Source organism: Muntiacus reevesi, chromosome 9 (genome assembly GCF_963930625.1).
Source record: "Muntiacus reevesi chromosome 9, mMunRee1.1, whole genome shotgun sequence".
NCBI lineage: Eukaryota > Metazoa > Chordata > Mammalia > Artiodactyla > Cervidae > Muntiacus > Muntiacus reevesi.
In genome coordinates this window covers 17,959,741-18,247,169 of record NC_089257.1, presented here as the reverse complement: position 1 = coordinate 18,247,169, position 287,429 = coordinate 17,959,741, and the positions used below count along the sequence as shown (strand labels likewise).

The 287,429-nt window shown below is 46.3% G+C and overlaps 3 protein-coding genes across 5 annotated transcripts; all 3 read left to right on the top strand.

The window, feature by feature from the left end:
- The first annotated feature begins 87,362 nt into the window (after positions 1–87,362).
- LOC136175735 (probable inactive 1-aminocyclopropane-1-carboxylate synthase-like protein 2) lies at positions 87,363–104,076 on the top strand. The gene is made up of 16 exons (XM_065945973.1): positions 87,363–87,381; positions 89,531–90,054; positions 91,427–91,486; positions 91,934–92,004; positions 92,380–92,449; positions 92,675–92,741; positions 94,182–94,279; positions 94,531–94,608; positions 94,949–95,049; positions 96,221–96,310; positions 97,073–97,118; positions 97,218–97,359; positions 99,294–99,436; positions 99,523–99,676; positions 100,659–100,772; positions 103,436–104,076. The coding sequence occupies exons 1-16, from the start codon at positions 87,363–87,365 to the stop codon at positions 104,074–104,076; spliced, it is 2,418 nt and encodes an 805-aa protein (XP_065802045.1).
- On the top strand, positions 103,507–123,649 carry LOC136174633 (1-aminocyclopropane-1-carboxylate synthase-like protein 1). Of its 3 annotated transcripts, none has more exons than XM_065944806.1 (16): positions 103,507–103,622; positions 105,316–105,606; positions 109,088–109,147; positions 112,010–112,080; positions 113,265–113,334; positions 114,017–114,083; positions 116,038–116,135; positions 116,664–116,741; positions 117,525–117,625; positions 118,468–118,557; positions 120,261–120,306; positions 120,420–120,561; positions 122,256–122,398; positions 122,483–122,636; positions 122,780–122,873; positions 123,072–123,649. In XM_065944806.1, exons 2-16 carry the CDS (start codon positions 105,316–105,318, stop codon positions 123,163–123,165), a joined length of 1,599 nt encoding a protein of 532 aa, XP_065800878.1. In that variant the 5' UTR covers positions 103,507–103,622; the 3' UTR covers positions 123,166–123,649. The 3 variants fall into 3 exon arrangements, with proteins under 3 accessions (XP_065800878.1, XP_065800880.1, XP_065800879.1); XM_065944807.1 differs by lacking the exon at positions 103,507–103,622 and adding an exon at positions 103,630–103,834; XM_065944808.1 differs by lacking the exon at positions 123,072–123,649 and having other exon boundaries at positions 122,780–123,063.
- An 8,955-nt stretch (positions 123,650–132,604) lies between these two features.
- On the top strand, positions 132,605–269,508 carry EXT2 (exostosin glycosyltransferase 2). The gene is made up of 14 exons (XM_065944452.1): positions 132,605–132,786; positions 143,562–144,127; positions 145,329–145,418; positions 151,186–151,302; positions 156,242–156,437; positions 158,598–158,737; positions 159,529–159,622; positions 193,317–193,448; positions 218,196–218,385; positions 228,443–228,609; positions 258,651–258,794; positions 260,637–260,765; positions 262,594–262,676; positions 268,812–269,508. The coding sequence occupies exons 2-14, from the start codon at positions 143,592–143,594 to the stop codon at positions 268,948–268,950; spliced, it is 2,157 nt and encodes a 718-aa protein (XP_065800524.1). The 5' UTR covers positions 132,605–132,786; positions 143,562–143,591; the 3' UTR covers positions 268,951–269,508.
- The last annotated feature ends 17,921 nt before the right edge of the window (positions 269,509–287,429 follow it).

Sequence of the window (287,429 nt, the reverse complement as noted above, 5' to 3'; positions counted from 1 at the left end):
CTTTACCGATAGGTTTAATGGCATTTCCCACCCTTTTGTGAAGGGTCTTTGTGTTGTTCCTGTGCTCACTCCATTAAAAAAAAGTCATCCCTTGGAATGACTTGGAGTCTCAGGCCCCTAGCTACTGGTAGAAGGTTCTTTCTGGCAGGGTGATTCGGCTCGCTCTTGCTAAGAGCTGCCGTCGCTGGGCTATTGTGCTGTTTTCTCGGGGCGTTGGTTGCCTCCCTCCGTCTCCCACTGGACCACAGTGAGCCCTCGCGCTCTCTGCTCTGTGCGTCTCACGTCTGTATGCAGCTTGTGTTGGATACAAGGGATCTAGGTTTATTCCAGGCCAGTGGCTCTCAACCAGAGGTGGTTTTCCCCCTCAGGGGATATTTAGCAATGTCTGGAAGCATTTCGGGTTGCCACAATTTGGCGTGGGCCTTGATGCTCTGTCATCTAGTGAGTAGAACCCAGGGATGCTGCTGAACATCTTACAAAATATCAGCCCGTACAACAAAGAACTGTGTATCCCAAATGTCAGTAGTGCTGAGAGTGAGAAACTCTTCTTTATTTATTTTTTTATTTTATTTTTATTATTTTTTTATCTTTTTTTTCATTTATTTTTATTAGTCAGAGGCTAATTACTTTACAATATTGTAGTGGGTTTTGCCATACATTGACATGAATCAGCCATGGATTTACATGTGTTCCCCATCCCGATCCCCCCTCCCACCTTCCTCTCCACCCGATTCCTCTGGGTCTTCCCAGTGCACCAGGCCCAGGCCCTTGTCTCATGCATCCAGCCTGGGCTGGTGATCTGGAGAAACTCTTCTTCAAAATGAGCACTCATCTAAAAGTAAAGTATTTTTGCTGGAGTTTTTGGAAATTGGCCACACCTGGGCTGGCTTGCTATTCTGCTCTCTCCCAGCCCCCACCTAGCAATTTCTGCTGTACTTTATCTTCGCAACTTCTGTGTGAAATCTTTGCATTTGCTAGTCTACATTTTTGAGTGCTTGGTTAATAACCTAGAGTCCACATTACTTTTTTCTGTTTACCTTTTCACTTTTGAATACCCAGGAAAAGAAGAGAAAATTTGCTTCTTCCTGCTTCTCCATTCATTCCAAAAATCTCTGGGTGGATACTTTAAAACGTCAGCTTGAGATATTTCAGTTTCACCAGGGAATGTGAATCCAAGCTTCCAAACCACCTACCGTCCATTTGGGCTTATATTATCTCCTGGAAAATGCTTTTTCCCCTCCACTCAGCACTAAGATTTCTTTCTAGGCTTTAGTGGGGATGGTGCGTGGTAAGTTCTGCCTTTAGTTTCTCCCTGACCTGGTGGAGCTGCCACTGGAGCTAAGCTTTGTGTGAGGCTGGGGTCTTCTAGCCGTGCCCCATCTTGAGTGGGCTCTGGGCATTCACTCTTTCGTTTCTCATCTCCATCAGTCCATGAGAACCAAAGCTAGCCTTCGTATGACATGAAAAATGAAAGCTCTCAAGGAGAAAGGCGGCCTCCTGCCCTGCCCACCACTCTGGATTCCTGATTTCACTTAATTTTTTGGCTTCTGAGTGTCCCATACTTTCTTGTGAGATCATTGATTAATTTTAAAAAATTATTATTTTGGCCAGCTTTTAAAATTGCTTTCAGCATAAAAGTCAGTTAGCAGACCTAGTCCCCAGACGGCCCCAAACAGAATCTCTCTCCTTATGTTTCTAAACCTCTGTTTCCTCATCTCCATGGGATGAGGGATTATAGCAGAGGTTATCTCAACACTTTCTATGAGCATTAGCGAGGTAGCATAGGTTAAACCACCCAGAACCAGGCTTGGCAGAGAGGAGGTACCTCTCTGTGTTAGTTCTCCCCCTCCCCTTCTTCCCGGTCCTTTCCAGTCCCTCCTTCCCCTCTCCCTACGGTGGGGGAGCCTTGGGCAGTGAAGCTCCCGTCCCCAGCAAGCCCTGCTGGTCCACAGATGCCGCCAGGACCCCACCTCCTGCCCACGCCTGGTTTCCCGGCGCCAGTCCTCAGGGACTAGCTCCTCAGCCTCACAGAGCTTTCACTGTTTCCTCTTGTTGTTTCCACCCGCGCTGGAAAAGGGCCAGAAATAATGTTTCTCGCTGTCAGCACCCTTCCCTGCCAGCCGGAAACGACTCTGTCTGCATGGAGGCACGGCCCCTGGGTCGGTGTGCCAGTTCTAAGATCTGGCCTCAGATCTCTCTCCTTCCCCTCCCCTCTGAGCACCCTCTACCCCAAAACAGGCATGGGGGAAGCATTAAGTTTTTCTTGAGTTTTTGGAAAGCTTTTAATTTTTAAATAATTTCAGATTTGGGGGGAGGAGAAAGTTGCAAAAATAGTACAAAGAACTTCTGTACATCCTTAACCCTGATTCCCCAAATGTTCATGTTTTACATCCTTTGCTTTATCATGTTATTCATTGATTTATCTATCCATATATATACACACACATACATCAGTATGCTTATTATTTTCTGGACCATCTGAGACATGGTGGCAAATATAGCAGCTCCATGTCATATTCCTCATCAGTGCTCCTTGACAGCTCCCTGCCCGAGGGTCCATGACTTTGACCACTTGTCAAATGTCTACTTGTTGACATCGATCACTGTTTGTTTATTTGACTAGTTAGTTCACGTCTGTCTACCCTGGTAGACTCTGAGACTCATGAAAACAGACATCATGCCTGGTTTTGTTACGGTGGTGTCTCCTGGGCCATCCTGACACATGGCAGGCACTCAATAAGTCCTCGGGGTGTGTATGAGTGGCTGCAGCCCTTTGCTTTCTTATTCATGCTTTCATTGACTTTTCCCCAGAGTTTTGCAGTAGAGCGTCCTCAGCTATGAAGAGTGAGGGTATGCTTGATTGTTCAGAGGAGAAACGGGCCTATTTCCAAAATCCCACAAGCTCATTCTACCTTTATGACTCGGGTTCCCCACTGCCCTTCACCTCAGTGTTCATATTCCCAGCCACATGGAAATAGCTCGAGACTTCTGGAAACCTGCACAGAAGGACTCTGGGTAGTAAGTCGTTGTCAGAAAAATGAAGTTATTTACATTCTTAATACTTGGTTTTGAAATTTATATGGTTGGAGAAGGAAAAGGCAACCCACTCCAGCATTCCTGCCCGGAGACTCCCATGCACAGAGGAGCCTGGCAGGCTACAGTACATAGCGTCTCAGAGTCGGACACGACTGATGCCACTTAGCCCGGGGTGTTTCTGGTGATTTATGCCAATGCCAGGAGTGACCTTAGAACCCATCTCTAACTGACAGCTGTGCTTGGCTTGCAGTCCTGCAGGTGACCAGAGAGAGCTTTCTGGGGAGACAGTCTCGGGCCTCCCAGGAGGTCTGGACTCTCCTGGTAACAGTAGGTGTTAGGGCTAAACTCCGCAGACTAGGAGTGTACCCTGGGGTATAGGAGAGCTGCTGTCACTGACCGGCGCCGAGTAAAGAGCTTCTGTACTAGGTTAACCAGAAAGGCCAGGTACAGACCAGATGTAAATTAAAAGCAAAAGGTGACATGTGACCCAAGCCACAAGCCAGGACTAAGGAGAACACCCAGGAGCAGGGTTTCTTTGCATCAGAATCACTTTGAGAGCTGGTTAAATGCAGAACCTCAATTATACTAAATCACAACCTCTAAGGAGAACTTGTATCTTTTAAAGCACCCGCCTAAGCTGATCTAGATGACACTGGACTTTGAGATCCAACAGCTTAGAGAAAAGACTACAGTGTGACCTGGAATGAGACACAGCCAGTGCCAAATAAATACACGGGTGTGGACACAGATTCTGCAAGATAATCCGACACTATTTATCCCGGGCACTAAGTAATTGCTATACATGTTCTATGCACAAAATGATTCTGAGTGGTAGGTTTAATGTGTGAGTGTTCCATTTATGGATTCCATATGCATACATCATGGAGGTTTTTAAAAATAAATGTAGATGCCTTGTTATTTCGTTGGTTTTGATATATATGCTGGAAAAGAAACCTTGGCATATGCAATAATAGTTTGCAAAGCAATAATGCTTAATCCAATACCATCTCCATATTATTAATAGTCTAAAATATTACTTTGGTCTGCCTTCAATCCCTGCAGTGGACTGGAGTAGAGCAGTTTGATTGCAGTTGATATAAAAGGGAGCTCCCAGATCAGGAAAGAAAAGAGAAACATCTAATGAAGGGGGAAAGGTGGAGGAGCTTAAAGTGGTTTCAGTGAGTGTTGAGGCAGCTGTCCTTAAATTCTCGTTTAAAGAATGAGGTACTAAGGATAATTCACTCCCCTTGTTTCCTCTGGAACTAGCTGTGTCACAGCATTCAGTATTTCTTCATTTATTAAATGATCACCCCAGATCTCTCTTAGTCTTCCTCCAGGGAGTGTCTAGGGTCATTATAACAGGGGGGGATTTGAAGGAGCCAAAGTACCAAGATACTGAAGTGAAATTCACTAGAATGAAAGCTTCAGAAAGGCAGAGATTTTTGTCTTCATTATTCACGGTGGTGTGTCCCCGGCAGGTGTTCACTACGAATTTGTGCAATGGCCATTATGAGGTTCCAAAAGGCAAAAAGAGGACGAGGTATCACTCCAGATGCACACCTCTAGAGCGAGGATCACGCGGATGGCCGACTTCCTGCAGCAGCGGGTGTGGTGGGGTCCCCCGGCTACTGGATTAATGTGTGGACAGGCTTGGTTCTTTCTGAAGGCTCTGAAGGAAGAGTCCATTCCATGCCTCTCTCCTGGTTTCTGGTGACTTTCTGAAATCCCTGGAGTTCCTTGGCTTGTAGACACCTATTTCTAAAGTTTATGCGAATACAGATAAACTTCCATTGTTGTTAATGGCAAGCTAAATAATTTGGATACGCCCTCCTACTGGTGACAACTTAAAAAAAGCTGAGTGAAATTTAAATTCATTTTGTTAAAAGTATTAAAAAGTTGACAAGGATGAAGTATTGAGCCAAAATCTAGAAGGTGAAAACTCAAAGAATTATTATCAACTCAGCACTCAAAATTATCTTCACAATGAGGTCATTTGTTATTCTAGCAGAATCAGTTACAAAACTGGTAACTCTTTTCTTGCAAGTTGGAACCTCAAATATCTACAGCGTCAGGATAAGGGTAAGCAAGAAAGAAACTAGTCTGAGCAGCCTTGCAACTCAGATTTACTTTAGCAGGTGGCGCAGGGAAATCGCCACCCTTGAATTCAATTAGGGTGATGTCAGATTCGGAGAAGGCAATGGCACCCCACTCCAGTGTTCTTGCCTGGAGAATCCCAGGGCCGGCGGAGCCTGGTGGGCTGCCGTCTATGGGGTCGCACAGAATCGGACACGACTGAAGCGACTTCGCAGCAGCAGCAGCTGCAATTTCAGATTATCTGTACCTCCAGGTGCTCTGTAGAAGTAAGCGAAAATATTTTCTGGAAAAAATTCTCTTATGAAGACGAGCACTGTCCTATTATTCTCCAGTTATTTCTATAACTAATTTTTCTAATACACAAGATAACCAAATGCATAAGGAAATGTGAAATGATGAGTGAAAACAAATAGAAACAGATTTTCCCGAAGAGATGTTGATATCATTAGACTCAGAGAATAAATACTGATGCTTGCTGTGCTTAAAGAAATGAAATGTTGGCTTGAAAATATCTGTGAAAAATGAAAAAAACTACGTATGTCCTCAGTCATGCCTGACTCTTTGTGACTCCATGGACTGTAGCCCACCAGGCTCCTCTGTCCTTGGAATTTTCCAGGCAATAATACTGGAGTGTGTTGCCACTTCCAACTCCAGGTAAAAACTCTAAAACTATTATATAATATTTGGAAAAGAACCAAATAGAATTTTAGGGGGGAAAAAAAACACAGTAACTAAAATTGAATAACTTAATAAGTGGTTTAATTGTAGATTAACCACATCGGAATTAATCCACATCAGAATTTGTGAACTCAAAACAAGTCATAAAAAAATATGAAAACTTTAGCAAGGAAAAATGAAAACTATAGAAGTAATGATAAGAAATATTAAAGGATGCAGCTTGAAGATTCAACCTGTATTTCATCAGAGATAAAATATAAGAAAAAGAGAGAGAGTAAGAGGCAATATTAGAAGAGACCATGACTGAGGATTTTTCAGAATTGAAGGAAGATACCCATCTACAGATCTCAAGAGTCAAAATAATCTCAAGCAAGATAAATGTAAAGAAATCTCTACTCAGATATATTATAGTAAAGCTGCAGAAAACCACTGAAAAAGAGAAACGTTTATTAAAAGCTGCCAAAGGCAAAAAGGATTACCTTCAAAGGAGCCATTTAGACTGAGTGTTGGCTTGTTAGCAGTAATTGTACCAGAAGATATTTTAGTTACTTCTTCACTGTGATGAAGGAAATTAAATGTCAAGCTACAATTATACCCTCAGTGAAAACATCCCTCGAGAATATTGAAGAATATTCTTCAAGCAAAGTTAAAAATACAGAAAGACAAAAGCACTAGATTATTGCAATACTGTATGTATTAGCAAGGACTGGAAATAACCCAAATTCATCCATTGGAAACTGGTTGAATAAATCATGACACATTCACAAATGAAGCCTGAGCAACTGTAAGAAGGAATGAAGATTATCTCTACATGCTACTCTGGAACGGTTCCTAAGTGTGTTAGGTACAAAAAGTATGTATGGCATGCTACCTCTTATCTGAAATTGTGAGAAACACACATATGTGCATGTGTGTGTTTATATTACAAAAAAGGGAAGACCATGTATTTTTTTAAAAAAGATTACATGTGGGCAGGAGGAACAGAGATGTGGATGGAAGTTAGACATCTTCAAACAATTTTATCTTGTAAATTTGACTTATCTTGTAAATCTCTTATATAATTATAGAACAGAAAGAAATTCTTTTTTAGAAAGAAATTTAAGAACTAATCCTTCCAATTAGAAGTAAAATAAAACAGATGAGCCCAACTGTGTGTCAAAGTGGACCAATGGTACAGAAAGGAATTATTCTAAGCATTTTAAGCGTAGTAATTTCCTACACATCCTGAATAGAATACAGCCAAGGAATAAAAAACTGCCGGAACAACAGCACCTTAGACTGTTTCTACTAGTCATATTGTTGGTGCTAATACTGGTATCGTTACTCTGAGACTGCTGTGTGTATAGAATGGAATCAGGCCCAGAACCATGGGTGAGGTTAGTGAGACCCTTAGGGCTGACAATAGAAGGAGGCACCCATCACCTACACAATCCTGAGAGTGAGGCCGCCCTTAAATTTTACACCATCTGTGTCTCACCCGCATCACCCTTGTCCTGGCCACTTGTAGGATAAAGCAAGTGAATAAATATGCTGATGTCATGGAGGACCATGATCTTTGATGAGAGAATATGCTTGATGAGATTAAATGAAAACCTGTACTCCCAAATTTGAATTGGAAATATGAACATCAACTCATAGTATTTTTCTTCTTGTGATATTTTTTAATCTCAAAAATAAGAGCAGATTTCCTAATTCTGTCCACAGAAAAGTCCAGAAACAATGACTAGCCCAGTTGTAAGCAGCGCCCCTGCTGCCCAGATTGTGGTCTTTAAATACCACTGGCCGCTGAAAGCTACCATGGGACTTCTGAAAAATGTAGGGCTTCCGGGCGGGAATATCTTTTCTCCCCAGAGAGCAAAAAAGCTGTTAAGGACTACTAGGGTAACTCCCTGGTAGCTCAGAGGGCAAAGAGTCTGCCTACAATTCGGGAGACCTGGGTTCGATCTCTGGGTCGGGGAGATCCCCTGGAGAAGGAAATGGCCACCCACTCCAGTATTCTTGTCTGGAAAATCCCATGGACGGAGGAGGAGCCTGGTGGGCTACAATCCATGGGTTTGCAAAGAGTGGGATACGACTGAGGGAAGAAGGAGGAGATGGGGGATGGGAGGGGGGAAGACGGGGAGAAGGAGAAGGAGAAAAAGAAGAAGAACTCAAAAGGACCCTGATGGCCATTTATTTAAGCTCATACTGACCATAGATGGAACAATTGGTGCATCACTATGTATTATAACTGCAGTGGCTTGAAGCACATCAAATGTGTTTAATTGCATAAATCTATGTGAGTGAGTGAAAGTTGCTCAGTCATGTTTGACTGTTTGCGAACCCATGGACTCTTTGCGACCCCATGGGCTATACATAAATCTATAATGATATAAAAAAATCTCATGAATCACCTTTGGGAGATAGTAAGGGACTAACTTATTTTGGAAACGCTAAATAAAGGGGGAAAATCAATTATTTTGCCTTCAGGATGAACAAATGATTGATGTGAAAGTGAAAGTCGCTCAGTCTGTCCGACTCTTTGCGACCCTGTGGACACAGTCTGTGGATGTCTCCAGGCCAGAATACTGGAGTGGGTAGCCTTTCCCTTCTCCAGGGGATCTTCCCAACCCAGGGATTGAACCCAGGTTTCTCGCATTGCAGGTGGATTCTTTACCAGCTGAGCCATCAGGGAAGCCCAGGAATACTGGAGTGGGTAGCCTTTCCCTTCTCCAGGGGATCTTCCCAACCCTGGAATTGAACTGGGGTCTCCTGCATTGCAGGCGGATTCTTTACCAACTGAACTATCAGGGAAGCCCAGTGATTGATGAGGAAATGTTTTTCTTCACAGAAGTATTCCAGCTAATTAGTGAAGTAGGACTAGCATTAGAATGTCACCATTCTTCAACCTCTAATAAATTCGTAGATGTAGGCAGTGACCCTCAATCCCTAGTTACGTGTCCAAGAGAAACCACGGACATTATGTGCTTCCTGACGGAAGAACACAAGCTCACCTGTGAAGCAGTCTTGCCAAATAATTGAACCTGAGTTTGACTTAGTCTCCAGATCCAGTGACAGGAAATACAGAAAATAGAGAAATGTGTTAAATGACAGAATAGAGGTGCAATTAGCAAAATCCAGACTCTTTCTTCAATAACAACAGCCACAAAATGCAAGAAAGAGAAAGATGGAGGAGGAAATATATAGAAGACCCTGAGGTGACAAATTGGCCAATAATAATACGGAGAACTTGTTTACTCACAAGTTCAAACAGATAAACTGTAAAAACAAAAACGAATAGGACAGCTGGGGACATGTGAACACTGACAAGATACATGATGATGTAAGGAATTTTTACTGATATTTTCCCCTGTTTTCTTTTTCTGGTTTTGTTGAGATCGAATTGACATGTAGCCTTGTATTAGTTTAAGGTGTAGAACACAGTGATTTGATATGTGTGTATACTGCAAAATGACTACCACAAGTTTAGTCGATATCCATCAGTGACATTTTGGGAGTAGATAAGATGATTGTGTTTAAAAAGAGAGTCCTGGGGACTTCCCTGTTGGTTCGTGGTTAAGACTCCATCTGCGCTTCCAATCCAAGGGGTGCAGGTTCTATCTCTGATCTGGGAACTAAGATCCCACGTGCTGCATGATGTGGCCAATAAATAAATAAATACTAATTAAAAAAAATAGAAAGTCTCCTTCTGGTAAGATATATGTATAACGCGGCTTCCCTCATGGTCCAGTGGGTAAGACTCTGCACTTCCATTGCAGGGGGCCTGGGTTTGATCCCTGGTCAGGCTTCCCTGGTGGCTCAGATGATAAAAGTGTCTGCTTACAATGCAGGAGACCCGGGTTTGATCCCTGGTCAGGGAACTAGATCCCGCGTGCTACAACTAAGACCAAGAATAACCAGATAAATAAATAAATATTTAAAAAGATAAACATGTAAAATATTTACAGGCGAAATAGTGTGATGTCTGGTGTTTGCCTCTAAGTAATTTAAGAGGACATGGCAGGGGATGGAGACGAAGAAAATAGAATTTTTTCTTGAGTTGGTAATTAATGAAACTTGTGATGGGTAGAGATGTTCATTATTCTAGTTTCTTTTCTATTGCCTATGCCTAAATTTTTCTTAATAAAATGTTCAAAAAGAATAAAGCCAAAATAAAGGTTGTTCAGACAAAACCCTCTGCCATCAAGGAAATCCGAAAGGAATTTCAGGCCAAAGAAAGATGATTATGACTGGAAGGTTAGAGATACAAGAAGGAATGAAAAAGAAAATAGTAAAGAACAGATAAATCAACATGAACAGTGATTATGTATAAAGAGAATATAACAATGCCTAATGTACTCTTAAAATTTCATTTTATTGTAATAAAATGAATCAAATAAAAAGAATAAAAAACATACCACAAAAATAGCATGCAATTGAAACGTTGAATAAATTGAGTTAAAAAGGTCTAAGCTTCTTTCTGGTCTAGAAAGAGGATCTGATATGAAGTTACATTGGGTCCTGGCAAGTTTTGGACGCATGTAACAATTTCTAGGATAACAACTCAGAGAGTCTGAGGGGTGCATAAGGAATGCCTGATACTGATTGTGGAGAAGGGAAATGGAACCAAAAAGCTGTTCAAAACATCCAGGGGGAAAAAAGAAGAAAAATTAAAAAGAAGCATAACAAGTAGTCTAAATAAAAAGAACAAAAAAAGGATGGTAGACTTAAACCTCAAATATATTAGTCAATGCTTTAAAATTAATAGGCCAATCGGGTGGAGAGGGAGGTGGGAGGGGGGATCGGGATGGGGAATACATGTAACTCCATGGCTGATTCATGTCAATGTATGACAAAACCCACTTCAATATTGTAAAGTAATTAGCCTCCAACAAATAAAAATAAATGAAAAAAAATTTAATAGGCCAATTACTTTAAAAAATAAAGATTTCAGATTAGATTTAAAAAATTAAGATATGGGCTGCTTACAAGAGATGTCTAAAATGTAAAGTCATACTAAAAAACAAGAATGAAAGACTTGTCCTATGTAAATATTAAACCCTAAAAGGTAATGAGTGGACAAGACCATATTATAGATATTAAAGTTTGCTAAGAGACTAGTGAAAGTGAAAGTCGCTTAGTCGTGTCCGACTCTTCGTGACCCCATGAACTATTCAGTCTGTGCAGTTCTCCAGGCCAGAATACTGGCGTGGGTAGCCTTTCCCTTCTGCAGGGGATCTTTCCAACCCAGTGATCGAACCCAGGTCTCTCACATTGCAGGCGGATTCTTTACCAGCTGAGCCACAAGGGAAGCAAGAGACTAGATCTTAATTGTTCCAAACACAAAGAAAAATGATAATTATGTGTCATGCTAGATGTATTAGCTACCATGGCAATCATATTGCAACATGCATGTATCAAAGCAATATGTGTTACACCTTAAACTTACACAACATGTCAAATATAATCTCAATAAAAACAGTAGTAGTGTGGTTGCATGTATAGTAGACAAAGTAGGTTTTAATGCAAAAAGATGGATAGGGATAAGAGGGTAAGTAGAGTGACTGGCATTTTGATTATGCTGAGAGTCTTCAGGGTACTCACCTGGGTGGTGGTGAGCAGGGTGATTAGGGAACAGGTGGGGCTTCTGCTGTTGACAATGGTCAGTCTCTTTGCTGGATGGTGATTATATGGGTGTTTGCTTTGTAATTGTGCGCTCAGGTGCTCAGTCGTGTCCAGCTCTTTGCAGCCCCATGGACTGCAGTCCACCAGGCTCCTCTGTCCATGGGGTTCCCCAGGCAAGAATACAGGAGTGGGTTGCCGTTGCCTTCTCCAGGGGATCTTTCCGACCCAGGGATCGAACTGTGTCTCTTGTGTCTCCTGCGTTGGCAGGCAGATTCTTTACCACTGCGCCACCTGGGAAGACCTTTATAATTCTTGGATAGAGGATATATTGTACCTTAACTTCATAGCCTCTTCTGTGACATACTTCACAAAAGAATTTGCTTGGTTTTTTTTTTTGTTGTTGTTTTAATAAATGAATGATGAGGGCTGTTCTATTCCAGGCAGGCTGACATCAGAGCATAAGCCCTTAGTCACACTGATTCTGTTTACAAATTACCTAATAGTAGGTAAAAAGTTCTGTGTACATGTGAACTAGTTTAACCCTTATAATGGCTCTGTGAGGTGGAGTCTATTTTTCATCCCCATTTTAAGATATGGAAATAGGGGCATACACACGTTAAGTTCAAGGTCAGAGAACTAGAAAGGAACAGAGCCAGGAACTGAAATCTGTAACCTGGTTTCAAAGCCTCTGTGCCTAACAGCTCTGTTGCGAGACCACTTTTTGGCACTCTGATACAAAATAAAAGGGCTTTTGTTGGTATGGGCTGATAATATTTTTTCCTCTAGAAATAAATCTCTGCTGTCACATTGGAGAAATTTTTCATACTGAAGAACATTTAGCCTAGAAGAGCAGACAGTTGGGGAGAAAAGTGGAGTGATTTTATTTAATAAATCAATAATAGTTAAGCAGTGTGTTTTGGAGGGACAGAGGTTGACACATCAGTAGGACTGAAAACCTAGGAATAGATCTAAGTAAGTATGGAAATATAGAAAAACCAGAGAAGCCCTACAAATCAGTGAGGAAAAGATGGACAATTTAATATACTCTTTAGGGGAAGATGGCTATCTGTATGGAAAAATGTGAAAGTTGCTGCCTCACACCACATATAGTTATAAATTCCAGACAGATTTAAGACTCTTTTAAAAGAAGATAACATAGTAGAAATGCCTTCACGTCTGTATGACTACACTGAAATTATATTTATATAAAAAACCCAACCCTTTATGTGACCAAAGACATAATATATCCAGTAAAAGATGTGCCACAGATGGGGACAAAATATTTAGAACTCATAAAACTGACCACTTGGGTCCAGAATATATGAACTCCACCCCCAGTGAATTTTCTAAAAAGTCAACAGAAAAATAAGCAAAATATTTGAGTTGGCAGTTCACAGAATTAACAGATAAAAATGTTAAATTTTTATTTATATAAATAAAATATAAAGACATATAAAACACAAGTTTTGGGTATAAGTTTGTCCTTTGTTTCCTATACTCCCTGTATATCCACGTCCTGGGCTTCCTATGGTTTATTTGGCAACTTTGTAGAAAAAATGCCCAACCTTACTAGAAATGAAAGTATGCAAATTGCAACAATAAAAACTCACATCCATCAATTTAGCGAAAATGATGTTAAAAAAATTTAGCAAAAAAAGTGAATAATATTTGCTGGTGGGTATGTAAGAAGGGTACAGCCTCCTTAGAGAAGATTTTGCAATACCTGCTAAAGTAAAAAGATGTTCATTAAAATGTGACCTACCAATTCTACTTCGAGGTGTCCATCAAGACACTTTCTCTTCGGCGCATAAAGAAACTTGTACAAGGATATTGTTTGCTTACTATGGAAGCAACAAAATAAAACAAACAAAACAAGATGAAGACAATCCCATTGTTCCTCAAGGGATCAAACGTTTGTTTGATTATATAATTATCTCATAATCATTTAACAAAAGCCAAGTTCCCTGCACTATATAGTAGACCCTTGTTGTTTATCTATTTTGTATTTCGTATCTGTTAATACCAAACTGCTTGTTTGTCCCCCGCCCAGTTTCCCCTTTGATAACCATAAAGTTTTTCTTCTATGTCTGTAAGTCTATTCCTGTTGTGTCAACAAGTTCATTTGTATAAATATCATATTCTAGATTCCACATATAAATGGTATCACGTGATGTTTGTCTTTCTACCTGACTTACTTAGTATGATAATCTCTGGGCCCATGTTACTGCAAATGGCATCATTTCATTCTTTTTTATGGTAAAATATACATAGCATAAAAATTACCATTTTTACCTGCTAAGTGTACTGTTCACTGGCATTGAGTACATTCACAGTGTGCATCCATCACTATCAACTATTTCCAGAATTTTTTCATTTTCCCAAACTGAAACCGTACCTATTAAACATTGACTTCCCATTCTTCCTTCACCCCCAGGTCCACTGGCAACCACTATTCCACTATTGTGTATCTATAAATTTGACTGCCCTGGGAACCTGTATCGGGGGAATCACACAGTATTTATCCTTTTGTGACTGACCTGTTTTGCTCAGCATAATATCTTCAAGGTTTTACCATGTTGTATGAGGTGTCAAAATTCCCTCCTTTTTTTTTTTTTAAAGGCTGAATGATGTCCCTTTCTATGTATACACCACACTTTGTTTATCTTTCAGTGGACACTTGGGTTCCTTCTATTGGTCTTTGGTGTCTGGAGGACCAGGGTTGGGTCTCCTGGCAGAGCCTGGCGCACAGAAGATAATGTTCGACTTTCAGAGTTTTTGAGTTTTTTTCCTGGAACTTGAGCACAGGAAGTGAAAGAGGCCACCGCCACCCTGAGGAGGAAGCCAGGGAAATTCAAGGCAAAAAGTGCATAGAGTAGCTTTCCACCGGTCCCACTGCCTCTGCTCCTCGCCCTCCAGGCTCTCCTTCCCACGCCAGCCAATCCAAAGACCATTTCAATCCATTTTCAGACCTTCGGTGGCTCGCTGATATCCTCAGGATGCAGTTCAAGATTTTGATGATGGTCCACAAAACCCTGCCTGCCAGCCCCATCCTGTCTCCATCCTCATCTCTCAGCACTCCTCACACCAACTGAATTCAGCGTCTTCTCAGTCATAAAGCGTATCACATGTGGGTACGTGCAACTCTGGCTGCCTGGAACACTCCTGTTGGGGCTAACTCCTCTTTATCCTCAGAGTCTGTGTCTGTCGTGTGAACCCTTGCCTCGCTGGTTGAGGGTTCAGTGATAAAAAGCATATTTTCAGTTGCAAGTAATGGGAGCCTTGATATACCATGGTTAATCAGGAAGGGAATTGTTTTTGTTGTCATCACAACAAACAGAAGAAGTCTAGTGTGGGTTAATCCAGTGGCTCAGAAAGAAGATCCAGGGTCCAGAGAGCCCCCATCTCTCCTCTCTCCCAGCCTCTGGTGATCAGCTCGTCCTCTGGGCCTGGCTGACCTCCTGGTGCCGAGATGCTGGCAGCGGCTCCTGACGGCAAGGGTCCAGACTTGTGTCCCTCTTTAGACACAAAGAAAACGTTCTCCGCAGCCCCCTGTCAGGGATCCCTGAACACCTCGTTGGCCAGAATGATGTCACATGCCCTTACCCCAGCTGGTCACGTGGCCCGGGGAGTGAGATCAGGTTGAGTATTCAGGCAGTCAGGGACCTGCGCCCTGCGTGGCATGGGGAAGGATCCAACACAGTGCTGTCTGAAGCTTGAACAAGATCACTGTCTTTTAGCAAGGATGGAGTGCAGAAGTGGCCTTGTCTTAGTCTCTTTCTCCTCTGTATCCCCAGTACCTAACCAGTGCTTGGTACACAGTAGGCATTTAATAATTATTTGTTAAAAGAAGTCACAAGCCCAAAGGGAGGATGTGACCATCCTGGACCCTGCTCCAAGCAGCATGAACACGTGGCCCCCAGACGCAGGCTCTGTGTTAGGTGAGACACAGTCCTTTGAGTGTTTTTGTCACACGGATGTCCCTCAGGATCACCCATTCCCTAAATAGTTGTTCTACACTCACCAAAATACTTCATCATGAAAGCAGAAATACAAACCACCATTATACCTCACTAATACTCATGAGGGGCATGAAGGCATGCCAAAAGAAACGGGCTACCATTTCTTACCTAACATGTTGGCAGAAATGAAACACCTGGATGGCACCTAGTACTCGCGAGGGTTTGGGAAAACAGGCGCTTGCATTCACTATTCATTAGAATTGATGTTGGTACAGCCTTAGGGGAAAGCGGTTTGATGCTAGTCCTTCAAAATGGGTGTATGAGCGAGGTTGGCCCCAGCAGTTTCTCCAGCTAGGAACACAACCTTTAGAAATCTACACGAGGCTGTGCAAAGATAGATTTGCAGGAACATCCGTGGCGAGTGTCATTCATAATATCAAAAGACTGGAATCATTTGAAATATCTAGGGCTTCCCTGATGGCTCAAATCATAAAGAATCTGCCTGCAGTGCAGGATGCCTGGGTTCGATCCCTGGGTTGGGAAGATCCCCTGGAATAGGAAATGGCAACCCACTCCAGTATTCTTGCCTGGGAAATCCCATGGACAGTTACCTTGACAGTTCCATGAGGCTCAAGGCCCAATATCTGTGTGGGTACTGGCCAGGGAAATACAGGACAACTTTACACCAAGAAATTCAATGCCATTAAAAAAACAAAGTAGATACCACACTTAATCTTAGCCCAAAGTCTGAGAAACAGTAGTGTCTGTAGTTAACAATATGGTGTTGCAGACTTCAAAGTTTGTTAAGAAGGTAGCTGTCACGTCAAGTATACACACACACACACATCCAGGAAACTGTGAAGAGCTGGATATGTCCTTTTTTAAAACGTTTTAGAAAACGTATCTATTTGAGGATTTCCCTGGTGGTCCAGTGATTAAGAATCTGCCTGAATATGTAGGAGACATGGGTTCTATTCCTGGTCCAGGAAGATTCCACGTGCTTCTGGGCAGCTACGCTCATGAGCCCCAGAACCCATGCTCAGCCATAAGCGAAGTCACCGCCATGAGAAACCTGTACCCCAAAACTAGAGAGTAGCCCCCGCTTGCCAAAGCTAGAGAAAGCTCAGTCACAGCAATGCAGACCCGGTGCAGGCAGAAATAAATAAATAAAATTAAAAAAAATTCATTTGTATTTATTTATTAGTTTGGCTGTACCCGATCTTAGCTGCTGCACATGCGGGCTCTTTAGTTGTGGCATATGCACCCTTAGTTTCAGATCGTGGGATCTAGTTCCCCGACCAGGGGTCCAACACAGGCCCCTTTCCTTGGGAGTGCAGAGCCTTAACCACTGAACCACCAAGGAAGTCCCTGGATATGTTTATTATCTTGAGAGTTTGCATATGTCCAAACTCATCAAATTGTACACATTAAATATGTGCATTTATTTGCAAATCAATTTTACCTCAATAAATAATTTTTTTTTTTTAAAAAAGAAAAACCAGCTAAGTAGATCTGCATGTACTGAAAGATGCCTTTGGCTGACTGCTAAGTGAGAAAAACAAGTTGCAATTTCTATATTTGTCTTATAAGTATATGCTTTATATTTACTTGGTAGAAATAATTCTGAAAAATTTAACGAAACTGAACTGTCTCAGTATTTGTTAAGGTGATGATAGCTGATGCAACTAAGTGCCAAAGCTGCCTGGCACGCAGAGTAGAACTTTATTTCTAGCTCATCACGTCAAATACAAGCCCCAACCCATGCACCTCTCTCTCCCAAGCAGCGATCCATTTGCATCCCGAGCCTGCCCTTCTCCGCACTTGGCGTCCCAGGCGGATGGCTAAGGAGGATTCCTGGGGCCAGGCCTGGAGGTGGTGCGCTTCACTTCTGCTCATTGCCATTGGCCACAACCTGCCATGTGGCAACACCAGGATACAGGGGAGGCCAGCTGTGCGCCCAGGGAGAGCCGGAGACAGGCTCTGATGAACACGTTAGGGGGCCCCGCAGTCACCCACTTCTCTGATGCTTGGACATTTTCTGTGAGCAGATCTTCCTTTGATAACAGTAAACGTAAGTAAGGATGGGTGAAGAGTCTCAGCTGGGTCTTTCTGACCCCATCAGGACCAGGACAGGGGCCCTTCCCACTGTGATAAACCCCTGATGCTCCTGGCCTGGGAATCAGTATCTTGTCTCTTTTGGTCAGGGTGAGTCAGATTTTTCAAACTCCACGAGGAGGTGAGAATGACCCTCTGGGTTTAGTGACTCCAAGCAGTCACAGTGCCTCTGAGCGTGGTGGCAGCAGAGTGTCCTCCCCGCCTACCAGCATACATATTTGGGGTGTCCACATCCTAATCTCCAGAACCTGCGAATAATGTGTTACCTTACATAGCAACGGGGAATGCAGGTTGCAGATGGAATGAAGGTTGCTATTCAGCAGACTTCAAGGAGATTACTCTGGCTTACCTAGGTGTGCCCTGGGTATTCACCAGGGTCCTGGCATCAGAAGAGGGGGGGCAGAAGAATGAGAGACAGAGAGATGGCATTTGGAGAAACAAAGAGTGAGAATGGCTGGATCGGTCATTGCTGGCTTCAAAGGAGGTGGAAGGCGCCAGGAGCCAAAGAGTGTGGGCACCTCTAGAAGCTGCAGAGGACAAAGAAATGGATTCTCCCCGGAGTCTCCAGAAGGAAATGCAGTTCTGCCAACACCTTGACTTTGGCCGAGTGGGATCTCGTTCAGACTTCTGAACTCTAATATATTTCTGTGTTAAGCCCCTGAATTTGTGGAGACTTGCTATAGCAGGAAATGAGTAAACTGAGCATCCTGCCTAAAGAACCCACCAGGATTGTTTGGTGACATCTCCCCCTGAATCTAACCATCGTCTCTGGTGGTGAAGTCAGATGACCTGGATTGGAGTCTTGGTCTCACCATGGGATCAAGTCACTCATTCCTCTGGGCCTCATTTCCCTCATCTGTAAGGTGGGGATGGCAGTGCTTGTAGGGTTGTTGTGGGTAACACAGGACATCATTTTTGTATAACATGTAGAATACGCTCCCTAAATAATGAGCAGTAGCAATGGACACAGATTTCCCTGGTGGCTCAGCAGTAGAGAACTCGCCTGTCAATGCAGGAGACAACGGTTTGATCCCTGGGTCAGGAAGATCCTCTGGAGAAGGAAACGGCAGCCCACTCCAGTATTCTTGCCTGGAGAGTCCCATGGACAGTGGAGCCTGGTGGGCTACAGTCCACAGGATGATCTACATATTGATATAAAGTGATCATTTTTCAGAATGTCCTCACTTACCCCTAATGTTAGTTGAGATTACTCCAACTTGATGGCATCTCTTTGTAAATCCATATGCTTTGGGAGGCACTGAATCTCCCATCACCCCATCTTTCTGAAGTGGGGAGACTTTGTTTATCTCTTCCTGCTTGAGACAATGGTCCTCAGGGTGACCGAAACACTTCATCTACTTAATGCTCAATAACCCACATGAAACGGATGAAACTTCCTGGTGGAGAAGATGGGGTTCTAGCCATCAAAGGAGGCTGCCCTTTTCCAGGCTTGGGGCCCCTCCCATGCTTCAGTACCAGCTGGTCAGTAAGGAGTGCAAATTCCTTTTATTTCCAGGCACAGCTCAGCCCTGAGTGGGAGAGGCTGGGATTTGGGGTTTCGCTGGGAAAGCCCAGTACCATTTTGGTACTAATGATTGTTGTTATTGATCACTTCTGGGTAAGGAATGTTTATGATTATTGTCCCTTAAATCTGGGTAAAGTGCCGGGGGTAGCCCTCATGAGCGGTTTACATCTGGCTGGAGTAAAGTCACCCACCATTTCTATTTCATTGAAACCTAATCCAGACTGAAGTTTGATGAGACACAGACCTTTTCATGAAGGTCTCATGAAGCCGGAGGATGAAGCCTTGTTGTTTACGGCCGTTTTGTCCTTTTTATTACTAGGAAAAAAGCTGCAGGCACTCAGCGAGGCTTTACATCTATCTAACGAGTCCTCCGTTTGATCTACATACTGACATAAAGTGATCATTTCTTTAGAATATCCTCACTTACCCCCTAATGTTGGTTGAGATCACTCCAACTTGATGGCATCTCTTTTCAAATCCATATGCTTTGTTTCTAGTCCATGGGGTCACAGAAGGTCGACACGACTGAGCAACTGAACTGATCTTCTCATTGTAGAAAATATGACAAATATAAAAATACAAAGCAAGTAGAAAGAAAAACAAAAATCACCAGTGTGCCACTTCTGTTAATATTTGCTCTTTTCTTCCTCCAGTGTATTTCTTGATATTGATAGTAGCCTTATTCAGTATTGTTAATTAATGGGTAAAGTTAATTAACTAATAATATATAAAATATAAATTAATATTAATTTTATGGTGCATGTACTATTTTATGAGCTTATTTCACTTGAAATGATCCGTTTTAAGGCACCTCCTTAGTGTTCAGATTACCTGTGGTCTCAGAAGGTGGGTGGGGATGCCTGCATGGTGTCCTGCTAGCTCGAGAGAATAGAGAGAACGGATTGACCTGAGTTTTTCTGATCACATGCTTGTTTCAAAATTTTTAAACATAATAGAGATGTGCGTGCATGTGTGCTAGGTTACTTCAGTCACGTCCAGCTTCTAGGGGCCCGATGGACTACCGTAGCCCTCCAGGCTCCTCTGTCCATGGGGACTCTCCAGGCAAGAATACTGGAGTGAGTTGCCATTTCCTCCTCCAGGGGATCTTCCCGACCCAGGGATCGAACCGCAGTTTCTTATGTCTCCTGCACTGGCGGGAGAGTTCTTTATCACTAGTGCCACCTGGGAAGCCCCTGATAGAAATGTATATCTTGGATATACAAAATCTTTGTAACCCTGAACCTCAGAAATAATCACCACTGCTTGGTATGTTATCTTCAGATTTATCTATCCAACTACAAAAATTTACAAGGATGTATTAAAGTATTACTTAATGAAAAGTGTGGTCTTGCTGTCTATAGAATTGTGTGACTTCTACCTCATAATAAATGTCATTTCGACAGCACATGTGAATCTCCTTTTTAAAAACAAAACAAAGCAATTTATTTATTTGGCTGCACAAGGTCTTAGTTGGAGCATGTAGGTTTTTTTTTTTTTTTTCTAGTTGTGGCTTGCAACATCTTCCCTTATGGCTCAGATGGTAAAGAATCTGCCTGAAATTCAGGAGACCTGGGTTTGATCCCTGGGAAGATCCCCTGGAGAAGGGAATGGCAACCCATTCCAGTATTCTTGCCTGTAGAATTCCATGGACAGAGGGGCCTGGTGGGCTACAAACTGTGGGGTGGCAAAGAGTCGGGCATGACTGAGGGACTAACTCTTTCACTTTCATGCAGCAACTTTCTCTGGGCACTCAAACTCTTAGCTGCTGCACATGGGATCTAGTTCCTTGACCAGGGATCGAACTCGGGCCCCCTGAGTTGGGAGCGGGGAGTCTTAGCCATTGGACTACCAGGGAAGTCCCCTTTCTTTCTTTTCCATGGCTTCCTGGAATTTGGTTGTTTGGGTGTGATGTAATGCAGTCATTTAACACCCTATCAACCATGTTTGGGTTTTAGAACTGTTTTCTGTGCGTAATGTTGTAATGACCATTCTTTCACCAGGACCTTTTTTGCACAAGTGTGGAATTTCTGTTTGAGGAATTCCCACAAATGGTTTGTGAATTTGAGATTTGAACAGTAACTGCCAAACTGTCCTCACAGAAAGACTGGAGCAATTTGTGTTTTCATCAGCTGTCTGTTTTAGCCCCACCCTTGTCATCATAGGCTATTATAATCTTTAAGAAGTGTTGTCAATTGGATAATTTTTATGTCCTTGAATTACTATGGTTTTCTTAGCATTTCTTTGCCAATTAGTGAAGTTAGGCTGAATATCTTTTAATACAGACATTGGGCACTTTCATTTACTCTTCTGTGATCATGTATTCATGTCCTTTGAATAAGAACTTTGAGTCCTTGTTTATTAGGGATAATAATCCTTTGCTTGTTACCTGTTGTAAATGTTGTTGTCTGTTACTTGGCTGTTTTATGACCATCTGTTAATTACACCTAGTAGTTTTTGAGTGTTTACAAATACTATTTACTAAGAAAACTGCTTTACATGAATTATCTGATTCAGTTCTTTCAACAAATTGTTGATCTTGGTACTGTTACTATCACTCCTATTGAATACGTGAAGAAATCGAGGCTCAGAAGTTTGTCACCTGGAGAAAAGTGGATGAAGCCCAGGTTTGAACCCAGACCCCTCTGCATGGTCCCCTTTCCGGAACATCATCTATGTGGCTAATTTTGCTTCGTCCAGGGGTGAGCCCTGAGAGGGGATTTGAGGGCAGCTTATTTGGGATGTGCAGGAAAGGGTAAGGGGCGGGGAAATGAGATAAGGTCGGAAGGACACCGACACAGATCGCATTACCGAGCAGGTGGCCGCTGTGCACAGCTGGCCTCCATCGAGGGGGAGGCTCCTGGGGGACTGGGTAATACACGACCCAGACCCATGAGAGGGGCGGCGAGCCGGGTATTTATCCATCAGTTCCCTGTAGCACCGACTGAAGTCAGCCCCCCGAGGACATTAACTCGCTGCCGCTTCAGACCTCCCCCAAGCACTGTTTTCCCTGCAAATGGTGGGAAGCCTCAGGCAGAGAAGCACAGAGATTCACTGAACAAAGCCGCAAGTCAGGGTGTATGGGGGCCGGGCAGGGGAAAGAGGATCTGCCGCACAGTAGCCAAGATTTTCTCTCTCTTTTTTTTTAACAGGATCACTTTTGATTAAAGCTTATACAATAAGGCCTGTCCTTTTCTTCCCATGCAACATTGTAAATTCCTCCCAGTTTTAGCCAACTCCTCTATCATATCACCCCGTGTCCAGTGTCACATGGGAAGGAATTTCATCTTTCTTACTCTGGGAACTTTGCCTTCCGAGGTCCAGGAGGCCAGCCCAGCAGCTAAGCCCTGGGGACCCTTTGCTCATGAGCCTGATGTCTTGGCCGAGTGCCCGGGTGGGGGACAGTGAGCCTTGGTGCCTGTGGCCGTCATCAGTTTGGATCCAAATGTTGAGGGAGGGAGGCTGGCTTTCCTCGGCCTCAGCCCCTCTCCTTGCGGGGACACCCTCACCATCTCCTTTTCTCTCTTCACCTCCGGTCAGAATATTCTCCCTGCTGAGATGCTGAAAGAAGAGGGCCGGTTGCTGGGTCTTAGTCTGTTTGTGGCTTTGAAGGTGGGGAGTAGCCACACTGCATTTGTTGAGAAAGCTTTGGTTAACGCTGGTGACGTAGACAGCTCCCTGGAGCAGAAACGGGGACGGTGGGTGGGCCTGGGGGGCTCCAACAACACCCCTTCCCAATTCACAGGGTGACAGAGCCTGCAGGACGGTACCCAGGGAGCTGGGGGTGGTGGTTGGTGCCCTGGGCTGCCCCACCTTTCCCCTTCATCTCCCTCAGAGAGGCCTTCTCAGGACCACCCGTCTCACCTGCCTCTCCCATCCCAAGACCCTCTTGACCGCTTCCTCCTGTTTTTAAACTTTTTTTTCATACAACTCATCACCACTGTAAACTACTGACTTTCTTTATCATTGTGGTTCCTGTGCGTGTGTGTCTGTATGTGATTGCACGTGTGTGCACGCAGCTCTGGCACGGGGGAGGGAGTAAAGATGCGTCTTCCGAGAACATCTGTCCCTAGGGCTCAGGCCTGGACCAGACGCACAGTAGCCTGAACTCTGTTGGAGGGGTCTGGGAGCCAGGGGTCCGGGTCTCTGGTCTGGACTCAGCTTTGGGGTTACTGGCGGGCCTGTAAGTCCCGCCTGGCATGGTCAGGGACCCCCAGAGCCAACTCTGAGAAGGAGATGTGTGTGCAGAGCACAGTCAGGCAGTGATTCGGGATCTGGGCTGTAGGATGGGAGGGAGAAAGCAGGGGTGGGATGCAGTGGGTACCACCCCCCAGGTCACCCCGAAGATGGGCGGCCTTCCCCACGATATCAAGAGGGGGGCTGAGGAGCAGAATTTCATTGCTTTCACTTAATTCACTCATATAGAAATATCTGTCGCGCACTTTCTATGTGCCTGGAACAGGGGATGTGGTCCTTGCCTACGTGAGTGTCCATCTTAATGGGGGAGACGGACAATCGCCAAGTCGGTGTATAGGGACGGTTTGGGTGTTGGTCTCCGCCATGAAGAGGAGAGAAGAGAGTGACAGGGCTGGGGAATTCTTTCAGCTGCTGAGCAGAGGGAAGGACGAGGTACAGATGCAGGACGTGCTCCGGGCCACCGGCGAGAGGGAGGGCACAGGGAACGCTTTGGGCTGAGATCACGAGGGGATGTGAAGGAACAGGAGTAACTTTTTAAGGAACATGCTGAGCAGATGGAGGTGTTATGACTGGGTCACTTGTAAATCACCCATTAAATGTTGTGCTTAAAGATAATCATAAAGGGCCTGGCGGTGGGGGGACGGTCAGGGGGAGAATCAGATGGGGTTTGGATTCCAGCTTCTTAACCCACTAACTATTGATCAGGTGATCCTGTTATCTCCTGGAACCTCAGTCTCCTCATCTGCGAAACTAATAAGAAGAAAGGACACAAATGATCCGCATCTGGAATGACAGTAGACATAACTAGAGATCCTGCAGACGACAAACGAGGAAGGGAAGGTTATAAACAGCTCTGTGTCACTACTGTGAACATTTAGATACAAAAAGTTCTCTGAAAGGCAAAAACAGCAAAAATGGATTCAAGGGGGAAGAGAATATTTTAATGCCTTTAATCCCTGAAAGAAGTTAAAAGAAAAAATCTGATTCTGAGCCCTGTTTCTGGCATATGGTAGGTGTCTAATACACACAGCCATTATCATGCACTTATTCCAAACAGTGATGTCAATATTTCATCATCTTCAGAAACACCTTACATTATAAGAAAAAAAAAAAAAACTTAACCATTAAGAGTTTCACCATTAAACTCTCTTCTATACCTACTTCCACCCCCACTAGCATCCAAAGACATCATCTACTTTATCTATTAGGCTTGACACAAAAGACTTTCACTTGTTACTAAAAATATGCTGCTTGCTTGCTTTGGAAGAGGATGCCCAGAGGAATGTACTGCAGGTTTAGACTGTCTGTGAGTACAGACAAGAGGTTTGTGTGTGCAGAAGCCGGAAGGGTAGCTCATACGTTCCTGCAGCTCCCCACGTCCCATGTGACAGTGACCCAGCCAGGCTCCGTGTTCGGGGATGCAGCCGGAACACGGCGCCACGGCCAGGCTCTGAATGCGTTAGCAGTGACCCAGAGTCAGTGGCGTCCAAAAGGACCTTCTCTCTGTCGATCTTGCCAAGATATTCATTTCAAAGACGGCCCTGGCTCCTTCCGGCGGCCGTTCCCGTCGGTCACGTGCCTCCCCTCACAGGGCTGTGTTGCACAACTGGCTTTCCAAGCAGGGGTCAGGGCTTGTCCATTTCCTGTCACAGCCTCGCCCAGTTGAGGGAAGTTGTTCCAAGGCTGGGCCACGGGCCTTCGATGTGGAGAGCAGGTGGCGCGTGTCTGCTGGGCCGAGGGGAGGTTGCTCGGAGATGGGAGGGGCTCCTGGGGGACCACCTGGCCCCGGGCAAGGGGCACCAGAGGGGTGACCCGGGGCGGGGGCCGTGGGGGTTCGGGGGTGGGGCGAGAGCCTTCAGATCTCACCCTGGGGACCGCTCAAAGCTGGGGTCCAGGGACCTGTGGATCAGAGAGAGACTCAAAGAACTGCAGGGGCACCAGGGACCCGTCCAGTTTCATCCAACATCCCATTTGTCAGATGGGAAAACTGAGGCCCAGGGAGAGAAGAGGGAGTTGGCCGAGGCAGCACAGCAGGTTCTCTCCGGCCTCCTCCCGCGGATGGGGACAGATGCCACACGGGGCCTGGGCCACCTCCGTGGCCTGCAGGGACGCTCGGCTCAGGGGGCGGCAGAGTGAGCCTGGGAACGTGGGTCACTCCGCGGAGGAGGCTGGAAAGGCCCCCCGGTGGGCATCGTCCTCAGAAGAGGGGGAGCTCGTGTTGTGATCGTGGAGAAGCATAGTGGGGGGCTGGCTGTCCCACGGTCTCCTATTCAAAATGGGGAGGGGCTACGTGGAGAGGGTCCCCAAGGGTACTTCCCCCAGCCCTGCACTCTTTTCTGGACAGCGGTCACAAAGCCTGCTATGCCACCAGCCACACTCTTTTTAGGGGCTCCTCTGCCTTTCTGTTTTCAGTGCAATATCCCAGGGGAACAGAACACCCCCCTCTCCCAGACTCTTGGTGAATTCCGGTCGTGCCAGTGAGGCCCTAAACACTTCTCCCCTCGTTTCCTGGGGGGGAGCAGCCATCAAGTGGGCCTGCCTCTGCCCACCTCCCAGGGTAGTCTGAAGGATCACTCAAGATAATGGCAGGAAAGTGCTTTGGGAACCCAAGTGCAATGCCTGCCTAAGAGGTGGTTCTAGTTAATGATTTATGCCTGGGGGGGGGCGGGGCAGGGGCTGTGTTTCCTGGCAGGAAGTTGGCAGGAGGGAAGGAGACCACAGTGAGAGATAGGAAAGCTGGAAGCCAGCGGCCGAGTTTCCCAGGGGGTCAACCTGGACAGTTGCCTCGGGCAGGGTCTCTCTCAGGGGGCCTCGATTTCCAGCTCCCACCCAGCAGAGAGAGGCCACACACCCAGCTGCACACCCAAGTTTCCCGGGGGTCAACCTGGACAGTTTGCTTGGGCACGGTCTGTCTTGGGGGGCCCTCGATTTCCGGCTCCCACCCAGCAGAGAGAGAGGCTACACACCCAGCAGCCTCTCTCTGTTGGGTTTATTTTATAAATATTTACTGAGCACTTCCCTACCTCCCCGCCCACCAGGCTCCAGCCCAGCACCGGCCTCCGGGCTGAGAACAGGGTTAGGAGCAAAGCCAGGCTCAGCTCCTGACCTTACGGGGCAAAGCTTGGTGGGGAGACACATGGCAAACGGGAAACAGAAACACAAACCGTATGTGAGTATCACGATTCTTGTCATTGCTGTGAACACCCAGCTGTCTCCTTCACGTCTCCCTGGGATGTCTAAAGGCGTCTCTAACTTAACTTGTCTGAAGCCAAGCACCTCATTTCACTCTCCCCCAGGCTTACGAAATGCCGTCTGTCGGGTCACGAAAGCCAGAAAGCACCCTTGTCTCTCCCCCTCTCAGTCATCAGCTCCTTCATCAGCCCTGTCGCCCCTGTTCCCTACAGCTCTCTTCAGGCAGCCCGCTTCTCTTACCATCCCCCGCGCCTCCCTCGGGGTGACAGCATCGCTCATCCTGATCACTGCCCAGCCTCCTAGCCAGTCTCCCTGCTGCCTGCCTCTCTCCCAGCTCATCCCCATCCACCCTTTATTCAGAGTAAAGCGTTCAAAGCGCAAGTGTTAGTCGCTCAGTCATGTCTGACTTTGCGACCCCATGGACTGTAGCCTGCCAGGCTCCTCTGTCCATGGGATTCTCCAGGCAAGAATACTGGAGTGGGTGGCTATTCCCTTCTCCAGGGCATCTTCCCGACCCAGGGATGAAACCCGGGTCTCCTGCATTACAGGCGGATTCTTTACCATCTGAGCCACCGGGGAAGCCCATTCAGAGTAAGATATGTTCCTAATACATAATTGGATCCCATCAACCCTCCTGCCTTATAACCTTCCCCTGGATCCCTGGTGCTTTCAGAAAGAGACCCAAGCTTCGCACCCTGGTCACAAAACCCTGTGTGACCTGGCCCACCTCCCAGACGTTGTTGGTGCCTCCCCCTGCTCCGTCATGGAGCTCCAGCCTCCTGTTGTGGCCTTTTGTCTCTTCTGGTGGCAATGCTGAGATCATGCTGACCTCGGGGCCTTTGCACCTGCTGTCCCCTCTGCCTGGAACAGCCCTTTCTCCAGAGCTTCACCAGCCTGGTTCCTTCCATTCCCGTGGGCTCAGCCTAAATGCTGCCTCTTCCGAGAGGCAACCCCCTCCATAACCTCCTTTCTGTCAAGTGCACCCCAAGCCTGTTCGCTCCCATCACAGGGGTGTTGCCGCTGGTCAGCCTGCATTCCTTTGCTGGCTTGTCGCAAGTGCAGGGACCTTGTCTGAAGGGCTTGCTGGGCGAATGCTGTGAGGTGTGTGCTCAGCTGATCAGTCGTGTCTGACTCTTTAGGGCCCCATGGACTGTAGCCCCTCAGACTCCTCTGCCCATGGAATTTTCCAGGCAAGAATACTGGAGTGGGTTGCCACTTGCTACTCCAGGGGATCTTCCCCACCCAGGGATCGAACCCATGTCTGCTGATTTGGCAGGAGGATTCTTTACCATTAGTGCCACCTGGGAAGCCCCCAGCATTTGATATTCCCCCAATAAACTTCTGTTAACTAAATGAAGGAAAGAGTTCCCTCACCACTCCCATCCCAGAAGAGGTAAGTAAGTTCTAGGGATGCCCCCCACTCCAAGAACTGGCATGGTGTGGGTACTGACAGCCCCTCTGCCCTCTTTCTAGTGTCCTGGTCCTCTCGATTCCTCATGCAGAGCTGTCTAATGGATTCTTAATTTCCCCTGTCACTGTGGCAGGGGCATAGGCATCAGGATTTTCATACATCTGTTCATTCATGCCTGCGTTTACTCTGAACTTCCCGGCCACCTGACGTCAGAAGGCCTGGGTCTAGATGTGACCCCTGCCACCAACCCGCTGTGTCACTTGCGTCAGAGCTTGGCTGCACCCTGGGCTCGGTCTGTTCCCGTGCCGAAGCGAAGGTGGGAAGGTGGACCGATGGACAAGCTCCTCACCGCCACCAGAAAGGCCTTGGGAGTGCGGTCCAGCTGGGGTCCGGGTGGGCTATGGGATGCCCGACTGCAAGCTGGAGCAAAACTTGAGTCTCGGCTTCACAGCGAGGAGATGACTGTCGGTTTCCTGCCGGCCTGTGGTCAGTGTCCAGCCCCAGCTGGTGTCTGGGAATGGAGGGAAGCGGGACAGGAAGTGAAATCTGGGTCACCAGCCCACCCAGCCTCCCCACTCCACCACCCACGTCCCCATGCTCGCTCTGCCTGCCTCTGAACCGAGCCTCCTCACAGATCACGGTGGCCCAGGTCCCGTGCAGTCTCTGCCCCCGTCGAGGGGAGGAGCAGGGAACATGGGCAGGAGGTCGAGCCTACTTCCCAGAAGAGGCCCCGCAGCTCTTCCCGAGCGAACAGAATGCAGAGAAGTCAGCGTTCCCAAGTTCAAGGCCAAGGCAGGGCGGAGGTCCCCGCAGAGGTGGGTCTGAGACTGGGGTATGGTGGGAACAATGATGTGCTTTTGGCAGGTCCAGAAGATTTTTCCTTTCTGGCACTTTAGGCGGATGCCTTCCCCCTCCCCCACCTCCTGCAGGGAAATTCCTCAGGCCAAGGACCAGCAAAATCTGGAAGAATCTGCCTGTAAGCTGATTTCCCTGGTTTCTGTCCCAGAGGTCAGCTCTGTATCCCCACTCTGATCCCAATACAACAAAACAGGATGGATGAATTCCCCTGATGTTCTAGGCGCAGGCAAGTGTTTTCCACGGTATGAACCTCTCTCTCCTACGGACTTGATCTCACAAACTTCCCCCTTTCAGAGACAAGTGGTTTATGAAGCTAATTCATGCTAATATGTGAACAACTGCCTGCTGACTTTCACCTGCCCTGTGTATTTGACCATGAACTCCTGGAGCACAGAGACTGTTTTATTCCTCTTCATGGTTGCAGTGCCAAGTACAAGGCTTGGTACAGAGTTGGTGTTGTGTGGATACTCATAAAGAAGACAGCAATAATAAATCATAACAGCCAACAATCACTAAATGTTTTCTAAATGCCACACAATCAGGTAAGGGCTTTATGTATGTTACCTTATCTCATCTTCACTTTGTGTGGTAGGTACTATACTTACTCCCATTTCGCAGAGGAGGAAACTGAGGCTTGGGGAGGTGAAATAACTTATCCAGGAATCTAAAGCGGTGGAGGTAATGTTCAAATCAAGGCAACCTGACTCCCAAATGCACATTCTTAATGAGTAAGCTAGGTAATTCGGACCAAGGTTAATTAGGCTTGATCTGAAGTTCTTCTTTTATAAACCACTCAACACCTCTTCCCAGATGTCTCTAATGATGAATTTTAGGCTTCCATGAGTGTGGGTTTTTTGTTTTTTTTTTTCAGGAAGTCCCCAAATCCCAATCAGAGTGATTCGGGAGAGGACCGGAAGATGTCAATGAATGTGGTTTTCCTTCCTACCTTCTCCTGCTCCCACCTGTCTAGTGAAAATATAGGAGCCCCTGGGATGCCCAGCTTCAGGGCGGGCCTGAAGAAGACTCAGGGAAGCCAAGCCTTTGCTGGAGGGCAGGGAGCCTCACTTTCGGTTCTCTTGAAGCCCCTATTTTTCAGAGGTCCCCTGTTTGCCCTTCTCGTGGCTTACGGCTCCTCAGCGAGCGGGCTCACTCTGCACAGGTTGCTCGTCTCTCCCATCAGCCGGCGCATTCCACAAGACCAGGATCTGTAGTTCTGCAGGGGGTCCCCAGGCAGGAACACAGGGCCTGCTGCTCTTTGTTGGGAGCTGGCCCTGAAGCCCAGTGGTCCCTCCCAATTCCAGCCCTCTCTGCAGCCTCAAAGCTGGGAGGAAGATCATAGCCAGGATGGCCCTCGCCTAGACTTCTCGTTGAAAGGGAAGCCCTCAGAGAAGACACACAGCTGCAGGACACGTGTACCTGCAGAGGCTGCCTCCGGCCACTCGCCACAGCCTCCACGCTCATCTCCATCACCCGGGTCCTGGCTCCCCTCCTCCAGGAAGCCCTCCCTGGTGAGCCCCACCCACATGCCCTGTTATACTGCTCTCTTGGGTTCCAGGAAGCTCGGGGTGACCACAGCTCTGGGGAGAAGACCAGAGAGCAAGACTCAGGCATCTCTAGAGTTCAGAACTGGACTTTCAGTTCCAGATCCTGGTTTCTGTCCTCTTCTCCCCTCTTCTTTTTACGAAGAGACTCAGTCATCCTTGCTTTTCTTTTTCTCCCTTCTTGTCTCTTCTTGCCTTATTCCCTTCTTCCTTCCATCTCCCCCTCATTTTCTTCCTTCACTCCAGCACTGTTTCACGGAAGACTTGAGGCCACTTTTGCCTTCAGCCCACCTCCAGACCACTGGGCGTTCAGACCGGCCCGAGGTCTGCTCACTGGGTTGCGTAGCACAGTGCCAGCCTTGGGTGCTGCGGGCCTTCCTCTGGGCCGAGTGTCGGGGCAGGGCGGCCTCGCCGTGACACCCAGGAGCCTCGCCGTGACACCCAGCAGCCCCACCCTCATCACCCACCCTGCTGGGCCAGCGCTGGAAGCAAGACACCGCCCCCCCCAACACAACTTCCTCACTGCAAGTGCAGGAAGGAGTCCGGGGGCCAAGGACTGAGCCCTGGAGTAGGCGTCTCAAGACTGCAGTCCCTGAGTGCGTGGCCCGAGCGGTACCCCCGGGCCCAGCTTGCATCCAGCAAATGCTTGTTGAGTGACTGAATGAAGGCCACAGACTGAAGTCCTGGCTGGCTGCCTCATTTCAGAGGCACCCCTTCACCTCTCTGAGCCTCAGGACCCTCGGTTAAAATGAGGAGGAATTGCCCGGCCCTGTCCACCCCCTCGAGGCAGCTGAGAGGAGCAGGTGTGATGGGGCCTCCAGCAGTACAGCCCAGGCCGGCAGGCTGTGTGGGTGATGGTGGCCTGTGCGGGGCCCCTTCTTTGGGGCTGGAAGGGGCTCGAACGCTATGGGCTGAGTGATCCTGAGGAAGCTACCGAGCATGAGAGAACTTCAAGGTTCTGCGAGGGGCCCTGCCTTCCTCCCCGGGGGAATCCTAGCAGGGTCTGCCCACTGCACCCCAGCCATTCTTCGGCACCAAGCCTCCCTCTGCCCCGGCCCGCCCAGCGCAGGCGGCCCAGCGCCACCAGGCAGGTCCTCATGAACTGGGCTTTCAAGGGGAGCTGGTCTAAGGAGGGACTGAGCCAGCAGCTTCCGGGGTGGGCAGGGGCTGCCTCGTGCCTCCGCCCAGGACTCAGAGCCTCTCAGCTCTGCCGTTTGCCAACTGTGTGGCCTTGGACCAGTCGCTTCTCCTCTCTGAGCCGCACCTGGCTCATTTCCCGCGTGGCAAGTACCCTTGCCTTGGCAGCCGAGTCATGAGAGTCCGCAGAAGAGGAAGGGGAACCTGGCAGGCAGAGGCGCTGGGTGATGGTGGGCGTCTGCTTGGCTCGGGGAGGTGGGGGGAGCCCATCCATGCGCCGCTCCCCCTACCCCCACCCCCCGCCGCTCTTCCGGCCCGGTTCAGCCAGATGGTGGGAGCAGGGAAATGCCGCCGAGCTGCAGCTCCTGGTCTATTTTGAGAAGCCTCCTGTTTCCTCTGCTGCCTGGGGCCATGTGGTGGCTGCAGGTCTCTGCTCACGGGAGGGGCTCGGAGCCGGACCTTGTCCTTCCTCGGTGCCTCACCCCAGCCCTTTCCTCCCACGTGGCCTGAGCCCCCACGTCCTGACTCCCAGCTCAGGCATCACAGCTTCAGCCGGGAGGGGCAGAGGTCAGGTGCCCAAAGGGGGCTTTGCGGTGGGGACTGGTCACTTGTTGGCAATACGGAGAAAGTGGGGAGCTGGGGTTGCCCCCCCATTGTCCGGGCTCAGCCCCTGCCTGCCCAGGCCCCCGCTTCTGCAAGCCTGCCCCCCCATGGCCGTCAGCATCCTCCGGCCCCAGCAGCAGTCATCACTGCTGGGGTTGAGCGCTGGGTGGAGTCATCTGTATTCCCATATGCGGCTTCCTCCAGAGTGGCCTCAGAGGCCCGCAGAGAAACACAGCCACCCAGAACGCTGACCCAGCCAGGAGGCCAGACAGTCCCCTGGCTTGCTGCCTGGCTGGTGTTAATTGCCCCAGTCACCCCGTCAGAAACCTGGGAGCCGCCCTTGCCTCCTCTCCTGCCCCTCCTCCTCCCGGCACAGAGCTCTGACCCTGGTGTGCCACATCCCTCATTTACTAGATCCGTGACTTTTCATCTCTCCGTGCCTCGATTTATTCATCTGTGAAATGGAGCTAAGGAGATCCCCCATTCATGGGCCTGCGGGGAAGAGATATTGAGTTAATACTGGTGAAGTGCTTAGGACAGGGCTGGACACTTAGTAATTGTAGCTCCTATTCCGTTCAGTTTAGTTCAGTCGCTCAGTCGTGTCCAACAAACTCTTTGTGACCCCATGGACTGCAGCATGCCAGGCTTCCCTGTCCATCACCAACTCCCAGAGCTTGCTCAAACTCATGTCCGTTGAGTCGGTGATGCCATCCAACAATCTCATCTTATTATCCTCAATAAATTGCAGCTCCTATTACCTGATTGGTCCACAAAGTCTGCCCACTCTATCTCTTCTACATCACTTCCGTCTCCTCTACTGCGGTGCTGGTTCGACCTCTCCTTGAGGCGCTGCCAAGGCTTCTTGCTGGCTTTGCTGCCCCTGTTCTCCATCCTGCTAGAGTCAAAGGCATATTTCTAAGTAAAAATTCTGATTAGCACTGTAGAGTTTTGGAATTAGATTTATTCATTCACCATCGCCCCCAAAATATTTGAGGGCCGACTCAGTGCGACAGCAGTAACCTAAACAAAGTAGGAAGCTTATGTTCTAGTGAGTGCAAGTCCCAACCCTACAACTGGGTGGCATTGGGCAAGTTTTTAAATGCTTGGAACCTTAATTCTGTCATCTGCAAAATGAGACGGTAGAGAACCTGCCCCATGGGCTTGCTGTGCGTGTCAGCAGAGTACTCAGCTCTCCTATCAAAGTACGTGAAATGGTTTCCAAGTGGACGCCCTGGGATGAGGATGGTAAGGATGGTGTCATTCTATTCCTCATAACCTTCCAACATTCATGTTGGACTCAGGCTCTCCGTGATCTGGTCCCAGTGATGCCTTCCCCATCCCCCACCAGCCCTGTCTTTAACATGGCCCTGAAGATACTTTATCTCCATCACTACTTCCCAAACGACTCAGCCCTTTCACACGCCTTGCTTTTGCACGAGCCCTTCTCCTTTCTTGGAATTTCTCCCTCCCTCCCCTTCTTTTCTTAACCTCTCCCTTCTCTTTTCAGGGCTGTCCCAGTTACCTGCCCCTGCTGGACAGACTCTTCCCAGCCTCTCAGGACAAACCCCCCTGGATCTGGGCTCTTCTTGCAGGTGTTCCTGCCCCCACAATGCCCCTGCCCGTGGTGATCATCACCGCGTGGCCTCAGGTCTATTCCCTCAAGCCCTGGGCAGGAATGCATCACGCTGACCTTGTGCCCTCAGAGCCTGGCACTGGCTTGGCGTGTTGGCAATCATTAACTTTTGGCATATGACTCGTCACTGACTTTTGATGAGTGCGTTCATGGCTGCCAAGACAGCTCTGATGATCAACCTCAATTTACCCAGGTGGAAGGTGGGATCAGTGTTACAGATTCTCACCCTACTGTAAGGGAAAGACCTTGACAAATGCCATCCCCTTGACAAATGCCAGCTGCAACAGAGAAGACCTGAGAGTCTCTATGTGCGGGTGTAACGAGATATGTTAGCCAGTGTGGACCACACACTCTCTGACGGTGCACACATCCTCGAAGTATGCTCCTTTCACATGTAAGGTTGAGAGGCATGCTCCGGTCTGCACGTGGCTTCCTCCACACAGTGATCAGGGGACCCAAGCTCCCTCCATCTTGAGGCCCTACCGTTATTTAGGTCCTTGTCATCTGCACCCAATGGGCAGAAAGAGAAAGTGAGAATGTGAGGAGGTCCGGCTACTCTCAAAAGAATTGATACAGGCTGCCTCTACTCCTGTCCTGTCGCCTAAAACCCCATCACATGGCCACTCCTGAGTGAGGAAGGTGGGACCTGGGGGCTAGTGTGTGCCGCAGAAGGAGAGGAGGATGTGGATTCAGGTGAACGCTGACCATCTCTGCCAAGACAACCACCAGTCTGATGTTAGTTCCTGTGTGTGTGCGTGGAGACCAACGGGCAGACTCCCCACCATGGAGGGAGATGGGCTCGCCCGGCCACCCCCACATGCTGGCACAGACACAGTCCAGACCACGCTGGACTGGAACGACTGGAGCCGTTCTTGGATCCCAGCCTTGCCTGGTCTGTTGGACTGCCCATCGGTCAGGGTGGGGGTGGTGAGAGCTCATGGAGGGTGGGAGGGTGCCTCTAGGCCCAGCACCCTTCCTGGGGGCCTCGGGGCACTCTCAGCATTCTAGGGTCAAATTTAACAGCTGCAGGAGCCCAGACCCCGGGAGGCTGCCCCCTCCTTTCTTGGTGGAATGGGCCGGGCTGGGCCATGGGTAATGTCCCGGACTCTCAGGGGGTCACAGCTGCTTAGAGGACAAATCTCTGTGCCTTCCCCGTACCAGCCGGGGAGCCGAGACCAGGCCTGCCTTCACGGCCAAGCGTGCGCAGCTGCGGTTTGAAAGGCCCTTTGGAAGCTCGGCCTCCCTTTCCCCCAACCCTTCCAGCCACCGGAAGCAGAACCAGTCCCCTGGCCAACCCTGCCGGGGTGAGCAGCATGGCTGGGCTAGGACACCTGGCATCCCAGCTGGCTCGGCGACTCCCTGCCCCGCCTCCTGCTCATTCCAACGCCTGCCCCCTCTCAGTGGTCCCACGCCAAGGCCAAGGATTTCTGGAAACCTGAGAAGAGAGGATTCCTATCGACCCTAGATGGTCCAGTGGTGCTCAGCAGGGATGTTCAGAACTCAGTGGGTGCATTTTGTGTGACTCCAGTGACAGGCGGCCCACTGGCCAAGGATGCTGCAGATTCTGGGCTGGGCAGAAACTCTCCTGCCTCCCACGGGGCCGCTCCACGTTCCTGCAGGGCAGTGCTTCCACACCTGAACATGCAGGGCCTGAAAACACAGGTCCCTGAGCTGCGCCCCAGCTTCCTGACTCACCGGGTCTGCAGTGAGTGTGTGTTTCTAACAACTCCCAGGTGATGCTGACTCTGATGATCCGGGGACCACACTTCAAAAACTGCTATTGTGGGGGAAAATCTGTTTTCAAGTATCTGAACCTGGGATATCATTCTGTTTGATATCTAAATACAAAGTATTTTTTGCCCTTTTATATTTGGTTCATTTTTCCAGATTGCAATTACATTAACCTCTTTTGTACTGTTTACCAGGCATTTTTCACCAGCTCAGAAAATAGAGACCTTCACAGGAGGTGTCTGAGTGGCTGATTTAATGCTCCGTGGTGGTCTGCATTTGTAGCTGGGTCATTCGCGGTCATCTCTCAAATGTGTGCCTTTGGTGTCATATCATTACTGAAATAGTTTTGAAATGTCTGTGATTTTAGTACAAAATATTTTTCTGTTGTTTCTCCTTTGTATGAGCATTAGAGCAGAGTCTGTGTTTGAGTGTGTGTGTGTGTATTTGTATTTTAGTTTAGTGAGTGGGTAGTTTTTTGTTCCCAAGAATTTCATCTTGGGAGATAAAGGGGATGTTACTAAATATTTACTATAAAAGGGGGGGGGTACTGCATCTGTCAGAGGTTAGACCACTGCTTGAGTCCCACTCCCACCCTGGACAGAATAAAATACACCCTAGACAGGGAGCGTGATGCGGCGCAGTGGCACTGGGAGCCTCTGCCCCGGCTGTGATCCCTAGTTTCATACATTTTCCAGGCAGAGGAGAATGAGCCTCCTTCAGAACTTGCAGGGCAGGGTGCCAGGTGTTATGGAGGAGGGAAGCGGGTGTCCTTCGTCCCATTGTTCAACAAATACGCGCGCTCTGGAAGGTTAGGTGACCTACCATGGCTGTTGTGGCATTGGGATTCCAACCTGAGACTCTGGTTCCACAGCCACTAAGAGCTATCATGCCTCCGTATTGGAGGATGACATCTTCCTGTCGTATATATGATTCTCTGCTCACGTGGAGGAAGGGCATGGGTGATGCTGTCAGCAGAACTAATTCAGTGCCTGTCCTCAGGGAGCTTACCTTCTTTCTGATGGTGAAGACAGCATGAATAGCTCATTGCCATGTAGATGTTTTGAGGGTGGAGAGGCAAGGAGAGTGTGTCCCGGGGAACATGACCTGACCTGGGAGAGACTGGGAGGGGGTGGAGTGGGCTCGTAGGAGCCAATAAGTGAGGAGGCAGGAAGGAGAGAGTTCCGCTCCCCAGGAGATGGTGGGAGGTGAGCTGTGTTTAAGGGGAAGGAGGCCAGGGCCTTTGGAGCCCAGAGAGCAAGGGAGAGAATTAAGTGGGAGAGGCGGCTGTGCCAGACCTCGCAGGAACAGGATGGCCTTGGGGTGAGGTTGGTCTCGAGTCTAGCAATGGTGAAAAGCCACGTGTTAGGGTTGAATCGTGTCTCTCCCTCCCCCGAAGGATGCTGAAGCCCTAACCCCCAGTACCTGTGAGTGTGAGTTTTTGCATTTGTTTGTTTATTTATTTGGCTGCGTTGGGTCTCTGTTGTGGCACACGAGTTCATTGTGGCATGTGGTCTCTGGAGCACGTGGGCTCAGCAGTGGGGCACGGACTTAGTTGCTCCCCAGCCTGTGGCATCTTAGTTTCCTGACCAGGGATCAAACCCGCATCCCCTGCCTTACAAGGCGGATTCTTAACCACTGAACCACCAGGGAAGTCCCCTGTGAGTGTGATTGTATTGGAAAGAGGCTCTTTGCAGACGATCAAGTTAAGAGGAGGTCATGAGGGTGGGCCCGCATCCAATATGACTGATGTCCTTTTAAAAAGGAGAGGTTTATACACAGAGACAGATGCAAGCAGGGGAAAGAGGTTGGAGAGACAGGGAGGGCTGTGTGCAAGCTACGGGGTGCCGGAGGCTCCTAGAAGCCCAAGGAGAGGCGTGGGGTAGATCCTCCTTCACGGCTCGTAGAGGGGACCAGCCCCGCCTCACCCGCCTTATGGCCTCCAGAACAGTGGGACGATAGAGCTCTGTCACATAAGCCCCTGGCTCGTGGTTCTTTGTTATAGCAGCCCCTGGCAACTGATCCAGCATGGGTGGCTTGTTGCAGAGGATGACTGGCATGACTAGCGCTGGTGTTCTGAGATGGTCTTGCTTGGTGTGGCACAGAGAATGGACCTGTAGGGAGACCTTCAGGAGGAGATGATCACGTTACGTTCTACTGACAGCTGATGGCCAGTCGGTGTGACTGGAGCAGGTGGGGGGACAAAGGTGGCGGTCATGGGAGATGCTCAGAAGACAGAGCTTACAGGGCATGTCAAGGATGAGTCTCAGGATGCCGTCTTGTTAAGGGGTGGACAGCAATGCCAGTCCACGAGATGAGGGGTGACGAGGGCGAGGTTTCAGGGTAAAGATCGTGGTGTGTGTCTGGATCTCAGGTGCTTTTAAGGCATCTAGTGGAGCTGCCGGTTCTGTCCCCCAGGAAAGTTTGGACCGGAGATAAAGACTGGGCTCTCCTTTCAAGATATTTCCAGAAGCCTCTGCCTTGGGGACTTAGCTAGAGCGGCTTTGATGGACATTGGTGAGGGAGACATGTGTCTTCAACAGATGTTCTCAGACTTGGTTTCACATTACACTCGTGTAGGGAGATTTTAAAACCCCCGTGTCCAGGCCACATCCCGGACCGTTAAACTGGAATCTCTCGGGGGGGGATGCAAGTGTTGGGGGCTTTGTTTTCCTTTTGTTTTTTAGCTTAGCAGAGGGTGCCGTGTTGCAGCTTCACTGTGGGCGGGTCAGGTGAACTGGTTCTGGGAACCCCTGGTGTCACTTTCTTTGGGGTTGTGGGAGTTCCGGAGAAGATTCTTTCAGTTTCCTTGCATCTTCTTTCAGATGGGAGTGAGCGGGAGGGGCAGAGTCCAGGTGGGGTTGCCCAACGGCAAGGAATGGGAAGGGGACCCCGACTCCACCCACTTTTCTGTGAATTTTCAACCAAACCCCTTATCTCAGCCCACCACTCCCACTTCCAGTCATGTCTGGCTCTTTTGCAACTTCATGAACTGAAGCCGCCAGCCTCCTCTGCCCATGGGATTTCCCAGGCAAGAATACTGAGATGGGTTGCCATTTCCTTTTCCAGGGGATCTTCCTGACCCAGGGATCGAACCCATGTCTCCTGCGCTGGCAGGCAGGTTCTTTCCCACTGAGCCACCTGTGAAGCCCTCTAGAGATCCTGGGGGCTGACAATTCCTGATCCTCTGGGGGATTCTGCAGCGCCAGTCAGGTTAAATGTCTGCTTTCCCCCAAGTGTTGGTTTAGGACCCAGCCTCCTGGGATCTAAGTCAGCTACAACCTGTCTGGTTGCCGATTAGCAGCAGCCTTTTTCATGCCGTTTTTTCCTCTCCTATTCTCCCTATCCTTGTAGTTTCACAGCTTCAAAACCATCCCTTGACTATCATTTCAGTGTGGTTTGGGGGAGATTCAAAAGTAGATGGATGTGTTTAAGCTTCATCCAGCCAAGAAACGTGTGTGAACACCTTGAAATACAGATCACCTGCTGCCAATGGATCATCAGGAAGGCTCCTGGCTGTGTGTAATAGGAAACCCAAGGAATAACGGCTAAAACAAATGTGTTGTTTATCCCGCACGGGAGACTAACTTTAGCAGCTGAAGACTTTTGTTTGGGGGCTCAGCAACGCCGGTGGCTGCTGTTCTTGGCGTTGCCTTGTGGGGAGAGAATGTTTTCCCTTCTCCAGCACCTACAGGGGGTGGGGATGGGGGAAACTGGCAAAGGAGATGGGATGTGCTGGGTCAGCCATCCAACGGCATCTCTACTCGCTCACCAGATCGCCACCAGCATCGCCTGGTGGTTAAAAGCATGGCAATTGGAGTTAGGCAAACCTTGATTTAAATCTAGTTCTTCAGTTTCTCAACCGTTTTGAGCCTCAAATTCCCCACGTGTGAAAAAGGGGTGACAGTAGGCCTCACCGAACAGAGGGTTGTGATGGTTGAGTGAAATGAAGTATGTGAATAGTTTAGCCAGGAACTGTCACAAGGCGGAGACTAAACAAACACATGTATGGATGTGAGAGCTGGACCATAAAGAAAGCTGAGCGCCGAAGAACTGATGCTTTTGAACTATGGTGCTGGAGAAGACTCTGGAGAGTCCCTTGGACTGCAAGGAGACCCAATCAGTCCATCCTAAAGGATATCAGTCCTGGGTGTTCATTGGAAGGACTGATGCTGAAGCTGAAACTCCAATACTTTGGCCACCTGATGCAAAGAACTGACTCGGAAAAGATTCTGATGCTGGGAAAGATTGAAGACAGGAGGAGAAGGGGACGACAGAGGATGAGATGATTGGATGGCATCACCGGTTCAGTGGACAGGTGTCTGAGCAAACTCCAGGAGATGGTGAAGGATGAAAGACAGGGAAGCCTGGCGTGCTGCAGTCCATGGGGTCACAAAGAGTCGGACACGACTGAGTGACTGAACTGAACCACGTCCTCCTCACCATGGCGTAGGAATGTGAGCCTAGCTCAAGCTGGCTTGCCACAGCCATTTAATCTTCTACTTGACCCGATGAAGGCAGTGCAGTCGGCTCTCCATATGCTCGGATTCAGAATCCACAGGTACAGGGCCATTTATATAAGTGACTTGAACATTCCGGGATTCGATATCTACAGGGATGGAGGTGGGGCCTGGGGCAGCCCTGGACCCAGTCGCCTGTGGAAATCAGGGGATGACTGTACTATCAGCCCATTTCACAGATGAAGAGGCTGAGACTCGAGAGTTTAAGAAAATCGAGTCTGGCCTCAGACCCAGGCAAATGTGATCCTGGAGCTTGTCCTTATAACCCTTAACTAAGCCACCTCCTCAAGAAACAGTCGCCATTATTACTGTTATTCAAACATTAGCTAATCACCTGTTTTCTGCCCAGGCCGGTCCTGGTCACAGGGGTCACGGAGATCCATGTATAAAATACACTCCCTCCCGTCAGGGAGCTCCCAGTCTTGTGGGGGAGACAGAAACAAACAATGCTGGGCCATGTGGAAACCGGGAACCATTTTACCAGAAGAAAGATTGGCAAATAATGCTCATTATCTGTATTTGAAAAATGAAATCACAAACAAGGATTGTTCTTGCATCCAGGGGCAAAAACACCCAGACACCCAAGCTGTCCAGCTTTGGCTGGTGATTTGTTTCTGAGCTTCCCCATGGGTTTTTAACTGCTGTTTCTGTTCAGTCTTATGCTATCGACAGCAACAGAGATCCACATGCTTTTTAAATGGAGCAGAAATATCAAAATTATTAAAATTGGGAAATGTTATAAGATTCTGGGATGAAATTGTATAGAGAAGAATGGAAGTGGGTGCCTCGTCTGCAATGACTTGCTGGTGGCAGAGTCTAGCCTCAGTTTGTCTATCTGTCCAATGGGAATCATTCATAGATTTCCGTATGCATTCAAGGAAATAGGAGATCCTGTTCACCTGCTTCCAGAGCCAAATTATACATCTAAACAGTAATAGGACAGGCAGGAGGAATTATAGAAGTGGAGGCTCAGTCTCTGCCTTGGAATCAGGGCCATGGTGGGATGGAGAGGGTGGAGGTGCAGGGGTGGGCAGGAGTGTGTGTGTTTAAGGAGGCCTAGCCCTGCTTCCCCACAGGCTCCCTCCCCTACCCCCTGGGTGAAAGGGCCTAGGAGGAATCCAGTCCCTTTCTCCTCAGCATCTCCTACACCCTGGTAGGTGTAGGACAGTCTTCGCAGGACCAGAATGACTGTTCCCAGTATTAATGGCTCAGAAAAGGGGCCTTGGTGGCACTGATCAGGGTAAAGGAAATGGGTTTGCAATTATCATCTTGGTTTTTCTTTTATCTGCAGGTGCAGGAGGTAGGGGAAGTGTTTGTCTCTACTCCTGGGTCCCTGTTCCTGGACCAAGGTGACACAGACTGTCCTCTCTCCTGTGTCCTGGGGCCCCAGACCACTGGGAGTGGGGGTGCATTCTGGTGGGTATAGGAGATGGGGACAGGGTAGGGGGAAGGAGCCTCTCCACACTGCTCTGGGCTTTGTTTGAAGCTGGCCTTGAAGACTCATCCCTTCAGAATCCTCCCCAGACCATCCCCCACCCTTCATCCCCCCGTCCTCCATCCCTTGGCCTGCTTGCACCCAAGTGGCGTACACAGGACCCCCAGGAATGACTCATTTGCAGGAAGGAGTGGCACAGATGGTTTTCAAGCAAAGTTTATGATGTGAGGGTCTCTCTGGCTTCAGTTTATAATTAGTCCTGACATAGGAAGACCAAAAGTCACCCCCGGGGCCAGCCCGTGGTTTTACCACTCACTTCCCAAGAGACTGGACGTTGGGAACTGCCAGTGACTTCAGAGGCTGTAGTCAGGCGGTCACTCCCTAAGGGCACCACCCCCAACCCCTGCCCTTACTCGGGGGGGGGGGGGGGGCGGGGGGAGGGGCTCTCCTAGACCTTAACTGGCATCTGGCAAAGGGCTGTCTGGGGATCAACCTTCTATGGGTCTGAATGCTGTGAGTGTGACATCAGGCCAACTATTCAACCTCTCTGAGCCTTAGAATTCTCCCTGGTAAAAGGATAAACACCTTATCTGGAGTGACTTTTGTTGTGGAGACTAAGTGAGATAATATGCACAAAACCCCATCTAGGCTCTTGGTGGAGAAGCGACTCCATAAAAAGGGCATGGCTGCTATGGCCTTGCTGGGGGCTGGAGAGATGGAATGGGGGCATTGTGATGGTGGTCCCTCTGGGATCAGGGGAGGAGAAGATGTGACCCCATACAGGTGTCAGGAGGCCATGGCTGTGTTGATGATGTATAAGCTGGGTGGGTGTACATGGATAAGACCTTATAGTTCACGTGAATTATTTCATAACAAATAGTTCAGTTCAGTAGCTCAGTCATGTCTGACTCTTTGCGACCCCATGGACTGCAGCACACCAGGCTTCCCTGCCCATCACCAACTCCTGGAGCTTACTCATGTCCATTGAGTCGGTGAGGCCATCCAACCATCTCATCCTCTGCTGTCCCCTTCTCCTCCCACCTTCAATCTTTCCCAGCATCAGGGTCTTTTCTAATGAGTCAGTTCTTCGCATCAGGTGGCCAAAGTATTGGAGTTTCAGCTTCAACATCAGTCCTTCCAATGAAAACCCAGGATTGATCTCCTTTAGGATGGGCTGGTTGGATCTCCTTGCAGGCCAAGGGACTCTCAACAGTCTTCTCCAACACAGCAGTTCAAAAGCATCAATTCTTCGACGCTCAGCTTTCTTTATAGTCCAATTCTCACATCCATACATGGCCATTGGAAAAACCATAGCCTTGACTAGACGGGCCTTTGTTGGCAAAGTAATGTCTTTGCTTTCTAATATGCTGTCTAGGTTGGTCATACCTTTTCTTCTAAGGAGCAAGCGAACTAACAAATGTTTGTAAGTGGTTAAACGTTATTACCTTTTGCAGAAAAGTAATCCAATGGCTAGGAAACCTGTTTGTAAAAAGAGTGAGAAGAAAAGAGAAAACTTAAAATATAGTGCAACATTCCGGGGTTTGGCAGAGAAGGGCCCTGGGGGGAACTTCTCAGAGACTCTTCGGCCATTGCCAGTTTCTCCCTGTTGATTTTCCACCTGCCCTTCATGGAATCGGCATGGAGAGGCAGCCCGGGAAGTTCCCGGGAGCTCTGACCCTGGCTGCTGCCCGTGGGCTGTGGGTCTGGGTTCTGCTGGGGGCACCTGTTACTCACCAGGTGGGGAGCGCCTTGCCCTGGAAGACCCTGACCCCGGGAGCAGCAGCCTGCGGCAGGGAGCGCCTCCATCCTGGAGGAGGAAGGTAGGGCTCCTGGGAGAGGCTGGGATCAGGGTCACCAGAACCAGACATCCGGGGCCCTGAGCAGAAGCTGCCTAACCATCTCCAGCCTCTGGCTCTGACTGGTTCTGACCAGGAATGGGGCTATGTCTGCAGGTGGGAGGGGGAAACAAGCCTCCCAGGCGCGAGTCAAGCGCAGGCGGGAATGTGTCCCAGGCTTGGAGCCGAGAGACCCCGGGGCAGAAGGGCAGTCAGGGGAGGGGCACGGGTCAGGCCATCCTGGACCAGACTCTTCTTCTTGGCGTCTGCCCACCCGCCTGCCGCCCTGGTGTGCCGTGGGCTCAGTCGTGTCTCCTTGTGACCCCATGCGTGGTAGCCTGACAGTCTCTGTCCACGGGACTTCCCAGGTAAGAATACTGGAGTGGGTTGCCATTTCCTCCTCCAGAGGACTGCCTGACTCAGGGATCAAATGCATGTCTCCTGTGTCTCTTGCATTGCAGGCAGATTCTTTACTTGCTGAGCCATTGGGGGACCCCCAAACTATATCCAGACCCCAGGTGAGAGAAGCAGTTTCACCATCTTGTTCTGAAATTTGAGCTGTGGCTGATTCCTATCCCCCTCCACCTGCTCCCCACCCCCACGCCCCTGCCACTGCCCAGGGCTTTCTGGGCCAAGCTGAAGTCCAGCCCCCTCCCTATAAACGCAGGGCTTGTCCACAACCCTTGTTTCCCATTCATTCTCTGCCCTGTGATGCAGGCATGATGTCCCTCTTTTCTACGTTAGGATAATGAGGGTCTGGAGATTGAGGGGGCTTGCCCAATGTCACAGAGCAGGAAAACGACCCCAAGGTCTTCCTCTCCCTTCACACCCGCCCCCCACATCCCCAGAGATGTATAACCTCGCTGCTCAAAATGTGGTCCGAGTCAAGGGCACCCGTGAGGAGCTGGTTAGAAATGCAGAATTTCAGGCTCTTCCCTGGACTCCCAACTGGAATCTGCATTTTAGCAAGATCTCTAATAATTTGCAAACACTTTAGAGCTGGAGAAGCACTGCCTTAGAGAAGTTCTTTCCCTTAAGATGATGCAACTTCCTGACCGAGAGGGGATACCCCAGGGTCGACCCCCAGAGGAGGGTGTTCGGAAGATCTATTTTATGAGGCCACACTGGGGTGATGAGGGTGGCCTTGTCTTCAAAGACCCTTCCCTCATGGGGTCTCACGCCCCTCGCGTCTCCATCATGCCCATCTGCCCTGTGCTTTTCAGCTCCCCGGCAAGTGCACCCCCACCCCTCACTGTACCCGGCAGCTGGAGAGGGGGTGGGGAAGCCATTTCAATGGCATCCTCCCCAAGACTCCCCGTCTTTCCCTGCCCCCAGCAGGCGAAGCTGATTGTCCCATTCAGCACCCCCTCCCAGCACTGGCTGACAGGCTTTCAAACCCCCTTGCTGCCTAATTACCGCTGATCAGGGTTTGCACGTGCTGGCTTCTGTGAATAAGTGATTCTGTAATTAGTGCTGGCACCCAGCCTGCCTTGGGCGGGGGAAGGGAGAGTTCTGAGGACAAAGGGTTTAGCAGTGAGGAGGAGGGCCCAGAGGGCAGCCCTGGGCGTTGATGGGGCCTGGGGCTTCCGGGTTCGGAGGGAGACCCTCTGTGATGAGCCAGGCTGATGGAGCGAGCCACAGCGCAGAAGAGGGCCTGGTAACGCAAAAGCAGTTTTCGTGCATTGGGTGTGTTCTCAGCCAGGGTCTGTGCTCTGTGCTTTGTATACTAGATTTCACTAGTGATCAACTCACCCCAATTTCCCTGGGACATTCTCAGCGCCGCACGGCTTCCAAGGTCACAGTTCCCCAACCAGGGATCGAACCCTGGCCCAGCAGTGAAAGCTCTGAGTCCCAACCACTGGACTGCCAGGGAATTCCTGACATTCCCAGTTTTATCGCATTCCCAGAACCCATCCTTCCCTGCTTCCAGTTCCAAGCAAACCTGGGCAGACGCTCACACTACATATCTAATTCTCTCAACAACTGTAAGAGACCGCAGAGCCACTAACCCCATTTTACAGATGGAGAAACCAAAGCTCAGAGGGGCTGAGGATTTTCCAGGGCGAAACAGCTGCTAAGTGCCAGAAGCTGGACTTGGACTCAGGACTATCTGCTTCCAAAGATCCACAGCGCGTGGGATCCTCCAAACGCCAAACAGCAGGGGAGGGCAGGTCCTCACACTCAGGCTCACGGTGTGCTCCCCTCTGCCCTCCCCTTTCCGGCCTCCTCTTTTCCTTGAACCCTGGCTGAGGCCTGGGGCCCCCAGCGCCACCCCCATCCCTCCCCCAGCCCACAGACTTTCCACCTTTCTCTGTACAGACCGTCTCTCCCGGGTCCTAGGGCTGGGCCAGACTCGGCGGGGGTGGACAGTGCAGAGCCTGGACCTGACTGGACCCTGGGGACAAGGCGCTCAGGGAAGGGGCCATGCTCTGGCCTTGGAGTCTGGGTGATCTCAGCTTGGACCTGCCGTCAAAGTGCAACAGAGGAGGCCCAGCCTCCCTTGTCGGGAGGAGGGGTCGTCTTGAAGGCCGGCGGGCAGAGGCTCCTTCCAGCACTGCCTGCCAGCTGGATGTAGCTCATCCGAGTGGCTGAGAGTCGGTGTGCCTGGCTTTGCCACCTCGGCTGACTCTGTCACCTTGGGCAAGTTACCTGACTCCTCCTAGAAGGTGCTTCCTAAAGGGGGGATAACACTGACACCCACTGCTTGAAGGTCTTAAAGACACAGTACATGGAAAGCTCTCAGTATGATGCCTATGGAAATAACAGCTAGTTGTTGCTATTATTGCTGTTATTATTTTTAGTGCTCTCCTCCTCCCTGGGGTTGGGGACTCAAGCTAACATCCCGCCACCCCCATCCCCAGACTGCATCAGGGTCCTGGCAGGCCCGGCGGGATGTTTGAGCCAATGAGAGCAGAGGGGAGAGGCCGACACTACCCCGGGGACTAAAATAGCGACAAAGCCGACTCCAAAGCCAGGCTTTCCAGGACAGTTTTGCCCATACAAGGCCAGAGCCGGTGCCACCTGGCAGCCCCTGGGGGCAGGAGCTGCGGGGCAGACCGCCTCGGGCCTCCTCTGGGGTTTTGCAGATCCGCTCTGGGGCCGCCCCAGAGTGTCACATGTTCCTTCTCCCTCAGATTGATGGCTCTCTGGGGGCTGAGTTTTATTGGAAATCAGTTTAAGAGAAGCAGCCCCCCGGCTCCAGGCCCCCCTCCTGGCCAGACATGCCAGAGCCTGGACAAGAACGAGACTTCCCAGATGTCCCTCTTGGATGTGGAATTTGGAGTCACTTCTTTAGGGGAGTGTCTGGGCAAAAACCAGGGCTTCAAGATCCCCTTAGCAATAGACTTCCAGGTGGCTAGGCAGTCATCGGCCACCTAGCTCCTCTTAACCAACTCCTGGTTTCTTTACAGAGACCAGGCCTTGGATTTAGTCCAAGAAAAGGCACTTGAGTGTAGTGGGAAAGATAGCACTTGAAATTTGCCTCAGCCATGCAGAAACTGTGTGACCTTGGGCTAGACATTCAGCTTCTCTGAGCCTCAGGCTGGCTTTCTGGTAAATGGGGATAGTAATGCATGCCTTGACAATTTGAGGCCAAGATTACAGGAGACAATGGTGGGATGGAATGAACAAGTCCAGGGCTGGCACACAGTAGGCCTTCTATGCACATTCACCTTTATTCCTTTGGTCATAATGCGGTGCGGGCGGGAGCTTGAATGGTATAGCGAGATCTGTCTCAACTCCTGGAAATAGCGCGGTAGGGTTCACGTCTCCCTCTTGACGCCTTCAGACGCTTGCATGTAGGAAGGAAGTTCTTGCACAGACAGCATCCACCCAGCACTGTGTACAAGAGACTCTAGTTCAGCCTGGAGGGGGAGATGGCAGTGGATTCTCCAGGCCAATTGCCAGGCTTCTGTCTCATTGTCCCATCCAGCTGGACCTGCCGATACTTCAGTGCCCAGAGGACATCTGCCAAAGGTTTCCCAGCCCAGGATGAGTCGCCCCCTGCAGCTGCCACTTACTCCAGGCCTTACACAGATGCTCAGTGACTGCTTTTGGAGGTGCTGCTGGGGACCCTGACCGCTGTGGATGTGAGACCCTTCCTCCCCGCAGAAAGCTAAGAGGTGGCACAGTCACCAGGAACCACAGGGTCCAGGGTCAGGGCCTGGACCACAGCACCTGATCATGCTCTGGTCAGCAGGCAGCTTGCCTCTCAGAGACCTCCTTCAGCCGTCAGGGCGGAGAGCAGTGCTGAGGGCCCAGGTCAGCACTAGGGGGACCATTCCTGCTCTGTCATTGGGGTGATCAGGGCTCCTCTGAGCCTTGTTTTTCCCATCTGTGAAAGGGGAGTTTGTCTATTGAGGGCAAGAGTTTAGAAGGTGGGCTTGGGGTTAGCCACGTGAGTTTTTGTTTCATTTTTATTGGAATATAATTGCTTTAAAGGTTGTGTTAATTTCTGCTGTACAGTGAAATGGATCAGTCACAGGCATACATATGTCCCCTCCCTGTCGGGGTTCCCGCCCACCCCACCCCATTCCCAAGCATCTAGGTCATCCCAGAGCACCAAGTTGAGCTTCCTGTGCTTTGTAACAGGTTCCCAGGAAAGGTATGACCAACCTAGACAGCATATTAAAAAGCAGAGACATTACTTTGTCAACAAAGGTCTGTCTAGTCAAGGCTATAGTTTTTCCAGTGGTCATGTATGGATGTGAGAGTTGGACTGTAAAGAAAGTTGAGCGCCAAAGAATTGATGCTTTTGAACTGTGGTGTTGGAGAAGACTCTTGAGAGTCCCTTGGACTGCAAGGAGATCCAACCAGTCCATCCTAAAGGAGATCAGTCCTGGGTGTTCATTGGAAGGACTAACGTTGAAGCTGAAACTCTGGTATTTTGGCCAGCTGATACGAAGAGCTGACTCATTTGAAAAGACCCTGATGTTGGGAAAGATTGAAGGCGGGAAGAGAAGGGGATGACAGAGGATGAGATGGTTGGATGGCATCACTGACTCAATGGACATGAGTTTGAGTATGTTCCGGGAGTTGGTGATGGACAGGGAGGCCTGGCATGCTGCGGTTCATGGGGTCACAAAGAGTCGGACACGACTGAGCAACTGAACTGAACTGAATACTAGCTATCTATTTTACACATGGTAGTGTATATATGTCTGGGCATATCCCTTGAGAAAACCATAATTCAAAAGGACACATGTACCCCAGTGTTCATTGCAGTACTAGTTACCATAGCCAGGATGTGGAAACAATCTAAAAATTCAATGACGGATGAATGGGTAAAGAATATGTGATACATATACACAATGGAATACTACTTAGCCATCAAAAGGAAGGATTTTGCAGCTGCATGAGTTTTAAGTGCAGACCTCCCACATGTGTTCTGTCCACCTGGGCAAGTTTTTTAGCCTCTTTGGGCCACTGGGTATGGCAGTGGTGATAATAGCTGTCTCCTAGGTTTGCTGCTTTAAATGGTCTGAGGGAACACTTCCGGGTGCCGGGCAGTGCCTGAGCAGGTTACCTGTATCAGCGAATTCCACCTTCCCAACAACCCAGGAAGTGGGTGCTAACATCAGCCCTTGTTTACAGACCAGGAAACTGAGGTCCAAGTTCATATAGCTAAATAGTGTCAGGGCCAGGATTCAGCGCCAAAGGGTTTGGTTCCAGAGCCCACAGTCGTAACAAATAAATGTCAGTTTTCTTATTTTTGCTGTTGTGTGATTGAGATTAAGCACAATGCTGTGTTTGTTGTTGTTAGTTGCTAAATTGTGCCTGGCTCTTTCATGGTACCGTGATTGTAACCCACCAGGTTTCTCTCTCCTTGGGATTTCCCAGGAGTGGGTTGCCATTTCCTTCTCCAGGGAATCTTCCTGGCCCAGGGATCGAACCCACGTCTCCTGCAGATGAGTTCTGTACCGTTGAGCCACCAAGGGTCTGTGAATGGGAGCCTCCCTTGTTATTGAATAGGACAAGACTGATGTGGTTTCAGTGTCCCCAAGCCTTTGCTGTTGGAAGAGGATTCTGACATTTCTCTCCTTCCCCAGCCACACAAGAGGGTCTCTGAGTGCCCAGCCAGTTCCTTAGGTCTAGGCTAGGACTTAGAGGGAAGAGAAGGATTAAGAGAAGAGTACCATTGAACATGGGTGTGACACAAAATTGCAGGAAGACAAAACTATACGTGAATAGTGTCTTGCAGAACTTGTGAGTTGGTTCCTCTTAAGTACCCTTTAGAAAAATGTGAGCTTTGGAAAAAATCTATTAGATGAACTGTGAACCATTGAATTGTACCATTTGATACTAATACCACTTACAGACTGAGCCTTATGGTCCCGCCATCAGCAAGGTTATGTTTGATGTTGAGTGAGAATGTATGCCCAGGCTTAAGGGGAAGCTTTGAATGCATAGGTAGAGGAAGGTAGAGGGCTGACCTTTGATGCCTCCAAAACAGCCTTGAGTCTTGGCACCCTCATGAATGCCTTCCCTCTTGATGAGACGGCACACTCCACCTTTCCTGTTTTACAGCCTTCTGAGGTCCAGGGGGACTCAGGCCCCTCCTGGAGATGGTAACCGTGAAGGGGTCTCAGCTGCATCCCAGTGAATTCTGAAGCAAAGTCCCTCTCCAAGAAGCCCCTGGTGGGCAAAGACAGCTGGAGGTCAGGGTTGCAAGGGATGGTGGCCCCATCAGTGTCTGGGTCAGAGGCCCCCGAAGTCCTTATTATTAACACTCATGTGCAGCCAAGAGGGAACTGTGAAAGGCCAGAGCCACGGGTCAAGTGCAGGGCGTGGGGGTGGTCAGGGGAGCAGACAGTGAGCTGACTACGAGGACCAGCGCCGCTGCACTCCAGAGGGAGAACCCAGAGGTCTTGTAGAGCTGATGTGCCGAGTGATGGGATAGTGTTTTTAAAAGCGAAGCGACTGTTGATTGAGTTGGCCAAAAATTTCGTTTGGGCTTTCCATAAGATGTAATAGAAAAACCCAAACACACTTTTTGGTCAACGCGATATTCCCATCAGTTGTAAGATAAACCATTGATTTTATCCTAGCTCTTTGGGAGAGTTAAAAAAAAAAAAAAAAAAAAGCTGCCATTTATATGTGCCTATCAATTGGAAGGCCCAATCAGATATCCACACCATTAAAATGTGAACAAATTGTGCATCTTGGAATCCAGGGACTCTGGCTGCCCACAGATAAGGCCAGATAAGGCATCCTCGTTTCTCTGAATGGTCAGAGCACTGTCCTAGGCCCTCTGCTGTCTCCTCCTTCTGTCTTTTCTGGCCATAAAGGTCTTTCATTAAGTAATGCCGAGTGTGCGTCCAGGGCTGCCTGCTTCCAACAACTGTTTGTTGATGGAAGAACCAGACCAAGGAGACTGAGATGCAAATGAGAGATAAAACGTCCTCGGGTTCATTCACTCAACAGATATTTACTGAACACTTCGTTTGTGCAGGCGCTGTTCTGGGAGCTGGAGATACAGGAATGAATGTCCTCAAGATAAAGCAGACACATGGTTACCTGGAGTTTTCGGAGAGGACTTGTGATATGACTGGCAGAGTTTGAGTCACCCCCTGTCCTCTCTAAGTGGATGATGTGAGAGGAAGGTCCTCCTGTCTCGCTTGAGCTCTCTGCTGAGTGGTTCTGCTCTGTTTGTGTGTTACTTGACGGCAGGTCACAAGCGTACACCCGATACTGCCCCGAAGTCGTCAACTCCAGGGAGTCAAACCTGAAACGGGGGGGGAGTCCCCTGGTGGTCCCGTGGTTGAGAATCTGCCACGTGGTGCAGGGGATGTGGGTTCGATCCCTGGTCAGGGAACTAAGATCCCACATGCCACGGAGCAGCAAAGCCTGCACAACTCAACTACTGGGTCTACGTGCCACAGCTAGGGAGTCCGTGTGCCACTCGAAAGATCCCGCGTGCTGCAGCTGAGACCAGACATGGCCAAATAGATAAATAAATACTGAAAAAAAAAAGACAGAATCACACATGGTGCTGAAAGCTAGGAGCGATGGATTTAATTTGTTATCTAAGCCTGGAACTGTTTCCATGCCTTCCGAGAAGTTATCTGGTCTGGGAAAACAGCAAAAGAAAACTGGGAAAAGAAGGGGGAACAAGAGGTACGAACAACAGAGGGAGGTTTTGCTGACATAAAAGCCCAGATTGAAGAGTTTGCACTATATTTTTAACAAAAATCTATAAACATGTCCATGTAAGTTAGCTCTAGCCTTAGTCGTTGAAACGGTGACTCAAGTTCGGCAACTTGCGTGATGGAAAAGCTGGGGAATAGAAGTCCAAATAAGTTAAAATATTGTGTTACCCTCAGGGCGTGTAGTCTGGGGCTCTTCCAATCTTTCCACCCTTTGGAGAAAGAAACCCAGGAATCCTCTACACCTCCTTTTCCCCACCCTACTCCCATCTCCCCATCTCCCCTGAAACCTACCTAGTCCAGGCTGCCTTCACCTCTTGCCTGGACATTTGGTCAACCAGCATTTTCACCCTGACCCCCCATCAATTAGGCCAAATCCCCTGTCGCTGGCTCCGACACTGGCACTTCTTCATAGCACTTAGTGGTCCTAACTGTGGATTTATTACTGAGCTTGTTTAAGTCATGGCTGCCTCCCCTACTTCATCACAGCATCCTTGAGAGCAGGGACTACATCTGTTTTTGCTCATGATTCTGTCCCTTGCACTTAGCACACAGCTAGGAAGGAGTTTGAAATGTGTTTTGACCAAGACTTGGTAAACGTATCCAAATAAGTTAGCTCTGTCCTTACACTATCTCTTCTTATCTTTAGCCATGGAAAGTGCTCAACAAATATTTGTGAAAGGAACTGATAAATGAATAAATGAGTTTTAAACACAAAATAGAGGTGAATAATTTTTTTCACATGTATGAAATTGGTTTCTCTCCTCCCCCGCAAAACAAATGCTGCAGAAATATTTCAAGATCGTCCATTTGGAAGGACATATTGGCCTGTTCAGAGCTCACTCGTGGGTGGTAGAGACCCTCACAAACCATGTGTGTGTGTGTGTGTGTGTGTGTGTGTATGTGGTTGAGAGGTTAAAAGAGTATTCCCTGGGAAGTGTAAAAAATAGGAAGACAGTGAAGATTCTATCTCATTACCTATTAAGATGCAAATTCATCCAACTGAGAATCCTGAAGCCTTGTCATAAGTAGAAGCCTACTAAGTGTTTGTGTGATGAATGCAGACAGGAGGGAATTGTTCCCACGTGCTGATGCTACGAGAGGATGCAGCAGCAAAGAGTCTCCCTTGCAGCCTTTTCTGGCTCCATCTTGCCCAGGCCTTCTCCTGGACGGTCTTGTGGGCTTTTGTGAGGAGCTGATGGCACATGCAGTGATCAGTGGGTCTGCTGTTTGGCTCCAGACATATCCCCTCCTTGTACCCACTTTGTACCCGCTCCAAAAAGACCAAGTGCTAGCTTCATGTGGAAAAACAGGGTGTCTTATATACTCTTCTGGGGTGTACAAACTTGATCAACAATTTTTTAGGGCAGTTTAACAATATCTGTCAAAAATTTAAAGACATGTATCCTTGATGGGGGCAAATTCCCTCCCAGAAATCTCTTCCATGGATATACTTGAACTGTGTGCAGAGATGGAAAAATAAAGATGTCCATTACAGTGTTAATTATGCTAGGCAAAAATCAGAATAATCAAATGTCTATCAATAAGGAAATGGCCTAATATATTGTGGTCCCTCTTTACCGTGGAGTATTATAAGGCTGCAAGATGGTTTTCTCCATATCACACTCTCTTGGTTCTTCCCAAATTAGGAATATTACTTCTTAGTGTCTTTTTTCAAGTTCACCTCTTCTTAGCAACAAAGATATAAACAAATGGATATGCTTGTCTATGCATAGGAAATTCACGTAAAAGAACATGAAGTCTTCAAAATGTTGTCTCTATGAGTGGGACAGAGTTTGGGGTGGAGAGTAAGGGAAAACGTTGACTTTTCATTTCATAGTTTTTGATCTGTTTTAATTTTCTATTATGTGCATATCAGGATTCTAGAACAATCACCACTGCCGCCAAACCCAGTTTAATTTAAAAAAAATGAAAACAGAATGAGATGACTGCCTGGTTCACCTTTGTTGCAACACGGCTTGTATGTCAACAGTGGCAGTTGAAGCCTTGTGGGATGAGAACTCTAGATTCATAACAGCTGGATATGAGTTTTTCACAGCTTGCAGATGTGAATTCATCTCTGTAGGTCTTCCTATCAGCTCTAAGAAGAAGGTCTCTCTCTCATCATTTTTACTGCTGAAGAAGCTGAGGCCCAAAGAATTTAGTGCCTTGCTGAGGGGGAGACAGCAGAAAACAACCCCATTTGTTTTGATCCCATGATTACTGGTGGGGGAGGGGAATGTGTATGAGTTAGCTATTGCCGTGTAACAATATCCCCAAACTGCATCTTTTTCTTAATGGTTTTTTTTTTTTTTTTGATGTGGACCATTTAAAAAATCTTACTGAATTTGTTACAATATTGCTTCTGTTTTATGTTTTGGTTTTTTGGCCATGAGGCATGTGGGATCAAACCCATACCCCCCACTTTGGAAGGCAAAGTCTTAACCACTGGACCACTAGGGAAGTCCCCCTCACACTTTGAGATAACAAACATTTATTATCTCATAGTTTCTGAAGATCAAGGTTTCAGAAGTGGCTTAGCAGGTGATTCTGGCTCAGGGTTTCTCAGAAGGCCGCTGTCAAGTTGCGGGCAGGGGCTGCCACCATCTGAAAGCTAGACAGTGAGTGTGTGGTGGGGGCTTAGGGATGAGGTCTACTTCCAGGCTCACTGTATGCTCATTGGAGCCCCCGAGTTCTTAATCGCTCTTAGCCAGAGACCCTGATTCCTTTCCACTTGGGCTGCCTGAGTGTCCTTAGGGCATAGCACCTGGCTCCCCCCAGGGTGATGAGCTGAGAGAGAAAAAGAGAAAGAGAGAGAAGCCACATCACCTAACCTAGTCTACGAAGGGACGTGCCATCATTCCCACGTATTCTATTGGTCATACACACAGCATGGGAGGGGACCACGAAAAGCTGTGATGACCGGGAAGCGAGGTCGCTGGGGGACGTCTCAGGGGCTGGTGACCACAGGGCAGCTCCTTCACTGGAAGCCTGGACTCCATCCTTGGGTGGTCCCTGGGGCAGGAGGCTAGGAGGACCTGCCTGGGCGGGTTTGTGGTACAGCGGGAGGGGAAATCACAGGCAAGTCATCATCCCCCCTGCTTGGGCCTGAGTCCCCTCCACCCAGAGTCAGTGATGACTCGATCACCCTCTGCCTTCCCTCCTCTCGGGGATGTGGTGATAAAAGGGCAGGGACGCCTGGGAACCCGTGGCCACTGTCTGTGCCATAATCCCAAGTGCGAGTGAGCTGCTCTGGACAGACGGTCTCACCGCGCTGGCCATGTGATAGGAGCTTGACAAGCACTTGGTGATGGGCTAATTGCTTCTTTTCTAAACACGTGTACTGAATGCTTCTGCATGCCAGATCCTTTGGTAGGGGCACAGTGCATGCCTTGTATCAGCGTTTGTCACCAACACACATGACAAGGTCGGTAACACCAGTCACCCCATTTTACAGATGGGAAACTGAGGCTGGGAAGGTTAAGTACAGTGCCCTGGGTGCCCGGGTGGACCTGCACTCAGGTCAGTCCGACTCCAAAGCCTCTCTTCTTGTCTCTGAGGCAACCCTTCCTCCCACCCACTCTCCTCCCATGGGAATTAGGGCCATCGGATACGGGACATGAGCCTGGGACTGAGAGGTGCCTTATCTAGGCTCCACGTCCTCCGTTCCTCCCTAAAGAAACGGAGAAGTTATAGTCCCCAGACAAGATGCACCTTCCCTCCTGGAGTGGGGAGCAGAGCCCAGCCCCAAAGCCTCCCAAGAGCCAGGGCAGTGGTCTTTCACGTCCGTCTGGAAGCCCAGGCCTCGTAGCAGATCATGCAGAAATACTTCAGCATAAGACGGATTCTCTTTTAAAGTCTAAAGCTAATTCCCAGAAGGGTGGCATGCTAGCAAGAGCCTGAGCTATGGCAAGAAGCAGACCTGTGTTAAAATCCTACTTCTCTGTCCTTAGGCAAGTATTTAACCTTGCTGGGACTCAGTTTTCATATCTGTAAAATGGGGAAGTCACACGCATTTCTGAGTTCACCATGAGGATTAAATGAAACATAAACAGTAAGAATACCTGGCTGTCATAAGGACCAAATCATATTCATTCCTTTGTTCTTAGTCATATCGTAGAATCTCCAACACTCCCTCCAAAAAAAATGTTCTTTGGGTTGAAAAAGGGACTCTCAGTCTAGCCTGCTAGGTTTTTTCTCTGTGGGGCCCTTCCATCCCCCAATACATCTTCTAACCAGTGAAGACCCACTCCAGCGTTCTTGCCTGGAGAATCCCAGGGACAGGGGAGCCTGGGGGGCTGCCGTCTATGGGGTCGCACAGAGTCGGACACGACTGAAGAGATGCAGCAGCAGCAGCAGCCAGTGAAGACCTCTTTACTGCAGCGGTCTCCAGCCTTTTTGGCACCAAGGACCAGTTTCGTGGGAGACAATTTTTCCGCAGATCGGGGGTTGGGGGGCGATGGTTTAGGTGGTAATGCGAGCGGTGGGGAGCAATGGGGAGTGGTAGAGGAAGCTTTACTTGCTCACCTGCTGCTCACCTCCTGCTGCAGGGCTGAGATCCACTGATGGTCTGTGGCCGGGGTTGGGACCCCTACTCTGCAGCACTGATGGGAACTCTGTGTTCTGTGCTTTGATTAAAGTCAGGCCTGAAACCCCCAGGAAAATGGAGCCCTGTTACAGCTGGCTTCATTTCAGCTGACAGCCCTGCTGGTGGGCCAGGTCAGGGGAGGTTCCTGCAGTATTTCTGGAGTGGAAAAACCCCAGGTTGCTGGGTGGTGGCTGTGCCAGCACTCTGGCCAGCTTAGTCACCGGGGGCAGGCCTGGGAGGCGGTTGGATTCCAGCAACAGAGGTCCCTTGGGGGAGTCGCTGCTTCTGTCCTAGCAGAGCTGGGGGAGGGGGCACAGGAGAGCAGACACTCTCGGGACACTCAGCTGGTCCTAGTGGCACTGGAGAGGACCCTAAATCCTCTCCTAGCTACTTGGACCTGAGGTTTTAGGGAAAATCAGGGCCCTGTATTGCTTGCGCGCCTGCAGGGTAAGTTGCTTCAGTCGGGTCCAACTCTGCTATGGACTGTAGCCCACCAGGCTCCTCTGTCCATGGGATGCTCCAGGCAAGAGTACTAGAGTGGGTTGCCGTGCCCTCCTCCAGGGGATCTTCCCGACCCAGGGATTGAACCCGCCTCTCTTACATCTGCAGGTGGGGATGTAAGAACCTGAATCTCTTACACTGGCAGGTGGGGTTTCTTTATCATTAGCTCTATTTACTTGGTAAGTACTGCTCGCTTACTCACAGGTGGTTGATTGAATATAACCAGAAAAGGATAGTTTCCATTCCCATGCGGAGGCTGGCTCCAGGCAAAGGATAGGGGGCAGCCCTCAGGAACTGGTATGTGATTGGACCAGGCCTTGATGGTCCTTTCTCATCCTAAAAATACAGGGCTCTGCACTATGGGGCCTTCCTGGAGGTAGAGTAGACAATCGTGGGGGTTCAGAGACAGAGCTGCTGCAGCATTTCTGGGGGAGAAGAGGGGCCACGAGCCAAGACCCTGGGTGGTCCATGGAAAGAGCGCTGGATGGGGATTCTGAGCTCTGACTGCCCCCCGTGACTCTGGGCAAATCACCTCCCTCTCTGAACCTCTCAGTTTCCCTACTTGGAAGACAGGGAGGGCATGCTCTTTCAGAGACTTGGCCAGCTCTGAAAAATCTCTGATTCATTTCTGGGGTTTTTGCCTCATCCTTGGTAAACTGGAGATCTGCCAAGGTACAAATATTTATAGAACGCTTGGCATCTTGTCAGGTGAGGTGGGAGAAACAAATGGCTTCAGAGCCAGCCTCTGCCCTCCTGACGCTCTTCAAGGATGCTCAGATATACACAAGCCCACACACAGAAGTACCCAAACGGTGGTGTCTATTGATAGGGGATCAGAGAAAGGGAGATCAAGGTGGCCTTGGATGGTCCAGGAAGACTTGGAGGAGGGAGAATTTGAGCCATGCCTGGTGAGATGGGCAGAGTTCACTAGGTTAGAAGAAGGGAGCAAGGTGTCCCATACAAGGTCTGGTCAAGATTCGGGGCTCATGCATACACCTGTGTGGGACGGCATGCTGCTCAACCCCCGAAGGCACCGTTCACATGTGGTCTGTGTGACTATCACTGCCCGTATACAGCCTACATGGCCTCGTGGAAGTCCCTGGAAAATCTGCTGGGATAGATGTCTTCCAGGGCTGCAGGAGTGGGGAAGAGGAGCTGTGCATTTGCCTCTTGGCCTGTGAGGTGGTACTATTCTCCCGGCTTTGAGGATCAGCTCTGCTCATTCTCTGAACACAGTTCCAAGCGTCATCAAACAGAGTACATAGAGAATGGATAAACAACCAGGTCCTACTGTATAGCCCAGGGAACTATATTCACTATTCTGGGATACACCATAATGGAAAAGAATATAAAAAAATAATCCATGAATACATATGTGTTTGGCGGAGTCCCTTTTCCGTGCAGCAGAAACTGACACAAAACTGTAAATCCACAATACCTCAATGAAAAAATAAATTTAAAAAGAGAAAACAGTCGAAGAGGTCAGGTTCAGATATTTCCTCTGCTGCTTTGTAGGACCCTGAAGCAATAATTTCTCTGGGACTCAGTATCCTCCTTGCAAATAGGCATCCCAGGAGTGCTACCCAACTGGAGGAGATGAAAGCGGATTATGTATGTGGAGTGTGTTCTTGACAAGTGATACACGTCATGATGACTGACTCAAGGGATCCGGGAGAGAGGATGAGTAGAGTGGTTTCTGGAAGGTGCTGGGGGTGGGGGAGGGGGGTCAGTGTGGGGTGAGCAGCTCGTGGTTCGTCTGGGTGGGAGCTAGTGCCAAATAACAATGACTTTGCCAGAAAATTTTAGATGACTTTCAGGGTGTCCTGGGAGAACTGTTTTATTAATAGGAAAAATGTTTCACAGAGAACACTGGAGCCAGGGACCCAGGGGACCAGAGTTCTTTTCCTCACTCACCAGGGGCCTTGGACCACTTCCTGCATCCAGGGCCCTGTCTGCCCCCCACCCTTATGAGGGGAAGGACCCTCACAGCAGTCACGCACTGGATTCCCGGGGCCCTGCACACCCTGGGCCCGCTTAAGGGGGCTGAAGAGGCAGGCACCTGGGAGTATCATGACTCCAGGCAGACAGCTCTCCAGACTGGGATGTAAACACCCGGCAGCGGGGCCTATAACAGGCCTATTACAGCTTCACCCCATCACATCAGCTCTGCAGATGCAGGGCTGAGCAGCAGGACCTCCAGCTTGCCCAGCCTACTCAGGTTTGCTCTCGAGACCCCAGAAGCTACAGTGGGCAGGAGGGAAGCTTCTACCATGGACATGGAGTCAGCCCACACTCTTCTTCCTCTTTCCTTGGCCTATGCAGCCAGAGATTGAGGCTATTTTGCCTGGTGGGGGCCACCAGCACCCTCAGTCCTTTGAGACACTTTATAGAAGGACTTCCAGGCTTGAAGACAGGATAATAATAAAGATAGTAATAGTAACTAGTCCTTTTTAAAAGATAAAACAGCTTTATTGAACTTTAATACAGATCATAAACTGTACTCTTTAAAAATATACAGATCAGCCCATGGACTGTGGCCCACTGGGCTCCTCTGTCCATGGAATTTTCCAGACAAGAATGCTGGAGTGGGTTGCCATCTCCCACTCCAGGGGATCTTCCTGACCCAGGGATCCAACCTGCATCTCTTGCATCTCCTGCATTGGCAGGCAGATTCTTTGTCACTGCACCACCTGGGAAGCCCCCAAAGGATCATTCACATTGATAATTACCTTTAAATGTAAATGGATTAAATGCATCAAGCAAAAGACTGGTTGGGTGAATGAGAACATGTGCATGTATGCACTTCCACTTACCACATCACTCTATTTAACCCCCAAATTGTATGTAATTATTCTATATTGTTAGGTTAATCATGTTTCCATTATGACTTACAATTATAATTATCTTTTATTTTTTGTCTGGCTATTGATTGTGAAAACTGATAAACATCTTTTACTATTGTGATTATGTAACTATTATTCATTTTAATTAGCAGAAAATAATAGAATTCTCTATCACTGAAACTACCATTTAGCAGAAAAACCTGTAATCATTTTTAAAAATCCAGATGCACATTAGAATTATCTTGGAATTTTTGGAAAAATACAAATGCCCAGGTATTGTTTTTTTCTCCAGAGCTCCAGATGTGAGTCTAATGAGCAGCCATATTTAAAAACAACTGGACTATATGATCATCTTTTACTTTTATCTAGTTTGTTTCACTTTTTCTATTTTATATTCAGTGCTACCATTTCATCTAGTTTGTTTTCCAATTTTTCCACCTTTTTTTTTGTTTTTCTTTCTCAAGCCTTTATCAAGTATAGCAGAAAAGCTTTTGTAAACATATATATATATATATATATATATATATATATATAGTATGTATAACATATATATTTTAGAAAACATGAATTTTTGCTTAGTTAAAAAATTTATGACATTTTGGTTCCACTTGTTTGACTAAGCATAAATAGAATGCTAGATTTCTAATATATACTTACTCAAAACTTTGATATAGTTTCATTTAGCCTGGCATCTAGTATTACTGCTAAAAATCCAGAAAATTTATTATTTTAATGATTTAAAAACAAAAAACTGAATGAATCATGAAACTTCTAATCCAATTCTGAGAATATAAAGAAGTGGTTCAGGCGATAAAGCGTCTGCCTACAATGCGGGAGACCTGGGTTTGATCCCTGGGTTGGGAAGATCCTCTGGAGAAGGAAATGGCAACCCACTCCAGCATTCTTGCCTGGAAAATCCCATGGACGGAGGAGCCTGGGAGGCTACAGTCCATGGTGTCGCAAAGAGTCGGACACGACTGAGTGACTTCACACACACACACACACATACACACACAAACAACACCTGGAAATTGACATATGATACAGTATTATTAACGAAAGTACAGATTCTGTTCAAATTTCCCCAAATTTTATGTTAGTATCCATTATTTGTTTTCATACCTTATTTAAAATTCCACATTGTATTAACATTTAGTTGCATTAAGCAACTTCAGCTTCGTGCAACAAATTCTGATAAATTCCCTTTTCATTTTTTTCTGTTACAAATATTTTCTAGCTTTCCTTGTTATGGCTTCTTAGATACACCCATCATTTAAAAGTGGACATTTAATTTCCAAATATATGGGATTTTTTAAAGTATCTTTGATATTAATTTCTCATTTAAATGCTTTCTTCTCTGCAATCACCCTTTGTGCTTTTTCAGTCTTTTAACTTTATTGAGGGTTTCAATGGCTAAGTCAAAGATCTCTCTTGGTAAATGTAACACTGCACTTGAAAATATGTAGGTTATTTTCAAGTATCTTTTGCTACTGATTTCTAACATAATTCCACAGTGATAAGAGAACAAACTCTGTATAATATCAATACCTTTAGACCATGAAATTTTTGCACCTTATTTTATGTCCCTGGATATGTTTAATTAAAGTGTCTCCCTGGTTTATAGTCTATGGGAACTTGAATAGAATTTCTATCCTGCTGCTGTGTGAAAATTGTATAAATCTTAATTATGTTGAATTGGTATGTAGTGATTTTCAGGTCTACTATATCGTTCTACTATAACTTTCTGTCTATTCATTCTATTAATTTTTGAGAGTTTGATATTGAAATGCCAATTAAAAAATTTTAGTTTATCTACTTAAAAAAATTAAGAACTATATGTAACTTGGTTCTGTGTTTTCCAAGTCTCCTGTAAATGTGTTATCATACTTCAATAACTTAAAAAATAAAAAAGAAAGACGAAAAACAAAATGAAAAATTAATCCTTTAACTTCATACAGTATATACCATTGTTAGCTTGTAGTTGACTATGATTCATTAGCATGTTAAGATTAATAAATATACATAAGCCCCACATCATTCTAAATCTGAGTGGAGTGAATGATTATGGTGACAAGTTTGGAGAAGGAAATGGCTACCCAGTCCAGTAGCAGGAATAGAAGGAACATACCTCAACATAATAAAAGCTATATATGACAAACCCACAGCAAGCATCACCCTCAATGGTGAAAAATTGAAAGCATTTCCTCTGAAATCAGGAACAAGACAAGGATGCCCACTCTCACCACTACTATTCAACATAGTGTTGGAAGTTTTGGCCACAGCAATCAGAGCAGAAAAAGACATAAAAGGAATCCAGATAGGAAAAGAAGAAGTGAAACTCTCGCTGTTTGCAGATGACATGATCCTCTACATAGAAAACCCTAAAGACTCTTCCAGAAAATTACTAGAGCTAATCAATGAATATAGTAAAGTTGCAGGATATAAAATTAACACATAGAAATCCCTTGCATTCCTATACACTAACAATGAAAAAACAGAAAGAGAAATTAAGGAAACAATTCCATTCACCATTGCAACAAAAAGAATAAAATACTTAGGAGTATATCTACCTAAAGAAACAAAAGACCTATACATAGAAAACTATAAAACACTGATGAAAGAAATCAAAGAGGACACAAACAGATGGAGAAACATACCGTGCTCATGGGTTGGAAGAATCAATATTGTCAAAATGGCTATTCTACCCAAAGCAATCTATAGATTCAATGCAATCCCTATCAAGCTACCAACGGTATTTTTCACAGAACTAGAACAAATAATTTCACAATTTGTATGGAAATACAAAAAACCTCGAATAGCCAAAGTAATCTTGAGAAAGAAGAATGGAACTGGAGGAATCAACCTGCCTGACTTCAGACTCTACTACAAAGCCACAGTCATCAAGACAGTATGGTACTGGCACAAAGACAGAAATATAGATCAATGGAATAGAATAGAAAGCCCAGAGATAAATCCACGAACCTATGGACACCTCATCTTTGACAAAGGAGGCAAGGATATACAATGGAAAAAAGACAACCTCTTTAACAAGTGGTGCTGGGAAAACTGGTTAACCACTTGTAAAAGAATGAAACTAGAACACTTTCTAACACCATACACAAAAATAAACTCAAAATGGATTAAAGATCTAAATGTAAGACCAGAAACTATAAAACTCCTAGAGGAGAACATAGGCAAAACACTCTCCGACATAAATCACAGCAAGATCTTCTATGACCCACCTCCCAGAATATTGGAAATAAAAGCAAAAATAAACAAATGGGACCTAATGAAAATTAAAAGCTTTTGCACAACAAAGGAAACTATAAGTAAGGTGAAAAGACAGCCCTCAGATTGGGAGAAAATAATAACAAATGAGGAAACAGACAAAGGATTAATCTCAAAAATATACAAGCAACTCCTGAAGCTCAATTCCAGAAAAATAAATGACCCAATCAAAAAATGGGCCAAAGAACTAAACAGACATTTCTCCAAAGAAGACATACAGATGGCTAACAAACACATGAAAAGATGCTCAACATCACTCATCATCAGAGAAATGCAAATCAAAACCACAATGAGGTACCATTACACGCCAGTCAGGATGGCTGCTATCCAAAAGTCTACAAGCAATAAATGCTGGAGAGGGTGTGGAGAAAAGGGAACCCTCTTACACTGTTGGTGGGAATGCAAACTAGTACAGCCACTATGGAAAACAGTATGGAGATTTCTTAAAGAACTGGAAATAGAAGTGCCATATGACCCAGCAATACCACTTCTAGGCATACACACTGAGGAATCCAGATCTGAAAGAGACACGTGCACCCCAATGTTCATCGCAGCACTGTTTATAATAGCCAGGACATGGAAGCAACCCAGATGCCCATCAGCAGATGAATGGATAAGGAAGCTGTGGTACATATACACCATGGAATATTACTCAGCCGTTAAAAAGAATTCATTTGAATCAGTTCTAATGAGATGGATGAAACTGGAGCCCATTATACAGAGTGAAATAAGCCAGAAAGATAAAGAACATTACAGTATACTAACACATATATACGGAATTTAGATAGATGGTGGCAATAACCCTATATGCAAAACAGAAAAAGAGACACAGAAGTACAGAACAGACTTTTGAACTCTGGGGGAGAAGGTGAGGGTGGGATGTTTTGAAAGAACAGCATGTATATTATCTATGGTGAAACGGACCACCAGCCCAGGTGGGATACATGAGTCAGGTGCTCGGGCCTGGTGCACTGGGAGGACCCTGAGGAGTCGGGTGGGGAGGGAGGTGGGAGGGGGGATCGGGATGGGGAATACGTGTAACTATATGGCTGATTCATGTCAATGTATGACAAAACCCACTGAAATGTTGTAAAGTGATTGGCCTCCAACAAATAAAATAATATTAAAAAAAAAAAAAAAAGAGAGTTTGATATTGAAATGCCAATTAAAAAATTTTAGTTTATCTACTTAAAAAAATTAAGAACTATATGTAACTTGGTTCTGTGTTTTCCAAGTCTCCTGTAAATGTGTTATCATACTTCAATAACTTAAAAAATAAAAAAGAAAGATGAAAAACAAAATGAAAAATTAATCCTTTAACTTCATACAGTATATACCATTGTTAGCTTGTAGTTGACTATGATTCATTAGCATGTTAAGATTAATAAATACACATAAGCCCCACATCATTCTAAATCTGAGTGGAGTGAATGATTATGGTGACAAGTTTGGAGAAGGAAATGGCTACCCAGTCCAGTATTCTTGCCTGGAAAATTCCATGTACGGAGGAGGCTGGTAGCCTATAGTCCATGGGGTCACAAAGAGTCAGACACAACAGAGCGACTTCACTTTAATTAAAGATGTCTTGCTTTTCTTCATTTGTGTTCCAGAAATATTGCTATTATAGAATGGCTGTTTGTATTTAATATTAAGATATTAACACTAAACCCCTCAAAAAAACCCCCGAAATTATACAGGTCAGAACTTACCTGGCAGTCTCGTAGTTAAAACTCTGTGCTTCTAATGCAGGGGCACAAGTTTGATCCCTGGTTGGGGAACTAAGATCCCACATGCTGTGTGGCATGGCCAAAAACTTTAAAAATTAATAAATAAAATTTAAAAATATACAGGTCAGAGGTTTTAAATATATTCACAGAATTGTGCAACTGTCACCATGATTTAGTTACAGAACATTCTCTTCACTCCAAAAAGAAATTTCTAACCATTAATAGTCATCCCCACCTCCTCCCTGCCCCTGGCAACCACTAATTTACTTTCGGTCTCTGTGAGTTTGATTATTCTGGGCATTTTACATAAATGGAATCATACAGTATGTGGGTTTTTATGACTGGTGTCTCTCACTTAGCATAATGTTTTCAAGGTTCATCCACATGGTTTCACACTATTGGAACTTTGTTACTTTTTATTGTTGAATTCTGTGTGTGGATATACCACATTTGTTTATCCACTCATCAGTTGATGGACTGAGTTGTCTGAATAACACTGGTATGGAGAATTGTATGTAAGTTTTTGTCTTCACATACATTTTAAATTTTCTAGACTATATACCTGAGAGTAGAATTGGGTCATATGATGATGCTGACTTTTTGAGGAACTACCAAACTGTTTTCCAAAGTGGCTGCACCATTTTACAATCCAGCCAGCAGTGGACGAGGGTTTCTAGTTTGTCCACATCCTCACCAACACTTGTTGTCTTTTTTATTCTCTCCATCATAGTGAGTATAACTTGGTACCTCATTGTGGTTTTGATTCGCATTTCCCCAGTGACTAAGGATGCTGAGGAGTTTAATGTATCTATTAGCCATTTTTACATCGTCTTTGGAGAGATGTCTATTCAAGTCGTTTGCCCACTTAAAAATTGGGTTATTTTGCTTTCGTGATTGAGTTGTAAAAGTCTCTATATATTCTAAACATTAGACTCTTCCCAGATGTATTATTTGCAAATATTTTCTCCCACTCTGAAGATTGTTTTTTCACTTTTTAGATAGCGTCCTTTGATACCACAGTTTTTAATTTTAATGAAATCCAATAAATTTTTTTTCTTTTGTTGTATTTTCTTTTGTTCTATTTTTGGTGCTGTATGTAAGGTACTGTTATCTAACTTAAGCTCATAAAGATTTACTTCTATGTTTTCTTCTAAGAGTTTTATAGTTTTAGTTCTTACATTTTGGTCTCTGATTCATTTTAGGTTAATTTTTGCACATGGTATAAGGTAGAGGTCTAGTTTCACCCTTTTGCCTGTGTATATTCAATTATTCCAAAAGACAATTCTTTTCTTATTGAAAAAAAATGAATTGATAAAGGCAAGGGTTTATTATTGGACCCTGAATTCTAGTCCATTGATTCATATGTCTTCCTTTATTCCAATACCACACTGTCTTGATTACTGTAGCTTTTTAGTAAATTTTGAAATTGGAAAGTATGAGTCCTCCGTATGTGTCTTGTTTTTAAAGACTGGTTTGGCTATGTGAGGTTCCCTGCATTCCCAAATGAGTTTTAGTCTGCCAAAAAAATGGGGTAGGGAACAGAGGGGATTTTGATAAAGACTGTATTGAACTGTACTTCAGTTGGGGCTTGTTGCCGTCTTAATTTGTTTATCAATCTGTGAACACAGAGTGTCTTTCCATTTATTAGGTCTTTTTACATTTCTTTCAGTGAGGTTTTGTAACTTTCAGTGTATGAGTCTTACACTTCTTTCGTTAAATTTATTCCTAAATATTTTATTCTTGTGTATTATAAAAATAACTGAGAAATTATTTTCTTAATATTATTTTTGAATTGTTCATTGCTAGAGTGTAGGAATATAATTGATTTGTATATGTTGATCTTATATCCTGCAACCTTGCTGAATTCGTTTATTAGCTTTAATAGTATGTGTGTGCATACGCATATGTATTTTCCTTAGATTTTTCTATATATAAGATTATATCATCTGCAAATAGAGACAGGTTTTCTTCTTCTTTTAAAAAATAATATAGATGTCTTTTATTTCTTTTTCTTACTTAATTGTCCCATCTGGAACCTCCAGTACAATGTTAACCAGACATAGTGAGAGCAGATATCTTTCTCTTGTTTCTGATCTTAGGAAAAAGCTTCTGGTCTTCACCATTAAGAATGATGTATATGGTGGGTTTTTCATAAATGCCTTTAATTAGGTTTAGAAGGCTCCCTTCTATTCCTAGCTTATTGAATATTTTTAGCATGAAAGGTGTTAGAGTCGGTCAAACACTTTTTTTCTTTCCGTAAGATGATCCTGTGGGTTTTGTTTTGTCCTTTATTCCATTAATATGGTGTATTATTGATTATATGGTGTATTGATTGATTGAATGCCCCAGTTCCTCCTGCTACTTAAGGACACAACAGAAAGTCTGGGAAACATTTAAAATAATATGGCAGTTCTGAAGATGAGATTCTGTCCCCTCACTAGAGTTTGTTGTTGTTGCTGTCTGTTTCCTTAGTGACTTTCCTAGACCAGTTCTTTAAAATCTGTATTATTTATCACGTGTGGCCCCTGAAGTGTCTTCTTATTAGCCTCTGTATGTGTGCCTGCTCAGCTGTTTCAGTCGTGTCTGACTCTTTGTGACCCTATGGACTGTGACTCCTCTGTCCTTGGGATTCTCCAGGCAAGAATACTGGAGTGGTTTGCCACGCCCTCCTCCAGGAGATCTTCCCATCCCAGGGATCGATCCCGCATATCCTGCATATCCTGCATTGCAGGCAGATCCTTTACCACTGAGCCACCTGGGAAGCCCTGCTTATTAGCCTCCTGGTCAGTTAATAATTGGTCAGAGATTTCCTCAAATGCTAGATCCAATAAGTCTCTCAGCCTTTGCCAGGAGGCTCTGCAGATTTGTACTGGAGTATGTGTTCAGCTCTGGCAGAGAGTTTACCACTTGGCCTTAGCCTTCACTTCCTTCTTGTGCAGAGGCTCAAAGTCAGCTAAAGGAAGATTAGTGCCTCTTAGATCTTTCCTGGGTGGGCTAGCAGCCCTTTGATTGTAGATTTCTAGATTCTCAGGGATACACTGGCACTTTTCACAGTCCCCTACAGACACGCTTTTATTTTTAAGTTTCTGGCTCTGAGTGGGGCTGGGAGAGGGGGAAAAAAGAAGATGGGAAGGGAACTTCAGTTGATAAACACTACATGCCAGGCTCAGTGGTAACTTTCATTATAAACCTCTTTACCTGATTCTTATAAGAATTCAGTTGGTTCTTTTTTTTAAAAAAAAATTACTTATTTGACTCCACTGGGTCGTAGCTGTGGCATGGGGATCTTTGATGTTCATTGTGGCGTGTGAGATCTTTACTTGCAGCATGCGAACTACTAGTTGTGGCATGTGGGATCTAGTTCCCTGACTTGGGCCCCCTGCATTGGAAGCCAGGAGTCCTAGCCACTGGACCACCAGGCAAGTCCCCAGTTGGTTCTTTACTAGCTCATTTTCTTTACAGATTAGGCAAACAAACAAACTAGGATCCAGAAAGGTGAAGAAATGTGCTCCAGGGCACATAGCTGGTTAAATGGTGAACTCCTCTGTTTCCATGGCCCATGCCTCTCTACCAGGGTTTCTCAATCGTGAGATGATTTGAGGTAAACGGATGACCATTCAACAACTTCAATCGCATGTTTGTGTGTATGTATAGTTTGTACACCCAACCCATGACTTTGTGCTTAGGACAAGGCATAGGTCGGTATTTAACTTTTAAAAGTTAGTCAGTCTAAATACAATTATTAAATAGGATATGATTCACGTGGTGTGTTGTCAGGGCAGAAGTTGAGGATGATGGAAGTTGACATGATACCACATACCACCCGTAAGCCCTCCTCTCTGACGATGGGAGTTGGGCTGGGCAGGACAAGAAGGGCTGGTTGTCAGTATAGCGCCATCTGGGAGAATTTTCAGTGATAATAAAAGTGTTCTACTGTCTTCACTGTCCAACACGGCAGCCACCAACCACATCGAGCACTTGAAATGTGGCAGGACAGAAAAATTAAATTTTTAATTGTATTCAATTTGAATGAATATAATTTGAATTTAGGGCTTCCTGGTAGCTCAGCTGGTTAAGAATCTGCCTGCAATGCCAGAGACCCCGGTTCGATTCCTTGGTCAGGGAGATCCGCTGGAGAGGGGATAGGCTACCCACTCCAGTATTCTTGGGCTTCGCTGGTGGCTCAGCTGGTATATTTTAAACAGCCTTATGTAATTAGTTGCTACTGTACCAGCCAGTTCAGCCACAGACCAACCTCATCACAACTGCTCCAAAAGTCATCCATTGAGTGGAGAGTGTGACTCTCGGGGCCCTTACCCAGTCGCAGACCTGGCTCAACCCTGAGTCCCTGGACTGTGCGGCTGTGCCCCTTAGCCTGAGGCTCTTAGCCGTTCCGTGCCTCAGTCTCCTCATCTGTAAAATGGGAATGCTAATGCCTGCCCCATGTATCTCACAGGCTTGTGATGAGGGTCATGTGGAATAATACAGGAGAGAAGGTTTCATACACTGCAAAGGAGTAGAGAAATGAAAGAATTTGTTTAAAAAATATTTTCAGCATAGATGAGTCCCTTGGGAAGATGGGTTCAGGCTGGGCCAGGGTGTGGAGATGTGGTATGAGTGAACTGGGGGTAATGGAATGCAACAGAGCCGTGACTGTTCCTGTCTGCTACATAGCCTGGGGCTGAACTCGGGTTGTGGGTTGTTCCAGACTAAAGGCACCAAGTGATCTGTGAAGGCTTCAGGGAACTGATTCTGACCCAAGGCTGGATCCACACGCACAGTCCTGGTCTTCCCCTCAGATTTACTCCTCCTGTGGTTTACCTACTTCAAATGGCAACTCGAGCTTCCCAGTTGTTCAGGCCGAGGCCCTGCCTCATCCTTGATGTGTTTCTCCCCACCTGCAGGCCTCATTTCTGATCAAGCAGCAAATCCTGTGGCCTTGACTTCTACCCAGCATGCAACCACTTCTCCGCCTCCTCACCCCCTTAGCCACGTTATCATCACCATCTCACCCTGGGGTACCCTGGTCCCATCCTTGACCTCTTCAACATCATCCTCCCCACAGGACCAGGATGTTGCTGTTGCTGTTGTTCAGTCACTGCGTTGTGTCAGACTCTTTGCAAGCCCAGGGACTGCAGCACGCCAGGCTCCTCTGTTCCCCACTGTTTCCCGGAGTTTGCTCAGATTCACGTCCATTGAATAGGTGATGCTATCCAACCATCTCATCCTCTGTTGTCCCCTTCTCCTTTTGCCCTCAATCTTTCCCAGCATCAGGTAGCCAAAGTATTGGAGTTTAAAGGGATCCTTTTAAGTGCTAAATCAGATCAGATCTTGCTCAAAGCGCTACAAAGACTTCCTGCAACACTGTGGAAGGGAGGGGGGGATGCAGCGGGGGGTGGGGGTTGCGGGGAGGGGGTGGGGAGTCACGCTTCTTCCAGAGGCCTACAGAGCCTACCTGTTCCATTTCTGACCACATCCCCAAATACTCCACTCCAGCCATCTAGCCTCTCGCGGGCCCTTGAACACACTATTCCCAGGGCCTTTGCACTCACTGTTCCCTCTGTCTGGAATGCTGGTCTAGCAGATATCCTCACAGCTCACCCTTCACTGATTCTAGGACTCTGCACAAATGTCACATCAGAGAGGCCAGCTGTGTGCACAGGGGATAAAGTCGTCTTCTCCCACCTCGCATACCCGCCTACTGTGACAGCGCCTGGCACATAATTGTTGCACAGTCACTCTTGGACAAATGGCCTTCGGGGCAGAAGGGGTCGCAGGCAGGCGTGCAGGGCAGCAGTGTCAGGAGATACTGACAAGCTGCTCGTCCTTTTGGATTTCAGATACTTCATCTGTATAATGAGCCCTAAATAAGGGACTCAACAACCCGGAAGATTCCTCTTCCCTTCGAAGAGTCCGTGATCCCGAGCTCCTAAGGGTCCCTGCAATTCCAGCTGCACGCCTGCCCCATGGCTTGGTGAGCTGACCCTCCCGAGGAGCGTTAGACTTCGGCTCACCGAGGGACCACTTAGGAAGGAGAAGGACGAGGTCTAAGCTGGGGCCCCTGAGGAGGGCTGGGAAGGGCAAGGGGATGACTTTTGCAGAACACGGACCTCTCGGAAGTGCTTCCGTTGGCCTGGATTCATTTCAGACACTCAAGCCAGGGTCCCCTGGGCCTCTGTGTTTCCATTTTTGTCTTTTTTATGTACACGAAGGGGCTCCTCCTGGTCTCTCTGGCTCGGTGGTTCGGTGACCTCTCTCCCCTTGGTCTAGTAAAGTCTAGCCTTGCGTCCTTGGCTTTCCTGCTCCCCAAAGCAGTCATTCCTCAGGATTCTTTGGCTCCATGGATCTGGAGAGCCCTGACCTGACCATTTCTTCCTTCTCTTCTCCAGGAAGCCTCTTCTCCCCGTCTCCCCTTCCAGCCCCAAATTGCACAGCCCCCTTCCTCCTCCTGTTTCTCTGGATACAGGCATCAGGGAGGCAAACCCCCCCTCCTTCCATCCCTCCCTTCCTCTTCTCCAAGCCCCAGAAGGGGCCGCCTGCTGCTTGGCTATTTTTATCCCAGGAGCTTTCTCAAGGAGAAAGCAGCGTGGTCCCTGAGCCAAAGTACAAGGCTGTGTCCCTGTGGAAAACCTCCCCTCATGGGGAAAGAATCCAGGGGATTTTTTTTGGGTCCTGGCTGGGAGCCTTTGATTTTTGTGAGTCGCGTGCTCATTTGTCAAGGTTTCAGTTTGTTGATGTGTTGTTTTATTTGTTTTGTTATAGAAATGAAGGCAACACCATATTATGAATCAGGTCTGGATATTGACTCTTGTGCAACTGTGATCATTCTGGGGCTTGGGTTTTTCACAGAAGTGCTTATCTCATTTGTGTCAATAGCAGAATGGAAACAGTGTGGTGTAATGGAAAACTGGCCGGCCTAGAGGCAGGGGTGCAGGCGTGGAGGCAGAACTAACATGCATTGAACACCCACTAGGTCCAGACTCCATCTGCTGTGCTTGCAAGGTCTCTAGGAAAAAGGGGCAGTTGGTATCCAGGTTTTATATGAAACAACTGATTGGTTTGAGATTGAGGAAGGAATGTGACAGAGCTGTCTGCTGTCACCCTGTCTGTTTAATCAGAACACATCATGAGAAGTGCCAGGCTGGACGAGTTACAAGCTGGAATCAAGATAAGTGAGAGAAACATCAACAACCTCAGATATGTGGATGATACCACTCCAATGGCAGAAAGCGAAGAGGAACTAAAGAGCCTCTTGATGAGGGTGAAGGAGGAGAGTGAAAGAACTGGCTCAAAACTAAATATTAAAAAAACTAAGATCATGGCATCCGGCCCCACTACATCATGGCAAATAGAGGGGGACAAGATGGAAGCAGCGACAGATTTCCTCTTTTTGGACTTCTTGATTGCTTCTTGCCTACGTCTTGCTTCTTGGCAGGAAAGGTATGACAAACATAGGCAGTGTGTTGAAAATCAGAGACATTACTCTGCTGACAAAGGTCCATATAGTCAAGGCTATGGTCTTCCCAGTAGTCACATATGGTTATGAAAGCTGGACTGTAAAGAAGGCAGAGTGCCAAAGAATTGATGCTTTCAAACTATGGTGCTGGAGAAGACTCCTGAGAGTCCCTTGGACACCAAGGAGATCAACGCAGTCAATCTTAAGGGAAATCAACCCTGAACACTTGTTCGAAGGACTGATGCTGAAGTTGAAACTCCAGTATTTTGGTCATCTGATGCAAACAGCTGACTCATTGGAAAAGTCCCTGATGCTGGGAAAGATGGAGGGAGAAAGGAGAAGAGGGCATCAGAGGATGACTTGGCTGGATATCATCACCGAAGCAATGGACATGAACTTGGGCAAAGTTTGGGAGATGTTGAGGGACAGAGAGGCCTGGCATGCTGCAGTCTCTGGGGTCACAAGGAGTCGGACATGACTGAGCAACTGAACAACAAGTGTCGTTTTATACGTGGGAAACTGCCACTCAGAGAGGTTAGGTAACTTGCTCAAGGTCTTTCTGGAACACATAAAGGAGCAGGGAGTCACACCCAGGATTTGGGAAGCACCTGACCACTCAACTTGCTTCTACCTGGGTATAAGTCTCAGCTGTGTGACTTGAGGCAAGTGGCTTCACCTCTCTGAACCTTGTGTCTTCACTTGTAAAGTTGTTGTTCAGCTGCTCACTTGTATCCCACTCTTTGCAACCCCAAGGACTTCAGCATGCAGCACTCCTGGCTTCCCTGTCCATCACCAGCTCCCAGAATTTGCTCAAACTCATATCGATTGAGTCATTGATGCCATCCAACCATCTCATCCTCTGTTGTCCCCTTCTCCTCCTTCCTTCAATCCTTCCCAGCATCAGGGTCTTTTCAAATGAGTCACTTCTTCACATCAGGTGGCCAAAGTATTGGAGTTTCAGCTTTAGCATCAGTCCTTCCAATGAATATTTAGGACTGATTTCCTTTAGGATGGACTGGTTGGATCTCCTTGCTGTCCAAGGGACTCTCAAGAGTCTTCTCCAGCACCACAGTTTGAAGGCATCAATTCTTCAGAAGGCGTTGTAATTCTGGCTCTACGGGCATTGGAGAGAATGCAGTGAGATACTACGAGCAAAGGGCTTGGGGCAGAGAAGAACATGAGCCCTAGCGCATCCCCTCACCACCACCCCCGGCTGCCACCTCCCTCTGTGGAGGCTCCGGCCTCGTGTCAGCTCCTGAAGAGCCCGGGGTCTGTCCGGCTCCCCCGGGCGTGTCTGCAGCTTGTTTTCCTCGTCCTTGGAGTCCCTCTCCTGTGGCCTTGGAGCTTCTGTGGGCTGTCTGCCCCTTTGAAGATGCCTTTTCTCCTGAGAGGAAAAGTGTCTGGAAAGAAACAAAAGGGAAACGTCAGGCCGAGGTTCCATGGGTTCTACACTCTGCTTTCTAGCATGCTAGTTCATGTCCTCTGAGAAGCAGACACCAAAATGGGATTCAAAACACAGTGTATTAATTGGAGGAAACACCTGTGAAGGATCAACGGGAGGGAGTGGGAGGAGGCGGGCGAGCCTTGTGGCTGTGGTCCTGGTGGAGGAGGAAGAAGGAGGGGGCGGGACAGGAAGAATCTCAGACCACAACAGTCTCCAGAAAAATCTCAGCGCCCCCCACTGCTCCCCCCCACCATGGGGAGTCCTGGAGTCAAAGCAGGCTGAGGGGGAATCTCCACATCTCCAAGGACCCGGCCTGTGTTAGCCCCCCTAATACAGCCCATCATGGGCTGGGCGTAGCCTGGGAGCAGCAGGAAGCCTGCCTCAGTGACGACTGATAGTGAGCCCCGGGTGATAGAGCTGGGCTGTCGTCCTCGAAGCTCCCCCAGCAGGAAAGCCAGAAAGTGGTTCTCCTTGACCGCATTTGCTTACGCAGTAGACAGCCTTGGCAACTGTATTCCAGCTCTCCAAAGCTCAGGTTCAGCATCTGTGAAAGAGGATGATAATCTCAGTGTTTGGGCCTCAGGGTTTGTTTCCATTTCCCCTTGCCATGTGTGTGAGACACCATCCCCTGAACTTAGGGACTCAGAATAGCAATGATTTGTTGTCTTTCTCTTCTGTGGGTCAGTGGGGCTCAGTCAGGGAGCTGGAAATGTGCAAGGTGGCCCCTCGTCCTCCAGGCTCTCTCCCCACAGGGCTGCTCATCACTCCACAGCCCGGCCTGAGCTTCTGTGCAGCAGAGGACAAGCCCAGGGCCCAGGCACTTGTCAAGCCCCTGCCTGCATCTTGCTGGCTAACACGCACGGCCAAGCCCAGAGTCGGCTCGGGAGGGCAGTGCACAAGGGCGTTCATTGTGGTCACCAGCCTGACAGGCTGCTGCAGGGCTGGGTGTTGGTGCGGGGGAAGGGGTGTGACAGAACAGTGTTGCTGAGAGCTCAGCACAGTGTCTGGCCGGCCCTAGATGTGTGTCCAGGACACAGGGACTGGTATGATGAAACTGCCTCTGAAAGGCTCTGGGGTGAAGGAGTCTGCTCTGACTCTGAGAACTTAAGAGTGCGCTTAGAAGAACATCAGTGGGCTGATGACGGAGGGGACCCTCGGGCCTTGCCCCTGCTCGAGAATTACTAGGAAGAAGGGAAAGCAGTGGAGTCCAGCTTTGCAGATTCTGGGTTTGGGGTGAGACCCAAGTCAACAGAAGCCCAATAAATCAGAGCAGGCCTCCCAGGGTATGAGGAGACATCCTGCCAAGAAGATCCCCAGTGGGAAGGAACTCACAAATGTGGTGTGACTGGAAGAGAATGTCCTGCGGAAACTCAACCCGCTGTCATCTGGGTCTCCTGAGCGAGACCGAGGGGAGTCAGCTCCTTCCAGAACATTCTGTGTAACGACTTGCGTCTTGGGAGACTGGCAAGGGCACAGTAGGCCTCAATAAACATGAATTGAGAGAATGAAAGTTGAGATGGTCGGGTGGAGGAACGATGTGGTGGATGGCTGGGAGGCTCAAATTTACAGTCATTATTTCACATAATTCTCTCAACCCCTCTTCCCTCGCCTCTTGTCCACAGATGAGAAACTGCTGCCCTGAGATGCTTAATAACTTACAGCCACACAGTTTCCACGTGGCTGAGCTGGGATTTGAACTTGTGACTTGACACCCAGACCCTTGACGACAACTCCAGATGGATGACACCACACTGCACTGTACGCCATTCAGAGAAAGGGAGATTTCAGGGGGTCACAGCAAACCACAAGGTCCAGAAAACAAGCCGATGAGGTCAGCACGTGCCAAAGCCGGACAACACTGCCCTCCTAGGGAGACAGGCCACCCGGTCACCCCACGGTGGCCTTCTCCCGCCTACTCTCCCCCAGCTCCCCCAGGGCCGAGGTCACTCGGTCCCTGTCCTAGAGGGGGCCCCTCGGCTTTGAAGTATGGGTGACAAGAGTAGATAATGTCCGCGGATAATGAAACAAAACCTTTTTCTTTGTGTCCCGGGGCCAGTATTCTGGGGTCTGGGCGGTGGGGGGCAGAGAAGGGCGGCTGGAACAAACTTCTCTTTGATGGCTGAAGCAGGAAGACCTTGGGAGAAAAGCAAACAGAAAGAGCCCAGAAAAGACGGACTTGAGCCACAGCTTTGACAAGGATAACAGCTTATTCATATTTGAAGAGGTATTGAATGCTGGCAGCATACTGAGCATTGGAGGGAAGGGAGACGCGGCCATCAAAATAGACTGAGGCACAGTAATGAGATGGAGAAGCCGCAGGAACGGCGTTGGCAGGAGGGGTGGGGGGCGGGAAGCTGGCGAGGGGATGAACAGGAGGGTGACGGGGGCAGTGAAGACACCGCCCGAGGGCTGTCACTGTGCTTTCTCTGACAGGCCTATTTGTTGGCCTTGGAATATGATTCTTCATCTTTGGGGGAATCTGATGAAAGCCTGGTCCTGATCATTCCTTTAACACCAGATGTGCCTGCAGATAAAATTTGGGATGGGATGAGTGGTTCCCTGAGGCCCACCCACAGCCCCACTCATGAAGGTTCGTAATAAGTGGTCTTCATCCACAGGTCCACCCCAGAGTCTCTGGGTCAGCGAGTCAGGGGTGGAGCTTGGCACTGGTTTGGGGCAACGCTTCCCAGGGGACTCCAACATGGTCCCTGGTTGAGAACGTCATCCTGAGGCTCCAGGAACCCCAGAAGACCTCGGGCTTTCAAGGAGCAAAGGTGTTCTACTCGAGCACTGAGAACAAGGAAATCCAGGCCAGGCATGTACCTCACACAGCCCCAGGTGTCCCACTGGCTTGGGAACCCCTGCCAGCTTCACAGGACAGTTACTCACTCAGATCTGAGCTCTAGAGCAGCAGTCCCCAACTCTTTTCAGCCCCAGGGGCCAGTTTCGTGGAAGACAATTTTTCCACAGACCTGGGGTGGGGTGGTGGTGGGGAGATGGTTTGGGGATGATTCAAGTATGTGACATTTACTGTGCACTTTATTTCTCTTATTATTACACTGTGATATATAATGAAATATTCTTACTGCAGAATCAGATCATCAGGCATTAAGATTCTCATAAGGGTTGTGCAACCTGGATGCCTCGCAGTTCACAGTAGGGTTCACGCGCTTATGAGAATCTGACGCTGCTGCTGGTCTGACAGGAGATGGAGCTCAGATTGTAACACGAGTAATGGGGAGCGGTTGTAAATGCAGATGAAGCTGCACTCGCCCCCGGCTGCTCACCTCCTGCTGTGTGGACCAGTACTGAGGCCCGGGGTTTGGGGACCCCTGCTCTAGAAGATCTGTACTGTCTTCCCATCATGCTCAGAATAAATGCTTAAGTCTTCATCAAGGTTCACAAAACCTGAGAGAGTCCTTCCTCAGATGCTTCCCTGATAGCTCAGTTGGTAAAGAATCCGCCTGCAATGCAGGAGATCTGGGTTCGGTCCCTGGGTTGGGAAGATCCCCTGGAGAAGGGAAAGGCTACCCACTCCAGTATTCTGGCCCAGAGAATTCCATGGACTATCCATGGGGTCTCAAAGAGTTGGACACGACTGAGTGATTTTCACTTTCTTTTTGTCAGATACAGCAAATACATGTTGTCACCTCAGGACCTTTGCACTTGCTGCTCCCTCTGCCTGGAGCAATTCCTTCCCTTCCCGTGGGTCTTTGCCTAACTTCCCTGTCTAAACAGCTCCTATCCCCTGCCCAACTTGGGTTTTCTTCACAGAAAACCTTCTTGTCCAGCCCTACTGGCTTACGTATGTTGTTTATTTTTGGTCACCTGCTCTAGGAGGTAAATTACAAGAGGGTCACCTCTGTTTCATTGCCTCTGTGTCACCAGCGCCTAGAGCGGTGTCTAGCACACAGCAGTGGCTCGTTAAATATTTGTTGAATGAATAAATAGTGATAATTCACTCCTCCTGGTTGTCCCAAAGGACACAGAGGTCATTTACAAATTTTGGTTAAAAACTCCCTGGACACAGAGAGCTGCTTTTTAGATCTGTTTTCCCATGTAAACAGTCAACAAGTAAATGGAGAGGCAGCTCCTGGACCCCTACTGTATACTCAGCCCCCGTAAGCTAAAGGGAGGTACGAGCAGAGAGCTGGCCTCTCTCTTCCTTCAAGGTCTTTACAATCCAGTTGGGGGTGAGTGCCCAGGTCAGAGAACGCCCCACTTGGGTGGACAGCTGCTCAAAACCTCGAAGGACAGTTGGTGGAGCTCCGAAGGGCTGGAGTAGTCAGGCTTTCTGCAGAAGCGAGCACCTGCAGTGCCCTTTGAAGAACAGGTTCTGCTGGGTAGCTGGTTGGAAGAAGAATGTCCCCAGAGGGCACCTAAGTGCCAACCAGTGGAGTAGCTGGCCCAGCTGCAGCGAGCAGGATGGGTGGAGCGGGCAGAGCCAGCAGACCTCACCATCGTGGCATCCTTACCCCTCAGGCTCCCACTCCAGGCCACCTCATCAACCTGGAGACCAGGTCGGACCTAACGGGATCGTTAGGATGCTGTCGCTGTGTCTCAGGAACCTGGAAGAGTGAACACCAGGCCTAGATTCAGACACAACTGCAAGCAGGTAAAGGCAAGCAGCACGAGCGTGGGCGAGCCTGAGGAAAATTTGCTGGGCCTCGGCTGGTGCTTGTTCAGTCGCTGAGTCGTGTCCGACTCTCTTGTGACCCCATGGGCTGTAGTCTGCCAGGCACCTCTGTCCATGGGATTCCCCCAGGCAAGAATACTGGAGTGGGGTGCCATTTCCTTCTCCAGGGGGTCTTTGCAAGCCTGGGTTCGGACCTGCATCTCTGCCCTGGCAGGTGGATTCTTCCTCTGAGCCACCAGGGCAGTCTGGGCCCTCGGTTTACCCATCTGTAAAATAGGGCTGAGGATACTTTCCTCACTGTATTGCTGGGAGGCCCAGCATGTGGAACTCCGGATTCATGTCCACCAAGAGAGCCCATCGTTATAGACTCCCAGGTTCTGGCCACAAGGGTGCACGGGTCAGGGTTTTCCCAGGTCACCCTCTCTCTGGACCTCCATTTCATTACTGTGTATCTCAGAGTTGGGTCAGGGGACCCTTTGCAGTCTCCTCCCATCCCGCCTTTACTCTGTGCTTGCCAGGCTCCTCTCTCCCAAGTGAATTTGCGTGAAGCCAAGTGGCTACTGAAAAGCCCAGGGAACTGAAATCAAGGGAACAAGAGTAATACAAAGGACACGGGGCTGGGGGGAGGGTGGGGGCTGAGGGCAGCTGGTTCCTGTTCTTGGGGAGGAACACAGCCTTTCCCCCACCTCCCAGTGCCCAGCACCAGCCCCCCCTTAAGCCCCGCCAGAAAGAAGACCCAAGGGCTTTCTACGTGAGGCCGAGTCAGACACTGGGCTTGCAGTCTTGCTCTGCTTTTGCAAAGGAGATGCCCAAAAGAGCTGGGGGGATGGTCCGGGGGTGGGGGGAGGATGGGGGAGGGGGTAGAATGTGGGAAAGACAGCGTTCAGCAAATCTGAATCTCTGATCCTACCAGGAGGTCTTCTTCTAGTGTGCTATGCTGGCAAGGCACCCAGCCTTTTTGAGCCTGGGACCCTACCTGAAAAACAGATCCTGGAGGACCCTAAGCATGCAGGGGTCATAGGCTTAGATGGAGATCACTCTGCCCACCCCTAGCGCAGTGCTTGGCTCATCTGGGTCTACCTAGGGGCGCCCCCCGCTGCGGCTGGCCGGAGAGGGTGGAGCCTTCACCCATCTTTCCTCTCGTCCTCCCATCCCCGCTTTCTCTGCGTCTGCACAGGCCGCCACCCTGAGTTTTCTGCGCCTGGAGGGAAAGTAAGAGTTTAGCGACCCCTCTTGGCGAATCCATGTTGCAGCTGTGTGTTCCGAGAGGTCCCGGGGCAGATGGTGGGAAACCAAGGAGGCGCAGGGAAAGGAGGGTTTTCCTCTGGAAACGTCCTCATTCCACCGTCAGCAGTCGGCGGTGACTACAACTGATTGACTGGTTCCTTCATTCCCGTCCTCGGTCCCTCATCAGATAGTTACCAAGAATAGTCAACAAACACTAGAGAACCCCCTCTGTGCCTTCAAAACTAAGAAGACTAACTGTTCAGAAGCAGACCCAGACCTTAGATAATTGTATTAATATTATGGTACTCTTCATTCGTTCCTTTGTCCATTCATCCACTCATTCATTCATCCACTCTCATTCATTCGTAAATATTGTTGAGCTCCCCTATGGGTCAAGTACCTCTTTTTTACATTTGAGAAACAGTATATATATATAAAAAAAAGCAATCAAAGACACTTGCTCTCCTGAAGTTTATATTTTAGTATTTTAGAAGGGGGGTACTGAAAATAGTGTGCCTAACAAATAAATATACAGTACATTTGAAGGAGGAAAGAACTATAAAAGGTGAAAAATAGAATGGGGGGGACCACTGCAGTGTGGTGGGAGCAGGTGGCAGAATGAGGTAGGTGATCACAGTTGGCCTCCGAGAGAAGGTGATATTTGAGCAAAGATGTGTAGGAGGTGAGGAGCGGGCAGGTGTCTCCAGGGAACTGAGGTCCAGGTACTGGTAACCAGCTAGAGCAAAGGCTAGGAGGCACTGCTGTGTTTTGCTCAGTTCAGTTCAGTCGCTCAGTCATGTCCAGCTCTTTGCAACCCCATGGACTGCAGCACGTCAGGCCTTCCTGTCCATCACCAACTCCCGGAGTTTACCCAAACTTATGTCCTTCGAGTCGGTGATGCCATCCAACCATCTCATCCTCTGTGTTTCGTACTGTAGGCATGAGCAGAGAGGACGAGGATGCAGGCTGGGGCCCCTAGACCTGCCTAAGTCAGGGAGGAAGTGTCCTCAGAGGAGGTGACACGCAGGTGTTGCTGGCCAAAATCTTGACTTTCTCTGCCCATCGAAGCCGACTGAAAAATATGGAGACAGAGCTTGGAGGAAACTGAAAGGTGGCTTTAATTCTCAGCCGGAGGAGAGGGGAGCCCGGTAGGCTCATGCCGCAAGAACTGTGCCGCCCCCCGCCCCCCACCAGCCATGAGGAGTCTAGGGGCTTATGTAAGTCAGGAGTCGGTGATGAGGAACAAAGGTGATAGGATCTTGATTTCTTCCACTTGCATTGTTTCAAAGACAGTCATAGCCTGGCGTCAGTAACCCAATAATTGAGTCTGGCAGTTCAGTGGCTCTGTAGCCTTCTTTCTGATACATAACTACAAGGGGAAGGATGTTGAAAGGGTAAGCACCAGATACAGGATATATTTAGTATAGAGTCAAGAGAAAAAATGTGAATTGTAGCTCTTGCAGAGTTATGGGGCAGAAAAGCAAGCTTCGTTCCAGAAATGCAGAGTTAGGAGCAATTAAAGTAAAAAAACTAGGAATGTTCAAACCTGCTCACTGTTCTATCTCTTTTCTTTGTTCTCTGGAAAGGGAAAGAGAAAAACTCATTCTTCTTTTTTCATTTTCACTTTAACACAGGCACAGACTTGAAGGAGAAGCAGAAGTCTGCCAAGTGGGCGGGTCTGTGAAATGCTTTCTGAGAGGAGGGAACAGCATGTGCGAAGGCCTAGAGGAAGGAGAGATGGTGGTGAGTGAGCCGGGAAAGTTACAGGAGGCTCAGCTTTTAGCTTTTCTTCTGGTTGTCGACCCTCAGAGAAGGCCGACCAGGAGCTCCAAATGTGTGGAGCTCATTCAAGTACACTATTCCCATCCATCACCCTTCGTGAGGTCGGTTTCCTCTCCCTTTGACAAAGAGAAACCAAAGACCAGAAAGGCTTGGGTGGGTTTACCAAGGACACACAGGCAGGCAGGGCTGAGAAGATTGGAACCAGCAACCCCTCACCCCTGGTCATCACTCCAGAGCTTCCTCCTCAAGCTGTGTGTCCTGCCGTTGGTTAACCCACTGCAGCCTGCTCGCAATTGTGGCTTCAAAGGTTAGTAGCTCATTTGTGCTTTAATTGAGATTTGCTTGCTGACGTTGCCAAGTATTTAAATCACCTGGCAGTCCTGAGGGTCTACCCAGGCTCAGACCCTCGCCCACTTCCCAGAGCCCCCTCCTCCTTACGAGCTCTCCAGGTGACGCCGATGCCTCCAGAGACGGAGGACCACAGCTCCAAAGTGCGGTTCTTGCAGGCGTGGGGGCTCCTGGGCCTGTCTCTGTAATAGTTCAAAGAAAGGCCATGTTATTCTCAATTTTTGAAGGAATCTGCATGCCGTTTCTCATTGTGGCTGCACCAATTTACACTCCACTTCTGGGTTTATTCAAGGAAAATGAAAACAATAATTCATAAAGATACACGAATGTTCATTGCAGGATTACATACACTAGGCAAGATATGGAAGCAACCTAAGTTCCATCAACCGATGAGTAGGTAAAGAAAATGTATACACACACACACACGCACACACACACACACACCAGAATAGTACTTGGCCATAACAAAGATGAAATCTGTCCATTTTCAACAACACGGATGGACCTTAGGGGCTTCCTAGGAGGCGCAGTGGTAAAGAATCTGCCCGCTAATGCAGAAAACACAAGAGATGCGCATTCGATCCCTGGGTCAGGAATGTCCCCTGGAGGAGGAAATGGCAACCCACTCCAGTATTCTTGCCTGGAAAATCCCATGGCAGAGGAGCCTGGTGGTCTACAGTCCAAGGGGGTCACAAAAGAGTCAGAAATGACTTCGCAATGGAGCGCACATGAACATGGATGGATCTTGAGGGTATCATGTGAAGTGAAATAGATGGAAAAAGACAAATACTGTATGATTTCACTCATAGGTGTAATATAAGAAACAAGTAAAAAACAAAAAAGATGAACCAAACCAAACCAAATGAAACAAACGTGTAGATACAGAGAACAGACTAAAGATTATTAGAGGGGAAGGATGGGAGTGGGGTGTGAGTAAAGGTACCAACTGTGTGGTGATGGATGGAAACCAAACTTTTGGTGGAGAGCACGCAGTAAGTGTATACAGAAATTGAAATACAATGTTGTACAGGTGAAACTTAAATAATGCTATAAATTAGTGTCACCTCAATTTAAAGTAAATAAATAATTTAAAAAATTTTGTAAAAAGAAAAGCCGTTTTAGGTAATTAAGAGCACCTGAGGGAGATCCCCCTGGAAAGGACAAGGTGGATGTTGTTGCCCTTGAAACCATCTGCGTGCTTAAAAGCAGAGCGGGCAGGCCCCAAGCAGTAAGCAAGCTTCCTGAGAGGAGGACGTGGTGGAGCGGTCCCTGAGGCCCCCAGTGATTAAAGACAGTCTCGCTGGACTCAAGGCTTTTGACCAGAGCAGAAATGAGTGGAAACGAGGAGAGCGGTAAGTGCATGGTGGTTGGGCTGGGAGCCACGGACGTGGACTGAGACGGGGCTTCACCTGGACCCCCCAGTGGGGTGGGGCCAACGATGGACTCTGGGGCTTATGGATTCCTGATAGAGAGTGCCAGGCTTTGAGGGTGTGCGTACCCTTCCAGCAAGCAGCCTCAGGAAGGGATGGTTAAGAGGGCAGTGGGGCCTGGGGTTCACAGCCTGGATTTCACGCCCCCCTTTCCCATCCTACTTGTTTGAGTTAACCTCCTGCCTTTAATCCTCCTATTTGTCGCCTGTAAAGTGAGCCTAAGGCTGGCACCCGCCTCGTTTGTTCTTTTTGTTAGTTACTCAGTTGTGTCCAAGGCTTTGTGACCCCATGGACTGTAGCCCACCAGGCTCCTCTGTCCATGGAACTCTCCAGGCAGGAACCCTGGAGTGGGTTGCCATGCCCTTCTCCAGAGGATCTTCCAGATCCAGGCATTGAACCCAGGTCTCCTGCATTGTAGGTAGATTCTTTACCCTCCTAACAGAGCCGCTGTGAGGATTAAATCAGGCGGTGTATACAAAGAACCCAGACAATAGCCTGGCTCAAGGCAGTACCCAGTCAGTGTAAACTCTGGTTGATGGTGTTGTGGTTTCGAAGGGTCTGTGACACCCCCCCCCTCCCCCGCCAAAATCTTACACCATTCGTACTCAGGCTGGGTATATTAGGGGACTGTGTTAAATTCAACAGGCTATTATAAATTATGTCCTTATTCACCCAATCTGCAAATTGTGGATAACTCTCACCTCCTAGCAGCCAGGACTAAGTGAAAATAAAGCTGCATGTGGTTGGGGCTTCTGGGAAGTCACTAAGCTCTCTAATTAGGTAAGTGACCTGGGTTGAAAATGCTGGTCTGAGGTCATCTTATTTTGGTGCCTGTGCTTTCTCTTTTTCTCCTTGGCTAAGTTAGCTATGCTTACATCTCTCAAGAACTGTCTCTTCATTTTCTTCTAGTAAAGTCTACCGAAGTTTAGCCAGTGTATGTGCCACATGGGTGTAGCTGTGTTCCAATAAACCTTCATTTACAAAAAGATGAACTGGGGGTACTTCCCTGGTTCAATGGTTAAGGCTTCACGCTTCCACTGCAGGGGTCATGGGTTCGATCCCTGGTTGGGGAATTAAGATCCCTGCATGCTAAACCGTCAAAGGGAAACAAAACAAAACAAAAAAGATGAAATGGGGTCCTAGTCTATAACTATACTAAATTCTCTTGTAAAGCATCTGTTAATTCTTTTGTGTCTTCCAAGTAGACATTAGCAGTCTGTGGATAGTGTTAACTCAAATTTCCTATTTTTAACTCTAATTCCTTTCCTTGCCTAATATTTTTGGCTGGGACCTCTGGTGAAATGTTAGGCATTTTACAGTGACCATGGGCAACCTTATCTCTTGTTTAGGATTTCAAACCCTTCTGTTCCTCAGCTAAGTTGGAGGCTGGCTTTTTGGCTGAGAGATGTCTTATGTTAAAGAGGTGGCCTTTCATTGTATTAAGTTGTTTAAATCAAGAATGGGTGTCTAATTTTGTCAGACGTCTTTATAGCATCTATAGATCAAGTGATTTTTATTCCCTTAGGATCTACTAATGAAAAGTTAATAGAAGTCATAGAATTGAACTTCCATTCTCAATATGACCCCACTTGGTTGAAAGGTTATTTTATTATGTTGATGGATTCTGCTTGCTAGGTGCTATTCAGTTTCAAGTATTGATAATCTAATCATTTATACATAGATTTGTCCGTAGTTCTTCATATAAAATTCATCAAGTCTAGATATCATTGTTTATTTGATTATGAAATGCAGATTTTCCTTTTCTCTAGTTTAATAGCACTGGAATAATATACTCCTTTATATGTATGATAGAATTTCCTTATGAGACCCGCTGGGCCAGATATTCTTCAAGAGACCTAACTCTTTGATAACATCTATGGAAACTGATTTGCTTAGATTTTATTTCTTATCTGGGACTATGAATAATTAACTACATTTTGAAATTAGATCATCAATTTTTTCCAGACTTAATCATATCCATTAGAATAGTGCAAAATAGTCTTTAGTTCATCTTATTTCAGTGCATGTGCTTTCTCTTATTTTTCCTGACTAAGTTAGCGATGCTTGTCTCTCAAGAACTATCGCTTTGTTTTTTTCTACTATAAATTAATCATGCAAATATCCCTCTGCATAGTCCCAACTATTCCCATAATGGTCTTTACACTGGAAGGGCTCACATTGGAGATAAACTTATTTAGCTATTTGTAATCTAATAGAGCCTTAAATTGGGCTTTCCAGATGGCTCAGTGGTAAAGAAACTGCCTGTAATGCAGGAGACTTGGATCTGACCCCTGAGTTGGGAAGATCCCCTGGAGAAGGAAATGGCCACCGGCTCCAGTATTCTTGCCTGGGGAATCCCATGGACAGAGGAATCTGACGGGCTATAGTCCATGGAGTTGCAGGAGTCAGACACAACTTAGTGACTAAATGGCAACAACAAAGCCTTAAATTAGCTATACCTGCATCTTAAAAACCTCCTTAAATATAGCAAAGTTCATGAGCTCTGACATATGGTTACAGCCATGTAAGCATCACCCTAGTAAGATATGTTCATATCATCTCCCCAGAAAGTTTCCTGCATCCCATTACAGTCAATTTCCCAACCTGCTCTCCAGGGAGCTTCTGCTCTGACTTCTATCATTACCAATTACTTTTAGTTGCCCCGTAAGTAGAACTGTACTACGTGGACCTTGTCTGATTTCTTCCTCTCAGCTGGCTTTAGCTTTTAAAGGTGAGCCTGTTTGCCGATTAGTAGTGTCTGGCCTCTTCCTCCTCTCACTGCTTGCTCTGATTAGAAGGTCCTCTGCAGTAAGTCCAGCCCCTCTAGCGGGAGAAATTGGTACTGCCGGTCGAAGTGGAGACGTGTGATGGCTACAAGATTCCAGGTTGGGAGTTATTTCCTTTCAGTATGTTGACAATAGCATGTCACTAACTTCAGGTTTCCGCTGTTGCTGATACCAGCTTTTGATCTGTGATTCCTTTTGAGATAACATTTGTTCTTGGCTGCTTTTGAAATGTTTCTTTGTCTTGTATTTTTTGTAGCTTCAAAAAGAAGCTGTATATATATATATATATAATTATATAATTTATCCTAATTTGTATTTTTTTTTTTACCTCCTTGATGCCATGCCTTGGTGCCTGGTTATTTGGCAGTGATGAAACATCCTGTTCAAATTGCTTCTCTTCTGCCCCATTTTCTCTTCCTTTGGGACTCCAAATGAGTATGTATATGTGTATGTGTGCTTTAGATTTTATATCTTTTATGTTTCTTCTGTGTCTTCATTCCACATTCTAGAAAGTTTCTCCAGCCTCTCTTTCCAGGTCACTAACTTTCTCTTTAGTTGTATCTAATATGCCACTAAGCCTTTTCCACTGAGGCTTTAAATTTTCAGTGATTGTGTTTTAACAACAGGTGATCTAGAATCTCCTGTTTTCTTTAGATCTATCATTTTAACAACTTCTAATTTTTGCCAAGTTTCGGGCTTGGGTTTTCTCTCCTTGAACAGAAAAACAATGTTTTCACAGGTGACTCCTAGCACCTCACGTCTAGCTGGTCTTTGCTGTCTCTGCTGGTTTTAGCTCATGCTATTGATTCATGTGTCTAGATTTTCTGTGTACTGGATGCTATATTTTAAAAATCATCCTCTTGAGAAGTCTAAAATCTCAGGTATACTGCTCCCAGAGCATTTATTTTCTTCTGTCCAGGGACTTTGAGTCACCAATAGTACAGGATGACAGTACTGTTGGATGAATTTAAATCCAACTTCAGAATTTGGGACTTCTAGGGCACATTATGTGATGTGAATATGCACAGAACCAGGCTGGAGTCTGTGCTAGGGCTGGTTTTATGCCAGTTCACTCTCTTCCCAGGAGTTTTGGTCTAACATCAGAGGGCTGAAGTTTAAATCTTGGTTTTACTATGGGACACTAGAAGTTCCTTGCCTTCATTGAGTTTCAATTTTACCTCTATTTGAGGTTAAGTATCAGGATTCCCCGGTAGCTGACCTGGAAAAGAATCCACCTGCAATGTGGGAGACCTGGGTTCAATCCCTGGGTTGGGAATAGCCTCTGGAGAAGGGAACAGCTACCCATCCCAGTATTCTGGCCTGAAGAATCCCATGGACTGCATAGTCCATGGGGTTGCAAAGAGTCAGACACAAAGAGCGACTTTCTCACCTGATACGAGTAACTGATGCTCAGACAGGAGACAGAGTTCTTCCAACATCCTACAGTTGGTGAGTGGTAAGAGAATCTAGACTTCTCAAGGCTGCTTTTACCTGAGTTTTACAACTTGTATTTGGGGATCTATACCCCCCCAAACACCTTGCTTCCCATGCACATAAAGAAGACTTGACAATCTTTATCATTATATAATAATTATTGTGTAGTAATCTTAATTACTACACTGAGAAGGAAGAATCTCAATTAGGTTAGGGTACTGAGAGATTGGAGATGGCTGGTGCATGCCAAGGGGAAGGAAGGCCAGATGGCAGATCAAACTAGAAGGGCTTGTAGGGTACTAAAGAAAGAGGCAGAAGTGTCCTGGTATAAATGGTATATCCATGTACTGGCATCCTAAATGAACAGGAGACTAGCTTGCTCCTAGTTTATTCCCCATATTCATTCCCTGGTCTCGGTTTTTACTGTTTAAGATCTGTCTTTCAGCTCTCATTGGAGGGCAACAGCTGGGCTTGTTCTGAGATACTGCTTTTATAGAAGTCCCCTGTGTATGCTTTGGGAGGAAAATGGTTTAAAGCTGAGAAATATTGAAACCACGGGTGTAGCCAAGAAGACTTGAGAGTTTGTGTATCCCAACACCAGACAATTTGGGGCTGAGATTTAGGGACATCATGGCCTTTGTGGAACAATGTCAGTCACAATAGGCTTTCTTATAGAAAAGGTAAGTCTTGGTGGAGGTCTGACTTCTTGGTTTTCCCTCAGCCTTGCTGCATACTCACTACCTTATCAGAAAATACATTTTCCAAGAAAATATACTTTCTGCAGTTACTTGCCTTGGCCTCTGCCTGAAGAGCTCTAATTGCAGCCAGTCTCTCTCCTCCAGTGGCTTGTTGGGCCACACTGACCTCCAGTTTCCTGCCCCAGCCTGATCTCTGTTTCCTGTGAACCTGAGGTTGGTGACTGAGGGCTGGGTGGATGGAAGGACCCTGAAGGCTACCCAAGTTCCTGGAGGACAGTGTGACCTTCTCACCCCCAGGGTTGAGAGCCCCATTGCAATGATCCTGTTACTTCTAGGGGATGGAGCTTGGGCCAGAGCAAAGCTTTTGCTTGTGAAACAAGTGTTAGTCCAGGAATAAGAGAAACTTGTTCAATTTCTATCTAAACATTATGTTTCTATTAAAAAAAATTTTTTTTAAACATTATGTTTCTAACAGTGGTGAGAGAAGTTCTCTGTATCAGTGATGAAAGGTTGGCTTCCTAAGTCAAGACTTGGTACCTGATTGTCCCGTGGCTTCATCCAACTGTCACTCCATCTTCCATAGCTTACAGTCTCCAGTCATGGCCTATCTCTTCACTGAGTCAGCTACGTCCCTATGGCTGTGCCTCTCCTGCTAGTTACCTGTATGCCAGACACTGTGCTAAAGATGTGATGATGAAGGCTGACCCGGGGAGATACTGAACAAGTAACAAAATTAAGTGTCATTACAGAGAAGTATAGGTTGTTATGGGAATATCACAAGCAAACTAAAGACGGTTTAGAGAGCTTGGGCAGAGTAGTCCAGTATTTTGAAGTGCTGGTCCCACAAAATGTAAAAGAAGTAAAAAGGTTTAGCATATGTGGAGGGGATATAACGTAGAAAAACTTAGAAGATGGCATTTGGTGGAAAGTGTGTAAGTCTAGATTCTTAGAGAAAGAGATTTCAGTGACTAAGGATATGAGGATTATTTTACAATGAGTAAGAGGCAGTGGTCAGCCTCACATTTTCATATCTCTTGACTTCTTAATGTCTGATTTTTTTAAAAAATTCTTTGAGGCTTTACAAAGGTGTACAAAGTCTTATCCAGCATTTGGACTTCTTTTCAGACAGAAGGTTGGGCTGAATAGTTAGAGGTTCAGAATGTATGGTCCTAGGAACTTTGTTAGAACTGCAATTACTCAGGCTCCACCCCAAAACCCCTGAAAGAAAGTCCAATAATGAGGACTAGCATTGCGTCCTTACAAACCATGTAAGTGATTCTGGTGGACTTTAAAATTCGAGAACCATGTATCTTGCCCATGGTTACTGGTGATGGATGTCCAAGGCAGCTGGCACTGTGAGCAGGTGAAGGTGTTTATAGGAAGTGGTACAAAGTAGGAGGATGAAAGAACTGAGTTTTGAACATCTGGTATGACCAACTTGGGGGGAAAATGGAAAAATAAAAGGAATGATGTTCTAGAACAAGCCTAGGAAAAATTTTTCTGTAACAGGCCAGATAGTAGCTATATTAGGCCTTGTGAGGCATGTGGTCTGTGTTACGACTATTCAACTCTGCTGTTAAGGTACAAAGGCAGACATAGATAACACGCAAACAAGTCACCATGATTATGCTCCAGTAAAACTTCTTATTTACAAGGGCAAATGGAAGCCTGGTTTGTCCCTGGGCAGTAGTTTCCTTTCCCCTAGTCTAGCAGAATGACTTAGGGTTTTGGTTTATTGTTTTTATTTTTGATTTTTGTTTGTAGCAGCAGAATCCCTTTTCTTCCTTAGAGCTGTATAAAGCAGGAATCACTCTGATTGAAGAATGCATGGCCTACCTCTTCAGTTTCTCCTTTTTCTTGAAGTGGACCCTAAGGTTCTTCCTAAGAACACATATTAATGACACTTAAGTCCAGTGCTCCAATGTCTGAGCTTGGGGCCACTTAGGCATTGCCCTTGAATGAGTAGATAGCCCTTCCTCAACCAGTCTGGACCTGTAACCAAGGTGTGGAGGTGGAAGGAGCTGGCGGCCAGCCTGAGGTCACACTGGGCCTGAGGATCAGGAAGTTTCCTTTGCTGTAGTGTATGATCTTTCCCTGCAGGTTCCAGCCAGCCTGCTGAGGCCAGTGGGAAGACCCAGGGCACGAGTGGCCCATCACACACCCCGCACACGCCCCGTGTCCCGACGAGGGACCAGGCCCTCAGATACCGCAGCATCCACACCCAGCTGATGGAGATGGTGCTGACCCTGCGGCAGACTGTGGAGGATCACATCACGCAGCTGACAACCAGACCTCAGCAGCAGGACGGTCAGGCCATCAGGGAGCAGGAGGCTCTCCTGGGTCGCTTATTGTTCCAGATCGTCAGCTTCCTGCCGGCTGTGGCTCAGAGCTTCCAACCACCTTGCACGTCCACGGACTCCAGAGGTGATGTCGGAGGTGGGCAGCCGGTCCAAACATCTAGGCAGACGGGCCAGATGTTCTACCAAGAGAGTGATTTTGAAAATACAGTAATCAGCTATGACCTGTCCAACCGTGGGATTGACATCTCTGCCTTATACCACTTGAGCTTCCGGGACTACAACATCTACCAAGGAAACAAATACCACAAGAACAAGAACACCTTGGTGAGGATGGGGGGACAGACTCGAGGGCCCCCGTCACTAGGATTTACTGAGTCCTGTGCCAAGAGCTGTGCGTTCTCAGTGGTTTTTTCCCCAGCCCCATGGAGTAGGTGCTATTGTCCCCTGAAGGTGAGGGGGTGGTCACAGGAAAATTGACAAGCTGGGTCTGGTTTCCCCTCCTGTCCTAGCTCTTATCCACCGGGAATCACTGTGGTCACTATAGTAAGTGAACCTACCCTTGTGGAACTCAGTCTAGTAACAGATATCAATCAGTCATTGGGGAAACAGATGTGAATAGTGTTCCCAAGAGCACTAAGGGGCTGCCTGCTTTGGGTGGTCAGGGAGGATGGTTTAAAGGTTGAATCAGTCAGTCAAGTGATGGGGGTAAGGGAGGGGTCCTCCAGGAACAGCATGGGTGAAAGCTTCAAGGTGAGAAGAGCTTGGAGTGATTGGGAAAAGAGGCCTGTGTGGCTTGAGTAGAGATGGTGAGGCTGTAACAGAGGTATGGATGGGATTGGGCCATTGTAAGATGTTGGGATGTTATCCCAATGGTGATGGGATCAAGAAAAGGCTTCCAGCAAGGGAAGGTCCCAACAGTTCTCCATTCAGAGGACAGAGGGCCACAGTAGCCTCATTTTTTCTGTTTCCACCCAAGGGATGTGTGGCTGATGGCCATCTGCTTTTCTGGGGCTCAAATGAGTTGGGTATCCTGATCAGCCTCTGAGGGGCCATGCTTCTTCCAGGAACTTGAAGGGGCCCTTCCTTGGAAGTGGAGATGGCAGGGGTGATACGGGCAGGGCCTGGGTAAGGAGCCAGGCTCTGGGGCCAGTCGGGTGAGATGCTGTTCATCATCAAGATCATGTGGCTAGTGTAGTTTATTTAACCTTTCTGCGCTTTACTCTCTTTGAGCAGACATCAGAGCATTTTCTCAGGAGTTGTGAGAATTAAGGCAACTGACATGAACCACTTAGTCTAATGTCTAGAATATAGGAGCTCAGTGAATGATGGCTGGTACATAATATAACTATTATTACTTATCTAGTGGGTTAGCCAAAAAGTTCATTCAGTTTTGAATAAAAATAAGACACTTTTCATTTTCACCAAGAACTTTATTGGAACAACATACTCATTAACTGAATGGACTTTTTGGCCAACCCAATATATGGCTGTAAAGAGGGAAGTTTGCAAGCTGTAAGATTTGGGAGAATTTGTGGAAATTTTTCTAATATTAAGATTGTCAAACATGGATTTTATTTGCTTCATGAAGCAAGGAGACCTCCATTTGGGCTCATCCAGATGAGAAATTATGACCTGTTTAAAAGGGTCCATGGTGGGCAGGGCAAAAGGACTGACCTTCGGGTCTGTCTATCTCCAGGGCTACATCAACCTTGGTACCAGTGAGAACAAGCTCTGTACTGATCTGCTGGCTGAGAGGGTAAGCCACGTTCCAGCCTGTGCTGGGACCCACCTTCAGGCCCGGGTCCCCCAAGAATGGTCTTTTAGCACGTGGTAGACACAGGAATAAGACTTAGGAGTTTGAGGAAGGGAGTGGGGAAATAGCTTCTAGAATAGCACATCTAACCTGCTGACTGGCCTTGCTGTGTTGGGAAGTTTTCTCTGGATGGGTATGTGGTGGGTAAACTGCCAAGGGAGCATCTAGATTAAATGTGGGGTTGGGGAGGTTGTCAGACACGTCCCAGGGGAGATCTAGTTGTATCATCTTTGACACAAAGACTGAAACCTCTGTTCATCAGGGAGCATGTAGCATACAGGCCCATTTCCCTCTGGGAGGTTTGCCCTACACCCATGGGCATCCTAGGAGTAGGATGAAGCCTCTTGGGCATCCCTGGTCTGGCCATGCTCACACTCTATTTGTCAACAGTTGAGTCAGAGTGACATGACCTACATTGATGAAGATCTACTGCAGTACACTGATTGGAGAGGGCAACCATTGTAAGTAGCCCCTGGACCTGGGGTCTTCTGGTCTACTGGCACCCATCCTCATCCAGGGAAAGACTTCCAGGTTCTCTGCTGGGTGCCTACCTATTTTGGGGGGTAATGACTTCTAGAAAATGCCTAGTGTAGACTATCATAGCAGGCAAGCTGGTGTGGTAGAAATAGCACTGCTCTATCACTCAAGAGACCCAAGTTTTGTCCCCACTCTTCATGTGTGTGTCTCCTGGGGAGCTGAAAGCCTCAGTCCCCTGATCACCCTGTAAGGATCCCAAGGTTGCACGCTTTGCTCTCATGAAAAGACTGAAGCCTAGGCTGTGGGGAAAGCCCAGGGCCGATCCTGGGAACCACCGGTCTGTCTGGGTCTGTCCACAGCCTGCGGAAAGAAGTGGCCCGGTTCCTGACCTTCTACTGTAAGACACCTGAGTTCCTTGACCCAGAAAATGTGAGTCTCTTTCTAGCCTTCCTGACACCCTGGTGGAGGACCATATTCTTGGGGACCTCTGCATTTCCAGATGAGCCTCTCAGAGTCGGGGCCGAGTGAAGGCCAGGGGGTCCTTGCTGAGGAGACTCCTTATGTCTGTCCACCCAGCGAGGAGGGAGATGGGTGACTGATCCCTCTTACACGAGGATTGGTTTTCAGCTTCTGCCTTCTGTGTATCTTCTTCAGGTGGTTATTCTAAATGGCTGCCCTGCTGTCTTCTCTGCACTGGCCATGGTTCTGTGTGATCCAGGTGGTAAGTCAGCGGGCTCTGCGCTCCCTCAGGGACACAGCCCCACGTGGGCAGGCGCGCATGGGCCCTGAGCCTTGAGGGAGTAGAGGGTCTTGACTGAAGACCTTTCTCCTGAAGCACTGGGGTGCCTCCTGCACTGATTAGAGCATCTTCCTACTATTTCTGCAGGATTGAGGGATTTGAATTCCCATTTAATATGGGCATGTTACAGGCCTCCAGTTTGTCCCAGGAATGGTGACATCTGGAGCCAACTCTGTCTAGTATTAGTTGGACTTTTGGTCTCACCCCCATACAGAGCCCTAGTCAATTGGCTTAGACAATACGGATGTTCTATCTCTTCAACACACACCAGGTTGTGTGTCTGTGGAGCTTCCCAGGTGGTGCTAATGGTAAAGGACCCACCTGCCAGTACAGGAGACTTCAGAGACTTGGGTTCAATTCCTGGGTTGGGAAGATCCCCTGGAGAAGGAAATGGAAACCCACTCCAGTCTTCTTGTATGGAGAATTCCATGGACAGAGGAGCCTGGTGGGCTGCAGTCCATAGGGTCGCAAAGAGTTGGACATGACTGAAGCAACCTCAACAAACAAACAAAAACACCAAAATCAAAACCTAGGTTCTAGATCAAATAAAGTTTGAGAGATCTGTTCTTGGTCTCTTTAACGATGCCTCTGAACAATTTGCAACAAGAATCTCAGATTTCTTGATGAGCCTACTGCATGGGACACTTGTTACCAAGATGGCCAGTTTCACTGGAAAGAGTGGGTCCTTGATTAGCTCATCAAGGAGGCCAAATGGATGGAAAGAAAATAACACATGAAGTCACCAAGCCTGGAAGACCTGAGCCACATAGAGAGATGAGAGCCCTCTCTGTGTGTGGACCTCTGCCTCCAGTGTTGGCCTGGAGCTGACAAGACTTGCTGATGGTTCATGCTCTACCTGCTGCAAGCCTAGCTTGAGTCCCTGGATTCCAAGTAACTTGCAATATCTCCCCTTTTCTTTTAGTGTACCTACAAAGAAGAAACTTAAGGGTTTTGTTTTCCTAAATAAACATTTTTAAGAGTGGATTATGTATAGATTACTGGCTTATCATAGCTCAGATGGTAAGAAATCTGGCTGCAATGCAGGAGACCCGGGTTCGATCCCTGGGTCAGGAAGATCCACTGGGGGAGCAAATGGCAACCCACTCCAGTCTTCTTGTATGGAGAATTCCATGGACAGAGGAGCCTGGTGGGCTACAGTCCATGGGGTTGCACAGTTGGACACGACTGATTGACTAACACTTACACTTATGTATACAGAGCCTGGGCTGCGAAGCAGTCACCCCCAAGTAGGAGGGATTACAGAGGAAACCTTCTCTGAGAGCTGTGTTGCTGCTGATCTGGGGGTCCTGCACGTTCTCACTGGGAGACTCTGACCTAACAGCGCTGTCTCTCTGCTTCCAGAGGCCTTCCTAGTCCCCACCCCCTCCTATGGGGGCTTCGCCTTTAGTACCCACCTGTATTCGAAAGTCAAGCTGATTCCTGTTCACCTGGAGAGTCAGGTCAGTGTGGGCCTCCTTCCCCTGCTCAACCGACCCAGGCAAGGGGACAGTCTAGGCATTGCCAAGGTGGAGGTTGGTCTTGCTTTTCTGCCATATAAGTTATGGGAGAAGGATGGAGAAATTGGGCCGAAAGGGCATGTGTTTTAGTCCCTGGGTGTGAAGGGAGAGGATTGTTCAGGGTTTCTAGGAATGAGGAATCCAGGCCTGGAAGCTTCCAGATAGGTGGTTCTAAGGCTGGGTCTGTCTTCCAGGTCACTGAAGCGAACGGCTATCCCTTCCAGCTCACTGTGGACAAGCTGGAGCAAGCCCTGCTCGGGGCTAAGATTGAGGTGAGGTGGGAACCGGGTCTTCAGGGTGGGCACTGCTGCTCCGGAAAGGGGCTGAATATGGAGACAGTGGGATGACTTGTTCACCAAGACAGTGTGGGCGCCTTCCTCAAAAGAGGCAGCGTCCCAGGGCACATCCCCCGAGGAGCCCTGAGCCCGGGTGTGGCCCCCAGAGCTCCTTCTTGTTCCCTCTGCCGGCTCCATGGTAGTTGCTCCTCCAATTGCCCACCGAGGCCTTGATGAGGCGTCCGATCCTACTCGGCGCCCTGGCCTTGAAATTCAGCAGAACTTGATGTCGAGGTGAAGGGTTTGTGTTCACTTGATTATGCTTGGTTCTTTTCAGGGGAAAAAGGTCAGAGGTCTTGTGCTAATCAACCCTCAGAATCCTCTGGGAGATGTCTACTCCCAAGACTCCATGATGGAATATCTGGAATTTGCCAAGAAGTATGAATTCTTCCCCCTTGAGATGAAGTCCGTAAGAAGGGTTCCCATCACTCACAGTCAAGGAGTCAGAACCGGAAATAATATACCGGAAACCCTCTCACTGCGTAGTGAGCTCGGCAGTTATGGGCAACTAACTGAAATGGACATGAAGGAAAAGGCACCCACATGCTCCCTGCTTCAGACTTTGCCACTTCCTTTCCAGCCTTTGCCTGTGCGCACATACCCACCTAGCAGTCACACCCCCCGTTATTTCCCACCCCTCGTAGCATAAGCTCTTCCTGCATCCATTTCCCAAAACTTGGCTTGAGGTGCCGAGGAAGGTGAGTCCCTCTAAAATTTCCCGGCCCCTGTTTCTAAGAACATGTTAACATCAGTTATTAATATCTCTGAAGTCTGGAAATAGCCTTCTTAGGGAAGATGATCTTCCACGGTTGAGAAGAAACGTGTAGTCAAACTTCATAAAGAATCCAGACCAGCTGATGGCAGCACGCGGGGACAAGAGTAAGAGTGCTGGGGTGCGCTCCATGCCAGCTCTAGCACGGACCAGGGGAGGGATTAGCTTTCTGTCTCAGAAACCAGTTTCTTCCTGTGAAATAGAGGTAACAGTACAGCTTCAGAGCACTGCTGGGAGAAGAAAGGAGGCGAGGCAGGTGTGCGCTTAGCCCACTTCATATCCCTAGTTGAACCAGACCCTAGGTGGGAACTCTTTTAAAAATTATTTATTTATTTAATGCGCCAGGTCTTAGTTGCGGCACACAGGATCCAGTTTTCTGACCAGGGACTGAATCTGAGCCCCTTGCATTGGGAGCATGGAGTCTTAGCCACCGGACTGCCAGGAAGTCCTGGGAGCTCCTGACTAGACCAGAGGAGATGTCTCTGGGACACCCAGCCCCTACCACTAGCCTCTATTTGATGGTTGAAGTGTGGGATCGGATGTTCTCATGCATGTCCCTCAGGTCCTGTTCCTGTCTAGTACCCCCAAGTCAGGGTGGAAGGTCCCCTCTGGTGAAGGAGAGACCCCCCTTCTACCTTACCACACCTCTTGGAAAGTTTGAATGGTCTTCTGGGGCCTGAAGAGTGTTTGATCTGTGTTCAGAGAAGCCAGACAAATGAAGTGTGTGTAGCGATTAGAGAGAGCCTAGATAATTGTTCTCTCTCACCCAACCTGCAGGTACAACCTCCACGTGATTGTAGATGAGATGTACATGTTGTCTGTATTTGATGAAGCCATCACATTCCACAGTGTTCTGAGCATGAAGAGGTGGGTTGGTCTTAGTGGGAGTTGGGAACGAGAACCATGAAGTTCCTGCTTTTGCAGGGTGAGTCCATGGGCAGTAAACTCCTTTGGCTATGAGCCAAGAACTGAGCTTAGAGCCTCCTGGAGTGTGAAAGTGAGCAAAGCCTCCTCTGTCCTCCAAAATGTCTTCTCTAAATGCCATTTTGTACAGGAGATAGCTTAAGAAGAAGGTAGAATGGTCAAAAGTCAAGGTGAAGCCCTACAGGGTGTCAGGGTAGGAAGTTCTTGATGAGCAGTGCATAGGGAAAGAAGAGAAATAGAGGAGAACTTTCTTAAGGGTTGGTATTTGGCCCTAGGATAGGATCCATCAGGCAAAGCAGAGAAGTGCATGCCTGGTGGAAGGAGCAGCTTCATCAAAGGTGGGGCAGAGAGAAATAGGTGAACACATTTCAGAAATGTTTGGAAAGTCTAGAAATGGTGGTCCACTTGTATGAGGAGCCAACTGCCAAGAAGGTGGCTTTGGACTCGCTGTAGGAAGACCCTGAGCCGGGCTGCGAGTCCTTGACTATGTTCAGTGGGCACTTGAGAGCTCTCCCATCTAGTTCCACAAGGATACCTTTTGTTGACTTCCTGGCTTAACTGGGGCAACTGTGTCTTGAACTTTGGGTCCCCAGGTTCTTCTGTCTAGGAAGGCCTTCAAGACCATTTCATCTTCCCTTCATAGACTGCATGTCATCATCCTTCAAGTAATTCTCCATCATCTTGACTGTATGCTTTCCTTTCCAGTTTGCCTGACCCCAACAAGACCCACGTGATCTGGGGTACCAGTAAGGTGAGCCCTAGCTGCCTGTCCTTGGGTAGGGAAGGAAGTGGAGCCAGGAGCGGAAGGCAGACCAATTGGGTTTTCCCTTCCCTTCTTCTCTTCCTCTAGGATTTCTGCATCTCTGGCTTCCGCTTTGGCGCTCTGTATACCCACAACAGAGAGGTGGCCTCTGCCATGAGCTCCTTTGGCTACCTCCACAGCATCTCTGGCATCGCCCAGTACAAGCTGCATCAGCTGCTTCAGGACAGAGGTACTGAGCCCTGTCCCAGGCTGGACCTCATGGCCACTGGGAGTTTCTGTGTCTGCATGGGCCTCTGACATGCCTTCAGTATACTGAGACCCTGTTCACTGTGTCGGGTTTAACAGTGGTAGGACGGGACATTTATAGGAGGGCAGATGCAGTTGGGTATAGAAAGAAGATGGAGGTGCGGGTCTAAAATACTGACCATCTGTGCTCTGTCTGGAAAAGAGATAGTCAATTGTACCCTAGGACTTGAAGGTGGGAACTTCAGAGATTGGTCTTTATGTAAAGGTCAATTTTTCCTCCTGTTCAGGTGGCTCAGTTGGTGAAGAATTCGCCTGCCAACGAAGGAGATGCAGGTTGGATTTCTGTGTCTGGAAGATCCCCTGGAGGAAGAAATAGCAACTCACTCCTGTATTCTTGCCTGGAAAATTCCATGGACAGAGGAGCATGGTGGGCTACAGTCCATGGGGTCACAAAGAGCTGGATACGACTGAACACTGAGCACAAACCTGGCTTACTTCAGGCAAAGATTACCAAAGAACACCCTGACTCTTCAAATATGATTTAACTTCATCTTCCAGGGTGGCCAAAGGAGAGGCCGTTTGGGCAAGCTGGTGCTGCTACATCTATGGCACCTGAATTTACCTTCCCTCTTGGATCTTAAGTGAATGCTGGCTTCAGAGGGAATTTCCCACTTTTAATGCCACGGTTCAAACTTAGATAAGGGCTCCTTTTTTAAAATTTCCTGTCATAGAGCAGATGCCAGGCCCAGGGATTTAAATTGAGAGCAGGAATACATGAAAAAAAGTTATCACATAATCTGGTTTAGAAAACAATCTGCTTTCAGTTTAGGGTGGAGAAAATGGTAGATAGGAGAAATCCGCCTGGATGCCTCCCTGCATGGTGCCAAACCCTCTGATATTTGGTAGAAACCAGATTCCCAGCTTCTTGAACACTGGTTCTCATCTTGGATGCATGTGAGAATTACCTGGAGAGTTTAAATATCAATTTGTAGGGAATTTAGTCATTCAGTCATGTCCAGCTTTTTGCGACCCCATGGATTGTAGCCTGCCAGGTTTCTCTGCCCATGGAATTTTCCAGGCAAGGATACTGGAGTGGGTTACCCTTTCCTTCTCCAGGGGATCTTCCCAACCCAGGGATCGAACCCTAGGTCTCCTGCGTTGCAGACGGGTGCTTTACCATCTGAGGTGCTAGAGAAGCCCAATATGTAGGCTGCATCCACAAAGATTCTGAGTTAGATGTCTGGGGAATATAACCTGGTCCATTAGGCCTTTTAAAAGCTCCCCAGGTGGCTCTAAAGTGCTTCCAGTGCTGAAAACAGTTGTGCTAGGATCATCCCCAAGCATAATGAGGTTCTTCACAGTCCATTTGTTAGGGCCTAAAGCAGAAGGTGAGGGAGCTATGAGTAGCAGCTACTTGCCCGGTTGAAAACAGCAGTATCAACCCCATTTAGGGGACACCTCAACTTCTTGCCTCAAGGATGTAAATTCAAACATAACTTTACTACACAACTATTGAGAAGCCTAGTGTCCCAAACTTGCACAATGGAAGTGGTGTCATGGGTGGTGGTGTTTAGTTGCTAATTGTGTCCGACTCTTTGTGACCCCATGGACTGTAGCCCACCAGTCTCCTCTGCCCATGGGATTCTCCAGGCAAGAATACTGGAGTAGGTAGCCATTCCATTCTCCAGGGCATCTTCCCTACCCAGGAAACAAACCCACGCCTCCTGCATTGGCAGGCGGGTTCTTTACCACTGATCCACCAGGGAAGCCCATGTGTTGGGTATGATAAGCTCAAATACGATACAGTCAGGGTTGGATACAGCAGGCATAAAGCCCAGGGAGGGAGCATTTGGTCAGGAGCCCTCTGGCAGATCTCAGCCCTGAAATATGTAACAGCTCTCTTCCTCCATCACTCAGAATGGATTGACAATATATACCTGCCCAGTTATCACTTCCGGCTACAGGAGGCTCACAGGTATGTCACTCGCAAGCTGAAGGCATTGAAGGTCCCTTTCCTCAATCGTGGCTCTGGCCTCTACGTCTGGATCAACTTGAAACAGGTGAGCTCTGGGAGTGAAGATGGGTGTTAAAGGGCAGATCTGCCGGCTGGGTCTTGAGCTCAGCTCTGTCCGTCTCTCCTCCCCAGTACTTGGACCCATGCACGTTTGAGGAAGAGCTGCTCCTCCATCGCCGCTTCCTGGACCACAAGCTGATCTTGTCCCCGGGCAAGACCTTCATGTGTAAGGAGCCTGGCTGGTTCCGACTCATCTTTGCAGCCAGGCCCCACCTGCTAAGAATCGGTGAGTGGAGCTGACCTGCCAGTCCTGGCATCCTTCACAGATGCCCCAGCCACTCCTCTGTAACCTAATGGTGGAGTCGTCCCTTATTCACCTCTAGCAGCCTATATAGCTCCAGTCCTTCTAGGCCCTCTGTTTTGACTTTCATACCTTTAAGTGAAAGTCGCTCAGTCATGTCCGACTCTTTGCGACCCCATGCACTGTAGTCCATGGAATTCCCCAGGCCAGAATACTGGAGTGGGTAGCCTTTCCCTTCTCCAGGGGTTCTTCCCAACCCAGGGATTGAACCCAGGTCCCCTACATTGCAAACAGATTATTTACCAGAAGGGAAGCCCCTATCTTTAAGCTCCTTTGCAAACAAGGAACTGTTAGCCACTTGAAGTATATTATGCTTTTGGTGTGTCGGGTCTGTGTCTGTCATTGAAGAGGCACTGGGACTGTGAACTACCCAGAAATGGAGCTCTGCCCATGCAGAGCTTGCCAGCTACTAGGTGAGATAGATGGGGTGTGACCTAGAAGGCCCTGCATGCTATACTGCGGAGTTGTGATTCTCCTCTGAAGGTTACAGAAACTGACATTCATTTTATCTATTGCATCTCAACACATGCAGGTCACTGTTCTACCTGCTGCGAACATAGCAATGAATATTTATGTTATGAATCTTTTGCGTTACTGTAGAAAATAGACTGAGTGAAAGGCCACGAGAGGCAGACAGAAAATAATGGGGCCAAGGCTATAAGCTAGGTGACAGGATTTGATCTTGAGTCATGAAGGTAATCTAGCAGGCAGGGGCTGTGACAGTAAAGCCAAAAAGAGCCATGGGGAATGTGGCAGGAAGACTTGGAAATCTATCCCCCAAAAGGGAAGGCTCAAGTTCAGCATCCCTGAACCAAAGGTTCTGTGGTGGTCTACTAGGACCTGCAAGTACCTGGGGCCCATGTGCACACCCGCTAAGTATTTCTCTGTCTCCATTTGGACCCTCTAGCCATGCGTCGGTTCCAGCAGGGGCTAGTGGAGCACAAGCAGGAGCGTAGAGTGAAGCAACTGGAGGATGCAACGAAGGAGGAAGTGTCTACCTCCCAGCCGGAGACTCCAGCCAGTCCCGCTCTCAGGAAGTCCTGATGTCAGCCTCGGATCTGGAAGGCTGGGTGCTAGCCTGGAGCTGTGACCAAACAAACAGTTGGCTCCTCCAGGCATGAGTGCGTTTGACCTCACCATCAGCCCCCTTAAGCATCTGTCATTCTGGAAACTTTACATCTTCTTAGTCTCTACGAGCCATTGCGTGTGTACAAAATGTTTTTATGGGGATTCTGGTGAGAAAGCCTGGTGGAGGAATAAAGTGAGCTCTCTGGGTCCCTGTTTAGGTGGGTTAATTTTTATATTCTGTATCTAATAAATTCCACATTTTTTAAATTGCAGGCCTGTTTTATTTCACATTCTTCATATGACCTTTTGGGACTAGATGATTTTTAAACTTAATTTTTAATTAAATTTAAATTAAATATTAAATTCAGTTTTGAAATAGTAAAGCAGGTAAAGCAGGTTATATGTGGAGAATACTTTCTAGGACAGGCCAGAAAGGAAGGGAAACCATGATCCCTAATTGGCAGAGCATTTTCTAGGTGTTGGATGCAGTGTCCCATAGGATCCTTACCCGATCACACCCACCTTACACATGTGTGGCTACGTGGCCGGTTGAGGGTATAGTTTCAAAAGTTTCTGGTTCCAAATGTGAGTTCTTTCCATTTTTGCCTTTTTGAAAGGCTTTTAAAATGAATCTCTGGTGACAAGTCTGAAGTCTTCCATTTTCATGTCTAGGGTTTCCAGCTCTTCAAATCATACCTCCTGAGCATTTCTCTGCAAAGCCTTTGCACATCTGAGGTTTAGTCTAAGCATCAGAGCGGTAAAATGGGCAGAGTGGGGACTACCACCATTTTATAGATGTTGGAAGAATTATTAGCAGCCACTGATGGCTTTGATCAGTCACTTGGGTTTGGGATCATCCTCACTCTCTTGGGAAGCTTTGCAGCCCACCAACAAATCCTGATTCTTCAAGACTTTTTGACACCAGGCAAGTTTCTTTAGAAATAAACTTGACTAGTAGACACAGGAGAAGAATTCATTGGCTGCATGAGGGGATTCATGGGACCAGAAGAGATGATTTTCCTTCTTTTCAATATTTATGTCTCTTATTTTTCTGTTCTAATTTCATGGCCTAGAGACCTCAAGAACAGAATTGAATAAAATAGTAAGAACATACTTGCCTTGTTCTCAATCTTAACAGGATTGAGTTTGGTCTCTCATTCATAAGTATAATGTTACTGGAAATATTTTTCATACTGCCTTTACCAGATAGAAGAATTTCCTTCAATTCCTAGTTTGATGAAAGTTTTACCATAAATGTGGGTTCAGTTTTTACCAGATGTTTTTGCCTATACCTCTAGAGATAATTCTTAGTTATTAATGTGATAAAATTATATTGATTAAAAAATGTTACAGCAATATCATACTCTTGTAATAGCCCCATAGAGTCATGATGCATCACCTTTTATATATCATTGGATTTGACTTGATATTAGATGTAAAATTCTTATTTTCATGAAGGATATTGTGCTATAATTTTCTTTCTTGATATTTAAATGAATTTTTGATCAGTTAATCTAAATGTTTATCAGTTGTATTAATATTTTCCAAGTCCCAACTTTTAGTTTCATTGATTTTTTTTTTTTTCCCCCTATACATTTCTCTTCTGTTTCATTTCTACTCTTTATTTCCTTTTCTTAACTTTGGGTTCAATTTGTTCTTTTCCTAGCTTTTTAGGAGGGAAGATTAGACCAAAAGTTTTAAGCTGATTTTTCTAAATGTAAGCATTTAAGGTTATTGATTTCTTTCCAAGCATTGCTTCAGCAACATCTCATAAATTTTGATAAGCTGGGTTCTTATGATCATTTAAATTTCTACTTTTCCTTGTGATTTCTTCAGTTCTGTCGCTCAGTTGTGTCCAACTCTATAATTTATTTAGTAAATATTTACTTTCCAAATATTTGGGGTCTTTCAGCTATCTTTGTTAATAATTTCTAGTTTAGTTCCTTTGTGATTAGAGAACAGAAACTACAATTTCAGTCCTTTGAAACGGAGACATTTTAGGGCCAAGTACATAGGGGCTTTCACCCATGGTGGCTCAATGGTAAAGAGTCCGCCTGTAATGCACGAGACTTGGGCTTGATCCCTGGGTTGGGAAGATCCCCAGGAGAAGGGAATGGCAACCCACTCCAGTATTCTTGCCTGGAGAATCCCATGGATTGAGGAGCCTGGTGGGCTAGTCTATGGTGTTACAAAGAGTTGTATATATATATGTATATATACACACACTGTATTGACGGGTCCTGCTTTTTTTTTTTTTTTTTTTCATGGGAAAAGAAGACTTTTACTATTCAAGGCTCTGAACTGGCCCAGGTCCTGGGTCAAGGTCATTTCCAAAGTCCCAGAATGTACAGGGGATGGACAGGGAGGCCTGGCGTGCTGCAGTCCATGGGGTTGCAAAGAGTCGGTCACGATTAAGCAACTGAACTGAAGGTAAAGTTCAACAAGTGTTCTGTAGCAGGAAAGGAGGAGGAGAAAAGACAAACTCAGGTCAGAAGCGCTTTCAGTAGAAGGATGTTTTAAGGATGCACACGCCTTAATCCGAAAAGGCTTTTCCATAGGCCCCAATCAGGCACACATTTGCCCGGTAACCCTGGTAACTGCCTTAAAATGGGCAAGCTAAGGCCTGGCGGCAGAGGGAGGCGCCGCGTGTGTTGGGGCGGGGAGACCCGGCCGGGAAGGCGGTCAGCGCGCCGAGGCCTCAGAGCGCCGCGGTGGCAGCGGGCGGCCCGCCCCTTCCTGGACCGGCTCAGGCCGCGGGCCGCCTGCCCTTCCCCGGCTTCCCGTCCGGCTTGGGCGGCCAAAGGTGGGAGTCGGTCTCGGGGAGACAGGCTCTGGGGGCCCCAGTCCCGCGGTGTGGTCCCTCGTGCGCCCCCTGCGCGGACGGGCCCGAGTGCGGGTGCCTGGGCCCGGGTGCGCCGCGCGCGCAGCGGCGGAGGACGCGTCCGGGCGAGGACTCGACACAGACCGCGCGTCCCCGGAGCCTCGGGTGCCGGCGCCTCCAGCTCCGCCAAGGAGGTGCGATCCCCGCTTTGCAGAGCAGGGGGGCCCCGCGGGGGCTCGGGCTCGAGGTCTCTCTGCACAAGTCCCGACCCTGCCGTCTCGCAGCCCTCGGCTCCAACTCTCACTTCCTCCCGGAGACCAGGAGCTGGTTCTTCCGGCGAGCGCTTGCTGTCCTGCAGGGGCCTTGCGCTCTGCCACCCGCCCTAGCCGCCCTCTCGCGGATCTCGGAGGCCGGCCACGTGGGTGTCCGGCTCTGAACTCTCCGCGGTCCAAGGCTGCGGGGAGGGGGATTAAGGGGGATGGGGTGGGGTGGGGTCGGGGGTCGTGAACCGAGTTAAGGCTCAGGAGGCCCAGTCAGTTGGGAGAGGACCTAGAAATGACTTCATGGAGCAAAATTTAACCCGGGCAGCCCCGCTGTGTTTCTGAGCCTCTGGTTGGTTCCCCGTCATCGGGTGTTGTGAGGCTTGGGCATCAGGACTAGGGAAATTGGCAGGGAGTTTTATAGTAACAATAAATATAAACATAATTTACTGAACTTCGGCCATGAGTCAGGATTTGTCCTAGGCCATTTACACTAACTCATGTTTATGTCCTCACCAGGGCTACACTATGAGATAGTAACGGTTACACCCACTTTGCCCGAGAGGACCCTGGCTTAGAAAGTGGAGTTCACAACCGAGCTCAGGATCAGACCAGCCTCTTCCTGAGGCCAGAGTTGCCCCACTTTGGGAGTGAAGATGCAATTCTAGGCGCTGCCTTGGGTCCCTGCACTTGCAGAGACCCCTATTTCCCTCCTCTTAGGCCTCATCCATTGTCTGCTCTAAGTCACCTAGTAATCTCATCCTATCCTTTACTCCTCTTCACATCAGTCACCGCAAGACCCGTGGACTCCAGGCCCTTTCTGCTCTAAGTCAGAAAATTTTAACTTTTTTTTTTTTTTTTTTAGTTGAGTTCAGCAAGAAGGGAAAAAAGAAGCTGGTGACACTTTAGCCTGCAGAATCAAAGACTTCTCCAAAAGTAAAGCAAGCCGAAGTGGCCATTAGTTAAAGTTGTAGACAGTAACAAATAAACCCTCTGCCTGTAAATCCTTAGTACGGTTGATGCCTTGAAGCGATTGCACACATGGTTACAACTAGTAGGGGACACAAGAAGTGATAACTATATAAACTTAAAGGAAGGGGAGATAGAGAAGGGGGAGGGCCCCATGACCCCCAGTTCATTTTTTAAAAGATTTTTTGTATTTGATGTGGACCACTTTTTAAGTCTTTATTGAATTTGTTATATTATTATTTTTTGTTAAAGTTTTGGTTTCTTAAACCACACTGCATGTGGAATCTTAGCCCCCCATCAGAGATTGAACCCTCACCTCCCTGCTTTGGAAAGTGAAGTCTTCACTGCTCGACCTCCAGGGAAGTCCCCCCAGTTCATTTTTGATGCTTGGTGCTATGGAAGGTCCTTGATCAGATCAGAGATTGAATGCTTTTGTTTTTCTGCAGATGTCCACCCTCCTTCAGAAGGAATCCAGGATGACTACCGCCTGTCCAGGTTCTGACTCCATACAGGGCCTGCCTGGTAACAAGGGAGATGGTCTGGAAAGAAAATGCTCCAGAAAACCAGACCAGAAGCCACTGAAGTCCTATGGAGTGGGTGACCCCACGGCCATGTTCTCCTCCGGCAGCCCCTACCTGTCCTCTAGAGGAAGCGTCATTAAATGGTTCTGGGATTCAGCTGAGGAGGGCTACAGGACCTACCACATGGACGAATATGATGAGGATGAGAACCCTAGTGTGAGTGATGCCCCCCTCCCCACTGGGACCCAAGAGAGAACTGGGGGAGGGTACCCCGCCTTGAACGATAAGGCAACACCCAGCCTGCTCTTGTCAGGTTAGAGTTATGGACTTCTGACTTCCAGCGGGGTTTGCAGTGTTGCTTAGAGAGGTCCCAAAATATTACCTGAATCAGAAAATGGTCCACTTATAATTAAGGGAAACTTGATTTGTGGGGGAGGAATTAAAAAACCATGGCATGCTCTTATATGGCTTCTGATCCACAGCCCAACTATTCAGCTTTAGAGCTGGGACAGAACTAGGGTTCAAGCTGAAACTGTTTCACTTTCTTTCTTTTTTTTTTTTTTATTATTTTTTTATTTTTTTATTTTTCAGTGGGTTTTGTCATACATTGATGTGAATCAGCCATAGAGTTACACGAATTCCCCATCCCGGTCTCCCATCCCACCTCCCTCTCCACCCGATTCCTCTGGATCTTCCCAGCCCAACAGGCCCGAGCACTTGACTCATGCCTCCCACCTGGGCTGGTGGTCTGTTTCACCACAGATAATATACATGCTGTTCTTTCGAAACATCCCACCCTCCCCTTCTCCCACAGAGTTCAAAAGTCTGTTCTGTACTTCTGCATCTCTTCTTCTGCCTGTTTCACTTTCAAAGTTGTATATTCTTGAGCTAACTACTTAGTCTTTGAGCATCAGTTCATCTCTATACTGGGGTAATAATACCTGCTATATTCTGTACTGTCACAACTAAATGTTTTCAGGTATATCAATTATTACCACAGTGCTTCACTTTGAGCATTCAATAAGTGGTAGTTGCTATTATTATTAATGTATTATTATAACAACACAATAATTGCATATTATAATGACAATTATTATTAATTATAATAATTTTAATTATTATTAATTATAATAATATATATAATTAATAATCACTAGTAATAATTTATAACAATAAAATCACACTATTATAATAAAATTTTTAGAACAATTATAATAAATTATAATATTATAATAAAATTATTATAACAATATAATTTATTATAGTATAATTTATAATGTTATTATTTAATATAATAACATGTATAATATTATATATAATATAACATGATATAATGTGTTAATATATAATATAGTGTATATATATTATATTTATAGTATATGTATTGCTATACAATATATATAATATTATTACTGCTTATATATAATATAATATATATAGTATACTATATAATGTATATATAATATATATTATATATGACACATATAACATAATATATATAATATAATATATTCTAATGTGTATTATAATATATTACATAATTTTATATATTATATATTAATAATTCATATATTATATTATAAATATCATATAATTATAAATATATAATAAAATATAATATAATATATAATATTAATATATATAAAATTTATATTATATATTATATATATACTAGTAATACCTAGTAATATAATATATAATATATACCTAGTAATATATATATGCTATACATATATATATATAGTGTATATATATATACACTAGCATACATGTATACATATATATGTATATGTATACATACACATGTGTATGGATATAGTATATATATAGTATATATATACTGTATGTATAGATATAGTATATATATATTCTAATATTGGTTACTTCTTGCTGTGTAACAAAGTGTTTCAGATCTTAGCAGTCTAAAAGAAACAGTTCCCAGTTTCTGGAATTCAGGAATCAGGGTGGTGCTTCAGGCTGAAGATCTGGGAAGCTGCAATGAAGCTGGGGCTGCGGTCTCGTCCGTAGACTTGGTGGGGCAGGGAAATCATCCATTTCCAGGCTCACTCACATGATTGCAGAGTGGGCAGGGGGACGATCCTTTCCAAGCTCACTCACATGGGTATCGGCAGGCCTCGGTTCCTCCCCACGTGGTCTTCTCCACGGGGCTGCTTCATGACACAGCGGCTGGCTTCCCCTGGGGCAAGCGACCCACGAGAGGAAGAGAGAATGAGAGGTCAGGAGTGCCCAAGACGGGAGCCACAGACTCTTTGTAACCTAGTCTGGGAAGTGACATCCCATCACTTCTGCATGTTCTGTTCATGAGAAGCAGGTCACTCGGTCTGCCCACACTCAGGAGAAGGGATTATGCAAGGCCCTGCACACCAGGACGTAGGGGTCACTGAGGACCATCTTGGGGGCTGCCTGTCACAGGGAGTGAGCTCTGCAGGTATCTGGGGGAAAAGCATTCCAGGCAGAGGGAACAGCCAGTGCAAAGCCCCCAGAGCAGTTCAAAGGACAGCAGAGGGGCTTACTGGCTGGAGGCCGGCATGAGGTCAGAGAGGAAATGGGGCAGGGGTGCTGCTAGAGCTGCAGGGTCTCATGGGACATGGTGAGGCTTCTGATTTTAGACTAAATGGGATGGAACGGGTTCAGAGGAAGAGCAATGGGATCTGATTTTTCTTTTAAAAAGATGACTTAGACTCAGACTGCAGTATGGAGGTTCAACTCGGGGAGAATGGGGATGAGGGAACGATGAGGAAAGGAAGGAGGGAAGCTATTGCAATAATGTAGACAAGAGAGACTCGTGGCTCGGGCCAGGGTCTTAGCAGCGGAGGAGAGCTGCTTGGACTGTGCCTGTATCTGCAGGCACAAGTGAGGGATTCGGTGATGGACTGGTTGGAGGGAAGATCCTATAGGTTTGTTCTCCAGGGCGTGAAGAAGCACTGCCTTTTAGTTTTCATAACCTTAGCCCATTGAAGCTCTACTTTTTCATTCTCCCTCCTTCCCCATCCCCTCTAATAACTTAGGGGTCAGGAATTAGCTGTGCGTGAGTCTTTTCAGGGACTCTATAAGGGGCAACTTGAGCTGCACCTGCCCTCCTCCTTGTCCTATGAAAACAGTGCCTATGTGTTTGGAATCTGGATGCTGTGTAGCGTGGCATGGGTCCCCACCTCAGGGAGAATTTCCACCAGCCCAGGGCCTCTTCTTGTTGTATATTCACCCTTCTTCCTGTTCCTGCCAGAGCACCAGTTTACTGTGTACACATTCTGTCATCCTGTGAACTGAGCCTCGTGAGAGATTCAGTGTGTGTCTTGGGCGTGTGGTGTCTTCAGGGACCTTCCCATCTTGTAGAGGAGACAAAACCTGTACATGTGTCTTTGTGACCTGGGGTGGAAACTGACCAGTGCTCTCAAGGGGGACAGCTAAAGCTCTTTGGGGTCCCGAAGTAGAAAAGATCCCCATGCAGGTGGGATTTTAAGGAGGGCTTCCCGGAGGAGAAGGCATTTGCACAGAGCTTCAGAAATGGGGAGATACGATCAGGGAACCCTGCGGAGGGCAGCGCTTGAGCAAAGACCGGGTGGGGTGCTGGGAAGGTCGAGGTTGCAGAGCTCCACTTCGCTGCCTCCTGAGCTCCTGGAGCCTTCTGCGGGCACCCTCTGCTGTGCTTACGTGGCTCTGTACGTCTCACCTCCAGGGCATCATTAACTTGGGCACCAGTGAGAACAAGCTCTGCTTTGACCTGCTCTCCAGACGGGTAAGTCCCAGTGCACCTCTGAGTGGCATCCCCAGCTCCGAGGGGCTGTCTTCCTGGGATTCCCTGGAATACTCCCCCCGGAGAGCTGGCTGCTTGCCTCGGTTGCCCCGGCCTTGGAGTCAGGAGGCTCCACTCTGCCCTGGGGACCACGTTCTCTGCCATCTGGGGCAAGTTACTTCCTGACTCTGATTCTGCTGCTTCTCCACTTCTGGCTGCTTCCCGCCTCAGCCCCTCCTGCTGGCTGGGTTCCTGCTCTCAGGCGGAGACACTCAGTGACGTGTGGTCAGTATTTAACAACTGGCCCTGGGGCAGGAGAAGTCCTGATCTGTAGCTTTTGCGGAGTCCCATAGTGTACATGCCCCACTGTGGCTAATTCAGGGTCGTGCGTGCTATCACTGCACGCAGCGCTGGGAAGAGAGGTGCAGGGTACATCACGTGGTGGTCCCGCCTCGCAGATAACCTGGATGTAAAGAACCCCTGGAGCGCAGATGAGAGCAAAATGGAATAATGTCGACCATAAGCAGTATTGTTTGAGTACCTTTTCCCTTTGTTTTTACCATGATTTGATTTACTATGATTTTTACTTATGTTTTTACTTTTGTTTTTACTATAACTGACTTACATAATTTCTAGATAGTTTATATAATTTCATTTTTGAAAACGACTGGTTTTTAGCACATTTTGAAAAATTGCTGAAAATGTAGTAATCAGATTATTTTAATTGTTTAAGTTGAAGTGTAATTGCTATACAGTATTATTTAAGTTATAGGTATATAACAGTGATGCACAATTTTTTTAATATTAAACAAATTTTTAATTTTGTTTTAATTTTAAGAAAAATTTTAAAGATTATGCTCCATCTGTAGCTACTATAAAATATTGACTATATTCCCCATATTGTACAGTATATCCTTGTAGCATATTTTATACCTAGTAGTTTGGACCTCTTAATCCCTTACCCTTATTTTGCCCTTTCCCCTTTCCCTCCCTGCCCACTCACGTATAGACAGAATAATCAGATTTCTTGAGCTAGTGAGAGCCATCTCTAGCAAACCACTGGAACTGCCTGTCTCTCAAGGCCTAGGAGTCAGAGTCTGGGGCTATGGAGATAGCGATACTTAACCCAAAGGAACATGTTTCCAAAGGGGAACATCTGAGCCATGAAAGGAGTAGGGTATAGTGAGTGGACTTGAAAAGCCTGTTCTACCCAAAAATATCTCCTCACTCTAAGGCAGCTCAGCATCATCCAGGAGAAATAAAATGTGGCCACATAAGTTGCTTGTATATTTTTGAGATTAATCCTTTGTCTGTTTCTTCATTTGCTATTATTTTCTCCCAATCTGAGGGCTGTCTTTTCACCTTACTTATAGTTTCCTTTGTAGTGCAAAAGCTTTTAAGTTTCAGCCCAGGTGGGATGCATGAGACGAGCGCTTGGGCCTGGTGCACTGGGAGGACCCAGAGGAGTCGGGTGGAGAGGGAGGTGGGAGGGGGGATCGGGATGGGGAATACGTGTAACTCAATGGCTGATTCGTGTTAATGTATGACAAAACCCACTGAAATGTTGTGAAGTAATTGGCCTCCAACTAATAAAATAAAATTAAAAAAAAAAAAAAATGTGGCCACATATACAATTAAAATTTTTCTGTTAAACAAGTATAAAGAAACTGGTAACATTCATTTTCATCATGTATTTTATGCAGCCCAATATATCTAAGATGTGGCCATTTTAACATGTAATCAATATAAAAATTATTAATGAGATATTTTACATGTTGCTACTGTTGTTGTTTAGTCGCTAAGTTGTGTCTGACTCTTTTGCAACCCCATGGACTGTAGCCTGCCAGGCTCCTCTGTCCCTGGGATTCCCCAGGCAAGAACACTGGAGCGGGTTGCCATTTCCTTCTCCAGGGAACCTTCCCGAGCCAGGGTTCGAACTCGAGCACTGGCAGACGGGTTCTTTACCACGGAGACAGCTGGGTAGCCCCGTATTTTGCATACTTACTTCATGCAAGTCTTCAGAATCCAGTGTCTCACTTCAGGAGAGCCGCACGTAAGGAGCCAGGAGCCGCAGTCGCCAGCAGCCTCTGTATGGACAGCGTGGCTCTTAGGAAAGAGGGAGAAAGGGCAGAGGGGGCGTTATGGACACGTGGCTGATTCCCTCTGTCCCTTTTTGTTCCACCTCCCGCAGCTCCTGCCTTTCTTGACTTTGTGGGCATGATGCCGTGGGAGTCCCTAACCCAGCACCGGGGCGGTGGAGGTGATCTGCAAATGGCTGCATTTTCCAAAGTGTGAGGTTGAGCTGAGGCTGCAGGAGGGCAGTGGCCTGAGTCCCTCCAGGACTCAGAACCAAGACCAAAACAGGGCACCCAGTTCTGGGGCCTTTTTGGTCACCCCACAGGGCAACGGAGCATCGAGGTCTCCTCCACCGCCTCCGCAAATCCACCCTCTGGTTTTATCAGGTGGCGTATTGTATAAAGAGCACTGGACTAGGGGTCAGAAATTCTGTTTCATCTCAGCTCTGCCACTTGCTAGTACTGTCCCATTTCCTAGCCACCTGACTTTTTTGGCCATGCTGCATGACTTGTAAGATCTTAGTTTCCCAATCAGGGATGGAATTTTGTGCCTGCTGCAGTGAAAGCCAGGAGTCCTAACCCCTGGACTGCCAGGGAATTCCCACAGTTGACATTTTTAAGCCTCAGTTTCCTCATCTGCAAAATGGGCATGAGAATGCTATCCCTGGGCTTCCCCCATCCTGGCTTCTCTGATGAGCAGCCCTTGGATTGAGAGGCCCCGGTGCTGTGTGGATAGGGGTGCCCATGAGGTGTGCGGCGCTTAATCCTGCTCTCCCCTCTCTGTCCCCAGCTGAGTCAGAGCGACATGCTGCAGGTGGAGCCGTCCCTGTTGCAGTACCCCGACTGGAGGGGACATCTGTTGTAAGTAGGACCTCTGGGCCAGTGGTTCTCACCTCCAGGGCGGTTTTGCTTCCCAGGAGACATGTGGCAACATCCGGAAACATTTTTGGTTGTTGTAACTTGGGGGAGGGGGTGCCGCTGACTTTTACTGCGTAGAGGTCAGAGATGCTGCTGGACTTCCTACAATGCCTGCCCCTATGGCAAGGAATGATCTGGCCCCAAACATCAACAGTGTTGGGTCGAGAAAGCCTACCCTGGGCTGAGGCCTGGTCCTGCAGAGCGGGCGGTCACGCGGTCTCGTGGAGCATCTGCAGAGACCTGGAGCCTCCTGCCTGTCCCACCCCCGATCAGAGGCCCCCAGGCTTGGTCTCTCTGAGTCTGAGGCACGGGGAAGGCCTTCAGGTCAGGAGTCTTTGTTCCCAGCTTCTCAGTAGCTTTAGAGGAGCCACAATCAGCTTGGAGACTTCTGCTGCTGGTAAAATGGGAGATGATAAATGAAATAAGCCCTTATATTTGTTGAGCACTTACTAGGGCCCAGATGCTGTCCTAAGGATTTGTTGCTGGAGCAGGACTTGATTCCAAGGGTGATAACAAGGGTAATTCCAAGGCACCCAATCTTGTAATAACGAGGATGGTGGCCCTAGAGTCAGACCACTGGGCTTGAGTGTGGACTTTGCCACTAATCAGCACATGACCTAATTCCTTCAAGCCTCAGTTTCTTTGTCTGTAAAATGGGAATAATAGTACTAGTTACAGGAGTTTTATGAAGATTGAGGAAAATTCTCTAACATCTGCATAAGGTAGATGTTTGTAAATGTTAGCAATAACTCTGATAATAGTTATTATAATAATTATTTGTTATGCATTATATATTTTATTATGATAATGTGTTATTATTATGATTACTATTAGCTAGATCTACATAGTGTTACTTGTGATATTCCTACAGTCTGCTGATTAGGTAGGTCGGGTGTCCTAGAACCACTGGAATGAAACTTTCGATGCATGTGGATCGTGTTGGGGCCAAGGAGGGAGGTGGGTGCCAAGGAGTGGAGACAGATACTGATTGTATTCCCCTCATGGGAAGCAGAAAAGGGTGATGGCAGCTGCCTGAAGATGCACCAGAGGAGCTTTGGGATGGACGGGGTCGGGGAGGAGTTCAAGCCCCTCCGATAAGCACTGCCATATGTCTGTCTAATCTCTAGCCTCCGGGAGGAAGTGGCCAGGTTCCTGTCTTTCTACTGCAGAAGCCCCGCACCCCTTAAACCGGAGAACGTGAGTTACTCCCCTCCTCTGCTCTTTCCTCCTCTTCTGCTCCCTCCCCATCTTTTGGCTGGCCAGGGCTCAGATGGGGTCACTTAGTCTTGGTATAGAAATTAGGAAGACCCCCCTCCCTTCTTTCCCCTTATCCTAGATATTCAGAGTTTGGGTATAATTTCTACAGGACTTCCCAGGTGGTTCAGTGGTCATGAACCTGCCTGCCAGGCAGGAGACGCTTCCAGATCCCTGGGTCAGGGAAGATCCCCTGGAGGAGGGCATGGCAACCCACTCCAGTATTCTTGCCTGGGAAATCCCATGGACAGAGGAGCTTGGTGGATGTAGTCCATGGAGTCACAAAAAAGTCAGACGTGACTTAGTGATTAAACAGCAGCAGCGCAATTTCTGTCCTGCTCTGTCCTGCGGCCCCTCTGCCCCCACACCTTCGGGCCGGACTCTCTGAGTGACCAGCTCCCTCTTGCTTGCTCAGTGGATCTGGAACAGGGTCCCCACGAGTGAGCCACACAGATGGACTTGGCTGTTGTCAGGAGGGGCCTGCGGGGACCTGCGTGGCTTTGCTGCGGCTGTGCCCAGGAGGGCCCCCCGCGTCCCCCTGCCTCTGTGCCCTCTGGATGCAGGCTGCAGGCCCGTGCTCCCTCCCACACGGGCTCATCTTGGTCCCGGGACGTGTTGCCCCCAGATGGTGGTTCTGAACGGCTGTGCCTCTCTCTTCTCTGCTCTGGCCACGGTGCTGTGTGAGGCGGGGGGTGAGTAGACCTTGGCCCTGGGCCTGCAGTCCCTTTCCCCGCCTCCCCAACCCCGGCTGCTGGGCCTGGAGGGCTGCATCAGATGCTTTTACCCTAATAAACTGTTAGACCCCGGGGGGCTGAACTAAGCGCCCTGACAAGACAGCAGGGCTTGGCAGTTCCAGGGGAAATCAAGGTGATGCCAGGCTTCTGGGCTGTGCCTCTGTGACGACCTTGGCTTTTCCTCCCGCTCACCAATGGCACTCACAGCCTCATGTCACAGCACGTCCGGAAGTAGGAAGAGAGGGAGGCTGTGCTTCGCCTGTCTCTTTCTTGAGGGGAGGGGGGAAATGGGCCTACTCTTTTCCAGGAGCGTCCCTTTCATCTTTCTGGCCAGAACGGACTCACAAACCCATTCCCAAAGCAGTCCCTGGTGAAGGGTAGGAGAACCCTGGTTGGTTTAAACCAAACTTGCTTCATCCCCAGGGTCTGGGGGAAGGTCCACTTTCCTTGGATTTCTTGCTGGTCATCGCTGAAAAATCTGTGTGCTCTCTTAGGAATGGATGTCAACTGGCTAGCCAGCAGCCCCTGCTGCAAGAGCCACGGTCATTTCCAGGACATGTTGACCACAGTCATGGGCAGGGTTGTTGGCTGCCAGGAACAGAGGCCCGCTCACACTAGTGTAACTTCTAAACTACTATTAGTAACATTTATTGACCACATACTAGGTTTCAGGCACTGGTCTAAGGCTAGGCACAGTCTGTCATTTAATCCCCACTGTAACCTCAATGAGATAGGTTCTGGGCTTTTATTCCCATTTAACAGTGAGGAGATTAAGGCCCATGGGGTTGAGTTACTTGTCAGAATCACACAGAGAGATGTAATATTTTGAACCTAAAAGGGAGATTCATCACAAGGATGTAACAGGCAATTTCCTACCCATTCGAGAACAATCAAGAGTCGGAGAAGCACACACTCTCTGTCTGCCCCTGATGTGTGCGGTCCCCCTCCCTCCTCTTCTTCTGGACCGTCCTCAGCTCTGTAGGGCCCCAGGTTGCTGGCCCAGCTCTGACTGCATGACCTCTGCTTTCAAGTGCTCATTCTCATCTCACAAGGGTCTTTGCTTCTTGGAGCAAAGTCTTGAGACAGAGAGAACGTGATGGGTGTCTGGCCAGCCGGTGCATTGGTTCCTGGGGTCATTTGTCTACCTCTGGTCCAGTCCCTGTGGTCAGCGGAGGGGACATGTAGGACAGAGGCCACCCCTTCCAGAGCTGGGAGCTGTGGCCAGGGGGTGGGTTGTGCTGAAGGGAAAACTGAGGAGCTCAGCCTGACCAATGTGACCGCTGCAGAATCGGGGCAGTGCCTTCACCTCTGCGTTAGAGTAGACCTTGGACATCATCTCATCAATCCCCGTCCACAGCGAGAGTCTTCTGCGTGACACCCCCTCCCGCCCTAGTGGTCGCAGAATTTGGTTTCAGTGTCCCCAGGGGTGGAGCAGTCACCCCTCCAGAAGCAGCACATTCTGTCTCTGGGCAGTTCTAGCCATCCTCAAGTTTTTCCATTTGTCAAACCCAAATCATCGCCCTGCAGCTTCGACTCCTGGTTCCAAGTCTGTCCTCAGAGTGACCCAGCATGTCCTGTGCTTCTGAAATACCTAAGCTTCAGTTTGCTCATCAGTAAAGTTAAGATAATAACAGAGTGGCTGTGATGATCAAATGAAATTAAAAAATGTTTAGCACAGATCCCCACACAGAGTAAGTGCTCAATAAATGTTAGCTAGTAATTATTGGAAAAGGAACTGATCTCAGTGGATCCAAGCTTTAGAAAGTGTTTTGGGAGCTGAGAGAGAGGAAGCATATTCCCTAAGGATACCGAAGACTTGGAAAGGCGTGGAGAGGCTTGGAGAGGTCAGTGGATGGGGGCTCCAGGCATCCTAGCCAGAGGGTGACAGGCCCTGGCTCACTCCTGCCCCCAGAGGCTTTCCTGATCCCTGCGCCTTACTATGGAGCCATCACGCAGCACGTGTATCTCTATGGCAACGTCCGACTGGTCTCTGTCTATCTGGACAGTGAGGTAAGAGTTCCTGGGACCCCCGGTGGGCCTGGACCTTCCTGTAGGCCAGGATGTTCCTGCTTCTGAATTTGACGGTGGTCATGAGAGGAAGTCCATGCCGCGGGCTCTGGGGTTATGGCCAGAAGGAGAATGGGGTCTCCCGTTGGCCATGGCTGCCCTTGCCTGGGTGCCCTGGGGACATCTGATCTTCCAGCTCTGAGATCCCTGGGGTCCATGTAGAAGCCAAGGGCATCCCAGGGAGACCACACAGAAGTGGTGCGCTGAGAACAGGGCAGAGCACACCTCCACATGGGAGCCCAGGGACCCCAATCAGAGGACCCCCGGGGGCTTTTCTCCAAACCTAAGAGCTGTGAGGCTGCCCTGATGTGATGTGTGAGTGGCAGTGAGAAGGGAGTGACCCCATACACCCTGTGTTTTCTGAGATTGTCTAAGAGGAGCCTGGAGATGTCAGCGGGGAGGTGAGACCCCAGAGTTCAGGTCTGGAGCGGTGACTGAATCTGGCTGGTGGCTTTTGTGGATCTTTTTCAGGTCACTGGGCTGGAAACACGCCCCTTCCAGCTCACAGTGGAGAAGCTGGAGATGGCCCTGCAGGGAGCTAATTCTGAGGTCTGGGGATCAAAATAAACCTAAGGCTGGAAGTGGGTGGGTCTGAGCAGGGCAGGGACCCCCTTCCTGTGGACCGATCTCCTAGGGAGAAGGGTTGGGACTCTATGTGGGGGATGGGGATAGGGTGGTAGCATGGAACCATTCCGGGGGTCAATAAGGAGCCTGCTCATAGAGGTCTTCCCACTAGAGAAAAACCCTGAGACTCTCGGTGTATAATCAGTCAATCAAGTGATTGAAAACACTACCCGCCACTCGGCCTGATTTTGATTCAGTGGGTCAAGCATGGAGCTTACAAGTCTGTGGTTCAACGATCTCTCTGGTGATTCGAATGGGTAGCCCCCTCGCTCTGAGGGGATCTGAGGCCTCCTGAAGAACGGCAGAGACCAGTGGTTCCTGTCCAGTCCCCTTTTCAGAAATCTAGCAATCTATCTTTTTTTTTTATAAACCTTGGTTATAAAAGTCATACATGACCACTGTGGGAATTTTAAAAGCACAACCCCCCCACCCGTATTTCTACCAACAAAGGCAACCTCTGTTGGTGTTTGCACGTATTTCCCTCTGAGCTTTGGTCTCTGCATTTGTTTTCTTTTATAACTGATACGATGCTACAGATATAATTCTTTGACCTTCTTCATTTCATGTTGGGTGGTGAACACATTTCCCCAGCATCCTGCCCAATGCCTGGCTGGTCCGGTGGGAGTCTGTGGCCTCGGGGAGCCGGTCTGGTGGGACTCTGTGGCTTCGGGGAGGAGCTGAGGGTCTCCTGTCCTGCTGATGTTGCAGGGTGTGAAGGTCAAAGGCCTCATCCTCATCAACCCCCAGAATCCTCTGGGTGACGTCTACTCCCCAGCGGAGCTGCAGGGGTACCTGGAGTTTGCCAAGAGGTGAGGTGCCCCGCGCTCACCCCTAAAGCCTGTGACAGGTTAGGGTTCTGACGTGAGCTTTGGTGTACTGCCTGCTGCCCTCTTGACCCCACTGTAGGTTTCTGTCTGCTTCCACCCTTCCTGGCAGGAGAGTCGGGGGCAGGGGTGGGGAGCAGTTCTCTGGTGGGATGCGAGTTCTCTCTTTTTTGTAACAAGTGTTGTTTATTGCCCGCTCTAGGGGCCAGGCCCCTGCTAGCCCCTCATGCTCCCGCTCATGTGATCCTCTCAGCAGTGCTGTTAGGTGCAGATGCTGTCTTTATCCCAGTTGGCTGAGCCTCCGAGTGAGGGGCAGAGCCAGCTGTGAATCTGGGTCTGTCTGTACGTAACCAGGTGTGAGCGTTAGTCACTCAGTCGTTTCTGACTCTTTGAGATCCCATGGACTGTATCCCCCCAGGCTCCTCTGCCCATGGGATTCTCCAGGCAAGAATAGAAAAGTGGGTTGCTATTTCCTTCTCCAGGCCATCTTCCCAACCCAGGGATCAAACCTGAGTCTCCTGCATCGCAGGCAGGTTCTTTACCGTCTGAGACACTTAACTGTCTCACACCTAACTGTGTCCCTCTGTAGAGGTGCCCGAGGGCTCTGCCTTCCCCCACAGTGCTTCAAAAGCCCCAGTGTCATCTCTGAAAAAAAAAGAAAATAGACAAAAGATGGATATTCTTGGAAAAAGCAAGTTTGGTAACCCTGGGCTAGACTGTGGTCCCTGTGGATTTCTGACTCACTGCCATACCACCCTGGGGTGGAGCATTTGGCGAACAAACCAAGCTCTGTCCCCCTGACCAACCTCCCCGCACCTGCCCTCCAGGCATGAGCTGCACGTGATGGTGGACGAGGTCTACATGCTGTCCGTGTTTGAGGAGTCCGTTGGGTACCGCAGCGTCCTGAGCCTGGAAAGGTGAGCTGACTCTCTCGGCCCTGCACCCCCGCTCCAGGGCAGTTCCTCTTCCTTCCTGCTAATCCTGCAGTCCTCAGATCCCCCAACAAGACGAAGGGAGGCGGCTGGGCCAGTCAGTGGTTTTCAAACCTTTCTGTGGGGTTTCTGAAAGCTTCAAGGAAGGGTCTTAGGATTCCATGAGGGAAGGCTGGGAGGGCGGGAAATGGGCCTCTCTGCTGTTTCTTTCATCTCCAGAGTGGCTCCACTTACATTCATTCATTCAGCAAATACTCCAGGGGTCCCGTTCGTGTGCCAGGCCCTGCCAGCTCTTGGAACTTTTTTGGTTAGATGCAGTTTGAGTCAAGTTAGATTTAGTCTTGAGTCAGGCATGTGTAGGCAAAGCCCCTGTGGGAACACTTGGAGCAGATCATCTGTCCAGCCTGCACATCTGGCATTCGGGGATTCTGACGGTTCCATGTTTGTTTAGAGCTTTCAGCCCTGCTGAGTCCTTTTGTGTCTGGGAGAGGGGCCCCTTTCAGGGCCCGAGAGTGGGCTCGTGCCTAGCACTGGGAAGCGAATTGTCCGAGGAGACACGCATGCTGACAAAGCAAGAAACTTAACTGAGAAGGGGCGCCTGGGAGGAGAGCAGCAGGGGAGGGAGACCCAGGAGAACCGCTCTGCCACGCGGCTCAACATCTCGGGCTTTGTGGCGATGGGGTTAGCTTTCTGGGTTCTCTCTGGCCAGTCGTCTTGCTTGTGCCCGTTTTTGGCTCAATTCAAGGTCCTCCCTGGCAGCACGAGCATCTCTCAATCAAGACGATCTCCAGTGTGAGGGTTTCTGGGAGGCTGGAAGGACGTATTATGGGCTGGTGTTTCCTCCCTCCTTTTGGCCGCTCCCAGATTCTTCTGGCAGGCCGTAGCTTGTCAGTTTCACGTTCGTCATCAAGATCTTTCTCTCGTTGTGAGATAACTCACACGAGTGACTGTTATCCTGCCTGGCTAGGGTGGTTTCAGTCAATGATCCCTTAACACTTTCCTTTGCTCCGTTCAGCCAGTCCTCACAAGGCTCTGCCAAGCGGATGGTATGTGGGATTAGGAGAGTGAGACTCGGAGAGACAGGGACTTGCTACCTACTGCAGGCCAGACACCGCTGTGCTGGAGATGTGTCAGCGAACAAGAAAGACACAGGCCCTTCTTTTGTGGATCTTGTATTTCTACAAGCTTTACCAAGTAGATACACAGCTAATCATTTGATGATTAAAAAGGAGGTGTCTGCGGAGACAGCAGAGGATCGGCTGGGGGTACCTAGTTGGCCTGGTCCACTGGGAGGTGGTCAGATGAGGTCTGTTTGAGAAAGTGATGCCTGAACTATGCTCTGCATCAGAGGTTGGCAATATTTTTGGATCAGATGGCAGATATTTTAAGCTTTACAGGTCATACGGTTGTTCACTCAACTCTGGCATTATAGCATAAAAACAGCCCTGGATGGTATGTATGTGAAAGTGTGGCAGTTCCCCCATAAAACTTCAATTCCAAGAACAGACAGCAGGATGGATTTGGCCTGTGGGTTGCAGTTGGCTGACCCCTGCTGTAAGGGATGTGGAGGAATTAGCGATTCAGGAGATGAAACCAGGTTCACCCATCCATCTCCTCATTTGATCAACCAATCCTGTGAGCTCCTGTGGGTCTGTGTTGCCTCTGCTCCCATGCTGTGCTCTCTGCAGGCTGCCTGACCCCCAGAGGACCCATGTGATGTGGGCAACCAGCAAGGTGGGTTCCTGGCTGGCCCTGGGGGTGTCAGGGAGGCGGGAGGGTAGAGAGGTAGGTGGAGCCGGCTTCCTCCGGGAGGGCTGGCCACTGCCCATGGTGCCTTTCCGCTGCAGGACTTCGGGATGTCTGGGCTCCGCTTCGGGACGCTGTACACGGAAAACCGGGACGTGGCCATGGCGGTGGCCTCCCTGTGCCGCTATCATGGCCTCAGTGGCCTGACCCAGTATCAGATGGCACAGCTGCTCCGGGACCGTGGTGACTGCCTGGGCCTGGCCCCTTTAGGTTGCGGGAGGGACTGGCCAGGGGCTGTGGATACTTCTCCCACGAGACAAATTTAGGGTGTGTTTGAGAGTGCTGGCTCTGAGCCCAGACTGGGTTCATACCCCACTCTGTCACTTCTTGACTACATGGCCTATTCCTTCACCTCCCGTAGCCTCAGTTTCTCATCTGCAAAACGGGGATCATCATGGAATCTGTCTTGTAGGGATGGTGAAATTTGTCATTCAATTAGAATGGCACCTGCCATATAGCAGGCACTTAATCAGTGTGAACTCATTCTTCTTAGCTGTGAGCACTGGGAAAAGAGCAGACACAATTATGGGGAAATTGTTATAATGGAAGTATCTCTCTCTATGCAGATCGATCCTGTTCCTAGGTTCAGAGAGTGAGTTTAGATAGAAAGGTTACCTGTAATCGCCACCATTCATTGAGTCCTGCAAGATGCTCTCAACGCATCATCTCATTCGTCCCTCCTCAGAATCCTCAGAAGCAGGTGTTCCTGTAATTTCCCCATCATTTTATAGATGAGGAAAACGAGGACCAGGTACTACACACCTGCTGTAGTAACTAAAATGTAAAAGCTAGTGACAGTATCAAGTATTGGTGAGGATGCAGGGCAGCTGGAACTCTCACATGCTGCTGGTGGGAATGTGAGATGGAGCAGTCCCCTTGGAAAACAACTGGGCACCTCTTTATAAAGTTGAGCACAGACTTACCAAATGGCCCAGCAACCCCACTCCTAGATATTTGCCCTGGCGTGTGTGCTAAGTCGCTTCAGTCGTGTCTTTGCAACCTCATGGCCTGTAGCCGGCCAGGCTCCTCTGTCCATGGGGTTCTCCAGGCCAGAGTAGTGGAGTGGGTTGCCATGCCCTCCTCCAGGGGGTCTTCCCCACCCAGGAAGGTCTTTGCCCTCATGGTCACACAAAGACCTCTGCATGAATGTCAATAGCTGCTTTATTCATAATCACCCCGAACTGGAAACAACCCAAACGTCCTTCCACAGATGAATGGAGAAACAAACTGTGGTTCACCCACACGGTGGAATACCACGCTGCTAGAAAGTCAATGACGACCCATCACAAGGGCATTGTGCTGAGTGAAAGGAGCTGGTCTCAAAAGATTACATTACTGTATGATTCCACTTAGGTAATGCTCTGGAAAAGGCAAAAACTACAGTGATGGAGAACAGACCAGCAGTTACAGGGAAGGGGGTGATGTCACTTTAAACAGCATGAGGGCATTCTTTGGAGTGAGGGAACTAACTCTTCAGTATCCTGCCTGTGGGTAGGGGGGTTGGTTTACAGAAATATACGTATGTGTTACAATTCATCGAACTGGACACCGAAAACAAAGGTCAGTTAAAAAAGGAGAAGGATCCGGGAGGTGAAGCTGTCCAAGGCCCTATACCTCATCAGTGGCCACACTGAGCTCTGGGCCTCGGTCTGGGTGACTCGGAAGTGTCGCTCTGTGAGTGGGTGCACCTCTGGTGAGGGTCGGGGTCCTGACGGACTTTGTGTCTGGGGGCTCCTGGACGGCCGGGTACCTGGATATAAGGCGCTTTTCACTGACTGTTCCCATCACCCCCAATCAGCCAGCGGGGCGGGGCTCTCAGGACACAGTGGAGGGTTGATGGGAGGTTGATCTTCTGGCTTCTCTTTTCACCCACACAGACTGGATCAACCAAGTGTATCTGCCGGAAAACCACGCCCGGCTCAAGGCTGCCCACACCTATGTCTCGGAGGACCTCCGGGCCCTGGGTATCCCCTTCGTGAGCCGCGGGGCCGGCTTCTTCATTTGGGTCGACTTGAGGAAGGTAATGCAGGTGGCAGGGGGGTGGGGGCGGTGAGAAAGCTCCCTCCAGCAGGCGAGCATCCCCAGCTCCTCTCATGCCTCCCAGTACCTGCCCGAGGCCACCTTTGAGGAGGAGGTGCTGCTCTGGCGTCGATTTTTGGAGAACAAGGTGCTGCTGTCCTTCGGTAAAGCCTTCGAGTGCAAAGAGCCTGGCTGGTTCCGGTTGGTTTTCTCGGACAAGACCCACCGGCTTCGCCTGGGTGAGTGGTCTCGCCTCCTGACTGCATCCTTCAACCTGCCCTCCCGCTTCTGGCCCCCTCTGGAGCCCCGGCAGCCTCAGCTGGTTGGTCCCCACCCGCCCAGCATCCGTGCTGACCCTCACTTCCTCCTTCCCACCTCCCAGGGATGCAGAGGGTCCGACAGGTGCTTGAGGGCCAACCCCAGGTGGCAGAAGACACCCCTCCCCGCCAGATCCAGGAGCCACGAGGCCCCCACAGGTGAGCTGGTCACTGCCTCGTGGCCACAGGGCCCCGCAGCCACTGCAAAGACTGTTGGTAGACAGGCCGTTTGCCAGGCAGATACCCTTCTCGGCCTTGCCCTTGAAGAAGAAGCCTTGCTCCTTGCTCTCCCGGGGACAGCGAGATGCGCCTTAAGTTGTGGTCCACCCCCTCTCTCCTGCTATTAAAACAAAACAGGGAGAAACTAGAAGCCTCTGCTGTGACTCATTTACGGAACAGCGGAGGAGTCGTGACTGTTCCTCACGCAGCCCTCGGCACCCCCAGGATGTGAAAATAAACAACGTGTACCTCCTTTTGATGGCCTTCAGTCTTCTGTCTCTATTGCCAGGGAAACAAATCAAAGGAACAACACATGTCAGAGAGAGCACGCCCCCCCCCCCCCCAAGAGAGAAGAGTGGTAATTTCCAAAGTACAAGGAGAAAGGAATTAAATTCTGTTATGTTCAGGTTATTCTCCCTGCACGTAGGATGTGGGGGCCCACAGCACACCTGGGACCTGGGACCCGGGACCAGCCTCCGCTTGGGATGAAGTGAACGGGCCCCTGGTGGGAGCCGGGCGGGGCATCTCTGGCTCCAGGGTGCGGTCTTCCTGGCAAGGAGCTCCGTTACTCTTGCTCCTGCGCCAGAGCGACTTTGCCATGACTGCAGGGAGATGAGGGGCCCTGAACTGCTCAGAGGACAAGCTGAAGGCTGGCCTTTCCCCCACAGGCATGAAAGGGCCACCCACCCCATCCCCAGGGTTGCTTTCATTCAGAGCCCAAAGGAACTTTCTGAACCGGCCTTAAAGCTGTATGCTTGAGGCCCCTTCTCTGGTGCTGGCGCTCCTGTTTGGAAAAGCTCTTTCCTCGTTCCTCTGTCAAGAGCATGTTGGTGAAATCAGCGTTTGCTTTCTATAAACTGTGCTCTGTGGATTAGGATTTGCTTTCCTCTTTCTGCCTTTCATTGATTCATCCCTCTGCCCTGTCTTTTCGTGAATGCCTTGTATGCCTGGGACACCATGTGGGGTAACTTATATGCAGCATTCCTAACTCTAACCACACTGGGAAGCTGGCATTATCATCCCCCATTTTAGAGATGAGGAAAGTGAAGTCGCTCAGTCGTGTCTGACCCTTTGCAATCCCATGGACTGTAGCCTGCAAGGCTCCTCTGTCCATGGGATTTTCCCAGGCAAGAACACTGGAGTGGGTTGCCATTTCCTTCTCCAGGGAATCTTCCCGACCCAGGTCTCCTGCATTGCAGGCAGACTCTTTACCATCTGAACCACCAGGGAAGCCCTAGAGATGAGGAAACTGAGTCCTAAATAGATGAAATGACGTTTCCAAAGTCACATAGCGACAGAAACAGCAGAGCCAGGATTCCAAGTCAAGTTGTGTGCCTGCTAAGTCGCTTCAGTTGTCTTCGACTCTGTGACCCTATGGACTGTAGCCGCCAGGCTCCTCTGTCCATGGGATTCTCCAGGCAGAAATACTGGAGTGGGCTGCCGTTTTATCCTCCAGGGGATCTCCCAACCCAGGGATCGAACTGGAGTCTCTTACATCTCCTGCATTGGCAGGAGGTACTTTACCCTTGGAAATTGTGTTTTGAAAAGTCATGACAACCCCAGTTTGCATGAAGGCCAGGTCAAACAGAATTTCCAGTTCTGATGTGAACTTCTCTAACAACAGTTCTAAGCCTACCTGACTCTCAACAGGATATTTAAGGTTTGGCGTCATGTTTTCTCGGACTCCACCACCCTAAGTCAAAATTTAAGGCATTCGTTTTTGCTTGGAGAGTCTGAAAAAGAATTCAAATGAAACTAAGAGTAGTAATTACCTATAGGGGTAGGGGAAGTGGGAGGATGGGAAACAAAAACAGGAGTGAGAATTTTTTTCCTTTCACTTTTTTTGGTTTTCCTGGGTTTGTCTTTAATGCTTTTTGTTTTTAAAACCATATGAAAGTTGTACACAGTAAAAAAAAATAATTTAAAAATTCTACTTAGGGAAAGTCCTAGGAGAGTTAAAAATACCACCGAGGTCTAGTACTGCTCTCAGATGTCTTTTGTGCTTCAGCTTAAACATTGCATCCTATTAGTTTTTAAAAACTGTGGTAAAGTTTACCTACAGTGAATTGGACAGATGTTCATTGTAAGACTCAGTGGCCTTGACAAATCCGCATGATGATGTGAAACGTTTCCATTACTGTATAAGATTCCTTCAAGCTCCTGCTGAAACCTCTCAATCCTCTGCTGCTGCTGTTCACTCACTAAGTCATGCTTGATTCTTTGTGACCCTGTGGACTGCCAATCCCCTACAGGCTAATGCTCTTCTGATTTTTGGTTCCATGCTTAAAGTTTGCAGGTCAAAGGAATCATACAGTTGTTCACTTTTGTGTCTGGGTTATATCACTCAGCTTGATGTTTTGAGGTCTGTTTACATTTGTATGTATCAGTAGTACATTCTTTTCTCTTTTCTCTGCATAGTAATATCCCCCTTTCTACTCCTGATACTGGTGACTTTTGTCCTACTTTCATTTTTGTCACAAACAGTCTTGCAATGGTTTTATAAAATCAGTTTTACTAGTTTATGAGTATTTCATGAGGAATTATTGCTTTCGTTCATTCTTTCTGTTACATATTTGTTACCTAACTTAATTTCTTTTTTTAGATGTTTAATGAATATATGGGAAGTATAATTTTTGTATGAAGGAAAAATCATTAATTTTGCTCCTTTCTTCTGCCATTACTTTCCCTCCTTTATCTGCCAAAGCTATTGTTATTTCCTAATTTAAAGAAAAAGTACAAAACATGTGCATGTTATTGTACATAAACTTTATCTCATAATAAACAAGAACTGCAAAATATTGATCTCTAGTTCATTATATACATTCAATAAAATATTCAGATGTAACTGCTGTTATCTGCAACTTATTTTTAAATGCAACAGAAAAATGATGGAACAGCAATAGATAGACATATGACAAGTCCTGTAAAATAGTAATTGCATAATATCGATGGTGGATATATGGGTATTTGCTACAAAATTCTTTCCATTATTTTCTTTTTGCCTTTCACCCCTTCACCCATTTCTTCCTCTCCCCACCCCCATCTCTGGCAACCACCATTCTATTCCCTGTGTCTATAAGCTGAAGTTTTTTTGTGTTTTTTTTTTAGATTCCATATAAAATAACAGGGCTTCCCAGGTTCACTAGTGGTAAAGAACCCATCTGCCAATGCAGGAGACACAGGAGACACGGGTTCGATTCCCTGGGTCAGGAAGATCCCCTGGAGAAGGAAATGGCAACCCACTCCAGTGTTCTTGCCTGGAGAATCCTATGGACAGAGGAGCCTGAGGGGCCACAGTCCATGGGGTCGCAAAGAGCTGGACACGACTGAGTGACCAACACACTCCTCTAAGAAAGATCCTACACTATTAGTATTTGTATTTCTCTCATTTCATTTAGCAAAATGCCCTTGAGGTTCATCCGTGGTGTCATAAATGGCAGGACTTACTTCTTTTTCATGGCGGAATGCTATTTCATTGCATGAATATACCCCAGTTTCTTTCTCCTTTCTTCACTCATAGACATTGAGGTTGTTTCTGTACCTCGGCTAGTGTGAATAATGCTTCAGCGAACATGGGGGTGAATGCCTCGTTTTTAATTTCCAATTTGTTATTTTTATAGTTTTATAAAAAGACTATTTGTTTTGATTTACCCATGAGTTTGTCAATTTCATGACCTCTACTTCATCTCTTTACTTCTTTATTTCATCTCTTTTATCTTGGTGGCTCAGATGGTAAAGAATCTGCCTGCAATGTGAGAGACCCAGGTTTGATTCCTTGGGTTGGGAAGATCCCCCGGAGGAGGGCATGGCAACCCACTCCAGTATTCTTGCCTGGAGAATCCCATGGACAGAGGAGAGCCTGGTGGGCTACTGTCTATGAGGTTGCAAAGAGTCAGACATGACTGAGTGACTAACATGGTCACTTCCACTTCACTTTACTTCATCTCAGTTTTCTTCTGGTTTTAATATTCTTTTTCCTGAAATACATCTTTTAAGATGCTCTGTTAGGAAGGGTTTGCTGATGGTAAATTCTTCCTGTTAGTATTTGTCTGAAAATGTGTTTCTTATTCTTTCTGTAAAAAAGATTTATTTATTTATTTTGACTGTGCTGGGTCTTCCTTGCTATGCATGGGCTTGCTGTAGGTGCAGCAAGTAGGGGCTGCTCTCTTGGGTAGCACGGGTTCCAGGGTGCGTAGCCTTCAATAGTTGCAGCTTCCGGGCTCTGGAGCACTGGCTCTGTAGCTGAGGTGCATGGACTTGCTCTGTGGCATGTGGGAATCTTCCTGGATCAGGGATCAAACCCGCGTCTCCTGCACTGGCGGGCAGATTCTTTACCACTGAGCCAGCAGGGAAGTCCCCTTTCATTTTTTGTTGAGATGTCTGCTGTTAGCCCTCTTGTCCATCTATTACAGATGATCATCTTTGTCCAATAATATTAGAATCTTAGCGACCATCTCTTTGGGTACTGCTCCTGCCGCATTTTCTCTGGTCCCTGCTTCTGGATATATTCTGGGTTTTCTTTGTTTATTCTCCCCCTCTTTCAACTTCCCTGTCCTATATTCCATCTCCTTTTTATTTTTTTCCCCTTATATCTGCATTCTGATTTATTTATTCAGATCTATATCTGTTTATTAATTGTGTCTAACCTATGATTTAGCTTATGCATTGAGTTTTTAAGGCCAATTTTTATATTTAGTACTTCTTCAATCTCTTCGGTCTTTGGGGAAAAATCATCTTGCTTCTTTCTGATATTTCGTGTTTCATCTTTGAAGTCTCTGAGCACCATAAACTTACTTATTTTATATCTATTTCTCATAATCCAGTTATCTGTAATTCTGCAGGTTAAGTTTCTGCTGTTTGTAGTTCCTGCTGACTGGTTTATTCTCCGTGTGGTTCATAATTCCAGAGTGTGAGCTTGTGTTTGTCAGGGTTTGATCTGTCAGAATCGTGGACAGCTTGCACTGAGGACATGGCCCTCCAGAGAGGGTTTCTGTTTCCTTCGTCAGGTGGCACCAGCCTGGGTTGGAAACACTGCCAGTTTCTCTCTAGGTGGGAAACTTCCTGAACCAGGCCTGTAGTGTCCATTCAAATCCCACCCTGTGAAGCTTGAAATTAAGGACTCAGCAGAGATTCTCCTTTTTCCAATCTCTGGACAGGACAAGACAGACAAGTTTATTTATTTATTTTATTTTGGTTTATTTATTTTGTTACTCATGTTGAGCAAGTTTTTTTTTTTTTTTTTCAGTCTTCCACCTCAGTCTGATAGCTTTACCTGGGTTTCACCTCATCTTCCCGCACTGTATGCCCAAGTTGTAACTTCAACCCTCAGTTTTCTCACGTCACCTTCACTTTTGGCTCCTTGTGTATTTTCTTTACTTCTTCTCTGAGCTCAGGCTCCATCTGAGAGAGTTCATTATATTTGCTCTGGTACTGATGGGTGTCCTCTGGTCCACCAGGCTGCCTGTCAGCGTTGTTTAAGCAGAAAAGTGAAAGTGAAGTCGCTCAGTCATGTCTGACTCTTTGTGACCCCATGGACTGTAGCCCACCAGGCTCCTCCGTCCATGGTATTTCCCAGGCAAGAATACTGGAGTGGGTCGCCATTTCCTTCTCCAGGAGATCTTCCTGACCCAGGGATTGAACCCGGGTCTCCTGCATTGTAGGCAGACACTTTACCGTCTGAGCTACCAGGGAAGTCTTAGCCAGTGTCACATACAACAGAATAATCCCTTCACTGAGTCTTCTTCCTTGGGGAGTATACCTTTATCCATTCTTACAAACCTGTATCATGTAAGTGAGTAAAGAGTGAAGTCGCTCAGTCGTGTCCGACTCTTTGCGACCCCAGGGACTGTAGCCTACCAGGCTCCTCCCTCCATGGGATTCTCCAGGCGAGAGTACTGGAGTGGGTTGCCACTTCCTTCTCCAGGGGATCTTCTCGACTCAGGGATCGAACCTGGGTCTCCTGCATTGTATGCAGATGCTTTAACCTCTGAGCCATCAGGGAAGCCAAGGAAGTGGTAAACCTGGGATTTAACTCCACACTAGCAATGCCTCTTCGTTGTAAACCCACTTAAAAAAAAAAAAAAAGGCTGTTGTTGCCATTTCCCTGGAAAGCCACACCCTTTCTAACACTCACTTCCACTTCTCCTGGCTCACTGGTCACGCGGAACTCTGCACAGTCTTACTTTGTCCTGCACCGTCAGAGTGAGTAATGAAACATCTTTCTCCAATCTGTAACCCTGACTACTAGCACCTCTCTACCTTCTGAGACTTCAGGTCCTGGGCCATAGTCTTCTTTCTCACTCTCAGTCGCTTTAGCACCACAGAGCGTCTAGTGTTGCAGCTTCTGCACTTTCTCATCTCCAATTCCTTGCATGGTTTCTACCCCTAGAAGTGTGCTGTGCTTGGTCGCTCATTCGTGTCTGACTCTTTGAGACTCCATGGACCGTAGTCCGCCAGGCTCCTCTGTCCATAGGGATTCTCCAGGCAAGAATACTGGAGTGGGTTGCCATGCCTTCCTTCAGGGGATCTTCCAGACCCAGGGATCAAACCCAGGTCTCCCAGATTGCAAGTGGATTCTTTACTGTATGAGCCACCATGGACGACCAAGAATACAGGAGTGAGTAATCTAACCCTTCTCCAGGGGAACTTCCTGACCCAGGAATAAAACTGGGGTCTCCTGCATTGCCTGTATATGCATTGCGTATCACAGCTTCTATACTTTCTCATCTTTAATTCCTTGCATAATTTCTACCCTTTGAAGTGTAGCCGCATCGTTTTAGCCACACTGGATTAACACTTGCTCTTTCTGATTGCTTCTCCTTCTTTCTCATATCTGTGCCTTTGCTTATGTTTTTTTTTTTTCTCTGCCTGGAATGCCCTCTTCACCCTCTACTTGTCAAAATCCTAACTATCCTCCAGGACCAGCAAAGGTATTAATTTTTGCATGAAGTCTTCCTGTGTGCATGCTAAATCACTGTCGTGTGCAGCTCTGCGACCCTATGGGCTATAGCCTGCCAGGCTCCTCTGTCTATGGGATTCTCCAGGCAAGAAGAGTCTAACCCACGTCTCCTGTGGCTTCTGCATTACAGCCAGATTCTTTACTGCTGAGCCTCCAGGAAAGTCGTCCTGCATCTTTCCAATTGGATGTGATCACTTTCTCTCTTGAACTCTGTGGAATTTTGTTTATATTTTCCTATGTCACTCTCCATGCTCTGCTTTGATGACTCTTACTTGCGTCTGTTTGCTTTTTATTGACCTCTTCCCAGCATCTGAAAAGTGAAAGTGAGTGTCCAACTCTTTGCGACCCCATGGACTGTAGCCTACCAGGCTCCTCCGTCCATGGGATTTCCCAGGCAAGAGTACTGGAGTGGGTTGCCATTTCCTTCTTCAGGGGATCTTCCCGACCCAGGGGTTGAACCCGGGTCTCCCACATTGCAGGCAGATGCTTTACCATCTGAGCCATCTAATTCTGGGCACCCTTTAATTCATTAAAAAATATTCATTTAGCACTTTCTATGTGCCAGGCACTGTGCATGTTTAGGGTTATAAAAAGTGATTAAGATAGGCAGGTTCTTCAAAGGTGATGCCTAACACTGGTCTTTAACACAGAAAGTCTTCATTTAATGAAAATATGAATAGTTAATTTAAAACATATATACATACAGAAAAAAAGAAGAAAGTGAACATGCTTTCTACTTATCCATATCTCAAATGTGGTGTATGTGTGCTAAATGTCTTATCATTTTTAAGGGGGGGTGTGGGTTTGGGGAACAGAGCAAATGTTCTGTTAGATGTAGGGATGCAGAATGTGGATTTCCTGTCTCCAGAATAGTCTCGTCTCAGTCTCTCTGGATCTGTGACAAGCAGGCATTACCTCACAGTAATATTCTTGGAATCTGTGTTGCTGCTGGAAGCCCCAGTGCGTATCTAGCTTCAGAATTATCCCCATGAATATTTAAGCTCTAAATGACAGCTTCCACCAGATGGTGCTGAGGTACAGCTGGGACCAGATGGATATGGATTCTGCAGCCAGAGTCTGTAAACTGCATGGGCTCAGTGGGGTCATTTCATTAACTTCTCAGTAACGTCACTCTGCATTTTGATTGAATTTTTAAGACTCCGGTACTGTCTTACATAGGGGCTTTGCTGTGCATGAAGAAGGCTAGATCATGTAAATAATACAGAAAGAAACAAAATGAAAATGAAAGTTTTTCCTCCTCCCATTTCCATCTCCACAATTAATCCCTCTAAAACTGTTTATTGCTTCTTGGCTTCTTTACAGAAAAAAAGATATATATATGTGTGTGTGTTTATGTATATATATCCTTTATATATATAAAACGTATATATATGCCTGAATCTAAGCATCTACATATCTATATATTTTGTCTTCTGTTTCTGCATTTTATTACATAAAGAGAGTCATACTGGTCTACTGTTTTATTTTTAAATTTTATTTTATTTTGTTTTGGCCACATCGGGTGGCATATGGGATCTTAATTCCCCAATCGGGGATCCAACCATGACCCCTAAAGTGGAAGTGGGGAGTCTTAACCACTGGACTGCCAAGGAAGTCCCTTGTGTACTGTTTTAAACCATGTTTTCATATTAACATTTTTGAGATTTTTCTATACCAACATACATATGCATTCTCTCATTATTACATTCTCATAATTTATTTTGATTAATACCAAGTTTTCCATAGTTTATTTTGGTTGTGTTTGGGTTTTTTATATTATTAGACACAGTACTGTAATGAATATTTTTGAGAAAATGTCCGTTGAGAGTATCCATAGGGTAAACTCCATACAGAGGGATTGTTGGGGAAAGTTACTGGCATTTTATGTTTGATCAGTTCAGTTCAGTTCAGTTGCTCAGTCGTGTCCAACTCTTTGCGTGCGACCCTATGGACTGCAGCATGCCAGGCTTCCCTGTCCTTCACTATCTCCTGGAACTTGCTAAAACCCATGCCCACTGAGTCGGTAATGCCATCCAACCATCTTGTCCTCTGTAGTCCCCTTCTCCTCCTGCCTTCAATCTTTCCCAGCATCAGGGTCTTTTCTAATGAGTCGGCTCTGTGAATCAGGTGGCCACAGTATTGGAGCTTCAGCTTCAGCATCAGTCCTTCCAATGAATATTCAGAATTTCCTTTAGGATTAACTGGTTGGATGTCCTCGCAGTCCAAGGGGCTCTCAAGAGTCTTCTCCAACACAATTTGAAAGCATCAATCCTTCGGTGCTCAGCTTTCTCTGTGGTCCAACTCTCACACCCATACATGACTACTGGAAAAATCACAGCTTTGACTAGGCGGACCTTTGTTGGCAAAGTGATGTCTTTGCTTTTTAATAAGCTGTTTAGTCATAGCTTTTCCTTGAAGGAGCAAGCACCTTTTAATATTTCGCGTTTGATGGATACTAGCAAATTGCCCTTCAGGAATGTTGCACCTTCATCAATACTGATTATATTCAGACTGTTACATTTCTGTCAGGGCTACATTGTTACGAGTGAACCGTTGTTCAGTTTGCAGTTTCGCTCTGAAGGAGGCTGCGGGTCCCCTGAATTTCCCTGGGAGCCTGAGCCTCCCCCGCCTGCCGGGGAGAAGCCCGGAGCGGGGCCCTGACTCCTCCCGTCCAGCAGGAGGCGCGGCCCGGCCGCTCCCGCATGCGCGGTGCGCTGGGTGTCAGACCGCCGAGCCAGTGGCCTGCCCGGGGCTCCCCCCGCCTGCTCCAGCACTCCCGGCCCGGCGGTGGCGGCCGGGAGCCCCGCGCCATCCCACCCGGGCGGCTGTGGCCCGCGCCCCGCGGCATGAGCCGGTGACCAAGCGCGGGGCCAGCCGGAGGCAGCCGTGGCCGAGGTAAGCGCGGCGCAGAAGGGCCGGGCGGGCCCCCGATGCGGACTCGGGCCTCCCCGGGCCGCGGGGGAGTCGGGCCCCGGGATCTCCGGGGAAGCGCGGGCCGCGCGGAGGTCCGAGGGCTGCGGGAGACGACCTCCACCCGCTCCCTGCCGGGGCCGCTCCTGGCGCTCTCCCGCGTGGGGGGCGCGCTGACTCCCGCCCCGCCCTCTCCTTCGTCCCCCGGCCCCTGCGCGCACTCTGGTTGCCCACCTGCCTGCCTCGCTCGCTTCCTGCACCTTTCCCTTCTCCCCGGATCCTGTGGCTTCCTTCCCCGAAGGGCCCACCCTCTGCCGTGACCTTTGCCCGCTGCCAGCTCCTCCCCGCGAGCTCCAGGGTTCTGCTTCCTCCCGCGGGGGTGTTTGAGTTCTGGGCCCTGCCGTGGGCAGTGGCGTTCCGTGCGGTACCCAATGCCTCGGGCAGGACTGGATGCTCAGGTGAGCCACGGCCAGCGGTGTTTGGGGCTCTGGGCAGCTACTTGAAGCTCAGAGGTTATTTGGCGTTTTACATACCGGCGGTGGGAACTAGATAATATGTATACAGTTTTGAGGTTAAAGTTGCTGGGTGTAACTTACTGGGAAGCGCTCATTTAGCCGGGTCCTTGATATATTTGTCTGAAGATGTCTTGAAACAGACATATGTCCATTTAAGTCCCTTTTCTCTGTCACTTGCATGCCCTGAGAACTTAAACTGGACTTAGTCTGTCAATTTCAGAGCTCAAAGGCTACTTACTGTAATAAATATATGACTCACTTTCCATCACTCCTCACTTGCAATGACTTTAAGCCATCTGGTTGCAAATGCTGGTATAAAATGGATAGATTTGCATCTGTCTAGTTATGCTGGTTAATTGAGAAATGAAAAAGGTGTATCTAATTCAGGCTTTTAAGGGTAATTGGGGAAGCAGCTTGACCTGCGGGTTAAAAGCTCAGGCTCCAGAGCCAGACTGCCAGCCTCCAAATCCTAGCATTTTCTAGTTGTGTGAAAATGTAGCCATCCTTGTTGCACTTTCCCTGTTTGTAAAATGAGGATAATCATAGCTCCTCACTTGAGACTGTTAGAGAGTCTGTGCTATGCTCAGTCGCTCAGTTGTGTCCGACTCTTTGCGACCCAATGGACTGTAGCCTGCCAGGCTCCTCTGTCCATGGGGATTCTCCAGGCAGGAATACTGGAGTGGGTTGCCATGCCCTCCTCCAGGGGATCTTCCCGACCCAGGGACTGAACCCAGGTCTCCCAAATTGCAGGTGGATTCTATACCAGCTGAACTACCAGGAAAGCCCGTTAGGAAGACTAAGTTAACACCAAGTTAACAAAGTACTTAAAACAGATCCTGGCATGTAGTAGGTCCGCAGTAAAGTTTAGTTATTAGTTCCTTAATTATATGCTTTGTATTAATTATAGTATAATGTTCACCAAGGGACACAGGGTTTTTATTTTTTTTTAATTTGAAATCACTCTTAGGGGTGGTTAGCTTTAACAGAACTTTAATTATAAAGGACCCTATCAGGTAAGGCAGTGAATTGCAGATTTTCCTGCTTGGGCCAATATTTAGTTCCTTTGTTTTCAGGAACAGGTAAGTTGAGTTCCACCGTAGCAGGGGCTCCAAGAGCTCAGTTTCTAGAAAGTTTAAGATGAGAGTTTGTGGCTGAAAACTTTGGACTAATCACTGAGGAAAGGTTATTCAGGCAGTGTTTAGGAATAAATAATTCCAGGAACAGAAAATGCATCTCATCTTGACAGTCGAGTCGGAAGATTTTTCCAGTGATTCAGTGCCTGACCTCCAGCCAGATGATTCCAGTGTTTAGCAGGGACAAGTTTGGTGTGCTTCGAGAAGGCTATTGTTTGTAGGACTTTGCTCTGAAATTCTTACTTTGACCCAGGTTGTGGTATTATATGGAACAAACATTCATCAGTAGAAGATTCCTCTTGGTTTGTCCTTCTTGGGGAAACTCAGTGTTAGGGGAGAAGAGGGCAGTGAGGGGTAAGTATGGAAAATTCTGTCTGTGGAATTACCTGGCCACAATTACCTTGAACCTCTAATTCAAGAAAGAAAATAATCGAAGTTCATCACCATGTAATTACTCAAAACTTGGACCTTGAACAGTGTGTGCATTGATGGAGCCCAGAGGGATAGAGATACTCCCTTCATTCAGCAAACATTTCTGTTTACGTGAAGTGTGTTCTAGACTTGGTATTATTAGGTTGGTGCAAAAGTAATTGCCGTTTTGGATCATTGAGCTTTGCCATTTGGTATTGGAATGCATTCTTAAATAAATGTGTTTATGCTATACATCATTTTAATGCTCATTTCTTGCTTTTTTTGGCTAATGAATTATTACTTGCTGTTTATTTTATATGTATTTTAGACTATGGAAAGGTTGTTAGACAAAAAGCAAATTCGAGTGATTTTCTTATTTGAGTTCAAAATGGGTCATAAAGAAGCGGAGGTAACTTGTAACATCAACAGTGTATTTGGCCCAGGAACTGCTACTGAACGTACAGTGGAGTGGTGGTTCAAGAAGTTTTGCAAAGGAGACAAGAGCCTTGAAGATGAGGAGGGTAGTGGCTGGCCATTGGAAGTTGATGGTGACCAACTGAGAGGATCATTGAGACTGATCCTCTTAAACTACACGAGAAGTTGCCCAAGAACTCAACATTGACCATTCTACGGTCGTTCAGCATTTGAAGCAAATCGGAAAGGTGGAAAAGCTTGTTAAGTGGGTGCCTCTTGAGTTGACCAAAAATTTAAAAAGCCTCATTTTGAGATGTCATCTTTTATTCTATGCAACAACAACAAGCTATTTCTCTATTGGATTGTGAAGTGCAATAAAAAGTGGATTTTATACAACAACTAGCGATGTTTAGCTCAGGGGTTGTACTGAGAAGAGGCCCCAGAGCACTTCCCAAAGCCAAACTTGCACCAAAAAAAGCATCATGGTCACCATTTGGTGGTCTGCTGCCTGTTTGATCCACTACAGCTTCCTGAATCCTGGCGAAATCATTACATCTCAGAAGCATGCACTGGCAATTGATGAGATGCCCCCAAAGCTGCAATGCCTGCAGCCAGCATTGGTCAACAGAAAGGGCCCAGTTCTTCTTCTAACAATGCCTGACTGCACGTTGCACAACCAGTACTTCAAAAGTTGAATGAATTGGGCTGCCAAGTTTTGCCTCATTTGCCATATTCACCTGACCTCTCGCCAACTGATTACCACTTCTTCAAGCATCTCGACAACTTTTTGCAGGGAAAATGCTTCTACAACCAGCAGGACACAGAAAATGCTTTCCAAGAGTTCTCTGAATCCCAAAGCACAGATCATTATGCCATAAGAATAAAAAAACTTATTTCTCATTGGCAAAAATATGTTGATTGTAATGGTTCCTGTTTTGATTAATATAGATGTGTTTGAGCCTAGTTATAATGATTTAAAGTTCGGGATCCATGGCTGATTCATCTCAATGTATGACAAAAAACCACTACAATATTGTAAAGTAATTAGCCTCCAACTAATAAAAATAAATGGAAAAAAATAAATTAAAAAAATAAAAAAAATAAAGTTCAGGATCCAAAACCGTAATTACTTTTGCACCAACCTAGTAGATACTTCGGAGAAGGCAATGGCACCCCACTCCAGTACTCTTGCCTGGAAAACCATGGACGGAGGAGCCTGGTGGGCTGCAGTCCATGGGGTCGCACAGAGTCGGACACAACTGACGCGACTTAGCAGCAGCAGCAGTAGATACTGGGAATATTTAGCAGAGATGAAAACTCTGACTCCAAGAAAATGATGACCAGTAGAAGGGAGACTTACAGTTATATAACCAATTAATACAACCTGGTGAGTGCTGTGATGAAGCCTGTAAAAGCTATGAGGATGCTCACTGAGAGCTGTCTGTCTCTAAAGCTCCACTTGGTAAGGGGCTGTTTTTTTGTTCAAGGCTCTTCCCCTCATGTCTTCCATTAAGAGTTTTTATTCCACCTTCAGGGCTTGTCAGCTCTCTCAGCTGCTTAACCCGTGCAGGTAAACCTCAGAAACATGAGTCTGTATCCCCGGGAACAGCTCTCAGTGGAGGTGGAGAGAGGGGGTTGGAGACTGGGGTTGGATGGACTTTGGTGGATGACGTCCTTCATGGAACAGCTCTCAGGTGCGTTTTCAGAGGGACACTAGTCGGGGAGCCCCATCCGCCCGGCTCAGTGCGGCAGCCAGCTCAGGAGCGCTCTCCTGGCCCCATTCTTCCTGACTCCGCTCCTTACTCCCTGTCTCTGGCTTTCTGGGTTCCTCTTCTGCAAGCTATCTGCACCCTTAGTTTGGCGGAACATAAACTAAGGAGGCTGCTACTGGAAGCGGCTGTAGAAAGCCGGTCCTGAGAATAGTGTTGTGAGACTGGAGCCACTCACCCTAAGGTGGGGGTGAGTGAGGACCCCCTTTGGTGGGGGTGAGTGAGATGTTGAGGACCCCCGGAGCCCTCCAGCATCGCCGAGCAGTCAGACTGACCAGTGGGTTGGGGTGAGGTTCAGGTCGAAAGGAAGGCATTGGCTAGGGCAGGAGCTCTTAAGTGCTCGAGCAGTGTGTGGACCAGGGTCAGGATAAGGCTGGTGGAGTTGGTTGGCCCTTGTTAGCTCCCTTGGAGGCCTTGAGGTTTGATCTGGCTCAGATTAGCCAGGTATCAACTCGGGAGGCACTGTGAAAGACGTGGTTCTGTGGCGGCGTTTCCTGAAGCTGGGGGGTTGGGGGGAGCGGACATTCTGTGTTGAAAACCAGGCCCAGAGTTTAATCACAGTTGTGGCAGAGCTGCAGAGGAAGCTGAGTGCACGGCCTTGATGTACCGCCTCTGCTAATGTCAGGGCCATGATAGGGAAGAATTTGGACCCAGGGTCTTAGGATGGAGATTCTGGGTGGATGCACTGAAGAACTCTCAGATTTCCTAGATCCCCTGAACCAGCCGAAGTATTTCTCATTGAGAAGGAGCCCTTCCTGCCTGACGCCCTGCAGAGCCCTCTCCGGAGGAGGATACCTCGCAAGGTGGTGCTTCTCCCTCCTTGATGTTGCCCACCCCTCCCTCAGATCTCAGCACCAGCCAAGTGGGGGAGTACATCCCCTGCTGCTGGGGTGGTAGCTGTTGCATTGAAGAGCTGTGGGACCTGGTTCCTGTGGACCAGCGGGAACCGGAGGAACACGTGGGCGTGAATCTTGACAGTGTCAGGCCAAGAGTGGGGTAGCGGGGACTGTGAAGCTGAATCCAGCGTACTCCCTGGATTCAGAATTCAGTGGTTTGATAATGACCAGCTGGTCCTGATGTCCCGCTGGGCGGGCTCTTGGAAGCTTGGACCTGACAGTGATACTGTTGGTTCTCAACTGGGGGTGATTTTGCCTCCGCAGGGGATATTTGTCTATATCTGGGCATATTTTTAGTTGTCATAACTGATGGTTGCTTCTCTTGAATAGAGACCAGGGATGCTAAACTAAACCTTCTACAGAACACCTCCCCACAGAAATGAACCATCTGGCCCAAAATGTCAGTAATACTGAGGTTGAGAAACTCTAGTCTGGAGTAAATGAGGTAAAGGTGCCGGAGCTGTGTTGGCAGAATATTGAGAAAGGGCTTAAAAGGTTCAGAGAAGTGGAGATTTGAAATAGATTTATTACCTGAGACCAGAGACTCAGCTCCTGCCCGTGTTCCCAGGAGAGCATTCTCCTTTCCCTCTGGTGATATGGAACTCCGATGAGGGGACCAGCGTGTTTGAGAGGCTCAATGTTGGTTCTCCTCTGTAGACCAGGGTTGACTTTATGAGATTTGACCATGGAACTGGGTTCCCGAGTATCAGTGAGGATGATAGGATTCTGAAATGGGAGAGGCTGGGTGGTGGCACTAACCATCAGAGGCAAGGTCGACACGATAACCATAATAAGCAATGAGGTCCAACTCATAGCCAGTGTTTCTGGACCCGCTGTGATGCTAATAGAGCCTGGCATTCCTAGAGACAGTATAGACGGGCAGCCAGCTAAGGTACTGCTTCACTGTATAACCTGAAAAAAAAAAAGTCAAGAGCTGGCAGGTGGAAGGCTGATGTCAGGGGCTGCAGTGGAAGAGTCATGATCACCTAGTTTTCAGATGTGAGCCTGCACTCAGACCTGTATCCCATGGATTGAGGGGGAGACTGGATCTCTTGGAAGAAAAACTTTGCAACATCCCAGAAAATATAGACAGATACTCCCCCAGTTCTTCCTCAAGGGAACTGCAGGTTCTTATCAGACTTGTGGTACATCAAGGAGAAGATAATAACATCCAGACCTTTAGAGGGCTGTTAAGTCCAGGGTATGACCTGATGATAATACCGGACAACTGGTAAGCAGTAGTGGATAGGAGTTGTTAGATAAATGCCTTGGCCTCTCCTCCTTCTGAGGGACGTGGTGAGGTCTGCAGAGGGTTCCTAAAGAGCCCCCTGTTACCGACTTAATGACACACTCCTACTGGCCTTCCCTGGTTCCCTCTCTCTCTTTGCTCTGTACTCTAGCTCCTGGGTAAAACTACCCGCACCCGCATCCTGTCTTGGGTTCTTTTTTTGGGGGGATTATGGTGAGACCCGAACTGTGACAGGTAGGAAGCAGGATGTGGGGCCTAACATGGTAGGTGTCAGGCTTTCTTCTCCCCAGCTCTCCTGCTGCCCCCGTGGGACGGTGGAGGTCACAGTCGTCCTCTGGGAGTCCTGTGGCTCCAGGTCCCTGCCAGCACTTGCTGACTTTGACACTGACTTTTTCCCATGCTCACGTGTAGATGTCTTATTGTAGTTTTGCTTTCCCTGCCCATTAATTAGACTAAAGATCTTTTCAGATGTTTCTGTGCCATTTTGTTGCCTCTCTTGTGACATTCCTGTTTAAATCTTTTGTCCAAGTTTTCTGTTGTTTGTTTTGGATTTTTTGTTTGTTTCTTATTACTCTGTAGTTCTTTATTCTGGCTGCTGTTAATAGTCCTTATTGGTTACATGTATCACAAATATCTTCTAGTTTGCACTTGTCTTTTTACTTCCTTATGATGTCTTTTGATGAGCAAAATTTTTTAATTGAAATGCTGAATTTAATCTTATGATCTGCACTTTCTGCGTTTCATTTTGGAAATCATTCTCTGCCTGGAAGTCATAGATATTCTCTTTAGTGGTCTAAATATCTTTAGCCTGTCACATGTGGCTTTTTACTCTGCCTTGAGTAGATTCCCTTCCCCCTGGCTGCTTTTAATATTTTTGTTTGGCTTTCTTTTCAGTGGTTTTATTTTGACATATCTGGCTGGGGTGTTTGTTTTTGTGTGTGTGTGCATTTTGTTTGTTTGGTACATATTGTACTTGGAGTTGAGTATCGTGAATCTATGAGTTGATATCTTTCATTATGCTTGGAAAAACTTAACAGAAGACAGGTGGATTCTCATATCTACTTCCACCTTCAGTCTTTGCTTTATCACACATCATGTCATCTCTGGCAAATGAAGGTGAAAAAATAATGTCAGTATTGTTTTAAGAAATAGCTTAGATCATTTGAAAGAATCTTGGGGACCCTCTGGAGTCCCCAGACCATATTTTGAGAACCTCTGGTCTAAGATTTTTGGTATTAATATTATACTAGACTCTTAAAATAGGCTGGGGAATAGTTCTTTTTTCTGAACTTTGGAGTAATTTGTGTAAAATTGGAATTATTGTTTCTCGAATGTTTGGTAGAACTTGGAAAATCTTTTGGGCCTGGAATTTTCTTTATCGGAAAAGATTGTTTTAACTTCCGATTCACTTTCTTTAGTGTTATAGAGCTGTCAAGGATGGCTATTTCTGCTTGAGACTGTTTTGATAAGGTATAGGTTAAAAGAATTTCCCCATTTCATTCAAGTTTTTAATTGTATTGGCATAAGTTCATTGGTATCATTTCATCTTTTAAATACATGCAGTATTTAGTTATGGTCCCCTTTTCAGTCTAGGTATTGTGCTTTATTTTCTCTTTATCTTGAATAATCTTACCTGAGTTATGTCAAATATCAATTTCTTTAGTCTTTTTCTTTTTAAAAAATTCAGCTTTATAGATCCTGTTTGGTTTTCAATTTGTGTTTTTTTTAATTACTTCTATTATCTTTGGATTTTTTGTTGTGATAATATCTTTTTTATGATCTGTTACTCATTAAAATTTGTAAAGCTCATATTTGGATACTGCTTTTGTTCCCTTAGCCCCAGTTTTGTTATATGTGAAAACAGTATGTTTTTACACTGTGGGTAATTGATAATTGGGTGGTATAATTGTTATAGTAGGTTATGGCCAGTATTTTTTTTTAAAGCTATAGAATAATAAAAGAATACAGTGTTCATCACATATTCTGTGGCTAATGCTGTGTACTAAGGTTAAATAAGCATTGTTTTGTGAAACTTATTTCAAATACATCTGTGTCTGTGTTAGATTACAATATGAAATGTTGTTTTATTATAGGTTTTAGTAAAAAAAGAAGTTTAAACCACTGTATTAAAAGGCAGTTTGTCTAACATTTAGGAAAGATTTCAAACGTGGCTGCACAAAATAAACATGAGGGGCTTGCTAGTTTGACACAGTCTGTGACCTTATTTTAGGTCTACTGATACAGCCCTCCAGTGCTGGAGCCAAGGAATCTGTTTTAGCAAACTGCCTGTGTAGTTCTTACAGTTCAGGTGTTTGAGAACCACTGATTCAGGATATAGACAGACTCTGAGAGCCTGTTGGGCAGTTCTGACACGGGGCTTGTGGAGAGTACAGCTCCTTGCATGCATCTGTCCCAAGGCCGCCTCTTTTCTAGCTCCAGGGGGGACATGGGGAAAGAAAGAAAGCGATAGGGTGGGCCTGGTGGTAGTAGGGGTCGGGGACTCACTGGGAACATCTTGTTCATTGTTAGGATCACAGAAAACATGAAATAGCTCTCGTGCCTGCATTTCTGTCATGGAATCGATTAGTGTGTATTGGATGACTAATGTATATACCCCAAAGATGATTATCTTTAAGTGTAAAATGTATAACCTTTCATACATTAGTCCATGACAGTCATGTTTTTTTGGTATGTTCCAGACCGTGGTCTCAGATACAGCAGATACGAGTTGAAATCATTAATGATCATTCAGCACATTTTACCCCCAAAGCTGGTAATGATCGCAACATTCAGCTTGACAGGACCCTACTTAGCTAGGCAGGAAGCAGTCTTACCGTGTAGGCATGATTGGAGAGAACTCCGTTTAGCCAAAGTGAAAATGGTTCATAAACCCTAAGATGGTCTATGAGCTTTTCAATTATTTTCCTTTATATTAATGTGTGCTCAGTCGCTCAGTTGTGACTGACTCTGCGACCCCATGGACTGTAGCCCACCAGGCCCCTCTCCCCATGGAATTTCCCAGGCAAGAATACTGGAGTGGCTTGCCATTTCCTACTCCAGAGGATCTTCCCAACCCAGGGATCAAACTTGGGTCTCTTGCGCCTCCTGCATCGGCAGGTGGATTCTTGACCACTAGCGCCACCTGGGGTTGTAATAACTTTTCTGAAAGATCAGAGAGTAGAATGAGACCATTTTGAAGACTGGATTCTTGACACATGGAATGCTGAAGTCACTTGTTGCAGTGACGTGTCTGTGACAGATAAAGGAATCATGCTCAAGGTATTGACACAGTGGGTAGGCATCAGGTGTTGGGGGGCTTGTTTGGCAAAGGATCTTAATTTGTGGTCTATGGGGTACTTTGCATTTTCAGCTGAGGACTGAAGATTTTTTTTACATCTCAGTCCATGATGCTTATTGGCTGTTTCATTTTTCTATTGCTACATAACACACCACCACAGTCTTACAAACAGCAAAAGCAATAGCAGTCATGTACTTGCTCAGGATTCTGCTGTCTATGCAGAACTCGTTGGGGATGGTTCATGTTGGCTCCACATAGTTTCTGGGGTCTTCCTGAGCTTCCTTACAGCTAGCTTCCAACAGCTATAGGGTCTTTTAAAGCCTGGCCTCAGAAACCCCAGAATCTCCCTTCTGCCACTTTCTCTTGGCCAAATGAAGTCCCAAGTCTATCCCGGATTCAGGTGGAAGGGAAAGAGATTCCACGTTGTGAATGGAGAAGTGGCATGCACATTAATCAGTGGGAAGAATTGTTGGCATCTGTCTTTAGAAACCGGTCTACCTCACTTCTTTTCCTCTACCTCTCCTTTCCTCCTTTCCTTTTTCTTTCTTCATTTCTTCCTTCCATTGAAATGTGCCAACTATCCCCTTTTTATAAAACATCAATATATATTTATTTAAAGATTAGCCTTTTTTTCACTAACACCCCTTCCCCCTTTCTTGATATTCTCCTAGTGGTGTTTTTACGTTGTGCATTTTGTTATTTATTTACTTTATTTATCAATTCAGTTCAGTCACTCAGTTGTGTCCAACTCTTTGTGACCCCATGGACTGCAGCATGTCCGGCCTCCCTGTCCATCACCAACTCCCGGAGCCTACTCAAACTCATGTCCATCGAATCAGTGATGCCATCCAACCATCTCATCCTCTGTCATCCCCTTCTCCTCCCGCCTTCAACCTTTTCCAGCATCAGGGTCTTTTCAAATGATCAGTTCTTCGCAGGGTCAGAAATCCCTCTTCATTGTTTCATCAAATTGCTTAAGGGAAAGAAATAGGCCGATTGAAAATGTCCTGGTCCTCTCAAGGGCCGTCTGCCACCCTGAAGGCTTCATTTTTCTCTCTTCTCCCCCGGTAACCAGGAGTGCGAGGAGGAGGCTGCCGGGGTCATTATGTGTGCGTCGGTCAAGTACAACATCCGGGGTCCCGCCCTCATCCCGAGAATGAAGACCAAGCACCGCATCTACTACGTCACCCTCTTCTCCATCGTCCTGCTGGGTCTCATCGCCACGGGCATGTTTCAGTTCTGGCCGCACTCCATCGAGTCCTCGGGCGACTGGGGCGTGGAGAAGCGCAGCGTCCGGGACGTGCCGGTGGTCAGGCTGCCGGCCGACAGCCCGCTGCCGGAGCGCGGCGACCTCAGCTGCAGAATGCACACGTGCTTCGACGTCTACCGCTGCGGCTTCAACCCCAAGAACAAGATCAGGGTGTACATCTACCCGCTGAAGAAGTACGTGGGCGAGGCGGGTGTCCCGGCGAGCCCCACCATCTCCCGGGAGTACAACGAGCTGCTCACGGCCATCTCGGACAGCGACTACTACACCGACGACATCACCCGCGCCTGCCTCTTCGTCCCGTCCCTCGACCTGCTCAACCAGAACGCGCTCCGCGTGAAGGAGACGGCGCAGGCGCTGGCCCAGCTCTCCAGGTATCCGCTGGTCTCCCAGAGACCGGGGGCAGGCGAGGGGCAGAGCCGGTTTCCAGCCGGCGGCTCATCTCCTGTCTCCCAGGTGGGCACGCGGATGAGCCGCAGACTTGTAGGAGGACCCGCGCTGCGGGCACCCGTTCTCTGCACCACCGTCTCGGGCCACTGCTGTGGGTTCCCAGCCTCTTAACATTTACAAGCTAAGAAGGGCTCATCTTCCCATGCCTTTCCTTTTAAATGTAAATGCCTTTCCCCACCTCCCCTCTTTATCACTCACATATACACAGTCACTATAAGAAGCTTGAAAATACAGTTAGGCCAAAAGAGGAAAGTCAGAGTCATCCCTGAAGCCTGCTTTTGCGATAATCATTAGTATTTAGATGTTGCTTCTCAGTCGTTTCTTTGTAGAACATATACAGGGGCACACATGTATGCATTTTAGCGTATTTATGCACATGTATACATATGTGTCTGTATAACATTTTGGGCAAGAGTGGGCTCACACAGCAAAGCGTATTCTTCTGCTGCCTCTCCCCCTTCATTTACCATGAACATGTTTCCAAATAATTTAATCTTCGTATGTCAGTGCTGTATGACATATACGCAGAACATGTATGTATTCGTATATACAGTTCTGTATGGGATTCGATTTTGCACACATTCCTTAATGTACTTAATTAGCCTTCTGTATTTCTTTGTGTTCCTGTAACCAAATGGTGAACATTGGGGTTGCGTTCAGATTTCCATCAGCGTAAGCAGTTCTGCAGTGGACCAGCTCGGAGGACACATCCCCCAGCTTTCCTTTGGAGGAGCCAAGCCAGTACCCCGAGCACTCTCCGGGTTGCAATCTCCAGGCATGCAGTTTGCCTTCCTGAGAAGTGGCCCCGTTTTGGGTCAGGGATGCTTGCCACTTGTCATCTGGCTTCCTTTCTGGCTCAGATGGTGAAGAAGCTGCCTAATGCAGGAGGCCCGGGTTTGATCTCCGGGTCTGAAAGATTCCCTGGAGAAGAGAATAGCAACCCACTCCAGTATTCTTGCCTGGAGAATCCCCATGGACAGAGGAGCCTGGTGAGCTGCAGTCCGTAGGGTCGTACAGAGTCGGACACAACTGAATGACTAACACTTTCACTTGTCATCCAGAAACTGACTGACTTGTCTTCTTCATAGTTGATGTGTGAATTCTACATGTTTACTCTCTTAATAGGTGGGATAGAGGTACCAATCACCTCCTGTTCAACATGTTGCCTGGAGGCCCCCCAGATTATAACACGGCCCTGGATGTCCCCAGAGACAGGTAGGTGTATTTGGGGTTGTCTGCCTGATGGGTTTCTGAGGATTGGTCAACATAGGACCCTTTTATTCACGTGAAATCATATTTCTAAGCCCACTAGGATGTAACTTTGTAATCAAAATTGTTTGTTCAAGTGGAAAATTTTCCTCAGTCTTTTCCTCCCCGAGACCTGGAAGCACCGAGACCTGCCGGAATCTGTCACGGGAAACTAGTGGAAGGTTAGGTTCCAGTGGAGCATCTTAGAAGTCTGTCTTGTCTTCTTAGTCTGGGTCGTGTGCTCCTGAGCACACCTCCATCCCCCTAAAAGGCCTGGTTCATACCAGTGGCTTGTGTCAGCTCTCTGCACATATGGGAGCATTAAGTAGAGTCGCATCTCCTGAGGGGAGCGGGCGTGGACGTGTCATTGGAGCCTGTAACGTCCGGGAAGTGAGGCACGCTAAGTACCGCTTACTCGCTGCTTTCCTTCCTTTCTAATGAAACTTCCAAACAGGCAGAAGTGGCATGGGGTGGCCACGATGGCGATGCAAGTCCAGGTACTGTGTATCTGGCCCTTTCCTACACCGACGGCGTCGCTTCCTGGAAACCTCAGAAGGGGGCGCCCCTTGAAGGTTCCTCCCCTAGTACTGGGTCCCAGGCTCCGCAGAGAGCAGGAAGTGTGGGCCCGACATGAGGGGCCACGGCAGCACCCACGGGAGGGGATTACTGTAAGTTCAGTTATGAACTCATTTATAACTAGCTTTGTTGCAGTTGATGTTTAATTCTTGAAATCATTGTTACTGAAAGAGGTGAGAACAGCCTCAGGCCCGCTGCGGTCTCCACTTATTTGAGGTCAGCATCTTCATTTATGAAAATCTACACTTAGTACCGCTTTTCCCCAGAAGATTAAATCTAAGCCCTCTTTGCTTTTATATGCTTATCTAGAGTCAGTATTGAGTTTCTATCTGGAAAGACGATTATCAACCACTCCCCAGCGCCATCCCTCAGCTTTGGTGTAGAAACCATTTCGGACGATAGAGGGCAGTCAGGCCCCACAAGTTCTGTAGAAACGCGCTGAACACGAGGCGATTTCTGATTTGGCTCTTAGCCCCAGCGTTCCTGAGTGCGTTACTGTCTTATGCATTTGCTTGTTCTGGGAAAGTGAAATGTGTTAGAGGACAGAAAAGGGACGGCAAAGAGGTGTTGGGAATGCAATGTCTTCACCTGCTGTTCTGGGTTTAGTTTGAGGAGGTTTATTTCTGTTTGGGACATTTCGGTTTTTGCTGACACTTTGGTATATGTATCTGTTTGGGAGAAAGATTTCACTTTTATCGAGTGCACATGTTAAAAGGAGTTTCATTTCTCTGCAGGAAAGTGTCAAGTAATCAGAAGAGAGTTGAAGTCCTTGCTGGTGCTTAGGTGCTAAGGATCAGGAAGGTTAAATCGTTTTCCCTGTGCATGTATTTTTGGAAGTGATTATAGGCAGTCCTGTAGCAAATAATGAATCATCGTATACTCCTCCTTTATCTTTCCAGGTGAGAAATTTCATTTTGAAGCCGAGGTGGTCTTTGACTGGTTGGAGTAAGGAACAGTAGATTTGTTTGTTAATTTTTCTGATCCTTTGTCCTTGCTCCTGGATTCAGAGGAGGCAAGAACCATGCGTGTAGGATGGTTTTAGCAGAAGCTGCATACCTGGTTATTCAGAAATTAGAAAACAGGCTAGATTTAGACTGTTTCTAAAATTCCCCTGAAATCTAAAGTCAGAAGTGTGATTTTTTTTTAAGAATTATCTGACTCAGGAAAACGCAAGGACCAGGGCTAAAGCAAATGTTGGCTCAGCAGATACATCTTTTATGCTGTGTGAATCTGTCTTTCTCTTTCAACATTTGAAAATCCTATGTAGGGTACACATATACCTCCTGGGTACAAGATTGAAGCAATGTGAAACAAAGAGTAAAGTGTAAAAAATATGTTTTCAAATTTTCCTCTGGTTTTACTCTTTTACTGAGAGGTAATCACTGTTCTAAAATACTGTGTATTTTTTGAGTCTTTGATGGATTTCTAGTCCACACACACACATAGGTTCACCTACCCATTTTAAGTCAAATGACAGCAAATTATACATCTTCAATGCCTAACTTTACTGATCTTTGTTTTCTCAGATACATTCTATAATTTTATTACTACTTTAGATTTTTGTTGGCCTTTCTTTGCAAGTATCTCTCTCAAATTTCTACTTTTATATAGGTGTATATTTATTTAAACTTCTTACAGAAACATTTAAACCCGTATAAGAGAAGTACAGTGAGCCCCATGTAACCACTGTCCAGCTTTGTTTGTTGACAGCTTGATTCATCTATACTCCTACTCTCTCCCCACCTGATTATCTAGAAGCAAATCTCAGATGTTGTATCATTATGCCCATAAATGTTTCCATTTGAGACTGCAGAAGAGGGTTTTGTGTATAACTCAGTGACTAAGTCAGTAAAGAATCCACCTGCAGTGAAGGAGACCCCTGGTTCGATCCCTGGGTCAGGAAGATCCCCTGGAGAAGGGAACGGCAACCCACTCCAGTATTCTTGCCTGGGAAATCCCATGGACAGAGGAGCTTGGCGGGCTGTAGTCCATGGGGTCACAAGGATTTGGACACGACTGAGTGACTGACACTTTCAGATTTTTTCAAGGGCTTTTTAAAAAGTATAACTACAGCATCATATCACACCTACAACATTAACACTTAGTTCTTTAACATCACTAGATATTCACCAAATATCTAGCCATTGCTCAGATAGATACAGCTCATTTTCTCTTTTTGCAGTATGAATCTGTAAACAAATGAGGATAGCCAGTAAAATTGGTCAGTTTTTTCTTTTTTTTTTCAAAACCTAACACTTGAATCTTTATATTTGAGGGATTCTCAGGCCTAATTTGGAGAAGGCAATGGCACCCCACTCCCGTACTCTTGCCTGGAAAATCCCATGGACGGAGGGGCCTGGTGGGCTGCAGTCCATGGGTTCGCTAAGAGTAGGACACAGCTGAGCGACTTCACTTTCACTTTTCACTTTCCTGCATTGGAGAAGGAGATGGCAACCCACTCCAGTGTTCTTGCCAGGAGAATCCCAGGGATGGGAGAGCCTGGTGGGCTGCCGTCTATGGGGTCACACAGAGTCGGAAATGACTGAGGCGACTTAGCAGCAGCAGCAGCAGCAGCAGGCTTGATTAAAAGGAAGCAAAAGATACACTTGCAGACAAACTGTGTTTAGGCTCTGTGGCTACTCAGATGGGAGGAGGCGAGCTGTGAGAGCATCTGGGGCAGACCCAGTGTAGGGACGAGGGTCTACAAGACGGTGAGGAAGAGGGCTCAGTGAGGTCCCTGAGTCTGCAAGTCCCAGGAAGTGCGGAAGGTGCCGGTGGACACTCCCAGCGATAGAACACCTGGCCTGGCGTGAGTCGTGGTCCTAAGGTCATGCTTTCTTAGGTGCATGGTTCCCATTCAGTCTCTCTCAGCTTCGGAACGGATCTCCGATTTGGGGGTACATAATGGGGAAACAGAACACGCTTCTCAGCAATTCACTTTTCAGTCAATGTGAAACACATGTGCTATAGAACAAGGGAGGCTTACAATATTTTCTCCATGGGTAATGTTCCAGGAACGCTTGGCAGAAGAAGATACGGTGATGTGGGTGGAGGTCTTGTCAGCAGCAGGGTGGGTGTGAGGCTTGTTTGACTAATTGCAGCGGTGGCTCCTCTGAGGTCTCCAGTGAGATTGCACCTGCGTGATCTGTGACATGAGACACGCTTCCGGCCGCCTGCTTTCCTCCTGCCAGTGCTAAGCCCCTCCTGTAGGCCCGGGGCCCCCGGGAGAGCAACAGTGCAGGCTGGTGTCGTGTACACCTGCTTCCTTTCTTAGCACATACGCTCGCTCCTTCCTCTGGGGCGTGGGTGTGATTACATCACCCACCAGCCCGCTTACCTGGGCCGCCTGGTGCCGGTATATTGGATCCATGTTTACTTCCCTGCACGTCGATCTCGGGGGCCCCTGCAGTCTGCTTGCTATCATGGTCATGGAACCCACCCAAATTCATGTTGGACGGAGTCACTGCCGAATGCTAATCAGGAAAAATGAGACCGTATGTTGGTACTACGGCTAGTCATTAAGTTTTACAGAGCGGACTGGCAGCTGGAGAGGTGTTCCAGCCTGCACATTACCTCCCTAACCAGTTCTTGGTTTCATAAAGCTTAAACAAACAGATTGGGATTTCCAGGGGTGGTTTGGAAATCTTTGAACTTAAACTGGTCATGTAAGAAGGGAATGTAGGCTGTCATCAGGGCAGGGAGGGGATTGGTAGCAATCAAGATTGCAAAACATGTGGCTTTGCAGTTCATACATTTTGGCTCAGACTGCGCCGTGCATGGACCTGGCAGCACTCTGCCCCAGTAAGTGATTTGATGGGCTCGGGGGCCCCCCGGGACAGAATAACCGTAAACGTTGGTGTGATGTACACCTGCTTCCTTTCTAATGAAGTGTCACTGTACTACTTGCTGCATCCAGTTAAAGCAGCGTGTTCATGGTTTTCTAATTAAGGGGAATAAAAGCTCGTGTGGGAGGACTTGCAGGAGAAGTATTCGAGGTCAAGTTCTGGATTCTGCTTCCCATGGAAGGAGTGGGGTTGATAAGACTGAGTATCTGGGACAGGTGGTGAGAGCTGGTAGAGGCTTCACAGTGCACACGAAGCTTTGGGATGGCAGTGGAAAGAACTGCTCTGGTGGGAACTGGAGCGGGCTGGGGCGTAGGCAGGTGAGATGGGGTACTTTGCCATCACCGTGGCTTTTTTTTTGCCCATTGTCCCCTGAGCTTCCGGTCAGCGGGACAGCAAGTGGCTGCCCCAGCCAGTCATCCTGTGCAGTCTTGTTGCTATTCCTATCACTGTAAATGTGTTTAAGAGTCAGGGCCTCCTTGGTGGCTCAGATGGTAAAGATTCTACCTGCAATGTGGGAGGCCCTGGTTTGATCACTGGGTCAGGAAGATCCCCTGGAGAAGGGAATGGCAACCCACTCCAGCATTCTTGCCTGGACAACTCCATGGACAGAGGAGCCTTGAGAGCTACAGTTCATGAGGTTGCAAAGAGTTGGACATGATGGAGCGACTGACACTATCACTTTCACCATCTGTGACTTTCGGGAGAGGTGAATGGGATCCAAGTAAGGTAGCAGAGGGGCCAATTGTAGGCTGTCCTCCTGGCTGTGCTGTATTTTAAAATAAGGAAAGTAAGGACAGACTGCTTAGGACCCCAGAGGAAGGCAGGTGACTCAGGAATAGGATGCAGCTAGTGTTCTGCTGCTGCTGCTGCTAAGTCGCTTCAGTTGTGTCCGACTCTGTGCGACCCCATAGACGGCAGCCCACCAGGCTCCCCTGTCCTTGGGATTCTCCCGGCAAGAACACTGGAGTGGGTTGCCATTTCCTTCTCCAATGCATGAAAGTGAAAAGTGAAAGTGAAGTCGCTCAGTCGTGTCTGACTCTTAGCAACCTGATGGACTGCAGCCCACCAGGCTCCTCCGTCCATGGGATTTTCCAGGCAAGAGTACTGGAGTGGGGTGCCATTGCCTTCTCTGAGCTAGTGTCCAGGAGACGCTATTGTACAACCTTTAGCACACTGTCTTTGTAGAAAAGTGACTTGGTAAACATCAGCTGTGGTTGATACTGTTATGAATATCCAGCTACCCGTCTCCACAGAGCTTATCAGAATGAAGACCATCTCTTTCTCATCGTTTGACAAAACCCTTTGCTTTTCAGGGCTCTGTTGGCTGGTGGTGGCTTTTCTACGTGGACTTACCGGCAAGGCTACGACGTCAGCATTCCTGTCTATAGTCCGCTGTCAGCTGAGGTGGACCTTCCGGAGAAAGGGCCCGGGTAAGGCGCCTTGGGCACAGCCAGCTGTGCTGAGAGATGCCGGTGAGGGCCGGCAGGGCGGGTCCTCAGTAACCATCAGTTACAGGCCGGGGCCCTCGAGGGTCCATTTTTCCTGTCCCACCCCAACCTTATTTATCCTTCAGTTCTCTCTCTCTCTCTCTCTCTCAGTCAGTTTTCAGCGCTGTCTACCAAGCTCCCCAAATCAGAAATCTAGTTGCCGTCCACAAGTCTTTCCTCTACCTTACTTCCTGTGTGGAATTCCAGGCTTCCAGAAGGAAAGCAGGCGTTCAGCATAAATCCTGTCGTTCAGACAGTTTTCCGCTAAAATTGAAGTTCCCACACCCCAGCCAAGGGCCAGCCTTTCAAAGAAGAGAGCTGCCAGGCCCACTGTGTTAAGTCCATTCTGCACCAGGCACTGTGGGCAGCTGACAGGCGGAGGTTGGTGATGCCCCTAAACCTCTGTCATGCCCAGAGCGGCCCCTCACCACAAAGCACCCTTGGGTCCAAAAGTCAGCAGTGTTGTGGCCGGAGAACGCCTGGGGGAGACAGGGTGAGCAGTCTTAAGATGGCTTAGACTAAACTCTCTGTCATCTACTCTCCTGAGTGTAATCTAGGTCTCTAATGTTGGTTTAGGACTGGCACGTCCCTTCAGATTTAATCCAGGGAAGAAAACATGCTGAAAGGAAAAGATTGAGAGAGATTGAAATGAAGGAGAGCAAACCACAATGAACAGTACCTTCAGATGATAGTTTCCAAGAATTACAAGTCTGCTCTGTTGGTAATTTCCTGGTAACTTGATCTCTAAATTTTTTTTTTTGATTTCTAATTTTTATGTGTAACTAGACTGAAATGATGATCCTTAGATGGATTAAGGTTGCTGTTGATTTCTAGAGTACTGAGACTCTAGAAACTAGAGTCGTAAGCAGTCTGTCTTCAAGAGCAGAAGGATGCTCAGGACTGCAGGGGGGTGGTCCTCCCCCTGGTGGACAGGCGGTGGATTTCTGTGGCCCGACGGGACCCACCCCCTCCATTTCCCCTCCAGGGTTTGCAGTTGGGCCCTGGAGTTGTGCTGTTTCTTTTACAGACAACACTCTTCTGCCTCAGGAGAGAAAAAAGAAAAAGCAAAGCAAAGACAGGCTCTAGACCCATCGCACTTTCCAGGGATCTGGGAGGAGGCATTCTGGGTGACCTCACAGCAGCACTTGGAATCTGTTGCTCTTTGTGAGAGTTGCTTTTTAAGGGAATTCCCACATCTCTTGAGGGCTGCGTAGAGTAGCAAGAGCTTTGTTTTTATTTTTATTTTAAATCTCTCTCAATATTGTCCAATGGGAAGCTGAGGATCGTTGCTATTGATAGCTTCTTCTCACAGCTGTGTTGGCCTCAGCTGGAATTCTCGTCATTTCTCTCTCTAAAAGGAACTAAATTGGGAGTTTACAATGGTTACTATGGAGGGAAATTTGGAGTTCTCAGCATGATTTTGCTGAAGCTTCGATATCAGCCCTGCTGGGAGGAAACATGAAAGTCATAGCTGGTCATTTTAGTCCTCAAAAGAAAAACAAATCCACCTTAAGATTTTGTTTGCTTAAAACTAAAATGGGCCGACTCCACCAACCCACCATCTGCCAGGTCAGGGTGAGCCAGCATGCAGGCAGGGGAAACATTTTTAGACTCTTGTTCACATCTGCACAGTTATGTAGAAAATGGTAGTGTTGGGTGGGGACCCACTGAGCGTGGTGACTGAGTGTCTAAAATAGAACTGTTTCTTAACAACAAAATCAGCCCAGAGTCTTTCTTTACTCCGGAGTTTCTTTGAGCTCCACATGTTAGCATCTGTACTTCTTTCTCTGTCTATGTAGATGGCTCTCTCTCTGTCTACGTCTACGTGTATTGAAAACCATGCCTTCCGATCGCTCTCTCCTGTTCCATCCGGGGCTGCTGGGAATTCTGGTTCTCTCTCTTTCCATTGTTAGAATTTCCTTCTCAGACAGTGAGAGCTCTGGCTCCCATTATCCCCTGTATCTTACTTGATCAGCCCTGTCGTATGTGACCGGAGCTCTGAAGTTGCCTCTGCCCCTCACCGCACAGGTGACCTCTGCACCCCAACTCGGGCTCTGACCCCCTACGTCGTGCTCCTGCTCCCCGTCATCACCCCGGAATAGACGCCCTCCTCACCCTTCCTGGGTTCTGACCCCCCACACTGGAGGGGCGCTGCTCTCGCCATCACCCTCCCCGTATCCTGTCAGCCTGGGCTGCCCTCCTGCCTTCACTTGGTCTCCGCATCCCGGGCGGGGAGGCCATGACTCCCTCTGCCCCTTCCCCGGTCCCTCTTTCAGGGATCTCATAGTCTGGGCCAGGCCACCTCCCCGCTCTTCCCCCAGGCTCTCCCCCGCCACCCCTGACTAGGACTAGAGCTCTCCCAGTGGGCCACCCCCACCGCACGGAAACGGCCTGTCCCCTCCGGGACGCCAGCACTCCACACCCGCCTGCAGGGACGCCCGCTCGGACACCAGCATGGCTGCTTCTCTTGGAGCAGCCTGGAGCACCAGTTCTGTGTTAGCAGCTCTGCTTAAATAGGACGTCTCCAGAGACACCCAGCAAGTCCCAGCGCTCTGTGGCAACCGCCGTAGAGCCAGCGTCTGGGGGATTGGAAAGACCTTTAGAGGCCATTTAGCTCTAACTTTGCAGAAGGAAATGGCAACCCACTCCAGCATTCTTGCCTGCAAAATCCCACGGATGGAGAAGCCTGGAGGGCTACCGTCCATGGGGTTTGCAAAGAGTCTGACACGACTGAGCGACTAACACTAGCCCTAACGTAACATATACCTTGTTACTGTAATTTCTTCCCGAAAAGTTTTCTGATTTGTAATAAAAACAACTCACCACCTCACAAGACAGTTCGTTTTCGAATGACGTTAATTGTCGAGGCGGCTTCCGTGCTTGTGTTGAGAGTTTGACTGTCCGCCTTCCTCCTGTTTCAAGCAGTCGAGCTTGTATCACAGAAATCCTCACTTTGAGATGACTGAAGGGTACTCCCTATAAGTGATCTTCCCGTCCGACCTCTCCCCTCTGCAAACCGATCATTTTACAAAAGAAAGATGACTGAGGCTCAGGGCTGGGGATAGAATTCGAGAGTCTGTTTCAGTGGCTAGAAGAAATCCTTTTGGCTGTAAATAGCCCACGTATTGTTCAGCGAAATGCAATTGAAGGAGAAATTGTCCAGGATGAGAGATGGCTGATCCAAACTGTCTCCCCGACCAGCTGCTGTTTGGTCTTTCTTAACGTCTGCTCGCCTCTGCCCTGGGCTCCGGGTCTGCACTGCCATCCAGGGCAGCTCTCTCAAGTAGGACTTTCAGCAAGGAGACAATCTGTATTTAGTCAGGTGCCCACTTCCACATATAGCTATTGAGCCCTTGAAATGGGGCTAAGGTGACCAAGGAACTGGATTTTAAAATTTTAATAGATTTAAGTGGTCTCACGTGGCTAATTGCTTTCGGACAGTGAAGTTCTAAGGGAATCTGCTTGTCCCTGTCTTTCCTGCCTGCCTTTGCTTTCAGTTCGGCTTTAGAGAGAAATGACCAGAAGAAATGGATCCGGCGACTTGAGGGCCATTAGCTATGGTGTATGCTGCTCCGTTTGCTGGAGTTGAGCTGATCTGCTGGCCGGGAGAGCATTCATTTCCTCACTCACTGCTTTGTGTGTTTTTGGCGTGAAGCTTAAAACTTGGGAAAGATGACACCTTCTCAGAGAGTGTTTATGTTTTGGCCACAGGTAGATGTGTAAGGTGTTCTCCAGCTGGACCCTCCAACTAAGACTGAGAAACGAAAGGAAAATAAAGCAATTTCCCTTTTTTTCTCTCTAAGGCAAGAAGAAGCGGGGTTAGCAGGTTGGGTTCAGACTAGAGGGTTTGAGTCCTTTCTCATGCACCGCTTCCTATTAGCTTCCCTGGTGGCATTTCCTAGAGATGGCTGTCTTGGGTGTTTTCCCTGGTCTGTACAGTTTGAGGAAGATTTGAGTCATGCTTCTAGGTTTGATGGGGGTTTCATTTCTTTTGGAACCTGCTTTATATTATTCCTTTCTTCTTCAATGATCCCTGCTGGTTCCTTTGCCTACGTCATGTTTATTGCCTCTGTAATCTCTCTGTCTTGTGGGAATCTTGCCTTCTCGGAGAGAATTACTTACCTTCTGGTCTCCCCAACGCATTCATATTTTGTTTCTCGTGAAGCTCTGAATGGCGCTAGACCCTTGGAAATCCTTTCTTCAGTCCATTTTCTCTTATGCATCCTTGCTATCTGATGTTAAGACTGGTTGCATCCATTGACAAAGCTAGTTTTCTCCACTTGTTCTCCATGACCAAGTTTGGTTTTCCTGAATCCATATGGCCTTGAGGATGGGGGCTGTCTTTCCCTGGAGCTCCCCCATAGCATAGGGTGCCACTCAGAAGCCGGAAGTAGTCTGCTTTCACGGTCAGTGCTGTCTGTTAAGACCCCTTGTTTTCCTCTTTGAAGGATGCAGCCTGCTCTCAGTTGCTTTTCAGAGCAGAGAACTCAGATCGAACTAATGCTAACATTGGATGTTCTTCCAGATAATCAACCAGTCAGTCAGTTTCTCTCTTTACACAAACACACACACACACACACTCTTAAAGCTCCCTAAACTCAGCCTATTATAAGCATTTCCTCAAAACATTAAGAACTTTTCCTAAATGAACTCTTAACAGTGGCGTGATGCTTCAGCATGCGAATGAGGCATCGCTTGCCTTCTTAGCTTGTATAATAGTTTAAATATTCAGCAGTGCTACCGAGTGTAGTTTCCCCAGAAGTCACGGACGTGAGCGAAGATGGGTGAGAAAGCACTCGTCGCCCTAAGCCCTGGACCCGAAGGTGGCCTCGCCATGACTCGTGTATGCCGAGGTCCCAGGGCCCCATTTTCTGCTTCACAGGCCGCGGCGGTACTTCCTCCTGTCGTCCCAGGTGGCCCTGCACCCCGAGTCCAGGGAGGACCTGGCCGCCCTGCAGGCCAGACACGGCGAGGCGGTGCTGGTGCTGGACAAGTGCAGCAACCTCTCCGAGGGCGTCCCCGCCGCCCGGAAGCGCTGCCACCAGCAGCAGGCCTTCGACTACCCGCAGGTGCTGCAGGTGAGTGCTCCGCCCGCCTCTCTCGGGGCCGGGCTGGGCCGGGACTGGCCCCAGCCAGCGGGCGTTCCCGCTCCGAGCCGCGCTCGCCGAGCTCCCTGAGGGGAGAGCCAGGCCGGACTGCCGCCCACTGCTGCCCCGCGGACTTCCGGGGGCCTCGGGGTCCGCGAGCTGTTATGCAAAGCTGCTTGGCCCATGAGCGTTGCTGCTCCTTCCACGAACCCATCTTACTGCAAAAAGCACACCCCGTAGATGTACAGAGGAGCCACAGAGTCAAAGCAGGCACCTGTTTTGCTCTTGTTCCTGTATTCCTTATCCAGCCCAGAGGAACTTGCTTCTTTAAGCTGCAGCTTGTATCTGACTAAGCCAGCTGGCACGGCCACAGTGAGTTCTTCCTGGGAGTGGGAGGTCTTTATTTTTTGTTACCGTTTTGTCTCTTGGTGTTTTTGCCACCCCACACGTGTCCTGCTGGTGTCGTGGGGGTGGCAGCACTTTGTAACTGCAGGCAGAGCAGTCCTGTGTTATAAGCGGGCTGTCTGATGCTCCAAGAGCCAAGGGGCCAGGAAGGCAGAAGTTGAGTTTTGTTCACTCTGGTATTGTCTAGTCGCTCAGTCATATCTGACTCTCTGTGACCCCATGGACTGCAGCAGGCCAGGCTTCCCTGTCCTTCCTCATCTCCCAGAGTTTACTCAAAACTCATTGCCATCCAACCATCTCATCCTCTGTCATCCCTTTCTCCTCCCACCTTCAGTCTTTCCCAGCATCAGGGTCTTTTCCAGTGAGTCATTTCTTCATATCAGGTGGCCAAAGTATTGGAGCTTCAGCATCAGCCCTTCCAGTGAATATTCAGGCCTGGTTTCCTTTAGGATGGACTGGTTTGATCTCTTTGCAGTCCAAGGGACTCTCGAGAGCACCAACAGTTCAAAAGCATCAGGTGTTTGGCACTCAGCCTTCCTTATATTTGAAATATTTTGTTCACTTAAGTATTTAAAATACAAATAATTCAGTTCAAGGAGGGATCTTAAGGAGCTGGTGTGGTTGTGTGTGATTTTTATTTTTTCAAAGTCTCCAAAGAGAACTGGCCTGTGCGGGGATTGTTAAAATACCTTCAAAAAGTGCTGCATCTCCTCTGGAATGTCTGACTGATAACAGTGGTGATGTGAGCAGGAGTATTTATAGTAACCTTTGTCTAGACAGGAAAAATGGTTATCAGCACACGTGTCCACATCTGGACGCCGACTCTGGGGCCAGCCAAGCATCCACCTGCCCCTCCGGGCGCCATGACCGATGCCCCTTCTCCACCCCTGCCCTTTCTCATCGCTTTCTCCTTTATCCCCAGAGGAATTTGGCATATTGAGTTACTTCATATTTCTTCTGAACTCGCCTTTTCTCTAGCTTTAAAGATTAAACAGTATTTTTGCTTTTTTTTTTTTCTCCCCAAGAGGCAAAAACTGGAAGAAACTTGAGTATTAGAGACGGAGCTTTCCTTATTTTTTTGGTTGGCCACATTTTTCTCTTGTATATCTCTCCTTTTCCCGAATGTGCCCCATACCCAGTGGGTTTGAGGGAGTGAAGGAGGCAGAAGTGAGGTCTTGCTTTTTGTTGGGTTGTATCTAAATAGAACGTATACGCCTTACTGTGTTTTCAAAGGCAGAGCATTCATGAGATGAATGTCTTCTGTATGCGAAGCACACTGCTGGATGCTGTGGGGGTAGAAAGATGAAAGGAGATTTGATGCTTTCTGTGTAGGGGGTCCTCTCAAGAGCCAGAAATGCCCAGTCCAAATAGTTCTAGTACAAGGCAGGCGGAAGTAAGTACTCTGAGCACTGGGAAGCCACATATATGTACTTAGCATCCCAGGGCTGAAAGAATCCAGTCCTTGGGAAGTCACGCTGTTGAGTTTCCAGAGGAAGACCTGGAGTTGGGTTGTGAACGTTTTCTGAATCTAAGCAGCGGAGGCATTGCAGTGACACTCAAGAGTGGAAATCCAGAGCATTGCAACCTCTTCAGCTTTTCAGTCTGACCCGGGTGAGCTGTTATCTTTTAGCATTTTCCGTGTTGCTTGGCTTCAGCCCTTGAGAGGACTTCATGGTCTGCTGGGATCAGAGTAAGTGGATCAGCGGAACTGGCTTGTAATCCCCTCCCTCTGCCTGTGTTCTGCAGGAGGCTACTTTCTGCATGGTCCTTCGTGGAGCTCGGCTGGGCCAGGCGGTACTGAGTGACGTGTTACGGGCCGGCTGCGTCCCGGTGATCATCGCAGACTCCTACGTTCTGCCTTTCTCTGAAGTCCTCGACTGGAAGAGGTGGGTGTTACCTTCTGATGAACCTTTATCCTGCATGGATTATTTTTAAAGTCCCCCAGCAATTGTAATGCATAGCTAGGTCTGAGAACTACTCCTTCAGAATTTTTTGCTCCATTTTCCATCACGAGAGTTAGTCCATGGACCTGCAGCAGCGATTGGTCACCCGAGGCCTTTGGGCCACATGTGGCACACTGCTAGTATTTGTAAATAAAGTGTTATTGCATCACAACACACCCATTCATTGACACATGATCTTTGGCTGTTTTTGAGCTCCAGTGGCAGAGTAGAGTCCTGCAGTTTAAAATGACAGAGATTATGTGGCCCTGCACATACTAGGGCCTCCATAAATACATGCCGGATAAATGAATGGATTGGGGAATACAGCTGAAGGAGAAGTCATTGTTAACTTAGAGTGGATGGTGACGAGTGGAGAAGAGTGTACTGGGCAGGCAGAACTGGACCCACAAAGGCCCTGTGGTCCGACAGAGTGTGGTGTGTTCAGGAGGCTGAGAGGGTGCCTGTGTGGCCGGAGCACAGTGGGGAGTGGCCGGAGGATGCGAGAGGCGTGGAGTGGTGACGGGGAGGTGAGAGATGGAGCTGGGGGGAGCGCCTTTGAGCTGTTCGACCCCCAGGAAGGGAGAGGAAGGAGGGGCTGCTCAGTGCGAGGACTGTGGGGCTGAGGGAGGCGTGGGGCGTTGTTGCTTCTGCTTGTGAGAGCTGAGCGGGACACACGCAACAGTGCTTTGTAGGCAGGGCTGTACGTACATCTGCCGTCTCCCTCTTGTCTCTAGAGCATCTGTAGTTGTGCCAGAAGAAAAGATGTCAGATGTGTACAGTATTCTGCAGAGCATCCCCCGAAGACAGATTGAAGAAATGCAGAGACAGGTAAGGGGCCAGGCAGCCCTGCAGGGGAGGGGGTGTGGGGGAGGCAAAAGGTGGCCTTGATTGCTTGGATGCAGAGCAGTATCCTTGCCTCTGAGCACAGGCACGGGATTGATGTCCTCCAGTGTGTCAATCAACCAGACCTAAAAGAGGAAAACAGTGTTAGGGGGTTACATCAGAGAAGGCTTGGAATAAAAAACTGTCGAAGATTCAGAAACGCTCCTAAAGTAAGCCTGCTGTGATGCTAGGGTCACACGTCAGCTATGCGTTCAGGACGCCGAGCTGCCCGTCTCTGGAAGGCCGTTTACACAGCAGGTGAGGTCTCCGGTGACTGAGACAGACGTGGAAGCCGGTATGTTTCAGGGCGCTGCTTCTCAGAAGCTTTGACCTTGAGTGATGTGGTATCAGCTAGCCTGGGTCCCCGCAGAGTACTGGGCAGAGTCCCTGTGCTATACAGGAGGTCCTTATTAGTTGTCTGATATATAGTAGTGTATACATGACTTCCCTGGTGGCTCAAAGGGTAAAGCGTCTGCCTGCAATGCAGGAGACCCAGTTTCAATCCCTGGGTTGGGGAGATCCTCTGGAGAAGGAAATGGCAACCCACTCCAGTACTCTTGCCTGGAAAATTTCATGGACGGAGGAGAGTGGTAGGCTACAGTCCATGGGATCGCAAAGAGTCGGACACGACTGAGCGACTTCACTTTTTCACTTTAGTGTGTATGTATCAGCCCCAATCTCCCAATTTATTCCTCTCCCCCTTCCACCCTGGTAACCCTGAGTTTGTTTTCTACATCTGTGACTCTGCTTCTGTTTCGTAAACAGGTTCATTTGTACCGTTATTTTAGATTCCACATATAAGCAACATCATATGATATCTGTCTTTCTCTGTCTGACTTCACTTAGCATGATAATCTCTAGGTCTGTCATGTTGCTGCCAATGACACTATTTTGTTTGTATGGCTGATACGCGATCGTATACGTGTATGATGTCTTCTTTAGCCATTCCTCTGTCCGTGGGCGTTTAGGCTCCTTCCTTGTCTTGGCTGTCGTAAACAGTGCTGCCGTGAATATTGAGGGGGTGCCTGCGTCCTTTCAGATCATGGTTTTCTCCAGTTGTTTTCTTCTTTTAATGGATTTTTACAAGTTTTTATTCTCATCAAAATTATCTGTGTAGGTGATGAGCCGGAGAAGAGGTCTGGAGGGCCCTCACCATGGAGGCTGTAGCCGTCTCCACGCACCCCTGTGTCTAACTTTGTCGCAGGAATGAGCCTCAGGCCTCTGTCTGGGTGAGGGCAGGGCTGTCACCCGGCAGTGTGGAAGTGGGGAGGGACTCTGGGCTTCTGACTGCTGCTTAAACACATTGTCCATCTGTCCTGCCCCGAGCTCCGCCCCTTCCCCGAGTGTCTGCAGCAGAACGCAGGGCTTTCTCGGCTCCTCTCGGGTGTGCTCTCTTGGGCCTGCCACATCAGCCACCACTTGCTTTCCTGCCTCCACAGTTTGCTAGTGTTATCTCCTCCCCCGTTCTCTTTATTTTGGATTATGCCTTCGTTTTAGGGTTTTAGGAGGGAGTTAGTGGATGTGTTCAGTCCGCCTCTTTATTTTGGTACCCAGCTCCTTAGACCGAACGGATGGTACATCACGCAGTGATTGGGTCTGTAGGTTCTGACCCCCAGACTGCCTGTGTCGAACGCCAGCTTCGCCAGTTGCTGACTATGTGCCCTTGGCCAAGGCTCTGCCTTCTTTGGACCCCCGTGACCTCATCTGTCAAGCACTTTGGCATTCTGATTTGAAAACAAATCACGGGTTAAGTTTAGCCTCCCCGTAGTCTTTTTCCTAGCACATCCATGTTCGTTTCAAGTCTCTGGGCTTCCCCGTTTGTTGCTTAATTGCTGACCTCATCTGAGTTGTAGTGAATTAGAAAATCAGCCTAGAAATATCTACAGTCTTGATCTGAACTTGTGGTTCTTACAACCCATGTAGAAAAAAAAAATGCTCCTTGACGGGACCTGGTGTTAATGTTTTTTATGTTTCATTTTATGGCATCTTGACTTGTTAATGTAAGTAAATAGGGAATCATCTGCTAAATCAGATGCCGTCTTTTATAGATTTATAAAAGGCTAAGAAAACACCAGGGAGGTAAAAAAGGAGCAAATTCTGCCCAGTTACCTTCTCCAGCCCACTACCTTCCTATTGGGAAGAGAATCACTTAGTTTTTAGAGCAGAGCACCCAGGGCCGGCTCACAGATTGCCCTTTTCCGTGGGAACTTGGCTTAGGAGCCACGGTCTGAGATGAGCCTTGCCAGTCTTCTCAAGTGACAGGTTCGAAATCATAGAACCATTGAAGTGGAGTGACTAAAGGTTACTTAAAACAGTGTACTTTTAGGTTATTTGGTTCCAAGAGACACATTTGGAGTCCTTAAAAGACTCCGGTTTGAGCCCTGTGTTGGTCTCTATTAATTGTGCGACTGTGACACGTCTGTGACCAAAGCTCCTCGGACTTCCCCATTTATGGAATCCAGGGTGGGCTAGACCAGCTCTCGTTGCATTCAGCTGTTAAAAACACTGTGTAACTCCTGTCCTTGACAGCATTAATAATTGAGTGGTCATCTCTTTCCCATGACCACCTCCTGTCATGAGGGCCTGTTACTGTCTGTGGTGGTGAATACCCTGTATTATGTCCACTGGCAGAATAAAGGTGATCTCAGTACTTTCCTGGGCTTCCCTGGTGGCTTAGATGGCAAAGAATCTGCCTGGAATTCGGGGAGGCCTGGGTGCGATCCGTGAGTTGGAAAGATCTCCCGGAGAAGGGACTGGCAGCCCACTCCAGTATTCTTGCCTGGAGAATTCCATGGACAGATGAGCCTGCTGGGCTACAGTCCACGGGATCGCAAAGAGTCGGATACGACTGAGCGACTCACAGTTTGACTTTCAGTCCTTTCCTGCCTCCTGTCCTAAATCTCCCTTCTGCTTGCTGACGCTCTTCTCTGTGCTCCTTTCAGACCGTCTGAGATGCTTCGCTGCCGTGGCCCAGTTAGTCCTGCTCCCCTCTCTCTGAATAGGCTATGTCCCCAGAATGACCTCTTTTCTTCTCCCAGCCTCGGATTTCTAGACTGGACTGATCTCAGCCAGAGGTGAGATTATCCGGTTGCAGCAGTTCCCAGAGAGTTCGAAAGGATGACCAGGTTCCACTCCCAGATGTCAGTGGTACACCTGTCTCCCAGGCTGTGACACCTTGAAATGTCTGCACATGCCGCCAGACGCCTCCCAAGGGGGCAGAAGTGCGGTGCTTGGGAGCCGCTTTCATACTGATAACCTGGTCATCTCTCTAAGGTCAGAGACGGCTCTTTTGTTCTTTCCAGAATATGCTAGTCCTTTGCCTTCTGTATCCCCTGCATTGATTCAATCTGACCTTGGCAGGAGTAACTGAAGAAACTAGCACACGCTTGATTCTTGAAAGGTATTATATCTCAGTGAATTCTCTTTAGGGAGGTCCAGTTTGAGTCTTTGTAAGACAGGGATCAGCTTTTAGGGGAAAACCTGTTGCATCAGTAGTTGATACCTTAGAACCCTGGGTTGCTTATGTTAAAATGAGCTGAGACTGAGGAACAGAGGGTGGGATTTTCTTGCTGAGCAGCTCAGGACGGGCCGAGGGGCTGCACGCACAGTTGTCGCCAGCAGAGGGCTCCATCCACTTTGCAGTGATTCGTTTTCCTTCTGAGTGGCCATTTTTAAGGAGTCCTGAGTGCCATGAGCTATGCTGACACCGCTCCTCAGAGCCGCTCTCCAGAGAGACCTGCTCCTTCCTGTGCTTTTTAGCACAGGATTCTGCTCTCCTGTGATGGAACAGAGCCAGAGTATCTGAATTTGACCCCCAAGATACGGGTGGGATCTTGGTGAGGGCGGTAATGCAGCTTCGAGTTCAGGGACTATAATCTGATCGGTGGGTATGTGGTGACAGCCCTTAACATGACCCGGGAGTTAGGACGCAGCAAGAAAGGAGGATATTCTGCCTGACAAGTGAGCATAGTTAACTTTTCCTCCTCACCTGAGATGCGATAGTGAAGCAGCCGTTCAAGTTATATGCAGGGCTAGAACCTGAAGTAAGAGCTAGACGTAAGCTAAGACTATTGAAGTACAATCTGCATCTGTGTTTTCTACCCCTGAAAACCAGCAACCGGCTGTGTTGGCGTATAAGGCATTGGAAGAGCTGGGGTGGCTTACAGGGCTTTCTGTGGTTTAGTTAGAAATCAGTTCCTTCCATTAATAGAGATTAATAGTTGCTTTTGTTGTTGTTCAGTTGGTAAGTCATGTCCAACTCTTTGTGACCCCACAGACTGTGTAGCATGCCAGGCTTCCTTGTCCTTGACTGTCTCCCAGAGTCTGCTCAAACTCAGGTCCATTGAGTCAGTGATGCCATCCAACCACCTCATCCTCTGTCGTCCCCTTCTCCCCCTGCCCTCAATCTTTCCCAGCATCAGAGTATTTTCTAACGAGTCTGTTCTTTGCATCAGGTGGCCACAGTATTGGAGCTGCAGCTTCAGCATCAGTCCTTTCAATGAATATTTAGGGTTGATTTCCTTCAGGATGAACTGGTTTGATCTCCTTGCAGTCCAAGGGACTCTCAAGAGTCTTCTCCAGCACCACAGTTCAAAAACATCAATTCTTTGGTGCTCAGCCTTCTTTATGGTCCAACTCTCATATCTGTACATGACTACTGGAAAAGCCATAGCTTTGACTCTGTGGAACTTTGTCGGCAGAGTGATGTCTCTGCTTTTTAGTAAGCTCTCTAGGTTTGTCATAGCTTTCTGTCCACAGAGTAAGCCTCTTTTAATTTCATAGCTGCAGTCACTGTCCACAGCAAGTCAGTAGAGGTTAATAGTTATAGAGGTATAAAGCCAACTTGTCAGCCTTTTATTGTCTTATGAGCTGTATTAGCTCATTAACTTAGTGGTGCCCTAATTATGTTTTTTTTTTCCTCCAAGGGGAAATGATAGGAGATAATAAGAAATTTGTGACCCCTACCCACACATGCCTAATGGCCATCCTGGGGATATGTGGGGACAAGCCCAGAGAAAGCTGAGAAGATGGTGCAGATTTTCCAAAGCAGGTTAGTGGTCTGAAATGGGAGGAAGTCTGGGTTAAAGCTGTTAGGGACAGGTTTATTGGGGAGGTAGTATTTGATGGCAGCCTTAGAGGTGGAGGGTTCCATCCACTACCTTCCTCATGTTGGAAGCCAGGAAGAAGTATGCAACCAAGTATTTTTCTACAGTCTAATGGAACATTCACGTCCGCAGTCTCCTTTGGAATCACAATGAAAAAGAGAGCAACCCAGGATATTGGAAGGCTGACTAGACCCTGGACTGTATAGTTGGCAGTGTTTGTGTGGAGAGGGAGGAGGGTGTAAATGGATCCTCAGTTTATCTGTTGAGTGGAGTTTCCAAACATTCTTTTATTGGTCAGTGGCTCCGCCAGCAGTGACCTCTAACCTCAGCCACACTAGGAGGTGGAAGTCAGGAGCCTGCCTTGCCTTTGAACTCTTCTTTGTACTCAATTGACTGGGAGCCTTTGAGGTGGCAGAAACATTCAGCATCTTCTTTGCTCTCTCTCCTTGAACGCTTGGCCAAGTTAAAATATCAGTTTCTTTTCTATTACACCGACCCATCTCACCCTGCCTGCATATTTTCCTATTATGCTAAGCACATCGAGTATCTGTTCTCTAGAGGAGTGCGTGAAGATATAACGGGCTGATTAGGAAAAAGAGCATGTCTATTGAAGAATATGTGGTCCCCTCACCTGGCAGGACTGTTGTCAGGCCTAGCTGTGGTTGAGGAGAAAGCAGAAGAGACCACAGAACAGTAAGTGTGTGTATGTGTCCACCAGAGTTCATGCACTTTATTCAGGGGAGACACCCCACAGGAGGCCGATGTTTTATCTTCCATGTGATTTCAGCACATTGAACTGTCTGCTTTCCATAGACATGGTAGTTTCGAAGTTACATCTTTGAAGGACAGAAAGACTGTAAGTGAGGGGCTGTGACATGGGGCATCTGCCAGTCAGGCGTGAATAGAGAAGACGGAAAAGTTGTTTTAAAAATAGAACTTGGATGGAATGCTCTATAAATAATAAGTGCTGGAGAGGGGGTGGAGAGAAGGGAACCCTCCTACAGTGTTGGTGGGAATATAAATTGGTATGGCCATTATGAGAACAGTAAGGGGGTTCCTTAAAAAACTAAAAATAGAGCTGCAATATGACCTGGAAATCCCACTCCTAGGCATATATCCGGAGAGAAACATGATCCAAAAGGATATATGTGACCCAGTGTTCACTGCGGCACTGTTTACAATAGCCAAGACATGGAAACACCTAAATGTCTGTCGAAAGAGGAGTGGATGAAGATGTACATATGTACAGTGGAATGTTACACAACCATTACAAAGAATGAAATAATGCCACTTGCAGCAACATGGATTGACCTAGAGATTGTCATGATGAGTGACATAAGTCAGAGAAGGAGAAACATCGTGTGACATCCCTTATATGTGGAATCTAAAGAGAATTGATACCGATGAACTTACAAAACAGAAAAGGACCCGCAGACTTGGAGAGTAAACTTACGGTTGCCAAGACGAGGGATGCAGGAAAGAATAGTTGGAGAGCTGGGATGGACCTGTACACACTGCTGTGATTAAGATGGTTAGCCAAGGATAGCCAGCGAGGACTTACTGCACAGCACAGGGAACTCTGCTCAATGCTGTGTGGTGGCCTGGATGGGAGGGGAGTTTAAGGCAGAATCGACACATATGTATGTGTGTGTATACATACATATATATGTATGTATGTGTGGCTGGGTCCCTTCGCTGTTCACCTGAAAGTGTCATGACATTGTTAATTGGCTATACCCCAAGACAAAATAAAAAGTCAAAAAAAATAGAACTTGGGACTTCTCTGCACTCCAGTGGTTAACACTTCACCTTCCAATGCAGGGTGTGTGGGTTTGATCCCTGATTGAGGAGCTAAGGTCGTACATGCCTCACGGCCAGAAATCCAGAACATAAACAACAGAAGCACTATTGTAGCAAATTCAATAAAGACTTATAAAAAATGGTCCACATCAAAAAAAACCAAAAACTTAAACAATGAAAACAGAACTCTCAGCACTCTGGATACATGGCAGACAACAGAATGTGCTTCTCGATATCCTGGGTGTGTCATCGTAAGATGGTAGAATTCATGGGTTCAAAGAAATATGTACGTGTTTGTTTTGCATATTTTGGACTTCTGGCATCCAAATGAGTCTTACCATCACTTTGATCGTTGAATATAGTTTCTATTTTGTTGCCTCGATGCTGTTTTTGACGGAGCATCTTAAAATTGTTGAAATACAGAAAGGGCTGTTCTTGAGGATGCCCTGCAGTCTTTTAAGTGAGGGTTTACGTTTTGCATATATAAATGTGTTTTTAAAATATTGGCTTTCGCGTAAAGTATTTTCAAAAGTTTTCTATCTAAAATGATTTGCTTTATTTTTTATAAGTGTTTTGTGATGCACTTAAAGGTGTCAGCCCTCGGATGTCTAGAGCCCCCAGCAGCCTGGACGGATGCGCTCTCCGAGGGTCCCCTGTGTTTGACCGTTGTGTCCCTTGACGGCTCCATAGCAGTCTGTCCATTTCCCCTCCCTCCCTGCCCCCAACACACACAGTTTACCAAACAAGCTCTTTAAACAGAGCACTGAGAATAGGCAGTGAGAGGAGTGATCTGAATTTTTTTAATGTGCGGAAATGGAAGAAGAGACGTGAAGCGATCCTCGGGAGACCACACAACACATGAGGGACAGACGGGGGAACATAGTCTGTCTTGCCGGCCACAGCTTTATTCAAATCCTAGAGCTTGGTGGCCTGGATTGAGGCTGAATGTCAGGATGAGCTTCCCAGCAATTTAGGTTAACTGCTTATTGGATTGTCTCTCCTAAAAAGTGGTTGCCCGAGACATGTGAGACTGGACATGTCTCTGGAAATATGAAGAATGTGGAAAAGACTTCACTTCTAATTTCCAGGATTTGACATTGTAATGTCTGTTACTCTTCCCGCCTCTACCCGCCGCCCCCCCATCCTGTGAAATTGAAAAAAACCTTAATATGCATAAATGAATTCTCAGGGCTTTGAAAAAAAATGCCAAGTATTCCCTCCCCCGCCCCCCGCCCCTCTCTAGTCCCAACACGCCTCTCCAAGCTCTGCCAATCTCGGCTTTCATCCTTGCCCTTAAAAAAGCTACTGGATCACTTACCCGTCAGCGAAACACGTTGACCCGATCCTTGGCGTCCTCCTTGTGAAACAGACAATTGTGGTTCTGATACAAAGCCAGGCTCTTTGGCCAGTGGGAGAGCCTTGGAGAAGAGTGTGATTACTGGATATTTTGAGTTTCATAATTTTGTTTCAATTTTGTCACTCTGTTGGAGTTTTCCTGAATGTGTAAATCCATATTGTGAAGGAGATCAGTCAACTTATGTTTAAAGCAGGATAAAATAAGGACTCATTTAATTGGAACTCTTAAGGAAGAGCACTTTTATGTGTTTAACTGTTTTTTTTTTTTTTCAACTTTAGTATTAAGAACCTTATTGGAAAAAGACTTTTGCCAAGTATCTGATGGGAAGCCAAGAAAAGCATTTTAATAGAACGGTCTCAAATTTATAGTACACTAGGGCCTGTAAATAAATTTCCCTGTCTTTAAGGTTGGGGCTGATTTGCAGTTATTTTGTATAGCTTCTGAGATTTAAATCCTCACAGTCCAGATGGGGAGATCATAAAGCTGCTTTCCTTGGCAGCCCTGGCATACATTGTCCACGGCGAGCTCTGTCTGTAAATGCTTACTTAGCGTCTTGTGATGCCAGTTTTTAATTGGTTTAGTGACCTTTCCTAGAGCAGCTCCCCCCACCCCAAATATTTTCAAACTCTTGGAGAATTAGAGTCCTTGATTTCATAATGCAGACTTGTCAGGTACATATATATTAAGTACCTACTTTTTTGCTAGAATTGTATAGGTATATGAAAGGAGATTTTTACAAAGGGGGAGGGCACGAACACAGATTCCGTCCTCGGGGGTGCTAGGGAGAATGCTTTCAGTAACAGATGAATGCAGAGGCCAGAAGGGCTGCCTCTCAGTTGTATCAGGAAGGGAAAGGAGGCTTCCTGACTGGGTGGCCTCGAATGGGGCGAGAGGATGCTCCGCGAGGTGCTGAGCTCCGCCCAGAGGTTGGCATCCGTGGGAAAGACTCGGTAGGTCCGATGGAGCAGCCTGAAGCGGACCTTGAAATAACCAGCAAGAGAGAACTTTCTAGGGAGCTGGAAGGACGGGAAAGGTCAGTGAAAAGTGAAGAGTAATGAAACAACGCACGATGAAAGGGGAAAGCAATATCAATTAAGGAGACTGAGGGGGGGAAATCAAAGAGCTGGAAGGAACCTTAGAAATTATTCAGCCCTTTCTTTGTATTTTATAAATGAGGTGGAAGCCCTAGCGTTCAAGTGATCTTGAGGATGAATTGTTAGGGCCAGAGCCTCGCCTTGCCTGACCCAGGTCTGCTGACTGCAGCTGATGGATTTAGGGTGGAAGGGGAACCTTGTGTACTACAGTAATTTTCAATTCAGGGAGTCTTGAGTGGCATTTTATTTTTTAAAAAATGAAGGATAATAGAAAGGAAGGCATCAAGAGTATTACCTAGCAAGGGTAAATCTTTCCTGGAATCTTTTCTTGCATATGTATATGTGCAGTGAGTGTCAGTATTTAATGTATTTATATGTTTCTTGGTGTGGGTCCCAGTCCAGAAAGTCTGAGAGATGTTGATAGTGGCAAGCACATGGGCTTTTGAGTTGGGGAGACCTGAATTTGCATCCCAGGCTGTACCTTCTGTCTGCCAGCTTTGTGAGCATGGGGAAGTCACTTTGCCAAGTGTCAATTTTCTTATCTCCGACCTGGGGATAATAGTCCAATTCTTTGTGAGCCCATGGACTAGAACCCACCAGGCTCCTCTGTCCATGGAATTCTCCAGGCAAGAATACTGAAGTGGGTTGCCATTCCCTTCTGGGGATCTTCCCGACCCACGGATCGAAGCCAGGTCTCCTGCACTGCAAGCAGATTCTTTACCGTCTGAGCTACAGGGAAGCCCCCAATAATACAATAGAGCAGTTGTGCTGTTTAAATGAAATCCTTGAATTAAAGCATCTAGAGGCCCGTCTGCCTGCTCTGTGTTGGCCTTTGTCTGGGCGTGCTTCGCCTGGGTCTAGCTTTGAACACTGGCAGGAGCCCCCTGGTTTGGAGCTTGGGCTTCAGGAACCACAGTAAGTTACCAGCGCGGATGTATTATGCATTTGCTTCTGGGCTTGGAAACTTGAAACAGAACTTACTCCTGTGGGTCTGGTGTGCTTTCTACATCTTGGAATAGAGGGAGGTTCCCTCTCTGGTTTTCAGAATGGCTTATGAAAAGTGGTTCTTTAGCTGGCCTTAAAAAAAATTCATTGGCACGTTTGGGTCAACTACTATTACTTTTTCCCCTTTCCAATGAGAACGATTTTCATACTGAGTCTTCCCCCCCCCCCCCCCTTTTAATGCATCCTCTGCTGGATCATGATTTTACTCGCTTTTTTGAACCAGAAGATTAAAAAATAAGCATAAAGAGAAAAGTCAAAATCAGAATTGACATTTGGGTGGTGAACACTTGGAGAACTGGAGTTTTACTAGGTATGTACTAAAAATAAAGCAACTTTTTATGTGAATTTAAGAGGACCGGTGAGATATCTCTTAGGAATAGCTGTTGTTCGCCTCCTACTGAAAGGGTAATGAGTTGTATCATCTGGTTTTCCTGGTTCTCTGCTGTTCCCCTCGCCCTTGCTGCCCTTCCCCCACCCCTGTCCAGCCAGCTCCATCCCATATTTGAAATCCCGCTGGAGAGTGAGTGAGCGCTTCATCCCTAGATGATTTGGGCCAGGGGCTAAAACACTGCCATAAATCTGCAGCTCATTTTAATGCCACGTTAAAACAGTGTGAGCGCCTGGTTTCCGTGGCCCCTGCCCTCTTTCTTTATGGGCTTCTTTGGCTCTTCTTTATAAAGAGGCCCTGTGGAGTCATTTTAAAGTTCTTATCAGTTTGCTGACAGCTATATGGGCCTTTCTGCCGAGTCCAGGAGCTCAGGCAGGCGTGTGAAACTTCTGATATTAAAATTGAAGAAAAATGCCAGGCAGAAGGGATTGGGGAGCGCAGTGGTGATTTGGAGGTGAAAGACTAGCGAGGTAATTAACCTCTGCAGGTCCGGAACTCCGCCCCTGGCCGGATAAGTTGCTCCTGGCTGGTGGGGACAGGGCAGCAAGGGTTAGGCCGGGGAGGGCTTTCCAAGGGTTTTTATTTTTACCCCTGATGAGAAATGCCGTTCAGCTGGCAGCCTGTGCGTTCAGGCTTCAGCAAGCGAGTTGGGCAGTCCTGAAGGGCTAAGGGAGCCAGGTTTACAATGCAGTTTTTTTTTTTTCCCCCTAAAGGCTGTCTGACTGGCTAGACCTCTGGCAGCTCCAGCTCACTGTCTCTGTGTCCACTGCATCACTGTTATCGAATTTAAAGGAACTTTCATCAGTCTGCTCGGCTGCCCCTTTTAGACCAGATTGCTAACTCCCAGTAATCCTCGCAGAGTGCTTGGTGGAAGCGCCAGGCCCTCTATAAATGTCAGCCTGCAGAGCTTGGCCCTTTTTACCCTCTCAGTTACAAAGAGGTGGACTGGAAGCTGCTCCTCCCTCTCCTCCACCACTTTTCCTTTCTCTCTTTGCTGGAAAACTCTAGCAGCAGACAGCTGAGGGGAAGGAAAAACCATTACCTGGATCAAGGCCAGTGGCTTGATGGAGCCTCAAAATCTCTGGCCTCTCCTGACCAGAGTGTTTTTCCAGGCACTTCAAAAAGTACACCCTCACCCTCCTCCAGCTTTCAGCTTTCCAGCCTTGATTCCAGGTGGGCTGACTGGGGGCATCATGCCCTCAGAATCTGTATCTGTCTGCTCCTCTTCTCCTAACTAAAGCTTTTAGGAAGAGGATAGTAGAGATAAGCAAAATCCGGTGGACATATATTTTTAACTGCCCTGCACCCTTTTGGCGCAAACACGTTATTTTTCCTTTTTTAAATAGTTTTGGACATGAGTACTTTTGCAAGTGTATTCAATTTAAAATACTCATTTAACTTGAGGTTGAAGCAAAAGCAAAGAATTTTTGCAGTAAGTTAGTCAAATTATATAGCTGTTGATCTAGGATCGATGGTTTTCATTCAGCAAACAATAAAAAAATACCGGTTTGTTTTACTACATGTGTAGCTCCTGTGGGGAGAGTAATTAGTTATGAAAACTGACCAAGCTATAAATCAAAATAAAATACCCCAACCTCCAAAGCAACCAAGCTACTTTTTTGAACATTTCTGACAATATCAATAAATATTCTGATATTATGAACAATATCAGTAGAATAAATTGATATTCTATAATTAAGTTTACTGAATCAGAAGTTTTTGCTTGTGGTATAATTTTAATAAATTTACTAAAAATATTTTACAAATAATTTAATGCACTGAAAGTTCTCAGTAAATATATGATTATGAGCAGTCTTCGTTATACACCCTTTGCAAGGGGTGTGGCTCTGTCATATGACCACTTTCCTCCTTGGGCATTGGTTGCAGAGCTGGCTCTAGAGTTAACCATGAGTTAATCCTTTGTAACAAGTCCCCAATATGGGGCATTGCTTTAGGAAATGGCCTCTCTAATAAAAGTGTTAAACATTAATTTGCAGCCTATATAAGGATTGTCTGACTCTTTGGGGCCGGTCTCCTACAGAGTGGAACTATTTGTGAAGCATTTCTGAGAAATAATTGCTCATTACAGGAAGTGTAGTGCAGGCTTTGTGAATTCATTGTATATCTACTTAGAAAAATATTTAGGTTTGTTTACAAAAGAATAACTTGTAAATGTCCAAGTGTCGATACATTTGGTAAAGAATTCACTATCGTCAGGTCTTCAGTAAGGGTCAAACTGATCCATTAGATTTCTGTCTATATTTATGAACCTTAATATTGATTATTTTGTATTTGAATGTATTTTTCTGTTTCCCTCAGCATTGAAGAGGTTGAGAGTTTGGAGTTGCCTGACTACTTTGTAATAACAGCGTCTTGTAATTCCATGCTACTGTTCTTGAGAATGTAAGACAACAATCATGTGTATTTATTTCATTTAATTTGACTAGACGACCTTTAATACTGAATCAGACCAGGATTGGTACAGAAATAGCTTCATGTAAGTTATTTCTGGCAATGTGGTTCTCTCTCTCCTTGTAGTATAAAGGCTAATTTGTATTTAAATGTGCACTTATTTCCCATTTTGATAAGACTTCAGTAGTAAGTAAGCAGGTCATTTGTTATCTTTCAGAATTCAGTACTTTTTATTAAAAGGAACAAAAACTCAAAGATCTCTCTAAATATTTTAGAGAGATCTTTGAGTTTTTGTTTGAAGCTACAGACTGAGGGTTGAATTCTTTCAACTCTTTTGCTCTCACTCAGATTCTTAGATGTGTCCAGGAGTGGGGAATGGGGACATGAATTTCTCTTGAGAGTTCTTGCCTTGACAAACCTCAGCTATTCTTACTCATAGGGAAGAAAGGGGACGGGGCGGGGAAGATGAGAACCACTCACGTAGCAAGTGTAGCTCTTTCAAACTTCTCCCTCTGCTCAGGGTCTCAATTTAGGGAACATACACTGGGGTTTCACTCAAGATCAACAGGAGAGCATGTCTTAATACCTGCCGAGTGATCGGGCCAAGGCGCTTCCCAGCCGCAAGCAGCTTATGGAGGGCTCATGTGGCTCCGGTCAGCTGGAACCAGCATTGGACCCGCACTCTGTTTCTGGGAATGTGTGGGGACAGTGGAGAGGGCTCCCATGTGACCTGACTGCTGAGTGAGTTAGTATAATATCCACAGCCAGAAAAAAAAAAGAACCTACTAAAGACTAGCTCCCAGCCTTCTTTGGAATTGTTACTACCTGGGAAGCAGATGGACGGGGGAACGCCCTGATGTGGCAGGATGTGGGATGAAACGAGCCCTCGAGTTCTGTCCTCGGCCCCTTCACACACGCTATTTGCATGTGTGTCTTAATTAAAAGGGGTCGGCCTTTCAAGTGTGCCCGTTGCGGTGAGACTTGTTTTATATTTACCTTTTCTGATCAAACAAGCTTGCAGCTTTCTCCCTGTTTTGGTATAGCAAACATGGGAAATCTCACCTCAGGCAGATTCGTTTACAACCAACTGACCCAAGTCGTGCTCTTATTTATTTATTTTTGATGACAGATCCTGATTAAAGGTTTCCAGTCCAAACCTTTTAGCTAGTCCATGAACCCAGCCAGGAGAGAGGGCTGGTCAGCTACTGATCGCCGAAGAAGCCCCCCGTCCTGACCGAGGGGACAGTGTAATTCAGAGGTGTGGGTAACTGGGGAACCAGGCACAACAGAAATGAATCTCTCGTCTCTTTGCTGAGAAGGCTTGACCAAACACGGTTTTATTGGTCAGTGGCTCCTGCTTTAGTAACCTCTCGCCCCCATGGCTCTTGGAGGTGCAAGCCACTGGCCGGCCTTGCCTTTGAACTCCTCACGGCTCCTGCCACCTCAAAGGCTCCCAGCCAGAGCTTGTGTTTTGCTTGGGATCTCTCCTCACAGCAGGGCATCAGCAGTTGGGAAAACTGATCCACCCTTAGAGCCTTGACATATTTGAAGGTGATACCCCTGAGACTTGAAACCTATGGCTTTCTATTTCAGGAGCTGCCTGTCACATGTCAAGAAACAGGACTCAGGCTGCCCACTTTGCTCCTCTGTCCCTCCTGGCCTCCCATAGGACGGGAGATTGTAACATCTGAGCACACCCTACAAGTATTCACCGAGTCCTCCCCTAATCTTCAAGCTCTTTTACCCACTTGTCTTCTGACTTGTTCCAAGTAGCGTCTGTTTTGAAATAATTTTTCTTTTAAATAAGGCTAAAACGTGCAAATCAAGCCATCTTTGGTGTCTGGGAGCTTGATCCATGGTGAAGATGATGTAGTGAAAGTGTCACAGGACTTACATGTACAGTCCCAGTGCTTCCAGTCAGATGAGCCCTCCTTTTAAGATGGCCCAGCTTCCTTTTAAGATGGGATCCTCTCCCCTGTCTTCTGGAGTCATTCTATGTTATGGAAAAACTAGATCTTGCAAGAAGAGATAGAAATAGCATGGATTGCTCTCCCACATCTGCTTGGCTTCCAGGCTGCAAAACAAGAGTGGAAGCTTTAGTGTTGGGAAGCAAATCCAGGGACCCGTGGTTATTGGATGACTTCAGTATAACTTCTTTGGCAAGAAATCACACCTCTTATTCTAAGAGTATTGAGGAGAAAAATGCCTTCTACTTATGATGCTGTTAGCTTAGCAAAGGAGTAAATTATCTCCATTGAGTTCTTCTGCTTTGCTAGATTTCAGGTAGAACATTACTGAGAATCCTCAGCAGAAAGAACACTCTGGCAGGGTCTTTTTCTGCTTCAGAGTTATTAGCAGGTACCCAGGTGTCAGGAGAGGCAGGCCTGGTTTTTCTGCTGTCTTGTTCTGTGGTCGTGAGTATGGTCATGAGCTTGTGCTTTCCAGTTGACAAAGGAAAGGGGAGAAGTAGCATTTATGTTAACTACCATATCTGATAACTGACATGAAAATCTGATGAGGCAGTTGTAGTTCTTCTCATTTTTACATAGGGAGAAGGTGAACCTTAGAGGCTAATGGATGGCCTATAGTTACAAAGCTTTAGTGGCAGGCTTGGGACTGGGAAGAATTTGTGGCATATGATTAAGAAGTTCACTTTTCTCACCTTTTCTCTGGGGGCATTTGCCTTTTACACTGAGATACGTATGTCTTTGGGATGAGTATAAACCATCATCAATACATTAATTGCTGTATTGAGGATGGTTTGTAGGTTGCTTCTCCTTACCACTATTTTCTGTTTTCCACCTAATGGCAAATTTACTTCTCCCATTTCTAAATCCTATTGCATGAGTTAGAGAGAGGAAGGAATTTGAAATCCCCTTTCTTCACTTGCCTCTATTTGTCCCATGTTCCAGTTCTTTCTCTGTATCCTTTCCCTGATGATAACTCAGATTTTTCAACTCTTTATAGATCAACCGTGTTATATGATACCATGTAAGCTTGTAAGGAACCTGTACATATTTGATTAGCCTTTGGGAAAAAAAAAAACAAAACCACGTCGTCTAATTAAACATTGTGAACTAACTGAGCACACCGTCTTGCTGTCAGAAAGTATTGCCCTGGGCCTCTTCCTTCTGACTTCTTCCTTACATTTTTGTCATTCTTCTTCTAAAAAAATATTTACTTCTTTATCTGGCTTTGCGGGGTCTTAGTTGCTGCAAGAGGGATCTTCAGTCTTTATTGCAGCACGTGAGCTCTTTTAGTTGAGGCGCCTGAACTCATAGTCGTGCCATGTGGGATCCAGTTCCATTTGAACCTGGGTGCCCTTCACTGGGAGCCAGGAGTCTTAACCACAGGACCACCAGGGAAGTCCCTCTTGATTCTTTTTTTTTTTTTTTAATTTTTTATTTTATTTTTTTTTTCCAGTGGGTTTTGTCATACATTGATATGAATCAGCCATAGAGTTACACGTATTTCCCATCCCGATCCCCCCTCCCACCTCCCTCTCCACCCGACTCCTCTGGGTCTTCCCAGCCCACCAGGCCCGAGCACTTGACTCATGCATCCCACCTGGGCTGGTGGTCTGTTTCACCATAGATAATATACATGCTGTTCTTTCGAAACATCCCACCCTCACCTTCTCCCACAGAGTTCAAAAGTCTGTTCTGTTGAGGAATATATGCTGGAATCGTTTTCTCTGGTAATTATAGGTGGAACTAACTGCATGTTCATTCTTTAATCACTCCCCATAAATATAAATACAGAGGCTGGAGATGAACAGAAGGAAATCTTTGATTCTAAATGGATGACATGTGCTTACAGATAGGCTTTGGGGGAATTTTCTTTGCAGCTCTGTATCAAAATACGATTTGAATGCTGGTCCGTATACTTGCTTGTTTTCCTAACCTTTGAATGACTCAGGGTTTTATATGTAAGAGCAAGGTCTAGAACTCCTAGAAATAAGCACAAATAAGCACAAGGGGGTGTATTCAGCTCTTCCTACGAGGCTTGGGCTGCTGCTGGAGAAGCCTTTAGCAGTTGTTGGGAGCAGGCTAGGGGGAACTTGGCCTTGAAGACTGTGTAAAGACCTCTTCCTCTCAGCACCGGGAAAAGGGGATTACATTGAGGGAAGTTAAAGGATGGTTAACAAAAATGGTACTCGGGGAGAAAGAGAAAACTAGATTTAAAGGAGTGAGTACTCTGCAGCCAGCCAAGGGGAAAGGCTGTGAGCAAGTTGTCAAAGTCCTCACCAAAGGGTGAGAAGGGGAACAAAGGGCGCATTTTGCATGGCAGAGGTTCATCACCACTCGTTGTTGTTTATTTGCTAAGTCGTGTCTGACTCTTGCAACTCCACGGACTGTAGCCCGCCAGGCTACTCTGTCTATGGGAGTTCCCAGGCAAGAGTACGGGCAGGAATGCATTGCCATTTGCTTCTCCAGGGGATCTTCCCGGCCCAGGGATTGAACCCGTGTCTCCTGCTTTGACAGGTGGATTCTTTACCACTGAGCCACCAGGGAAGTGTTCATAATGACAGTCACCGGTGTTAAGGTGATTTTGTTTTTCATTACCTATGTGCCAACTGGGGAGAGACTATTTTAAACAAGACAAAACAACAACAAACCTACTTTGGATTCTGAATTCTAATATATTTTTAGAAGGCTGGGAATGTGGGAGAATGTAAAAATAAAAATAAAATAGAGATTAAATCCTAGGAGAGATTAAAGTCCTCGCAAGAATCATCAGGTTCTATATGAGCTCCGAGGAGAAGAGCAAAACTTTGTTCATTAGGTGTGATCATGAGATCTTGCACTGGGTCGTGGCTGCCTTTCACATTGAATATGGTTCTCAGCTGTTCCCCTGCAATGACACAGCTGAAAATAGAGACCTTACTGGTTAAGCCAAGTGTAGTCAGTCCTGCTTTGCTGCTGCTGTTGGGGACAATGAAACATGGAGAATGGCAATCTATCCCCTTAGTCTGTTCTAGTTTCTCTACACTTGGACATTACACTAGAGGAACTGCAGGATACCAGTGTAAAGAAGCCACGAGAACCCATAGAAACCCACCGCCCCAAATCTGTAGTACTTATGGGCCAAGTTTTCAAATCAGTGCCCTTGAGTGGGGCCCAGCAGATTTTCCTTTCTACTGAGGGCCATCAAAGAGTTTTCAGTCTAACTGGCAAGATAAGTATTTTCACCCCATGAGATAACAGTGGGGCAGAGACATAGATGCTGACTCTTGTGTGGAAATTGTCAGATGAATTGGAAAAGGGCCTCAGTATGCTTTCAAGGAGATAAAACTTGAAGTACAGGTAGGATTTTTTGTTTTTTAATTACTAAATTTAAAAAAGGTATTTATTTTATTTATTTAATTGCTCCAGGTCTTAGCTGCAGCTCGTGGAATCTTTAGCTCTGACTCAGATTGCAACGCAAACTCCCGTTCACGTCACTAAGAATTGCAGCACGTGAGCTCTTAGTTGCAGCCTGTGGGATCTAGTTCACCCACCAGGAATCGAACCCAGGCCCCCTGCATTGGGAGCTTGGAGGCTTAGCCACTGGACCACCAGGGAAGTCCCTTAATCTCTAAATTTTATTTTTCAGAGCAGTTTTAGGTTCACAGCAAAATCGAGCAGGAGGTAGGGAGAGTTCCCATACACCCTGTGTCCCCGCAGACACACAGCCTCCCACACTAACAGTGCGCCATGGTGGTTCATTGTTAGAGTGAACCCTACACTAACACAGCCTTCTCTCTCAAAGTCTGTAGTCCTTGTTAGGGTTTGCTCTTGGGGTTGTCTATTCTGTGGGTTTTTAACAAATGTATAATGTTTCCTTCATGTCACTATTTCTAATTTAATTCCATTGCGGTCTGAGAGCAGACATCATATGACTTCTTTTCATGGTTGTTCAAGTATGCTTTATGGCCCAGAATGTAGTCTGTCTTGGTAAATGTTACATGTGAGCTTGAGAAGAATGTGTCCAATCTGCCGCTGTTGGATGAAATAGTCTACAGATGTCAATTATTTGGTGCTGTGAATACGTTCAACTATGTCCCTTACTGATTTTCTGCCTTCTGGATCTGTGTGCTTCTGACAGAGGGCAGCTCTGGTAGAGGATTCATCTGTTTCTCCTTGAATTTCTATCAGTTCTTGCCTCATGTATTTTGATGCTCTTTTGTTGGCTGCATACACATTGAGGAGTGTTATGTTTTCTTGGAGTATTGACCTCTTGATCATTATGTATGCCACATTTTATGTGTTGTAATTTTCCTTGTTCTGAAGTCTTTGTTTGAAATTAATATAGCTACCCACATTGTCTTCGGATTAGTGTTAGCATGCTATATCTTTCTCCGTCTCTTTTAATTTATGTGTATCTTTTTATTTAAAGTGGGTTTCTCATAGACACCATACAGTTGGGTCTTGTTTTTTGATCCACCCTGACAAGCTTTTAATTGAGGCATTTAGGCCATTAGCATTTAAAGTGATTATTGATATACTTGCATTGACATTGACCATATTTGTACTATTTTCTATTTGTTGGTTTTGTTCTTTTTTCCTATTAATATTTTTGTCTTCCACACATTTTATGTCTTTTGTAGTTTTAATTGCGTCGTTTACATGATTTTATTCTCTTTACTTTCTTAGCATATCAATTACACTCCTTTTAAAACACTTTTTTAGTGGTTGCCCTAGAGTTTGCACTTTACATTTATATCAAATCCAAATCCATCTTCAAATATTCCTGCTTCAGTGATAGGGCAAGTACCTTCCTTATGTTAATAGAGTAATCCTAGTTCTTTCTTTTGTCCCTTGTATCATTGCTGTCACTCATTTCACATATACATACATATATATATATATAATCAAATAAATTTGTTGCTTTTATAGATTATTATCTGTTAGATCAATTAAGAATAAGAAAAGTGAAAGCTTTAATTTTGCCTTCACTTAGTCCCCCTCTGATGCTCTTCCTTTCTTTATGTACATCTGTTTCTGACTACATCATTTTCCTTCTCTCTGAAGAACTCCTTTTAACATTTTCTGTAAGCAGAACTACTGGCAACAAATTTTCTCGATTTGTGCTTGAGAAATTGTGTATTTCCCCTTTAATTCTGAAGGGTTTTCCAGGGTATAAAATTCTGTGTTGGTGGGTTTTTTCTCTTAACCCTTCGTAGGTGTCATTCCACTCTCTTCTTGCTTGTGTGGCTTCTGAGAAGTCAGATGTAATTGTTACCCTTGCTCCCCTATAGGTAAGGTGTTGTGTTTTTTTTCCCCCCTCTGGCTTCTTGCAGAAATTTAAAAAATATTTGATTTTCTAAAGCTTCAGTATGATATGCACAGGTGTAGTGTTTTTGGTATTTATCATACCTAGTGTTCTCTGAGTTTCCTGGATCTGTGGTTTGGTGTTTGACATTAATTTGAGGAAATTCTCAGTCATTATTGTTCCTCTTCGATTTTATTTTTTCTTTTGGTGTTTGTATTATGTGTATGTTACCCCTTTTATAGTAGTCCTATGGTCCTTGAATATTTTCTTCTTCTTTTTATCACGTCTTTTTTCTCTTTGCAGTTTTGGAAGTTTCTGTTGTAATATTGTCAAGCTCAGATTTTAACTTTTTAGTTATGAAAACTCACATATCCAGGGACTGCACCCAAACTGTGTCACATAGTATCCACTGCTACAAAAGAGGCTGGGTAATTTAGTACTTTAAGTTGATTTTGTTAGTAAAGATGAACACGGTAGTGGATACTGGGGAAGCAGCCTAATGTCTGTCTGGAGGACTAAGAATAATCTGGATGTGAGAAGTTAGGGTAATGAGATGAGCTCTTTCTTTTTTGGTTGTGCTGGGTCTCCCTGCTTTGGGAGGGTTTTCTCTCGTGGCAGTGAGTGGGGACTGCTCTTGTGGCGGCTTCTCTTGCTGCAGAGCATGGGCTCTGGGCACATGGGGCGCAGTAATCGCAGCACATGGGCTCAGTAGTTGTGGCTGGTGGACCCTAGAGCATGCGCTCCAGTAGCTGTGGCACAGGGGCTTAGCTGCCCTGAGGCATGGGGAATCTTCCCCAACCAGGGATTGAACCCATGTCCCCTGCACTGGCAGGGGGATTCTTTTCCACTGTACCGCCAGGGAAGTCCAGTAGGATGAGCCTTACCACTAATTCTTTGTGTGTATTTGTGTGTAAGATCTCACTGGGAATTGCTGGCATAGAAGAATTTTGGTTTTTGTTTTATTTATTTTACAAATTATTTTGTAGCTGGCCACTTTATTGAACTTCCTTATTAGTTTTGATGGGCTTTTAGTTGATTTTCTAGGATTTTCTTTTTTTTTTTTTAATTTTTTTTTCTAGGATTTTCTTAATAGAAAGTCAATGGAAAGCTCTTGGATTTCTTTTCAAATACTCTTTTTTTTTTTTTTTTTTTCTGTTTTCTTATTAATTACTACTACTAGTTTCCTCAGGTTTTTTCCTTTCTTTCCCAGATTATCAGATTGGGGTGCTTACTTTATTTTTGGATGATAATTCTGTGTATATATCAGAGTAAAATTAAAATATGAGATTAGAAGCAGTTGAAATTTAGAAATATTTGCGGTCTCGGTAGATTTCATCTCTAAGATTTTAGTAAAAACTGGCTACATGCTTTTCTCTTTTTAGTAGCTGAGATATGTTATCAGGCTTCAACTTAACATTTAAGGCAAATGTCAGATTTTTTTATTTAGTGGAATTATTCAAGAAAGAAAATGTTTTATACTTCCCTAAGCCACAAATACCCAGAGGCTTAAGGATTGTAATAAAATCCTGTTCTGTATATACGTAGACTAGCTATGTACGTGTGTATGTCTGTGTGTGTGCGTGCGCACTACTCAGTGAATAGAATTTCATAGTTTTTAATTCTTTTAAACAACACTAAAAACAGTATGCTATTTCTCTGATACTGCCTCCTCCAAGATGTAAAGCTTAATTATCCTCCTTTGAATATGGTCTGAACATAGTGACTTGGTTCTAATGCATAGACTATGAGCTGGGGATGGTAACTTTTACAGTGGAGAAACCTGGAAGACCTCACCTTAACCAGGTGATCAAGGTTAACTTCCCCTGTAATAAGTCACCTTGACACCATGTATCCCCTGATATGAAGTAAAGAGAAAGGCATGTCATCTGTGTAGTATTCTCCAAAATCCATAATCTTGGTCTTAACAATTAAAGTACCTCAGACCAACCAGACTGAGGGACATTCTACAAAATTCCTGACTACACTAGGCAAAGGTGTTAAGGTCATGAACTATAGGGAAAGATTGAAACTCCCTATAGGAGCCATGACAGTCAGAAGCAATGCAGTGTCCTGGATAAGATCCCAGATCAGAAAAATGACCTCAGAAGAAAACTGGGAAAATCCAAAAAGAAAACAAAAGTCTGTAGCTGAGTTAATAGAATTAACCTAACCTTAACATCTTAGTTTTGAACATTGTACCATGGAGATGAAAGAGACTAACATAGGAGAAGCTAGTGAGGGTATTCAGAACTCTCTGTTCTACTGTTGCAACTATTCTCTAAGTCTAAAATTGTTTCAAAATGAAAAGTTCAAAAGAAAGCGATTACAAGTCTGCCTGGTAAAGATATTAAAAAGATTTTTTATACTTATTAAAAAATTGTAAAGTTTAAGTCTGCTACTGTTACGCGAACGAACGGATGTCTGTGGCTTTGTGGAAGGGTCAGTGAGTGGTGGGTGTGGGCGCCTCAGGTGCTGGGACCGACTCATTGAAATGATGAGACGGGGAAGACTGTGGTAGCTGCCGGAGAAGTGCTTCCGGGGGCACCAGGGACAGGTTCCGGTGGAAGATGCGCGTGGCGAGGGCGAGTGAAGTAGCTTTGTGAGTACAGACGTGAAGAAAAGCACTCTCATGTTTTATGCAGGAAGGTATTTAAATGTAATTAAATTAACAAAGAATTTAAGTAAGGAAAAAAATGGTGTGCTGATAAATCCGCGATATGTTGACCGCTTTTGCTTCAGAAATCTATTTGGTTTACCCTATTCATTATTGTTTGTTGGATCGCTGAGTAAAAGTATCAGATGTTAGTGAACTTTTCTAGAAGACCTGACAGCTTGGGCCTAGTACATTTTTATAAAACCTTCAGTCCTTGAGAATTGCCCTGAGGGGATTTTGTTGTTGTTTTTTTTTTTTTTTTCCCTCCCTGTTTTTAAAGTACGTTGTCACGTAACTCTTTTGTTTATAAAAATGGAGCCAGTCTTGCAGTAACCCTCCACTGGGAATCAGGATACCCTGATTGTCACCCAACCTCACCATTGTGTGTGTTCCCGGCTGCCAGGCGGAGGCTCTCGGTGCCCGTCTCCATTGCCTCCAGGCTGGCCGTGCGGTTAGCTGCCCCTCGGCAGTGAGGCTAGCAAGAAGGACACCCGGCTCCCTGCTCGGGCCCTCTCAGCTGCCCGGGAAGGTGACAGGGAAGAGAGCCCTTGTGACCCTGCAGAGCTTGCCGCGTAGGAGGCTCTGGGGCCGTCATAGGAATGCTTACTGGCTCCATTTGTCACAGCAAACAAACGAAAAGGAGCTCGTCTGCCGGTGGTACGTTAGTGCTTGGAAAGCCTTGGAATCCCTTTGGAAGTTTTCAGATTCACCTTCAGACACAGCTTTGAAAAATTAATCCATGAGGCGTGGAAATATTTTCCAGCCCTTCACCTGAGATAAATGGTTCTGTCAGTGCGGTGAGCTGAGAGAAAATCTCCTGGACTCAGATCCCCCAGAGTCCCCCTCTGAGCAGGTTGCTGCTCAGAGGCAGAAGGGCTTCTGCGTCCTCAAAGGTGCAGCTGTTTCTCAAACTTCCTGAGGGAGAAGGCAAATGCCTTATTCAATCTGCCTTAGTTCTCTGTGCTTATTTAGTCCGTTTTATTGTTTTTCATTAATTTGGGAAAAGTCTTAGCCACTGTTTCTCTAAGTGTATCTGTTGCCTTGTTTCCGGACCCCCTCTCTGGAACTCTGGCTCCAGGTAGTTAGAACATTCCATGTGATTCTACAGTTCTTGGATTCTCTGTTCTATTTTCTTTTTTTTTTTTTGGATTCTCTGTTCTATTTTCTTGTAGTCTTTTTCTCTTCGCATTTCGCATTTCGGTTTGGATCATTTCTTTTTTATTTCCAAGTTTACTACAGTGTTTCTTTCCTCTGCTATATCTAGTGTGCTGATAAGCCAATTGAAGAAATTCTATGATACTATGTTTTTTATTTCTAGCATTTTCATTTGTTTCTTTGTTTATAGATAGTTTTCATCTGTCTCTTGAGTATACCCATCTGCTCATGCAGGTTGTCCACCTTTTTCCCCAGATTCTTTCACATATTAATTATAGTCATTTTAAAGCCTCCATCTGGTAGTTCCAAACATCTTAGTCATCTTTCAGCCTAGTTCTGTTGACGAGTTTATGTTATGACAGTGGATTGTTTTCCCTCGTATTTTGTTTCTGATAAATTTTGATTGAGTGATGGACTGTGTTAGAAAAACAGGAGACCTAAAGTAAATGTCATGTCCAGCAATGGGCAGACCTCTTCTGCGAGCAGTTCGCATGGGAGGTTGACTCAACCTAGCGTGTAACTGGGATGGGTTTGGGTTTTTGTGTCGCTGGACTTACCTTCAGCACCACTGACTCCAGATGCTGCCAGCGGTCTCCTCGTTCTTGTGTGGAGCACAGGGTGCTGGGGCTTTTCTCTGAGTTCCAGCTTCGCCCTCCACTTTCAGCAGGCCCTGCCCACCTGTACTGCACAGGAAGCCGTGCTCCTGTCAGGGGGTAGGTAGACTTCTGTTGTTTGTATGTGGGCCAGGAGGATTCCGTTCCCCTGGTCCGGCCTCAGTCTGGCAGGCTTGTTTGCTGGGGCCGTGGAGGTGGGGCTTTCTCAGTGTTCCTGGGGCAGCTGGAGTCTGCCCTTTGTCGTGGGGGTCTGAGGTTAGAGGGAATCTCCTGCCCCTCCCCAGGGAGCAGAGGCTTTTGCTTCTACCCCAGCCACAGCTGTGGCCTGCTGGGAGCTGAAAGGCTGCCTGCCTCCCCCTCTTCCAGAAGCCGAGGATCTGCATCTGCCTTTGAGGGTGAGGGCTTTTCCTGCTCGCCCCCCAGCAGGTAGAGGTTTGGCTTTGGATGACAAAAAAGATTCCATAAAAGGACAGGGTTTTCTCCCTGTGTGCCATTGAGGGGACTCTCTCTGGTTTCTTCCCCTGACCCCATCTTTCTCGAGAACATCTAGCAGAAAAGGGCTCGAAAGTGAGTGCAGATTCTGCTTGTGTCTAGAACTCCCAAACTTCCCTACTAGCCCACACTCAACTTTAAGAATTTGTTAAAATGTTAGCTGGTTTTGGTGGCTGCTTTTATAGCAGCCACCCCCGCCTTCTGTGCTCTTCCTGAGCTGGAGTTGAGTGTCCCAGGGCTCCTGGTTGGCACTCTTGGAAATTGGGTGTCCCTGATTGCCTTCTGACCGCAGCTCTCCCACAGACCCAAGGCAAGTTACAGTGGTGGTGGTGTATCTGGCGGCTTTTTCTCATTGTTACATGAGAATCATTGTAGATTTCATGTTTCTTTGTGACTTTCTACATCCCAAGCAGAGGCAGATCTTTCATGTTGTGGCCAACCAGTGGGTGGGGGTGGGGAAGTAGAGTAGTATTGGGGTACCTACTGATCCACAGTTACATGTTTGGACAGCGTTGCCAGTTGAGGTTAAAGACAGAGGCATAGCCGGCTGCTTTACTTTTTTATTTTGTGGTTTTCATTAGAAATGTCCTTTTAATATATAAAACAAAATCTGTTGGCGTGGGTCACATTCAGGAGATTCTGTTGGAAAGGGCAGTGCACAGCTGGCTGCCGATGAAAGGGTGTTGGAGAACCGTCAGTGTGCTTGGGATGCGGTTGCCCATGGACTCCTTTGGGGTCCTAGGATCCTGCTGTGTAATTTATACACGGTTAGATATCCTGGACACTTCCAGGACAGACTTGCAAGACATAGTTCTAACTACTGATTCTCTCTCTCGTGGTCTATACACACACAATATAGGGACACCCATGGTCCCATTTCTGCCTTGCCGTTTCACCTAGAAACAAGTTTTCCCTTTTTTTGCCCTCAAATTCACTCTCCGCCTCCATCTTTTCCCTTTTAAAATTCTGCATGCAAGAGGTGATCCTTTTTATGAAATGACAGTTTTCCTCCTTTAAGGTCGTGGACTGGTGCTTAGAAGATCTGGAGAGTTCTGTGAGATGCGTGTGCTGCCTGTGAGGGAGATGGATTTGTTCTTTCAACAAACATTTGACTGCCCACTCCTTGACAGGCGCTGTGCTAGGGGCTGCGAGACCAGTGATGAGCAAAACCAGATGCGTCCCCACTCTCACGGTCTGCAGAGAAGTGCTGGCCTCTGCCTTGGAAGCTTAGAGATTCAGGTAGAAGAGACATGTTAGTGGGTGAGATATTTTTCAGTATTAAGGTCTGTCATCCTCATATTTATTTTTATTATACCTACCTCCGTTCTCTGACCAGTTGGAGTCTTTCCTGGCTTCAAGAATTGAAATGAATGGAGTGTAACCTTAGAATCTCTCCTGTCTCTCCTCTCCTCCCGTCTCCCTCCCCCCGCCCCCCCCGAGTCACGTGGAATGTAGTATATACTGTAAGTGACCCAGACCTGGAGGGGACAGGATGGGTGCAGGTGTGGAGGAGATGTTCTGATTATCTGCTCTACACGGGGCGAGCTTTACAAACCTCGTCTCACAGAACCTGCAGCTCCAGGAGAAAGGTGGTGTGGTGTACATCCCATAGATTCAAAAAATAGAGAGGGTTAAGCTGCTTGAAATCATGCAGGACACTCGTCACCATGACTTTCTCCCATATTGCGCTTGCTTCCTTTAGACACTTGTTGTTGCTAGTCCTGTTGGCTTTATGTTACTGAAAATCAAAGATTAAACCACAGTAGCCGTTTTAGTTTGAAGTTTGTATTTGAGATAGTTTCAAGTTGGCCCAATCCTTGCCCTTTGCTTCATGATTCTAATGTTTGAAAGTGTCATGGGAACTTTAGTGCCCGTGCTTTGAAATCTGCATGTTTTACAAAATTACTGTGGTATCAGCTTCATGAAGAAAAGGTTGTTGGTATGACCTTTTCATATATGACTTAGCTTTCATCTGTGTAGATGCACAGAGTAGAGTGTGTGGGGAATCCGCAGGTTTGTGGAAGAATCCTCATTTCAAGTTTTCAGATAGAGATAAGTGTGACCCATGTTGATGGGGGAAAAAAATCCTCAGAATAAGCGTTTGCATTTAGCTCAGTGGATGGGAATGGCGGTGCTTTCGTGTATTGCAGCAAAGCTGAAAACTCCTTCCTCTCTGCCGAAAAGGAAAAGTGGCCGAGGCTGAGTCCTGGGGGCTGTAAATTATGCCTTCTAAATGCTGCAAGGTGTTAAAGAGGTCCTGCAGAAATAATTAAGCCTGCGAAGTTCACTTATCCGCAGGCTGAGACACTTGAGCTGTGATTATTGGCAAGGCTTGCTTCCTTTCCAAGAGAACTGCAATTTGGTGGACAGGATGAGATGATTTGAGACATCTTAAATCAGAGTCTCTGTCCTACACTGTGCTTCTGGCTGGTATACTAGGTGGATTTGTTCCCAGTCATTGTTTCCTGTAAATCCCAAATGCTGCTGTCTCCACCGTGATTAAATGTGAACGCAAAACTTTGGAATGCTTGAGTTTGAGTGTGGTGTGATTTGAAATTAAAAAAAAAAAAAACAGAACATATGACGATGAACCCATTTGAGTAGAAAAGGAGGTAAATATTTAAACTGTGTTTATGTGTGGGATCATGCATCTCGGTGAATTTTTACCCCTTTCAGTGCCTTGGTAGAGGACCATTTCCTAAAACTTACTCTGTGCTGGTACTCTTCATATTCTAGAATGAGGTAGAAGATCTGACTTTAGAGTTAGGATTCACAGGATTGATTGGTGACTCTGCCACTTAATAGCTCAGTTTCTCACACATAAAATGAAATTTGTATCTGCCACGTCACCCCCAAAAGTTGACAGACTTGGTTATAAAGAGCAAATGAGATCATGGGTAGAGTAGTGCTTTGCAGCGGGCAAAACATTCTAACATTTGTAAGGATACTAATGAAAAAGAAAAAAAAAAAAATGCCAGTTTTCTCAGCCAAGATATTCACAGTTTAGCTGGAGAGAGAAAAGTGATCATCTGAAATGCCAGTAAAGCAGTGTTAGAACGATGTATCAGAGAACTAAGCTGTAAGGCAAAGGCTCTGAATGTGGTGGGATGTCTTAGGGAAGATTTTTGATGTTGGGGGTGCTCAGTAAAGGTAGGTTCTCTTAGGCTTCATGAACTGTAGATGCTTCGGCTGGATGATGGGCGGGGAAGCAGCCGCATGGCTGAGCAGGAAGGAGACTGGTGAGTGGGGTGTATCTAAGAAGCAGCAGCAGGCAGCCGAGAGGCCCCCCCGACTGCACCCAGATGGCAAACCGCAGGATGGCTTAAGTCAGATGCCCCTGGAAGCTAAATCTGTTTCTGATTTTCTCTGAATACAAGAAATTCTCATTGTGATGCTTTGCCTTCTCCTTATTGTTAGTGGAAACAATAGTCGTCATATAACTCAGAAGTTATCCAAGACTTTAACTAATAGAGGACTTGTCCAGGAAACAGACCCAAAGTCAGTAAGTCTAGACTAGAAAATGTCTTTTTTCCTCTCCTTATTTTGGTTATGCTTCCAATTTCTCATGCTAAACTTGGATATGTTCGGCCCCCTTGCATAAACGCAAATAGCCTCTGATTTTGAGTGGAATCATAGGCTGTAGAGGTCATCAACACCAGCATTCTGCTTTCATTAGGAACCAGGTTTAAACTCTGCTTGGATAAGAAACCGTCTTCTTTCAGAAGACTCTGACAGAGTGGCTGATTTGGGAGTAACCTTCCTGTCAATAAAAGAAAAAGAAGTACAGAAGCTTATTATAATGGATGAAACAACAGTTCAGAGAGCAGCCAGGACTTGAGGGACAATTCCTAAGAGACAGGAGAACCCTGAGGGGAGCTACCTGTTCACTCTGACGCCATCCCCCAAGGACTTCTAATTCACGTTCCTGGGTATGGATTCTTCACAGAAAACAGCACCCCCACAGGGCTGACAGTTTGGAGTTAGGGAGTTCCCACAGTATCTGGGATTTGAAGGACAAAAGTCTCAGGAGAAAGGGAATCATGGGGAAATAAACAGAAAATGAGCGTGCAGTCTTCCATTAAAGTCTTTGCCAACTCCTAAGGTGCATGCCATCAGAGCAGGACTCCTGGAGTCCCTGCAGAAAGAAGCAGCTGGGAGCCTAAGGAGCTGTGCAGCTATTCCAGCAACCATATATAGTGCTAATGAGACAAAGGTCCGTGTTCAGGGCTGGCCAAGGTGGAGGGGTCTTGGGAAACACCCCAGGCTTTAGTTGAAGACCCAGAAGGCCACACCTTCAGACTAAGAGCAAGCTGAAAAAAGTTAGTCCTGACAAAAGTTGAAGCTGGCAGGATTAAACTGGTCTGACTGTATCCTCTGTACCTGCCAGCACAATGTGTTATATTCTTAAGAGAAAGATAATCTGGATTTTCCAGAACCGCTATAATTTTTAATGCAGAATATTGGTATCTAATAAAAAATTAAGATGCAAGCTAGAAATTGAAACCAAATGACCAAAATGAAGAATAAAAAGAGATGGCAGAAAGAGACTTAAAGGTTATTCAGATATTGGAGTTATCAGTCGGGGACTAACAATGCTCAATAATACAGAAATAAAGAAGGAGGATTTCAACAAAGATACAAAATCTTCTTCAGTTCAGTTCAGTCGCTCAGTTGTGTCCGACTCTTTGCGACCCCATGAAGCGCAGCACAGCAGGCCTCCCTGTCCATCACAAACTCCCGGAGTTTACTCAGTCTCATGCCCATCAAGTCAGTGATGCCATCCAGCCATCTCATCCTCTGTCGTCCCCTTCTCCTCCTGCCCCCAATCTTCTTAGCCAAGTGGAATTCTGGAAATGAAAAATACAAGAAGTGAAATTAAGAATTCAATACATGGATTTAATAGCAGTTTACAGACTTACACACACAAAGGATAAAGGATTATTGAAAAAGGATAAAGGATTATTGGACCAGAAGGAATATTAGTAGAAAAATACACAAATTGAAGACAGAGAGGAAAAATACAGAAAAGAGAATAAGAGATATATAGGACATGGTGAAAACACGCTACATATATGTGTATTTAGAATACACATATGTATATGTTGTAGAAGAGAAGATTGTGATAGAACCAACATTTTTAAAAATACTGACTGAGGGTTTTCTAAAAGCATCAGGAGACATAAAGTCACAGATTAGAGAAGCTCTACAGTCCTCATTAGGATAAATACAAAGAGCTACACTGAGGTACATCTGTGGACCTTTGTGAACAAATAGAATGAGCAAACACTTAAACTCAACTGTATCAGAAATTACATTAAGTATAAATGGACTATATGTACAACTGAAAGCCAAAGATTTTTAAATGGGATAAAATATTAAAATCCATTTATATCTTTTTATGAGAGATAATCTTTAGACAAACTTTAAGGGCAGAAATTTGAAAGTAAAAATTTTGGAAATAAATACATATACACCTGTGCGTACAGGCAGAGAACAATCAATAAAGGTATAGAATATTTAGATAGTACTAAATAATCAACTTACTCTGATTGACAATTGTAAAACATTACACTCATCAACAGCAAAATACTCTTTTTAAAGTGCACATAGATCATTGACAAAAATAAACAATGTGCAGGGCCATAAATCAAGTTTAAATAAATTGCAAGGTTTTGAAATAACATGTATGTTCCCTGACTACAGTGCAAAGTAGAAATCAGTAACAGATAAATATAAAATCCAAAAATGTTTGGAAATTAAACAGTATACTTCTATTAATAAATGCCCTTTGGGTCAAAGAAAGTATCATTGTAACAATGGAAATTAAATTTTTTTTACCCAAATTATAATGAAAATGATATGTAAATGTGTGGGATGCATTTAAAATAGTGCATAGAAGTAAATTTATAGCTTTGTATATATGTATTAAGAAAGATTGAAATATCTAAACTTCAACCTCAAGAATCTAAATGCAGTATGAATTAAAGTCCCCCAAAACCAAAGAAAGTAAAAATAAGAGCAGAAAGGAACAAAATAGAAAAAAGTTAGATGAAGAATTAAGATAAGTAGGTAAGTAGATACTGCACAATTGCACTCATCTCACATGCCAGCAAAGCAATGCTCAAAATTCTTCAAGCGGGGCTTCAACAGTGTGTGAACTTACCAAGAACTTACAGATGTTCAAGCTGTATTTAGAAAAGGCAGAGGCCAACATCCACTGGAGAGAGTTCCAGAAGAAGATCTACTTCTGCTTCATTGACTGTGCTAAGTCTTTGACTGTGTGGATCACAGCAAACTGGAAAATTCTTAAAGAGATGGGAATACCAGACTACTTTACCTGCCTCATGAGACATCTGTATGCAGGTAAAGAGCAGCAGTTAGAACCGGATGTGGAACAATGGACTGGTTCCAGATTGGGAAAGGAGTACGTCAAGGCTGTATTTTGTCTCTCTGCTTGTTTAACTTATATGCAGAGTACATCATGCAAAATGCCATACTGGATGAAGCACAAGCAGGAATCAAGATTGCAAGGAAAAATATCAATAACCTCAGATATGCAGATGACACCACCCTTATGGCAGAAAGCAAAGAGGAACTAAAGAACCTCTTGATGAAGGTGAAAGAGGAGAGTGAGAAAGCTGGCTTAAAACTCAACATTCAAAAAACTAAGATCATAGCATCCAGTCCCATCACTTCATGGCAAATAGATAGGGAAACAATGGAAACAGTGACGGAGTTTATTTTTTTGGGCTCCAAAATCACTGCAGATGGTAAATGCAGCCAGAAATTAGAAGATGTTTGCTCCTTGGAAGAAAAGCTGTGACAAACTTAGCATATTAAAAAGCTGAGACATTACTTTACTGACAAAGGTCTGTCTAGTCATAACTATGGTTTTTTCTAGTAGTCATGTATGGATGTGAGAGTTGGAACATAAAGAAAGCTTAGTGCTGAAGAATTGATGCTTTTGAACTGTGCTGGAGAAGACTCTTGAGAATCCTTTGGACAGCAAGGAGATCAATCCAGTCAATTCTAAAGGAAGTCGGTCCTGAATATTCATTGAAAGGACTGATGCTGAAGCTGAAACTCCAATACTTTGGCCACCTGATGCGAAGAGCCAAGTCATTAGAAAAGATCCTGATGCTGGGAAAGATTGAAGGCAGGAGGAGAAGGGGACAAGAGAGAACGAGATGGTTGGATGGCATCACCGACTCAATGGACATGAGTTTTGAGTAAGCCCCTGGATTCAGTGATTCATGCTGTAGTCCATGGAGTCACAAAGAGTCAGACACGACTGAGCAACTGAACTGAACTGAAGATGAAGAAAATCAACAAAATGAAATGGAAAAGATTAGTAAAATTGATAAACATCAGTAAGACTGATCAGGTACAAAGGGAAAACCCAGATGATCAATATCAGGAATGAAAACAGAGGTATTACTACAGATTCTATAGGCATTAAATAGACATTAACACACGTTTAGTCCAAGCATTTAACAGTTTAAAGTGAACATATTCGTTGAAAAATACCACCTACAAAACTGACATGAAAATATGCAGAATCTTATGTCTCTGAAAGCAAATCCATGATTTAAAATCTTTACCCACCTCCCACCCCCCAAAAAAAACCTGAGATGGCTTTTTTGATGACGTCTCAGTCTTTTAAGGCAGAAATAATGCCAAACTTGCCTAACATTTCTCAAAGAATAGAACTTTCTCTACTCACTTTTCAGCTCCTTTTATGAGGCCAGACTAACCTGACACTGAAATCCAGTTTTAATATTACAGTGTTCAGCAAGAGATGTCGAACACAAAAGAGTAAATACTGTTTGGTTCCATTAATGTGAAATTCATTAGTGCGCTAACAAATCAGAGTAGTGATTACTCTTGGAGAGGTGAGATACTGACTGGGTGCAGCAGAGAGGAATCTCCTGGGGTGCTGGGATGTTCTGTATCTTTATCTGGATAGTAATTATAAGAGGACTGAATGTACTTTATGTGCAGTTTAGTAATAATATTAAAAAAAAAAGACTAGAAACTTGCTCTGGTTGAACACATAGATATTTCATCCCCACATAGTTTCTTTTATATCTAAACTGAATTCCACGTGCGTTGCCTGTGCTCATGTTCTGTTTTGACCGCCTTGGATGAATGCCCACTCTGATGGAGCTGCCTTGCACAGCAGGCAGGCTTTTGCCTTGGGCTTGCTCTTCTTCGAGAATAAGGAAATTACCCCAGCCCAGAGGTGACTGTGATGGAGCCTCTAGTTCTTCCCTCGCTGTGCTCACTTCATGCAGTGTGGTTTTCTTCACAGGCACGGTGGTTTTGGGAAGCCTACTTCCAGTCAATCAAGGCCATCGCCCTGGCCACCCTGCAGATCATCAATGATCGGATCTATCCTTACGCCGCCATCTCCTATGAAGACTGGAACGACCCTCCCGCCGTGGTGAGTAAATGCTGGGGTGAGCCACGTCAGGCATAGACCAGCAGACAGGATGACGGAACATGTACTGAAATTTGTAAAGGTGACTTCAGTTTGAGCTTTCTAAGATATGAGAGTGTGCTAGAATATGTGGGACCCAATAGGACCAGTTCTGGTCTTCCCTGTTGGCTCAGATGATAAGGAATCTACCTGCAGTGCGGGAGACCTAGGTTCAATCCCTGGGTTGGGAGGATTCCCTGGAAGAGGGCATGGCCACCCACTCCAGTATTCTTGCCTGGAGAATCCCCATGGACGGAGGAGCCTGGAGGGCTACAGTCCACAGAGTAGAGAAAGAGTAGGACACGACTGAGCTGCTCAGCACAGCACAGGGCCAGTTTGGGCTTCCCAGGCGGCACTAGCGGTGAAGAACCCACTGCCATTGCAGGAGAGGCAAGAGGCATGGGTTCCATCCATGGATTGGAGAGATCCCCTGGAGGAGGAAATGGCAACCCACTCCAGTATTCTTGCCTGGAGAATCCCATGGACAAGAGAGCCTGGCGGGCTACTGTCCACGGGATAGCGAAAGACTAGGACACAATTGAAGCGACTTAGCACACACGCACACAGGACCAGTTTAGTTTTGAAATGATGACAACAGTAACAAGTACTGAAGCAGCTGCTGCTGCTGCTGCTAAGTCACTGCTAAGTCGTATCCGACTCTGTGTGACCCCATAGACAGCAGCCCACCAGGCTCCACCGTCCCCGGGATTCTCCAGGCAAGAACACTGGAGTGGGTTGCCGTTTCCTTCTCCAGTGCATGAAAGTGAAAAGTGAAAGTGAGGTCGCTCAGTCGTGTCCGACTCTTCGGGACCCCATGGACTGCAGTCTACCAGGCTCCTCCGTCCATGGGATTTTCCAGGCAAGAGTACTGGAGTGGGGTGCCATTGCCTTCTCCTACTGAAGCAACAGTTTGTTTTAAATGTGCTTAGGAAGACAGTGTGTTTGTTTATTGCAGAAATAAATTGGGAGGCTTGGGTCTTGTTGGAAATGGAAGACTTCCTGATGACTTCTGCAGTGGCGGTGCTTTGAACTCTTGAAAAGATTCTCTAAGCAATTTAGTGATGGCTTATACTTTGAGCACTCCCTCTTGTTCTTTATGCTAACTGAGTGCTTTACATGGATGTCAATTAATATTCAGACCCCTGGTAGGAGACATCAGCAGCAAAAATGATGGAGAGGCATTAGGGATTGCTCAGGGTGGCCAAAACTCCTTGGTCCTTCCAGCAGCGAGATGGGGTGGTCAGATGCTGCTCTCAGAGCTTCGTCCTTAATTGCAGGAGTCATGAGCCACCTGTGGCCTGGTAGGGACAAGTACCTGAAGCTGTGGGGGGCACAGTCTCTGGTCTGGGGCACACCTGTCGTCTGGCTCACAGACCCTGAGACCTCCGAGTGAAAGAGCTAGACTCCTCTCCGCTGAATCGTTGCTCTTCTCTTTGTGGCCAGCCGTCCTTGTCTCCTGACTCTACCCGCTCTTAGCAGTGCTGTGTGCTGCCACCTGGTCAGTCTTCATGTTGGGCCCCCCTCCCTCCTGCTCTCCCTCCCGCCTTTCTTAAGGGGTTATTGTGTGCCAGCGCTCCACCAGGTGCTGAGAAAGCAGAAAAGGAAACCAGGCCCTGCCCTCAGCGGAACTCACCGCTAACTTGGGAAGCCCAGAAAGAAGGGTATTGCATGAGTTGTCCTGCAGTGGAGCCCGGGGGAATGCCCGGGGGGGCATCGGGCGAGGGCGGAGCCGGCAGGACCCTTCCTGCAGTGGGAGTGCCTGAGGGGAAGGAAAACGGTCAAGGCAAGTGAAACAGTAGCAAACACCTTCTGTCTGTTTTGCTTGAGGGAAAGTTTTCTTCTGTCCATCTAGTCCCTTGACTTCATTGCCAAAGGTAACCTTCCAGAATGTTTCTATTCCTGTATAGACATACAGTGTAATTTTAGAATACAAATGGGATCACACTATGCATATTATTCTCAACCTTGCTTTTTTTTACTTTAACACTAGATCAAGGGCTTACTTCCATTTGATTCTGTATAGGGATACTTCAGTTTTAAGGACCACTGTAATCACTTCTCAGCCTTTTGGCTAAGATCATATGTAGGACTGCTATATATGATTCCATTATTTAGGTGTATCTTACAGGCAGATCTATTTTCAACAGTAACAGGGGGGAATGCATATTATTGCGTCCACGCATCCTTTGAGGTGTGTTTGCACATAAATGTGTGAATATATTTGTAGAATTAATAACAGCAGAGAAATGACTAGAAGAATAAGCACACTTTAAATGTTGATCAGTCAGTCAGTCAGTTCAGTCACTCAGCCCTGTCTGACTCTTTGTGACCCCATGGACTTGAGTGTTGATAGATATTAACAAATTGCTCTTTCAAAAAGACTACACCAGTTTATAGTTCCACCAATAACATTTTGGTTATTCTGGTTTTCCATGCCTTCAGTAACCCTGAGTACTTGAATTTTTGCTCACTTGGAAGGTTGATATCTCTGTCCATTGCTCCCAGAATACAAATATAAATCCTGTTTGAACTGTGATTGATCACCCTTTTTAGATTGTTTTTGGCATGTGTTCATTCAGTGGGTATTTACTGAGTGCCTGTTTTGTTCCAGGCAGTTGTCCTTGGTACTTGAGATATGTCAGTCAACAAAGCAGAGAAAAATCCATGCCACTGGGGAGTTTACATTGCAGTAGGTCTTGCTATCTGGAAGCAAGATTTGTCTTTCTAGTAAAATTTTAAAGCTTTCTTTGTAGAGGTCCTTTACAAGTCTTGCAAAATTTTTTCTTGGGTGTTTTATCATTCTTACACTCCGATAAAGGAATTTGTGCTTTCTGACATTTTAGTTCCTAACTGATTACTTTTGTATGAAGACATATTGTTGGTTTTTATGTATAAACTTGTAATACTCTGAGTTCTGTAATTATTTGAGTTTTTGAGTTGATTCTCTTGTGTCTTCTAGATATACAGTGATACCTGCAAACGCTAATTTTTCTTTTTTCCAGCACTTGAGCCTTTCATTATCTTTTATCTAATTGCCTTGGCAGCTGCTTCCAGAGCAATGTTAAATGACCATCATTTGATGTTGTTAAGTCTTAAAAGAGAAGGGCGGGTGTTGTGTGGCCAGGGAAAGGGGGAAGTCAGGTTTCCCCCTCCCCCACCTTACCTCTGGTTCTCTGGAGGACAGAGACTCAGGCAAGTGAGCATTAGATGTGATACGGGGAGGGGGTGGGCCAAGAATGATGAATTTGGGGGGTTCTGGTTCCATCCAGAAGGAGCAGCAAATTCATAGGTCAGAGGGACAAGAGAGCATGGCGGCTTCAGGAACTGAGGGAGACGCAGAAGGTGGAGCCTTCTGAGGGCCCAGATCGCCAAACCCCTGACATCTTAAGGGAGGTGCTGGAATGTTACCCTTGGATGATGGGAGATGACCAGAGCACCTCCACAGGAGTCATGTGGTGAGATTGCATTTTGGGTCATTCTGACATCACTGTGGAGGGTGGTTCTGTTGTAGGAGGACAAGGCCAAAGGCAGGAGACTGTTTCAGGAACCCAGGTGAGAATTAATGGAGGATAAATGTGAGGGATGGGGCTTCCCTGGTGGCTCAGTTGGCAAAGAATCTGCCTGTAATGCTGGAGACTGCCTGCAAGACAGGACACCTGAGTTTGATCCCTGGGTCAGGAAGTTCCCTGGAGAGGGAAATGGCAACCCAGTCCAGTATTCTTGCCTGGAAAATCTCATGGGCAGAAGGGCCTGGCAGACTACAGTCCATAGGGTCGCAAAGAGCTGGACACAACTTAGTGACTAAAGCACCACCCAGATGCGAGCGATACCAGGGACCACTGACCGTGCTAACTGGAGGGAGTTTGGGAAGAGTGAGGAGCATGGTGGTGTCTATCCAGATAGGGAGTGCGGTGCATGGGCATCACGGGCCGGGCTGGCGCTGGAGTCCAAACATGGTCTGGCGGCAGGGCCTCCCACAGCCCAGCGCCAGGCCTCCTTTCTGGCTTTATTTCCTTCTGTTCCCTTTTGGGGAGCACTCGGTTTCTGGCTCCACAACGTTGTCCTTCCTGTATTTGCTCTGTGCTTTTCCTTCCCTCTGCCCTTTGACCGTTAGTCCTTTCACTGTACACCGTTCTTCACCATCGCCTCTGGTCTTATGCATTTTATTCAGGGTCCCTGGCCGTGTACCCCTTTCTCCATGAGATTTTTCCTGGACCCCTTACAGAAAGTAATCTTTCCTTCTTGTAAATCTTAAAGCATAGTATCTGTTTCTTTCCTATCATTTAACATGCATAGAAGTACAATTTCCTGTAACATTTTAAGTTTTTTAAGGGAATTTCTGAGTTATCGTGGTATTCCTTATAATACCTAGAACAATTTAATTCAGGTAGGAAGCCCTTTATGTGTAAAGAAGGAAGGAGGGAGAGAGGAGGATGGCATTTTCAGGACTTGAACCATCCAAAGCTCACTCACATTGCTGATGTGACAGCCTTTATTTTATTTGACCTTCACCCTATTGGGAAGGTGAGAAAAGCGAAAGATTCCCTCTCATCTCTAAAGCAGACCTAATGAGGCTCAGAGAGCCTGATGACTCGTCCAGGGTTGCATAATGGGTAAGTTGTATAAACAAGCAGGAACCTTCCACCCACTGAGTGTCTTGACTGGCTCATGGAGTTTTATGGGAGCCATTGAGCCACCTCCGGGCTGAAACATTTCCACTCTTCTGAGCGTATGGTACAAGCTTGAGACAAAGAAGATCATATCTGTTGCTCTGTGGGAGAATTCATACAGGTGGAATAATCATGACCCAGCTAGAGAATGTGGAGACAGCGGGCGCTTTCCTGTACTTTTATCTAAAGCTCCAAGAAACGTGTATGAGGATAAATGGTTGAGATTCTTGTCTCTGTCTTTCATAAGAATACATACTAGGAGAAAATAGTATATGAAATTTTATAGTTTTGAAATAGGCATATTTTAATTGAGGACAAAGCAGAATGCTGGACTCAATGTGGGAAAGAAGATGAGTATAAAAAGCATAGATCTGAATAAGCAACTGAAAAATTTATTCTTTATTTATTTATTTTTCTTTCTTAAGGGGAACTTAGTGTTTACCACATTCTAGGAGCTCAGGTGATGAGAACCCTGATTTAAAGCTGTAGGTTGTACATTTCTGCTTCTTCAGTGAAAGCAACTGACAGAAAGCCTGAATAGCATTGATTTATTTATAGTTAACTCCCCCCCCCCCCCCGCCCCTTCAGAAATACTTAACCTACCCTCGATGTGGTTACGATGAGCCCAGCCTGCAGGGGAGTCTCCCCTCTAGATTCCATCAAATTTACCATATCAGGCACCCGAGGTGGGAGTCGGTGTGGATCTCAGTCAGTAAATCAAGGGTTGGCCTGGCTCTTTCAAAGATCTGCAGTCAGGGCCTCCAGCCATGCTCTGAGCTTGCTCAGCTGGAGAGGAGGGCTGAGAGCAGAGAGCCCTTTTTTGGCCAGATGCCACTGCCTGAGTTTAATGTTAAAAAAAAGAGACAAGGCTTGTGTGTGAATGGTGAAGACGGGGGGTGGTGGCCGGCCGTGCAGAAACCAGGTCCCCGTGTCACCAGATGCTTTACCTTCCTCATCTGTAACCAGAGCGGGGGCCAATTACCTTACCCACCTTGTGCTACACTCTCAGACGCTGAAAACATTTGAGTAAGTCATTCTGGAGCACAACTTTAAAGTGGCAGAGTGGTGCGGTCTGAAGAGATTGGCCCTTTGTCTCGAATCTTTTCTTTGGAAGGAATTTCTCACCAAATGGAAGTTTCTTTGTGAGTGATGATACGTTTGTTCTTTAAATTTTTTAGCTCCTCTTGTCAAGGATGCTTGCATTTTACCATCTCTTGAGGCTTTCATTTCTCTCCCCCACCTTGTTTTTTTTTTTTTTTGCAAGTATCAGCAAAACTTGACCATCTCCCCAAACACTCCACGCCTGTATCACTTCTCAGGCATGTGCCATTTCTGGTCTTCCCCTTGGCAGGCCTGCTGCCTGTCTCTGGGCCTGGCCTGTGTGGCTGGGGGTCTCTTCGGACACCCTCCCCCAGCTTAACCTCTGGTCCTCTGCCCGACATGAACTTGTTGAGAGGACTCAGACTGAGGCACGGAGCACTGAGATGTGCGGATATGGAGTAGGCCAAGAGCTGGGAGTTTTTGGATTTCTGGCCTGTGCCAACAAAACCATATCCTCTCAGTGACCATTTCAAAAAAAATAACCGTAATATAATCCTAAAATCACGTAGAGTGGAATATTTTCCCATATTATTTTTGTACACCGTGATTAGAAAGCTGATACCCCACCTTAGCATTGTGTCCTAACGTTATTTAGTAGTGGCGGTAGTGTGAGTCGCTCAGTCATGTCCGTCTCTTTCCGACCCCGTGGACTGCAGCCCGCCAGGCTCCTCTGTCCGCAGAATTCTCCAGGAGAGAGCACTGGAGTGGGTTGCCGTGCCCTTCTCCAGGGGATCTTCTCAAACCAGGGATCAAACCCAGGTCTCCTGCATTTAAGGTGGAGTCTTTACCATTTGAGCTACCCGAGAAGGTAAATTTTATTTACCTAGTTCCTTCTTGCAGTGTTTTTCAGGTTTGTTGTCATAGATAACACTAGTATAGATAACCCAGGTTTTTGTTTTTTTTTTACACTGTCTGTACTGGACCTCGAACAACAGAAAAGGGAGACAGCAGGGGTCCCATGGCTATTGACGAAAACTGACGAGAAAAGTGGGGAAATGACCTAAAATGGATTGTTGTACCCAGACAGCAAGAGCTTGTTCCTATGAAATCTAGCCGGTGTGGCAGCTTCGCTGCAAGCCAGGCCTCAGACAAGGATTATATGCACTCACCTAGGCGCCCTGTAAGCCTGAGTCCAGCTTTTGAGGGTAGGAGGGGAAGGCTCAGCAGGTGAGAGGATTGTAGAAGAGCACTTGCTCCAGTGGCAGGCCTCACTCGCGAGGGGCAGGGTGGGATCTGTGGACTCAGTGCAGCAGAGCCTGCATTTGCCCCTAGTTCTTGGGGAATCCTTTCTCCAAAGTCAGGAGGTGTCAGAAGCTCCCTCCTGAAAGGCTCATGAAAACGCAGATTGCTGCCACTCCACCCCTAGTTTCAGATGGTGTCGGTCTGGGTGAGGTCCTCGGATTTGCATTTCTAGCAAGTTCCCAAGCAGTATCCATGTAACTCGTCCAGGGGCTGTGCTTTGGTGTGGGATGGATTCACTGTGTGTGTCCTGACTCACTGCCTGAGGAGGCACTCCCTCCCCCCTTCCAGTGCCTCTTCTGCACCCCTGGAGCTTGATTAGAAGCTTCCAGAGCCTGGGCTAAGCCCACATCTGTCTCAGCTACATGAAGAACTCAGGGCTACCGGTACTTAGACGTCCAGACGGCAGCCCTCCTCATTCACAGAGGTTGTGGTTGTGTAAGCCGCTGAAAATATCACTCAGCTGTAAATACTAACAAGCTATAAATCACTCTGCAGGCCGAAGAAGCAGAAGCGCCGGCTCAGATGCATGGAGCAGAGCCCTGAGTCTGTGTAACTCCACCCCTGCCCTTTAACTTCCAGGTTGTGGAATGTGTCTCTGGAATTTGAACACCTCCCCTGCCTGCCCCTCACCCCCACAGGAGGCCTTTTTGGCTTATTTTCTCCCCTTCCTCCTCCCCCTGCCCAGATATGGCTGAAGTATGTATGGAATTCAGAAATTTTAGCTTGAATTTTAGGTAAGTTTAAGCGTCTTGGAGGCTTTTGTTTTTAGAGGCACCACATTTACAGGGTCACAGTTGCACGGAAGGTCCGCTCTCCTACCCTCAACGCCAGGCGTTTCCTTGAGTTGCCTTTGCCATTGAATTGTTTTGTAGCTGTTCTTGCTTCTGCAGAAACGAGCCAGAAAGTCTCAGGTCATGGAGTAAAGAAAGCCAAGTTGGGTCTGTGGAGTGAGAGATGCAGGAAGATCCCAGGAGCTTGACCTGGGGCCCTAGGCCAAGAATTCTGATGGTCAGATAGTACGTGGGAAAGACGAGGTCGCAGGTCAGATCCAGGTGGGGAGGGTGAGTAAGGCACAGGAAGGGCCAAACTCAGAGGGGTGCTGGGGAGGGGGTCCTGTCAATCAGCATCCTTCCTGGGGAGGGAGACTAGTGTACCGGGCAGCCACGCATGCACGGCGACTCCAGCGATGGCGGAGGTCGAGCCACACGCCTAGTTTCCCTGGATGCAGACCTTCCCCACCCACCCGGGCTTTTGCAAAGTTCACTTTTATGCCTCTGGCATTCATGAGTCAACACCTGACTGCTTCCTCATGTCCCATAGAGAAGGGCAGCAAGTGGAGTAGTTTCTCGGAGTCTGTGGAGCTTGGTCTGGCAGCAGATGAATTGAGGACGCCTTGGGTATTTTGGCAAAGCTATCCTTCACACACCAGATGTCACTCACTAGCACATCCGATTCCCTTTCCCCTTGCTTCAGGGCCCACTTTCTTTCTCCCGCGAGTCAGCTTAAGAGGTTCAGTAGCAGAGGTAACTGGGAAAATGCATTGTCGGGTATCACAACATCAGGGTAATGAATTCTATTCCTCATATCCTGTGCTGCTTACATAGACCTATCAATTAATATTTGAGTGTAATTTTTCTAACGAGCAGGTCACTATAGCCACAGCGTAGAAAAATTTCCACATTGCTCCAGCTGGAGTTTGAGTCCTGATTTTTGGTTCTGTTTTATCTCTCAGCTATATTTCTTAATTTCATGTTTAAGGAAAAAAATGGAATGGCTTAACACATGTATGGTTTAAAAAGTCAAGTAAAAATAACACCTGTAACTAAAATTAAGGCCCGTTCCCAAGGGGCAGCTGCTTTCAGCTCTCTTCTGATATTTATTTTCCTATCTTCTCATATAATGCTGATAGTGCTGTTTTTTTTTTTTAATTTCTCTATCACAGACATTATCTCTGTACTTCCTTAGAGTTAGTGCTTCGTTTCCTGTTCCTGCCTCGTCCTCTGCACGTTTCTCTTCCCTCTCATCTTACCAGTGGAGCAGTGTCATCATTTTTCATTAGAGCAATGTTTATTGTTGCATTATTAGGACTATATAAATGTTGGTGTCAGTGGAACCAAGTAGTAAAACATGGTTATGTTTCCTTTCTTGTATAACGTTTTATTTTCCAGGGAGTAAATGCATAGCTGCCTTTAAAAAAAAAAAAAAAAAAGCTCTTAGTTTTCCATGTTCCTGTCACTACTTTCTACTAAATTCTCCAACAGAAGAGTGAAATGGTCAAGCCCGAGTGAACTGTGGGCTTTCCGCCCTCCTTCCCTCTCCCCTTCCCTCCCTCCCACCCTTCTCTCCCAGAGCCTGCACCTGCAGCTCCAGTGTGGATTGATTGCTCTCTAGGTCTCCTGTACAGAGGTCAGCCTCAATTCTCTGTTCACCGTGATTCTCACAGTTCTCTTCTTTTCTCTTCTTTGTTGGATTCTTTGTTTTCAAGTTCTAACATCCTCTTCCTTTTTGGTTTATTTTTTTTTTCCAGTAGCTTCCCCAGAAAAGGGACTGTTGGGGGATAAATTTGCTGTCACTTTGCATGTCTGAAAATGCATTTATTGTCTTTCACATTGATTAATAGCTGTGTGCAGTGCTGTGCTTGGGCTAGTATAAATTTCTGGTCGAGGTGGCTTTTCTTCAGAATTTCAAAGGCATTGCTTCATTGTCTGCTAATCTTCCCGTTTTAATCTCAAAAACCTGAGATGTCATTCTAATTCCTGATCATTTTGTGTGAAACTTTTAATATTTCTGGAAAATTTCACATTTTATGTCTCCTCCTCCCCCACCCCCCTCGTTTTCTCTCTTTTTTTCTTGATGGAAATTTGGGTTACCTTGATGATGAATGTTCTAGATTGATCCTTATTTTTCTTATCTTTTCTTTCTGTCTTAATGGACTTTTTGTTTTAATTTCTTAGATATTTTCTCAATTTTATCTTGTAACCTTTCTTTTCATTTAAAAATTTTTGTTTACTTTTAATTTCTAAGAATTTTTTCTTGACTTCTACTTAATCTTTTTTTATAGTTTCCTATTCTCGTTTTAAGGATACAGTACTTTCTCTCTCTGAAGATATTTGTGGTTTTGTTTTTAATTTGTCCTAAGCTCCCTGTATTGTTTGTTTCCTTTGAATTCCATCATCAGGTCTTTATTTTCTGTCTTTCATGTTGCAAACTTTCTTCAAATACCTGATGTTTTTCAGCAGTCTACTCTTACTTGAGGGAGGCACTGCAAACTGATGGGAAGCTCTGTGTACATGGTTTGGCTTGCCAGCTTTCGGGCTTTACTGAGGTTTATGGACAGGGCCTCAATTGTTTACCCTGTTGTTGGTACTCATGGGTTATTTCTACTGGATTGGTTCACTGACCCAAAGGATACTCTTTCTGCCCTTGGGAGTAGGGCAAGGTTGGATAGTAAGTCTGGACCGCACATATTTGGGGAGGAGAACAGGGAAGGAGACCGATTCTCGTCCTTCATACGATCAACGATCACTGAACCTGCTGTTTTTGGTATGGCGCCTCATCGTGCCGGCCATGCCTTGTGTCTCTGAGTGTGGAGTCTCTCTAGTTCATTGTCTCCGGAGAGTAAACCTCCTTCTGAGATGCACTGGGTAGAGAGGACAGGGAGGGCATTGACCTGCCTGTGCACATAGGTTTATGCGCAGTTTATGGAACCAGCTTTTCTCATTCCTGTTTTCAGAGTCCCTCCTTCCTGGACACCCAGGACCTCCCGTTCTCAGTCTGCTAACCATCCTCCTTGGAAGGGTTAGCTCTCCGTGCTCTGCTAGGTAGGTTGTGTCCCTTTATCTGCCTCTGTTTGTTTTCTTAAACAGACCTAAACTTCTGTGTATTTTTTAACTTTCTATTTTGACATAATTTTAGACTTAAATTTCCAAAATCAGTGCATAGTTTCTGCACACCCTTCACTCATATTCATCAAACACTAATATCTTGCCACATTTCCTTTACTCTTTTCTCTGTGTGTGTAAACACACAAACACATATACATTCATATTTATGTATTTTTTTCCTGAACCATTTGGAAGTTACAGATAGGAGGCACCTTTACTCCTAGATCTTTCTCATAAAATCACCCAAGTTATTTGTAAATAAAAAGTGATACAATGTAATTATTTAACCTATAGATCTTGCGCTTCCCAGGTGGCGCTAGTAGTAAAGAACCCATTTACCAGTGCCGGAGACATAAGGGATGCAGGTTCAATCTCTAGGTTGGGAAGATCCCCTGGAGGAGGGCATGGCAACCCACTCCAGTATTCTTGCCTGGAGAATCCCCATGGACAGAGGAGCCTGGCCGGCTGCAGTCCCTGGGGTCACAAAGAGTCGGAGATCGCTGAAGCCACTGAACACACGTACAGACCTCATTTAGATGTTGTCAGTTACCTTCATGATGTCCATTACAGCTGAAGAAGATTTCAGGCAATCATTGTGTTCGGTTGTCATGTCTCTTCAGCCTCTACTAGAACAGTTTCTCGGGTCCTTCTTTGTCTGGCCTGACAGTGGCCTTTTTGAAGAGAACATGTCGGTTATTTTGAAAGGTGTCCCTTGATTTGGATTTGTCTGATGCTTTTGTGTTAAATTATGCATTCCATTTCACATTATTGAAATTCAGATTGTTTTTGGCAGGAATGTCACAAAAGTAATGTTGGTTCTTGGTGTATCACGTTGGAGGACACATGATGTCAATTTGTCCCATTGGTAGAGATGATAACTTCACTCAGAGGTTTCTCCAGTGGGAAGTTACTTCTTTCTTTTAATGTGTCTTGTGAGGAAATACTTTGAGACTGTGTCAATATCCTGTCTACTCCTCAAACTTTTACTAGGTTTAGCATCCACCGATGATTTCTTGTCTGAATCAATTGTTATAATGGTTGCCAAATGGTAATTTCTAATTCCCATTATCTATCTGCTTTTGAGAGTGATTTTTATTCTTTAACCTGAGGGTTCATGTCTTTTAATCAGTGTTGGAATATTTGGAGTCATTTTCTCTTTGAATATTATGTATCTGTCATCCTCACTGATCTTGGAATCCTATTAAATGCGTGTTAGACCTCTTTAATTCTGTTGTTGTGTCTCTCAAATTTGTTTCCAACCCCCCTTATGTTTTACACATTTTTAACTCTTTGTGCTGCATGTTGAAAAATTTGTTCTCATCTATTTTTCTCTTTTCTTTAGCCATGTCCAGTGTGTTTTTACCCATCCATTGGGGTTTAAATTTCAGTAGTTACTTCTAGAAGCTCTGATTATTTTTCAAATCTATCTGCCTGATCTTTTTTCATAGTATCTTTTTTTCCCCATATATTTTCACTTCACTCTTTTGTATCTTAATTATTTGAGATACTCACTTTATATTCTCCAGTAATTCAATTTTAAAATTTCTCATAGTTTCTAATCCTGTCATTTGTCCACTGCCTGTTGCTCTTGTTGTTTTATTTCCTTATATGTTTTGTAATTTTGGAATGTGAGTTTCATCTCTGGTAAGGTTTTCTATAGAAATCTTCGCCACCTGGGGGTAAGAAGGTATTTCTCCAGAGAGTTTATTCTTGTTTTGTGGCTTCTGCCAGATGTTCCAGGAGGTATTACAGAGATAAATCACTTTTTAACATTAATTTCTCAGTCAGAGGTTTCCATATGGCACAGGGAGGGTCCATTTTAAACCCCACACCAGTATGAGGGCTAGCCTCTATTGGCAGCATCCCCTGTCCAAGCTCAGGTTGAAAAGGACAAATGATTTTCTGTGTGTCCACATTCTAAGAGTGACTTTCAGGACCACCTTTTTACTGATTGTACAGGTCTTCAAAGGTTCAGGCTTGGTATGTAAATCCCACTGCCAGCTGCCTCTGTCCCCGTGCCCAAAGCTGTGTTCCTCGTCCAGCGTGGGTATGAGTACCCACACCCTGCGTCACTAGGCCCAGTGACAGCCTCCCCGGGGTACCACAGTGCCATCAGCTCTCTTTGCAGTTTGCTCATTGATTCGGGTTTCTGGCAACTTTCCATTCCCTGAATATTTTTTAAAAATTTTGTTATATTTTATCCTACATTTTTGTCTGTTGTCCAGCAAGAGACGCTATCTGTTTCACCTCCCCGGATATGTTGAACTCCTGTCCACTGTTGTTTCCTCGCCTGTTCTTTCTGCCCTGTGTGGGTTCATGCTCCCCCCCCTTCTCCCCCCAGAAGGAAACAGAGCTAAAACATAGTAGACAAAACATACACCTTATTGGAATTCCGGAGAAGTTAAGAAATGATTGCATTTTAGAGGTTGTTCTTTCCACTTTGTATTGACTTTAATACTCCTGTCAGCTCAGAACTTTACAAAAGCTTTGATTTTCTTGGTTATAACTGTGTAGGTGCTTTGAGCTTGGAAGTCACAAGCTCAAACGTAATCTTTCCCAAGAGTGTCTGTTTACCAAGCTAGTGATGTCTTCCTTCATACCATAGCTGACCTCTGAAATGCAGTCAGTGGGCCGCCAGCAAACATTTTTATGCCCAGGCCAGAGAAGTAGCCTGTCTTTCGAACTGAGTGTTTCTGGCGTGGGATAGCCAGATGAAACTGTAAATTTGTTTCACCTCTCATGAGAAGTAATGCTTTGAGCCACCACTAGCATTCTTGAGCACTTTGGATTATAGATCATCCTGTTTGCTTGAATCAGAGAAATTGCTAGCTTTTTCACTGAAGTTTTTTTTTTTAAAGTGCTTTCTGTATACTTATTAAGTAACAGATCCAGGGATGAGGATGGTGAGTTTGAAGACTGTGTCTTAAGACTAATTCACGTTTTTTGCTATCAAACAGCTGAACTGTTATTTTTAACATACAAAGTTAAGAACCAGTAAAATCAACAACATGTTGTATTTGCTCCTACTTTATTGTATTCACCCATTTAATTGATTAGACAGTATCTTAAACCATTTTACCACAGATGTATTTAGTGAAATTTATTACTTGCAGACTGATATAACTCATGAATTATTAAAAGCATCAGCATATGGAACCCTCTCTTTCTCATCCAGATTCTTTGACTACAGCTTAGGTTGAGCCATTTAACTGGCTTCTGTCCATCCCACTGATGGAAGCCGCAGTCAGATGAGGGTTCTTATAAATGATTGGCTTCCTTTCCGAGCAAGAAGAGGATAAAATGTCAACTTTTTCCTCTCCTACCTGAAAAGCAATCAGGAGCAACCCTCCCGCTCTTCCTGACAGTAGTTTGGCTTTATAAAAGAAGGGCAGGCATTGCGCCAAATGTGAATTTCAGTGCTATATAAAGAAAAAAGTTAAGTAGCTAAAACTCCAATAGTGACCGGAATTTTTAGAGCGGTATTCAGATGGGTTTAACCTGCAAGCTCCCGAAAAGCTAACAATAGCTCAGAAATACCTGAACTGCGAGATTTAATCCCTCCTTTCCTGGTAATGATCCCAGTAAACCGAGGTTACTTACCGAATGTTCTCTTCAGAGCGATTTGCTCATCTGTAGGACTGGGTTTAGGGGGTAATAATAGTTCCAGAAAAATAGGGTAGTGGTTAGTGGCTGATTACCAGTTACTAATCAAAGCCACTGAAAAGGACATTTTGGAATCAACCGGAGCTCAAGACCATTAGGAGCCTGACATTGTGCTTTCTTACCTCTAAAATTTGCTATCCTTGCCTGTAAAATGAACTGTTACTTATTTCACAGGATTATTGTGAGACAGTAATGAAATAACATATGTGGGAGCATTTTTGTAAGTGGTATGATATAAGGCTGCTAGTGTGATGTTGTATCACGTGGAAACATACATTCTAGAATTGGATGGGACCCTGGAGAACAAAACTGAAATTTACAGAGGGCATAGTTTTGTAGCCAGATAGGCTCTGTTGTGTATTTTCTGTTGTTGAATCCTTGCATCCCCAACGTAGCATTCTGTTAGCTCCATTCTTACAGATGAAGAAGGGGAGTCTTGTTTATTTTTAAGATCTACCTCTCCTTCATCCCATTTCATACATGAGGAAATGGAGGTCTGCAGAAGTGTGGTGACTTGTCTGGCGCAGAGATTCTCAGTTCATCATTCCATCTGTTATAATATGTTATGGTATTGTCACAGTAATTGTTTTTGTCTTGCATAGAGACTTGGCCCTGAATTTAAACAGGAAACCCAATACCACCTAATTAGATTATTAGCATAAATATAGAAAGACTTGTGTCGCTGGCTTCTTGGTGGATTAGGTATGCTAAATGACCTTCCCAACTGGACAACAAGAGTACTGAATGAAGTGTGATAAAGCCTGTTGCTAAGCTGGGTTAAAAGTGAGATACTTGTTGACCCTAAACAAAGTGAAGCTAGGTGTCCTGGGAGGTGAGTGGGAGCCAAAGCCGGCTTTTGCTGCAGACATTTTGCAGAGTTTGGTCATGTGGAGCTCCCAGCCTGGTTAACTGTCTGAAGTAGGGAGCAGGGGGCAGGAGAGAAAGCATGTGGCCCGTGCAAGTTGGAGAGTCCATCAGGAGCTTCCTGGGTGAAGCCAGGAAGCTAAAGGAGCCTCCTCAGTGAAGGGGTAAAGAAGAGTAAGTCTGTATTGACCCTGGCGCTGAGCACTGCACTCATAAGCCAGCTTCACATGGTTTGTGGTCCATGTTCATACTGCAGGTGTAGGCCAAATAAATCTCAAGAGGAGAATTTCCTCGAAGGTGGCCCTGAGTTGATAGGGACCAGTGGAAGTAGACACAGACCCACTCTGGAGCGGCTCATCTTCAGTCCAGCTCTCAAATAATTAAAGTGTCTATGGAAAATGAGCAGCTCACTGTAAAAAACAAAACCAAACCCCCACAATCCCGCAAAGAAATAAGGCAGTATCATGAGCAAGAACCAACAGAAACACAGCTGCGAGGCTTGGGCCAGCTCCAGAAGACAGGAAGGACAGGGAGGCCCGGCATGCTGCAGTCCGTGGGGTTGCAAAGAGTCAGATGTGACGTAGAGACTGAACGACACTTCAGATGATTAGGTTCAAAGAAATTGTTCAGAATGCAGCTCAAAGAGACAGAAAATATTAAAGAATTGAAGTTACGTGGAGAATGGAGGGACAAGGGACAAGGTCCAACATATGTCTAATCAGAGTTCCTGGAGGAAGAGAGAGACAATGGAAAAGAGTCCCTTTTTTTGAAAGAATAATAGCTGACAATTTTCCAGAGCTATTGAATGATAGTAGACCTCAGAGCTAGGAAGACCAGCAAACCACAAGCTGGACAGTCATAGTGAAACTGCAGTGCACTGAAGAAAAAGGAGCTCTTAAACACATCTAGAGGGAAAAGAGGCTACCAGTGAAAAGGTCTGGCTTGTTCCTGTGACCCTGCGTTAGTCTCAGTGGCTCAGTTTCTCTGGGTGTTACAGAGTCACAGTACCTGTTTACTCCAGTCCACCCTGATGTAGTTAGGCTCATTCCAACACCAACATACAGAAAACTGATTTGTGAGGACATTACTGTAAATAAATTATAGAAATTCTAAGTTGATAATTTACCTATCTTCCTTAGTTGTGTCTACAGCACTGAAAGGGATTTCTGGCCTTCCATTTTCATCTCTCATGTGTCTGTTTAATGTCAAGTCAGGGAGATTTAGCCATCAGCATTCTCCTTATTTTTCAGAACGGTCGGTTATTTTTTATGGGTGGGATGAGGCAAAGATGCAGTGCAGCAAGCAGACTTCAGGCTTGTCCCTGAATCTTTTCCCTCTCAGTGTGAAGAGAGCCTGCTGGCACACGTTCTTTAGGTCTCCCATTCTCCAGCTTCCCAAGTCAGCGCGCGCCCAGGGCAGTGCTATGCTGCAGGGAGAAGCCACAGAGGGTCAATGGGTAAGGCAACATGGGCCACGTTACTGATTGCCCATCTCAGATCTCCCAGCACCCATTAACATAAATATCATCTCACCGTTTTGGACAGGGGACACCACCCTTATGCACGTTAGTAATGTGATGCTAATGCTTAACCCTTTCATTGCCCTCTCTGCTTCAAAGGCCTTGCCCTATGTCCATTGATAGGGAGGCTGTTTGAACCTCGAGGCAAAAATGAAAGGGTTAACTCCTTTTGGTTTTGCCCTTTGACCACTTCAGGATGAGAGGCATGATGAAATACTTTTCAAAGTCTTCAGTGGAAACACATCATGCATAATTGGAGCAAAAAAGAATAAATCAAAGCTTTTCCCCCCCTTTTAGTCTGGTAATTCATAATTGAAACCACATTGAGGTAAGGGTTGATAACTTCAAAACAACCATGAAAACTGCCCTTTCGATCAAGGTAGGGATAGGTAAGGCTGCTCATAACCAGGGACTTGAAAGCTTCTGTGTAACAAGCCTGTCTTCTCTTCTCTTCCTTTCTCCTCTGACTTCTCACTTTTCTGCTCTGGCAAAATAACTTCATTTAAATCAAATATGGGTTGACTCAAATACCTGCTTGATTCTCTTCTTGTCACATGATATTATACCTAGTGACATTTAAAAAAAAAAAACTCTGCTATAATAGGGATTAAATTTTGGATCATCCTGCTTTGAACTTGAGTCCTTCTGTTTGAGTTTTGCCTCGTGTAAGTTGAGAGAGTCCTTTTGTTGATATCAGAATGTGTATTTTATAATCCTCCAGTAATTCCAGCAGGAACCTTTCAGAATGGCTCTAGTAGTTTGCCCACCAGCTTCCTCCACTTTCTGTATGGTAAGTAACTTTGGCCAGGATGGTTTTGGTTAGGCTCACATAGGACTCCCATGACCTTTCAACTAAGGAAGTAAAACAGGATTGCAGGAAGGGCCCAGACAACTTCCTCTGTGTGAGACTGCCAAAGGCACACCTAGTTAGTTGAGTTGGAATCCCTTGCTTGAAGGAGAAGACCCCTTTGAGCTGGTGGTGGACTTTAAGCCTGATCTCCCAAGGCTTCTCTCTCAAGAGATCCTGCCACCTGAACCCACAACTCCCTCTCGCAGGTTTGTCTGTTCACTGTTAATTCTTTCACTGGGGCTTTTCAGAATAAGCGATGGGATAGAGCTTCTCGCAAGTGGGCATAGTGATGTGACAGTTGTCATGGCTGCTGTGGGTTAAGTTAACAGTCTCGGTTTCTCAGCTTCCCTGAAGAATGTTTGTGAGTGAGGAGTGAAGTGGGGGGAGGGTGAGCGCTGGATGAAGGAGGTATTTGGCCTCAATGCCCGATGCACACACTCCTCCTCTGGTTATCGCCTCCCATGTTGGTGTGAAGAGTTTCACTGAATGTACCCAAAAGTTGCTTAAGAGCCACGGACCCGAGCTGCAGCTGCGGTAGTGGGGCTCCGCCTTCTTCCCTGGCCTCTCTGTTGCTGGGCGCCTGGTTTCATGCCCCATCGTGCCATGATGGAGATTTAATCAGGCCACGGAGTTAATTGCCAGCGCTGTTTGCCTTTTCCCTGGCAGAAGTCAGAGTCTTGAGTAAATTATGGAGGTTTAAATTTGCTTGATTTCCTGCAGAAAGTGGGGTCAGGAGGTCCCAGACTGTAGACACTCTCTTTGGTCAGCCAGCAGGGGGTCAGTCCTTAACGGTATTTCAGAGGTGACTAAACGCTGTTTTTGAAACGTCCTTCTCCAGTAAGTTTTTTTCCTCTGGGGGTTGGTCTGCTGACCTTAACCTAGTGGAGTGGAGTGTCGGTGTGAAGGCGCGCACCCCAATTAAAGCTACCTTTCTCCTCACCGTTGCTGGGCTCCAAAGGCAAATGGAATCATGTTTGTGGATGGAGAGGCACCCAGCGCAGAAGCCCAGCTGCAGATCAGCGTTTCCTGTTTCTGACCTTTTGAGATGGAACGTTGAAGGTAGCTGTGTTAATTTATCAGTAAAACAATACTCTGGACAAGAAAGCTTCAAAACAAATCAACAGAAAACCATTGATGAGACTTAAAAAGAAACTTCTGTCGCATGGGCTTTTCTGATGTGTCTTTAGCCTGCCTGTCTCTGAGGCCCCTTGTCTGTGCTTCCCTGCCTCCCTGCTCCCAACCTTGGCCCTGGCAGGGTCTGCCCCTGGCGGGCGAGGAAGCAGGTCTTAGTGCTCACCACTCAGTTTGCCCTGTGGCTGTTTGATTAGCTCCGTCCCCTCCTCACCTCCTCCAGGAAGATGGAGGTGACTCTATGGATCTTCCTGGGCCCACAGGACTTGAGGACCTTGTTTTAGTACTTGTTGTTTGTGTTATAATTTGTCTTTTTACCTAGCTGTCTTCCCTACCAGATTATGAACTGCTTGAGGAGAAGGAATTTGTCTTTGCGTCTTTAACCCTATTCTTGGCTTATAGTTTATGCTCAGGAAATGTTGACTGAATGAATGAGCACCAAAAATCATACTGATGAAATGCTTGTTGAGCTCCTAACACTGTTGTTTTGACAGACGAGAATATGAATTGGAGTGAGCTAGTTTTTTGTGTTTGCTTTCAACTACTATTCCTAGTTTCCCTGATAGCTCAGTTGGTAAAGAATCCGCCTACAATGCAAGAGACGCCGGTTCAATTCCTGGGTCAGGAAGATCCCCTGGAGAAGGGATAGGCTACCCACTCCAGTATTCTTGGGCTTCCCTGGTAGCTCAGCTGGTAAAGAATCTGCCCGCAATGCGGGAGACCTGGGTTCGATCCCTGGGTTGGGAAGATCCCCTAGAGAAGGGAAAGGCTACCCACTCCAGTATTCTGGCCTGGAGAATTCCATGGATTGTATAGTCCATGGGGTCACAAAGAGTCAGACACGACTGAGCTGAGTGACTTCCACTTTCACCATCCCTGGAGCTCTGTGTTGAGCCCTAGGCTAAGTGCTCACGTGCATAATCTGGAGGTAGGTACTGTCAGGCTCTGCATTTTACAGGTGAGGAAACTAAGAGTCACAGAAGAGGCTTTCCACACCACAGTAAATGGCAGTGTCCAGATTCACACTGTCTGTTAAATATCCTAACCCTACACTTCTTCAGAATACTTAGCACGATAAGATTGTAGATGAGTATTTTAAATGAATGAACTAAGTTGGAAACCATTTCAGAGCTTTGATGTCACTCATTTGAATGTACATTAGCTATTCACACCCATGCACAGAGAACAGAAAGAACACAATTTGGGCTTAGTCATTTTTAAACAAGTTTTTGTTGAGTTGCACCAAGCACTGTGCTAAATGCTGGGTGTTACTAGCAGTTACGACTCTGGTTTTCATGAAGCTTTCAAGATAGCTAAAATAGCTAAAATATAATGAATAGGACAGAAAAGAGAAAATTATGAAAATAAAAACAGTGTATTTGGAGAGGAAGAAGAATCGAGGTAAATTAGGACCCCAGAGTGAGGTGAAGGTGGGTAGGAAGAAGGGGTTCATTTAAAATCCTAGTGGCTGGAAGATACCTCATGATCACTTAGCCACCTCTCACCCCGCTTTTGAGACCTGCAGAAGGTGAATCCCGGGGAAATTCCTATTCCCATAAGACCGTCTGTTGACTTCCTTTGTCGAATGTTTGTATGTGTCAGGTACTTTACATTTATTACCTTGTTACTGTTATTAACATCTAGATTGTTAAGAAATAATAAGTAGGACATGTTAATATTTTAATTATTGTGTTAAGTAACACTACCTAGAAAAGAGTTTCGCTCATGGCTCAGTGGTAAAGAATCTGCCTGCAGTGCAGAAGACCCGGGTTCGATTCCTGGGTCGGGAATAGCCCTTGGAGAAGGGAATGGCTGCCCCCTCTAGTGTTCTTGCCTGGGAAATCCCATGGACAGAGGAGCCTGGTGTCCATGGCGTCACAAAGAGTATGACACAACTGAACGACTAACACTTGTATTTGCACCTAGAAAAGTTGTAGTTTTACCGTGAGCTTGCAGATTCAGCAACTGAGGTGCAAGAGATGTTAAGTGCTTTGCCCAGGTCACACAGCTGGTCAGCAAAGAACCTGGGTTCTGATTAAGGACATGTGATTCTAAAACTGACCTCAAATGTGCTGACTCACTTTTTTGAAGTCATTTGCATCAGTGTTGGTGGCATATCCTACAGTAAAGTGTCAAGCTTGTAACACAGTAAATTCATGCTCAGCAGTTTCTGTGTTGTCTCCGTGTTCATCTCAATGCCTGTGTTTCATGGGAAAGTGTTGGCAAGATTTCAGAGCTTGTTACGCTCCTTTATGTGCCCTGTCTCCCTCAATATGCTGCCGTTTCTGCTTCTCCAGTATTCAAGCCCTGTTTGGCATGCAAGTGAGCGATGTGGAAAAATTGAGAGCCGAGACAAGTTACTGTCCATTTCCTACCCACCCTTCGTCTCCTCCCGCATCCCATAACCATCCGCTTCCCAAAGGGAGCTGGCATTCGGGATGAGACAGGATCTATTGTCTTGCCAGAGACTTCGTTTCTTCTCCTGGCAGCGCTGTGAAACCAGAGCTGTGATGCCTTTTGGGGGGTTTAAATTCCAAGGGATTCATTTTCTGAAACCACGCTTTGCATCTCTTAGGGAATTTTTCCCCTCCTTTGAATGTCATAGAGGCATGCAAGTGTGCTGGCGTTCCCCACTTCTGAAGAACAGACCTCATTTTGTTGGAGGTTTAATAGTTTTTCCTCCTGTGTTAGAGGTGTATTTACCTTTTTAAATTTATGTGCTCCCTTTGTGTCAGTGTTATGTATTTGGTATGTTTTTATTCCGTGTACCCTCTGAAATCATAGTGTTTAGGTGGTCTCTTACTTATTGGCCCAGATTTGATCATCAAGAATCAAGAAAACCTTCAGCATTTCTGTCTCAGAGAAGAGCTAGAAGTAATAAACTCTGGAGTTTCCCACAGTTCCAGTTTCCAGAGTCTGTAAATGGTGATGTTTACCTCAAACTGGGGAAGGGCCATGAAACACCACATCCTGGTGTTCTGGAGTCAGACAGCCTGGGTGCTTTCCCGCTCTGTCTTGTATAGGCTATATGACCATGAACATCATTCACTATTTCTTCTTTCCTTTCTGGACTGGTAAAGCAAATGATTAGACATCATTCACTATTTCTAATCCCACAGTTTCATCATCCGTAAAATGAGAGTGGTAGCCATCTATTTTGAGGTTGTCATGAGGCTCAAATGAGATAATATATGTAAAGCACAGTGCCTCACAGTAAAGTGAAAGTTGCTCAGTCGTGTCCAAATCTTTGCGACCCCATGGACCATACGGTCCATGGAATTCTCCAGGCCAGGATACTGGAGTAGGTAGCCTTTCCCTTCTCCAGGGGATCCTCCCAACCCAGGGATCAAACCCAGGTCTCCCACATTTCAGGCAGATTCTTTACCAGCTGAGCCACAAGGAAAGCCCAAGAATACTGGAGTGGGTAGCCTATCCCTTCTCCAGGGGATCTTCCTGACCCAGGAATCAAACTGGCGTCTCCTGCATTGCAAGCAGATTCTTTACCAGCTGAACTATCAGGGAAACCAAAGTACTTAGCAAATCTTGACTGTTTTGATGTCACATATTAAATTATTTTACATACTACTTTAAAAACTTTTTTTTCTTTTCCATAAAAACTTTTTTTCTTTTCCATTTAAAATGGTAAATTTCAAGCTTACGAGTTTTGTGTTGGGAGGGGTTGATGAGTGGGCTGGGTTGGTGAGGGCAGAGAGACCATGAACCTCGGGGATTAACTGTGACTTAACGCACAGGGCTACTTCCTGACTTCCGTTTCCATACAAATCAGGAAACTGTGACGAATAAGATAGGAGTAGAAAATGAAAAGGTATTCCTGCAAAGGTGATCAGATGCAAGGTAGAAACACCAAGATCCAGGCATCTTCCTAAGACCACGGCTTAATGCCCAAGTGTGATATTGTGGAAACAAAAAGTCAGCCTTAGGAAGACAGTCCTTCCTGTTGTGTCTCTTGCTTGTGAAATCTTAGTTATGGCCTGTTGTGGACATTTCGGCATTAATATCCTGATGACATCAGGACTCCAGGAACCCCATTCAGGCTCCTTGAGTTCCCATCCATGTGTATTCCATGTGTTCGTGTGCATTTCCTGTCCCACACTGTTACATCTGGCAAACAGCTGTTGTCATATACGTGGTGATGGGTGTCCATCAGTGATATGGATGAGGTTGATGGGGGAAACCTTGGAAATCCCAGAGTATGAAAAGACTAAAGAGCGTGAGCAGCCAGAATAACAGGCCATTTCATATTCAGCCTCCTCCTGGTGAAGCTGAAGTTAGGTCCTGAAGTTAAGCTTTTCATGTAAAAGCATATGAATGTAAATGTAATTCATGCCACTGAATTGTACACTTAAAGATATTTGAAATGGCAGATTTCATGTTATATTTTACCAGTTTTTAAAATTTAACAATGTAATATACCAAAACCCATTGTGTACCTTAAATGGGTGCATTGTTTAGTACATGAATTATTGGGCTTCCCTCGTGGCTCAGCTGGTAAAGAATCTGCCTACAATACGGAAGGCATCAACCCCTGGGTTGGGAAGATCCCCTGGAGAAGGGAAAGGTTACCCACTCCAGTATCCTGGCCTGGAGAATTCTATGGACTATATAGTCCATGGGGTCGCAAAGAGTCGGACACAACTGAGCAACTAAACCACCACCCCTCTGCTTCTTCTGTTGCCTCTGTTTTCTCTGACTTCTTTTCTTTTTGTTTGTTTTCTATTGTTCATGCTGAAGATGTTCTTGAAATGTCTGATTCTGGGATCTGTGGAAGCTCTAAAAAGTTGATCAAAAGTTTTTTGTTTAAGAGAAGCTTGCTACCCAGAGAGCTTCGCTGCGAGGTGGTGGGTCCTCGCTGCGGGGTGGTGGGGCCTCGCTGCGGGGTGGTGGGTCCTCGCTGCGGGGTGGTGGGTCCTCGCTGTAAGGTGATGGGGCTTCGCTGTCAGGTCATGGAGTGGCAAGTAACCACATGGCTGCTAATGTTTGGGTCACTAGAGGGGGAAGAAGCTGTAGAGCTCATCATTCAACAGGCTCTAACTGCATTTCCCTCTTTTCGGTACCTGTGTTTCCATTTCTAGAGCTTTAGTTTTCTCAGAGAATCAATCTCCCTTCTGTGGCTTGGGTAAGAAAGAAGAGTAGTTTTCTGGTTCAGTGGGCAGGTGGTGGGAACGCTTATGCCCTGAGTCTGTCACTGCTCCTTACACATATTTTAACTGTGTTCACCCTCCTCCTCTTACCTCATGAGGTCCCAGCGAGCACAGTCCCTGGGCCGTTGTGTAGCTAACAGTTGGCACTTGCTTGCCCTGTTGCCCCGCCACCCCTTTTATAGCACTTGGGTTGCAACTCTCACCCTTCTGCCCTGTCACCACTCCTCCAGCCCTTTTCAGTCTTTTCAGAAGCATGTTGATGCTGCTCATCAGCTGCTGTCTCTGTTCCCATTTCATTGTCTGGGTAGATTTATATTTTATATTTATTAATTGCCGTTTTAGTGAGTTTGGGGAGGGAATGGAGATAAATGCATGTGTTTAAATCTGTCATGTTTAACTAGACATCTCCTCTTAGCTGCAAAAATTCTCTGCTCTTTTTTTAAGGGTATCAGGGCCAAGCTCAGTTAAAGAACATCAGTGCAGATTTTGAGGTGGGGAAGACTTTGGACAGTTGCCTCTTGGATTGGTCCTAGTTAGAGCGATCGAGTCTTCCTCGTTCAGGTTTATTGGTGACACCATTGTTACTAGATCCTTCTCTGACCCGCATTAATCTGTTCTCTTGCAGAAGTGGGGCAGTGTGAGCAACCCTCTCTTCCTCCCCCTCATCCCCCCGCAATCTCAAGGTTTCACGGCCATCGTCCTCACCTACGACCGAGTGGAGAGCCTCTTCCGGGTCATCACCGAAGTGTCCAAGGTGCCCAGCCTCTCCAAGTTACTGGTCGTCTGGAACAATCAGAATAAAAACCCTCCTGAAGGTAAGAAGAGTGGAGAGACGGTGTGTCTGGAAAGGCCCGGTTTGGACGTTCATGTTCATCTCAATGGGATCAAGTTTTTTTGGATAGACAAATGATTTGCAGCCTTTGTCTTAAATGAACTTTCCTGCTTTGTCAACAGCAACGCCATTCCTGAGGCAGCGTGACCCTGGTTTTCTCAGTCATCTTGTTCTTGTTCTAGGGTGGCCTGTTTAACTCTAAGCCCACGGCATGCTCTGTAGCCACAAGTGTTTGAGGGCTTAGGAATCAATAGGATCAAAGGCCATCAGCCTTGAGAAAACAGATCTTAGCTTCCCTCAGCCCTCTCAGCTGATTTGTTTACATGAAAAGTCAGTTTAAAAGGCATTAGTTTTCTCCTTCCTTATCTCGGCTCTGATACCGTGCTCTTCTTCAAAAAGGACGGCCTCACCTCTGATGGGCAAAGTCAGCAAAGCGCGCCCTCCCAGGCTTGAATCAGCTCCTTAAAGTGAGCCCTCGCTGGAAGTTCCCACCAGCTCATCCTTAATCACTCTGTCCCTCGCCTTGGCCAGCCCTATAATCTGCTGACTGGCAGCTCGGGCTGAGCCTGTTTGATTCATTGGATTTGTTTTTAATTCAAGACGCATAATGTACGTTCCACCTGCATTTCGTTTCTCATTCAGTCCGTCTATTATGGATCCTAATCCCAGAGACTTCAAAGCCCCTGCCCTTTATAGCCTATTAAAGCCAGGAAGTTTCTGATGGATTAGAGCAAGGAATGAGTTTGAAGTTTGTAATGTGCACCACTATCACCGATAAGGTCTAGTTTATTGCCTGACAGTAGTATCTGCACTTTTTATGGCTGTTCCCATTTAATTGATTATCCTGAAGTCGGGATAGTCAACCTTGGAAACCTCAGCAGTAGATCCATAGTCTAGGCTGGGAGAAGAATGTACTTCTGTCTGTGAGGCAAATCAGGATTTAAATGCCCTCTTGAGACTTTAAAAATTTTTTCCTTGGTGGGACTTTTGTTCTCTGCATCAATACTTGCTTTTTAGATTCAGGGAGCCACAGTTTAGTAAACAAAGTAGCTATTTTACATGAAAGCCCACAGTATGCCCTGAAGCTCACTGTGCTTATTATTGTTGTTATTATTATCGTGCTTTTGTGCTGACATTCTTGGATTTTTGTTTTGTTTGTTTGACTCTCAATAAAGGGGACAGAAAGGGGTAGGAGAAAAAAGAGGATGTTGGCATCTTCTCAGAGGGAGAGAGGACAAGACTGACGGGAAGGGGGAGGAGGGGGAGGCTGAGGGGACAGAAAGGGGCAGCAGGGAGGGTCGTCAGAAGCCCAGGTCCACCCAGAGTGAGGTGGGTCGGGGGCCCTGCGTTGCTCATCCGTGTCTTCATTCATACAGGGAGGGTCATCAGAAGCCCAGGTCCACCCAGAGTGAGGTGGGTCGGGGGCCCTGCGTTGCTGATCCGTGTCTTCATTCATACAGGGAGGGTCATCAGAAGCCCAGGTCCACCCAGAGTGAGGTGGGTCGGGGGCCCTGCGTTGCTGATCCGTGTCTTCATTCATACAGGGAGGGTCATCAGAAGCCCAGGTCCACCCAGAGTGAGGTGGTTCGGGGGCCCTGTGTTGCTGATCCATGTCTTCATTCATACAGGGAGGGTCATCAGAAGCCCAGGTCCACCCAGAGTGAGGTGGGTTGGGGGCCCTGCGTTGCTGATCCGTGTCTTCATTCATACAGGGAAGGTCATCAGAAGCCCAGGTCCACCCAGAGTGAGGTGGTTCGGGGGCCCCGCGTTGCTGATCCATGTCTTCATAAAGGGACGGGTTGTGTTTCAGAAGGAAGGCTGCGTGTCCCTAGTTGGAGCTGGAACAGCTGTGTGTCATATCTGCAGTCAGCCCCCTGCACGCCAAGGCCACCAGCTTCCAGAGCAGGAGCCTCCCGGCTGCACCCCACCCACCAGACAGGCAGTGCTGGTGCTAAATGCAGAGGAGACTTCTTAGAAACCCGGGTTAGTCACTTTGGGCATAAGGTGACTTATTTAGTGTGGCTTTGAGACACTTCTTTGGGGCAGGTATCACTGCAAACTGTGAGAAAAGAGAAATCGTTTTCTTCCTTCTTGGTCTAAGGTCCTTGCCTACATTGCCGTCACTAAAAGCAAGAGGACAAACGTAGGTTCTGGAGTTGGGTGTTCAGTTTTAATTTTTGGTACACCCTACCAAAGTGTGGTGCTGAATGTCATGACCAAGAGTGTAGTTTATTTTTGAAATATTTTGCCTCTAGAGAGGAAAGAGAACCCTCAGCTGATGAGACCCAAACTTTGACACATTCAGGGGCTGGACCAGCTTTTTTTCTAACAGTGGTTTTTAGGTCAGGGCTCTGGCTCTGACGTTGTGGTTGTTTGGGGGAGAACATGAACCGTGTTTAATCTTCTGTGGGGTGTTTGTTCAGTTGGTAAATGGGGCTGTCAGCTCTGGCCCTCTTGCCAGTAAAGGCATCTGATTTTTCATGTACGGCATTAGTAATATATATATTTTTTAAAAGACAAGTCCAAGGCTTTGAAATATTAGAGGCAAAAGTGATGTTTTTCGCTTTCTCTACATTTACTAAAATAAATATTGTGGTTAACATGTCTGCTGCTGGGAGGATTAGTGTAGGCAGAAATCCCTCCCCTCCAGTTTTTTTTTTTTTTCACTCTCCAACCCAACCAAATAGTATTTTCTTTTTGGTTACATTTAAGTCTAAATTGCTGGGTTTGAAGTTTAAGTAAATACTTAGACTAGGCAATAGAAATTTCCAGTGAGCTTTCGTCACGTTGGTTTTGAGCTCTGTCAGACGAAAAGGCAAGCCACTGCCCTCCTCCGACCCCAGCTTTTCAGTTTCCCGGCTTGATGGATATGGAGGTTGTTAGGCTTGGCCCCTGGCCTCAGCCTGAAGGAAGCTGTTACATCGTACATTTCAGATAGGTTTAACTCAGCCTTCTGTTTTAACTGATTTCAGTTTTTAAATTTAAATTGATCTCAGGGAACTCCCCTATGGCCACCCCAGCTTCGGATTGCTACTTCCACAGTTCTTAATAGGCAGGATGGGATTGGCTGAGCATTTCAGAGTGGTCCGTCAGGATGGAGGCAATCGAGAAGCAGAAGCAGGAGCGCCCTTCCTTCAAGCTGAATTCTGGGACTGTGGGGAGTGAGGGTCTAGGGACCTTCTGTTCCCCAGGCTGGTTGAGGACTTCTGGAGGGAGCCTGAGATTTGTACAGAGATAACCGGATGGTTGATTTTGTGAATCTGTGGTTGTGTGTGACAGTGATCCCCAGGATGGACTTGGGGTCATCGTCAGACAATCTGAACGTTTGGTAGTACCTTTGCCAAGTTGGAGAGTTCTCCTTGCTCACATGGTTTCTGGCATCCAACTTGGAGAAAACTGTTAATCAATACACATTAAAAAAAAATCCTTAGCACAAGGAGTTCTTTTTCTCCTTCAAGTTGGACTAAAGCTCAAAACTGTAAAGTTATCAGGTCAGTTGGCTCAGCTGTTTGTTTTTCATAAGCTTGGCAATGTTTTTGAGAAATCTTATTTTTCAGACTACTTTGTGTGAATGGAAGGTGACATTTCTGTTTTGCCAGCTACAGATTTGCAGGATGAGACACAAGCTACAATTCATGCAGTTCCATTTATAATTTAAAGGAGTAAGGAAAAAGACCCCATCTAAGCCAAGCAGTGGTGTAAGAACCCGCAGATTTCTAGCTGTGATGCTGTTTCCTCCTGCATCCTAAGGAGTCACCCCATATTCTTCTGTCTACACCTCTCCAAAATGTCAGAGGCAAAGTGAAGTTTGTAAGAGTTTACAAGAATCCATTTGTGAGGATGCCTGGGTAAGGAAGATCTCCTGGAGGAAGAAAATAGCAACCTAGTCCCACATTCTTTCCTGAAAAATCTCATGGACATAGGAGCCTGGTGGGCTACAGTCCAAAGGACTGCAAAGAGTCGGACACGACTGAACCACTAGGCACAGTAGTGAAAACGAGAATGATACAGAGTTGTTACAACATGTATTATCTACCTTTTATATCCAAGGAATGGGAACTGTGCTAAGTGCTTTACACGTGTTATCTCTAGTGCTTATAACAAACCTGTGAAGAAGCTGATGTTATCCCCATTTACAAAAGTGAAACTCAGATTAACTGAGTAATTTCCCCTAGGGCTTCCTGGTGGCTCAAACAGTAAAGAATCCGCCTGCAATGCAAAGACCCAGGTTCAGTCTCTGGGTTCAGAAGATCCCCTGGAGAAGTGCATGGCAACCGACTCCAGTAGTCTTGCCTTAGAGAATTCCATGGACAGAGGAGCCTGGTGGTCTATAGCCCATAGCGTCACATGGAGTTGGACACGACTCAGTGACTAACACACACACATCAGAGATCTGCAGAAATGAACACAGGTCTCTCTGGATCCAAAGCTCATGCTCTGTGCCCTGAGGCCCACTGTATCTATTCAGATTGCCGTTTAGCAGCAAGGAAATCATGCTTTGTCAGATCTCTGATTTGAGATTATGCAGATCAACCAGGTTCTTCTCAGGGACTCGAAGAGAGGCAGAAAAATAAACCTTATTCTTTTGAAAATATTAATGGAAAGAAAAATACAAGTCTTCTGTTCTTTCTCACCTATGTTTTTCTTTCCTACCTTGTATTCCTGTCCTATTTTTTTTTTTCAAACTGTATCGAAATCCTATATCAGAATTATCTGCTTTAAGGCAGGGAGTAATTATAATGCTTCTTTGGCTAGCCACCTTCTTGTTCCCATGTCCCACAGAAGGGATACAAAAGCCCAAGTAAGTTGGGTCCCCTCCTTAGAGGCCTGTTCTATTTGAAACTGTGAAAACAAGAAACTAGGAGTTCTACTTGGAGTCCTTCCTTGTGGTCATGATGGTTCATAGGGAGCTGGACCGTTGAGATGGAGACTTCTTTTACCAAAGCTGCCTTTGACTCTCCAGGTTCAACTCAGAACAGGAAAAGGTAATCACCTTTCCAAGAAAGCCACAATTCATTCAACATTTCCATCTGTGCCCATTTGGCTGTCCTCACTTGCTAAAACTTCCCTATCAAAGACCTTATCGAGGAAGGTTGTTTACAGACGTTGTCTTGAGTAATTTTCTGGCTACACATAGGCAAAGAATTGGAAAACTCTCTGTTGAACGTGTTGTGCACACTCGCTGGGTGAGAGTCCCTCTCATCCAGGGTAGAGGAACGTCTACACGTCACGCAAGCAGCTAACCTATTTTCTAGCCTCTTTCTGTATTGCAGAAAGAGGGGCTGTTTGTTGCCTTGTGAAATTTCCTTGGCAAGAGTTCCATGTTTCTTTGTTCCATTGGCAAGTTAGGTTTTTTCAGTTCTAGAGGATGAATGGCAGGGTTTCTGTTGGCCTTGAAGTGGACTTTGAAGATAAAAGCTGAGGACATACCACTAGATTGTCAGAGTAATGTATGAGATCTAACATGTGCCACTTTGCCACCACTCCTTAGGGTTCCAAAACATCCTTGGTCTGTAAATAGGCACAGACTTGCAAGGGAAAGCACAGGGCACATTAGGTGGGAGTCTGCCACATGCCGGGCACTGCGCTGCCGAACGCGTTCCTGTTCCTCCTCACGTCTTGCCACAGGTGAAGACGGTGTTACTGTCCCATCTTCATAGTCAGAGAAACAGGTGCAAAGTCACTGATTTGTTCAAGATCACGTGGCTGATAAGGAATGCAGGCACCTGAGATTTGAAGCTCTTTCCAAAGACTGATCTCTCTGTGAAATGTCACTGTCCATACAGTCCTCACAGGTATCTTGTTTGGTCCCTGAAGTTAGTACATTTCAGGTAGAAGGGCACATAGTGTTGCTGAAGGCATTTCATTTCATTAGAGCTTTCTTTCCTATTTTGAGTCTGAATCCGTTTCCCTGTAACTTTCACCCAGGCATTGGGCATGGTTCTAGCTTCAGAAGCCACAGAGAACAATTCCCCTTTTCATCTGACAGCCCTTCTGATAGCCCAAGTGTGTTAGTCAAGATCCAGGTGGGAGACAGAAACCACACAGCAACTTGAACGGGAAACGTTCAAGTATTAACTCGGAACTCTTAACTAGGACTAGGAGATTGGTGACTAAAGGGTGAAGAGAGCTCCCAGGATTATAGGAAATCATCTTGGGGATTGAGAGCACCTCCCCAGGCTTGGTCTAGGATTCAGACCCACTGCGTGGTGAGGCTGCTCAGGCGCCACAGGCTAAGACTAGCAAACAGGAAACCAGCAGCCCCTTTGGATACCCACGGAATTCAACAGGAGGCCCTCCAGGGGTGCTATTGGACTCAGTGGGGTACTGGCGAGGGCTTCAGTTCACTCGGAGCCACCTGAGGGCAGAACCCCAGCTGAGTTGCTGCTGAAGGTATCTTGCCAGGAAGCTGCCTGCAGAGGAGCTGCCAGACTCCTTAGGGAGCCTGTTGGGGTGTCTGTAGAACCTGCTAGGAATCCTCCCTTGGGGGTGCCACTACACGTGCTGGAGAGGGGTGCTGCTGCCTGTCTGCTGCTCAGGTACCAAAGGAGCAAGTAAAAAGGCACCCCTGAACCAGGAAGCAAAGCCCCTTACCTCCCAGCGTCCCTCCAGCGCCCTTTACTAATAGGGCTTAATGTCGTGTCAGCGGGCAAAGGGGAAATGGTGATGGGGTCGCCTGCCATATCACCCACAGGGCAGTGGAGGGTGTATTTGAGGCTGAGACGCAGTGCGTGACAACTGGCATACTCAGTTTAAAGAGACCCTGGATTCAAGTACCTGCACTGCCCTCATCAACTCCTCATACCCCCCAGTTTGTTGGTGCTTCTGTTGTAAGTGTTGGTGTGCTGGTCGTTCAGTTGTGTCTGAGTCTTTGCAACCCCTCAGACTAGTCCTCCAGGCTCCTCTGTCCATGGAATTCCCCAGGCAAGAATGCCGGAGTGGGTTGCCATTCCCTCCTCCAGGGAATCTTCCCGATCCAGGGACTGAACCCTGGTGTCCTGCATTGCAGGCAGATTCTTTATCATCTGAGCCATGCTGGACAGCTCTGTTGCAGTACCCAAATCTAAACACAGGGTCTCCTACAGAGGTTCTCAAAGTGCAATCTGGGGACTGCTGAGCATCCCTGAGGTCCTTTCACAGGGCTGGTGAGGTTGAAATTCTTTCTGTGAGAATGCTGAGTCACCCTGCTTTCCCACGCTTACATTTTTCACTTGTGCATAGTGGGGTTTTCCAGGGCCTGCCCGACATGGGATGACATCACCACTCTACTGGCTGATGGAGTGTGTGCTCGTGTGTCCTGGGGTTTTAAAGTTTCCTTGGTTTTCATTCAGAATATAATAAATTGTGTGTGTGTGTGTGTGTCGCACATAAATAAAACCTCTTTGGGGATCTCAACAGTTTTTAAGAGCACAAAGGAATCCCGACACCAAAAAATTTGAGAACCACTGATCTCAAGATAACCACTGATCTAGTTAGAGCTATAACTTCCTTCACTTTTAGGTATTACAATTTATTCATGTTTTCTAAGGATTTGGATTTATGACAGGGATTTCTTTTATTTAACTGGAAGAGCGAATGGGAAGCAGAGAAGAATAAGGATGATTGTTTTTGTTCCAGATCCAGAGAAACATGACATTTTCAAGCTGCAATAAATGGTGCAGGTCCTATTTGGTCTTTGATGCTAAACAGACTTAGATTCAAATACTAGCTGTATCATTTAGCCCTAACCCCAGCCAATGTACTTAACCTCTCTGAGCTTTGTGAATCCTACTTTGTAAATAATTTCTGCTCCATAGAGTTGTAAATAATTTCTGCTCCATAGAGTTGTCAGGAGGATGAATGACAGTGCAGCTATAAAATAAAGTATCTGACATACACTGGTTGCTTAATGAAGGTTCCCTCCTCTCTCTCCACTTATTCTTACCCTGAGAAGGGACCTGCCTAAGAACCCCATGGGTAATGCAGAACTCAGGTCTCCAGTCTCTTAGTCTTATGCTTATCCATTTATTCTGAAGATATTTTTTGATTATGTCATTCTGGACCAGGTTGATCATTGATTAAAAGGCACTGACCCATTGGATCATTTCCTTGGTCTCCAGTCCTTTCCCAAACATGCTTTTTTTGGAGTTGAACACATTTTTAGGCCCTAAGCTTTTTCCGGCTCTGAAAGTGTTAGTCGCTCAGTTGTATCTGACTTTTGTGACCCCGTGGTCTATAGCCTGTTAGGCTCCTTTGTCCATGGAATTCTCCAGTCAAGAATACTGGAATGGGTAGCCATTACCTTCTCCAGGGGATCTTTCTGACCCAGGGATCGAACCTGGGTCTCCTGCATTGCAGGAAAACTCTTTACAATCTGAGCCACCAGGTGTTTTAGGCTCTTGGCTTACTTAGAACTTAAGGAATATCTTCTTCATATATATATATGTGTGTGTGTGTGTGTATATATATATATATATATGTATATATATATATATATATAAAGGAATATCTTCCTTTATTACAGGGCCTCTCACTTTCGCAGGCCTCTTCCAAGAACCTAGGAGCACCCCAACACTGTTTTACCTGGACATATTGTAAATTATGCAAAAGTAAGATATTTTATCTGACGTCTCTTAGGGCAAGCTTTTTTCCTCCTGATTTTCCCTCTGTCATACTTCTCCTTCTGTATGGTGACTTTGGAGTGGCCACAGGCATTTTGGGGCTTCAAGACTCACAAAGCTAGACCATCCCACAATTATGTGTTGGGCTTCTGGAAGCAATATGATACCTTTTCTATTCTCATCTGACAAATGTTGCGTGAAGAACAAACTGCCCTCTGCAAAGAACCCTGAGGTCTATGGACATGGGTCCTGTACCAAAGAAGTGTTAATTTCATGCTGTGCTAAATGCAGCGCTTTAAAATGAGGAACCTGAGGTTGAATTGCTTCAAAGCAGAATGGGAAAAATGGAAGGCGAGGCACAAGTTTGTGTGCCTTCAGCATACCAGAAAACCCCTTGTAATCAGACCTGGAAATTTGATATTTACTCTGTAAATTGGTCATGATGAGAAACCAAACCCAGTGAGTCAGGAGAGGGTGTCTCTTGAGGGGTGAGGTGCTAAGTTGGAAAAGCTGAACTCATTCAGGGCCATGGTTTTGTGAGGGTAGCTTTGGCAGCCTTGGGAGCTGTTGGTGATGGAGATGGGCACTGTCATTTTCTTTCCGCATGTACGTTTCCCAGAGGGGCTGCAGGCAAGTTTGGGGCTAGGTGTACATACCTGGAAGGATTATGCAGAGGTGGTCAGGTGGTCGAGTCCTGGTGTTCAAACCTCGGACCTGAGAATGAGGCAGGCAGAGCCCATGCCTCCTCCTGGCCTGTCCCTGTGACCTTCATCAAGTCGTTTGGCCCCCCTCTGCCTCTCAGTTGTGAGTTGGAGTCTTGTTTGTGGATTCTGGTTAAGACAACATTAAGCATCAGTGGTGTTGTAAGGATATAGAGAGAAAAGAGATATTTATAATATATATTCATCTTTAAGAATGTCCTCCTATAGTTGTGCATATGGTTTTTTTTCCATGATCTTATTTATTTGTTTTTGGCTGTGCTGGGTCTCCATTGCTGTACGGCCTTTTTCTCCAGTTGTGGAGAGCGGGGGCTCCTCTCTAGCTGCAGTGCGAGGGCTTCTCCCTCCAGCGGCTCCTCTTGTTTAGGGGTGTGGGCTCTAGGGCGCACATAGGACTTCAGTAGTCGCAGCACGGGGGCTCCGTAGCTGGGGCTCCTGGGCTCTAGAGCCCCAGCTCAGTGGTTGTGGCACATGGGCTTCGTTGCTCTGTGGCATTGGGATCTTCCTGGATCAGGGACTGAACCCACATCTCCTGCGTTGGCAGGCTGAAATCTTTACCACTGAGCCACCAGGGAAGCCCTGTGCCTGTGGATTTCATGAGAGTCACAGCTTTGAGTTGATTCTTCTGTCTTATATGTGAGACACGGCTTTCACCAGTTTATCTTTTCAAAGAAGTTAGAAGAGTCATAAATACCTTGTTTTGGTTTTTTCCTTTTTCCAGATTCTCTGTGGCCCAAAATCCGGGTTCCATTAAAAGTTGTGAGAACGGCTGAAAACAAGTTGAGTAACCGCTTCTTCCCTTATGACGAAATTGAGACAGAGGCCGTCCTGGCTATTGATGATGATATCATCATGCTGACCTCTGATGAGCTGCAATTCGGTTATGAGGTAAGGAGATCTCAAACAGTACATTTACATATTTAATATTTATTGCCCATTATTGCTTGTCTTTCCTAATACAGAGGGTTATATTTCATTCTCTGTCTTTCCTAATACAGAGGGTTATATTTCATTCTCTGAAGTTGTGATTTCTAGTAGCACCCAAAAACTGCTTGGGAGTGTGGGTCACAAAGCTGTTCTTTAGAGCTTTGAGGAAACCCTATTCCAAAATGACAGTTGTGCTGTCTGCCAGTTTGGGGAACTCCCAAGGAGAGTCCCAGGGGGCGTTTTCAAAAGAGCATCTGTGAGATTTAACAAGCCCCCTTCACTGACGTCTCCATGAAGAGCACGGCGCAGACCCAAGCAGCTGGGCACGGCCACAATAAGAACATCAGTAAGTGAAGACGCTGGCGACACCGACAGACAGAAAGCAGGCCCCGCTGATGGCTTGCTCTCTGAGTTTAAGTGCAGAGGCCGGCTGCCTGTCTTTGGGGAGAAGCCTTCTCTATCACTGTTCATTCAGTGAGGCTGATGGATTAGGCCGGGTTCAAGGGTTAAGTATGGAGACCAGTAAAGGTCTCCCCAGGGGAAAGTGCCAGAGCCGAGGCCTGGTGAAAAGCACTAGGAACTGATGCGTCCTGTCAGGGAGGATGTCCGCAGATGCCTGACGGCGACAGGCAGAGGCCTGCGGCTGCAGGGGTGAGTTGGTGGTGTCAGACTCAAGCAAAACAGACGGTGCACATCAACTAGCCACAGCCAGCACAAGGGAAAGTGGGGGAATTTATCCCCAACAGTAATCCTGCTTTGGGGAGAGAGGTAGCCATCTTCTTTAGTTGACTCAGGATCTATTAAATTTGAGGTTCTAAGAAATCATGAAACTTTATTTAATGAAGCCATATTTGGTACATGTGTTTGTTATAGAAATTTATTTTCTAAGCCTTAAAAGTGGATTTTTTTTCTTATTTTTTAAATTATCAAAGTAAGATAACACATTTACAGGAGACTTGAAAAATACAGAGCAAAGTTACATATAGTTCCACTATATATTACAGTTCTTTTTGTTTTTTTTTTTACTTTATCTTCAGAGTCTCTTTTTTTTTTTTTATTTTTTTAAAATTTTTATTAGTTAGAGGCTAATTACTTCACAACATTGCAGTGGGTTTTGTCATACATTGACATGAATCAGCCTACAGTTCTTTTTTTAAAGTAGATAAATTAAAATTTTTAGTTGGAGTTTCAATATCAGACTTTCAAAAATTAATAAAATGAATATACAGAAAAGTAGGAAGATAAAATAGACCTAAAAGGCACCATCAACCAATTCAACATAATTAAGATTCATACAACTTTCACACAATAATAGAATACAAATTCTGTTCAAGTTCCCATACACAGTAAACTAGGAGACATTGGAACATAGCCAGGGACATAAAACAAGGTGCAAAAATCTCATGGTCTAAAGGTATTGAAATCATAGAATCTATTCTCTTACCACTGTGGAATTATGTTAGAAACCACATTTTTAAAGATATGAAAACAACTCACCTATTTTCCAGTGCAATATGACATTTACCAAGAGATATCTTTGATTTAGCTATTAAAAGCTTCAATGAAGTTAGAAGACTGAAAAACAACACAGTTATTGCAGAGAAGAAAGTATTTAAGAAATTAATATCAAAGATACTTTAGAAAACCTCATGTATTTGGAAATTCAGTGTCCACTAAAAGTGGATTTTAAAGGGAAGAAATAGGAATCCCCCTGTGACCACCAGCACCAAAAATTAAAAGCTCATATTCCCCCAGGTGTAATCCCATGGGCTGTAGCTTACCAGGCTCCTACGTCCATGGAATTTTCCAGGCAAGAGTACTGGAATGGGTTGCCATTTCCATATCCAGGGGATCTTCCTGACCCAGGGAGCAAACCCAGGTGTCCCACATTGCAGGCAAACGCTTTACCCTCTGAGCCACCAAGGAAGCCCTTTTTATATATAGACATAAATAATTTAACATATATGGAAATATATATATTATATATAAATAACTATATATCAGTTCAGTCACTCAGTCGTGTCTGACTCTTTGTGACCCCATGGATTGCAGCACGGCAGGCCTCCCTCTCCATCACCAACTTCCAGAGTCCACCAAAACCCATGTGCATTGAGTTGGTGATGCCATCCAACCATCTCATCCTCTGTCGTCCCCTTCTCCTCCCGCCCTCAATCTTTCCCAGCATCAGAGTCTTTTCAGATGAGTCAGCTCTTCACATCAGGTGGCCCAAGTATTGGAGTTTCAGCTTCAACATCAGTCCTTCCAATGAACACCCAGGACTGATCTCCTTTAGGATGGACTTGTTGGATCTCCTTGCAGTTCAAGGGACTCTCAAAAGTCTTCTCCAACACCACAGTTCAAAAGCGTTAATTCTTTGGCACTCAGCTTTCTTTATAGTCTAACTCTCACACCCATACATGACCACTGGAAAAACCATAGCCTTGACTAAACAGACCTTTGTTGGTACAGTAACGTCCCTGCTTTTTAATATGCTGTCTAGGTTGGTCATAACTTTTCTTCCAAGGAGCAAGCGTCTTTTAATTTCATGGCTGCAGTCACCATCTACAGTGATTTTGGGGCCCAAAACAATAAAGTCTGCCACTGTTTCCACATCTATTTGCCATGAAGTGATGGGACCAGATGCCATGATCTTTTTTTTCTGAATGTGGAGCTTTAAGCTCAAAATTTTATAATTATATATAATGTATATTATATATAAAATATATTTGTATATCCATTGAGTGTAAAAGAAATTGCTGTGAAATAGGCTGATATGTGAATACTCTGGTCGATATCATTACTGGCCAGTGAAAGGCATGAAAATAGCTAGTAAAACATAGACTCACTTTCCTGAGTTTATTTCCATTCATAGAGATGTGTTTCCTATCATCACACCTAGGGTGTTGGGTGATTTTTCATACACTATCATTCCCTTTAAAAAAAAAAAATTACTTATTTCTCTAGCCAACTCATGGCAAAAAGACCTGTTTTTTTTTTCCTGCCAATGTTTTCTCTCTCCTTTGCATATAATGACTTCAAACTATATCCATGTGTTTGTTTTTGTGGTAAAAGGAAGGTAGGAAATGGGGAACATTTCAAATGAGGAAAGGTAACCAAGATGGACAGAGTGCTACCTCTGATATTTTCAGTTGGTCTGAATGAAGTCTGATAAAAGAAAGGTACCCTGGATGAATTCCTTTCAACCATGGCTTAAAATCTTGGGATCTCAGGAATATTGCAGGCTGAAATCTCTTTCAACCTTTAGTTCATTTAGAACGACAAAAAATGTATTGATGAGAGGAAGTGCAAAACCCAGAGGGACTGAGCGTGAATCTTCATCTCTTTCCCCTGATGCCCTGTGTTTACTCCACGTTACCTCTGAAGAAGTCAATTGTGTATCAAGAGGTAGGGGCAGGGACCCCCTTCATCTCTAGTAATGGGGGTCATCTCCAGATGCTAAGAAAGGAATAACTTCCCTAACTACCGTCTCTGTGTTGCTTACTGTGTTCCTACCAATTTGCTGGGTGTTTACGTACATCAATGGAGATCAGTCCTGGATGTTCATTGGAAGGACTGATGTTGAAGCTGAAACTTCAATACTTTGGCCATCTGATGAGAATAGCTGACTCATTTGAAAAGACCCTGATGCTAGGAAAGATTGAGGGCGGGAGGAGAAGGGGACGACAGAGGATGAGATGGTTGGATGGCCTCACTGATTGAATGGACATGGGTTTGGGTAAACTCCAGGAGTTGGTGATGGTCAGGGAGGCCTGGCATGCTGTGGTTCATGGGGTCGCAAAGAGTCGGCTGTGACTGAGTGACTGAACTGAACTGAACTGAATGATCTTTTCCCAAACCTCCTAGGCAGTTATTGGGTTTTGTTGTTGTTGTTTTTTCCTTTCTTTACTGAGACTGAGCAAGATTAGATGACTTGCCTACAGTCACACAGCTAAATAAGTGGAAGAGTTTGGGTCTGAATCCAAGTTTGGGTGACATTATATTGCCTTCCTTGAGGATTTTACCATGTCAGAGACTACTGGTCCCCAAAAGTAGTCCTCAGAACCATCTGTCACTTGTCCATCACTAGATTACCTTGGTACTAAGGAAAACAGATTTATTTCTCAGGCATCCCTACCACTGGTGCTTTAGGTTGCTATTGTAAAGTTATCTCTTGCATAGTAATTGACACTATGAAAAAAGTTAGTACTGGACCCAAGTTTCTATTCTGTCACCATGGACGACTTACGTAATCTCTCTGGGCTGTAGTTTATTCTTGCACAGAAAGGTGCTGACTTTGTCTGCTTCACTGGGTTGTCATGTACATTAGATAAGATTGTGTAGCGCTTAGTAAGTGCACGTTCTGGCTGGTGGGCCGTGTGCTCTGCTCTTTGTGAGATGCTGCATCAGCTGTTCCACCACGACTTCTGCTGTCCTTCTCACAACCCAGTGATTCATAGGGAGGGCTTGTGGTTGTTTTCATCATTCAGAAGGGGCAGTTCTCTTCTGGGGAGGGTACCCAGTTTTGTGTTGAATCAGAAGACAGAAGAGGATGGTACTTTTAAATCCCGTTTTTAATGCCAAAGCCTGGGATTATTTTCATGCAGACTTGATGGATTAAGAGAATAAACAAATCAGTTAATAAAAATTTATGCCCCAGGGGGTTACGTTGGAGCCCAGAACTACTTCTTTGTCACAGTTATCACTGTGTGTTAGGATTATATCTATCTTGTTGACTGTTTTTCATCCTTCAGCACTCAGATCAAAAGAAGCTTTCAGAAAGTCTCCAGACTACAGCACTCAACCTCTTTGTAAGCAAATAATTGTGAAGTGTGTTGTTTAGTGTCTGCTTTTCTTCTAGAATGTAAGCCCCATAGGGACAGAAATATGGCTGTCTTATTCATTGCTGTATCCTCTGTGCCTAACCCAGCTCAAGCCATTCAGCAGTTAGTAATATTTGATAAATGAACAAATTTACATTACCAGCATGCACATGAAAGATAGGAGACAGATTATTCTGGCCTGCATGCCTTTCCACTTTACTGTGATCCATAACCTAGATGCAACCATTTTAGAAAACAGTTTGGAGTTTGAAATGTTGAATATAAATCTACCATGTGACCCCACCATTCTTCCCACAGAGATTTACCCTAGAGAAATGAGAGCATATGTATACATAAATACTTGTATGCTAATGTAAGTTTTAGTGTTTGTACTTGCAGTGTTTGTTTCTAAAAGCCAAAAACCGGAGGAAAAAGAAATCTTATCAGAAGTTGAATGAATAAACTGATTGTGGTGTATCCATACAGTAGAGTACTACTTAGTAATAAGTAGATGAGCTATTGATACGTACAACATAGATGTATTTAAAAATAATTATGCTGAGTGAATGAAGCAAGGTGAAAAAGAGAACATATTTTATGATTTCATTTATAGAAAACACAAACTAAATCTTCAGTGATTGAAAGATCAGTGGCTGCCTGGAGAAGGGTAGGGCAAGTCAATTTGAAAAATTTAGTAAAATGTGTGCCCCATCAGTTCAATGAAAGCTATAAAACATTGCTCAAAGAAATTGAACGGCTTCATATATGGAAAGATGTATCATACATCTGAATCTGAAGATTCACTATTATTAAGGGGTAAGTTCTCCCCAAACTGATTTATAGATTCAAAGCAAGCACAGTCAAAATCCCAGAAGGCTTTTTTAAAAATTGAAATTGATAGCAGTTCTAAAATTGAAATGGAAACACAATAGACCTGAAAAAGCCAAAGCAGTTTTAAGAAAGAAGGACAAAATTGTAAAACTGCCTTATTTTAAGCGTAAAAAGCTAACGTAATCAAGACTCTGTGGTATTGGTGTAAACCTAGACGTGTAGATCAATGAAACAGAATATAAAGAGTCTAGAAATAGACTACATGTGTGGTCAATCAGTTTTCAGCAAAAGACCCAAGTCAGTTCAGTAGAGGTGGAATAGACTTTTCACTAAATAGTGCTGGAGCAATTTGATATCCATATGTCAGTTCAGAATAGATCTTGTCCTAAATGCAAGAACTAAAATTATAAAAACTTCTTCAAGGTAACAGTGAAAAAAATTCTAGTGTGCCTGAGCTAAGCAATGATTTTTTTTAAGTAAGAGACAAACAGCATAATTTAGAAAAGAAATCATATTGGATTTCATCAAAATTAGCAACACTTAAAAAGACACTTCTAAGAAAATAAAAAGGCAATTTATAGGCTAGGGAAAATATTTTCAGTATATATAAAGAACTATTCACACCTCTATCATGAGAAAACAAGTCAATTAAAAATGTGCAAAAGATTTGAGCAGTTACTTCATAAAAGAAAATATAGAGGTATAAACTAACATATGGAAAAAGTCTCCACCTCATAGTCATTAGGGCAATTCTACAGTAAAAGCACAATGAGTTAACACTATATACCCACTACTGTGACTAAATAAAATTGAAAATATTGACAGTGGCACATGTTGGTTAGACTGTGGAGCAACTTAGAGCTCTCATACATTGTTGGCAAAAATGTGAAATGGTACAACCAGTTTGGAAAAATATTTGGCAGATTCCCATAAAGTTAGAAAAAATGTTGCACTCTTCTATGACCAGATTCCAAAAGAAATTCATAGCCTCACTCATAATATAGAAAACCTAGGTACATCAACTTGCAATATGGAAACATATTGGAATATGGAATATGGCAATATGGAAACAATATGGAATACCTATGCTGTGAAATATCATTCAGCAATAAAAAGAAGTAAACTACTGATATATCCAACAACATGGATAAATCTCAGAATTGTTGTACTGAGAGAATGGAGCCATGTGCGAAAGACTACTTACTGACATGTTCTGTGCATAAAATTCTAGAGTTGGAAAAACTATGTTGCCAGGAGTGAGGGTGGACCTGACAGCAAAAGAGCAGAAGGAACTTTTCACATGATGGAAATGTTCTATTATGATTGTGATGATGGTTATATGATTATGTACTTTTATCAACACAGACTTTGAACTGGTGATCTTATTGTAAGTAAATTATTTTCCAAACCTGAAGAAAAATTGTGGGATGCAGCTAAAGCAGTTCTTAGGGAAAATTTATAACAAGTAAATGCATATAATAGGAAAGAAAAGGTTAAAAGCAGTTACCTAAAGTTTGTTCTATTTTAAGGAGCTAGAAAAAGAAGAGTAAGTTAAACTCAGAGCAAGTAGAAAAATAAAGATAAATGCTAATAAATATCAATGAACTAGAAAACAGAACAACAGAAAATTAATAGACCCCCAAATTTACTTTTTGAAAAAATTAACAAAATTGATAAATCCCTAGCCAAACCACTCAAAACAAAGGAACACAACTTATCATTATCAGGAATGAAAAGGAATTAAGGAAGGGTTGTCATTATAGATCCTATAGGCTTTTAAAGAATATTATAACAAAGAAGGGCTTCCCTGGTGGCTCAGATGGTTAAGAATCTGCCTGCAACACAGGAGACCTGGGTTCAATGCCTGGGTGGAGAAAATTGCCTGGAAAAGGAAATGGCTACCCACTCCAGTATTCTTGCCTGGAGAATTCTGAAAGATGACCACCAGAAAACTAGAGCTCATCAATGAATTTGGTAAAGTTGCAAGATACAAAACTAATACACAGAAATCTCTTGAATTTCTATGCACTAACAACAGAAGATCAGAAAGAGAAAATTAAGGAAACAATCCCATTTACCATCACATCAAAAAGAATAAAATACCTCAGAATAAACCTACCAAAGGAGGTGAAAGACCTGTACTTAGAAAACAATAAGATACTCTTGAAAGAAATCAAAGATGACACCAACAGATGGAGAGAGATACCATGTTCTTGGATTGGAAGAAGAATATTATGAAAATGTCTATGCTACTGAAAGCAGTCAACAGAGTCAGTGCAATCCCTATCAAATTGCCAGTAGTATTTTTTACAGAATTAGAACAAAAATTTTTACAATTTGTATGGAAACACAAAAGATCCCAAATAGCCAAAGCAATTTTAAGGAAGAAAAATGGGGCTGGAAGAATCAAGCTCCCTGACATCAGACTATACTACAAAGAGATGGTCATCAAAACAATATGGTACTGGCACAAAAACAAATATGGATCAGTTGAACAGAATAGAAAGTCCAGAGATAATCCATGTACCTATGGTCACCTAATCTATGACAAAGGAGGCAAAATATACAATGGAGAAAAGACAATCTCTTCAATAAGTAGTGCTGGGAAAACTGGACTGCTACATATAAAAGATTGAAATTAGAACATTCCCTAACACCATACACAAAAATAAGCTCAAAATGGATTAAAGACCTCAATTTAAGACTGGATACTACAAAACTCTTAGAGGAAAATACAGGCAGAACTCCCTCTGACATAAATTGCTGCAAGATCTTTTTCAATCCATTGCCTCGAGTAATGAAAATAAAAATAAACAAATTGGACTTAATTAAGCTTAAAAGCTTTTGCACAGCAAAGGAAACCATAAACAAAACAAAAAGACAATCCACAGAATGAGAGAAAATGTTTGCAAACAAAGTGACCAACAAGGGATTAATCTCCAGAATATACAAATAGCTCATGCATTTCAATGTCAAAAAAACAAACAACTCAATCAAAAAAGTGGGCAGAAGATCTAAGCAATCATTTCTCCAGAGAAGATATACAGATGATCAAGAGGCACATAAAAACATGCTCAACGTAACTAAGTAATCCAAACATCACTAGAGAAATCCAAACCAAAACTACAATGAGGTATCACTTCACATTGGTCAGAATGGCCATCATGAAAAAAATCAGCAAACAATAAGTGCTGGGGAAGATGTGGAGAAAGGGAAACCTCCTACACTGTTCGTGGGAATGTAAATTGGTATAACCATTATGGAGAACAGTATAGAGGTTCCTTAAAAAACTAAAAATAGAGCTACCCATGACCCAACAATCCTACTCCTAGGCATGTATCTGGAAAAAAACATGATCTGAAAGGATCCATGCACCCCAGCATTCATTGCAGCACTGTTTACAATAGCCAAGACATGGAAGCAACCTAAACGTCCATTGTCAAGGAGTGGATAAAGATGTGGAGTTATATATATATATATATATATATATATATATATATATACATTTTCACATATTTATGTGGAGGCAGAGGATGGGATGGTTAGATAGCATCACAGACTCAATGGCCATGAGTTTGAGTAAACTTGGGAGATAGTGGAGGACAGAGGAGCCTGGCGTGCTACAGTCCCTGCGGTCTCCAAGAGTTGGACACAACTCAGTGACTAAACAACAAAGTATCACTGAGTTAGTCACACTAATAAGGACGTGTAATTCATATTAGTGCTGTTTTCCCCATACCGTACCACCTGTAAAGATTTCATTGTGTAACTGTTCCATTTTTGCCTCTGTGCCACTCAAACCCATTTGTTTGAAACCTCTTTTTGGTGAAGGTAAAAACACTGAACATTTTGTTTCATATTCTAATATTCACAAATAATCCATATAGTCAGGAAAACAAACTCTCTACTAATGGTTTCAATAGAATGGATTTAACATATGAAAATAGAAATACAAGGTGTTAGAGAGCTGAGAGGGCAAAAAGCGAATACTGAGAAGTACAAAGGGTTAGCAATTCTAGAGTGCATCCACCACCCCTAGGATGGGAGAAGTGAAGAAAGAGAGGGAGGAGGTTGGGGTTGTTAGAACCTGGAAGCAAGGAAGAGACACCCCATCCCACCCCCTGCCCCCCAGGGCTGGGCCTTAGACCTCTGAGAGGGGTGGGGCCACTGGCTGCTATTGTTGGTAATTCCAAGGGGTCAAGATGAAGTTGATTCTACCAGAAGAGGTTAGAACCAACTGCCGACTCGGATGAAATGCCACACTGTCCGGGAAAAGCAGGCAAAACAGAAGTCATTTCCTTCTCCTTTTCTCCAGTTTTCTAACAGAACCTAACAGGAGGCCACCTGGCAAAGGTGAGATGTTTGCTGAGTCTCAGCCCCCGCATCACAAGGCAGAATTTAGGGTCTAGGAGCTGCAAGTCCACCACCCGTTTGGCTACTCCACAGCCCCCATACATACCTTTCTATGCATATTGGTACTTCCATGCAGCAGCGACTTTATTCTTCCACTGAGAAGATGTAACTATCCTTTACGTAGAGAGAGGTCTCATGTTCGCTCCCCAGAAGGGGAGAAAACGAAGTACCATTGGTCATAATTATCAATGTCTGTGTAATTATGAATTCCTTCTCTAATTTAGTCACAGGTCTCCTTAATATTTTATAACTTAATGAATGAATTCCAGGCTTCCAATGCTGGACAAGATTGAGCAAGCACATCCCACCCTGTTTCTGCAAAAGAAAGACACACTGGTTAGGATCCTCAGGACTTAAGAGATATTCCAGCAGTTCCCTTGAATTTTTTTTCCCCTTCCTTTCTTCCTCTATCTCTCCCTCCCTCTCATATACCCTAGCCTCAGAGCTAGAGATGGCCATGACACAGGGACAGATAACACACTAAACTAACATACAGACAGCCATCCCCCACTTTCTCTTATAAGGGCTGGGAAGAAGGCAGACATGCAGATGGAATCTTTCTGACCATACCTGCTTTACGCCAGGCAGACGCCACCAAAGAAGCCATATGTATCCCTGCAGCTAGATGCTGTGATTATGAAGATTGTCCACAAGAGCCCTGCTGTCCATCCCCATCCTGCACTAACAGGAGACAGGAGCAGAGACGGCACTCCTGCCCTGCCCCCTCTCCACTCTGGGGACTGTGGAGTGGAGCCCACCTGACCATCCATGTCCTCCATGAAGCAAATGTCAGCGAAGAGGCAGCTGCAGAGTCTGTTGGAGGGGTGCGGAATCCAGTCCACCATCCCCAGCCTGCACCAGAGAAGTAGACAGCAAGAGGCAGCATCTCATCCCTTCCCAGCTAGAGTGGAGGGAAGGTTGTGTTAGGGAGGGATTCTTTAAATCTGTGTGTGAAGTTCTGAGCACACTCGTGCCCCTCTCCCTTCAAAGCAGCCCACGCATGAAACACTAGAACCAACACAACAAAAGCTGTGAGAAATAAACTGTGGTGTAGAATACTGCCCAGGTTCCAGATTGGCCTCTGAGTAGCATACTCAGAGGTCGGGCAGACCAGAATAGCCCCGATATAGTCTTTGAAAATTAAATTGATATTCAGCCCACAGCCCATAGCAGTGGATCAGGACGTGCATTCTGAACCTAAACTCTGTGCTAAAATTGAACATGTACAAGGCAGCAGCATTGCATAGTAACACTCAACATGTTCAGGAAAAAATCCAACATTACTCTTCATACCAAGAACCAGGGAAATTGCAACCTTAGTGAGAAAAGATAATCAACAGTTGCCAACACCAAAATGACACAGATGTTGGAATTCTTGACCAGGATATTAAAACCGCTGCTTTAAAAAAAAAATCCTCTAATAAGCAATTATGAGCACTGTTAAGTGGAAAAATAGAAAGTTTCCACTTTCAGCAAAGAAACAGAAGATATAAAGAAAAACCAGATGGTAATTTCAGTACTGAAAATTTCAGTAACCAAAATTTAAAACAATGGGCTCAATCAATGAATGAAAATAACAGGAAAGAATTGGTGAACTTGAGGATGAAACAATACGAAGTATCCAGCCTAAATAGCACAAAGAAAATAGATTGGGGGAAAAAAAACAGACACTCAGGGACTGGTCGGACAATCACAAAGCATATAACATTCATGTCATCCCAGTAGAGGAGAAAAAATGTGGGGCAGAAAAAATATTTGGTGAAATAATGGCTGAAAGCTTACAAAATTTGTCTGTAAGGTCATTAAACTTACAGACTCAAGAAGCTGAGGAAACCACAAACATCCAAAGAATAAGTTGTATAAAGTATGTACTCTGTATATACTAAGTAAACCCTGGCAGTAATTCTTGTATCATATAGTAATTGGAAGAGAAGAGGAGACAAGTCAGTTGGGATGTATATGCCTAAGGAAAGAAGAAAGGCTCACAGCTGCTACTTTCTTGCTTCTGTAGCTTGGTCCTGAACAACTATCCATCTCCTCTTCCTTTCTTCTCGGCCAGCACTCGAGTAGGTTTATTACAGACCCAGTTTCTTCAGTGACTCTAGTACTATTCACACTCTCTATTTCTGCTTGTGTTAGTTTTTTTAATAAGTTGTGTTTTCCAAGGACTCTGTTCATTTCATCTAAATTATAAAATGCATTGCTATAAAATCATCTGTAACATTATCTTGTTATTGTTTAAAGTCTATAGATTTTGAAATGATGTGTTCTTTTTCATTCTTGATAATTTTCATTTTCTCTTCTTTTCTTGATCAGCCTTGGTAAAGGAATGTCAATGTCATATTCTTTGCGTAGAATCAACTTTTGATTTTGTTATACACTTTAGTGTTTGTTTTATGTTTATTAACTATCCTTTTCTTGATTAATCTCTTCCTCAGTTTCATGAGTTTAAGTTGCTGTTACTTTTCTAAACTTTTGACTTGATAGTCTAGATTAGTGATCTCAGTATTCATTTTTCTGATATATGCATTTCAAGCTGTAAATTTCTCCTTAATTAGTGCTTTAGGTACCATTCCAAGTTTTGACTTGTTCTATTTTTATTATCAAGTTTAAAATATTTTCTAATTTCTATTGTAATATCTCCTTTCACCCATAAAAGCATTAATATATTGCATACTTTTGTCAGTTTTTAAAATTATCTTTTTCTTATTGATTTCTGATTTGGTTCCACTGTGGTCAGAAAATGTACTGCATGTGATTTCATTGTTTTGAAATTTATGGAGACTCTATGGCTCAGTAAGAGGTCTATTTTGGTAAATGTTCTGTAGGCCCCTTAAAAGAGTAGACATTCTGCAGCAGAAGATTTAATGACCTTAGTAGGTCAATTAGGTAAGGTTAGGTACATTGGCACCTTTAATATAATCAAAATTTTTTTATTTGATTATTTTTTATTCTTCTCTAGAATCGGCAACTTAGTTTCTTCTGATTTGGTTTGGTTTTGTGTGTGTGTATGTGTGTGTAGCCTTTAGCATTTCTGTAGTAGTTAAAATCACAATCCTCTTTTAAATAAAAAATGGTTTAAGCAGTACTTAATATGTGGGCTTCAAAGAGAAACCATGCAGCAGACCTTTCTTACTGTGACTCCAGAGACAGAAGTGTCTCCCATTTGGGAATTTTTCCGAAAGGGGCAGCCAGCGGTCCTCCAGCGTCCAAGGTGGTTTTTACTAGTCCTGCCTGGAGCCAAAAAATAGACCAAATGACTTCCCCCAGTCCCTCAGCTGTAATGAATCTAAGGGATCCGAAGTCAGGCAAATGTGTAAGGTGGGGTTTCATGTGAAATAATATCCAATGGCTATTTGTAGGAAGTGTCAGACTCCCTGTGAGGATCCAGGGGTATTTGGAGGTGATGCCAGCAGCGCGTGAGGAGTGGAAGGGAGAACCGGCCGCTGCCTTAGTGGAGGAAGAGTGGTGACCGGGGCCTGTTTGGATCATGATTCTGCTGTCCCTCTTGAGACCTAATATGCAAGCTCAGGCCCCAGAGTCTCTCACAGATCAGAGGGCAGCCTCACAAACAAGCATGTCTCTCACCAACCAGAGGGCATTTTGAAGCAGAGCTGCTGTTTGGGGGTTGGAAGCATCACTCCACAGAGATGGTTTTAAAGCACCAGGCTCCACGGTTGCTTAAGGGGCTTGCAGCAGAGGCTGAAGGCAGCTCGGTGATGGCACACTCCCTGCCTGAGCTATGAGAAAGGAAGGCGGCCCCATGCAGGGATGAAAGAGCAGTGATGGGGGACGATCTCTGCTACCTGGGCTGTTAGCTTGCAACCGGTTGTGACCTCTGGAATCCCTTTCCCAGAGGCAGTTGTTGGAGCCACAGCAGTGCTTAGCCAGCCTCTGCGAAACCGTAGCTCACGAGGGGAACGTTGAGGCTGTCCCGGGATCTGCCAGCAAGGCTGCTGCACCAACCTGGTTCAGAGAGGAACCGACCCTCCGTGCGCCGGGTACCACTCATAGCACCCCAGGCAGAGAGCTCTCTGTCTTGGTGTTGGAATGGGAAGGGAACCTTGGAGACCATTCTGTTACTTCATGCTTTATTGCTGAGAAAACTGAGGTGTGAAGAGGTGAAGTTACTCTCCAAGGTGTTTAAAAAATATGTTGGAAAAAAAAATATGTTGAATATAACCCTTTAAGGGACACCCTAGCAAGTTCTTGGGACTGAAAGGCCAGACCCTGTAAGAAAGGCTTTTTTTTTTTTTTTTCCTTCCAGTGTCTGTGACTTGAGCACACAGACATTTGGATTCAAGACCTAATCCCTGGGTATCATTATTTATTTAATTGGAAGAAAACACAGGGGTCATTTGCCTGTTTAAATGGGTCGTATTCCCTGTTGGAAGGCAAAGAGCTTTGGGAAATGTTACATTCTCTCGCCAGCCCCGAAATCAGGAGCAAAAGAGTGATCTTCTCTGGCCCTGCATGTTTCTGACTTGTTTGACAAGCTCTAGTGAGCTACCAGATGTGGAAATTCTTTTCAGCCTGGGATAATTTATTTATCTGTTTATGTATTTTACCAGGAAAGTATCTATTGAGTTCTTGATACTCATTTGCAAGGAGCTCCTGGGGGAACAGTAGCACTGTATAGTGTTACTCGAATGTTTGATTTCCACCCCACCCCCAACATGTCCGTCTGCTTTTATTTCAAACCTAAAGAGCTGAGAAATAAAATGCAACTTGCTCCTCCTCCCCTCCCCCGCCTTTAGGAGAGGCCGTTTAAAACATGTGGCAGAAAATGAGCCATGCAGACTTGGCTGGCTGTGTGAACCCGGGAATTTATTTTTCCTTTGGAACTTTGATCCTCATTTCCAACCATAAAAATTATTAGTAGCACTTAAGTGTTGAACATTTTTCACCTGAGAGATGTGAAACACTCTTGGCTAATAATACTGGTTATAAAGTCAGTCGTTCAGGTGGGGCTGAGAATTGACCATGAGCAGCCATGTGCTGTTTGGTGCATAGAGTGCCGATCCCTTCTGCTGCTGCCTCTGCACCCCGGAGGTGGTAGCAGCTGCGTAAATGCTCTGGGTGCTGATAAATTATGAGAATTTATCTGTTATTTTGTTCACAACTCCACAAGGTGATGGCAGGTAAAGAATCAGAAGAAGACAGCAAAATAGTGTGGAAGGCCTCAGTTTTTCTTTTTTTTCTTGAAGTCACGAAACCATCTCCAAGTGGGTTTTCCTGCTGTAGAAGCACCAAGAGGAATAGCACCTAAGTTATAACAAGCTGGGTTAGTGTGGTCATACGGGGGACTCGTACGCCGATTGATATGGTGGGAGCAGATCTTGCGTTTGGGTTGACATCAGAAGCTGGGTTGGTTCATCCACGTAGGGCCAGGGGACGAACAGGCTAAGAGGTCAACTGAAAAGTCGAAGGCAGTGAAGAGGTGTTGTAGGTTTGCAAAGTGGTATATAGTCCAGGCAGTGAGATCACAGGATGAATCAGAGGTGACAGGTTGAAGACAGGAAAAGCCAGTTAGATAATGGTCGTGGTAGCTTAACGTTCATCTGGGTTGAAGAACGAAGGGAGAAGGGAAAGACAGGAGCCACCAGGACTTGGATTTGATTGGTGATGAGGGAGCTTGGCTAGCTGGAGAATTCCAGAGCTGAGCCTCTAATATCTAACACTTACATTTTAAATAGAATTGGTTAACTTTAAAGGTCTCTATGTATTCATCCAGGGAGAGATGATATATTCTGTGATTCTAAATAAACTGTCCCACTTTTTCTCTTCTCACCAAAAGAACAGAAAGATGGAAACAACCTATCATAGACTTCCTGTTAACCTTTTTAGAAAGCTGCTGGATAACTTTTAAAGAAGAAAAAAAGACTGTCTCTGTCCTGCTGTCCGCCCCTCTGTGAGCCACCTGCCAGGGTCAGTGCCGCAGACGCCGGGTCTTGGAGTGGGTCTCACAGACGTGTGGTTATAATCCTTCCGACAGTTAACTGCTTTCCTCTCTAGACGTCAGCCCTAGAGTCCTAAATCTGACATTGTGCTCGAGAGTTGTTGGGAATCCAGGGAGGGTTTTCTTTACGGTACTTGGAACCACCTGTCTCATCCTGCCGTGGGCCCCATAGCAGCCCCCACGACACCCTGTGGTTCCAGCTAGGGCACCGAGAAGCTGGGTTCTTATAGCCCACGTGGATGAAAGCCAAAGCACCCTTAAAGGAGCGCCCAGATGCAGGTAACAGCCTGCAGTGGGAACCAGCGCCACGGGTCCCCGTCCCTTGGCACGTGGTCTGCCCCGTGGCTGCCTGGAAGGACTGGGGGCTCGGGTGTTTCCTTCTCCTCTCTGGATGATGGGCTGTGGCAGCAGCGCCCCGTGGAGCCAGCGCAGGAGTCAGCTGCGTGGCTGCTCAGGCGTCCCAGCGAGCCAGGCCTTTCCCTGCCTGGGGCATGGGCAAGATCAAACCTCGCCAGAGTGGTTCTGGATCAGCGTTTATTTGTACTGGGTCTACACTAAAGCTTTACGGTAGCTAGAACCATTTTGCCAAAGCTGAGCTTTTTTCTTTTTTTGGAATGTAGTTGCTTTACGGTATTGTGTTACTTTACAATGTTGTGTTAATTTCTGCTATACAACAACATGCATCAGCCATATGTATGTACACACACACACACACACACACACATCCCCTCCTAAGGGCCTCTCTCCCGCCCACCCCATCCCACCCGGCTAGGTCCTCATGGGGGAAGAAGCTGAGCTCCTGGTATACAGCAGCTTCCTGCCAGAAAGCTGAGCTTTGCGAAAACCAAGAAAGGTCTGGGACTGGTGGTGACTTCTCCATTTAGGGTCTGAAGAAGCCGACGACTGGAAGCTGTCTGTGAGCCTTGTGTATTACATCCGAGTGGGTGACCGTTCCCCTCAGAGTCCCTTTCCTGGGCCTGGCCATCCTACGGGTCAGTAGAGTGTGGACTGTTGAAAGGACATCTGTCTGTCTTTCTCCTTTCCTTTTATTCACGTGAAGAGTTGCCTTCATAGAGACTGTTGTCTCAAGACGCGAGAACAGGGTGGAATGGAAGGCCCCGCTGGTGAGGGAGTGACTCGTTCTGAGGGTCCCTGCCCACAAGGTTCAGTCAGAGCATCCCTCACAGGAGGCCTGAGGAAGACCGGGGTCGGAGGGAGTCGTTCTCCCCAGAGCATGACCTCCCTAGGGTCCTCTCCACGTGGCTTCAGGCTCCCGATCTCCAGCCTGTAGGAGACCTGAGTCCTCTGTTAGGCCTAGGCTAACAGTGCCGCGCTGCGCACGAGCTGCTGAAAGCAGACCCCAGGCAGCGGGCCCGGGCCCACAGAGGTGCTGAGAGAAGCTGCCAGGAAGTTTGACCTTTCGGAGCTTTCCTAAAGCACCCAGTCCCCATCGGAGAGTAAGTCAAACAAATGTTAAGGGAAGGAAATCGAATATGTCTGCTGACCTTTGAAATAACATCTAATGGTTGGGGGGAAAAAAAAAAGCACCCGGTGGGGAGTTACAGTAGAGTGACACTTTTTCCTTCCCCACTGGGCAGAGTAAAACAGCAGGCCCAGAATTTGTTTGCCTAGCCGTGAATGAAACAGCAAATGGAGGACTCGGGCTCCTTATCCCGAAGAGGAGGGAGGTGCTGCCCACTGGCACGTCCGACCACTGAAGGGCGCCTCCTCGCAGTCTCCCATCCCACGGAGGTGATTTCACGGTTCTCCCTGGAGCTTTGTGTTGGTGAGAGAGGAGCTCACTGACCTTTCCACTCCCTGCCCTCTGTGCCCCCCGCATCCCCCACACCCCCGCCTCACCTTCTTTTCTGTCCGCAGCACCGGCAGTTCTCTGCCTCAAGAACGAATGCTTGTAACGTGAAATAGTTATTTTAAAGAGGTGTTGGTTCACTTGATGGTTTGAAGAATGCATACTTTCCCTCCCCCTATTCTAAAGGAGATAACTGTCATGATATTCCAGCCCTGAGAGGATCCATATGTTTGCAGGTTATTGTTCCGAAACCTGCCTGTTGTCTCTTTGGGATTGATTACAGACCTTGGCTGCCCCAGGAATCCAGAGCTTGAGGATTTGGTTTATGATTTGGGGATAGGGGGAATTTGTCTTGCATGGGCTGCTTCTTTGCCTTGATTTTGATGGAGATGCTTAAAGGAGGTGTGTGGGCCGGACTTGGCATGGGACCAGGGGAAATGAAACCCACAGCAACTCTCTCAGGAGGGCAATGCCCGCAGCCTTCCAAGCAGAATTCTGTGGTGTGGTCCCCGAGTGTGAAGCTACACCATTCATCGCCAGTTATAAAACTGCTTGCAAAGTCAGGACTTTGAGACAGTGGTTGGTGGGTGTCATTGCATTAGAAAGAGCAATTAATTCCTGGTTTTGAAAGAATAGAAAGAAAGAAAACTTTAAAGGAATAGAGTAGTCCTCTAATCTTAGAAATGTCACAACTGGGAGAAGGAGTCTCAAGAAAGCAAGGTGGGCCAGTTGGTGTGATATATACAGTTCACTTCTCAGATCAGATTTATTTCTTGGTGCTCCAAAATCGGTGTGTACGGTTCACCTTAGTCATGATTACAATTGCTACTGTCTGTTGGCTACTTTAGAGTAAGAGTTGGCAGCCTTTAAAAGTAAAATTTCTAGGATCCCATCTAGCCTTTGGGTTGGGCTGTAGATTTGAGAGGTGGGGCAGAGGTCCTGAACACATGTTGACAATGGCCCTGGAGAAGTAAGGAAGGGGCTAACTTCTTAGAACCAAGGTCACTAATTATATCCACAGTATAGATCTGGGGCTGGACTGACAAATTCCCCTTGAGCGCGGTCCATCCAGACAGGATGGTCTGCTTGGTTTACTGGTGTATGCCTAGAGCTTGGCCCATAGCGGGTGCTCAGTAAATATTTATTGACCGAGTGGACTTAACGTGATTGGACATTGAATTTTCTTATATATAGTTTCTGTAAGTGAATTATAAGGTGTTTTTCAAAGTTAAGTGATTCCACATTTTGTATTCGGGGGAGATATCTGATCTTCTCTGTGTTAACCTGCTAAATAGCAAAGAGTAAAACTTTGTACTAATTATTTATCTGATTGAGGGAAGTGGAGATTTCAGCCGAACTTTGTAATTTAATAACCTTCTTTTCCTTTCTCCCCTTAAAATTCATAAAGCTTTTTCCTTCTTCCAGCTTTACCACCCTCAACTTAACTTTTGGGTTTTTTTTTTTTTTTTTACATTTTCCTGCATCCTTACCTTATTTCATCTCCAGTTTTTTATGTGTCTGTCATTAGCTTTTCTAAATAGTAAACTCCTTAGTAGCAAGATATATGCTTTATTTTTGTATTCACTCTTTGAAGTGTAATTCAGTCCCTAAAAATAGTTGGGGGCAGCTGATTTTTGCCCAAAGGTGCAAATGCAATTTCATGGAGGAAAGACAGCTCTGTTACATGATGCTGGTCAAATTAGTCATCCATAGGTAAGACTTTAATCTTGACCTAAGCCTCACACCATATAGAAAAATTAACTGGAAGTGAATCATGGACTTAAATATAGAACATAAAATTATGTAATGTTTGGGAAAAAACTTGAGAAAAATTTTTAGGATCTAGGACTAGACAAAGAGAAACATGATTCATAAAAGGAAGAGTTGGTAAATTAGACCTCATCAAAATTTAAAACTTTTGCTCTATGAAAGGCCTTGTGAAGAGGATTAAAAGAGAAGCTGCAGATTGAGAGAAAATATTTGCAAACAACATATCTAACGAAGGTCTAAGCATCTAGGATATATAACTTTCAAAATTCAGTAGAAGAATTCAGTAGAATAACAGTAGAAGATGAACAGTCCAGTGGGAAAATGGACAAAGGACAGGAGCAGTGATTTCACTGAAGAGGATATGCAGATAGCAAATAAGTCCATGAAAAGATGTTTGACATCCTTAACCATTAAGGAAATGCAGATTAAAATGAGAATTATGTAACACCTGTCAGAATGGCTAAAATTTTTTTTTAAATAGTGACTACAGATAAAGATGCTGAGAAACTGGATCTCTCGTACATTACTGGTACCAATGTAGAAGTGTTACAGCCACTGGAAAAATAATTTGTGCCACTTCTTATAAAACTAAGCATGCAACTACCATATGACTCTGCAGTTGCACCCTTGGACATTTATCCCAGAGGCAGTAAAATGCATGCCTACACAGCGGGCACAATGAATCTTCATAATAGCTTCATTTGTAGTGCCAAAAAGTGAATCAGCCCTGATGTCTTTCGGGAAATGAATGGTTAAACCAGCGGTGGTACACCCACACCGTGGAATACCACTCACCAACGAAAAGGAGCAGGCTGTTGATATGACAACTTAGATGAACCTCTGAGGAGTTAAACTGTGCGAAAAAAGCTGATCCCAAGCGGGTATATACTGGGTGGTTCCATTGTTAGTTCAGTTCAGTTCAGTCGCTCAGTTGTGTCCGACTCTTTGTGACCCCATGAACCGCAGCATGCCAGGCCTCCCTGTCCATCACCAACTCTCAGAGCCCACCCAAACCCATGTCCATCAAGTCGATGATGCCATCCAACCATCTCATCCTCTGTCGGCCCCTTCTCCTCCTGTCCTCAATCTTTCCCAGCATCAGGGTCTTTTCCAATGAGTCAGCTCTTCGCATCAGGTGGCCAAAGTATTGGAGTTTCAGCGTCAGCATCAGTCCTTCCAATGAACACCCAGGAACGATCTCTTTTAGGATGGACTCGTTGGATCTCCTTGCAGTCCAAGGGACTCTCAAGAGTCTTCAACACCACAGTTCAAAAGAATCTATTCTTCTGCACTCAGCTTTCTTTATAGTCCAACTCTTACATCTATACATAACCACTGGAAAAACCACAGCCTTGACTAGACGGACCTTTGTTGGCAAGGTTATATAGCCTTCTTGAAATTACGAAATTGTAGAGATGGAGAACAGATTAGCAATTGTCAGAGGGAATCTTGATGGAGGATCTGTAAAAGGTCAGTAGGAGGGACCCTCAGTGATGGCAGTGCTCTGTATCCTGACTTTATCAATGTCAATATCATGTTGATAGGTCACACTGTAGTTTTGCAAGATGTTACCATTGGGGGAAACTAGGTAAAGATCATACAGGATCTCTCGGCATTATTTCTTACAGCTACTTTTGAATCTACAATTATCTCAAAATAAAATGTTGAATTAAAAAATCGTGAATTGCCTTTCTAGAACTTGATAGCAGGATTAATATCTCTAAGATAGGTGGGACACCTTTGGATTTTTAAAGAAAAGCTGTTGAGGGCATCATCTGTTTTGATGGTTTGGACTTTATTCTAGTTTTTGCCTTTTGTAGTAAGCTGTCCCAAATCATTTTTGGGGACACACATGGGGTAGAAATAAATAAGGAGTTTAAAAGAGTTCCTATGCTTCTTGATTCTCCACCAAGACATTGTGGAGTTTAGGCACTTCAGGAGGGCTCTATGGTGGATGAATGCATTAAAGAATCAGTTCAGAACCACATTTATGCTTCAGAGTCGGCCAGGATTATAGTTTGTGGTCAATGCCATTTCCTCCCTTTGCACAATAAGAAGAAAACAAACCTGGCCAGTTCCACAGTGTCTTCTGCGACACGTGAGTGATCTGAGTCCCCAGGGCAGTGGCTTGAAGTCACAAGTTTCTTTCTCCCTGCTGGATGGAGCTGGTGTCTTCGGTCCCCAGTCAGTCAAAGCAAGCCTCACCAAGATCAACTTGAAATTTTGAAGGCTCAGAAATGTTATTTACACTAGAAATAGAAACTAGAGTCTCTGTTTATACCTCTTGCAGGATTTAAAGATAATAGCCATTTGGTTTATGATCATTGTTCTCCTTTTAACTTCATTCAGTAATCCCCTGGGACTAGACTTAGAAACAGTCATGACCCCCACTGGAGTTGAGGTTATGGAAATAAAAATGATTTCACGTTTAGTGGGTCTTAAGGAGCGCAAAATTTGAAAGCCTGTGACCTGACGCTGACCCGTGTCTTCCTCCTCCCATCCCCTCAAACTCACGTCACGTCTCCCCTGCCCTTCTATATCATCTCTCAAGAGATTCAGCGCCTCATGGAAAATATGGGTTGAGCTTAATCTTCTGTTCAGCTGCTCTTTGCTGGTCCTTCCCTCCCAGAGCCTCCGGGTCCCGGGGTCCCAGTAGGTGCTCGGGTGTCCTCCGTGGCATCTCACTTACTCCACAGGCTGACGGGAGTTCCTTCTCTCAGTGGGTGAGCCTCTGGCTTTCTCTGCTGAATGGAAACCACGTTCACAACGAGCCTTTGGCTATCAGAAGACAAGCCCTGAGGGGAGCAGGTTTTGTTGTTTTCCCCGCCGCCTCTCGCTCCCTCTTCTGTTCCCTCCCTGCTCGTTCCGCGTGCGCATGGGACCCTGGACCGTCTCTGCCACCAGCTGCACCCAGCCGATCACACTGACGCCGGGTGTGACCTCAGACACCATCATCTGGCTTCCTGACTGGTGAGGGCCTGAGCTGCGGGAGAGGAGGTGCTTTTTAGAACCAGAAGAGCGGGCGACCACAAGACTTCATGAGCAGGGGCCGGACGGGAAGTTAGGCGGGACCACCATCTCCTCTCCAGCCCTCAGCTTTCCCATCTGTCCAGGGAGGGGATCCTGGACCAAGTGACCTCTGCCTTCCCGATGACCCCCGAGTTAGTGTGGACGGGGCTCCACAGCTTAGACTGCTGGAGTGTGAGTCTCCTTACCGTCCCCCAGAGGCCCGTGGGCCCTCCATCTGAGGAGAGAGAGAGTGTCTCAGAGCCCCCTCCTCCGTGTGTCTGAGACGCACCCAGTCGTGTCCGACTCTCTGCGGCCCTGTGAACTCTGTGTGTGTATCACTCTGTCACGCCCGACTCTGCGGCCCTGTGAACTCTGTGTGTGTATCACTCTGTCACGTCCAACTCTCTGCGGCCCTGCGGACTGTAGCCCGCCAGGCCCCTCCGTCTATGGGATTCTCCAGGCAGCAGTACTGGGGTGGGTTGCCGTTTCCTCCTCCTCTCCAGTGATGTCCTTCTAACAGTGGTAGCGGTGAAAGGTTTACTGGTACACACTCCTCTTACCAGCTGTGGCCAGCGCTGGTCTGTCTCCTCAGCTTCACCACTGCCCCGGGCCTGAAGAAAGGGCTTGAGAGGAAGGTGATCACGTACCCCAGTGCCAGAGCACTACGTCCAGCCAGACCGGGGTGGGTAGGGTTGCTGCCAAAACCCAGGAGCCTTCTCATGGTGCTGCTCTTGCTGTTGGCTTATTTTAAACAGAACCCCACCTTGGGTTGGAAAGGTCTCTGGGGCAGACTGAAGTGGTCTATCTAATAACGGGTAAAGCTTAATACCCAACACAGCATGTACATGAATTTGCCAAAACCCATCAGCATTAGGGCACTCCAGATGACAGCTTTGGGGCTTACCGGCTCTGAGTGCCCAACATGAACATTTAATGGTGTCCCAGCCACCCTTGATGAAAACTGCCACGCACCACTGTAATTAAAAGCATGAGCTGAGAACAAGTCCAGTCAGTCCCTCCATCCCACTTCATCTCGGGAAATTCCAATTATAAAAGGTGAGCTTTCTTCCCAGAGGGCTGAGAGTGAGTCCAATAACCGGCTCCTCTGTGGAAACCAGCTAGAAATTGGAACCCAGGCAGCCTCCCCCTCTCCCATCTGGGGAGCCCAACGGGAAGGATGGCCACTAATTCAGAAGCGTTCCCAAGTCGGGTTCCTTGCAGCTCTGCCCTGACTCACCCGCGCACGTGGCCGCAGGGCGTAGGCTGGGTCATAGCATTCTGTTCCGCTTTGATGGTCAGGGGATGTATGCAAGGAGAGGAATGACTCCTAGCCCTGTTTGGGGTGCCTTGGGCCCACCTTGCCCCGTCTCCCTCACCATTTCTTAGGCCGTCTCTTGGTTCACGAGTCCCGGTACATGAGGCGTTCCTCTCATGCAGTGGCGGTGTCCCTCCGGAGCTCTGCCTCTGAGAGTGTGATGACTGCGGCGGCCACTTCAGAGAGTCCCTTCCTCCTGGAGCTAACCCGTGAGCTCCTCACCAGACATCCCAGCTGGGCGCCACCTGTTGTTATACCCCCCCATCCCCCATCCCCCGTCTGTTTCCTGAATCTGACTGTGGTTAGCACACACCCTGAGTTTAAAATGCACTCACTTAGCTGGCTTAGACTATATAGTGCATTATCCTCTTTCCAGGAACATTTATTGGGTACCTTACGTGTATGGCATTTTAAAGCAAAGTTAAATAATGCAGACCAGCAACTGATCACAGTTGCTGAATTAGTTTCCTTGGAAATAGGTTAGTGGGGAAGAAGTTACAAGAATTTAGGCCTGAAAGTGCGTTAGAGGTCATTTAATCCAACCCCTCATTTTGCAGAGGGTGGAATGGAATCAGGGCCACTTGAATAGGTCTGGGGCACAACTCATCCATGGCAGAGTTGTTCCTAGGTATACATTAACCGTGTTCCCTGGTGCCCTTTGTATAGGCGGTCATCGGGGCTGCCTCCTGTGCCTTTTAAACAAAGGTAGAAGATCTTAGTTTTATCCTCTAGGAGTGGGAAGCTACAAAAGACCTCAGGAAGCTTATAACAGAAAAAATATAAGTAGGTAACTCTGAAAATAGACACATGAGTGCAGCTGGCCATCCAGAGAGGAGGGGATTTCCATAATCCAGGTAAGAAGTGGTTGGGACCAAGATTATAAAAATTAGATTGGAAGGAAATAGGATGATATTATGTTGTTACCATCTTTGTTGGAATAGTGATACAGAATAGGCCCCAAATATAAGGACTGTTTGGATTTCCCTAGTGGCTCAGATGGTAAAGAATCTGTCTGCAGTGCACAACACCCAGGTTCAGTCCCTAGATTGGAAAGATCCCCTGGAGAAGGAAATGGTCACCCACTCCAGTGTTCTTGCCTGGGAAATCCCATGGACAGAGGAGCCTGGAGGGCTACAGTCCGTGAGTCGCAAAGAGTGGGACACAACTGAGTGACTAACACACACACAAGGGCTGTTCCAGTGACTGCCAAGCCCCTGATCAAGGCGCAGAGCTTGTTCTAACAGACATGGGCCCCTGTCTTCAAAGATGTGTGCAATTTAAAATAGATGACCCTGTACACAGGAGATGTTGATAGTACGGGCAAGCAATTGAATGATGGCTTTGTGACTTGAACATATTAATAGCTCTGGGAGCACTATTACTCCAGCTATCGGGATGTAATGTGAAGTTTCAAATGCCTGCACTACAGTATATAAAGGCATCTGTTAGTAATGACAAAAGGCTGACCCCAGAGCATTTCCCTGAAGTAAAAAGAAAAAAAGTGGAATTAGGGTGGGAGGTGGGGAGCGATGAGGGAAAGGGGGTCGAAGTCGGGTTCCCGCTCTTCTGGCTGGGAAAATGCTTTACTGTATACCTAATCGGGCTTCGTACTACACCCGGGCTCTGCGAGAGAGGGCCCGGCCCCTTCCGTTCCGCTCCGTTTTGATCCTGCAGTCAGCTGCAGAGTTATAGATGAAGTGACAAGGATGGTATCTTGATTGCATCCAGCTGCCTGGAGTAAGTCAAGGGCAGAGGGGCCCCGCCTGAGGAGCCGCGTTCGCCGAAGCCTCCAAAGGCGTCTGAGAGCCAGGACACCGCGGATGCTTTCAGAGCGGCGGCGCTCAGCGTTCTGTGACCCAGTGTCACCAAATTAAGGGTCCCCAGAGAGAAGCCTGGTAAGTGACCTGAGCTCACAGGAAGAGGACTGAAATCAAAACAGCCTTCGACCCTAAAACTGAGTCCATGTTGGTATCATTGCTGTCAATGGGGGCTTGAAACTAAGGACCCCTTGGGAAGGTGATTTCACCTTCCTTCACATGGATTAGAGAGCTGCGCTAGGCTGGGCTGTGCTCAGTCGCTCAGTCGTGTCCGACTCTTTGCGACCCCATAGACTATAGCCTGCCAGCCTCCTCTGTCCATGGGGATTGTCCAGGCAAGAATGCTGGAGTGGGTAGCCTATCCCTTCCCCAGGAGATCTCCCAACCCAGGAATTGAACCAGGGTCTCCTGCATTGCAGGCGGATTCTTTACCAACTGAGCTACCAGGGAAGCCCCAGATTACAGCGTTGACTCAAATACACGTGGGTTGGGGGAGATGGGATTCAGCTTCCATCCAGCAGAGGTGCCAACGGAATGGGTGCCCCCCGCCCTGCCCCTTCTCTACCTTGCCCATCGCTGGTGCTCATAGCCCTCCAGAAATCTCTTTCATCCCATTGAGATGAATTGGTGATGGTGGTTGTGATGTGGCTTGAACAGGCAGGTACTCGGTGCCAAGCAGAGAAACCTGGCCGTGCACTTTGGTGGGGTCTACCCCGGCTTGCAGGCCAGATGGAAGTTAGGACCCACAGCCTGTGTTGTGGCTCCATAATAATATTATATTATTTTAGTCTGCTGAAATACAAACCCCAGAGTAGAGAGAACACAGTCGCAGCATTATACATCTGAGGAAATGTTTGACACGGATTCATTTGTCTGCGGCTATTGTGATGATGCCTGTGGCCAATTAGCTCTGTTGATTACAACATGGTGTTCATGAGGCCAAGGCTGTGGGTTGGAGAGGCCTGTTAGGTGAGCTGGTTCCACACAAAGGAAACCTCTTTCCACCATTCCAGACCACGTTCAAGACGCCAGTCAGACACCCCATGAAAGCAGATAGATGATCACAAAGACAGGGCAAGAGAGTGTAACGACTCAGCAAAGGTCCCTTACCCGCTCCTGGAAAAGCGGTTTAAAACATGTGCTTTAGCAATGGTGAGTGTTACTGTGATCTTCTTGCACAAAGGCTGTCACATTATTATGAACGGTGACTGGTGATCAGTACTGTTGCAGGCCTCCTTTCTGAATGAAGTGTACTAGCTCTGGCTGTGAAGAAAAGCGGAAGGGGCCCTGGACCCCTTCTTTGCTGCTCGGCTTCTCGCCTGCCGAGGCTTTGCCTGCCCGCCATGCCTTCAGCAGGTGTGCGTGAAAGGCTGCCATGTGTTGACACAGTGCTTTGTACTTGGAATACCACCGTGAGTCTGTCCTCATGGAGTCTAAACTCTGCGGGAGGAAAAGAGGTAAAAGTAGACGGTAAATAACCAGTGCAGTTTCGTGAAATGGAAGTTTGATGAAGAAAAGCATGGAGTGACGGAGTGTGATGAAGCATGGCTGGTCAGGGGATGGCGTTCACCTTGGATGGGAGGGTCTGGAAAGGCCTCTCAGAGTAGGTGATAGTTAACTGGACACCTGACTGATGAGCAGGAACCAGCCTTTTGAAGAGCTGGGGGAGCAGCCCATCAAAGAAATAGCAAGTGCAGAGGCCTTAAGGTCTAGTCACAGTTAAAGGACGGGGAGGTCACTGACTTGTCGAGAACGTGGTAAGAGAGAGAAGCTGGAGGGTAGGAAGGCCGTTTAGAACATGCTAGGGAGTTTGCATATTACTCTTAGTCAGGAGAAAGCCATCTTTTGTTTTGTTATGTGGGTGGAGCATTTTTTAAAGATCTTGTCGGTGGGATGTTATGGATTGAACATGCCTGAAAGAGGTATTCCCTTTTTACCTTTCATCAAAAGACTTCCCTTGTGGCTCAGACAGTAAAGCATCTGCCTACACTGCGGGAGACCCGGGTTGGATCCCCGGGTGGGAAAGATCCTCTGGAGAAGGAAATGGCAACCCACTCCAGTACTCTTGCCTGGAAAACCCCATGGACAGAGGAGCCTGGTAGGCTACAGTCCATGGGGTCGCAAAGAGTCGGACACAACTGAGCGACTTCACTTCTTCACTTCAAAAAAGGTATGCTGAAATCCTAATCCTTAGTAACCTTATTGGAAATAGGGTCTTTTCAGAGGTAATCAAGTTAAAGTGAGATTGTCAGGGTGGGCCCTAATCAGGTTTATCTGGGATCCTTATAAAAAGGAGAAATTCGGACACAGAGACACCCACTCAGAGAAGACGACCATGTGAAGACAGAGGTTTGGAGTGGTGTGTCTATAAGCCAAGGAATGCTGGAGATTGACAGCCACCCACCAGGAGCTGGCAGGGAGGCAGGCAGGGCCCTTCCCTGGGTGAGATCGCCCCACCAGTGTCTTGACTTCTGGTTTCTAGGTCTCTGTTGTTTTAAGCCACCCAGTTTATGTTATTTTTTAAAGCTGCCCTGTGCTCAGTCGCTCAGTCATGTCCGACTCTTTGCAACCCCAAGGACTATAGCCCGCCAGGCTCCTCTGTCCTTGGAATTTTCCAGGCAAGAATACTAGAGTGGGTTACTAGAAGTGAGAATACTAGAAGAATACTTCAGGGATCTTCCAGACCCAGGGATCAAACCCACATCTCTTGCATCTTCTGCATTGGCAGGTGGGTTCTTTACCCCTGTGCTACCTAAAAGGTGCAGGGGGGCAGGGGGGTACTAGCATGCTGACTTTGGGAAAGAAGTGACGCATCCTCCCCAGACTCAGTGACACTCGGATGTGGGGCAAACCTCTGGTTGCTATAGCAGGTATGACCATATGACTTATATACATGTGGGTAAATATATAATGAAAATATATATAAATTAATAGGATGGCGCCCACTGGTTGAATTACCCTGTAAAGCATACCCTACTCTTCTTTTAGGAATGGTCCTTTTAGGGCTGCTCTGTAAAGGATGGTTTGGAAGGGCAGGGGTGGAAGCAAACAAATTGGAAGGCTATTGCAGTAATCCAGTAATCCACAGTAATCTGGTAATGATGGTGGCTTGAGCTGGAGACAGTGGTAATAGAAGCGGTAAGAGGGCATCAGAAGTAGAGCCAGCAGTACTTGCTAGAGGACTGGATGTGGGGAAAGAGGAAAGGAGTAAAGGCTGGCTGTTAGCTTTTGGCCTGAACAGTTGGATTAGATAATTTACCGAGACAGGAAAGACCGAGAGGACGGCTTTTCCCAGGCTGCGGACTCAAGAGTCATGCTTCGTACATGTTAAGTTTGAGGTGCCTGTTGTTAATCCAGCTGAAGGTATTAAGTAGGTAGTTGGTTGTGTCAGAAACATTCAGGGCTAAACCTGCATTTAGAGGTCATCAGAGTTTAGACAGTATTTAAAAAGATTGAAACTAGATGTTACTTGGGGGGAGAGTTTAAGAGAGTATAGCTCTCCAGGACTAGGCCCTCGGGAACTCCGCTGTGTAGAGGTCTGGGCAAGGATGAGGACTTAGTGGTGCTGAGAAGAGGCTCCAGGACAGCTAGTAAATTGTCAGTATTCACTAAGGGTTAGTGGTTTAAAGGCTAAGGAAATTGTTTGGAAATACATGGAGAAAAGTATTGGATGTACCCCACTCTCCTATACCAATTCTGTTTAACAAAACTATATCTCAGAGCCTTTCCAAATGTGGAAATCAAATTTTTGTTTTCAGTATGTTATAGTTTATAAAATCAGGCAACTCCTCTATACCTGAGGCTTCCAAAAGATCATAAAAAAATGTCTTTGTGCTCCAGATAGATTTTTTTTCTTTTTCAGAAGCAGAGATTTTGTAAGTTTCCACAGTCATCAAAGTTTACCATAAATCACGGTTTCATTTATGCTTCATTTGTGCATTCATTAAGAGTGGAGCCTATTTCACTAATCGCCTGTTGAGAGATTATATACCTGGGCCCAATTCAAGAAGCTATTATTCTACATTACTTGAAGTTTCCAAGTACGAACCTGAAAGTTATAGAGGAAATTAGAATCAACATTTCTCTCTGAATACTGGCAGAAGAAATAGCACCTGTTGGATCAAATTTCTTCAGAAGCCCATGCTGCTCTTAGTTTGTGAAGCTTTGAATGCAGGGATTCTGTCATTTAAAGAACTGGGCGCCGTGCCTGGTTATCATCTGAGCTGGGAACTGACTGCTGGTGTGTCTCTGTCCTCAGGTCTGGCGCGAGTTCCCTGACCGGCTGGTGGGTTACCCGGGCCGCCTGCACCTCTGGGACCACGAGACGAGCAAGTGGAAATACGAATCCGAGTGGACCAACGAGGTGTCCATGGTGCTCACGGGCGCGGCCTTCTACCACAAGGTGAAGCCGGCTCGGGCGGGGGCTGAGCCGACGGCCAGGAGCGCGGTGCTTGCTTCACTGCGCCCTCGCTAGTCTTTGCCAAGTTGAGGAAGAATGTTCTGTTCAGAGAGCTTAGAAAGGCCATGTTATGTGATATTTTTAAAAAAACATAAAGTTATTTTTCTAATTATTAAAATATTACATGCTCAAATATGGGGCAAATTTATTGTATAAGAAAAATCACTTAAAGTTCTATCATAGGACTAATAGTAGATAAACTGTTTTTTTGGCCAAAAAGTCCATTCATATTTTTTGTAAATCTTATGGAAAATAATGAATGAACTTTTTGGCCAATACATTATTATTATTATTTAGGTGTTTTTTCCAATTTGTCTTTCTTTACTGATTCACACACACAGTTGTAAATATTCTCATCAGCTTTTTTGCTTGTATTATATTATGAGTTTTTTCCATATGTGATTAACATTTTTTCATGAACAACCTCTACTTAACATAATTGCTAATATACCATTATATTAATATTCCATAGATCATATACAACTATTTCTCTGTTATTGGATATTTAGGTTGTATCTAATTTTTTTGCTAGATAATCCTTTATATTAAATGCTTAAATAATGATCAGTATCCATTTTCATAACTGTCTATACTTATGATCTTTATGATAGATTCCTAGAAGAATTATGAACATTTTGGGGAGATTTTGTTATATATATTCATTGGTTGTTCTTAATACTGTTTGTTCCAATTTACATTCTCACCAGCAAAATATAAAAGGTCCTATCATACTCTTTCTTGCATGAAATACGTTTTTTAAAAAATACGTTTTTTAAAAATACGTTGTTTTTATTGATTTCACTTTGATTTTTTCACTTGGGGTTTGAAGTTCCTTTTGTGTATTTAGCCTTTTGTATTCCTTCTGAGAATTGTCACTTTATGTTTTTGACTCTTTTTTATTAAAGGGAGAGATTGAAGGGTATACATTGGACTTTAGAATACTGTGTTTGGTGGCGGAATGCTCCCTGGGAGTGTGTGGCTTAATTAAACAGTAATAACTTGTCAATTGTCAGCAGTGGCATAAGGAACTGATGTCAGGAGAAAGATCTGTTCAGCCCAGTGCAGTGAAGTTGACTTCACTGTATTTATGACAGTTGCTTGTTGTGATCTCAGCACTGCTGCCCTCATATTTTTCAGGGCTCTTGATCCAGAAATGAGTTTTTTTTTCCTTAGCAAAGCATAAATAAATATATAAGGTGTATAATTCTTGGGGCTATGATAGACTGATAAATACCTTTTTGGCAGATGTATTTCTGTATTATACCACAAATTTCTATATTATTTCATACACGTAGGTTATGGTAGTTTTGGAATTGCCTCTTTTTTGTTTTACTTTAATAAAGGACATGTCTGCAATGTCAGTCCACCATCAGTATATATCTGTTGCTATCTGCAGTCCATGGGAAGAATATAAAAAACAGGGTGAGCACTGTGACTCAGAGGGAAGGATTCAGTAAAGTTCAGTATGTAGTGTGTCTCTGAACAATATTTATTAAACACATGCATTAATCAGTCCAAAGGGCCTGCATCTTACAGGGACTTCACACTGTACTGTATGTTCCTCTGCTTACAATAGGTGATTTTTTAAAGAACGACAGTGTTAAAGACAGTTGGTCACCTGACCACAAGCATTCTAATACTTCCTTTGGCCTTTGTATTGATCCAACATTGTGACTCCTCTTATGAGAGAAAGCTTGTCACCCTGCCATGGCTCAGTTGCTCTTTGTATGTCAGCCACAGGGAACTGCTTTTTGAATGTGTCTCCTCTTTTGTCTCACCTGGCAGTATTTTAATTACCTATATACCTACAAGATGCCTGGGGACATCAAGAACTGGGTGGATGCTCATATGAACTGTGAAGACATTGCCATGAACTTCCTGGTGGCCAACATCACAGGGAAAGCTGTCATCAAGGTAGGGGGCATCTGTGGCCGGCTCTGGGCACATCGTGGGCACCTTCCTGAGTCTCCAAAGTGTTCGTAGCTATACATGAAGACTTGGAATAGATGAGCTTTCAGCTGCCTTTTAGCTTTAAGATTCCATGATGGGTGTTTCACATTGTGAAATTGAAGCTCGGCATATTTTCTTTTGTCATATAAAGTTTCTTTAGTTATAGTTTTTTAACTGCCAGCATTGGAAAGAAAGTCTATAATGGTTAATCTACAAATCGTGTTTGTTTTAAAAATGTAATTTTATTCTCAACACTGATTTGGAATCTAGTTCTTCTAAAGAATGCAGTTATATCTTTCTTAAGGTGGCTGATTTTTTTTTTAATAATTGTTGAGAAGATAGTATACTTTGTACAGTTATTCCGGTAGTTGTCCTGCCGCTGCTGCTGCTGCTAAGTCGCTTCAGTCGTGTCCCACTCTGTGCGACCCCAGAGACGGTACCCACCAGGATCCCCTGTCCCTGGGATTCTCCAGGCAAGAACACTGGAGTGGGTTGCCATTTCCTTCTCCAGGTAGTTGTCCTAAGCACTGTTTTAAGAGAGTGATTACCAATTTTTATAAGTACCTTTCCCATAGCATATTAAAAGCTGAGAGTATGTGAAGATCATGTTGGGTTCTTTGTTTCTATAATAGATGTCTATTCCTTAGACGTGTAGAGAGAGTACACTTCTTTGTATCAGTGGAGTCATCTTGACCTTTTTTTCTTTCTGGATTAGAATTCCACATGTGAAAATGGCCAGTGCTTCTAGGCCAGATTCCTATACTGGAAACTTATAATGGAAACGTCGTATGACATTCCAGAATGATTCCTCATGCTATTAATATTAATTGATGAGAGAAGCCAGATTAAGCCAGTGACTAAGAAAAGAGGAAAAGTCACTGTCCAGACTTGATCCAGTCTTTATGCTATCCCTCAGCTCTCTAAATAGCTCAGTGAACAACTCACTGCAGGGACAATTAAAGAATGTAAATTGCAAAACTAGTTTTAAAAGAACTCCTCTTATCTTCAAATTCATTTTTTGACATTCTTCAAGACATTCTTTAGCTGTGCCTTCTTACTCTGGACAATAATTCCTCGAGTCTGTATACTTCTTAGTCGGGTCTTAGTAATCTAGCTTTCTGCCCCGCGCCCACCCTGTACTGTTTACTTCTCTTCACTGGGTTACGATAGCAGCCTCCCCTGAGTTTGCTAGAAAAAATATTCAAAGTTTGAGGTGTGGGGAAGGTGGTGGGGAGAGTCAGGGAAAAGGATTCAGAGGGCAAAGGACCATTGGATTTTTTTTCCTGACTCAAAGGGGTTGCAAAATAACCTGACATTTTCAAGAGCATGGTGCCGCCCGTAGCATTTGCCATTAGCTGGAAAAAGGAGAAAGAGTGCCTGTTGGAACTAAGGTTACGGTGAAAGTTATGGGAAGCTGTATTTCATCGCCCTTATGGCTGCAAGAACAAATGGTGTTTACACAAGGACCTTGGCAGTGAGAAAACAGTCATTAAACAGGAATTAAGGAGCTTGTCATCACCACTTCTTTCCAGTTACAGAAGGCAAAAGCCCTCCAAGCCTCTTTTATTGGGCCCTTGTGAGTTCTGCCGTTGGCCGAGCCAGATAGAATTGAATGGAGGAACGGTGAGGTGTGTGTGTGTGTGTGTGTATGTGTGCGCGCGCACATGTGTGCACGTGGAGAGGAAGCAGGCATCTCAGCTTACAGAACAGAAGCATGCAGAGTGGTGTCACAAGCATGATTTTATTGTCCTCAGCACTGACAGCGGTGTATATTTTTGTGCTCCTCTGGCAGGTAACACCACGAAAGAAATTCAAGTGTCCTGAATGCACAGCCATTGATGGGCTTTCACTCGACCAGACGCACATGGTGGAGAGGTGAGTGGGCCTCTAGACAAAAAGTCTGCCCTGGCCTCTGATCCCCATTTCCTGCTTTGGGCCTGTTTATGGGACTTTGTTGCAGATATAAGGACAGCAGCTGGTAGCCATAGTCACCTCCTTTTGCACGTGGGAATTGGGTTAGTTCAAGCCCAGGTCACCCAAAGAATTAATTTGGAATGCTACTCACTCAATTTGTAATGGCTGGAAGGGTCTTAAAAATATAGCTGGCCTTAAGCTCCAGAAGCCAGATTCTCCATGTGGACTAAGCAGTTAACCATCTACAGTCACTCAAGTGGAAGTGAGCTAATTCCGAGGAAATCCTAGATTGGTTTTCAGGGTAGTCTCTCCGTGTTACAGTAAAAGTTCGATTAGAGAGAATTATTAAACCAAACCCACCAGAGGCCAGATTACCTTTGTGGGTACCCTAAAGCACCTACCAAGAGCAGAATTGAAAGCACAGCTCTTTACGTTTCAGAGAGAGAAGCGGGGCGGCTCTGAGATACCCGCTTTATATTGATTCAGTCACTTGCTGATAAGCACCCATTTGTGTGGATGTAATACAGGGCCTTGTAGGTGCATATGAAGGAAGTGGGAGACGTCTGTCTTCCCTTAAGACCGTCTCACTTGTGTCCCCAAAACCCCAAGCTTCAGATCTCCGGAATCAAAACCAATTCTTTGAAAAGGCAGCCTCTTACATAAGACAGCGAGCTCTGACAACCAGTAACCTTTGTCAAGGGACCAGAATGCATTCAGAGAATGTTGTGATGGCTGTTAGAGTGAGATATCTAGTTCAGGCTCCCGTGGGTCTCATATGCGTCTGCATGCAGCTCTCGTTTCTGAACCCTATCAGCTGTGTCAGAGTCCTTCAAGCCTGGAGTTTGTGGTACAGGAGATCGTTTCAGTTGGCCTGGACCCTTCTATAATGCTTTATTCCTTCTCATGCTTACTTCTTACTCTCTAATCTCTTTCATATGTAAATATCTTACCCAAATGACTTGACGTTTACCAACTGTCAATATGAAATAATATATTATTGTGACTTTGAAATATCTGTCACTGGTATCAAGTATCACCTAGTCAAGGACAGTGACATTACTGACACAGCTCATTTGGAAGAGACCCCAATTATAGTTCTGTTGGAGCACATGAAATTGTTACTTAAACCTGCTGCCGTTCTGTGTTGAGAATTTCATAGCATTAAGCAATTAGTTTTTGATTGGGCTGAGTTACATGGTGGGGTCTTATGGTCTAAGAAAGGAATTGTATTTAGAAAATTCCACCCAATACTGGCCTTAAAGTTCATGCTAAAGCTGAAAAACTGAGATGATAACAAATGCAATGAGAAAGATTTCAGTTAGGTATAATTATTACTAAACACTGAAGAAAGTAACTAAGGGAAATGTGGAAGCTTCCTCTTGGGAAAAGGGTTTTGAAAATAGAATAGACACTGCCCAGATGTTGGTAGGCTTGATTTTATCAGATTTTTATAATTAACAACAGTAGATAATACACATGTGTCTGTGTGTATCTAACCTGATCTGAAGCTATATGATAAGTCAAAAGGAAGGCTCAGAATGTTGTAACTGGTCAGAGGAAAGAAAAGTGACTTCTTACTAGGTCAGTTATTATGAATAATTTTGTAAGAGGTGGCACTTGAAGTGAGCCTTCAAAGATTGCTAGGATTCCAGCTCCAGGCAAGAAGAGGAGATCCTCGGCAGGGGAAACCGGATGGTCCAAGGTGTATTTGGCAAGCAGTCAAGATATCCAGCTTTGCTAGAGCAGAGCATCCTGGGCCATCAGTGCCAAAGGAGGCTCTGGTAAGCCATGGAAGGTTTTTGAATAGGGAAGTAGTTTGTTTAGAATATTGCTTTGAGATGGATTTGGAAGGAGTGCATAGAATGAAATTAAGGTGAGATTGAGGAAAGAACAGTTAGAAGGCTTGAACTAAGTTGAGTGTGGAGAGGAAGGGTTGAATTAAATTACACGCTTTTTTTCTTTTTTCTCCCAAAGGAGAGTGTGCTAGCATTTGATGTCCTACTGGATAGGTGTGGGGAGGTTATGGAGGAGCTGAGATAGGAAGAATGGTAGAATCTTTAACGGTCTAAATAATATAATTAGGAGGGACGCTAAGTAGGGGAGGGGAGGACATGAATGTTGTACTTTTAACAGTGTAATTAATGAGGCCAGGAGATTTTAATGGTGTGTGAAGTTGGAGAGCAGTAAGGCAGGTGAGTTTGGGCTCTTACCCTCTATATATGCAGATATAGATATAGAGCAAGCAGTTGGAAATATAGAAATGTTTTTTCTATATTCTAAATATAGAATATAGAAATATAGGACTTTAGAAAAAGATTGAAACAAAGATGGAGATTCAGAAGACATCCGTCCAGAGATGACAATTGATTGAAGAAAAGCTATGGGTAGAATCTCGAGAAATTCAGACATGTAGGAGACAGAGGAATTGGAAAGAGAAGCAGGCACTTGAGAGAGGCCAGGAGAGAACCAGGGTCTCCAGTGCCGAACAGCACTGGGGACTTTGGAGAAAGTAGTGTCGTAGGGTGATGGGCTGAAGGGCAATAGCGTGTGAGCTGACAGTGAGGAAGTAGAGTCAGTGATGGCAGACTCCCCTTTTGAGAAATGTGATGTAGAACAGAAGGAAATCAATCTTGAATCAATTAGAAACTGCAAGTAAAACTATTTGGATTAAGGTTAAATGAATTATTAAATAAGACACTTAGGTTGAGTGGGAGGGGGATATGATTTATGCCCTATTGGATATGGAGTTACAACTGTAGAATTTTTCACTTGTTTTGTTTTGAAATAGTTTCCTTTGCGGAATCTGCATTTTTGCACAGAACAGTGAAAGTTAGCTGCTCTGCCCGTTCTGATCTTGGGTTGAGTTGTGTGATTCAGTAAGCTTATTTATTCTTATGTTTGGGGTCTGGGATCAGAAATCTCAGCTATGGAGGAGAGTACTTTTACTTTTTCCCTCCTGGAAACAGGTCCTGCTATTAGTTAATTTAAGAAAAAGAAGATTTTATAACTTAATTTTGCCCAATAGCTTTACCCACGTCAAGACAGTATGGCAGACAGACAATGCTGATTTAAGAAACAAACATTGTATTTTGATTCAGGTCAGTCTTCATTCAAATTATGAATTAGCCACTTATTAGCTGTCCATCTTAAGGAAATTGACTTACCTTATCCTGAACTTCCAATCATTTCATCTCTGAAAATAAATATATTTACTGTCATGCTACTGTATCCATTCAGGAATTCAGCAAATAGTTATTGAGCATTTTGGTGTCAGTGCTGGGGAGGAAAGAAGTAATAATACAGGAAAGTCTGTAGCCCGGGGCCTGGCAAGGTTGGTTCGCTTCCCAGTTTCCCCAGTGCTGACCCTCAAGCCCCTTGTTACGTTAGGTAATAGCATGAGTTTGAAAGGAAAACAGAAAGTCATTGGTCTTTTCTCCCCTGGACACTTGCAGCACTTCAGAGATAGACATTGGCTGTTCTTAGCCTATCTGTACTTGGTTAGAAAACCAAGCTAAGGGAACAGTTCTGATACGGTAGCTGGACCCCCAAGAGAACAACTCAGGTGGACCCACCAGCAACCAGCCCAACTCATAGTCTACCCTAACTTGTTCCCCACCCCAGCTCCCCTGCACGAAATGAAGGTAGGAGGCGCTGTTGGTACCTGGCAGCCGAGGACTTGTACCATTCAGCGTGGGCAGTCGCTTCTCCAGGGTGGGCTGCGGGGAGAGAAAGGAGGACTCAGTAGCCTGGGTCAGCCAGGGGCAGCTGGCCTGAGCCCCAGTGGCCTCTTGCCGTGGCCCAGTCCGGTCGGCTAGTCTAGTTACAGAGGAGGTGTTGTGCTCAGTGCTCCCCAGGGGCCGTACAGCCTCCAGCCCCTGCCAGGAGCCGTGATTCTTCTTTCATCCATGCTCGCCGGCACCCTGTGCTGGGCACGGCTGGGCTTTGCTGGCCAGGGTCTACAAGCAGAATCACTGGAAACTACAAGAATCTGTCCGTGTTTATAGGCAGAACAACTGTCAAAAGTGAGACCTTGGGGAGATTTGACTTAGTCTGCCGCTGTCTTGACCCCATAATCTAAGGTGAGAAGAGCTGTTGTCCGGTGCTTGCTTCCTGTCATTTTATTAAACCTCTCTGTCTTTTCCCCAGTCTCCTGTCATTTTGGAACCTGAGACTGCGACCTCCTGGGTCTCGAAAGACTGCCAACAGGAGGGCAGCTCAGTGATCTGAGGGAGGGCCATTGTAGAATGTGATAGAAAGACCCAGGCCTCTGTTACCAGCGCAATCCTAGGATTGAAGCCAGCTCCACCACCTTCCAGCTTAGGGTCCTTGGGAGAGTCCCGTAGCCTCTCTCAGCCCAAACTTCTCAAACGACACCTACCCTCGGGCACATGCCGGGGGATACTTAAAGGAGTTGCTGGGGTCATGTATGTAAATTAGCTGGCACTTAATAGGAAATGGCAACCCACTCCAGTACTCTTGCCTGGAGAATTCCAAGGACAGAGGAGCCAGAAGTCTGAAGGGCTACAGTCCGTGGGGTTGCAAAGAGTCGGACACGACTGTGAGACCAACTTTCACTTTTTCACTAGGTGCTTAGCAGTTCTTAATTTCCACCTTCTCTCTTTGGACCCTAGAATAATGATAATAAATAAATATGTCTCATCTCATACTGAAGACTTCAGCCTCAGCAACCAGAATGCCTGGGTTTGGCTCTGCTCTTACCGGTTATTTGGCTTTGGGCCTGTCTCTGAGTCTCTCTGTGATATGCCTCTGTCTCCCCATTGTGCTGTGGGAAGGATAGGAGACCTGCCTCGTGGGGTTGTTGTGAGGGGAGACGTGAGTGACTAGTACATGCCAAGCACTTTCAACACAGCCCAGAACGTAGAACAAATGTTAGCTGCTGTTGCTTTGTGGCTGTGGGCACAGTGATGTTATTAGCTGGAAGAGCTCAAAATGAGATAGTAACTCATTCTGACCAACAGAATAAGCCCAAGAAAATGATTGATAATAACTGGCTTCTTTATTAATTGGTTTCTTGCTGAAGCTCAAAGGACTCAAATAAAAGCCGTCGACTAAAATAGCTTGAAGCAAGGCTTACAGTCTCCAAGGGCAGAAGAGCCTTGCAGTCTGTGTCTTGAAATTCGGCCCTTCCCTGGGAACCGGTTCTCAGGTGCCGTGGGCCTGACTGAGGAGAGAGAATACTGACCTCGCTGAAATCCATCCTTGAGGTCCCCTTAACTTCAAAAGCGGTTTTTGCGGACTCGTTTTCCCGCTTTGGTCTGACGCCGAGATGTCCTCATTATCCGCTGTCACACTCAGTTGGCCTGATTGACCAGAACCTTTCCCCCTGTGTATCTGAGCCGCTGCTCACGGGGTGGGGGTGAGAGGCCGCACCCTCCCTTCATCCAGCGCTGCTAAGTCGCTTGTTGCTGCTGATTCTAACACGAGAGCAGCTACAATTATGAAAGCTGTCCAGTGTGAACTTTGGCCTTCACAGAGGAGCTTATGGAAGTGGACTGATAATTCCCAGAGATTGCCACTCAACAGCCCTCAATAGATGTCGGTTGAATGCCTGAAATGTTGTTTGAAATTGAGGCTCATGGCCCCCGTTGTCTCCTCTGCCTTCCATCGCCCCACATGTAGGAGCCTTCCTTCTCACTTTTAAGCTCAAGCAAGCTAAAGCTGAGATCCAACCCTTTGCCTTCTCTTCAGCTGGCAGGGATGGGGTTAAGGCTTGTTGGCAACTAATCCACCTTGGTTAGAGGCCTGCTTGTAAGGAGCTGGAGGAATGAATGGAATTTGAGGGGGAGGGGGAACGATACTCTGACCTCTGCAGGCCCATGGCCTTCCTACAGCTCAAACGGCACCCCTGGTTCCCTTTCTTCTTCTGAACTAATAGAGTACCCCCAGATCATTTTGTTCCTCCACAGCCTCCCAGCCATGGGAAGAACCTGGAAGCACACTGGGGATCCTTGCCTTTCTCTGACCAGTGTTGAATATGATGTATTTTTGCTCTCAGCTCTCAGCCTCTTGAACATTTTCTTTGTTTCCCACCCTTGTCCCTCTCATCTGCCCCACTGCCCTCCCCAAACCCCCCAGGTCCGAGTGCATCAACAAGTTTGCTTCCGTCTTTGGGACAATGCCTCTTAAGGTGGTGGAGCACCGAGCAGACCCCGTCCTGTACAAGGACGACTTTCCTGAGAAACTGAAGAGCTTCCCCAACATCGGCAGCTTATGAAGCAGGCCGCTGGTGGAGGTCTCAACACGAATGCCCCACAGAGGAAGAGAACTCGGCCCCCCAACACTCTGACCCCCGGATTTCAGAGTGGAAGACTGGCACCTCCTCACCTGAAGAGCAGAGGCCCCAGGAAGACATCTGAGCACCTCTTGCATCCTCTGATGCTCTTAATCAGTTCTTTCTGAAAACTCTAGGTGGGAGCCTGTGGCAGGCTCCAGGGGAAGGCCAGATCAGGCTTTCTTTGTTTCCCGCTCCAGTACAATGATCTGAGAGGAACCGTCCCTGGCTCTAAGACTGCTGAGAAACCTCCAGCCCGTTTCAGGTCTGTGATATCATGTAAGAGCTACCTGTCTCTCACTTTTCGTAATGTCAAATCAGTGAGTTCGGAGGACAAGTCACACCCAGAATTTGGTGCACAATCCAAGCCTCTTAGTGGCATCTGACGCCTTGGGAGCACCACCTGCTGAGTTTGGATTTATAAGTTCCATGAAACTCTTTGGTTTGGCTTTTGGATATGATTAAAATTATTTTTTATTCTGTTTTGTACTACATCTTAAATATTGATTATGGAACTTTGTTTTTGTGCATGTGTAACTTACATCTTCTGACCTCAACTCCAGCCTCCTTCCCAGGTCTGGGAAGACAGTCGGCCGGGAGGTGTATCTGGTGCCATGTGTATCCAGCAGAGAAGAGCCTCCAACTACAAACATTCTTAGAGACAGTGTGTCCCCAGACCTACAAAGGAGTCTCTGTGCTGGCTGATTAGATCTAGATATTCTTGGGGAGAAACAGAGGGCCTCTCATATGGCCATACACCGAGTCGCTCTGCTAGTACCATGTTGTAAAATCGAGGGAGTTGTGACCCTCACCCCAAGAGGATGCCAAAATCTCCCTCATTCTTTTGGTGTAAACCTAGCGTTAGCCAGGGAGGCTCTGGCTAATGTTAAATGCTGCTATAACAACTGCTTTGTGATAGTTGCCGGTATAGTTAAATCGTTACATTTCAGCATTTAGTAATACTGCACATGTGTGAATTATACCTCTTTAAGCTCAGTTGATGAACAAATCTACTCTGGCAAATGTTAGATGTTAAGGATTCAAAACAGATTTATCTGACTCTAATATTAAGATTAGCCACAGTTTGGGCTTTAGCCATAACATATGTCCCCAGAACACAAAATACATAACAATTTGCTTGGAATATGGATATAATTACTGAAACTTAGTTGTGTGCCAGTCCAAGTCACTAAACCACCACTCATTGTTCTGTTGAGTGACACGGAGGTGAGCTGGTCTCAGGCTGGTGTTTTCAGACTTGCAGTTTTAACAAGAATCACTTCAGATGTGTTCACATGGACTTTTGAGAGGCCAAAGAAAACTTTCAGAAGTAGCACAATTGAAAGTGGAAATCTCGAGTCTGATCTTTCATATCTAGGCCTGGTGGGATGGTGAACTGTCCTTGGCAGAAGGGGTGAGATAGCATCTCCAGGTCATTCATTTGGCAGTTGCAGACACTGGAGCCGTGACTTATTCATGTGTTGCCACTGTGAACACCAGTGCTTAATCAATACTTTTGATTTGAATAATTATATCCTAGTCAGCAGGGGAGATGGGAAGGCATTTTGGCCTCATAGTCATAGTACTGGGGGTGATATGATAGAAACCAAGAGAAAGGGGTTTTCTCTTGTCACCCAAATACCAGTAGCTGACACAGCGAGCACCTCTGATCATCCTAGGGGCTCCCTTGCTTGTTTTCCAAGGTTTGGGGCAAGTGGAAGTGGAGGAGGACCTCACATTTAAATTCTAGCTAAAATCTAAGAACTGTGCTAACATTACATAACGTGTTATACGTGTTAATGTACACCCTCAGTATATGTTAATAGCACTCTGCTCCTTTAAGACAACCGACTGCACTACTTTAGTGGCTAATTTCTAAGCCAGTTCTCCCTCTCAAATGGGGGTGTCTTTCCTTCTCCTCCTTCCCTCCCTCCTCTCCCTCTCTCTTTATTATTCCTTTGATTCTGGAAGAGAAATGCTTCAGTAGCAGGTCATTGGGAGCCCAGGGGGACTGAGTCAGTGGACCTTTATCACCTTCTTAGAAGACATTGGTCTTCTAAGGGCATTAAAACTCCATTTCAAGGACCTAACTACCCCAAGAAATATTGGGGGTTAGATTTTGCACCAGAGCATACAATTTTTTTTTAAAATTATAGAATAAATATTACATCCTAGGCACTGGAAGCAAACCTCAAAGCTTCTGTCCTAGGAAAAGACAGAGGGTGCAGGTCACAGGGAAAATTCAGGACAGGAGTATAGCAAGTGCTCATGATTCGTGGATTCCCAGGGGACTGGGAGCTCCACCCCTGTCCTGTGTTGATGTATTTCTGAGCTGCTCACCAGCAAGCCTCACCCGTAAGCTTGGGCCAGGATCATCTGCCCTTGGGATGCCATAGGTTCTGGTTTCAGAAGCGGAACAATAATGCTAATTAAAATGTCATGTTCTGGCCCACAACAGACAACAGCTGGTTTTAGATTAAGAAATCTTTTTTAAGGAATTGCATCGTGCTGGCCTGCACCGACGATGAACCTCAGCTGGCCCTGACCTTGGCTCAAATGTGTGTACTAAGTCACTGGCCTTTGCCCCCAGGGACCTAACTGGGATGGGCCGGCCTGCTTCAAATGCCAGTGTTGAGTGTTGCGTGCTCGGTTGTGTCCGACTCGTTGAGACCCCGTGGACTGTAGCTCACTAGGCTCCTCTGTCTGGGATTATCCAGGCAAGAATACTGGAGTGGGTTGCCATTTCCTTCTCCAAATGCCAAAGTTGGAAACCCTTTTTTGCTGGTTAAGTTTAGGTAGCTGTTCATATTCTTATCTGATGTATTTTAGCAAAGCTCACACATGTTTAGGCAAAAACCTCCTTTTCTGGGAAAATTAAAGAGGAAAATATCCACTTTTGTCCTCAGAATCTCTGGTTCTTTCCTGTAAATGATGCTATCCTGTCTCTTCTTCTTACTCGGCATCATGAAGGTCAGGACCCTGTCTTCTCTGCCGCACCTTATGTGCTTCCAGCTTGTGGTTTTTAGAAGTTTCTCTGCTGCCTCTGGAAGAAGTGACCATCATCCTGGCCCATGCTGACCAGGACTGGGAGCTGGAAGAAGCCAGCAGCCCCTGTGCTCTCACTTGCCGAAGCGTGGCTTGGAGCTCTCTGATCCGGCTTCCTCCTGGGACAGTCTTTGGAGGATCCTTGCCACTGAAAGGCACAGGCTTCTGCCCACGAGATCTCAAGGTCTGATTGCTGGGCTCAGGTCCAAGACCCCTTGGTGGTAGAATTAAGAAGTCGATGAAGCAGAGTCCGGGTTGGGAAGTGGTTCACTCCTGGGGGGACTCTTCCTGGCTCTCCAATCACAGGATCACAGAGGAATCCAGCCAAGAGGGCAGAGGTTTCGAAGGTTCCCCATGGGCTAGCTTCCCTGAGCCTGGTGGATTTCCTCACTCTCCCAGGGGCGTCTCCAGGGTAAGCTGTTTTCTCCAGTTCTGTTGCCCGTCTTCTGATGCAGCAGCCGAAGCCACAGCACGCCGTTCCCCGAGGAGCCCTGGCTCAGGGAGGAAGAGGCAGAGAACGCCCAACTGGCCCCACGCCCCTTCAGCCACTTCCCGAGGAGCCGTCCCGGTGGAAGTGCCAACTGGATTGGCAGGTGGCGGCCGTCCAGGGAGGATCTGGAAGAGACTTGAGCTTTCCACTGAGGGCCCGGAGGCATGTGAACCCTGGAGGCTGGCTGCTCACCTCACCCCAGAGCTCTGTCCCAAGCCCCAGGGCTCCCGTGCTAGGCCAGTGTTTGCTTCTAAATGAAACGGGGGGCAGCTTTTGGTCCCACTCTGCCACCCAGGCCTGGTGGGATGATCTGAACCGGTTTCACTGAGCTGCTCCTGACAGAGGACAGTGAGGCAGGCTGGATTCTGCTCTCATTTGTAAGGTTTTCCCCTCTCCTAAGCTAAGGGCTTCCCTGGTGGCTCAGTGGTAAAGAATCCACCTGCATTGAAGGAGATGCAGGTTCAATCTCTGGGTCAGGAAGATCCCCCTGGAGAAGGGAATTCCAACCCACTCTAGTATTCTTGCCTGGGGAATTCCATGGACAGAGGAGCCTGGCGAGCTACAGTCCATGGGGCCGCAGAGTTGGACATGACTTGGCAACTAAAAACAGTGACATCATCCTAAACGAAACTCACAGCCTCTCTTCCACCTCCGTTATATAGACTGTCAGGGCTCCCCAGCCTCGGGCTTTGTGATGTCCCGGGTTCCCTGGGACAGGGTGTGGTCTGTCTAGGCAGCATTCTGCAATGGCTTTTCCATGTCCGGCTCACCACTGCTTGCAACACAGGGCAGGTGACGGGGCAGCTTGCCCCCTCTCCCAGCTTTCCAGGCATCTTTCCTTGTCAAGAAATTGTTGACTCACCCACCTACATGTCTGGCATCTCAAATTTACAGCCTTTGTGGTATAGAGTTTTTTCCTTTCTCCTGCTCCCAACTGGTTGGGCCCCTGGTTGCACTACTTCGCAGCCTCCCTGAAGGGCACCAGAGCCGTCAGGCAGAGACGAGGAAAGGGAAGGATGTCTGGGTGCCACTCGAGAGGTACCAGGCAGCTATGTCTGATAAGAGGTTTCCCCAGCAAAGCACCAGCTCACCCGTAGCATCTCAGGAGCTGCCCTTGGAGTGACAGCTGCCAGCAGAGCTGGGATTGGAATCTGTGTGTCTTGGACCCAAGCCTCCAGCCACTCCATCCACCCCCAGAGCCTTCCCTTCATAGTGTATCAATGTGAGCTCTTATTTACAGCCGCCAACTCCTATCATTAACTACTACGCCCAAGAAGAAGCTCAAAGAATATCTAGATTTCTGGTAATCACAGCTTTAAGAACAACCAACTGGTTACTGACCAAGATGAGGGAATAATTCAGCCATTCAGTTTTCTAGTTGTTCATTCATTCATCAAAATGTACTCTTTGCCAGAACCTGTGCTGCGTCTGAGACAGAGTGGAATCAGTGGAATAAGACACAGTCTTGACCTCCAGGAACTTGGGTTCCAGTGAGAGTTCTTGGCTCTGTAAGATGGTGTGGAGTCCATCAGAGGCCTAGGACTCCACACACATACGTTTTTGTCCTGACTGTACAGGAAGATTCCATTACGTGAACACCATCTTCGCTGGTGCCCAGAGGAGGCCAGGATTGTTTTGTTTCCTGTTCTCATAGCACCTTCCTTTGAGTTGAACCCTGGCCTTCCTTGGCTTTGAGGGACTCCACTCCCTCGCCTTAGTTTCCTCAACCAGAAATTGAAGATGGCAAGAGCGCTTCGACCCGGGTGGGTGAGATGCAGTGATGTATCAGATCTCTTCCCCCTCTTTACCCAGAGCCCTTGCCAGATTGTACCTGGTGATGCTGGCAGCCAGCCCTCTTCCGGCCCCTATTTCTGCTCACCCTGTTACCAGAGAGCCTGGGGGTCTGGATCCTATCTGGCCCCGTCAGGGTAGATTACCAGATGAGTGGTTCTTTTGCCCCAGTGCCTTTCCTGTGCTATAAATAAGCCCCATGTTTATTTTCTAATGTTATTGAAATGAGCACTTGGGATTTGGGCCTCTTGACTAGTCCGGAGAGCGTCCACCCGGGGCCTGGTGAGAGCCCTGTGTGGCTGGCTGCTGTCTGAAGCTATTTGGAATCCTCCCCCTGTGTTGTGGACGTGGCTTCATTTCAATAGTAAGGGCTGTATGCAGCCCTGTATCTGCTGATTTTCAGGTTTCAGCTTTCTGCCAGCCTCACTGCCTGCTTAGAAGTAAAGCTGTGTTTCTCATTAAGGGGATAACAGCCACAATTGAGATAATTAACGAAAATTGTGTATTGGTGGCAGCAGGTCCTATAGGATTTCCAATAGTCTACTTAGTAGATCCTGAGGGGCTTTACCTTCATCTCCCTCTGTCTGCCCTGTGCCCAGTCTCTGCTCTTGCTTTCTGGACATAGTCCCAATAATTCTTCTCCATCCAGCCTTGTTCTTGTCAGCAGTTTGGTTTGATATATTGACAACCTGACCAAATGAAGATTTCATTAACTGCATCTTCTCCAAGACACAGAAGATGCAAGATCTCCCCCCTCCCTCCCTTCCCATAGTGTCTCCCGTTTGCTGGTTGTAACTTGGCCCTGTTTAAAAAGTCACAAGGTGAATATCTATTAATAACAGATAGATGCTCTATTCAGTACTATGGCTGCACCATCTCCATGGGACAGTGCTGAGACAGAATGGAAACATCTGACAGCCCTATGCAATGTCTTATATGCTCTGTGGTTGTCTAGGAACTAGGAAGTGTTCCGAATTAGGATTTCCTCAGGAGTGGTTTCTAGCTCCTTCAGGCTTTGATGATGCATCAAAAGTATCCAATGAGACTGAGCAGGACACAGCATTGTCTATCAGAACTTGGGCTCAAGATCATTATCTACTGCTCAGAGGGATTATTCTGATAAGTCACTAAGTAGAGAAATGTTTCCATGAACACACCAGAGCCTATAGCCTATTATTGAACAGTTACATCTAACAACCAGATTTAATTCACTTTCAGACATGGGACCAGAAGAAAGTGAATTTTCACTCATTTGATTTTAGTCTATTGACTCCTAAAGATTCTTTTCCCTTAAAAAGTAAAACGTCTTTTGTGATGGATTCACATTTATTGAGCACTTATTATGTGCCAGATACTGTTCTCAATTATGAAGACGCTGCATTGAACAAAGTGCCTACTCCCGCTAAGTGTACATTCTAAGAAGAAAGACAACCAAAAAAAGTAAGTGAATACAATTTCAAATGGTAAAAAAAAAAAAATGCTCTGACGAGAACGAAGCATAATAAGGGGAGATAGTTAGTGACTTGGGCATGAGGAGATATTTAAGATGAGTTGGTCAGAAGTGGCATTTAAACACAGATCGCAGTGCTGAGAAGGAGTGGAGACAGAGGGACGAGCTAGCATAAAAGTCCATTAGGCAGGAAAAACCTCAGCTTGTTTTAAGAACAGCAGGAACTCCTGTGTGACTGCAGTGTATTGGGTATGGAGAGCAGGGTAGGCATGATGCCAGAAAAAGTAAGTCAGGGCCAAATTGTGTTGGGATCATGCAGGACTAAAGGGTTCTGGATTTTTACTGTGAGTGTGATGGGAAGACACGGGGAAGTTTTAAGCAGGGGATTGGCATCCGAATGAGATTTTTGTCTAAAGAATCATTTCAGCTATTATGTGGAGGAAAGGCAGTAGAGAACGAGAATGGAGGGAAGGAAAGCAAGAGGCTGTGTTGAGGGGGGCAACTGAGAGATGGAAGTGGCTCCGTTAGAGTAGGGTGGTGGCAACAGAGATAGTGAGGCGTTATCCTGGGGACAGAATCTGTTGGACTCACTAATGATTTGGTTATAGGAGATGAAAATGATTCACAGCTAGCTGCTAGGTTTTTGCTGTAGCTGAGTGACAGAGTTAAGTGAAATAGGGCAGCCTGGGCGGGGTAAGGGCAGAGAAGCGTGAGGGGCTATCGAGAGCTCCGCTGGGAGGGGTTCAGTTTGTGATGTCTTTTGGTCATCTAGCGGTAGTGCTGGTTAAGCAGTTAGGTATCTAGAGCTTAAGGGGAGGGTTAAAACTGAACATACAGATGGGATTTAAAACCATAGGACTAGAGGAGACTGCCCAGAGAGTCGGAATATGTAGAGCAAAGAGGACTCTGGCCTGATTTACAGGTAGGGAAGAAAAGAGGAGCCAGAAAAGGAGATTGAGGAGTTGCCAGTGACTGAGGAAGAAAACCAGGAAGATGTCTGTAAGATAGACTGTGATGAATTAGAGAGACATACTGTAAACCCTGAAGTAATGGCTAAAAACATTTTAAAAGGAGGCATAGCTAATAAGGCAATATTGGAGACAGAATATGATAAAAATATTCAATCAAAAAGAATTGAGCGAAGAAAAGTAAAGAACAGATGGGACACAAAAAAGTAAGACACTAGACTTAAACTCTAGTGTGTTAATAAGTAAGTAAGGGTCAGTCACTCAGCCGTGCCCGACTCTGCGACCCCATGGACTGCAGCCCACCAGGCTCCTCTGTCCATGAGACTTTCCAGGCAAGGATACTGCAGTGGGCTGCCATTTCCTTCTCCAGGGGATCTACCCAACCCATATTAATGTCATTAATATGTTAATTAAGGGCTACAAGGGCTTCATAGCCCTTAATTAACATTAATAATGACATTAAATGTAAATGATCTAAATGTTATAATTAAAGGAAAGAGATTTTCATTCTGGATTAAACATCAAGGGCAATCATATGCCATCTATGAGTAAAGCACTATAAAATACAGTTGAAGTAAAAGAGTAGAAGAAATTATATAGACAAATATGAATCACAAGAAACTGGAAGTGATTTCATCAATAAAGGACAAAATAAACTTCAAAACAGTAGCATTCCCAGGGAGAAAGAGGAATAATTCATAATGTTAAAGGTGTTAGTTCATTAAGAAGACATAACAGGTAATTCTAAGTAATAACAATAATAATTAATAATAATAATATTAATTTATTAATATTAATGATTACTGAATAATAATGCTTAAAATATATGAAGCAAAATTGACAACTGAAAATGAAATAGAGAATCCACAATTATATTTGGATATCTCAGCACTCCCCTCTTAGTAATTGATAGAACAAGTTGATAGAAAAATCAGAAAGATAGAGATGATCTGGATAATGCTATCAACCATTTTTGCCTAATTGATAGTTATGGAGCACTTTACCCACCAATAGCTGAATAGATATTCTTCTCAGTTGCACATACAATATTCAGCACCTGTGTGTGGCACCATAAAAAGTCTCAGATTTAGAGGAAATGAAAATACAAGTATGTTCTCTGACCACAATGGAATTAAATCAATAACTGATATCTGGGGGAAATCCCTAATAGAAATTAAATAACATATTTCTAAATGCATGGGTTAATAAAGAGACACAAAGGAAATTAGAATGTAGTTTCTGGTTAACGAAAATGAAAACGTACCCAAATGTGTCAGGTGGAATACTTGGAGATCTATACTTGAAGTGCTGGTGTTAGAAGAGAAGAAAACTGAAACTAATTATGTAAACTACTACCTTAAAAAAATTGAAAACAGGGACTTCCCTGGTGGTCCAGTGGCTAAGACTCTGCACTCCCAGTGCAGGAGACCCGGGTTTGATACCTGGTCAGGGAACTAGATCCCACATGCTGGAACAAAGACCCAACTCACCCAAATAAATAAATATTTTTTTAAAAAATTGAAAACAGCAAATTAAATGCAAAGTAAGTGGAAGAAAGAATAAAGATAAGCTTGGAAATAAGTAGAAGATGGACAAGCAATGGAGACTCAAACAAAAGCTGGTTCTTTGAAAAGACCAATAAATACTTTAGACTGTTCAAGGAAAAGAAAAGAATATATAAATTACCAGTATCACAAATCAAACAGGGAGCATTGGTACAGATTTTAAAAATATTAGAAGTGAAATAAATACATATGAAAACTTTATACTGATAAAATCTACAACATAGATGAAATAGATGCAAACTTTGAAAGACACAAAGTGATGAAAACTACCTCAAGAAGAAATAGAAAATCTAAATAGCCATATCCATTAAAGCAGTCAAATTTGTAATGTAAAACTTCACACAAAGAAAAACCTAAATCCACATGGTTCTACTGGCAAATCATATCAAATAATTAAGAAATAGCACCAATCTTACACAAACTCTTTTCAGAAAATAGAAGAGATGTGTCCCAGCTCATTTTATGTGGCCATTATTATCCTATTATGAAAACCAGACAAAAAATGTTACGGGAAAACCGCAGACCAAAAGCCCTGCTGAGCATACACACAAAGTTCTTTTTAAAAATTAGCAGGCCAAATCAACATACAAAAAAATAATACAACATGGCTGAAGAATATAAAGGTTGTCTAACATTTGAAAATGTAATTCACAGTAGCAATAGAATAAAGGAAAATAATCATGATTATCTCAATAGTTACAGAAAAGGTATTTGACAAAATTCAACATCCATTAATCTGTTTAAAAAAAAAAAAAAAAACAAAACCAGAAAACATATATCCATACAAAGACTTGTACACAGATGCTCATGACAGGTTTGTTCATGATAGCCAAAACCTGGAAAAAACTCTAACAGCAAATAAATGCATAGATAAATAGTGGTATATCCATACAATGGAATACATCTAAGCAATAAAGATAATGAACTACTGAGACACACAACATGGATGTGTTTCCAAAATAGGTGAGCAAGTGAGCCAGACACAAAAGAGTATGTACTTTACATACATACTATACGTACATACGGGGTTTCCCTGGTGACTCAGGGAAGGGTGCAATTCACCCTCAATTGTTCAGTCTTATACAGAAGACAGGACTATTAGGGACTTATATCCTCTATTGGTTTGATTATAAGCTCCTTGAAGGCAGAAAAGGTTTCTTTACCTATTTGGTAAAGAATGTAATATCTGGTATAGTATTACAGCAAGCATTTAATAAATGTCAGCTGGATAGCTGGCAAATATGTATTCCACGTTAAAACATGATAGAAAACACCAAACTGAGGCAACAGAACTGGAAGCAGGGGTAAGGATCTGCCTGCAATGCAGGAGACACAGGTTCAATCACTGGATCAGGAAGATCCCCTGGAGGAGGGCATGGCAATTTCAGTATTCTTACCTGGAGAATCCCGGGATTGAGGAGCCTGGTGGGCTACAGTCCATGGGGTTGCAAAGAGTTAGACCTGATTGAAGCAGCTGAGCACATACATACATACAAATGTGTTCACACAAATAAAAATACAATCCACTTATTATAAGCTTTACAACAGGCAAAACTAGAGCGACAGAAGGGAGGTCCACATTGTCTGTGGTTGGGGATCGCCTGGGATAAGGCCCAAGGGAACTTTTGGGAGTGAGGAAGTTTTATATTTTGATCCTGGTGATGGTTACTTGCATATATATATATATACATATATTCGTCTAAACTCATCCAACTCTACATGTAAAGTTGATGTGTTCTTATGTAAGTAATACCTCAGTAAAGATGATTAGTTTTTCAATGGTAGCTAAAAACTGTCATCTTTCACAGTTCCTTTGCTTTGTCATGGACCAGCATCCCTTTTCCCTCCTTTACCTGGATGTTCGCTTAGGGCCTCAGGGTCCAAGCTGCCTCCAGTTCTGTTGCCTCAGTTTAGTGTTTTCTATCGTGTTTTGACGTGGAATGCAGATTTGCCAGCCATCCAGCTGATATTTATTAAATGCTTGCTGTAATACTCTACCAAATATTGCAGATAAATAGGTGAAGAAGCCTTCTCTGCCTTCGAGGAGCTTATAATCAAACTAATACAGGAGATAAGTCCCTAATTGTCCTGTCTACTCTTAAGACTGAACAACTGAGGGTGAATCGCACACATTCCCTGCTGTGGAAGGAGCGTGCGATCAGTTCTGACTTGGTGAAAGGGTGAGACCTGGGGTGGGCTTTGGAGAATTCATTGGTAGAGATGGGCTCTACATGGGTGGGGCGTGCTGGGAGGTTGGGCAGCCGCTTTGACCCGAGGGGAGTGTAAGGAAAGAAGAAGATGAGAAAGTATACTGATGTCCTAGACGTGTGGGAGCACTAACTCCAGGTTGGGACTTTAGAAATTATGACGCTGGATAGGGGTTTAGGGCTAGACAAAAGAGCTAAAATGTTTGTGGGCAGTGTGACGGCTTTGCAGATGATTGTTCTGATTGGGAGCGTGATCAGAGACATCACCACTTTGGCATCAGCACAGACGAGGGGGTGGAGCAGAGGGACCAGGAATGGGATGTAACTACTAGCGGTAGCCTAGGTGATAGGTGACAAGGAACTGAGCCAAGTGATTGCTGGACTCATTTGAGAACTTGCTGGGACCTGTTGAGATGCTTTGGGATATGAGGTTGAGAAGAGCAGCCACTTCACACATTTAACACATGCCAGCCAGTCTTCTTGCTACAGACTAAATTATATCCTCCATAAAACTCAAATACAGAAGCCCTAGCCCCCAGTGTGACTGGATGAGGAGATAGGGCCTATGTGGAGGTAGTAGCGTTTAAGTGAGATCATAAGGGTGAGATCTTAATTCATTAGGACTGGTATCTTCAGAAGAAAAGGAAGAAACAGCAGAGCTCTCTTTCTGCGTGAGCAAAGACCATGTAAGAACACAGTGAGAAGGTGGCCGTCTACAAGCCAGGAAGAGAGGCCCCACTGAAACCAAATCTGTAGGCACAGTGGTCAGGGCTTCTAGCTTCCTGGAACTGTGAGAAAATAAATGCCTGTAATTTAAGCCACCCAGTGTGCGCTGTTTTGTTACAACAGCCCAGACAGACCAATACACTGCTCACCACCAGATTCCTCACCACCCTCCTTCCCAATTCCCGTAAATAGAAGATTGAGGGTTCCTGGTGCTTTATATTCTGATGACATACTTTTGTGAAACAGTACCCCAATCTCTGGCTTCCTTCTCTTAGCCATTCGGATAGAAGTCCACCCCGTTGGTCCTCCCCACCTGTCAGAGTGTGTAATCCCTCCTGTCTCTACAGCTCTTAATTATTTCCAAGTATTTTAACTCTTTTGGATTTTATAACCACTTGTCTCACTTCCTATGACATAAGCAGGCAGGAGTTGGTTTGACCCCATTTTACAGATGAAGAAATTGAAAATCGAGATTTTCGTGACTTGTCTAAGATAACCAAGTGGAATTGCAAAGTCAGCCCGTTAAATCCAGCTCTCTCACTTCACTGCACGGCTTCCTGGCCTGTGCTTTTCTATGCCTTCGTCTGGAGAGAGCTTTCTGTTCAAATCTGTCTTGGAGAGGAGATGTGGGCTGCCTTTGGGCTTCATTCTTCCCTTCCTTCCCTTGTCCTCCCAGCGCGCACGCATCCACGCACATACACACACATACACATGCATTCATTTTCATTCTCTCTCCATAGTGTAGCTTGGCCGTAATGTCATAGCAACAAGGAGCTCCTCCTTTTCCCGCAGAGCCTAACCGTGACAGATCCACTGTGAGTAGAGGACAAAGAAGGGATGGGCAGGGAGCTCGCGATGCAACCAAAAGAGAAATCTTGGAAGGTGTGGCAAGAACACTGTGGCCCCTGGGCTGTCTGAGCCGCATCCCGGCCAGGGCTCTGGGGGGCGTCTTGTGCGGGCCCCACAGTGGGTTTGCTCCCGCTAACAGTCAAGGCAGCACCTTAACACGTGGTATGCACATGGTCATAAACCTGAGCTCCTTTCGGAAGTTCGCCCTTCCTCAAGGCTGTTGGTCTGTGTTGAGCTAAAAAAAGAAAATCTGTTTGGAATCACAGAATTCCTGGGAACATGTCAACTCTCACACCCCATTGTCTCTGGAGCTCGCATGCATCTTCTCACTTCTGAGCCCTGTTTTGGGGGCCGGGCTGTTTGCGGAGGGCCTATTGTTCCTGAGCAGCTGAGCATGCAAGTCTGGGCCTGTGTGTGTGTGTTGAGAGAGACCACCACTACTGCATCACCCCCCACCAGTCAAATCAAGGATTTCTGCTGAATCACAGACCAGCCCACTTGTGGCGCCCTGAGGTTGGAAATTGTTCTTGTAGCAAAGACCTGGGACAATGGGATTGGTGAGAAAGTTTCTCTGGGGGTTGAAGCAGAGTGGAGGTGGGGAAGTTTTAGAGCATGAAGATTGTTGAGGGATATCATGGGGAAAAGCAGGCCTTGAGTCCAAGGATAAATGGGAAAACCTCTGAGATGAGCACTCTCAGATTACAACACCTGGCCATCTTGAGGAGATGCCTCATGCCGCCCAAACCCCAAGAACCCTAAAGAGGTCAGGCTTCCTGTCCTGACCTTGGCTCATTGGGGATGCATATGACCCCTGGAAGAACAGGATGAACAGAGCCCACAGTCAAGTGGAGGCTATGAGTTCACACCAGGCTCATCTCTAGTCTTCCTCTTCCCATCCTGAACCAAAAACAGAGCCTCTCCTCATTCCTACCTTCCCATTCATTCTCCCAATGAATTACAGTTATTCAACGTACAAATTTTCTGAAGGATTCATTCACGAACAGAATTGGCCTGTCTTTTCTTGGCACTTGGAAGGCAGCTAGGGCAGTCAGACAGATACCTAGGTAACTCACACGGTCTCATATGCTAAGATACTATTATAAACAGTTCTGTGGGAGCATGGAGCCACAACCACTGGCCTGGGGGTGGAAGTTGGGACGGGGCATAGAGTTAAGGAAGACCTTCCCATAGGACATTCTTATTAGGAGGAAGCCATAGAGGATGACCAGGAATCCTCCTGGTAGAGTGGGCTGGTGACAGGGCACAGGCATTCTAAGGAAACAGATGGCAAGGCTACCACTGTAACCAAGTGAAAGGCCCCAGATGGTTTGGGGGGGCAATGAGTGGTCCTGGCAGCCAGATAGGGAAGGACTGAGCCACAGTCAGTGTTCAAGGAAGCTCTGCTGACGGGAGTGTCCTCCCCAGTGATGCTCCTCGGAGGCACAAATCCCAGGAATGGGGTACTTGAGTCACCAGCGAGGACCAGATGACCCAGCAGCCATTCTGCCCTTTGGCGGTAGCACTCATCTGGACTCCAGATACTGTTGGGGTTGCTAAGCAAGGATTGCAGGCAGGCAGCTTCCCACGGACAAGGCATTTCTCCCTCTGCTTCCATCCCCACCTTGGGACTTGCCGGTGACTCGGTGTGGAGAGTCCAAGAGCTGCCATGACCCTGTCAGATGGCAAGGGTCTTTTTTAAAAAACAGATTCCTAGTTCAAGCCAACCTAAAGCCATCTGGGTCTATAAATGAATGAACTTACCCTAGAGTTGCGGTTGCAGGGAGGGGGACCCCTTCCAGGGCCCCGAGAGTGGGCTCTTGTCTGACACTCGGAAATGTATTATCCAAGGAGACGCGTGTGCAGACAAAGCAAGAGACTTTATTGAGACGGGACACCCAGGTGGAGAGCAGGAGGGTAAGGGAACCCCGGAGAACTGCTCTGCCACGCGGCTTGCTGCCTCGGGTTTTATGGTGATGGGATTAGTTTTCAGGTTGTCTTTGGCCAATTGTTCTGACTCAGGGTCCTTCCTGGTGGTGCATGCATTGTTCAGCCAAGCTGGATGCCAGTGAGAAGGATTCTGGGGGGTGGTAGAACACGGGGCAGCTCCTTTTGACCTTTCCAGAACTCTTGCAGTTGGTGGTGGCCTGTTAGTTCCATGTTCCTTACTAGGACCTCCTGTCCTAAAGTAACTCATGCAGATGGTTACTGTGATTCCTGGCCAGGGTGGGCGGTTTCAGTCAGAGTGCTTCCCCTAACATGGCTCCAGGAAAGCAGCATTTGCATAGTCAGAAGGAGACGATGAAAGAGAGCTTCATGTCAGACTCAGAGCTGGTAGCCAGAGGGTGATGTCTTTCTCCTGGGAATAATCATAGTCCTTCATGTCCTATTGCCACATCAGATTACAAAGCCCATGCATGGGCCATCTCCATGCAAACCTCCCCCCGAACTGGTAAACTGGGCAGAGACAGGCTTCTTCCCTCCTTCAGATGCAAGAGCTGAGGGTCAGGCAAACAAGGATGCCTCCCCTTCAGCATACAGAGGGGTCCCTGGGAGACTAACTGCTTGAGTCACCTTTAGGTTGGAAAGCAAGGAAGTGCCTCTTGCATAGCAAAACCTAGGCCTCCAGCTTGGCTTTATAATTTGTATTAAGTGCTTTGCTTTAAAAAATCCCCAGGCCTTACCTCCTGCAGGTTCTCTCAGCCACTAAGCATTAGAGCTGGGATGGAGAACTGCCTCTCCTGGAAGCCTGTCCTGAGCCCTTTGTCCCAAGCAGCGGGGTCTCCCCACCCTGACCTCCAGGCCCCGGCTGGCCCCTCTCTTTCAGAACAGACCCCGGAAGCCCAGACGGCACCAGTGATATCGAGGGGCCGTGATGAGCGCGCTGGAGACGCAGGGGCGGCCCCTGGTTTCCCTCCACTGCTTGTCTGCTGTGGAGGCAGGTCCTTGGGGATGATGGGGGGGTGCTCCAGCCCCTCGCAGACCATGCACCCCTCTTTGTGCAGGAGTCCTGGCCGGCCACCTGTTGTTAATCTAGCCCTGGTAATCCATTCTGTACTGTGTCAGCAGTTCAAAAGGGCACTGTTAGTATTTTTTGCCGACTTCAATTAACGTGAGATTTCAGAGGCCCCTCTGATCACATTTCATCTGTCACAAGTTAGGAACAAAACAGACAGGTTCCAGTTGAAGGGAGGAAGGAGAAGGAGTTTATTGCAAACAACAACCAAGCAGACAGTTGGGCCGTGCCCAGCCAAGGGTGCTCTGCAAACGCATAGCGGCGTCCATGCTCCATGTGGCCCCACGCCTGGACCCCTACGTCCCCTTCTCGTCAACAGTCCAGCAGTCCTCCCCTACTCCCAAAGATGTAAGTGCAATAACTTACTTTAAAAGGCAAGAAATTTTTTTTAATATTTTGCTATAATGTAGTTACATGGTGGTATAGGCAGTAAAACTTTATGGAACCGACCTCCTTTTTTTTAATACATTTTTTTTCTGAATTTTTAATGTATTTTTCATATATATTTTTAGTATTCCACCCCAGGCCATTAAGCTAAAGGAAAAGTTGCATTTATACAGGGTTACAATATCTTACAAGGAGAACAGTCATTATTGATTGAGGTTCATGTTCCTTCCAGCACTCAGCTCTCTCTTCAATCCACTGCACACCAAACAGACTATTAGACATTGAAAACTGTCCTTCAAAATCAGTAGTATAAAGGCCTAGCTCTATGTGTGTAAGTGAAGGGGAAGAAGGGACGGGAGGGCAGGCGATGTTTGGTTGACTGGAACACCCTTCCTCCCCCTAGCATCTTTACAAGACGTCACGTGGGCTCCCCGGGAATTTGAGGAGTTGAGTTTTCATTGTCTTCCCAGTTTTCTCTTTTGTGGTCATGGATTATTATCCTGGGGGCCCGTTCGCCCAGCCATCCTCACTCCCTGCTAGGCCTGTGGGCTTTGGCACCCGACAGGCCGTCAAGCAGACTGGAAGCCCCAGGATGTCCAGCCCAGGGGGAGAATGGCTGCAGCAGGATTCGTGGTCATCTGCACGGAGGAGGTCTTCTTGTCGACCCAGCTGGAAAAGGGAGAGGGGACACCGGCGCTGGGCCCGACGTGGCCGCGGCCACGTGTACTGGGCACCCGCCTCACGCTTGCTACCCCACCCCTAGCAGTGTCTGTGAACCAACCTGGCCGCCATGCTTCCCCACGCTGGAGGCGTGGCGGTGAGAGCCGAGAATCAAGTATAGTGGAAAGAATTCAAGGAAAGATCCAAAGCCCGTGTCCTCCGAGTGCCGTCGAAGACTCGGGGACAAGCCTCTCCGTGTGTCCCCGGAGCCCTCTCTCCCCCACGCTGCCCTGGGAGCAGCGACGGCATCTGAGGGTGGTAGCAGCACCTTAGTGTCAAACCTTGGCCGCCGAGACTGGTTCCCAGCGGGATTCGGGGGGCTGGCAGCATGGGGAGGCTACCCAGGGGGCCAGCCAGCCCCCTGTTATTTCCGGTTTGTGTGGCCATCTCTGTTGAGATTTTAGGCAAAGAGCAAAGGAAACCCCACCTCTTTTAGCTTATTGGCTTAACAGTGACCCCCGGAGCCGTCCACTCTCCCCTGCACCTGCCTTCATGAGACCCTGCTCCTGAGGATGCCGCCAGCCCAGAGAGTCCCGCCCACGCTTGCTTTAGTCATCACAGGAGAGGCTGCGGGGTCCCTCCCACCCCAGCAGCTGAGAATGCAGAAGGCCTGGGCCCAGCCCCCGACCCTGTGGAGCTCCACGCAGCATGGGTCATCAGAGCCCCTCTCTCAGCTCTGCCTCAAGTGAAACGTGGCTCAGGATGATCACCTTCCCCACTGGGGACTGGGGTCATCTCCATTGTGAAGGGATTGGGCAGACTAGAAGGTTTCTGATCCCTTCCCCCTCAGTGATTCTGTGAGAGTGTCAGGCAGGCCCTAGGGGACTGGGACAGGGCAAGGGCAGGCCTGGGGCGGGTAGCTACCCGAGGGGAGATGCAGAGGTGTTTCATATTGACGTTTAATCCTGAATACTTAGCTGCGTTGGTGGGACAGGCAGTCAGCGCCAAAGAGCCTTCTCCTATCGGAAGATTTTGCTTCTCAAGCTTTGGGATGAAATTTGCCTGACTGAGGTCTGGCCCAGGTGGAAAGCAGACACACAGCAGAACTGATCGCCAGAGGTCCCTTCCAGAAGGTTCCACTTAAGAGCCGTGTCTCTCCCTTCCCTCCCCTCAGGGACTATCCTGGTTCTGTCTGTCTGATTCTCACCCAGGTGAGAACACACCTCCCAGGTCTTTCCAGCCACAATGGCATTTTAGGAGGAACTGGGGGC

Coding starts and splice junctions, on each gene's coding strand:
- LOC136174633 (XM_065944806.1), top strand. CDS start 105,316: ATGTCCACCCTCCTTCAGAAGGAATCCAGGATGACTACCGCCTGTCCA. Junction 105,607..109,087: donor ATGAGGATGAGAACCCTAGT/GTGAGTGATGCC, acceptor TCTCACCTCCAG/GGCATCATTAACTTGGGCAC. Junction 122,874..123,071: donor GAGCCACGAGGCCCCCACAG/GTGAGCTGGTCA, acceptor AAAACAAAACAG/GGAGAAACTAGAAGCCTCTG.
- LOC136175735 (XM_065945973.1), top strand. Junction 92,450..92,674: donor AGTTCCTTGACCCAGAAAAT/GTGAGTCTCTTT, acceptor TATCTTCTTCAG/GTGGTTATTCTAAATGGCTG. Junction 95,050..96,220: donor TATCTGGAATTTGCCAAGAA/GTATGAATTCTT, acceptor CCCAACCTGCAG/GTACAACCTCCACGTGATTG.
- EXT2 (XM_065944452.1), top strand. CDS start 143,592: ATGTGTGCGTCGGTCAAGTACAACATCCGGGGTCCCGCCCTCATCCCG. Junction 156,438..158,597: donor ACTACCCGCAGGTGCTGCAG/GTGAGTGCTCCG, acceptor TGTGTTCTGCAG/GAGGCTACTTTCTGCATGGT. Junction 262,677..268,811: donor CAGACGCACATGGTGGAGAG/GTGAGTGGGCCT, acceptor CAAACCCCCCAG/GTCCGAGTGCATCAACAAGT.